Genomic DNA, 263,005 nt, shown 5'->3' with positions numbered 1-263,005 from the left:
TCTTACCTATTCTCTCTTACTCCTTTTCTTTGCACTGTGTTCTTTATGCCAAAAGGAAATAATGTGATGGAATGATATGGAACCGTATGTGTGAATATCCAAAATGTCCAAATGTCCAAAAGGAACCACATGTGTGAATATACTTATGGTTCTTCACCCCAGGTTTTTTCCCTTCCTAAAGATACAGTAATCCTGTATTTCTGCCTCTTGGGTTTCCCTTTCTCTTCTGTATGTATTAGAGCCATTCATTAGCTTCATCAGCATCCATGGTCACAGAATGACTACAACTCCCAGATTTCTTCCCCCTATGCACTGCTGGCTTGAGCTGTTAGGTTTTAAAGTTCAGCCACACGTGGCAGTTGTCAACACTCAAAGTATAAGGTGTGTAACATCTTTTTTGGTACAGTAACAAACAATATTATTTGTTGTTGAAATAGTCAGAATGTTATTTACTGTTCCTTAAAAAAAACCCAAGTTAATCTCCTCCATTCATGGTTTTATGATGTGTAGTAAAGTACTCTCTGATCCAGATAGATTCAACATCAGTTGATACAAGAAGATGCTGTGTTTGGGTTCATTCTGCTCTGACAATGGGGCAAAGTTCTGTAGTGGGAAAGCAGTTGTACTGAAGGCGGCAGCAGGAGACCCAGAAGGAGGGTTGTAAGAAAGAGATGAAGTGGCAGCAAGCTAGCAGGAAAGGAAGATGATCGACTGGAAGGTGAGCAGATAGGTTGGCAGAAGACAATGGAAGATCTGGAATAGTGACAGGGAAAATAACTGGTGGGAGAGTCATACAAGATGCATTTGAACGTAGACCAGGCATAGCTCCAGGTTTCAAAATATTTATAAATATGAGAGATGGAAGGCTTTTTACCTGAACAGAAGAAACATAAAGGCCCAGGTGTGAGACTGAATTGCATACAGGCACTTTAAATATTAATCTGCATACACTGCTCCAATATTATTTTCCTATCACATTTGGTCACATGTTATACACACCCACCACCACCCCTCAATACACTTTTCATGTTTACTCATTCAGAACTGTTCAGTTCCCAGATGTTGAAGTTTTTAAAAACTCAGGAAGGTCTCCTAAATTCAAGGTAATTGCCTGCTTTCCAGAAGTTGGAGAAGGAACCACCCATCAAAAGTTTTGCTTGCAATTGTTCTGAATGTTCATTAAGATGTTCTCAAACCAGTCCACCAGACATTACATGGTCTCTGCTAGAAACAACCCAAATTTGTAGCACAGTTTTATAAGATTGACTTAGGCAATATTTTTCCCAGGAGAGCCAAATTATAAAACTGTACTCATAAAACTATTATAGACACCTTCGGTGGGTATATGGCATAGACTACAGGTCTCAGAAAAATCAATCCATTTTCCATCTTGCTCAGAAAAAAAGCCATATAGTTAGATGTGCCAGCTCCTGGGAAAGGGTAAGGGAATGAGACAAGACAAGTTCCTTACAAGGGGCTTCTTATGAGCTGTTGTAGCTATCTTGAAATCAGGAGGAAGCAGCCTACTAATCTCCCAGTAGATCACGCTAGAGTCCTGGCTGCACAGACTATTTGGAAAGGTGACTGTGCCAACACTCTGTTACAGTTCCAGCAAGTTCCATCCAGAAAAATCTGCATTTGTTCAGTCCCTGGAGTGTGTACCACAGAGAGGATCTGTTCAGCTTCATGGAAGCAAGTACTATTGAGCTGTTGCTGGCATTGCCTACACATTTTGACAGCCCACTGCCACACAGCACCTCGGCAGAAGCCCCACAGGAAAAGTTGGAAGGTCCAACACAAAGAGGCCATTATTGGAACTCTGTTTTGTAGGCCTGACTTATGGCAGTGGATGAAACCACTGGGAAGTCATTCAGATTCAACTGTAAGCCAACAAGCCCTCTCCTTACTGAATTCAGTTTAATCCTATGGAAGAGTCATCCTTTCATTAATTGCCAAGGCCCAACCTGTGTCTGTATGGCAGACAAGTCCAGTGTTTTATATGATCTGAACAAGTAACTCTTTGCACAAGAATTGGATTGGCAAAATTTATTCAACCATTGGCAAGCTGTGATTGGATGCACGATACATCTACAAACTCATGGGCTGTGTTCTTTCAACATACTTAATCCAGTCAACCATTCACCAATCAAATCTCCTTACCAATGATTCTGGCAACACATAACCACACTGAGTGAAAAACCCACCATTTGGGGAATACAGAGTTGCCACCCCCATTCTCCATCAAGTGCCTGTTATTCCATCCTCACATCTGACCAGTGAGTTTTGTGATGGAAAGGCTTGCTTTTTCAGCCCCTCTTTTTTTTCTAGCACCTTTTCTTGGAGCACTAAGTACGCAAAACAAGTCAGATTTAGATATGACAGTGACACAATTGACTAGGAGTTAGCTTAACCTTGTGCATGAGTGGGCCTGTACAACATTAAACTAAGTGATCCCTGAGGAATTAATTGATTACCCCCTCACTGATCCACTTTAGCATGTTGTGGGACTAGGGTCAAAGACTATAAATGGGAGCTCTCAAAACCTAAAAGAAGAGGATGTTCTTTAAAAGTACAAATTATGTTATTGGACTCCTTGCAATGCCAAGCACCCAATGGAAAATTATATATGCAATAGCATGAAATCTGCCTTAGTTTCAGCTCAAACAGCTATGGCTCTAATATCTCTGCTCTTTCTGCTGGTCAGAAGAAACACTACTTGCTTCTTGTGACCTGTCTGTCCTGCAACCCTTGGATTTGCATTTATCAAGCTACTTTTGAAAATCAGTGTTCAGAAGGTCTGTGTTAGATGGCTTGAAGATTACTCTTCCCCACACCAACCCCAAATTACCCAGATCCCACAGGCACCATATACTAATCTCTTGGATGTGATTAAGGCATCACAGCCTGAATTCAGTTCATATTTTCTGCACCCTCTTGTTGCTGGTGTTTTAGAATAAGCTGAATTGCATTTAATTTGGGCACCTTGAGGGAATTTTAGTTTCCAAACAAGGTTTCTTACACAGTCTCAGTAAACGTAAAAGTCTACCACAGAGGCCTTCATCAGCTCCCAGTCAGACACATTGCAAATGGGTCTGTAGCTTCCAGATCACCATCCAGCATTCCAGAAATTGCACTCCCAAGGAGGATTCAGAGGAGGTTATTTATTAAAATCAAATATGATCTGGTAGCATTTTGCAGCAGTTAAGGGTCTCCCCCATCAGAACAAGAATTTGGCAAAGATTTGGTCAAGTAGGACACTTACTAGCAATATAGCAAATTAGCAATGCCTTAATTAAAGCTTGTAGGAGCTGCAGCCAATGCCCAGCCAGAGTGCCCACCTCCATGGTCTCTGAAGTTGGCACCCTCAATTTAATCTGCAAAGACTTTTAACAAGATGCTTGTGGTATATACTGAACATGAGCCTCCTTACATGAAAAAAACCACCCCCCCAACCTAACCCAATGGCATTTCCTGATTCCAAATTTAATGGGTGCTGTTCAAATTTGGGTTTTTGCTGTTCATGGTAGTTAAGCTATAACCTGGAATTTTGTGGGCATTTCATGTTTTAAATAGAGTACAGAGCATAGCATCCTCCAGGCAAAATCTTTCCCAGAACACTGCAAAATACATTCAGTAAGCTTACATTTGCTCTTCAACATTTTCAGGGCTCCAGTGTTCTGCTCAGGATATTTGCCATACAGCTTTTCAGCATTTTCCAGTGAAAGAAACCAAAACATGCACATTTTACTTCTTGTTGTTGTTCCAAAATCTAAAGGAAACAGCTACTATGCTTGATCTTCGCCAAAAAAACAAGAAGCAATGGAAGGAACCAGCTGCTGAAGAGGTGGCCACTTTGGTTGATACTGAAAATACTGTGAATGGACAGAAGGGCCAGGAAGAACTTTTAAGTCTTTAAGTCTTTTAAGATTTAATTTTGAGAAATGTAAAATGAAACTATTGGATTTAAACTAGTTCATACAGAAGAGGGTATGGACTTATTCTCCATTGCCCCAATGGGCAGGTCCAGAACCAGTAGGTTAAAACTACAAGAAAGTAGCTTCAATCTAGACAGGAGGAATGTCTTGACTATATGAGCTGTCAATCAGTGGAACAGACTGCCACCAGAAGTGGTGAGTTCTCCTTTGCAGGATGTCTTCAAATAAAGGCTAGATGTGATCTGTGAGATTTTCCCTAATGGATCCTGCACTGAGCAATGGGTTGGAACAGATGATCTATAAGGTCCCTTCCAACTCAATAATTTTATGATTATATGGCCTAAAAATGTTGATCTTTGACTGGAATATTAGCCAATGATTTTGATAAGCAAATTGTTTCAATGTAGCTGTTAAAAATGTTTTATACAGTATATTATTTCATATACAATGCAGATTGTGACCACATTAAGTGATTGTAATCACTTAATAGAAAACTGGAATGTTTAGCTATAACAGGAGTCAAAGATATTTTTTAAGGAAGAAGCATAATCCATGGTATCAGTCATGATGGAGACAACTCAGTAAATACATTTGAGGCATATAAACATCTATCCCTAATCTATCACTCTAAAGTTGCAAGGTGAGGGGATATGGAATAAGAACTCAGGCTGAATCACATGACCCAATAACAATATTGAACATTCATTCATACTATAGTATTATACTTATTCCCTTCATTGCTCTCTTGTTTTATACGGTGTCTCTTAGGAACCAGTACAAATGAGATTTTATTACTGTACTGGTAGTGACTAATTGGTTATAAAGTTCATGCCTCAGAAGTAGAGGATTCCTGTTGTGCATTCCTTGTCTCTCTGTTACTGCAATCAAGTACTATGCAGTACAGCTTGTTAGAACAATTAGAGCCTTTATATAACTTGTATATCAAAGCAATTAAGTTGCCATTAAGGAATGCTTTTGTGTATCCTTTAATTACTGTGTCTTCTAATCAGCTGTACAGGCAGTCCTCGCTTAACAACAGTAATTAGGATCAGCAATTCCGTTGCTAAGCAACGTGGTCATAAAGCATGGCATATGTGGCCAGGCTGACTTACAGTGGCAGTTCTGGTTGCTGCTGTTAAGCGAATCTAACATGGTCTCTAAGAACAACATCACATGGTCGCCATTTGTGACCTCCTGCCAGCTTCCCCATTAACATTGCTTGTTGGATGCAGCAGGGAAGGTTGCAAATGGCAATCATGTGATGGCAGAACACTGCAGTGTTGTAACTGCAAGCTGGTCGCCAGGTGCCCAAATCATGGTTGTGGGGATGCTGTGATGGCCACAACTATGAGGACTGGTCATAAGTTCCCCCTCATTCAGCACTGTCGTAACTTTGAACGGTCACTGAACAAGTGGTCATTAAGCAAGGACTATCTGGTACTGTAATTGAGTGCTGTCAAGTAATCTTCTACATAAGATCAGTATAGCATTGCAATTCTTGCTTTTGGATCTTGTATAAGAGACCAGTGACTTGGTATAACTCCTGGCTTTGGACTAAGAAAATGATTGTTGGGACCCTGTCCAGCTTGGCATTCCTTGGTGAGCCATCTTCCACCCTCCTTCCACTGGGGAGGGGGGAAGGGGAGGGAGGTGGGCACAAAACTTACATCATGAATTCATGATGCAAACTCTACCATGACCAGCTTGCATCCCAATGTCTGATGCAAATATCTAAGCATGTTTTTCGCATAATACGACCAATGCACACGTACCATTGTGACACAGTCTTGGCTTGCTGCAGACTCCTATGCAGCTAAACCTAGACTGCTGTAACTGTAAGTCTGGGGAGAGTATGGTGTCCCAAGACCCTGCACTACCAGAATGTATATTCACATTCAATTACAAATGCCATGTATTTCAAGTTAGAGAAAGAAAGGGATGGAAACATTTCTGGGTATCTTGCCCCCACACTGAGATTTCCTTCCATTCTCAAAATTTGAAATGGCAACAGTAATTTAATATTAAAGATTAAATTTTAATGGCATGTGTTATGGTTACAATTTATAAACCAGAATAACAAAGAACTCTGAAAAGAGAGAGGGAAGAAATGCCCCCTGCCCTCCGTAAAATTACCCCAGAACAATATAATAAAGAGCATCAAGTTAACCCATTTTGATTGATGGCATAGCTCTCCATGACTCAAAAGCTGTATTTGATATCCAGTCAGTATTTACACACAACAGAAACCATACAAGTCTCATAAGCATTCCCTTATAGAAACTTTCCATCATTCATATCAATCTCAACATCCTGTCTCCTTCCCCCACACCCAATAATCTGTGAAATGGATATTATTTGGCTCCAAATAGTAGCTGTAGGCTGTTCTGGTTTTGTTTCCTAGCCCAGACAAAAGTAATTGCTCTTCCTCCACCCCAACCTCCGCCCCTGAAAATGGATTAATTACCATTTCCTTAGATACAGGTTACTTGAAAGGAGCTTGATATAAGGAGAATGTTTCCCAGACTGGAAAACCTTTTAATAATTCCTCCAAGGTAGTAATGAGCTCATGGTCTGTATCCTGGTGCAGGTGCATTGCATAAATTATGACCATAATTAACTTGGCTCTATCTGGAGAGATTTTCTGGAAATTAGTTCTTCTAGCAAATAAAAACATGACAATAATGAATACATCTTGTGTTTGTCCTTCAAAAGGTGTGGTTTTCACCTTTGTGGTGACTTGATTGTGGCCCTCTAGGTGTTGTTGAACTGTAGCTCTAAGCTGTATTGTCAGTAATTAGGGATACTGAAAGCTGAACTTGAGAAATATCTGGAAACCCATAGGTTTCCTATGCCTGCTGTATCTATTTATATATTGGTTTGATTCTGGACTATTATAAAAAAAGGCATCAAGTATACAGGTAGTCCTTGACTTACAACCATTTGTTTAGCTACCATACAAAGTTATGACAGCGTTGAAAAAAGTGATCTGCGACAGATCCTCCGATTTACAGCCATCGTAGCGTCCGTGCAGTCACAGGATCAAAATTCAGGCACTTGGCAACCAGCATGCATTAATGACAGTTGCAGCATCCTGGGGTTACCTGATTACCATTTGTGACCTTCCCAGCCAGCTTCCAACAAGCAAAATCAATGGGGGAAGCCAGATTCACTTAATGACCACATGATTCACTTAACAACCATGGTGATTCACTGAACAACCACAGTAAAAAAGGTTGTAAAATCAGGCACGACTCAGTTATGTGTATAAAATTGTGCCTATTCAATTAATATGCTATTTCACAATTACATGAAGAGTGGATACTGGGAGAGGTCTTCTAGAGGTGTGGAGTGAGGTATCATCAGGCCCAGCTGGATATGCTGCACCAGCTGGTGCCTGGAGGCTGTTAGGGTCTGGCTGGTAGAAAGCAAAGCCAAACCCTTGACTGAGTTGCTGTTCATCCATTTGGCTCTTGGCCAGCTCTGCTGGTGTCTCTCAAGAAGTTAAAACTGCCCCTGAGGGAGCAAGACTGTGACTTGGGGTCCTCCTGGTCTCCTGACTCCTGTGGAAAGGAGAGGAACCTTTGCCCAGCTACAGCCCTACTCAAAGCAAGAGAACCTTGCTGTAGTGGCTCATGTCCTGATCACCACACATCTGATTACTGCAGTGTGTTCTGCATGGCTGCCTGTGAAGACCACTCAGAAACCAGGTTGTCAGTTGGTTTCTGTGGGCAGTTCAAAGTGCTGATTTTCATCCATGAAGCCCCATATGGCTTGGCACCAGAGTCCTTCTCAGGACCATCTCCTCCAGTTTGACCCACTCAGCAGGGTGTCTCTCCTGGGGAAAACTTTTAGTAATGACCATTTCTGGGAAGTAAGCGGGGGCAAAGGCTTGGAGGCAAAGTTTCTCTGTGATGGTCCTGGTCCTCTGGAACGATCTCCCCTTGGAGATGACACTGTCTCCATCCTTAACAGCCTTTCAAGCTGGTTATACCAGGTTATTCCAGAGGGCTCTGGGGTGAATTATAATCTCAGCAGGATTGTGTTTTATGATTTAAGATTAACTTAATTTTAACATTAATCTACAGTGGATGTTGCTTTGTTTTGTAATGTAAAATAAAATATATAATATTTTGTAACCTCCAAGAACCACAAGAAGTGGCAGTATATAAATCAATTAATACATGCATGCATACATGCAAACATAAATTTGAGAAGCCTTTCCTTTGAGAAAAATTGTTCTCAACACTTCTTTGCATCTTCCCTCTTTGCTTTGTCTTTTATTTTACAATTATTAAATTCCAAGCAATACATCAGTCAATCAATTCAGTTTATTTCGACTGAAGATCCGAAACAAATAAACATTCCCCTCCCAATAAAATGACGTGGCCATGAATTTTATAGAGTTTTTATAGAGTTTTATTTTAGGACTTGGGGAGGGTGTTGTTTTTACTGTTTTGTGCACTGCCCAGGGTTGTCGTTATATCTTTTAAAATAAACAAACAAACGAACAAACAAATAAATAAAAACAAACACATTTATATACCAAAAATGTAAGCATTGCCTAAAGAGGCTCTTGTGAGCATTTCATTCAGCAGAACATAAGGGTATATTTTTGCAGTTATTGACAGCTGCTGTGCAAAACTTTGCAACAATGTGAGTAACAAAAGTTTTCTTGCCTGATAGAATGAAATTAATGTCATCAGACCAATTTGGCACGTCTAATAGCAGAGGAAAGGCGAAGCTTCTCCAGCCGAAGTAGCAGCGTGGGAAGGATGAACGCAAGCGTGCCAGAGCCAGCTGATTTCATTTCTCTCAAAGACATTCCTAAATGCAAGTTTTGGTAGTGTTAAAATAAATGTCCTTGCCCCCCGCTTTTTTTTAAACAAAACCCACTACCCAAAATGATATCAGGTCTGTTGTGACATTACCTACAATGCCATACTCCTGATAAAACAGTCTGTTCTCACAATATATATATATATATTTTCAAAAATTCCCACTAGGGGGAAAAAACGGTGGGAGGGAGAAGAAATTCAAAAGAGCACTGCTGAAGTCAGCAACAACATCACTGCAAGGAGTCTGGGTTCGTCCTGAGAGAGAGAATATAATGCCTTTCTTGCTGCCGGGAGTTTGCTAGAAATATTTGATGTAACAGAGAAAAGGTGCCCAAACTGGACTTCGTTTCTTGCTTGTATCTGACTCTTTAGAGTAAGCCTGCCCGAAGATTGTGGTGCAGAAAAGCTCAGGAAAAGTAACCAGGCATTCCGGGTGAGGAGCAAGAATTTGACCAATTGCACACTTCCATCAAGGTAATGCTGATTGTTTCCCTCTAATGGCATTTGAAATCCAGTTCTGGAAAAGGGTGGGGGAAGGGGGATGGAGGAATTTGTATTTTGGATAGTTTGGTGGTGGAGATGCTCAAAGGGACGAAAATGTTCCACCAACTCTTGCGCACTTGATGTATTCACAGAGTTTGCAAACGCACATCAGTGGTGCCCCCATGGTTTTGACAGATGCTACCTGATGGCCTTAGAGTAATTCTGTGTGTTTTCTCAGATATGGATTTCTCAGTCCAGCCTGCCCTTCCTCCAATAGCTAGATGTGTTAAATCACAATTGGACAAATATTGTGTCAGCTTATGCACTATCCTTGTTTGGGAATCCAGAGAGAACTTTGTGCAGGAAAAAAATAAACCCTCCTGAGAAACCAGGCTGTGTATATGAACTGCTCTAGTGTCCCTCTCACCCCCTTCCTCCCGCCCCCCCCCAACCCCCAATGCTGTTGGGCTGAAGGCTGCAATGTCTTTAACACTTTGAAGAGCACCAGCATGATCAAGCCTGTCACAGCAGCTCACCTTCTCCCTGAGGGACTGGATTCTTGATAAATCTCTACCATGTGGTTTGTGTCAGGCTAGTAGCAACATGTACAGACTGCTCCAAGCAAAATTTCAGAGAAAGAAACAATCTTCCTGAAAAAGGTTGGCTGATATTAACTGCATCCCTTGAGCTGCAACGAAGCTCTTAGAGAAGAGATTGGGAAAATACCTTTAGGATGGTCCTTCCTTCCTTCCTTCCTTCCTTCCTTCCTTCCTTCCTTCCTTCCTTCCTTCCTTCCTTCCTTCCTTCCTTCCTTCCTTCCTCAGGTCCCCAAATGGCAGATCAGAAAGCAATTAAAATTTCATCATTCATTAACATGTCAAACTGCAGCAAAAGGAATTCAAAGCCACAAGATGTTCCCTGGAAGGTTCACAGCAAAGTGTGTGTGATATATGTGTTTGTCTATGGAAGGCAAAGTGAGTTCCTGCCATCCTTGTTAAGGCAACCTATAGTGTAGCTCATCATTTACAATTACATCCCAATTAGATGAAATAAAAGATAGTGAAGTCTGATTACTCAAGTTACAAAAAATGACTACATCCCTTTTCCCTGCATCATTTTTCTCAGTCTAACCTGTTACGAAACCTTGAACAGACTTGTTTCTCATTTCATTTTAATCTGACAAATTGCTTGGGAATGCTGGAGTAAAAAGGAACTGCGCTTTCTCTTATTGTTATCAAAATGACAATGTTAGTACAGATTGCATAGTGGTGATACACTAAAATACTAATCAGTATTACTGATACTAATGAATAATCAGGATTTTGTTTGACGTGAAACAGAACCACAGCGCCTGGACTTAGATTCAGCACATAGTTTCGCTGAACGATTAGTCCAGTGTTTATTACGGTGCCATTTTAGAGTTCTTGGGTTTTGTTTTCACTCTCTTTTGCTTCCTCAGTTATGTGTACAATTCGTTTTCATGCTGCTAGTAGTGTTTGGAAAGTTCATCACCTATTGTGTGATGAAAAGGAATCCATTTCCTTTGTGGAAGATTCAAAGCAATCTTACTAGGCTTAAGTAACTTTCTGAAAGAGAGCCGGCTTCGTGTAGTGGTGAAGGCACAAGGCTAGAAACTGGATGACCAGGAGTTCTAGTCCTGCTTGAGGCACAAAGCCAGCTGGGTGACCTTGGGCCAGTCACTCTCTCTCAGACCTAGGAAGGAGGCAATGGCAAGCCACTTCTGAAAACCCTTGCCAAGAAAACCGCAGGGACTTGTCCAGGCAGTCGCCAGGAATCAAGACTGACTTGAAGGCTCAAAAGAAAAAAAAACCCTTTCTAAAGGCACATTCAAGCTACCCAGATTTCAATATACACCAAAGATGACTTCATGTCAAGCATGTTCCTATTCCACCCTAATTTTTAGGTGTGTATGAATTAATAGTTGTTACACAGAAGAGTATTTTATACATGTTCAAAACTCACATCTGTTTATTAAAATATCACATAAAATCAATTTATGAGAATAAATTATGTTATTAAATAAACTCCACCTTAGCATAAAGCCATTCAGTTAAGCTTAGCTTTCTTTTTTGAGGGTGGAGTATATTCTATAATAAAATGTAATATATTCTATAATAAAATGTTTATTTCACATTCTCTATTTCACCTTCTCTGTGTAGACATTCCAACAGAAAATATGAAGCCTAGGGTATCGTTGTACCTATGAACACTTTACCTTCTAACTTAGCAGTAACTGTGATTCACAAACCTTCATGTAACTAAACTAATGCCCAAGTAGCTGGAAGAGCTTCAGAGCTGAAATACTGTTTGCTGGCTCCCTGCCACTGATTGGCTTTGGATGCCCCAGACATAGCGAGTCCTAGGAAATAAAGGTAATGAGAGGGTGGTGGCTAGCACTGCACTCAGTGGCGTTCCAAGCTTCTGAGAAGGAAGGAAGGAAGGAAGGAAGGAAGGAAGGAAGGAAGGAAGGAAGGAAGGAAGGAAGGAAGGAAGGAAGGAAGGAAGGAAGGAATCCCACAGTTTGGCCTGAGCAAAAGGAGGCTTAGGAAGAAGCAGGAGCACAGACTAATGGAGATCCAGGTAAGCAAGAGTAGGAAGTAGAGAGACCTGGGCTGCCTTGGGGATGACCAGGGAAACTGGGCACATGCAGGAAGCAATGGGAAGAGTTAGGAGACTTGGAGGAGTGAGAGAGTGCAAGAGAGAGAGAAAGAATAGGAAGTCTATATAGGCTTTGGGATGTATACTTTGTGTATGAGAGAGGGGGAGAGAAAAGGTGTATAAAGGTGAACGTGAAGAAATAAATGATTAAGCCTAATGTGGGTAGAACTTGTGAACAGGGATGTGCTTGAGATATAGACTGTGCCTTTGGAACAATAATGCTGAACAGGAAACAGGTCATCTTCATTTCGCAACCACAAATGGGACCGGCAACTTGACCGTTAAGCACAGTGTTTGCTAAGTGAAACTGCGACTGTGCTTATGAACTTACTTCAGCTTTCCTTTGCTTTACAGACCTGCAAAGGTCATAAATGCGAGGATTGGTTGCGAAATTACTTTTTCATTACTGTCATAACTGTGAATGGTCACTAAACAAGGCAGTCACTAAACGATGTCTACTTGTATGGAACTTTGGATATAAAGAAGTGGATTTGTGCTTCAGAGCATAGCACTGCAGCCTGCTTTCTGTGAAATGGATTTCTGTTTGAGTTAAAAATGGTGATCCACCACATCTGGAAATTGCCAGATTGCTGTAGGGCAATATGTCATCTTGCTGAGATATTGGTGCCAAGCCAGGAAGGGCTTCATAGTTCAGAATAAGTTTCTGGAAACAGGCCTGGTAGATAATAGTAGATGCACACAAAAAATTCCTGTCCATAATATTTTGCCACCCCAAAACTGAGAAAAGCTTTACAGAATATCACAAGGAGCGATCAATCATTGTGTGGTAGTACTGGCACCCCTAAAATACTGCTACCAAATATTGTTTGGTATTGCATGTAGGCTATTTTAGTCTTGCTTGTCTGGCATCAGAAGAATCAGCGAGGTCTCCTACAGTCATCAAATTAACCCATAAAACCTGTCTTACCCCTGTCTATTCATTGGCTGACTGAACTATATTTTCATTTTTAAGTGAAGGTTTTCCAAAGGTTTGAGGCAAGTAACTACAAGCTGAAACCATTATCATAAAACAAAACAACAAAAAAAGGTACTAACAGATAAAAATGCTAAAACTTTAATTCTATACAAGTTGGAAAACATCTCCTCCCCCCCACGCACCTTTAAAAAAACCTTTCCATTGTTTCTAAAGCAGTCTGAATTTTGACTTTGGTGAATTCCCAATACAGTTAAATCCATAGCCACGTGGCAACCAGAGGGTAATCCGTTTCAGGTATTTTATGTGTATTAATAAAAGCCACAGGGAATTTTAAAACATTGATTATGTGCCATCAAGTCAGTATAGACTGTTAGCAATTGCATACATAGACCTTCTTCTCCAGGGTGATATTTCCCCCACCTGGTCCTTCAGGTCTCAACAGTATCCATCACTGCAGTAATTGAGTCCATCCATCTTGCTGTTGCTTTTCCGCTTCTCTATCCTTCCAGCTTTCCCAGCATCATAGACTTCTCAAGGGAACTGGGGGTTTGCATAGTGTGTCCAAAATATAAACACTTCAGCCTGGTCATTTGTGCCTCAGGTGAGAACTCTGGATTGATTTCTTCTATGATTTGTTCATTTTCTTGGCTACCCATGGTATTCTCAGGAGTCTCCTTCATCACTAAACTTGAAAAGCATCAGTAATCTTTCTCTCTTGTTTCTTCAAAGTCCAACTCTTGCTTTCATAGGGAAAACCATTGCCTGCAAGATTTTGATTTTTGAAAGTATAGACATCACAGCATCTGAATTATCTTTTCCAAGGCCTTCATTGCTGTTTTAACAAGTGCTAGTCTATGGCATATTTCTTGAAAGCCATAGATGCTATTCATAAAAAGAAGGTACTGGTGGTTAACCATAGGTCCTTTCCCCACTTGCAGTTTTAATCAGCACCAGTAACCCTGATGTCTTGCCAAGTAACACAATGCTAGCCTCATCCAATTCCCCATCCAGAATTTAACCAGCCTGCTGTCACCACTCCGTGTCCCAGATAAAAAGTATTTTTTTTCTATTTTTTTCTATTCTATTTAAACAAATAGGGTTTCATCACAGCAATAAGTTGGCTAAACCCATACAGCTTTGAAACCTCTTTCATGGGCAACTAGGTAAGGAGATCTGCCTCTGGCTGTTGTTACAGGTGTGGGTATCTCCAGAGATGTGGTCATCCCCCATTTCTTCTGGTCACTAATGGGCATCTGCCATGGAAAAGTCTTTTGTCCTCTCAATACTCAACTCCAGGATCCTTCCTCTGAACCCATTTTTAATCAACTGTTAACATAATTAGCTGTATATAAGTTGTACTTCTTCTTCTAGCTCACTTTTCTTTTTTTGTCTCCCACCAACTGCATACCAGCATAACACTTCACTGCAACACTCCTCAGAAAATGGATATTGCTGAGGAACCAAGAAGAAAGGAGATAAACATTTCCAAATGCTCCACAAGCTGTTATTAATTTCAGTAGCTTTCCTAAGACCAGTTGATTTCACCTTCCAGGGGGAAGTTCAACTCTGACCCCCATAAAAGTACCACTAGCCCCTAAAAAAATAAAATGAGGAGAGGAACAGAGGATGATGAGATTCTACCCAGAATCTCAAAGGCTTTTTAAGGGTAGAAGAATAAATGCTGACTTGGGGCAAATGTGAAATGGTGTAAATCGGAAGTGGCATTAGGATAGAGGTAGCAGCTCTGTTCCTCTGTTTGACAGCATCTTGATTCGTGCATGATTCCTGCTGTGAGGTGACATTGACAAAGAGTGACAGCACCATAAGGTTGGAGACTTGGTACATTGTCATACCACAACATAATTTGGCACCAAGCCACTTACAGACCCTTCAGAACTAGGATATGGTTGATGATCTGGAGAACCCAAATTTATGGCAGTAATTGATTTCACAAAAGGGAGGGGTGGTTGGTGCTTTAATGCAATAATGGGCTAATGCCCGGAGTGTTTGAAATGTGGAAAGGGGCAAAGCCGGTTTTAAATTGATGTTTGTATTGGAGCTGTAATCATGATCTGGACTTCCAAGCACAGCGAATAATTAAGGAGATAAAAGTTTTTGGGAATAATCTATTTTATCTACCAAATCCTAAGATTTAAATCATTCTCTCAATTTTGTCTGAGTTCTGCTTCAGCTGACTTACTGCATGAAGGCAGGTGTGTGATGTGTAAACATCTCCAGCAAGGTCACTGGAGCCAGATTAAGGGAAGAAGCAGAGCGAGGTATTATCAACAGGACAACAATATCTAAAGTTTACCTCCATATGATCTTACAGAGATACCTTACCAATATGATCTTGAAGAAATAGGAAAGAAGACCAAAGCATGTGATTGTCACCAGACCTAGAACAATACAGAGAATTTAGAATGGTTTTGTTTTGTTGCAGGTAGAAATCATTATCTAACCTTAAGGGTTTTTAAATAAAATACTTCATGTCTCTTAATTATTATTTATAGTCCTATGAATTAAACTCTACTGTGTTTTTAGGCTGTGTTCACATCTTGATATAGACACTTTGCATTATTTTCACTGGTAGTTCTTGCTTTCCTCTTTCGTAAAACATCAGATGTACAATTGAGAAACATGTTTTACAAGGTGTTGTGTACATTGGACACACAACCGGCAATGTGGCTCCCACATAAATTCCACTGGAAAAGAATGCAAGATTTGTGGGAACGATTGTTGGAATATTGTGCTTATTTATTGTTAACATCCTGTACTGGCAAAGGCAAGTCCATGCATTCCACTGCTCTGGCTGATTTGCATCAGTTAATTTAATGAGTTATTATGCTTATGTACTATATATATACAACCAAGTTATATTTTTGACAGGGTATAGACAGGGTCTAACTGTCTGCAGTCCTTCTTACTGCATTACATCCTGTTTGTCTTCTGGGACCAGGGTCTCCATGTCAAAAGAGTCAAAGGGATTTAGGAGGTGAACTTCTGTGGAAAACTTCTGAGTTGGGTTTTTTGGCTTGGCTAGCTAGCAAGTCATATTTTAGCTAGTATGCCACAGGCATCTGGGCAAGCGCCACTCACCAAATGGTGTATTTAAAGAGGAGGGGTGCTGTCAGCAAACAAAGGTTAAATCCAACACACTGCTTTGTTTTGGAACATTCCCTAACTTTGATTCCTCCCAGTTCCTAAAGAATCCTTTTTCAAACCAGAAGGCTACCAAAGATGAACTGGTTGCCACTTTTGCAAAAAGATCTTTTTGTGACATCTTGTAAAATAGAAACATGTAGAAGTGCTATTATGAATGGAGTTTTTGACTCAATGAGTTCACTCATCACCCAAGTTGTGTATTATGTATGTATTTAATACCAATACCATGTTCCAGCACCCTGTGCTCAACCCTGAGGCCTTGTCTTCAGAGTTTAGGTGGCCCTGGTCTCCATCTGTTGCTACTAATGCAAGGTCAGCTTGTAATAAGTCCCACCTCATCCATGATTTAATCTTGGAACCGCCAGAGATTCCTGGGTGACAACAGCTACACTCCTGCCCCTGCCCCACAATCATGGCTGGTGCCACACCCAAAACCTAGGAAGGCACATTTCTGAGAGGGGGACCCCTTCTTCCATGCCCAACCAGGTTTGGGAATACATACCAGGTTAGCCCTGTCATTTTAGCAGTTCTGCTCTGGATGTGAAAGCCTTTTGTTCCCTGCTGCATAGTGGCTTCCCTGCCCAAGCACCTTGACTTGATGGTCAGGTTGTGAAGTTCCCCAGATGGATGGTTCTGAGGGACTTCAACCTGCTTACTCTGGGCCCAGAGTCAGAGGTGGCTTGAGAATTCATGGCTACCATGGCAACTATGGACCTGATCCAGATTATTGATGGCCCAACTTCAGTGAGGGCATACTCTGAACTTTGTTTTTGCCTTGGGGCAGTGGCAACGTGAGCTGGTGTTAGGGGATCTTGTCATCAGTCCTTTGTCAAGGACAGATCACTCCCTTCTAGCTCTGCAGTTCTCTGTGGCTGCCCACAGTTAGGAATGCTGAATAACTGCCTATAGACTGGTTAGCTAGAGTTATTTGTCATATAAACCACCCAGAGTCCCTCTTTTGGGGGAAATGGGTGGTAACAAAATTTGAATAATAAAATAAAAAATAAAATTAGGGTCCATCAAATTATAGTTTTTCTAAAGTTCATATTGTAGAGGATAGGAATAGTTGTGATGATAGGTCCCATGACAATTCCATCACAGAATTTTAAAGGGTCTTGTAACCCTCTGGATACTGCCTTATGTCCCCTCATCATCAGCCTGTTTTTTCAACCTTTCTTCATAGGTCATTCTTTGTTCAGAAAAGAGAAGCAAAAAAAAAACCCTCAGGAAAATGGTACTGGAGATTTCTTTGCTTTGATTTTTCTATTATGTCTGAACACATACAAACTGGGGCCAGCCCAAGCCCCTTCTCATTTGGAAACCTTTCTGACAAGCAAGATGTTATTCTGACCATTGGCACAACCTGTTCCTCAACTATTTGCTGTTCTGAAGGATCATAAAACCTAAGGCAGGTCCTAAATGTGAGTTAGTCTTGAACTGGGTTCTTATCTAACTTTGCACATGAAACAAGAATCAGCAAGGTCCACTTTGTCCTTGTTAATGAATCATCTGGGGAACATGATATACAACCAGTCTGAATGTAGCACCAAACATTTGAACAGATAATCTTCTTTCACTTAGATCTGCAGATAAACAGAATGTCAGTTTGTGATTCTGAGGAAAGCTCTTCTCTCTAAAAAAAAAAAGATGTCAAACTTTATGCGGACATGTTAGAACAATTCATAAAATCAGCTTCAGGGTGTTGTTTTTTTTAGAGAACCAGAAATTTACACATGCATTCCTTGTTCCCAGACTAAATATATGCCTTCAGGGGAAAGCTGATATTCTGCTTGAGAGAAGTACAAGGAAATACTAGCCTCCTTATATTGTGACCAGTGAGGTATCTAATATTTCTATTTGAAGGATTAAATTTTAGTTCTTAGCCAGTTGGAAATATTTGCCCTTAAACTTGGGAGATTTGGTTTGGTCTTATCTATGTGAAGAAATTACAGAGAATATTATCTACAGTATATATTTAAATAATATATAGTTACTTCCAAATAAGTAGCTCATACTATTATCCAGGTCTTGCTGATGCAAGGCAAAATTCAATCACGCTTATTTTGATATATCTATACTTTTATGTAAAGGAGTTAAAATATGTTTATTTTTGCTTTATCATTTATACAAAGGCTTTGGATTCTATAGGCCACAACTAATTGTGGGTAGCCCTTAAGAACATGGTGTGCCAGGCCAACTCATCTGCCTATTGAAGAATTTCTAGAATGACCAAAAAGCAACTGTTACTTCCTGGCAGATGAATAACTAAATAGTTCACAAGTGGGAAAAAGTTATATATTGTCACCTTATTTATTTAACATATATGCAGAATATATCAGGAGAAATTCTGAACTAGAAGAAATAGATATTGCAATAAAACCTGCTGACAGAAACATCAAGAAGCTCAGATAAACTGATGATACCACTTGGATGGATGGGAGGGGAAGATTTAAGGAATCTTGTTGAAGGGGAAAGAAGAAATGGCTACTGCTTGATTTTTTTTTTTTAAAAACTTAAGATTATGTAAGATTAGGCAATGCCAGCCTAAGGTGGAGAAGAAGTTGAAACAATAACAGACTTTATCCTCCTTGGCTCAAAATTTCAGAGATGGCCATGAAATTAAGAAACTTTGGCTACTTAGGAGAAAGACTTTGACAAAGCTCAGCAAAATAATGAAGTGCAGAAACTTCACACAGGCAACAAAGGTATGTATTATCAAGGCTACATTTTTCCAGTTGGAATCTATTGTTTTGAAAGCTGGACTATCAAAAAAGCTAAACAAAGAAAAAAAGATGCCTCTGATTTTCAGCCTGGAGAACAGCAGTAGATGAAAGTCTGTAGCCCAGCCTGGTGCCCCTACTCAGGTGACATCTGAGAAGAAACTCCTTTGAGAGCTAGTGATGCAGTAAAAGTTTAACAAATGGACCTTTTCATAGGCAGCCCAGGCTCTGATTCGGCAGCATCACTCTAGAACAATAGTGACAGTAGCTATCTTTACTATTAAAAACAACAATAACAACAAACTATCTTTCACTGTCACAATATTCATATTGCAAAATCAATTTTAGGATTGCTATTAAACACTAAGCCACCTTCTCTGGCCAAGCTGTAACTGAATAAAAAATCCTTGTCAGTTATTGGCACTTAGGACAAATCAATGATCACATCTCTAAGCCACCAGATAATGTGTTGTTCAATCAGCTAATCATGTACAGTAGACAGCACTAAGAAAGCCACCCCAAAGGTCATGAGGTTAACCAGAATGAAACTGGGTCTTGTCCTGGCAAGGAAAAGGATCCTGACCCCACAGGACAAGACCCATAAATGGTGTCTGCATTCATTCTTTTTGGTACAGATAGGAATTCTGGGGACTGCAATCCTTATAGGATGGCAATTTGGGAAAGACTGTATTAGTGGATGTAAAGTCACATGTTGACTTGCAAGAATATATTGCATTTGTTTACAAGAAAATCTCTTATGGACTAAAATATTTCAGTCTTTAGGCCCTCTGAGCTAATGGGAAATGAAATGCAGATTTTAAAAATGCATGCATTTAAAAACTTTTTACACTATGTATCTTTTGTAACATGACACTTAAAAAGATTGTTAATGCAATGCAGAAAATGGACCATTTTCATTCTGAATTAACCAATGTGCTCATTTATGCTCTTACACTCATTTATCTGTTCAGACAATAAAAATAAGTGAAATTTTTTGTAAACAGTTTTACACTGAAATAAAAATTAGTGGTAAATGTAAGAAGCAATTGGCCCAGAGGAGCATGAGCTGACTTTGTTTACAAGTGATGAATTGGGTGCAGTTGTATCTTAATCACCCACTTTATTATCATGGCCAGTCCATGGCTTGGCTATTAAAGCCACTCACAGAACCTGCCTCTTGCTGCTCATTCCTGGTGTATTCTACATTCATCCCTCATTTCATGGTTCATGATAAATATAGCTTGCCACTCAATCTGAATCACAAACAACAGTTTCTATAAGGCATTGTTTGCTGTGCACCCAGAACTGGAAACCACAGGTTAAAATAGGTTTCCAGCTGTGGCTCAGAGACAAACTGATGACTTATGTAACCATAGCTTACCTGATTTGGACATAATGATGGGCTATATTTATCATGATCTAGGAAGTGGAGGAGTGAATCAGGTCATGCAAAGGATAACCAGATGGCTCTACAGGTAAACCATGTTTCATCTTGGTATCTGAACGAGATCTGTATCTGTTGTCATACCCTGAGATTATAACTGTGTGGAAAACATAAGGACAAGGAAAAGAATAATATCTTATGACACTGAAAATAAAGATGATCAATCAAATATTTTAACCAGAGCTCACACTTGATTCAGTTCTATGATTCACTTGATGCAGTTTAGTGAAGTAATTGAACAGACTCAATTTTTAGCAGCCAAATTAAGAGTTAATAATATTTTGGCCCTTTATAGAAATTATGGTAATGTCCATCTGAAACCAAGCATTCAGTGTTTGGCCTGGGAAAAAATCTGAAGTAGTAACCAGCAGTGGAAGATAGAGTAGAAAGCTACACATTGACTGGTATTAGGAAAAGAGAGCAGAGCAATGATGAAGGAAGGAAGTCAAGGTGACAACAATTCTGCCACCTCCAACCTGGAAGTTCTTCTCTTTAGTGACAGATCAACTGCTGGTGAAACACACATTATCCAGGATTTAGTCAGGAATAAAAATGCTGATCTGCCCTGTATCATAAAGACCTGGCTGACAGAAGGTAGCGAAATTCATCTCCCCTAGCTTTGTCCACTAGGCTACTTTATGATACAACAGGCTAACCCTGGAGGGCAGGAATATAGATTGGCCATGAGCTATAGAAATTCCATTTCATTCTCCTCAATTCTTCATCTGATACCCTGCCCATGTTGAAGAGGGTCACTAGATCTTGGTTGCAAATGGCCAAATGGAAACAAAGAGAGTTTGGGGAAAATCTTTGCTGTCATCTAGTGATCACCTGGATTTTGCAGCCCAGATTTGATTGCCTAAATTGAAGCCATGCTGTTTGGCACCAAAGCCAATAACCTATCATGCCCTATCAACAGGATTGCAAAACGTTCTCTATACTGTATCTACATAGGACTGCTGGGGAAGATCATCTGGTGTTTTGGAATGGAGGGTGACATCAAGTAATATCCAGATCTAGTGTTCCTTACCAACCAGCTTCAAGGAATCAGTCAGTACCCTTGAGCATTGCCAATATTTTATAATGAACTAGATGAGGGAGAACAAGCTAAACTTAAATCCAGGCAAGACAGAAGTGCTGCTAGTAGATAGAAAACTAGATTCAAGGATGTAGGAGGTTGTGCTCTTTCTGAAATAACAGGCTTGCAGTCTGGGAATACTTCCTGAACCTGAGCTGTCACTGGACCCACAGATGGCATCAGGGATCAGGATTCCCTTTGCACAATTACATCTAGCTCATCACATTTGCACCCCTTCCTTGGCCAGCCAGATATTACATTTATCCAAGCCTACCCTTGGAAAAGTGTTTGGATGTTGCAACTGATACAAAAACATGGTGGCTAAGCTGCTAGCCCGCGCAGTGTACAAGAATAATATATTGCCTATATTATTATGCATTGCTATTTAGGCCTAATATTCTTAATGCCTGACTATCACATGGATTGCCTTTCTTATTACAAAACCATCTGACTGTCTAAATCTGCAGAGAGGGCCTTTTGAAGATGCTCCCTCAATCGCAGGTCTGTTTTCTGGCTTGTGGGAGGGAATCTTCTGCTACATTGCTCCCAAGCTCTGGAACACACTCTCTTGAAATTTATTCATTCCATGTTTATATTGCCCTCTCATAAGATTCAGGGTGGTGTACAATACACCATCAATACACCATCAATCACTCACCATAAAACAAAATAACATGCATACCTCATAAATTATTGCTAGAAGACATCCAATAAAAATTGCTTGGAAATCAATGCCTTTTTAAAAAGTATGCTTTTTACTGCCTTCAGAAATGTGAGAAGAGTAGGACCAAGTGTATCACTGGGGGCACGGCCTTCCATAAGGTGGGGGCCACCAGGGAAAAGGTCTATCTTTGGATCCTGGTCCTACTTCCCATGGGGGTGGGATACTGAGCAGACCCACCCTAGAAGCCCACACAGAATGGGCAGAAAAGAATATTTCTGAATAAAGCAGTCCCTGAAGCTGGGCAGAATTGGGTTGCCCCCCTCATCCTTTCTGTGTTTAGAAAATATTTAAACACCTCTTTCTCCAGCATTTGCTACCTATTTTATCGTTAATTTTAAGCTGTTTTTAACTTTTTATATTCTGCTTTGTTTCTAAACTTTGTTAGCCATCCTTGAAGTCTTGCCAAAGTAAAATGGCAAAATATAAATCAAAGCAATGTATTTCTTTGTTCTGTTTTATCAAATTAAGACAGAAAGACAGGAAGACAGGAAGACAGGAAGGAAGGAAGGAAGGAAGGAAGGAAGGAAGGAAGGAAGGAAGGAAGGAAGGAAGGAAGGAAGGAAGGAAGGAAGGAAGGAAGGAAAGAAGTCCATTCGGTCTTCATTGCCTGGGGAAAAATGCTTTTAGTGAGGCCTCTAACAGCAGTGTAATTATTTAAATCAAGATTAAATTAACTGAGAAAAAAAAAGACTTGTGCTTTTTCAAATAGCAGGCACCCCTGAGTTACAGATTTCAGATCGACAGTAGGAATAAAGTGGAACAATTAAAATACTACATTTCCCACATAGTGTTGTCTGCACCATTGTGGTCTGGCTGAATGCAGCATATGAGCCCTCAGTGATGGTCCACAAGGGTTTGAGGAACCTCTTCCTTCATTCTATGTATGAAAGTGTATCTGTTTGCAAAAATGAGTTCATGACAGGATTGAAGATAGGTCTGACATCTTGGAATTCCCAGGACCACTAGTGTATACCATCTATGTATGGTACATAACTTTAAATAATATTTCAAGCCCTGGCAGATTACAATGTAAGAGCAGATCACTGCCAAAAGGTAGACACAGTTTATTTCTAGTTCATCAGTGAAATTCTCTATATAATAGTGTTTCCCATTAACCATTCCTCAATTTATTTTTAAAACATCATAATCCCCTTAACGTTTGCTGTTTTCTTGCTGCAGTTAAATATGCCAACAACCTGTTGAGAAGGAGCAATAGAAAGAAACTGTGTGCTAGCTGATTTCTATAGAAGATTAGATTGGCTGGGTCAATCCCATAATGGCACATGAAGAATTTCTATTTGACATATAATCCACAAGCGGAAATCAAACACTGAAAACCAGCACTTCTAAAATGTTCATGAAGACTATGATTAAGCAATTTATTGATAGAAGCTCTTTCATTCTACAGCTTCATCAAAGAGCATAACAAAAGACAGTCTGCCAATAATACTGTAATTTAAATGGATGGTGCTTTGGTGTGGCTTGAAAGAGTTATTTTCTTCAAAAGTTCTTCAAAAGACATTTCCCAATCTTATTTTAGGAAGGAAGGAAGGAGTGTGTATATGTGTGTCATGATGGAAGGTAAATGGCTACTATTTAAAATGACAATTGTTCTAGGTTTTAAGAGAGTTTCACATGAGAGGACTTATGGGTCACCTGTTCTTTTAATATCTATGGTCTCACACAATCTACACCTGCCTTCACTGATGCCCTCCAGATACTTTAGGACTAGGATTACTACTCCTAGAACTCTCCTCGATCAAGCTGCTTGGGAATTTGGGAATTTTAAGTCCAATATATCTGCAGGGCCCTGTATGGGGACAGCCATTCTAGAATTCAGGGATTGCTGAAACAATTAAAATAATCTGCACAGAGATGCTATTGTCACTGAAATTCTAGAAGTGCCTATTTTACTTGGGATGGTGAGACGTGAAGAGCAAGTGAGAACATAGCATTTTGTTGGATTCCAACATTTATCATACAAGAGAACACAAAATAGAAAATACAGTCCTAACTGGTATTTTTTCTTCCACAGCTCTTCAATTCCCTGTGCACAGCTCTTTTGAAAAAGCATTAATGACTGGTTCCAAACATATATTGTATTTATGACATACTGACACCTCAGAGAACTGGCAGACATAATCATGGATAATACAAAAAGATGAACGCTAAATAACATTATTTATGTTCTTATAGGTTATGAATTTGTTTAAACACAATATTAAGAAATAAAATATACTTTGTTATAATCTGAGGATAAAATCTAGACCAACATATGTAAGGTGTTCAAGTAGAATTAAAATCAATTTGTTTGTTTGTTTGTTTGTTTAACAAACTTATGTAGCCACCCATCTATCAGAATGAACTCTGGGCGGCAAACAAAATAAAAACACAATACAATAAAAAGACCATTTAAAATAATAAACAAACAACGAGGCCCCAGTAAAACTCACGTTCATCCACCAAAATCTAGACCAACATATATAAGTTATTCAAGTAGAACTAATTAATAAGGCACCAACATTGTGAAAATATCAGCATCTCTTCTCAACCCATCATGGCATCCCTACTGGCTATGCTTGCATGACACAAAGAGTCATAATCTAGACTGCAAAAGTCAGGACAATCACTAGATGGCATCAGAGATACTAAAAACGTGTTTGGCCACCATCTTGTGATTACCCAGATTTCAGTAGTTCATATCAGTAGCCTGAATATAATCTGATTTGTTTGATTTGGGCTTACTGTGTTGTACACATCCTGTCAGTTATAACTTACTCCACTAACTCAGATGCTGTCTTTTCCAAATCCTATTGTCTGGCATAGGCAAACTGCCACAGAATGTCAAGCTACAACAGGCATGCTTAAGCTGGTCCCTTTTCTATTAAAGGAATGTCATGTTTTCAAAAATGAAGTGGAAGATATGCTAAGGAAAGAGCAAAGAAGAAGGGATGAAGTGAAATTCTGTTCAGAACAGGCATGGGTTCTAGGTAGAGACTAGTCAGCTGATTAATTAACATTCCAGGCCTATGAGATAGTCAGCTGACTTTATTCTACACTCAGATCTGATTTTTCTTCCTTGCCTCTGTTTTTAATAAATTTCCCTTCCCCTTTTCTCTTCTACCTCTGTATTTTTTTTCCTTGCCTCTATTTTTATCAGCTTTTCCCCTAGCTGTCTTCTTGTCCTTTCTTTCTTTTGGGTCTCTTAACCTCCTTTTTGGAAAACACAAACTTTCTTTATCCTGTTTTGGTTCAGAGAAAAGTTTCCATACCATTGTCTGACCTTGGTCAGTAAATATATGCTTGTTCCTTTGTCTTTCTCTTGCTTCTTGCATCTGTATCCTGCAGAGCACTGGGTGAGTAGGTTCCACTGAAAAGTACTCTGATCCAAAGGACTTGCTTGTAAGACTAGCAAAATTTGAATTTAAATACCTGCTTAACCTTGAAACTAGCCTACTTCATAGGATTATTGGGACTAATGGGGTGACATGGTCATAAGCTTTAGGAAGGAAAGGTAGGATGTATACTTGCTCTAGATAAAAGCATGTGTTTTCAGAAACTCATTGCATTGTGGAAGCAAGTCCATATGAACAAGCCTGGCTGAAAATGATGGGAACTGAGGTCCAATTTATTTGAATGGCATTAGTTGGGTCAGGCAGTTATAGGAATTAGGCAACAAATGGTTTTTTAAGTATAATTATGAAAGCCACAGACAAGGACCTGGGAGAGCCCACCCTCAGCCCTGGAAGCCCACTGAGTGACTTTTGGCCCATCACTCTCTCTCCGATCAATCTGCTTCATATGGCTGCTGGTGTGGAAAATTGGAGGACAGAACATTGTGTACACTGGCTTGAGAACATAATATACATTGGCTTTGGATGTAGAGGAAAGGCGGGATAAAAATTGGGCTACAACTCCAGAGGACCCTGGAGGAAGTGGATTATCTAGATCTGTTTCAGTCAGGGTTCAGGCTGGGGTTCAGTATGGGGACAGCATTAGTGTCATCTTACAGGACCTAGGAAGCATGTCTTTTTGGTGCAGGTTCCGGCCTGTGGGAATGATATCCTGCTGCTTCCACCCCTCTGACTGCTTAGGACTTACAGGGGTTGTTCTCCCAGGCTCTGAGCTAGGATGGGCATCAAGCCCCTTGATTGGTTATTGGCTGCTTGGCTTTGGGGGTTTTGGCTTCCAGTCAGTCTTCTTTTTCATCTTGATATATTTTGTTGTGTTTTGTTTTTAATCTGTAAGTACCCCAGGGTCTCTCTGGAGTTGGGCAGCCTCAAAATGGAAATAAATAAATAAATACAATTGTAAAAGTATTGGATTTCTACTTTACAGTGAACCCTATTAAAATTTCAAGACCCAATTTCTCTCAGCATGAAGAAAATAACAGCAATTGCAGTGGCCTTTGGTAAGTACCTAAGTGCATCCTACTTTATCATCTCTGCTTTATTTGTTACCCCATAGTTTCAGGTAAGACTTAATCAATGTCCTCCATAAAGGCAGATAAATCAAAGAGTCTCTGAAAGTTTATAATTAAAGTAATAAAACAGAAAAATGTGGAAATCAAACATAAGAAAACTGAGAGAATAACACCATTAATAGAAAATATTATTGCTTCATTTAGAGCATTGAAAGGAAACTATAAATAATCCCAGAAAACCATTCAACCCAACTATTTTTGATTTCATGGGAGATAGTATTGTTGTACATTTTCTTCACGCTTCTCTGTTGTGTCTTAGTTTTGCAGCTGACTTGTATACATGCTACTAAAGAAGCTACAAAGAAGAACAGGAAGTCTAAACAATGTAAGTTTACAAAGCTGTGATGTAAATGGCTGAAACCTGCAATCTCAATTTAGACTCTCCCTTGTGTGTTTTGAGAAAGATGTTGGAAAACTGGCCTCAAGAATACACATTTTATTCTGCACAAAAAAATAATCACAATTCTCAGCTGAGGTTTTCCCACTTAAAATGTTTCCCACCCCTATCCAGGCTGCTGCATGCTGCAATGGTTTCTAACACATCATGAAGCTTCTTTTGTGTGCCAGATGCTGCTCATATACATAACATATCCTACTTGCTCTTCCCTTTCAGGGTAAACAATATTACGTCAAGTACAGGAGAGATGTAAAAAATTGTGAGCAAAATAAAGGCAGAAGACAAGGCAGGGCAAGGGATGGGGAAGATACCTAAGCAGATTTCATTTAAAACAACACCATTCACTATATTTTTCCATACCTTCTATCCTTGCAAACTATCCTTGCTTCCACTCTATCCAATCATACATTGCCTTTTGTTTTTTAAAGCTCTCACCTCTTTTTGAAGATATGATCAACTCTATCCAACCACCATGTTTTGGTTCTGACCCTTTTTTTCATCACCTTTACTCTTCCTTCATATGTTTCCAGTTTGATCCTCATTTATTGTCTCTACGTGATTAAGACACTTCAACATTACTTTTGTATTTAGTCCACATTTATTCTTAACTTATGCATTCTTGACCCTATCTATTCTTGATTTACTACACACAGTACTTACTTAGCCCTTATCTACAGCATTCAATTGACTTTTATGTTTCTATTTACATACCAAACTCTCACTTTCATATAAAAAGTGGGGAGAAGCACGTTCTGATACACAGCCATTTTCTCTTCCTTCAACAAACACTATGTCATGCGCTGCCTCCCCCTGAATAACAATCAGACACTGGTTTGCGAATCAGGCTCTGGTTTATTGCAGGGCAGGTACAGCGTTGGTAGAAAAAAGCTGAGAGTGACAGGAGCGCGCCGGTGCGGGGTTTAAATACCCCGCGTCGGTCAGCGCCCCCTCGCTCACGGTCACGTCACCCCCCTTTGTCCCATGCGTTGCCCTGCCGGTGGGTGAGGGTTTCCGGGATCGCCCATCGGCAGGTTTCCATTCTTCTGCTGATTGCTTTCAGCTGGGCGATCCCCGTTGTATTGCCGCTGATGGTTTGGGTGGCTCCGTGATTCCTTTGGCTATTGTTTGTTGGCCGTTAGTCGTTGTAGGTTGATGGCTACTTAACTTGTACCCCTTCACCTATTTCCTTGTCATTGTCATGAGTGCCATTGCGCTGATGACTTTAGCTCAACGGCACTCATGACATACTGCCCCCTTTCCGAATAGTGTTCTCCCTCGGGTTTCTGGGTTTTCCCCGTGGAGCTGTCAAAACGCCACATTTTTTTTTTTTTTTTTTCAAAGTTCCCACCGGAGTAGTTGTCGCCCCTCCCTTTGCTCCTCCCTCTACCACGTGCCTTCCCAGGGTGTGTCCATGGTGCGCATGCTCGGGTTCTAACCTGGCGTGCGCATGCTCCAACCACACCCTGTTTGTTTGGCTCAGTTCGGCGAGGCGAGAGGCGTGGCTGGTCGGGTGCTGCTCAGCTCCAGGTAGGGCCCTTCTTTTCTTTATTTAGAGTGCGTCGCCTTTGTTGTGTCTCCTGGGCGTTGCCCCCAGGTTGCCCTGTTGACTTGCTTGCCACTCCCCCGCGGCCAGGGGGCGGGGGGAGGGTGCTGGCGATCGTTTGTCACCACCCCGTGGGCCCGGGGCGGGGGGAGTGAGTCCCGGGGGGGGGAAGGTCCACCCAAGTCGCGGGCTTGGGGGGGGCCCTTTCCCTTGGGGCACGGGAGGCGGGGGGAGGCCTGCGGGGGGGGGGTTTGGTTTTGCTGACCTTGGTTGCGGTTTGTCGGGGTATGCCCGGTGAAATGCTCTGGTCAGGTCAGGCGCGTTAACGTTGTGCGCCGCCACCCATTCCGGGTGGGGGAAGTGTTTCCACCTGACCAGATAGTGTAGAGTTCCTCGTTGCTTGCGGGAGTCGAGGATGTCCCTTATCTCGAAGTGGTGTTGCCCGTCGATCATAAGTGGTGCGGGCTGTGGCGTGCTTGGGTGCCATCGGGAGGTGGTTGCCGGTTTTAGGAGGCTGGTGTGGAACACCGGGTGGAGCCTCCGGAGGTTGTGTGGCAGGTCCAGGCGTATTGCTACCGGGTTCACTATTTGCGTGACTCGGAACGGCCCGATGTACTTAGGCCCCAGTTTTTTCGAGGGTTGGGTTGACTTTAGGAACTTGGTGGAGAGATAGGCCATATCCCCCGCCTGGAACGTCGGTTGTTGGCGCCGGTGCTTGTCGGCCTGCTCTTTGTAAGCAGCCTGTGCCTCCTTCAGCGCCGCCGTGATTACTGGCCATGCTTCCGCGATCTTCCGTCCCCAGTCGCTGGCGTCCACCTGTGGTTCCGGGGGTTGAGGTAGCTCCGGTATGGGGACGAAGTCGCGCCCCGAGACTACTTCGAACGGAGTTTTCCCCGTGCTCGTGTGGACGGCGTTGTTGTATGCGACTTCGGCGAACGGGAGCAGTTCGGCCCAGTCGTCTTGGTGGTAGTTCGTATATGATCGTATAAATTGCTCTAAGGTGGCATTAAGAACCTCAGTGGCTCCCTCCGTCTGCGGATGCCAAGCCGTAGATAGGGCCTGTTGGGTCCCCGTCAGCTTCAGGAAGGCCCGCCAGAATTTGGAGGTGAACTGTGTGCCCCTGTCGGTCACCACACGTGCGGGACATCCGTGTAGCCTGTACACGTGGATGAGGAAGAGTTTGGCTAGTTGTTGTGAGGATGGGACCGACGTGCAGGGGATGAAGTGGGCCTGCTTTGAGAAGTAGTCCTTCACCACCCAAATGGCCGTTTTCTTCTGGCTGGGTGGGAGGTCCACTATAAAATCCATAGAGATTTCCTCCCATGGGCGGGAGGGTTCTGCCACCCGTTGCAATAGCCCCGCGGGTTTGCCTGGTGCCCGTTTGGCCCTAGCGCACGTTGGGCAGGACGCCACGTAGGTTTTTACGTCTCGCCTGAGCGCGGGCCACCAGAATTGGCGCCGTGTTAGGTGTAGGGTCTTGAGGAACCCAAAGTGTCCCGCTTGCTTGGCGTCGTGTGACCTATGCAAGATCGCCTGGCGCTGCGAGTCCGGGACGTAGATTCTGCCTTCCCCCCATGCCAGGTCTTGCGCCATCGTTACCTTGTCGGGGTTCGCCAGGAACCAGGGGTCGGTTTTGAGGGCGGCGGCGAGGTCCGTGCGCATTCCCCCTGGTAGTTGCGGTTGGCTTCTTTCCGTCGCCGGTTGTCCCGCCGTCGGCTGCGCCGTAGCGTCGAGCTGCCTCCGTGCGCCGCTTCGGGTGGTCACGGCCATCCCCAGTTGCGAGGCGGATAGGACCGTCCCAATGGTGTCTGGGGTGGGCTCTTCGTCTTGGGGCAGTCGGGAGAGGGCGTCGGCCAGGAAGTTCTTCTTGCCCGGCATGAACTTCAGCTGGAAATCAAAGCGGCTGAAGAATTGGGCCCATCGGACCTGTTTTGGGCTAAGGCGTCTAGGCGTTCGTAGGGCCTCGAGGTTCCGGTGGTCCGTCCAGACCTCGAATGGTTGGGTGGCTCCCTCGAGTAGGTGTCGCCATGTCTCTAGTGCCGATTTCACCGCGAAGGCTTCTTTCTCCCAGACGTGCCATCGCCTCTCTGTCTCGGAGAACTTCCTTGACAGGTAGGCGCATGGTTTCAGGAGCCCCGTGGAGTCTTTCTGTAGTAGGATGGCTCCCAGGGAGAAGTCTGAGGCGTCGGCTTGGACCACGAACGGCCGTTCTGGGTCCGGGTGCGCGAGGATTGGCTCCGTAGTGAACAGCGCTTTCAGCTTGTCGAATGCGGTCTGGCACGCGGGAGTCCAATTCAGCACTGTGCCTGGGTTCTTGGCGCGTCGGGTGTCCCCCACCCCTTTGGTTTTGAGGAGGTCCGTTAAGGGGAGGGCTATCTCAGCGAACCCCCGGGCGAATGACCTGTAGAAATTCGCGAATCCCAGGAAGCTCTGTAGTTGCCGTCTGTTGCGGGGCCGCTCCCAGTTTAGCACCGCTTCGACTTTTGCGGGGTCCATTTCGATGCCGTCCCCGGAGATTCGATACCCCAAATAGTCTAGGCGCTCTTTGTGAAACTCGCACTTTGTAGGCTTCGCATAGAGCTGCGCCCTTCTGAGCTTGTCGAGGACTTGCCTGACTAAGGTTACGTGTTCCTCGTGTGTTTTTGTGTAAATAAGGACGTCGTCGATGTAGACCAGGACCCCTTTAAACAGATGTTCATGCGGTACCTCATTGATGAGCTGCATGAACACCCCAGGGGCCCCCGCGAGTCCGAAGGGCAGTACCTTGTACTGGAAAGCGCCTAGGGGGCAGTTAAACGCCATCTTCCATTCGTCCCCCTCCCTGATTCGGATGCGATAGTACGCCTCGCGAAGGTCCAATTTGGAAAAGACTTTGCCCGTGGACAGGTGGGCGAGCATGTCCTTCACCAGGGGTAAGGGATATTTGTTGGACAGGGAAGCCGCGTTTAGGCCCCGGTAGTCGGTACAGAGCCGTAGGGTCCCGTCTTTCTTCTCCCGGAATAAGACGGGGGCTCCGACCGGTGAGCATGCTGGCTCTATGAATCCCCTGTCTAGGTTTTTATCGATGAACTCCCGGAGGGTTGCCATCTCCTTCGGGGTCATCGAATAGATCTTTGGTCTAGGTAAGGGGACGTCGGGCAGTAGGTTGATCCGGCAATCCGTCTTGCGGTGGGGGGGTAGTTGGTCCGCCTCTGCCTCTCCGAAGACCTCGGAGAAGTCGGCGTATTGTTCTGGTAGGTCTGCTGTGGTAGCGGCGTTGTCTTGTGTGGTCGCCTCCGCTCGTCCTACCGTGGGGTTGCTTTTGCCAGCTGGTACTGGTGCTCGATACTCGCCGTCGCCGAATGTGAAGGTGCGGGTCGCCCAGTTGATCCGCGGGTTGTTTTTCGCGAGCCATGGCATCCCCAGGACTGCAATGGGCCGTCCGATGGGCGTGACTACGAACGATGTGCGCTCGGTGTGAGTGCCCATTTGCAGGGTGACCGGCTCGGTTTGTAGCGTGGCTGGTTTTCCTCCCGCTGTAGAGCCGTCCAGCTGGTGGAATGCCAGCGGCGTGGGGAGGGGGAAGCAGCGGAGGTCGAGTTTGGCGACTAGGTCGGGGTGGATGAGGTTTTTTGAGCACCCCGAGTCCACTAGTGCCGCGGCCGTGGTGGCTCCGTTTCCGGTGGAGAGTTGAATTGCTGCCAATATTACGGAGCTTTTGTCGTTTCGTTGAGGTGGTCCGCGTTGCTGTCCCACCGCCTGCCTCGCCACACGTCTCAGAGCAGGCGGGGAGCATTTCCCGCCGGCTGGTCGGGGTCGGGATTGTCCTCTTCCCCCCAGTAAGCGTCCCAGCTCTCTTTCGGTGTCGCTGTGGCCACGGTCATTCGGCGGTGAGGCGGCGGCCCCGGGTTGGGTGGTTTGGGGCTAATTTTCGGGGTGGGCTTGGGCGCGCTGGTCGGCGGTCGGTTGGCGAAGCAATCCGCCGTCTTGTGCCCTAATTTGCCACACCTCCCGCAGGGCTCCCGGTTGAACTTCTTTTTAGGGTATATGGGGCCGGCCATCCCCCCGTGTGGTGCGGGTACCTTTTTCCCGGCATCGTTTGTGTCTTCCGTGGTTGTCATGAGGAAGGTGCGGTGCGCGTGTTCGGCTTTCCCCGCGAGGTGGATCCACCCGTGTAACGTTTCTGGGTCGTCGCGGTAGAGGGCCCATTGGAGAACGTCGCGGTTGAGCCCCCTTTTGAAGATTTCCAGCAGGGTGGTCTCGGACCAGTCGCTGACCTTCCCCGCGAGGGCTTTGAACTCCAGGGCGTAGTCAGGGACCGTGCGGGTGCCCTGTTTAAGTCTTTGGAGTGCGCTTTTCGCCCGCACTTTGGCTAGGGGGTCTTCGAAGTAGTCTTTCATCTCTTTGATGAAAGCAGGGAAGGTGGCGAGGGCGGGGGAGCTGGACTCGTACAGTTGGACGTACCAGTCCGCCGCCCTGTCTTGGAGTTTGATCGCCACGGCGGCGATCTTGTCGGCCTCGGAGTCATAGGAGTGTCCGTGCCTCCCCATGAACTCCCTAGCGTTGGTCACAAAAAACGAGAGTTTTGTGGGGGTCCCATCGAAGAAGATGGGAAAGTCCTTTGGGGCCCGGGCGTTTTGTGCGGCCCCGCCTCTCGCTTCTCGGGGTGTGGTGTCGGCCGCCTGTGCCGTCTGCTGGCCCTCCGCTGGCCCGTGTGGGTTCGATGCTTCGCTCGGGGTGTGGGCTTGTGCGGGGACGTCGTTGGGTGGCGCGGGGGGCATAAGCGCCTGGAGCATGGTCCGGAGTTCCGTCAGCTGAGCCCGCATGGCCGCGAGTTCAGCTCGTGCCTCCTCGTCCACAGCCCGCGCCGCCGCTGGGGCCGGTTCCGTTGGCGCGTCCTCGGGGGTGGGTTGCCGGCGGGGTTCATCGTCCCTCTGCCGCGGGTCCGCTTCCTCCGCCGTCTGATGGGTGTCTCCGTCGTCCTCCTCCATGTCGAGCGCCGTGGGGCTGTCGCTCCACGCCCGTTGCTGGGGTGCGATGTGGGGCGCGGGGTCCTCCGCTGGTTTCGGAAGTCGTGCTGCTCCCTCCCGCGGTCGGGTTGCCTCCGTCGCCATCTCCCCTTGGGGTTGGAGCTGAGGCTCGGGTCGGGTTGGGTGGGCGTCCATGGCTCCGGGAGTCCGCGGTGCCTCTGGCCTTGGTCGGTCCTCCTCTGTCTCTTGCCGCGCGGCTCGCCCTCCTTGCCCGCGCCGTTCCGGCCTCATCTTGCTGGTCTTCTCGCCGTCTACTCCTCCCGCGGCTCGTTGTCGTCCGGTGGGGCTCGGCGAGGCTGAGTTTATGACTCTCAGCTTTATGTCATGCGCTGCCTCCCCCTGAATAACAATCAGACACTGGTTTGCGAATCAGGCTCTGGTTTATTGCAGGGCAGGTACAGCGTTGGTAGAAAAAAGCTGAGAGTGACAGGAGCGCGCCGGTGCGGGGTTTAAATACCCCGCGCCGGTCAGCGCCCCCTCGCTCACGGTCACGTCACCCCCCTTTGTCCCATGCGTTGCCCTGCCGGTGGGTGAGGGTTTCCGGGATCGCCCATCGGCAGGTTTCCATTCTTCTGCTGATTGCTTTCAGCTGGGCGATCCCCGTTGTATTGCCGCTGATGGTTTGGGTGGCTCCGTGATTCCTTTGGCTATTGTTTGTTGGCCGTTAGTCGTTGTAGGTTGATGGCTACTTAACTTGTACCCCTTCACCTATTTCCTTGTCATTGTCATGAGTGCCATTGCGCTGATGACTTTAGCTCAACGGCACTCATGACACACTAGCCCTCACAATACTGTAGACTACAATGTACCCACTACCTACTATTAGCATTTATATGTCTTCAGATAGCACTATCTCTTTTCCATCTTTAGTAAACATACTGCCAAGGCACACAAATTCACCTACTAGATCAACTGGGGATTTTCTGGCCATTCATACATAACTTGAAATTGTTTGTTCCATTTTTCTTGTCAAGCACAACTACCTTGGTCTTTGATACATTGATTTGCAGACCATTGTCCTTGTTGCTTTAGTCTAACATTTCCTGCAATACATTTGGATTCTCAGCAAACAACACAGAATGTCTGTCAGCAACTCCTTAAAGAAGTTGTGTATTTTCCTGGGCTCAAAAAGTTACGCCAGGTATATGTGTTTGATTTAATGAAGTGTCAACTGGCCCTACATGCCCCTTAAAATATCTGACATTCTCTGAGTGCGTCATTACAACACATACTGCCCAGAGTCACAGGGAGTTAGGCAGCATATAAATTTAATTTATTGTTGTTGTTGTTGTTGTTCCAATCGAAGTGAATATTTGTAGCTCAGGGTTGAACAGTAGAGTCCTTGGTGCTCTCTGAGCCTTGTTGTTTTCTTGCAGACATTTCATTGCCAGACTAGACAACATCTTCACTGCAAAAAGGGAGTGGGCCTTGCTCTCAGTTTATATACCATGGTATGTCCAGCTTGTGTTGGTGGAGGTGTTGTTCTCTCTTTGTGTGTTCCTTGATTGGGCTGTTGTTTGCTGCTTGGCTGATTGACTGAGTAAACAGTTCCTTGATTAGAGTATATTGTGCTGTTTGATTGTTCATCTGGTGTTAATCCTGGTGTTAATCTTTGCATATCTGGGTGTTGATTGCTGGCGAGGAGGTGTTATGGTCTTTTGGCTTTTCTATTGTCACTTTTGAATGGTACGTAAATGTTGTTTATCTCTATGTATCTGTTGTTGGCTGCTTTGTCTGAGTGCCAAGCTTCCAGGAACTCTCTAGCTTGATCTAGGATGCTCACAGTTTCCCAGCTGAAAGTATGGTTGAGTCTGTCCATGTGTTGTGAGATTAAGGAGTTTTCATCGTGTCTTCTGACTGCTAGTTGGTGTTCATGGATACAATCTGCTAATCTTCTGTCTGTCCTACATAGTGGCTCTTACACTCCTTACACTGTAGGTTGTAGATGACTGCTGTTTTTTCTTCTTGGGCTACTGGGTCTTTTGGTTTTCTTAAGACATTTTGGAGGGCTTTGGTTGGTTTGTGTGCTATGGTGATGCTGTGTGGTTGTAACAGTCTGTTGGTAGTTTCTGAGATGTTTCTGATGTATAGCAGTGTTATTCTTTTCATAGCTTCTGTTGGTTGTGCTGTAATGGGTTGAGTGGTCAGGCAATTTTTGATAAAGTTGTGGGGGTATCCATTTTGCTAGAAAATGCTATATAGGTGATCTGTTTCCTTTTTCTGGTGTTCTGGGTTGCTACAGTCCATTTGTGCTCATCTGAATAATGTTCTTACACAGCTCCTCTTGTGGGAAATTGGGCTGTTGCTTTGGTACTGGAGAACTTGGTTAGTGTTGGTATTTGTTCTGCTTGGGAGCAAGTCAGAGACACCAGGTATCCAGGTATCCATGGTAACAAATCATTTTCTTAAATGTTTGGCAGGGTGAAAAGGTCAGGCCTCATTTGGTTAACAAGGTTTAAGTGTTCAATGACCTTATATGGAGAACTGAAGCCATCCTCTGCTTCCTTGCTTGATTTGCATTTAAATAATCCAGCTTTGCTCTCCTTGCTTGCTTGTTTCTCCTGTTTTTGCAGCCTCTCTTTCTTCTCAGCACAGTTGCATGTGTGTGTGTACTGGTAAATATGCTTTTTTTTTATTTTGCCCACACAGGGCTCTGGATGAGGAAACTGTTTCTATGCTATGCTTTGTTTGAATGCAATTATTTTTGTTGAAATGCCTGGTGTCTTCTTTCTGATCTCTCAGGCCAAATGCTTTCCAGCACTCTGCACAAACTCCAATAGTTAGTGTGGGTTATTTTCTGGTAGACTTGTGTTTCTAACTTGCCATCATTTCCTCTGCTGATGAGGATGTCCAAGAAGGTTAGTGTGTTGTTGTTTTCTTCTTCCTTTGTGAATTTTACTCCATTGAAGATGTTGCTGATGATTTCATGTGTTTCCTCCAGTTGTTCCTTTTTTATTATGACGAATGTGTTATCTACATATTGGATCCATACTTTGAGTTGTATATGTGGGAGTGCTATCCTTTCTAGATGCTGAATTACGATCTCTGCTATGAGTCCTGAAATAGGTGATCCCATGGGTGTTCCTTTGATTTGTTGGTATATTTGTCCATCAAACTGAAAGTAGGTCAAAGACCTAAAAATAGAAGATGAAATTACCATGTCATTCGATGTTACAGCTCTCTTCACATCCATAGATCCGGCACTAGCAAAATAATCCATGGCAGCAGTTCTACGCAACACACCCGACCTAGCCAAATACAGCAAAATAGAAATACCCAGGATAATGGACCTCACTGACCTCTGCCTTATGACCTACTTTCAGTTCCACAGATCACCTATACAGCATCTTCCAGCAAAATGGATACACACTCAACTTTATCAAAAGGTGCCTCATCACTCAACCCACTACAACCAAACCAACAGAAGCTACAAAAAGGGTAACTCTGCCATACATCAGAAACTATCAACAGACAGTTTATGATGCTGTGTGGTTGTAACAAACTAAAACTCTTCAAAACCCAAAAGACCCAGTAGCCCAAGAGAAAAAAACAGGAGTTATCTACAACATACAGTGTAAGGACTGTAGCAGCCACTACAGACAGACAGGCAGAAGACTAACAGAGCGCATCCACAAACACCAACTAGCAGTCAGAAGGCACAATGAAAACTCCTTAATCTCACAACACATGGACAGACTCAACCATACTTTCAACTGGGAAACTGTGAGCATCCTAAACCAAGCCAAATCCAAAAACACTAGAGAGTTCCTGGAAGCTTGGCACTCAGACAAAGCAGCCATCCACAGACACATAGAGGTAAACAACATCTACATACCATTCAAAAGAGACAATAGAAAAGCCAAAAGACTATAACACCTCCTTGCCAGCAATCAACACTCAGATATGCAAAGATTAGCACTAGGATTAACACCAGATGAACAATCAAACAGCATAATATACCCTAATCAAGGAACTGTTTACTCAGTCAATCAACCAAGCAGCAAACAACAGCCCAATCAAGGAACTCCCAAGAAGAGAACAACACTTCCACCAACACAAGCTGGACAAGCCATGGTATATAAACAGAGAGTAAGGCCCACTTGCTGTTCACAATGAAGATGTTGTCTAGTCTGGCAATGAAATGTCTGCAAGAAAACAACAAGGCTCAGAGAGCACCTAGGACTCCACTGTTGTTGTTATTAATCCCCTAGGTGATGGGGTATGGGAACAGTATACTGCTTTGCAAGTTAGTCTCTAGATTAGAAATCCTAGCTTCCATATTAGAGCATGCTTGGGGTAAACCTGGGCTTAGGCTGAACTTGAGGCATACTGCCAAAACAGTGTCCCTTACTGGTTGCCAGGAATGCTGCATGTTGCATGGGTACCCATAAGGCTCATAACCCAGTTTACTGTTTATCTTACTAAAAGGTAAGCTTTGATAGAATAATGCCATTACTGATGTGGTCAATATTAAAGGGTCCATCAATTAACAATTATGGCATACAGAAGATTGCAGTTTGAATGTGAAAGGAGTACATGGCAAAGAGCATGAATTAATGGAATGGAATGGAATGGAAGGAAGGAAGACTGATACAAAGGGAGAAGGATGTAATATATCTGAACAAAAGAGGCCTGATCTTGTGCAGTGGAGTTGATAAATATATGCATTGAACTGATGGTTTAATTATGAAGCAATGCTAGGCTGGAAGTAATGACAAATGCAGAACAGGGAATGTTATTCCTGGCAACCCCTAAGCTGTCATAACATCTAAAAGAGGAAAGGGTAAAATCATCTAAATTTTTCCCATCCATTTAAAGATCAACATTAGAAAAACTATAAATTAAATAGGCCTTAATTTGTATGTTAAATGTCTCTAACTAGTCTACAGGCAGTTCCTCAACATTCTGATTTGGAATGATGGAGACAGAACATGTTATTTTCTGCATGTAGTGAAGCAGCCATAACACAGTGGCAGAACACATGCTTTGCATGTAAAAGATCTCATGTTCAATCTCAGCATCCCTAGCTAGACTGGAAAAAGCATTGCCAGAAATCCTGGACAGCTAGCAATCTGAATTAACCAGGGCTCAGCATTTTCAGGTGCTGTCTTGTACAATGGTATAGGCTTAAAATCAACAGCAACAACAACAACAACTGCAACAACAAATTAAAATTCCTGAACTCTCACAAGGTTGCTAAATCTTGCAAAATTTCATCAATATGGTCTTGGATATCTTTTGTCCATTGGTGTTCTTACTTGAAAACTTGCCATTCCCTCTCTCAAATGACAGTGAAATGTTCTGCAGGGGACTAAGACAAAAAACCAACACCTCCATTTGGAGGGAAAACAGAGTTAGGAGGATGAAGAGGGCTATGTTTGTGTATTTTGTGAAAGAGGGAGTTGATACACTGATATAAAGCCCACATAGATCCAACCCAAATTTTTCTTCAGCTAACTGAATAGCCAAGAAGGCCCTTAACCTAATTAATATGCTTATGAAATATTTTTTTCTTCGATACTACCATTTATAGCACTGATTTTATTTCCACTCTTCAATGTAGTAACTGCAGAATAAGAAACTGCATGGTGATCTCTAATGCAAATTCAAATCAGAGTATATCTCTCTTTATGCTATTGTTTATGTGAAGACTTTGCTCTTATTTCTGTAATAAACTAGAATCCTCCAGACATGCTAAGATGCCAACAATTTGAATTCCCAAGAAGATGGCATGAAATTTTGGAAATTGAAACTCCAATGTATCTGAAAGACACCAACTGGGAAAAGCTAGCACAGAAGATCTTAAGAATTTACACCAAATTGCTGGATTACAGCAGTAACATATGGAATTAAATGCACTATTCAAATATTATTGTTTTGATATGAAATCAATAATATGAATGTGAATATTAGCTGCTTGTCTCCTCTATACAAAATTATGTTTTAATATTCCATTCTTATAATTAAGAAATATCAGAATACCACCCAATGTTAGGCAATTTAGCACTGGGATGCAGCATAGACAAATGATAGGAGATCCCCTGCAGTTGGGAGTTTTATTAATTTTCATTTTTAATGCTTAAAGGTTCAGTGCTGAATATTTTAGTACTGAAAAAAATTGGGATAAAAGTACATGAATAACAGCCACCTCCTAGCATTTCTTAGTTTTCTGCGTTTTTTGTGTCAGGGTATACTAAACATAACATTTAACTTTTATCTTCACAGCTGTTCCACAAATTGAGTGTGCCATCAAAGCTGCAAAGATCATCAATCCAGAATTTATTGCTAAATGTCCCTTGGGATGTCAGGATATTAAATATCGGGTCTATGGCACTGATATCTATGCCTCTTTTTCCAGTGTTTGTGCTGCTGCTATTCACAGGTCAGCAGAATTGATCTTTAATTCAAAATAATGTCCAGAACCAAAAGGAAAGATACCAACATTTTCAATACTAGCAATAAATGTAAGAGTCAGAGCAGGGTGTTTTTTTTTCTTCACCAAAAATTATGTGTAACCTTTAAAAGATATGAGAAATAAGATTAAGAAATAAAATATAGCCTATACATCAAATCTGTAAATACAATGATTATGGGTAGAGTTGAGGTTGGTGTATCTTAATGTATATTTAGAGGATGGATCAGAAAACTAGGTCTTCTTTAATATCACTTAGTGGGCAAAGGGCAACTTTTGAAAATATTTTGAGGGGCATGGATTTATGAGGAAAATAAGCTACTGTAGACAGAATGGTGATAGACTGCACCTCTGGGATATGATCAACCATAACTTTTTGGAAATGCCAGGGTAGTGGTTGATATCTTTTAGGGAACTGCAGAATCTTCTTCTTACACATTAGGCTTAGCTTATCTAAACATCTACTAATACTTAGAACAGAGAGTTTTGGTATATTCTGACAATACAATTATTCTTAGCTTTGGAATTATCAAGTACTTGGTCAAAGAGCTTCAGGATTACACAGAGGAGTTAACATACAATTCAGTGCACTTGAAAGAGGGATAAACCCAGTTCAGAAATTAAGTCAAAGCCCAGGATGGAAGGAAAATAAATTTTGATGGCATTCTGTGCCCAGTCATCTTCCAATAGAATGGTGCCCAATCTGTGGTCCACAGGTCACTGGTGGTCTCAAAGCATATTGCAGATTATCCATTGACTAAGCATCACATGGCTAAAATCTCACAAGGTCATCAAGTCTTGCGAGAATTTAGAGTCCTTAAAATCTTCTGAGGTTTTGGCATTTGTGCTCAAAATCTTCTGAGATTTCAAGATGTTGGCCAGTTTAACATTTATTTTTTAAAAGACTGATTAATGTTAGAATCCTCTGGAAAATCATATATGCCATGGCATCTAGAGGACCATGATGTTACTCCCTGGTTTACAGTAGATGAAGACCTACAGAAGCATCTGAAGATGACATAATGTTCCACATAAAGGAAAGGAATGGAAACAGCTATTTCAAATGGACTGAACTTTTATTTATTGGGCTTGCAATTCAGTGACCACTTAGGGCTCTGAGTAGGTTAACAATGCATTTCTGACATGAATATGTTACTTTTACAGTGGTATTATTGACAACTCTGGAGGGAAAGTCTTGGTTCAAAAAGTTGCCGGTCAGTCTGGGTACAAGGGTAGTTTTTCTAATGGAATCCGCTCACTGTCATTACCACGGTGGAAGGAATCCTTCATACTTTCAGGTAATCCTCCTCTTCCTCCTCCCCTTCCCCTTCCTATATGTCATTTCTCATTCTTTAAAAACCCCTAATATGATCTGACAATAGCTCTGAGAAACTGATTTGAAAGGTAGCAATCAAACGTTATCCATCAATCCCTCAAGAATGAATAAAATTGTTTTAGCTGGAAATCTGAAACAGTTTTGCTCTTCTTGAAATTATAAAATTATTCAAAGCCAGAGGTTGATACAGCAAAGCATGAAGAACATTAACTCACATTATAAAGACATGTGGAATAGCAGCACATTACTTTGACAGCTCCAATATTTTCTTTGAGGGCTGTTTTCACACACACAGATCTATTTTTAGTGCTCAACAAAGCAATGAGAAATGTGATGGTATATGTATCCACTATTAGCATTTATTCATATAAGTGGCAAAAGTTCAGTATTTTGCCTTGAATCTTTCCAGCAAAACTTCACGATAAATAAATCACACATGGTTTTGTATGGCATTACCAGCGGTTTCTGCTACATAACATTTATATTAAGTGGAATTTAGGGAAACAATGATAATACTTAAGGACCAAAGAAAAGTTGTCTTTTTCCAAATATAAGATATATTTATATCTAATGCAAGAAAAGCAAGGTAAATATTTTGCTGGTATGTAGAAAATTTGATGTGAAAAGAGTAAATGGAGTTTAAATCAACAAATCCTGGACACCTCCAGAGGTCAATACGGTTGGGTTGCTAATAAGTCTACTTCATTATTAAAAAGCAGAAAAGATCCTCCAGTTTTAACACAAAGCTGTAAAACTGCCACTGCAAAATTATATCACTGCATTTCCAGATAGAAAAACAATAAGGTAGAAGGAAATTTAAAGGAAGAAAAATGGCAGTAGAAAAATCGGCAATAAAAGAAAAACTTGAATAATTGAATCCCTTCTGCAAGAGCTGAGTTATTTAGTCAGTAAACATGACTAAAAAGAGTGCAGAATTTAAATCTGAAGCCATATTGGCAATATGTTCCCCTTAAATGAACAGTTATGAACAGTTATGGCAATACTGCAGCCTGCTGGATATATATACAAAAGCTAATAAGAGGGGGAAAAATTGGTTCCTAAGTGCAGAAGTAGAACTCAATTAAGGAGCACACTAGGAAATATGCAAATTAGCTGATACCATTTTTCACACTATTGAAATGTTCTGAATAAAATGTAATGAAACCATTCAGATCAATAAGGACTCCCTGCTTAGGGTTTACCAAACTAGCATTCTTTAGTCTCCCTTTTATGATGTTTTAGAAAAGTTGTGGCCATTAGATCCATCAAGCTGAAACAAATCCCAAAAGCACTATACTGCGTGGTGTTTACAGCAAACATTTGGACCAATGAGGTTCAGGGGTGGAGAAGATGGACACTATTCATTTCTCTCTGTGGAGAAAGAGAATAGTTGTGAAGGTCCCCACGGATCGGGGACCTGCTTGGTTCTCATGGTTTTTCCTTTTTTTTAAATAGTAATTTTATTAAAAATTATAATTATAACAGTAAAAACTAACACAAACTGAAAAAAGAGTAAAAAGAGAGAATAGAAGGTGCAGCAAAGAAAGGAAAAAAGAGAAAGAGAAAAGAAAGAAAAATAAGAATATAGTTTGGTCTAGTGTTAAGGCAACAGGCTAGAAACCAGGAGACTGTGAGTTCTAGTCCCACCTTAGGCATGAAAGCCAGCTGGGTGATCTTGGGCCAGTCACACACTCTCAGCCCAGCTAATAACTTTTTGTTATTAGTTTCAGTTTCCTTTCTATCTGCCTTCCTCCCAGTCCTCTCTGAGCGCGTGTGAATACAAAAGCTTGTAAATATGTTTTTGTGCTTTCTGCAAATACATTTATTTTTATAGAAATGCCTGGTGCGTGCTTTTTCTGATCTCTTGGGCCAAATGCTTTCCAGCATTCTGCCACAGGTTATGGGCCCAGTAAGCAGCCCAGTAAACCCCCAGAAAGAGCAGAGAGATCAGCTCCACACCTCAAGCATATTTCAAAGGCAGGTAGCAAAGACCTGTGAAGATTTTCCTTGGAGCAACCTGGAGATTTTCCAGCTGCTGCTGGTCTGCAGGACAAAGAAGCCAGCTGAGGTGACTTGCAAAAGAAGGAAGAAACCATGGCTGCCTCCCAACCCTCAGTGATGCCTCTTGAGCACCCATCAGAGACCAACTATTGAATTGGGCCCTGAAGATGGAAATGTATCTTCACAGAGAGAATCTTTGGCTGCCAATTGGTGAGCAAACCCCCCCAAATCCCAGTGCTGAATGGCTTAGACAGGATGAGCGGGCTAGAGCCACCATTATCCTGGGAGTTGAGGACAATCAGCTAGTCCACATGTGAGGCATGCAGTCTGCAAAGCAAATTTGGGACGCTTCGAGAGACTTGTATGTAAAGGCAACAGCAGGAAATAAAGTTACCCTGACAAAAAACCTGTACAAAGCCTACCTTGCAGAAGGAGATAGCCTTCCTGAGCACCTGCATTATATTCAGCAGCTGTTTGTTGAGTTGCAGGAGAGAGGAATGGAATTTACACCTCTCACAAAATCCTATATCCTCCTGTCCTCACTGAATGAAACGTGGGACACACTGATTTGTACACTGGAGGCTATGCCTGAAGCAGACCTCACCCCATCGTATGTTACACAGTGCTTACTCACTGAATGGGAGAAGAGAGAAGAAAGATTCCCCCCCCCCATCTCTTCTGGAAAGCTGCAGCACCAGAAAGCAAAGGAAAGGAAGGAAAATGAAGCTGAGGCAACAGCGCTAGCTAGCCAGGGATGCTTCACTTGTGGTTCAGCTGGACATTTGCAGAAAGACTGTGCCTTGAGACCCAAGAGTAGAAGGACAGAGAAGAAGAACACAAGGGCCACACAGAAGAAGGCTCTTCAGACAACCCAAATTGCATAGGTTGCTGAGAAGGGTAATTCTGATGTATGGGTGTTAGATTCTGGGGCCAATTGTCATTTATGTAATTGTAAAAGCTTTTTTGTGTCACTGTCTAAAACTGACAGACAAAGTATATCTTTGGCTGATGGGTCTGTGACCAAAATTATGGGACAAGGTGACTTGTATTTATCCTGCTTGGGAGAAACTGTAAAAGGTGTGTTGTATGTGCCAAATTTACAATCAAACCTTTTATCTGTGGCACAATTGGCTGCAACAGGGTATGTCATAACAATTAAGAAAAATGGTTGTGAGATACAAAAAAATGGGAAATTGTGTGTTACTGGTATGTTAAAAGACTCCTTGTACATTGTGCAAAATGCAAGGAAGCCAAGCTGCAAGGCTGCAGTTGGCAACACTCCATATCATGACCAATGTGTACACCTGATGCACAGGAGATTTGGTCATGCTAATTTTAAGTATATAGCACAAATGCCACAGCTGTGTCCTGACCTAAAGATAAAACCCTGTGACAAATACTTAGACTGTGTAGTTTGCAAAGAATGCAAAACACTAAAAGCTCCTGTGAGTAAGCACAGTGACAGAGTTACAACTAGACCTTTGGAAATTGTACACTCTGACATTATTGGTCCTTTTGCTCCAAGTCTTGGACAAGCAAGGTATGCAATGACCATCATTGATGATTTCTCAAGATACACATTTATCTACATCTTAAAACATAAAGATGAGGCATTTGAGAAATTTAAAGGTTTTGTGACATGGGCAAATAGAAAATTCCCTAGGCCTGTATCTGCACTCCAATGTGATAGAGGAGGAGAGTACCTTTCTCACAAATTCAAAAGGTTCCTAGCAGACAAGGGGATAGAACAAATTCTTTCTAACCCTTACACCCCTCAGCAAAATGGTGTTGCTGAAAGAAAGAGCAGAACCTTGCAAGAATCAATGGAATGCTTGCTTAAAGCTTCCAGGTTATCGTTTAAATATTGGGCAGAATCGATATCTACTGCCTGTTATGTACAAAACAGATTGTATAACTCTGTGATTCAGGACACTCCATTCCATTTGTTTTATGGTGTGAAACCAAAAGTAAACCATCTTAGAGTGTTTGGTAGTACTGCTTGGGTTCATGTTCCAAAACAACAGAGAAGGAAAGGAGGCCGCACAGCAAAGAAAGCCATTTTTGTTGGCTATGAACAAAGCCAGAGGAGCTACAGGTTCATAGTGGGAGAGAAATTAATAGATTAGTAATTAGATTACTGTTAAAAATTGCTGCACTCAAAGGAATGTCAGTTCACCACTATGACATTCAAACTGCATTTCTGTATGGTGATTTAGACCACAAATTATACATGCAGCAACCCCCTGGCTATGAAAAAGGGGACAATCTGGTCTGTGAACTTCAGAAATCAATCTATGGATTCAAACAGGCTGCTAGATCCTGGAACCAAAAATTAGATGAAAAACTGCAGACTTTTGGTTTTGTAAAAGGAAAATGCAGATCTTAGTGACAGGAAATCCACTTCTGGGATTTTAATTCAATTTGCTGGGTCAAGCTTGGGCTGGCATTCTAGAAAGCAAACACTTGTTGCTCTTTCCACTGCAGAAGCAGAGTTTTATTCCCTAGTACAAACCTGTAATGAGGTTGTATGGTTTAAACCGTTGTTAAAAGACATAGACATGGAAGTGAACCAACCTATAACTGTTTATGAGGATAATCAAGCTTGCATTGCAATGGCAAAATCCGAAGATTGTAAGGATAGGACAAAACATATCGATATCAGATATCACTATATCAAAGACATGATAGCCAAAGGGGAAATAATGTTACAATATTGTGAATCAAAATATATGATGGTTGACATGTTAACCAAGCCTCTTGCTGCACCAAGACATACAGATTTGACAAAGAAAATTGGTTTGTGTCTTACTCCTTAGCAAAACAAAGGAGTGTTGGCATTTCCTTGTTTTTGCAAGGACCAAGCCATTAAGGTTACTAAGGTAACAAATCACTCTGGCAGGCTTAACAGGTCAAACTTAAGTATCCTTAGTTTTGGGTGTGAAAAGGCATGACCATATAAGGTAAAGCTCTTGATTTGCCTGGAGGGCAGCTTGCCTGGGCTTGTTATTCAGTTTCCTTTCTGTCTGCCTTCCTCCCAGTCCTCTCTGAGCGTGTGTGAATGCACAAGCTTGTAAATACGTTTTTGTGCTTTTTGTAAATATGTTTATTTTTATAGAAATGCCTGGTGTGAGTTTTTTCTGATCTCTCAGGCCAAATGCTTTCCAGCACTCTGCCACATATTATCCACATCAAATACTGTATATGGCTGAGCTTTCTTAAACACATGAACTGGCTGCTAAATTAAGATTGTGCATGAGCTCAGTATTCAAGACAAAACACTTCCAAATACTATGCCTAACTTTAGAGATGACGAGTGCCTTCCAGATGAGCTTAGAAAATTGAAACAAGTATGTGGCTGTTTTTAGTTTTCCATATTTAAAAACAAAAAACCTAGTACAGCAGGCATATTTACTTTTCTTAGCAGCTCCCTCAGTAAGCTGTCTCCAGCAAGTTAATTTTTATTTTTGGCTCTCTCGTGATAATAACAGATGGCTAAAAAAATATAAAAGCATTACGTAGCCACCACTTTGGAAAATAAGACAGGGTCAGTAAAACAGCCTCCACTCAAATGCACAGATAGGATCCAGTCAAGAGGTAGGAACAGCAAATAAGTGTAGCTGATAAACACTTTATTAGGTAGAAATACAACATTTACATTAAATATATATATAAATACCCAAATGATCAAAACGAAAACTATCTGGTTCCAGATATAGAGAGGATTGAAGAAAATAATGCAAAGCAACCATTTGACTTTCATGTGAACATGAAACAACCAAAAAAGTAGGATGTTAAGGCTTTTGCTTTCAGTCATTAAACTCCATAAAGCTACAAGTATTGAGGGAGGACCAGAAAACTAAGTTAAAAATGCAGAAGAAAAGACACATGAACATCCCTAAAATGGTCCCCCCTTTCAGTTATTTAAGTTATTAATAGGTGGACATATGGGAGAGTATTGCCCCAGGGCGCCATGAGTTTGTATAGAGTTTTTATTCTGATACGGGGAGGGGGATGATTTTACTGTTTTATGTGAAACCCTGGGTTGTGGTTACAATGTGGGTGGCTATATAAGTCTTTTCAAATAAATAAAATAAATATAAATAGTTCAAGAACAAATATCACAATACATGGCAGACCGAGAATTTCCATTTTACATGAATAAAAATAATGACCTTGGATAGCAAGTTCAGTGACTAAAAGCAGATCCAAATACCCTAACAACAACAACAACAACAACATTCTAGTTAGGGATGCCTTGGGTGGATTCAGACATCACACAGTTCTAAAATGCAGTTTGTACATTTTTGGTTTAGGATGGTAGGTGAACCCAACCACATAAAGGTTGTTACATAAACCATGGCTTAGCTTGATTTCTGAAGCTAGCCTCCATCTGTCTCTCTAGCAGTGCAGTTACCACTGCAAGCATGAAAGCTCTTGAACTCTTGCAAGCATAACCATAGCAGACACAGTCTGAACCCATTCCCACCAAAGCAGCTTCACACCACCTTCCAATTGGTCCTGTCCAGCTCTCCGCTGGAAGCTATTGGATCCCTTCTTGGTAGGAAAGGTAGATGAAGCTGAGTTTGCCAACCCTGAAAAAGACATACCTTGTTGCTTTGACCACTGGCTGAATGGAGGACAGTCATTGATGCATATGACACATGCTTTTGCTCCCTCCCCATCCCACCTGGGTGCTTTCTTTACCTACAGGTATCTAGGTATTGGAACACCCAGAGGGTCCCCTTCAGGTTTCTATAAATACTATAATGGTTTCTATACATGGCTGATTTACAAACCAATTATGTGGTTTTGTCTTTTTTTGGCTTAGTGTATATTGCCAACTCATCCAGTATTGAGGTTCACCCATTGCCCTAAACCATAATGTGATTTGCCTGATCTTACTTTAAATGGTTGTATGGATCTATATACTGTAATTTGTGACTTATGGCTTTAGCATATTGGGTACCAATTATTTATTCAGTAACCCATGATGAATCAAACATAACTTAGTGTGTGTAAACCAAACCACTATATCATATTTGGCAACTTTGTGATTCCAAACACTTCAGCATTTTTTATAATGAGAAGTGGTCTGGGAATGCTTTTAGTAAATAAATATTACAACAAACTATGGTTTGAAAAATCCTGGGTAAGTATTATGTGTAAACCAGGCCAGTGTTTTATTGATTCGGTAACTTAAAGTTTTGACAGGTTCACTGGAATGAATTTTGGAATATTTCCTTGGTGCTAGTCACACTGGGTCATGATCCCATGAATCATGGTATCTATGAGGAAGGCAAGGTGGAATAGCTGTCCCCTTGTGCAAATATAATTTTATTATATTTAATCACATTGTAAATTCATAACTAACATAATTTGTTTGATGATACAATGATGTGTGACATCACTGTGGTCTCTAATAGATGCCTGTGATGTTAAGGAGTTGATTTCAAGTACAATATTCAACTATAATTGTAGATAATGATAATGATAATGAAGCACCAGCCCACTCACATATTTGTGCCATAGATCAAATTTTGAAAGGAATTCTTAAAGACTTGGAAAATGACTAAGTACTAAGCTCAGTTCATTTGAAGATGGGCTTAAGAATGCTGTATTAATGAACATACCTGATGCTACGCCATGAAACAATTTGTATTTTTTCAAGTGTAGCATGATGGGAATAGTGTACTGTGATGGAAATGGGATTCCATGTGTTGGAGAAAACCACTATCTCTATGGAATGGCTAATGTTTATAGGAATGCCAGTTGTGCTTTCTGCTCCTGTGTTCCTTCCCCAGTGCAGGTTGGGTCAACAACTGGACACCTTTGGGCATTTGGGGGCCTTGGGGAGGCAAAATGAGTGCCCATTTCTGGAATGCAGTTCTTGACATGCCACACATGCCTGGTGCAACCCTTGAGTTGTCAACCCCTTACCTGTTGGCTTAAAATTGTAGGTGCTTTTATTGTATGCCCATACATTCACTTACCTGAGTCTTCGGTTTTGTTTTCTTTAGAAGGCAAAGCCAAAAGAGGAGTGCAATACCCATCAACTCTTACCTATTCATCTTCTGAAAGCACAGTCACTAAAGGCAAGTGATGGATTTTCTGCTAGAGGGTGTATTATTGTGTTTCCCCACGTAAGTATCCATGTTGTAGTGACTTGGATTAAGAACGTGGGCAGGATCAGTTTGTAACCATACTTATGCTAGCTTATATAAGTATAGTATTATAGATATTTCTTTAACGGCCCTTTGCTATATCCCTCATTTAACATGGCTTAAGAATGGATTTTTTGTTATTGTGCCAATCTGTGTCTGGTAGTGACTAATTGGCTACAGAATTCATGACTTGAGAAGACGCAGAATTCAAGGATGTATGTTGCTCTGCCTCCTCATATCTCATATCAAAGGCAATTCTTTTTTGTATTTGGAATCTTCTGCTAGCTTCTTTCACACGAACATGCACTGAATGACTGCACCTTTGTGAAACTGCAGGATTCTATTTTTAATTAGTATGTACTGCTAATCAGAAAATGATTTTATCATTGTTTGGTGAATTTCAGTTCACTTCAGGCTGGCTGATGCCCTTCCACAGCACTGCAGAACAGCGCTACCTCATTTCTAATTCCATTTTGGCCAGAGGCTGACATGTAATTATTTCAATATCATAACTTACTTTTAAATGAAGGGTTTTGGTATGAAATAAAAGATAAATTTCCAGCCCTAAGAGTTTTTCTTTAAAGAAATAACTACACTTTAATCAGAGGTACCCAGTATTTTGACTAACCCAGATGCATTTGCTTGGATCGAGATGACTTTTTCTAGTACAGGTGGATCCCCACAAGGCTGCCTCATCAGATTCCTCCAGTGTTCTCCCCTGACTGCAGCACCTTCCAATTCCAATATGTCCACTGAGCCTCAAGAGGGGTTTGGGGAGAAGGTCAGTGGTGGAAGTGGGGATCTCTATCTAATCCATAGCAGCATTTTTTCCTTTAATCAAACAGCTTGAAATCTTACTCCATATTCCATGAGGGCTATACTATTATTCCTTGTCATATAGAGTAGGCAAAATTTGGCTTCCCTTGGGTCTTCCTGAGCTTTGCTGATGTACATCATGAACATTTATTTGGAAGAGATATGACAAGACAAGTGACAAAACTTAACTCGCAGTTCCTGAAACAAAGCCAGGAGCTTGGAAGCAAAAGGACAGCAGTCTCTATTGAGAATCTCTTCTTTGTGTCTAAGGACCCTTCAAAAAACAAGGGAGGAGGAGGACTAAGGCTTTGCCACACAGAGAAAAGAGCTAGATTGGCCAAAAGCCAGTCTGGAAAAAGGAGGAATTTTTATATTTCAAGGATATTGTTAGAGAACTTTGGGGGGAGGGTTGCCTGAAAAGTCAAGATGAGGGCTTCGATTGTGCAATTGTGGCTGGCACCTTTGACTTTTGGACCACACCACTGCAGTCACCCCTACCAACACAAATACTTCAGAAATATGTAAGGCTACCTTCATTACATTATACTGTTTTATTTATAAATTACTTTAATTATATCTACCTACCTACCTACCTACCTACCTCACATCACAAATTGGCCACCCATCTATTGAAAAGAACTCTGGGCAGCAAACAAGAATAAAAACACAATATAATTATCAAAAAGCCATTAAAACAAAAAAGATAGTATTGGGGCCTCAGTAAGACGACATATACAGTATGCACACCTACACACATATACTCTTTATTTATTTATTTATTTATTTATTATTTTGTTTTTACTAAAAAGGGCACTCCTTGTGCAAAATACTCTGAGAGCACAAACAGTCTGTTGCAAGTGAAGGTGCTGGTCCTGACCCATCACTGCTGGATTGCTGAGCACAAAATCTTTTTCATGTGTTTGGCAGTGCTTATGAAAGGGCTGCTGGCCCTCTCTTAGTTCTGGCTATTTCTGGGTAGATCACATTACATCTCCCCCTACACCAGCCATCCCCAACCTACAGCTGAAATCCAACTTAAATGTGTCAGCCGGCACACCTGGAGGGCAAAGCTGTTAAGGAAAGTGCTTTTTCAGTGAGATGCTACATTTCAACATTAATATAGGACAATCGTCACGGAAAGGATATCAGACAACTGCTGCTCCATTACCAGCCACACACGGTGCCGCTAACACACTCAAACCCTTCACCACCATGGCAGAGTTTGTTAGCACAACTCCAAAGGCAACCACCACTTCAACCACCATTGCGACAACGACCATCACCAAAGTGACAACTATTACAGCAGCCAAGCCTCTTGTTGCAGTGCACAAGGTCAGGGATCTAGGTGAGTGGAATGGGAGGAGCTTCACAATCTAGCTGTTTAATAACCTGGTTCAGGGTCAATGAGGACAAAGCTGGACTTGCCTCCTTCTCACCACCATTCTCATCTTTCTCAACAAATGCAAAACAGTGGTCTGCTGATGACTCCATGGAAGACTGTTCAGAATCAGGCAAGTTTGTGCTGTATCTCTTCCTCCTCCTTATAGTTCCATGAATTAGGGGTGTGTCTGTCTGAGCCTCTTCCAAAGTTATCTCATCATGGACTTAAAAAACTTTTCAGCCCTACACAATTCTTTTCATTCAGAAATATTCTTAGGTCTCCTTGTGCGCACTGCATGTTGGAGACCTCCATTCAGATTTTCAATAACATTCAAATCTGGAGACTGTGAAGGCCATTTCAAAACCTTTATCCTTCTTTAATAAAGTACTTCATAGTTGATATAATCAACTTCTGTTCAGCTTCATTGTTTGCTTATTTTGTAAACTCTGGAACACATTGAAATATACTGTTTGATTAGGGGTACTTAAACTTTTTACATACAATTGTAACTGCAGTTCTGGATTAGGATGCCTAGTAATCCTTGTCTTCTCTGGATTCAGCCTCAGCTTCTTCATCCACTTCTACTGCATCCTTCACTACATTCAGGCAGTAATGCTTTCAAAGTGTAGGGTCTACTTGTTCCTAGCTGAAAAAGCTGTGCCAGGGCTGTAAGTAGTTTAAATCTAATCCAGGTTTATTACATAGATAGTCATAAGCCAAGTTCAGACAAAACCAGAAACAAAACTATCAAGTTAATTTTTATAGAATTGATAAGATTTTTTCTTCCTTTCTTTTAATTCCTTATTAAATTCCATTTTAATTTTTAATTTTTTAAAAATTCCATTGATTTTAGTGAGACAGTATTAATGAGAAGTATGTTATGGCCTTAGGTGTGTCCCCTGCAGACTCTCCTGGCCCAAGTACAGCATCGGAGGCTTCCAGGAATGTAGTGCTGGGTCTTCTAGAGGCAGGGTTGTCTTTTCCACAGATCTCTCTCTACTAGCCAAGTAACGCTTCCCACAGCCTCTTTTCCCACTTTAGAATGTCAGCCTCATAGAATAGTGCTTTTAATTTTTCATAAACGTGACTTAATGATTTTCACTATGTGTGGCCTTTCAGATGCTGTTAAGATCTTAGCCATCATGGCCACTGGTGAGGAATGAGGGGAGCGGCAGTCCACCAAAATCTAGAGGGCCATACATTGCCCATCCTTGTTTTAAACTATTTTAAAGAGCTTTTGGAAGAGAAGCTAACATTCTTAATCATTTGTTTATATGAATTCGGTATGTGGAGAGTTGGTGTCACAAAATAAAACCAAACACATACCTTTCCTCTCATTTTTTTGCCTGAGTGTTTCTAAAAATGTTTTCCTACAGCAGAGCCAGGAGATCCTGAGGTGGGACTCTCCCTCTCACTCACTCTGAAAGCAGGGCTGAAAAAAGTGCTGACACAGCTTCCTGTGGGAGGAGGTAGCTTTTTTCCCAGCTGTGACCTTGCCGTGTGCTGGAGAACATGCACCCCTGCTGGCTCTGCCAACCACATGCAACCAGGACTTCTTCAGTCACAACTTTCCATTTTACCTTTCCAGTTTACTTTCCTTCTTCCTTCCATTTCTCTTACTTAGTTTTAATATGCCAAGCTCATTCCCAACAAGGTGTTATCCATGGAATCATCAGAAGACCGCTCCAAGGGCAAGAGCTAAGTGGGGACCTCCCTTAGCAACACAATGTGTTATCTCACTTTACCATCTCATTCCCCATAGGAATTAACCAGCCCTCCTGTACTGTTGCCAAGAAAATTGCATGGTTGTGTTTATGAAGTCACCAACGAGTGACAAATATATTCAAAACTGAATAGGCTGGCATTTATGCTTTAACTATTCTCCCCCTCCCACCCCCATCAGCTTGTTTCACACCCTAGCATTTCTGTGCTTTTGTTCTTGGTAGTAAGAGATTTTCTCATTCATTCTTAGGCTCTACTAGCATCGTCCATCCAGCTTACTCAGCAGCAGCAGCGGCAGCATCAAGTAAGTACCAGGACAGGGCATGGTTTTACTGAACCCACCAGCTTCTCCAACATACCTGAAAGAAAATCTCAATGAAATCAACTGCATATTTTAAATTGATCTCATTCAGTAGAGAAGAAAGTACTGAAACTTCAATTATACATATAATATGAAAGTTTATAGTAAGTACAAAGCAGGATTATTGTAATACAAGGGCCACTAGACACTAAATTTGAACTCCCTTGCCTTTTTTAGTCATTAACAAAGAATAAATCTTATGATTCTCTTTGAGGCTTTACAGACCTATGACAACATTCATTTTTTCTTCCAGTGAAAACCTCCTTAACACTGATCAAAATCTTAGAAAAAAAAGGAAAGAAATATGAAATTATTACAGATGGCTGTTTAAAAAATGTCTGATAATCTAACTGTAAAAGTCTCTTTGAACTATGCTATTGTCTTATTAAATTCATACTAGCTGCTTCTAAGAGCAAAGTTTGTTTTTTTTAATTTCTGCTAATTCTTGAAGTTATACTGCAAGTTCTTGGCAGAATAATAGGCGTATAAGAACACATTAAGAATTACCTGTACTATACTTCTAGTTGATGTCCAGGTGAGTTGCTACATCTCTTTAAAGGGGGCAGGGGACTGGAGTTATCAGACAATACCTCTCTGAATTATGGCCCATTTCATTAGGCAAGTTAGGAAGTTATTGACCCAACTTATATATAAAAACATTACTAATGTTAAATGCAATTGTGTGAATTCTTATGTAGGAGCCACCCAAACGAACACAGTTGTCTTAAACTTCTGAGTACATATGCTTGGGATTACACAGGGAAGGCATCACTCAGAGTAAATCCTCATTAACTTTATTACACTTGCTAAAAATTCGGAGAACCTCAGATGGGGGAAGTGCTGGGCATTCATCAGTAGAACTTTCTTCTTCCTATTTCCATAGCACAGCCTTCTTCCACCTGGCATTTCTCAGAAGCACTGGGACTGATTAGGAATTCTGAGGATTGCAGCTCCCAGACATCTAGACAGATCATGTTGGGTGAAATATTTTATAATTCTTCTCTGAATTTAAACTGTAAATGTTAATTTAAAATATCCAACATAAAAAATGAAGGTCAGTTTTAAGATTAGGATAAGCATTGTTAACTCCCAAAATGGTAAAATCAATCCTTTTTTTAGAAATTACTTTTTTAAAAAGTTGGGAAACTTCAAATAAGATATTCTATTTTAATTCTTATTTTAGGGCAAGTTCAAGCTGTACAAGGAAGAACGCAGAACCAAGGTATGCCTTAATTTAAAATAACACAGACTCAATGGATTTTCCAATTAAGACAATGTTAAGGACGCGGTGGCGCTGCGGGTTAAACCGCTGAGCTGTCGATCGGAAGGTCGGCGGTTCAAAACCGCGCGGCGGGGTGAGCTCCCGTTGCTCGTCCCAGCTTCTGCACACCAAGCAGTTCGAAAACATGCAAATGTGAGTAGATTAATTGGTACCGCTTCGGCGGGAAGGTAACGGCGTTCCGTGAGTCATGCTGGCCACATGACCCGGAAGTGTCCTATGGGCAACGCCGGCTCCAAGGCTTTGAAACGGAGATGAGCACCGCCCCCTAGAGTCGGACACGACTGGACTTTACGTCAAGGGAAACCTTTACCTTTACCTAAGGCTTATTAACTGATCAGTAAAATATTTAAAGCATTCAGAGGCACTTCTGGCTACACAAGTAACAGAACTATCCTTCATCCTAATATAGGTAAAGCTTTTATTATTTTTAATTTTTTCTTAGGAAGAACTCAGATTCCTGAAAGTAAAACTACATCCCAATTAAATATGCTTGCTTTGGAATAAGTTCCTTGTTATTACTTCCTAGAAAATAGTTTTCATAATTATTTAGTATGATTGATTTTAAATATTTAAAATTTAAATAGCTTTAATTTAATTACTCCTATTTTAATCTTGAGGCAATTTTGTAGCTGTCCACTAAGTAACCTCTGAATTAATAATAGAAAACCTTACACTAATTAAACCAAAGTTTGGCTTGAACTGAAACCCATTATCCATTTATGTCAGCCCCACTAGGTAGATCAGCCAGGAAATCAACTCCATAGGAAAGCAAAAACTACACCAAGATTGGCTATAATAACAGAATCTTGCAAGTCTAATTGTACTGTACATCTCATGCTTTTATACTTCCGTGAATCAGGGAGGCGTTTGTCTGAGATGCTTCCAAATATTATCTTGTTCCTCAGAGCTTTAAAAATGTTTCAGCCCCTTTTGCCTAGCTAACAGTTCTTGCATATTTCCATCAAGGTCATCTTCCTTACTCTCTATAATTTACTTCTCCATAGGACATATTAGATAATGTAAATGGGACTAACATCATGTAATCTAAGGAACCCCAGTTCAATCTTTAAAAACAAAAGTGATCCTGCAGGGTTCCAATAAGAGTCATACCAGAGGAATGACATGGAAGGAAGGAGGGCTCACATGATGTCCATCTATATACAATGCTGCATTTTTTTTTATAATGGGATATATGTCTGCATATTTTCCCCTGGCAAGAGAGCTAATGCTAAATTTGAGAAGCATTGCCTTCCAACTCCCTGCCAGTGCGGACCTGGGACTACCACATCTATTATCATTGCCCAAGTCTGATAGTTCTTCAGAAAAGAGAGAGTATGGTAGCTGCTGCTGCTGCTGCTGCTATCACAGCCGTCTGAATTTCTCCAAATGGCTCTGATTCCTAAGGCATTCTGAGGAAACTGAGGGAGCAGCAAAGCCATACTTTACCTAGGCCTTCTGCACCCCCCACCAGTTTCTAATAAAATAAACAATAAATGAATAAATGGCATCTGGCATTTGTCCCACCATAGTGACCTGAAGCCTGTCAAGAAAGACCTTTATAGTACACATAAAGGCTACTAAGTTAAATGGAGTTACATTCTGATTTGCATAGAGAAAGCAAAATCCTTAGTTGCATGTTATTTAAAATGTAAAGTTTTTCATCTGATTATCTCTGTCCAAGTAATTCAGTATGTGTGTGTGTGTGTGTGTGTATATTCTGAATTATATATATAATATATATAATAATATATATATTATAATATATATATATATATATATATATATATATATATATATATATATATATATATATAAAATTCAGTAAACATCCTGCTACTTTCAGGAATATTATTTTCCCCTTGTTCATTTATGTACCTTCCATTCAGTGTTTGCTTCACAGCTGATTAACCACATTACTACATTTAGTCAACTCATAATTTTCCCCAGGTCTTCTCCCAAGCATGTAAGCAAATAAATGCATCAGCCTTCTATTAAACTATTAGCTTATGCCTAAACTCAGCTCTTGAATTTCTTTTTCTTTTAGCACTTCAGTCCTAAATAAACTTACCTTCAGTGAGACTATGTTATAGTCTTAAATCCAAATATTTTCATAAAAGCACACTTGATTTATGGGTTTACCATGTGATAAAAGCCCCCACATAGCACTGGTGCATCTTTCCAAAATGATTTCATTTCTGTGATTATCATATCACCAGAAAAAAGCAGTTTTGATATTTCATCCCACAAATTCTTTTTGCAGTTGTATCATAGTACTGGGATCTGATACTGGCAAAGAACAGAAGAAGTTCCTCTACTGCAGGAATGCCATGGACAGATATCAGCTTAATTTTGTGTAGTCCTGGGCCTAATTTCCCAAGCCCTATACATCCAATCAAGTCCAGCAAGAGCATCCCCTGGCAAACTGTTGCTGGATGAGGAAAGTAGAAGAAACAAGATAGCAGAAGGAGATGGAACAGCTGAGCCTTCTTCCTCATTGCTCTGCCTCCTCACAGTTGTCCTGCTGAGTGGCCTCCAATAGATCATTAGCAAGGTGGCCCTCAGAAACAAAAAAGTCCCTTCCTGCTACCCAAATATATTATTTTGGTCCGAACGACTGAGAGAAGGTGGGATAAGCAAAGAATTTAATCACAAGCTAGCTGATTTCCCCCCCACAAAAGGAAGATGGTTGAAGGAAGTCCCCTCAGCTGCCTCCCCAACTTCATGTCACAACTCAAAAGATTTTTGTGACAGCCACAAATGCCTCTCAAGATAAACTTAAGGCAGGGTTTGTTTTACAAGCTCTGCTGTTTACATTATTCCAACAAAGTCGATCTCATGTATTTCTTGTGATATTTGTTCCATTAGCTTAAGATTAAATTCTGACTTTGATCAATAATTATGTTTGTTCTTTGTCTATAAAAGCTACCGAAACAGAGGTGTGGAAGTCTGGATCAAGCCTTTTGGGCCCAGGTAAAATCTTTACACAAAGTCTACTAAGCAGTAATAATGTACAGAAGGTGTGAGTATATCATATGTGCAGAAAACATATGTATTTATATTTTTTTATGGTGAAGTTGCTTACATATTAAGATGACATGTTTCCTTTGGGTTTTGTGAGCCACTAAATTCTCAAAAATATAAGCAAAGGCACATAAGCAAATATGTCATATAATGTGAAATAGTAAATAGAAGTGCTTTTGGTTAGATTTATACATAAGCACTCTTATCAGCTGATCAACTTTCATTTAGGGGTCTCCACTGAAAAATATTGTTGGGGTTCATATGGCACCCCAAACCTTAAGCAAATTTTCACACAGGCTGAATTCACTGAATACATGAGATGAAATGAGATGATTCTAGCTTTTCTTCTTTCAGTGATGGTTTCATAAATACAAATTATTGCCTGATGTTGGAATTACACAAAGTGAGTGTGCAAACAAACTAAAATCTTCAGTGTGTGTGTGTGTAGTCGTTTTTGTTTTTGTTTTGGCCAAAAGGGGAGGAAGTGTTGTGCAAAGCTGTCCATGGATGTTCAGATAATTTTAAAAGATTGTCAGAATTAGTGAAAAAAACTGTACGTGCCAACAGATAATTGGGGGGTGGACAAAAGTGATTAATTGCAAAAGAATTTCCAGCTTAGAAAGATGGAGCTACCACAAGGGAGGATTTCCAGGAGACCAGAACCCAATACAAAGTTGGCCCAGTGATTGTTTGATGCATACCAATTATCATTTCAAAGAGAATTATTTTTAGTCTGTATGAGACAACTGTTGCCTGAACAGAGATTTAATGAGTCCAGACAGCTGTGACGATCTGGTGGTGAAAAAGCTTAATTAGCTTGCAGCAAAGTCGCACATCAACAAGCTGAGATTCTCAGGACTGACAATGCCGTTTTAAAGCAAGCCTGGGAACTTGCAGGACTCCCTGGAAACAGCGACCTTTTCAATTAGCTCTGAGAAACGCATGTTGGGTGGCCTTCCTGTTCTAGGGTTTCTGTGTATGCACTTAGGTAACATTCCCTGCCTTCAAGGCAACATTGAAAGCTGCGTCTACGATTTGGTGAAGATGATGGAACTTGCTGAGATGGCCAGATTGACCTCTTTGATTAGAGAAAAGATAATATCTATGTTTATTGCTGACTGGAAACCCCTTATGGACTTTTTGCATGAAACAGAAAAAAATGAATTTATGATTTATAGTTTTGATGATTAGACAGGATAGATTATAGAAAGAATAGAGTCACAATGTAACTTTAGAGAAAGAAGTAAATTTATAATTGTATGTATAACTTCTGTAAAGCAGATCGGAAGCCGCTTCTTTATATATTTTTTCTTTCCTTTCTATTTTTCTTCTACCTTTTTTTCTTTTCTTTTTGCACTTCAGCTTTCTCTTTTATGTCTTCCTTTGTCTTCTTTCCTTCTTACTCTATTTTAGTTTGCATTAATTTTTACCCTTGTTTTTACAACTTTCAATAAAGTTATATTAAAAACATCTATGATAATGTAAGTAGAGTTTTAACATGGTGAAAATCATTTTTAAAAAGCCTAGTTCTTGACCCTCCATAAGTACTGCATAAGTGACCTGTGAACACAAGATGGTCTGTGTTATCTGGGTTTCAAAAAAGAATTATGCTTCCCAACTTGCAGTAGCACAGTGTGCACCGCTCCCCCTCCCTGCCCCCCATGATGGTCTTTTAGGCCCTGGGTCCCTTCAGGCTTTCAGGAGTAAAGTCAGCACTTTAAAAGGGACATAAGAGCTTGCAGACAGGCAGGCAAGCAGCACAGCGTTTAAGGATCGGCTTTACAAGGTACCATTTAGCTGCCCCACTTAATTGGTGGTGGTGTTGTGTGTCCACTGGTGTTGCCAATGTGTCTGCAGGGATGGCCTCATTCAGCATGTGAAGACTCATTATGGTCCTCTGTAGAATTCCCCACTTGGCCCTGCACTTCCAGCAATACATGTACTACAGGGCTGGTTCTCAACTAGGTGATACTCATGCCACAGGTGGGATTCAGAAGCGGTGTGGGTAGGACACATCTGAGGTCACTGAAATTTTAGCTGAACTCTCTAACATCTTACTTATATGGAAAAATGTAATACAGATAACCTTTTGTTTCTATCACATTGGGACCCAGATTCTTTGAAAGTGAGTGGTGGGACTGAATATAAGATAGGTTGAGAAGCACTGAACTGTATTGCTCTCTGAGCTCTCCAAGGCAGTTGTACCAGCGCACACTTTACTACCCCAATCCTTCCATCTTATCTGGATACTGGCAGAAGTTCACTGTTGTCTAAAGTATTTTTCTCTTTCTGTGCTGAATCAAGTATCTGAATGCATCTCCATGATTTCTTTGGTCAACATTTAATTAGCAGATTGCTATTTGATGTGATGGCCTCCTCTTTCCTGGCCTTCAAATTTAATGATAATATATAACATTGATTATTCTAGGTTTCAGCTCCAAGGAAGACATAGTCCCAAAGCCTTTGAAGCCAGTTTCCCAGGGAAATCCAAGTATGTGAATCAGAAATTTTTTAGGCCCTTTCATAATCATCCATTCTAATGGACAAAGAGAAGAACAATTTACTGACTTGGCATTTCATGAATGAAATACTGTATGCTTTTCGTGGGGAGGAGGCAATAGGATCAAAGAGAAATCTAGCAAGAACCACTAATGGGGACAAATTAATTCCAATTCAAGCCTATTCAAATGTTGATCATTTATTAATAAATGCAGATTTTTTTCACTAGCTTGCAGCAATAACAAATTATTAATATGTAAAGGTACTAACTGTTAAGAATCAATTGGGTTACTTCAAAAAGAGAGAGAAAAGGAATGACCTTTTTTAACCAGTTGCTGCAGAGCATTTGTACTCATCTGAATAATGTTCTTACACAGCTCCTCTAGTGGGAAGTTGGGTTGTTACTTTGGTAATGGAGCACTTGGTTAGGGTTAGGGTTAGGGTTATGGGATCACCACTCTCAGGACTCATAGCAGAGACCATAATGCAGCACCTAGAAACTATAGCATTCTCACACATACAACCAAAAGTATGGATCCAGTATGTAGAGGACACCTTTGTCATAATAAAGAAGGAACAACTGGAGAAGACACATGAAACAATCAACATCTTCAACAGAATAAAATTCACAAGGGAAAAAGAAAACAACAACACACTACCCTTCCTGGATATCCTCATCAGCAGAGGAAACAACGCAAATTAGAAACGCAAGTCTATCAAAAAGCAGCCCACACTAACCAAGTGCTCCATTATCAAAGTAACCTGACCTCCTAAGGACTCCACAGAAGAGAATCACTTCCATGACTGTCAGAATAGCAATTCCCACTTAAATAAAGTAGGGCATTTGTATTCTGAAGAAGCTGAATAACTTTTAAAAGTGGCAACTTAAATGAAAATGCAGAAACTGGTTTATTCAGCTACAATGTACAATAGAGGGAAGGAAAGATAGAGAGTAAAACTATTTCACATAGCTAAGCTGTTCCTGGACTAAACTTCATTCTGTTGTTGGGTGAACTGAATGGCATGGGCAGATAACCCCCACCTACAGAAAGTCAGAAGAAAGTCAGAGAAAGTCATAGCATTCTTCCTGTTATGGTTAGTCAGTAGGTATAAAGCATAGGTTGTTTATAATCTCACACCTACAGCTTTATAGGGTTGGATGGAGATTTATTGTTTGATGAACAGGAAAACTTACTTTGCAGAAGGGGCTCAAGCCAACCAAGGCCATATTTATCTGTTTCTCCGTTCCCCTGCAGCCTCTGTTCTGCTGCCCAAGTTGTTGCATGGGAATCCAGAGGAATTTTCAGGGTGGGACCACAGGGATGAAGAAATTAGTTTCCCCTTCTTTCCCTGAAGAAGAATCCAGCCAATAGTTCTCGAAGAGACTCTGGATCCAACTTCAAACATCTGTTTCTGAATAAGCACTAATTACTTAAATGTCTGTGACTACTCTTGGTGTGTTCCAAAACCCTAGAACTCACCTAAGCTTTTGTGTGCCCCTGCAATTTGGCTGTTGGCCACCAAAGGTCACCAGGATACTCCTGATTAGAACAGGAGAACTAGTCTGGTCTAGTGGTTAAGGCTCCAGGCTAGAAACCAGGAGCCTGTGGGTTCTAGTCCCACCTTAGGTGTGAAAGCCAGCTGGGTGACCTTGGGCCAGTCACTCTCTCTCAGTCCACAACATCAGGCTTGGGTGATAAGCCAGTTGGTCAATTCGTTTCGCAACCAACAGACCAACATTTGGTTGATCCAAAAAGCGGACTCTTCACCTCAGGTAAAACACTAGGAAGAGGAAAAAAACCCCTCCTGATTAGAATGGAGGCTGTGAAAAAGTGGTTGGATGGCTGTTCATTGCTGTGACATGTGCTGTGGCATCAGGGGCTACATCTTCTGTTGGGGTGCTTACAAGTGCACCTTCTCTCCTCTGCAAACACTTGCAAACATGCCTATAACCACAAATAATGATCGGTAGACCATTTGAGAACTCCTCTGGTCTATGACAAATGAGGTGTTATGATCTCCTGAAGGTAGAGCATAAAATACAAATGGTCCCAAACTCTTCTAATTTATTTTATTCTGCATTATTTTCCTAGATTGCAAAGTTGACTTAGCTTTCCTGATAGATGGGAGCTGGAGCATTGGCAGACGCCGCTTTCAGATCCAGAAACAGTTCCTCAAAGATGTAGCTCAAGCCTTGGATGTTGGCCTAGCTGGGCCTCTCATGGGCATTGTTCAATATGGGTAACAATATTATTTTTATAAAATCCATGTATTTAAGAAGACAACAGGAAACTTTAGGAGAGATTTTAGAAAGACTTGTTTTTTTAAACCTAGAATTGAGATGTGTGTGACCCCTACACACATATACACATACACACAAGCACCCACAAAAATAAATAACAATAAAATTCAAAGACATGTTAATTCCCTTTCTAAGACCTTTTTCATGGGTTTTTATGGACTTAGGAGAGTATGTAGCTTTGGGTTTGCTAACACGTCATAATAGAACATTGGTCAATAATGGGATGGGGTGGACATTCATTTCTTCTATGGTACACTAAAGATTATACTCTAAAAGTAGGTGTAGTCCTCGGGGAAGAGCCAAAGCAAAAAAAAGTGTGCCATAAATTAATATTCTGCTTCTGGAAGTAGCCAAATATGTCCAGGAGTTCCAGAAGAATAATATAAAAGATGTAGCAGAAAGGGCAACTCATACATGCTCTATATTTTTTCTTTGAATATTGCTGATTTGGGCTAGTTTATTTTCATTTTATTTATAGTATGAATATATTGGCATAATAAATATACATCATGGGGTGTGTGTGTATGTGTGTATACTGTTGGCAGAGTGCTAGAAAGCATTTGGCCCAGGAGAGATCAGAAAAGTCACACACCAGGCATTTCTATAAAAATAATTTTATTTACAGAAAACAAACATATTTGAAGGCTGTTTGCTGAGAGGAGAGATTTATCTCAGCTGCATATTCTCTGCAAGCCTACACAGAAGGGAAACTGAAACTAAAACAAGTCCAGACAAGTTCTTCCCCTTAGGCAATGCAACCATTAACACGTGAAAAGGGGACAATTAAATACAACCTCTTCACCCGGCCAAAACGATTAGTTACCATAGTAACCTTAATCTGTAGTAGAAAACATATTAACATATACAGCCTATTTGCAAAACAGCTGGGGCATCTGAATAGATGAAAGAAGTTAAATATAAAATTAAACAGATCAATGCACGGATCTAAAATTTAGCTTAAAGTTCATCTTTAAGTGTTGTATCTTCCTGGATTTGTTTCAGAGATAAAAAGGGTCTAAGTGGAGGGGGAGGGGGAGGAGAGAAGGAAGGGACGCAAGTCTGTGCACTCACGGCTAAGAGGGTGCTCCATGCCATACCTACCTCTTAGGGATGAAGTATAGATCATGCCATGTTTTTAGCAGGAGGTCTCAGATCAGGAGGTCTCAGAGTTCAGAAACTACCTGAAGTTTAATTAGGTGCCTCAAGGGAGGACTGTCTCAAGTTCCAACATGAAAGAAATAAGCAATAGGATATTAATATACTTGTGTAAAATTAAGTAAGTATGCTTTTATTAAACGGAAAAGTTGATATCCAGTTATTTGAAAGGATGCATAAAATGGAATTGGCAGATGGAAGCAAATAGTAAATTCATTATTAGTCTTCCATTTTCTGCTTTAAAAAATCATCTCTGCAAATGACTCATACCCATGAAAATATAACAGTCAATTGTTTAATCGTGAAAAGTAAAAGCATAAGCTTAGTTGTATTTAGTAAACATTCAGATATTTCAGGATGCATTCAGGAACTATTTGTGCATATAATTCTTTGTTTGGGAAAAAAAACCCTGAAAATTGGCCTCATTTACTTTCATTAATGGGCTGCTGTTAATACTAGGTTTTATATGATTTCTTCTCTTTGTTTTATAAATAGTGATGATCCTTCTACTGAATTTAACTTGAAGGTCTATGCAAATACCAAGGACTTAAAAAATGCCATTGAGAAAATACCCCAAAAAGGAGGCTTATCAAATGTTGGTAGGTAGCTAACATGTCACACCAAATCTGCTTAAGAATCAGATGCCAAGATTTGTTGCTATGCTACATGTTCTGGACAGATTCAACTCAAGATCACCACCTACCTCACTCGTTCTGGGCTGTCTTCTCCAATTTGGGGGGGAGGAAAGATTTCCAAAAATCAACAGTTTTGAATTCTGAAAGAAGTAGCCAATGTAAATATACATTTTATTCCACAGTATAAGGACAATCATAGTCTTTTGGGATCACCATTTATCAGCCTAGGATTTCAAGCAAAAAGATGTTAGAACTGTATTACTTTCCAGCTTCTAAAACTTATCACGCAGATATTATAGAACCCTTCATCTTGGCTACAAATCCAAGTAGTTTCTGTAGGAGAGTCTCTTGTTGGATCAGAGCTGCCTGAGAGTATGTGAAGTTGATACACCTGTGCAACCTCAGGCACATTTGGTTGAGACAGTGATTTGCATGGTATCTTTTTAATGGACATGAGTATATCCATCATAATGTAGACGGAAACTTTATTTCAGCCACGGTTTCAGGCTGAGTGCATATGTTTATTCACATTTCAACAGAAACATGTTTTCCTATCAAAACCACAGTGCAGATAATTGCTTTGCGTCAAATTGATCCTGACAATAAGAAGTTTCCTATTGATACCTGCTGCATCCTCATATTGGGCTTGGGTTGTTCTTTGGTTTGGTTTTGCTTCTGTCCTCCACTTTATCATTACTAGTCTTAATGATGTGCAATACAGTACCAAATAAATAAATAAATAATAACTAGCACTTCCTAATGAAAGGAACAACTCTTTCCCCTCTGCCATCCTCTCTCATACAGGAAAAGCACTGTCCTTTGTTAACAAAAACTTCTTTGATGACTCCAATGGCAACCGACGTGGGGCCCCCAATGTGGCTGTTGTGATGGTGGATGGATGGCCCACCGATAAGGTAGAAGAAGCCTCCAGGCTGGCAAGGGAGTCTGGCATTAATATTTTCTTTGTCACCATTGAGGGACCTGATGAGAACGAAAAGAAGAATGTCATTGAGACAGACTTTGTGGACAAGGTAAGAGGGAAGGGAATACACAGGAAAGTGGTAGATTTTGGAGTGGGCATGTATTATTCTAAGAAAATATGGGGTCTGATCACTTTTCCACATATGGCATGATCAGTATAGGAACAGCCTATGGCTGTTTGGCCAAATATACAAGTTTGAACAAAATAGCTATTTCACAGTCCTGGGGTTCCGTTCTGCCAAGCATTGTGATACCATCAACAACATAACGTACATTCAGGTACCCTACACTTCGTTTTGAATTTTAAAAAAATTGATGAAAACTGGACAACCGCATATTATAGCAGTGTTTCTCAACCTTAGCAACTTTAAGACAGATGGACTTCAACTCCCAGAATTCTCCAGCCAGCCAGGCTGGCTGGCTGTGTTGGTATTTCAGGTTGTTATTAAGGAGTAAGGTTACTATGGTAACAAATCACTCTGGCAGAGTGAACAGGTCAAACTTAAGTATCCTCAGTTTTGGGTGTGAAAAGAATGACCATATAAAGAAATTGCCTGGAGAGGAATTTGCCTGGGCTTGTTACAGTTTCAGTTTCCTTTCTGTAGCCCCTCCTTCCAGTCCTCTCAGCTCTGCACACATGAATGCATGAGCTTATAAATATGTTTTTGTGCTTTCTGTAAATATATTTATTTTTATAGAAATGCCTGGTGTGTGTTTTTTCTCATCTTGGGCCAAACACTTTCCAGCGAACTCTGACAGGCTGGGGAATTCTGGGAGTTGAAGTCCACCCATCTTAATGTTGCCAAGGTTGAGAAACACTGTATTATAGGGTGAAGGGGCTTTTATCCCTTGCCTCTGCAACAGTTCTGACTGGATTCACTATCCTCCCCCTACATATGCCTACTATTCACAACAAAGGAAAGTTTCCAAATGGAATCATTCCAGTTTTTCCTCCTTTTGCAAAAATAAAACAAAACAAAACCAGGCATGATGAAGTTCTAGTGGAACACGGATGGTGTTTCTTTAACAGTACAAGAGCAAACATCATGGCCATTTTGATCATCAACTTTTTTATAACAAAGTGAAGAATACAAAGGTTCAGAGAGCAAAAGAGAGAAATTGCACAATTCCAGCAGCAAATCAATTCACAGCCTAAAGCTCTGGGGTTTCAGATCATGCTTTGTGCACACTGTGTGCTGTTGCCTCCAGGTAGATCTTTTAATTTTTTAATTTATTTTTTGCAATACTGTATGCATGAAAGTTCTGGATGTACCTTGGTAAGAACTTGTCCTCATAAGCTCTAGAGGTTAGGCTGGGTACATTTTACAGAATGCCTATTCAACTAAGTGGTATTCATATGACCTGGAATTCTTCCTAAAGGCTTGGCAAAAGGAGGCCTCCTTCAAAAGGCAACGTTGACTTTGGGAAATGCAAATATAACTTTTTCTTCCCTGGACACCCCTGATCGTTTTGTGCATTTTCCCTCATGTATCTGCCATGAAACACATTTCTTCTGAACTTTGAAGTGCTTTGTATCTTAAGGCTGGGCTAGCTCCAGCCTACTAATTATTTTGGTTTTATTTAAGTTTGAACGGGGCAGAACTACAATGAGCCTCTGTGAGGCAGGAAAGAAGCACAAATTTGTATGCACTGGTTTATGGTAGCTGCATCCTAGAAAATAAAGAGCTGCATGAATCTGTACTTCATGTGTTCATCACAAATCCACTCATATGATAGAACAAAGTTGTTAGTTTGTTTAATCGATTTGTAAAGCCGCCCACTTCAACAAGTGACAAAGTTCTGATTTTGCAGCACTAAAACTGCTCTAGCAATGTGCACAAAAACAGCCCAAGACCTTCAGATGTATTGGACTTCAAGTCTCATAATTTCCCACCCAATGTGTACAATGGCCGTGCTGGCTGGAAATTATGTGAAAGAAGGCCAATAGAGCTCAAAACAGCAGCTTGCAGAAAGCTGTCTTAAAACTGTAATGCTAAGCTTTCAGATGTTAGGACATTCACGGGAACCAGCTGCAGACAGGAAGAATGCCAGATCAATGATACTACAAGATTTATTTATTTATTTTTAATAATGACTCTGGGCAGCTTACAGATGTTTAACCTATATATCTAGAAATCTATAAATTTATTTTCTGCCAATTATACTCACGAGCAAAACCATATAAACAGAGGGAAATCGGGGTCTGATACAGTAATTTATGAAGACCTCATGTGATCGGATTATGGTATAAATGCTTGTTTTTTTTAAATTTCCATCTCTCACTTAGGCTGTCTGCAGGACCAATGGATATTATTCTATTCATGTTGCCAGCTGGTTTACCTTATACAAAGTAGCGCAGCCTTTAGTGAAACGAGTCTGTGATACTGATCGCCTGGCTTGCAGCAAAACCTGTCTAAATTCAGCTGACATTGGGTTTGTCATTGATGGATCCAGCAGTGTTGGCACAGGTAACTTCCGCACCATTCTCCAGTTTGTAGCCAACATTAGCAAAGAGTTTGAGATTTCTGATACAGACACCCGGATTGGAGCTGTGCAGTACACTTATGAACAAAGGCTGGAATTTGGCTTTAACAAGCACAACACTAAGCAGGAGGTGCTGAACGCTATAAAAAGAATCAACTATTGGAGTGGAGGAACCAGCACTGGAGCAGCCATCAACTATGCCTTTGAACAGCTCTTCAGTAAATCCAAACCCAACAAGCGGAAGATCATGATTCTGATTACAGATGGCAGATCATATGATGATGTCAGGGGACCAGCTTTAGCAGCACATCAAAATGGTAATCCCCTGTTGTTATAGTTCTGTATAAAAAGGGGTTAGCCAGGTCTGGGTATGGGCAGGACTGTTGATCTGAAGAGGGCATTTAAATTAGGCCACCCAGAAGTCCAAGTTCCCAGTTCCTTCCCCCATAACTGACAGACCCGTCCTTGGACTGTTTTAGGGCCAAGGTTAATTAAGTTGGGTGGAGCTGCTGAAAACAGATCATTTAGGCATGGCTGGCCTGGAATATTTTATGCTGTGTGCGGTATATGTGTTGTCACCTCCTTAAAGGAACTGCTCACACAGTAACTGTGCAATCCCAGGAAAAAAAAAAATTGAATGAAGGAGGTGCCCAAGAAAAGGCCCAGCTTCTTTTAGAAAGTGTTGAACTGTGAACTGAAAGCAGTTCAATTTTGGATCCAAAGTGTAGCACATCTTTACTTAGCATAAGTTTCAGTGGGGTGGGAAATTGCTGCTCCTCTGTTACACCATGTTCATGTTTCTCTATTTCCCGCGTCTGCTTGCATTGCTTTCTCAATTGACAGGAAAATGCAGCATGGGGTCCTGTGTATTTCAGTCACCATTTTTTTTTACAAAAATCCCACAGTTGCAAAGTAATGGGGAAGGAAGATCAACCTACATTACTCCTTTTGAACAGGCACAGATCTTCTTTTATTTTTTCATATTCAGTCTGGACTATTACAAAGAGGTATATGAATGCAGCATCAAGTTGAAAAAAGGCATTGAACCATTATGGTCTTTTTTGTTTTCCCCTTGCAGGTGTTATAGCCTATTCAATAGGAATTGCATGGGCTGCCCAAGATGAACTGGAAGCTGTGGCAACTGACCCCGATAAGGAACATTCATTCTTTGTGGATGAATTTGACAGACTCTATAGATTTGTTCCTAAGATAATTCAGAATATTTGTACGGAGTTTAATTCACAGCCACGGAATTGATTGCATCCACATACCAGGGTTGCATCACTGAAATTGCAACCAATAAATCAGGCAATGCCAGCTGGGAAGTTTTACCTAAGAGATAATTTCAGATCTGTTCTCCAGGCATAACCATAATGGAAGTTGTAGAATGATGCTCCCCCCACCCTCCTTGCTGGTTTCCAAACTGATCTGATAACAAATTGGCCAACAGTCTTTGATTTGTTTAAAATTATCAGCTGGAGTCAATGAATTTAACTTCTCTGTATAACAGGCAAGGAATACTTCTGAGGACTTCAAAGCCATACCTTTATGGTAATGATAGCATTTCTTTCCAAGGGGGGTGGAGAAGGCAAAAGACAGGCTGACTGACTACTTTCAAATACTGTAAAACAGTTTGGATCCTGGCCTTCAGTTACAACTGTTGGCAGCAATGTAAGGGATAGGAAGCAAGCAAGCAACTGATTAAGAAATAGAAAGTGTGATGGAAACCATGTGGCTGTGGCCTGCATGCCAAGTGTCGGAGGGATTGTTCTGGGCACATTGTGTTTCACCATTACTTACATTCCATGTGCTTCAACACAGACCAGTCTGTAACATGACACCAAACTGAGGGGCAGATAGATACAGATACCATAATTCATCAGAATTCTCCTTGTTAGGTTCATGAAGAAGACAGCACAGCCAGAAATGTTCTACTCATTGTCATATACGTAAGCTGGCTAATCCTGAAAACTGTTACAAACATTATCATGTTGACCCAATCAATCATAAGTTTCATTGGGATAGTGTTTTCCTTTAAAAAACAGAACCTCTAGTATATGACTATTAGCATTTGAATTCTAAAACACAATAATATTTATAATAGATTTTTTTGTCCTTAGTAGACTAAATAGTCGGGGTTCAGTCCTAGTGGCAGCTTCCTGTTGCTTAACAGGAGTTCCATAAGGAGAAAGAAGTCTCCAAAAGCAGTTTGAAAGTGATAATACTCTACATATATAGCCTGAACCATTCTAATCTTTCTTGACCTTTTCGAACAACAGTGAGAGATCCAAAACCAGACTGATTCTATTTCAGGAAATCTTCTACGTACCTGTTTTCATATATATATTTTTTCCAATTTACAAAAACAGGCATTGATTGTAATTTTATAGGTATTTCCTAGGTTTTTTTTTAAAACTGGCCTCTTTCCAGACCCCAGCAATTACCGTGCTATGTTAGATAATTTTGGTGGGAAATCAGCAATTTCATATTAAGCCTACAATGGGGGGTCACTTGAACGCTTCTTAGTTTCTAATGGTCACTAATACTTATTATTACTATTATTATTATTATTATTATTATTATTGTCAGCATTATTTACCTCATTTGTTCAAACTGTCTTCTGAAAAGTTGTTTTCAGTTAAAACAACTGAAAAGTTGTTTTAGCCCATTATCTGCTTTGCTTCTCCTAGTGAAGGCAGATGCAAAGAATACATTTGGCTGAGGACTGAAGAAACTTTGTGCATATTTGTGGAAGAAACATGAATTTGTGCATCTCAATTCCATGCTTTCTCTCTACACACATGTATATTCAAAAGGGAACAAAGCTTCTTTTCTATGACTTATGATAGCTTTTTGTAATAAGTTGCAGTATCTTTTGCAATAAAAGGTACAAAAATGATGTTGGATTTTGTTTTTCATGAAAAAGCAGAACCTTGTGCTACTTCAACATTTAATTAATATGTAAGAAACTTCAAGAGTGTCCAGAAGAGGCTCCTATAGTATGAATACTCGGGCTCGTTCACAATTTTTTAAGAGGAGGCAGACAAAGAATCATGTGTCTTTGCATGCATGAGGAGACCATTACACTTCTTATAAGTTCCCTTATATTGCATCAGACTATTGGTCCATGGAGTTTTCAGCATGCAAACCATCTGAACTCTGCATCCCCCACAAATCAACATTTTATTGGCTAGTTTTTAAATGGACAGCAGTATTGTTCTGATGAATTCTGAATAATCAGAATTCTGTTTCAGGTTAACAATTCAAGCATGGGATTAGACTAGTGATTGAACAAGTCTACTCTGCACTGCATAAAAACTACATATTCTCAAGAATACTAGAATTCAATTGCAGAGTATTTCCAAGGGCAGCTTTCTAATTATAGCATGTGAAGATTAGAATATAATCTGGAGTGGCTCTAACCAATAATTATCAAGTTACAGCATTTATAGGTCCCACACGCAACAGATTAGAAGAAATGCTTCCAGATCAAAGGGTTCATTTTAAAAGGCTTCACCAATCAGAAGTCAGGACACTGGCCTATAAAGACAGGAGCCGAGTCAGTCCCTGCTCAGTTGCCTGTGGTCTGTGTAGCAATCCATTTTGTCTCTGAAGACGCCAGCCACTGCTGCCAGCAAAATGTCAGGAAATGTTGTCTAGACCATGGTCACTAAATCCTGAAGCCCAACACTACCCAACACATACCATCCGTAAAAACCTATACCAATATATTCTTGATGATCACCTTAGCATTTCCTTATAGGAACTCAGGGTTTTCATTAGAATGGGCCATCCAGCTACACGTTACACATAGCAATACTATGCAGGAGCCCTCACATAGAACGTGTCTGCAACTCCTTAATGCTGCTGCCCTCTGCAACAGCAGCACAATCCTATCAGTTGCATTTATTTTTAGGCACTGCAGGTAGATGCTTTGAAGCACCTTTTGGCCTTTGCCTCCAAAGCTCCGCACAGCTCAAATACACAGCAAGGGTGAATCAAGTATTCAAAAGCAAAGGTTGTCCTAATTATTCACTTTCTCCAAATGCAACACATGGCAACACAGCTTAAACTTGATGGCAATGGCTTCTGCATCCATGCATAGACGAAAACCACTGTGGCAGGGCTGACAGGTTATGCACATATGACGAGGAAGAGGAATCAGAGAAGACTTGATGACTTCTCCTTGCTATGTGTGTGGGAGACGAGAGAGTGGAAGGTGCACCATGTAAATCTTTATATACCTCAAATGCAGTATTATAATCAACTTTTTAAAAAGCAACTTAAGTTTTGTTACTCAAAACCATCACTGCCAGACAGCCCTATGAGAAATTACACTTTTCTGGTGGTTTGAACCCCTTACCAACACCAATTATCCTATTTATAATCTAATCCCCAAATAGTATCTATTGCTTATATTACTTAATATAGGCCTCAAGAATATATAAGCATACTAAAAGGCCCCTTTTTTTTTTAAGAAAAAGAGGAATAAAGTTTGGCTCAGCAACCAATTGTAGATTCCGAAATTGTTCTTCATCTACTCTGATTAGGCTACATCTTGCAGTCTGTTTACAAATGGTGTTAATATATCTGCCTGAGGGCCAGTATGGTACAGAGCAGGGTTTCTCAACCCAGGTTCTATGTAACCCTAGGGTTTCGTGAGAGGTCATTACGGGTTCCCTGGGAGATCACAATTTATTTTTTATCCCACCTTTATTACTTTTATAAATAACTCAAGGTGGCAAACATACCTAATACTCCTCCCTCCTCCTATTTCCCCCACAACAGCAACCCTGTGATGTGAGTTGGGCTGAGAGAGACGGACTGGCCCAAGGTCACCCAGCTGGCTTTCATGCCTAAGGCGGGACTAGAACTCACAGACTCCCAGTTTCTAGCCCAGCACCAAACCAGCTGTCATATTTCAATTTTGAAGTTTCAAATTTCAAAAAAATTAAATTTTGAAATTTGAAAAAGTATTTCAAATTTGGGCAACTTCACATTAAAGAGGTAAATGTCATTCTCCATTTTTAGTTTAAGAACACTGTTAGTGCATATATACAGGCCTACCCATGAAACAAATATAATTTTGTAACTTCTGGCCTATATTTGAGCCTGAATGTACAGGGGTTCCCCCAGGCCTGAAAAATATTTCAAGGGTCCTCCAGGGTCAAAAGGCTGGTGTGGTGGTGAAGGGGCTGGGCCAAGAGCAGGGAGACCCAGACTCCAATCTTTCCTTAGGCATGGAAGCTGGCTAGGTGATTATGGGTCAGTCATTCTGTCTCAGCCCTTGATTGGGAAACACAAAAATATCCATGTAACAATCTACAGTGGACCAGGGGTGGCAGAGTACTGTTTCTCAACCTCAGCAGGTTTAAGATGTATGGACTTCAACGCCCAGAATTGGCTGGGGAATTCTGGGAATTGAAGTCCACATATCTTAAACTTGCTGAAATTGAGAAACACTGTAGTAAAGCATGAACCATAACCTTCAACTAACAGATTGATGATTAATAATAATAATAATAAATCTATCTCCCTAGTCCTTGTTTTGCCAAACAAGCAACCTAAAATAATAAATTTGGAAGAACTCAACAGCTTAATTCTAAGATTGTCCCTTACTGAGGTTTGAATTTTATCCAGTGGCTCAAGATAGTAATCTAAGAACAGCTAAGAATTTTGGATATAATATATTGGATCAATAGGAGAATATGTGGACAAAAGGTTTGAAATTTACGCTAATTATAATTTGAAAGAAAACTTCTATAAGATGATGTATCATTGGTATTTAACTCCTGGTAAGTTGTCAAAAATGTATAATGGTGTAACTAACGTCTTTTGGAAATGTTTACAGGGTGAAGGAACATTTTATCATCTTTGGTGGACCTGTGAGAAAGCTAAAAAGTTCTGGGATCAAATATGCATTACTATTCAAAAGATTCTTAAAGTAAATATACAAAGAAAATCAGAACTTTTTCTTTTGGGATTGATGGAAAAGGAACTAGAGAAACAACATGGAGTGTTGCTGTTATACATGATCATGACTGCAAGATCGTTATATGCACAACGATGGAAAGATCCACAAATACCTACCGTTGAAGATTGGATTGTTAAACTAATGGACTTGGCTCAAATAGCTAAATTAACAGCTTTAATAAGAGATCATTCTGTTTCTGCATTTATATCAACTTGGCAACCACTTTTGGACTACTTGCTTGTAATAGAAAAAAATGATGTTTTGATTTTGGGTTTTAGAGATCAAATGGTTTGCTCTAATAGAAACAATGTTAAGACAGGTTAATTAATTGTAAGAGATTAGACTTGTAAACTTATCTACATCTGTATCGGAGAAAGTCGGAAGTCACTTTCCTTTTCTATTTTCTTTCTACTGACACTTTTGTAGTTTGTTCTTTTTTCTTTAGTTCTGTTTTCTGTTCTATATTCTCTTTTGTTTGTATCTTAACTATAGCTTGAAAATAATAAAGTTTTATTTAAAAAAGACAGCAATCTAAGAACATTATAAGTAGAACATAGCTGTACTCCTATGGAACAAAAAACAGTCTATAAAGAAGGTGGGGGTTTTTTAATCTTCCTATTCTAAGCCTTGCATTTTCAGTAGTTTCTCCAAACCTGTAACACCCATACACTCATGTACGTGTATAAAATGCAAAGACACAAAGATGTTGAAAAATAGTATTTATTAGCACCCAATTTACATAAATATATATTACAAAGGACATTTATTTGTTGCTGCAATATTTAGTAAAGCTGCTCTGTATAGTGCTACTATAGAAGGGTCCATTAGATTTTATTCAACAGAATGCAAGTACTGTACAAAACAATCACACTTCATTTAGCAACTACCCAGAGTTACTGCCTTCATTACCACATCACTTTTACCTCATATTTAACTGCAATAACAGAAGGTTATAAGAAAATTTTCTTGGTATACAGATTTACTCAAGATGCTTCACAAAGTTTTGTGCCATTTGCTTTTTAAAAGTTTATTTTTAAGAATTTTTTAAAATTGCTATACTATTTCTCAACTGGCATTTTCCTCCTTTTGCGACTTTATCCAGTTTTAACCAAATGACAAACTATTGAAAACTATTCTTAAAGTGCACATTCATAATAATTATGAATAACTCCTGGACTACAACTGACAGATATTGAGTAATATTCAGTGAAGAATCTTTTGTTATAAATATCCCTAAAATCTAGCATCACCACCACTGTTTCTTTATTAATGCAAAATCTCCCTAATGTGATGAAAACTGAAACCTAAATGATTTATTTTTATCAAAATTTAGGCAAACTGATGACTCACAAAGCATTATTAAAATTATTTGCAGTACAATACAAATATTGCAAATTCTATGTATACTTACCTGGGAGTAGGTCCTACTGATCATAGAGGACCTACTTCTAAGTAAACATATACAGGAAAAAATGGTGGGCTATAAAAGCTACTTTTCTATAAAGAAAAAAACCCCACTTTATATCAAATCAAAGAGTAGTTTCAGAGGTTCATGATCAACATCACCTATACTTCATTACACTAACTTCTTTCTGTTTGATCTAAGCCAATATTAAGATTTGTATCCACGATAAATACAGTGGTCACATGAACTATGTAGATCCATATACGTATTTACTGAAGCATGACGATTACAGTTATCATGCTAAATGCAGAAGGATTACTACTTTTTTTTTGAGACATAATTTCATTTATATTTTGGAAAGGATTTCAATTTCAGTATTATAAAACACAAGAAGCAAACCACAGTTTTCTGGTGAAGAATGAAAATCACTTCTAGTACTTCCAAGACTATCAGCTGTCTGTAAGTAAGAACAGGGGCTTCAAATCCAGATACCCAAAGAATGCTTATTAACCGCAAGATTAAAAGAAATTTCTCTACATTCTCTGAAATAAATTATGGCAAAAAGAACAAAAGATATTGGCATTCTATTAATGCCCTAACGAAGAGTCATGTACAAAAACATAACCGTTTATGAACTCACAAAAATTGTTCTGGACATGCAAAATCCAAATTTGCCTATTGTCCCGGAGGGGAGTTAGTGAAATACCAAATAATATACTAGAAGAAATGAAATATACCCACCCAACTACAACCAAGTTGCACTTTTTGTACTTTTCAGGCATCTTAAACAATTGGTTTAATATGGAGAACTGGGCAACAAGGTCACCTGTAAATCATATATATTACTATGAAACATGGTTATCGTTGTATGTTTTCAGTTTGCTAACAAACGGTTTGTAGCATACAGTTATCTTTTTTTGTTTGAAACAACAAAGGGAGGCTTAAATATTCTTTCCTCTTCTTTGAAAAGGGAAGATAACAGGGAGGGAAAGAATATGTTCTTAAAATAAATTACGGAGGATGTAAGGGCAGCACTAGTCCACTAGCATCCTCCTGTGCAGTTGTACGTGCCCTTCATGAATCAGTAGCTACGGCTTCAGATGACAAGCATATGCTCAGCATTTTCTCCCTGGTCAAATGCAGAGGCAAAACTTTTAGATAACCAGACATGATTTAACTACAATATGTTAAATGAAGGCAGTTCACTTGGTGAGTTTCATTTGGGTAGTATAAAGAAAAGCAGTAAAAGAAAAGATGCACATTGAACATTAATCAGTCCGACTGAAAAATGACTATGAATGCATAACAGAAATGCAGTCCAAGATTGGAAAATAAATGAAACAGTTTATCAGTTAAAAAGGATCCTTTTCAACTCCAACAGAATGTATTGGTATTTAGTACAATGCAGATTGTAGTCTGCAATTTGACAGACACAAACACAGAATCGGCAACACAGCCCACATAATAAGGCTACATTTTGTTTGTTCAATGGCACCTCAACTTCTGGCTATTATCTATTTTAAAAGTCATTTTACTTGGATCAAACATTCACTAAGCTGGATGGCACGTCCTTCTATCCATATCTGGACAGCAACTTTTTGTTATATTCATAATTTAATCAAACATGCTGACCTATTAGTGATATGTACAGCAATTTAAACATCAGCAATTTGGTATTATGTTGCTTAAGCAGAAAGCACAATACTATATATCTTTTATCCTTTGTATTAAATCTTGAGAACTTTCAATACTAAAACATTAAAATTATCCATAGAATCTTCCCTTACTTATAATATATACTGTTTACAATCTCTGTCATATATATATATATATATATACACACATACACAAAATATACACAGCTTAATGTCTCTTCCTTTTTAAAAATAAGGATATCGAGATAGTAAAGGGAAATACACAGAAGTCACACATAGATTAATGTGTTTTGTGCAGTTGGATTTTCTGCTTTGACACAAAATCACAAAAATAATGAATGTGTAACAGCTATTCCTATTTAACCAGTTTCTGCAGGAGAGGAAACAGCTATAAACAGGTTTGGTTTGTTGTAACAAACCTACAGAAAATAACCATTAAAAGTACCACAACAGTGGTGGCCAAAGATGGCCAATCTTTTAAGTTTCAAGTACTTTCAAAAACCAATTCCAGTCACATATTCCCAATACAAGGCCTGTTAGATAAAACCAGGATGATTGGGGGCAGCAAGCAAGGGGGGACAATATTACGTATAAAAGAATACCATCTGCCTTTGGACACTTCCAGCTTGCACTGGCATAAGCCTTCCCACAGTTATGACAAACATTATGGAGTCATTAGAAGGAAGCAGGAAACCATTGTTATTTCGTACAGGTTTTGTCCATGGTAAATAGTACTGAATCACCTCACATACCCCAAACAGTATGGAAATACGTCCTGTTCCTGTGCAGCTTATGAGGCCCTTATGCAGTGCAGTTTATAAAGCAGGAGAACGGCATATGCTTTCCCAACCAATAAGCACCCCAGTGAGAAAATTTGGAAATCTCATTTCTTGTATAGTTGGAAAAATACGTAATATTCCTTGGCTCTACTATGAATAGTCATCAGCATCTGAAATTAGTCAGATCCTTACTGTAAACATATGCCCCTTCATCTTAGATGAAGTTACATTAAAGGCTATACTGTGGTTCCAGCCACCTGTTAACATTAATTTCCAACAGTTTAAATATAATTTACATTTATATGCTTTTTACATATCTTCTTTTAATTTCATATTTCAGAAAATAGGTTATTGCCTTCATATTTTTAAATAGTTGATGCTTTAAATCCAATCTGATAAGGCCCTACAGGCTGAGATTAAACATAGGCTGATTCTGTACCTCATTTAACCAATCAATGCTTGAAAAGGAGACAATGAATTAATTGTCTCAAGGTTCTGAATTACATGAACTTCCAATTTGGGGAACCGTCTAACTTAATTTGACACCTTCTCCAACTTAGTGTCCTTTAAAAGTGCTGACTGGAAGCTCTAGGAGTTGCAGCCCAACACTTTTGCAGCGCACCAGGTTAGGGAAAGCTGATCCACTGATACCTAGGCATGCTATTAGCCTTTTCGTTGATTTCTGCATTGCATATATTGAGACAGCATCTCATTTTGCCCAAGGCCAGCCTGGACAAAAAAGGATACTTTCAGAATTAAAATGGTTCTTCTATAGACCGCTTGAAATGGGGAGTTCCCCAGCTCTCAGCACCAAGCTAATATAATCCAAAGCAATTGCTAACATTCATTGAATTAAAGGGTACCAGAATATTCTTGCTCTGATCTTTTGTACAGCTGATTTTATAGATATAGATATATAGATATATAGATATACAAGGCAGCTGGAAGGAAAGGGAAGTGTCGTATCATACAAAGACTTTGGCAAGTGCGTCTGCTCCGGCACTGGCAATGTAACATTTGGAGGGATGGAATGCCACATCATGAATGGATTCATCATGCTTTTTGCGATGAGCTGTAAATTCCTGAATGCAGGTTTTGCTTTCAAGGTTCCATAACCGTATAGAACAGTCATGACCTAAAGGAGAAAAAAAAAATTCTTAGATTTGTAGCCAATCTTACTGTTAGCAAGACACTTAAAAAAAAAAATGAAATGTACTTACTGCCAGACATCAAGTATAAGCCATTTGGATCGACAGCTAAACTTGTGACTGCATCCAAGTGGGCTACCATAGAGTGGATCAATTTTCCTTTGCAATTAAATATACATATATATTAGAACTAGTAATAAGTTAATATATTACAAAGTTAGAAATGTAAAATGACATGTATACAAGGATCAGACCAAACACCTACACTATCTATTATCACAAGGCAGAAAATCTGATTTTTAACATAAACTAGTATCTTTGCTGAGTGATCACCCAACTGTGCACTGTTCTAGTCAGTGTCACCTTCACTGTATATTCCTAAATCTCTGCTTCTCAAAGCTGATGCCTTGACCACAGAACACTGCATCTTTATTAGCTCCCAAAAGAATAGATAAGCATCCCCTTTACAACATCCCTTTACAGTTCTTCCCTCCACTTCCTAAAGGTATGAAATGTAACTTTACTAAGTCTGAACTCTTACATAGCTTGGAGGGGAGATCTTGCAAGCACGTTCTGTAAGCCACAACATGTTGCTATGTTGCTTGAACAAACTCTTACTTTGCTTCTTTGCCAAGCTAAACAACTGATTCTTAAACTGAAATGTATTCAGCTGAATAACAGCATTTAGTAACACTGAGTCCTGTTAGAGAAATGATTGCACTACATGTTTCTTCCTCTAGGCACATATATAAGATTTAAAAATAATGACTACAAGTATTCTAAGGGATATTATTTACAAATTTACTTTCATTAAGTTATGAGCAAAAAAAAGCCTAAAAATCTTTTCTGGTAGATTTTCAGAAGGTTATACTAAGAAACAAAAACCTCCACACATTTTAACAACAATCTCATTTTGCGCTATGTAGAAAATAAATTTACATAAATTACTTCTCCAAGCCTCTTGAATAACGTTTTTGATAGATCATAACTTTACACCAAAGAAAGGTATCAGGGATTTTCCAAGTGTAATGTTAAAGCCATAAATACAATGCATGGCCAACCCAATTCTATGCTGCACTGCTCAGTCAACAAGCCTTTATTCCTGCTATTGATTTTGTCTCTCAGAGGTTATAATTGGATACTGATTTTGAAATATTCACCACTAAATAATGTTATCTTCAAATTGTAGGTGATCCCAGAGTATTTTTGGTTTTTATGATATAGTACACAGAGAAACAGGCTACTTACCTGTGTTATTGTCATAGAATTTGATGTGCCTGTCCTCATGGGCTGTGATACTTATTGGAAGAGTTGGATGGCTGATTATTTTGTTTATTTGGCAAGAAGTGTTAACTGCTGATGATAGAAGGCACACATACACACAAAATCAGCTCCAAAAAATGCTCAAGTCACATAAAATTCTGAAAGACTAATAGCTTAATCTAGTAGGCCATTCTGATGAATGAACATTTGCAAGATCCAAACGATTATATTCAGTCTATTTAAACCAGCTTTTTGTTATTAGGCGCATTAAACATAGTGGATGCTTACATAAAGGGCATAAAAGAAAAACAAGAGAAAGACTGTATGATAAAATGGGCTAAGAATTTTGGAAACAATATACTGATAGAACAGTGGGAAAATATGGTTGAAAGCAGTGGTTCCCAACCTTTTTGGTACCAGGGACCGGTTTCGTAGAAGACAATTTTTCCATGGACCAGGGGGGTGGGGGATGGTTTTGGGATGATTCAAGCGCTTCCTCTTTTTCCTGACCTTTTATTCTTTTTTCTTCGCGCTGTTTGGAGATAGCAGCCAATGGGCTTGCTTTCTCTAACAGGAGGCGGAGCTCAGGTGGTAATGAGAGCAATGGGGAATGGCTGTAAATACTCAGGCTGTAAATTCGCTCGTTTACCCCCCATTCACCTCCTGTTGTACAGCCCAGTTCCTAACAGGCCACGGACTGGTACCGGTCCACGGCCCGGGGGTTGGGGACCCCTGGTTTAAAGGACTGAAATTTACATTATATAAGAGAAGAGAGAATTTTTATAAAATGATGTACCAGTGGTATATGACTCCAGAAAAACTGTCTAGAAGATATAAAAGTACTTTAAATTTATGTTGGAAATGTGGACAACATGAAGGGTCATTTTATCAAGTCTAGTGGACTTGTAAAAAAGCCAGAAATTTCTGGGTTCAAATACAAAGAATTTTAAAGATCAATATTCAACTGAAACCAGAACTTTTCTTGCTGGGATTAATGGACAATCAATTAGAAAAAAGCCATGGAAGATTATTTTTATGTATGATTACTGCTGCGAGACTATTATATGCACAAAAATGGAAAGATTCTAAAATACCCACAACGGAGGAATGGTTGGTGAAGATAACAGAACTAGTAGAGATGGCAAAATTAACTTGTTTGATTAGAGAAAGGTCACCAACTACATTTATCAGTGACTGGAAACCCTTTATGGACTTTTTTGCTGAAAAAAGAGAAAAATGACTTGTGATTTATGGGTTTGAAGAGTAGAAAGGGTAGCTTTTGGAAAGAAGGAAATTATGATGTAACCTTAGACAGAAAGGGTAAAATATAAATGCATTTATAACTGCTGTCAAAAAAATCGGAAGCCCCTCCCTCCCTCTCTATCTCTATCTCCTTATTCACTATTCTTTGTTTTTTCTAATATTTGTATTGTTTTTATCTTGTTAAAAATTCTTCAATAAAATATTAAAGCACATAAAAGCAGTCAATAACACATAACTGAAAGGAGGATGATAAAATCCTCATCTATAATGTAACTCTATAATACAAGTTAGTCCTATTTTCAATATATAACATCTATTAGTTAGTAGTTGTAACCACACCAATACTGTAAAGTGTGGAGAAAGTTAGAGGGCAGAAGCTCAAGATGTCTACAAAATATTCTAGGAACAGGTAAGGGAGAAGAGGAAAAGAAGAAACAGCAATGGTAAGAGAGTGCCAATTGACAACTTTAGTTTTCCAAAAGTGTTATCCTATCCATATTGGGGTAAAAATACTACAGGCACTGATGAATTTACTGGAAGAATTTATTTTAATTTCTTAAATTAAACTAATCTTAAAATTAATTAAATTCAGTTAGTATGATAGCTCATAACATATAATGGAAAATAATTTTTCCATCTTTGTCATTTTAAAAATTACAGTTTGGTGGCAACTTTCGTTAAGGGCTCCTCAAGAAGTTCCCTTTGAAAGTTTTTTTTTCCTGTCAATCTACCTGGGCTCCCGAATTCCATGACCCTCCCTTCTGTGGCTCCAAATCAAAACTAATTCTCTTCTTCATTCTATTTTGTTTTTACCACTTCCTTACCATTTCCTCCATTATGCTTATTAGACAGATAATAAGATAATTAGACAGACACACAGACATACTGCATCAACATTTTTTTGAAGATTTTCAGCAAATTAAAGTATTCTAAGAATAATGAAAATGATCCTACAAATATCCTCCCCACAACCCCTGGCCCAATGTTTAATACATACTAGTATCTATACTGGACTCCAAGGTAAGAATGCGTTGTCTTGTTTCCATATTAAAAATGCTTGTATACCCATTGTTAAATGATGCTACCATGAGGCTTGGGTCACTGCTCACTAGATCCACAGACGAAGGAATTCCCATTTCTACAAAAAAGAACATCCAGAGTACAAAACAAGTTTAAACAATTACCCTGAAGTTACAACCTGAAATAGCTGCATTTACTTTAGCATAAGTATTCAACTAATAATAACTTAAATACTACCTGAGAAGTTATCATACATAAGAAATATGGTTTCTTAAATGCATAATCAACAAATGTATGAGATGTTGGAATAGCAGAAATCTATTTCAACAGTGAATCATTCAAATCTTAATTAAGCTTTTATAGATATCTGTCTTTATCTTTAATTCAAGATTTACCAAACCAGAGCAACATCAGAACAAAAAAGCATAAAAGATATTCAATGACAAGTTGATGGAAATACAAAGGTGCTTTAGATGGAATCGGCACAAAAATGAGTTTAGCTATGTCACTCTTTCTACAAGGAGAATCCGACCAACAGCTAAAGTGATAACATGGTTATAGGGAAGAAAACAGACATCCTAAAAAATCAGATAAAAATATATTATGGGAAAATATGGAATGAGCCAAAATAATATTTTTTAAAAAATGAACATGCACTATAATGTTGTTTTTTGATATAAATACTCCAGTGATGAAGCCATCTGTATAGGCCTCAAATTATAGTATTTAGTCCACAGAATGACAGAACTACCTTAAGGTAAGTATTTGAATACTGCACATTTAGAGATAATAATTTCTTTCTCCAGCAGCGACTATATTACTCTGGCATACAAGTGCACACACTTTCTCCAGTTTGGAGTCTTATACTATATTTGATAGGAACAGATTGTCTTATCATCAAATACAAGGCTACATCTGCCTTCCTGTGAGCAAACCTATGCAAAAGGAGTTTCCTTTTCTTTCTTCCCTCCCACAATGCCCACCACCTTACATCATGCATCCAGATCCTGTGGCAGATACATGGAATAATGATTGGGTGAATGGCAGAGGGAGAATTCTATCCACTAGTGTTATTCATTCCAAAGACTGGCAGAATACATAACTGAATATAATCTACAAATTGCTATTATATTTCAATCTCCAGCTGTATGTAGAATATTAAAAAACATCTCTAAGATGTATGCTTTAAAAAAAATGAGTGAACATCCTCTACTAGTAGTTCCTATTAAAAATAACTGATCATATGCAAACACACATTCAAAACAAACCAATACTTTATATTCTGATCATTAAGAAGTATAAACTTAGCAAATAATGAAATATAACACTATATAAAGCAATAATACAGTATCTAATAGCATGCTTCCCAACGCAGCTTCAGTGCAGTGATGCTGGGAATCCATTACTACTATATAATGGAATGCTAAACTCAACCCATTCTATTAAATTGTATAATCTTATCAGATATGTATATAAATTAGAAAGAAATACAATGCATTCTGAAAAACAGAAGACGGTCCAATACCTTGATTATCATTAAATATATTTAAAGCGGGAGAGATCTCCAAAGCCTTCCATAAACGTATGGTGCCATCTGCTGAACAGGAGAGCAAGCGCTGGTGTGTTCCACTATAAACCAAACCCCATACTGCATCTGAGTGGCCCACAAATGCACCTCTTAAGATAGAAGGATCTGTAAACAAACCATACATTTCAAGATGATAGTTTTTAAAAAATATTTTCACAGAGTTTGTAGGTTTTATTAAATTAAAACATTAGTATTTTTTTAAAAGATCTATCTTAATTTTTTTCATAATACCAATTGGTGAATCATCTTTTTTTCCAATCAAGAGATTTTGTGTTTATTCTAAGTCTTCATCTTTATATAGGATTATTTTATAATCAACCTAAGATTGCTCCTGAGAGGTCATATCTCACAGAACCTGTTTCCTAGGCTTTCATATCACCAGGTTCTTATAAATATAGAAGAATATATATATTATATATAAAATACACCTCACTGTATTATTTTTTCTTGATTTCATGTTGAACTCTAGTGCACTGAATGTTACACATTTCCTTTAAACATGCAAAAATGAAAGCCAACAAATAAGAATCACTAACCATATGAATCATAAGGGTCAATATTTGGATTTGTAGTATTCCAACTCTGGATGAGGCCATCAGTGCCTCCACTGTAACACTGCTCACCACTGTTACTCATTACTACACAAAGCACTGGACTGCTGTAAGAGGAAGTATGTCATAACAGTATTGTATTATTGATTTTTTTCCCTAATGACAGATTGTCATCCAACACTAACAACTCTATGTAATAATTTACATACATGCAGTAGAAATCATAGATGACCAGATGATTTTTCCCTTGGAAATGAAAAGGTAGTGTGCAGCATCCCTCAGTAAACACAGTAGGGATAAATCTCCTAAGCATGCTCCCAAAATCTATTTCTTTGTCACTGTTGGGAGAAAACTTTAAGACCTCCTAACAAGAAATAATTACCTCTGTATTCTGAAGAGCCCAGAGATAGAAGCAATAGCAGCAAGAGAAACCAATGCAATTGTTCAGCTGATTGTACCGCCAATACACTGTGAGAGTTTTTAGTTACCACAAGCAAATAAGATATGTTCAGAAGCATTCAATGTGTGGTGAGCTAAGCTTCAATCATAAAATGAAGCAATAGCTCACCACTGTTTCATGGTTTCCATCATCCCTCAGTTCTCTTATAAGAGAAGCTGCAGTGCTACATTTGTGACAACAAAATTAGATTCTTTCTTTTCCTCCACCTTTACTTACTTATGTGCTCTGAAAGTATATATAGGTTCAACATCAAGTGAGGTGCTCCTAAACAAAAATAAAAGTAAGTGCGTAAGAACAACCCTGCAAAATCATGTCAATAATCATTTTAGTCCAGCATTTTGTTTCTCATAATAATCCACCTGATGCAGCTGGAGAATCTGCAAGCAGAAGACAGAGACATGCCCCTCCCCCACTACTGTTTTTATGCTACTGGTATTCAGATGTATAAGTGAATCTTCAAGAACAGTAACACTGAAGATACTGTTCTCCATGAACTTATCCAACCCTTTTTTAAAGTCACCCAATTTAGTAGTCATCACCATTTTCTGAAGTAATGAATTCCTCAAGTTAAAAATTGTGCTGCATGGAGTGGCTTTATTTTGGCTATTTTCTTTTTTATTGGATGGCCCCTACTATGACAAAGGGAGAAAACTATCTATGTGACCCCTTCTTCCACGCCATGCAAGGATTTTATATGCCCTGGTCATGTCCCCAATGGGTTGCCTTTTTTCCAAGCTAAACAGTCCCAAATATTCTAGCCTTTTCTCATACAGAGGTTGTTTGAGCCTCTTGATCATTTTGGTTTCTTTCTTCTGCATTTTTTTCAGTTCTATTATATCCTTTTCCAAATGCAACAACTAGAACTGTATACAGTATTCCAGATACAAACATATCATAAATTTATGATGCTGGCATTTTTGTTTTCAATCTTCTCCTAATAATCCATTGCATGCAATCTGTGTTCTTCACAGTTGCTGTATACCAAGTTAACATTGTCACTAGACTATCCACTAGGACCAGATATTTTTTTGGGTTAGTTATAGGATGCTCAGATCCCATCAGTATATAAGTGAACTCAGGATTTTTTGCTCACATGAGCATGACTGTACACTTATTTAAATGTGTATCAAACAACCACTGCAATGGTGTCTGCAAGAGAAACTGTATAATATTACTATTCTACCCTCTTTCTCCAATAATAAACTTTCTTTATTTCCCAGTTCTCTTTGTGAATGCTAGGAGCTTTCTATTTGCACACAAACAACTTTGCACCTAACATTACATTAACAGATAATTACTGTAATGATGTAATTACTAATAATTACATTATTTTCATGGAAGATAAATCAGGTCTAAAACATTTTTGCTATTATATTTCTTCAACATACAACCTAGTTATGTATCTATTTCAGCCATCATCTTACTTTTTTGCTGGAGAAGTTTTTTGCAAATTCCACATTTTTAATGTATGGTCTTCTGAAGCTGTAATTAACACTGGTTCAACTGGATGGAAAGCCAGGCTCCTTATTCCATCAAAATGGCTCCTTAAAGTAAACTTGGGATTCCAAGTCTTCCTCAGAGCATCTTTATTGTTTGCTATCTATTGTAACAAGAACAAAAACTAGAACTCTGACAGGCGGATGGGAATATACTAATACAATTATATTCATCACTTGACAGAGGATATACTTCACTGTCCTGTTATCAAATGCTTAGTAAGGACTTTCTGCAGCAAAATGTGAGAAGTTAAACTGCTACTGTTTTTTCAGATCAGATACAAATTTCTGTATTAAAGTAACACATTAAAAACATTTCAACAGCCAATCAGTAATGTATACTTATACTGTAATCTACGAAACAGCACTGGATATAACCTGAAAAGAAATGTGCTCTCTCTCTATACCTGTACTCAGCATGGCTTTTAATAGTTTGAAGGGTTTAGATATAATGTCAAACTCTGTAATTCTCCTCATTTCATTGGCTCTTCCTTCACAGCCATTTCTCTTTGTTTTAAATGCTTATATTTGCTGCATTCTTTTAAGATCTCTCACTCTATGGCAGACCTCAAAATAACAGACCTTGGAAAAACAGAACTTAGCACCATCATTGAGCAATACATCAAATGGTTTCAGGCAATCTCAGAAGGTCTCAACAAACACAATGGGTTTTTAACACATTACTATTGTTAACTACTGGTAATCTGTCCCACGTACAACCTATATCTGCATAAGGAACCTATTTTCCCCTCCCTGCCTCACCCTAATGTAAATCCTATGTTGGTCTAGTCACTCTATACAGTACTGTACATCTGTTGAATTGAGTTGCAGCTCAAGAAAGATTATACCTTTGAATAACATTTGTTAGTTGGAAAAGGTGCTACTGTACCAGACACTTTCTGATTAAAAGCTTCTCTGTGTCATTAAAGAGTATTACCAGTATTCAAAACTAAAATAATTGCAACATTAATAGATCAGTGCTTACATCATATGTCAGTGAATCTGCTTCATTGGCTACTGTAAGGCCTGCCAATTCCCCAAGGCCAAGCTCACTTTCAAGGGCCTCATCTGCTCCCATAATGAAAGATTTCCCAGAGGAAGGAGGGAATGTTAAAGCTTCTACTAAAAGACAGAACACACATAAATGCAAAATATGTAATACGTTCCATGAAGACAACTTCATTTAGTAGTATCATTTCAAAAAACCAAAACAAAACAAAAACCGGGACTTCCAGGGAAGAAATGGTGAACTGAAGACGGCTCTGCGAAAACTGGAACTAATAAACATGGCAGAATGACAAGCGGGTGAGTAGACCAACTCTTCGTAATTCCTTTCCGGATAAGGAGAGGACTTGAGATTGCCCACAAGTGCTCCATACAGTTGCTCCTTGTGAGGAAATCGCAAGACAGTGGTTTCTGGAGGGTTTAGAGCTCTGGGAGATGAGGGAATAGCCATCTTGCTCAAACCACGGTCGGCACCTTTAAGGACACTGGGTTCACATACTTCCTTTTTCTAATGACTTTCTGAAATTGCTTGTTAACTGCTTTTTAGCTATTAGGAACCTTTGGATCAACAAGTTTGAAAACATTTGTTGTATTTTAAGAGAAGGTGATAAGTTACTAAAACTGTTTATACTTGTGATGAAGGGGGAAGTCATTTCTTTATATATTTCTTTTTTCTTTATTATAGTCTTATTTTTCATTTTTTATTTTTTTCTCTATTTTTTCTTTTCTACACTTTGTATTTTTTCTCTTTATTCTTTTAATTTGTATTAGTTTTCATCTTTGCAATTGTAATTTTTAATAACATTACTATAAAAAAACAAAAAGCAAAATGAAATTTATCCTTATAAAACACTGGAAGAATTTTACAATTACTGAACACAAGTTCTTAGATACAAACCCTTGAAAGTTATATCTCATGGAGAAGTTTCAAAACTTTGGCTACAAAAGGAGGAATACTGTATGACTGGTTGCAAAAATATTAATGCAAGGTATATTTATTTATGTTATTTAAAGAACTGGTATGGCCACCTATCTCACATAGTGACCCTAGGCAGCTCAAATCTCAGGTAGGAAACTATTCCAAAGGGCTGGGGCATCTACAGAAAAGCCACATCTCTGAGGTCCTATCAGATGACAGCATTTAAGGGAAGGGAGCTGGAGCATGCCTAACCTATCTGACCTACTGGGAAAGGCAGACTCCCCCAGGGAGAGGCAGTCCTGCAAATAACCTGGCCCTGTGCCATGCAGAGCTTTAAAGGTGATAACCAGCACCTGAACTGCACCCTTTATGCCCTATAGTTTTTATTTGATTCTTATAGTATGTACCATTCCCATTACCACAAGATGAAATGGCAAGATACAATCTTGGATCAGTTCACTTCACATTTCTTATTCTTAGTTTCTCATTTGCTTAATTTTATCACTGTAATATTCTCCCAGAATGATTTTTTTAATGACTTACTGATGGCCAATAAACCTAGTATTAGAGATACTTGTTCTAATAATTCTTAGCAAGCCATGTATGTTCAGTATGTTTCTAGTACCTCAGGATATTTTTCATAAATCATAAATAGCTTTCATTAACAAAAAAAATCTCAAGACCCCCTATACAAGTACATGTAAACCTTCCTATTCAAATTATGCTATAGTACAACTTTCCCTAATCCAGTATCTTAGCAGCTGAATTTCTAGTAACAATGGGGTAGTAGATTCATGGAGCTAGAGGACACCAACATGACAAAGGTTGATTAGCTAGCATTATTTTCACATATTATCTTTTATTTCTTAGCTTGCTGAGTTTTAGCACCAGGTTAGAACAATTCTTTTTATCCTTGCTTTTAATGTACAAGTATGACCAATATGCTTTTATTGCTGCTTCAGAATTACAAAATTCCTGTTTGATTCAATGTAAACTTTGGTTTGTGGGTTTCCATTTTATCTTTCCATTTTAAATTTGAAAATCATAATGTTTGTTAAATTGAAAGATGGGATATAAAGTGCTGCCAAATTAATGTGTTGTCTTTGAAAATCTATCTTTATGCAGGTGGATTGTAGAATTTTGTGCGCTCAGAATGTATTATATAAGTTATTTATATTTATTTACATATATCTCTCTATATGAAGCCAGCAGCAGATGATGTAGTCACAGTAAGACAAACACATGACTAAGTATGTTATTTGAAGGAAGTATCCACACAATAACTTTAGTGGAAATTCTAGTTTCAGTGAAATCAGGGCTAATTCAATAACCGACATTACCAATTACCAAGAACTGCTAGAAAACAATGGGTGCAATGGGTATCTTACTAGATACAGAACTATCACAGGAACACTTTACTACAGACCATCTGTGCTGTGAGTTCCCCATCTCAAAATTAGTTATGTGAACAGAAAATACTGAAGAAAGTACTACCAAGGATAGAAAAGTTGTTATAAACTAAGGCTGTAATTTTGTGCAATTATTTAGTTAGATAAGATTCTTTAAAATCGCATCTAATTAACTAAAATTGGTCCTTTGAATATTGGGTAATACACTGGGATACATTTAAAATGAAAAAAAAAAAACCTTCAAGCATATATTTATTTGTCGTATTTACATTCATAAATAAAAATTATGGGCTTATACTAAAGCTACTTAAAACAACTTTTATTAATTAATACAGTTTATTAAATTTTAAAACAATAGTTTTACTTTAATAAAATGTTAGTAGTTACAAATGCTAAGATTTTTTTTAAAAGTCAGCCCTAATCTAAACTTGTACATATATTCTACATATACCTCCATACTTCTTACCTTCGTCTGTTCGATTGATCTCTTGCTCAATAAGCCGTGAAGTACTGGGTCGGGTGGGAGGTATAACCGAAGGCTGCAATGCAGGGAGATCATCAACATCTCTCAAATTAGCAAGCATATCTTGCAGTTTTGACCTGTTGGGTCCTGGCCAAAACAAAAAACAAAAAGAAGTGCAAAGGTTGTGTCAGCATTAGAAGTAGCACTGCCCAGTTGTTCCAGCACTAATGACAATGGGTGCTATCTTGAGCAAAGAAAAACATGAATGTGATTCAAGTAGAGAGGACTAGCTTCAGCAACAACTAAGCTAAATGCATGAAATGAAGTGCTGAGGAGAGATAATAATGAAAACTAAGATGTGCATACACACACACACGCATTTTTGTTCACTTTGTGAACTTGCATGAAAATGTAAAATAAAACCAAGTGAAAGCAAATGATAAAACAAAAAGTTTTCTGAATATTAAAATACTTGTGATTTTTTTTTTTGCACAAGTTTTGAAAATTTCCCCAAATGGGGTAGGACTGCAGCTTTATCAGTTGTGCCACAATCTTTCAAAAGTGATTTGCTTAAAACAAAAAGAAACAAAAAACAAAATCAAGCAAGAATAACTGTTTTTGCTCTTCCTGAAACTACATGTGGTGAAGACCCCATGCCTTTCTCAACACTTACCTGTATTTTGCTCCATCATTTTCCCACATCCCTGTTTTGACTGTTTTATAAAGGACTGAGGCTGAAACATATCTTCGGTAGTTTTTCCTGTTGTAAGTTTAATTAAGAATGGGAAAATATCTTACCCATAGTCCATAACTGTTTTTCCTAATCTAGTAAATACAGCTATTGTTAGTAGCTAAAAGCATTCCAACACAAATCTGAATGTAATGTTGCTCACAAAGCCTTGCAACAATAGCCTTGCCAAATCTTAGAAGTATCCTTATACCAATTATTTGACCCATTATTATTGATGAAACTCTTAAACGGTAATAGTACTATGAATATTCGCTTCGCTCATACATAATTTAATTCAAGTTTAAAGTCTGCAAATATATAATATATAAAATTTGACAATCATCATTGATCAGATCAAAATTAGATCTAGTTTTACACCTGAACATTCAGGTCCCCCCAGCTCAGAATTTGATTTTTAACTTCTCATCAGTTTGATAGAAGTTCATTAGAGTTTTAAGTTAATGTAACTTACACAAAATTAATTTCCTTTTCAGGATCATTTTGTCCTGAGCAGATGCTTAATTTCTGTAATGGCAAAAAGCTACTTGACTTCACACAACTTATTTTTTTATCAGCCAAATTTTGTTTGGAGGAGATGGAAGAAGCCATAATTCTTGCCCATCATTATCTCTAAGGCTCCAAAAGACAGATGCTGTGAGTTTCATAAATGATTGGGTTCAACATAGTTTACCAAAGAATTTCTAGTCACATGCGCCAAACTCTCTACCTTACACAAGGACTGAATGTAATACATTACATCATTAATTTGCATATTAAGTTACATGCCCAATCTTTTTGTTAAGTGTGCCAAAACAATAAATCCTGCAAAATAGCTTCCTATTTATCAAGCTTAACATAGTTCATCTACTAGGTGACAGAGGCTGCAATACTGGTGAGTTGACAGATAAGGAGCAAAAATAGTTATCTGTGTCTATGACTGAATAGCAGAAGCCAGCACAAAGAGCATGTTTATGTAACTGGGGAGTTATTCTCTCAACTAAGATGCCTATCTGGCATTTCTACAGGATACAACTCATGCTGCTCAGGAAGTGTTCTCCAAAACTCTGAAGAGAGCATTCAAGAGAAGAAGGACTGGAAAAGAAATACAAGTTGCACGTGCTGCCTTCTACTTGTGCAACTAGTATTGGCAACTCATCTTGAAAAGTAAACTTTTAGAAAGCTACAATATACGCTAACAATCAGCAAGATGAGTTATCTACAGTAAGCCATGCCCTATTCTACGACTGATGTAACTCCAGCTGTCTGTGTTACTCGAGACATGAATACTTAAAAGCTTGACATTCACACTGTATGTATTTACAAGTCACAACACTTACTCATCTTATTCTGATTCCCAAATCATGGACTATAAGAAAGAAGAGGGATAGTGCAAGAGTGCACCAAAATCTAACATTAAGGGAGCTAGCAAACAATTTTCATTGCTCAATCCATTAACTGAGGCTAATAATGGGATAAGAATTGAATACCCATTTTAAAGTAGGCATTGCTTAGTTTCTGAGTTGGCGTGGATCATATAAGCCTCCATACTTAAAGCAAAAAAGGGATATAAAAGCCTGGAGAAGTTGGGCAAACGTCCAAGTTCTGCTGCTGATGTTATGTGCACAGTGTTTTGACACAATGGCATGCTAGAGGATAGGACTGCTACAGGTCCTACAAGTTATTTATGTGCAGTCCCAAACTAGTGAACAGGCCTTATTCCCCTTTCCCGTTAAATAATTCAAATGGCAGAATACAAGGAACTGACTAGGTGATTACCATTCCACAAAGCATGCTCTCTCAAAAGACTCCGGAAGATACATGTTTCTCTGCTTAAGAAATGCCTCCAAATGACTTCAGGGGCAAATATAGGCAACTTGCTAGTTATCACATCTGAGAGACTTTACTCGTTCCTCACGGTCACCTTATTCATTGGTTTGTAGATATGAACAAGTATGAACAAGTATGCAGTTTCTGACCAATACCACAGCAAGTATTTTTCATCAAATTCCAGTGTCTAGTGTGCCTTTTGCCATTATATTACTTATCTTTTAATACCAAATGTTTTTGCACTGCTTCATATTAATACAGTGATCCAATTACATTATTAGCTATTCTTTTTAATTCCATGATAGTAAGAGAGCTAACACTACAAGCCACAGCAGAGACTTTAGAAAAATGCTAAAAATTAGCAATTAGTACATAATAATGTACCTAACAATTGGAAATATGCTAATTCTTTAAATCAGTGTTGCAAACATATCAATAATTTAAATTAAGCATCTTGTAAACCTCAATGATACCCTTCAATTATTATGTAAGCTTTTCTATTATTCCTATATGCATTTACAAATACAATTTCTGTATATGGAATTTAAATCTGTAACTTCCATATTAAACATGGAAAGGGTAGTACTGTATATTCGGAGAACTTCTGCATGATGGATTTATATTTTGAGAAATGGAAAACAGCATGATGCACAGGGCTAGAAATTAAATTTCAAAAACTGATCCAATTGTTTGCCTGGTTTATAAATACCACCCAACTGAATTCAGTTATTAAATCAAGACTAATTTTGCTAAAAGTCTAATAAGTTATTTTTTTCCCATTTCGAGCCCTGCATTCAAGTAATGAGAACAGCATGACCTACATGAAGCAAACATTAAAATACAAACAAGGGTAGAAATTAATTCATTGACTTTCACTCTTGTTAAGGATATTTCCAGTCCAAAAATTCTCTAATTCTTTACATACTGATTTCGCTTACCATTTGTGTTGTTCCTTTTTGACTGCAATACTCCCAGTACTTTAGGGTGTTTTGCTTTGAAACAAAGTATCAGACACTCCACACTCCCCTCTATATACATACTTAAAGCACTAGTATGCAGAAATGGCAAGAAAAACAGGGAAGGTAAGGAATGTACTTTTATAATATCCAGTAAACCAGTTGACTTTAGGTATGGGTAATTACAACTAGGCTGTCGCAAGACAATTAGCAGGTGAAAGAAATCAGCTCTGAAATTCAAAGGGCTATCTTCAGGTTAATCAAAGATGATTTTTTATATATGATCACATATGACTTTTGATTTCAAAGGTATTTTGCCACATATTACTGGGACTGCTCTTCAAAAAAATGGGAAATCCAAGCCATCAGTGACATACAGAAATTGCCAAATGGCTCATTGGGACTTGGTCATGTTATAGGCAAATATACAGTAAATCAGTTCATATACACAGAGAAAAGATTAATTCCCACTTATTGCCATATTATCTTTGAAATCAAAATCCCAGAAATGCAGATAAGGAGAGATGACATGATGCTATTTATACTGCAATAATTCTCCCACATAAACATTGCCTGGTTTGGACAAAACCTAGCAAGATGTGTTTTAGAGTTCTCAAAAAATCATTTAAACATCATTTGCACATTACTTTATCAAAGTACATAAAATTAGTATTATCAACATGTTTAGATTTTAAGTAGAATTAATTTCCACCCCTGGTAGCTGTAAACTGGAAAGCAGTCAGGAGCAGCAAAGTAAAAGAATAAGTAGTTTGAGGAAAACATTGAAATAAAGATAGCACTGGTGAAGTGAAAGAGGCAGGATTTGTGAATCTACGGTGCAATGTTTTCCACTTACTCTTCACCCCCTTTTTCCCCTTGCGCTCCTTTTTGTATTGTTCCTTCAGTTTGGTTATTACTCCCTGGTCCACATTCCAGGCTTCAGGCATGAGACACTTGTCTTCCTTTTCTAGACAAAGTAAAACAAATGAAACATCCTTTTTTGTGTTATTTAATTTTTTAAAAAATGTTTTATTTTTGGACTGATGGCAGCAGCTCGTGATCAGTGCAATTTTTACATCAATGATGTTTTATTTATTTATTCAATTCATATGGCCACCCATCTCAAATACATGACTCTGGGTGGTTAACGGTGCTTAAAGCAAGATAAAAAAGTATAATAAAATTATAAACGACATGAATAGCAGCTGAAAAAATCCATCAACAGTTAAAGTAACTATGATACAGGCTCAGCCACATATTCAGGGCCCCAGGCTCGATGACAAAATCAGGTCTTCAAGGCCTTATGAAAGGTTAGCAGGGTCGGGGTGAATCTGAGCTCCAGGGGAATACTGTTCAAGAGGGCAGGCCCTGCAACAGAAAAGGCCCTCTTCTTGGATCCTGTCAGATGACATTCCGTAACAGACAGGACCAGGAGCACATCTATCCTGCCAGATCTAACAGGGTGGGTAGATACAACCGGGAAGAGATGGTCTTGCAAGTGACCTGGCCCCAAGCCATGAAGGTCTTTAAAGGTAACTACCAGCACCTTCAAGTTAAATCCAGAAGCATATTGTCAACTAGTGTGGCTCGTGGAGCAGTGGCATCACATGTGCCAAACAACAGGCACCCATAATTGCCCACGCAACTGCATTTTTCACCAGCTGAAGCTTCCAAACACTCTTAACGGGCAGCCCCGTGTAGAGCACATTCTCGTAGTTCAATCAGGAAGTGACCAAGGCACAAGTGACCATGAGGCCCTTCCTGGTCCAAGAGTAGGGCAACTGGCAGACAAAATGCTGCCACTGAAGGTCAAATTAAACTTGATGGTCTTGTGTTTCTTCTCATATTCAATCTTGTTCACAAAGAAAGTGTTCTAACCGAACAAGGAGCTATAAACTTAATCTCTGACCACCTCTTCTCTGCTTCTTAGAATTACAGATATAGTATAATCATCTTTGGTCTGATCCAGGCTGATGTTTTACTTGTTCAGAAGTTTTTAGAAAAACAAACCTGGAGCTGGTGTTAATTTTTATTCTGGTCAGAATGATTTTTTTTAAAATTTTGATTGTAATAATTTCAAGCACATGATATTTTAAGTTCTGTTTGTGTATCTGAACACCTTGTCAGATCTCTCTTCTATTATACAAGTCTTCACAAAACGAAGCTAAAATTTAAAGTGAGAAAAGGGTGCACCATTGCATTAACAATATAAAGAACAAATCTAAGCATTTTTTCCGGTTTGTGATTAGGAAATATATTTCATTTTTAGTTTACATATTGTAAGATACAACACAAGAAACATGCCACACAACTGCTTTCTGAAATTGTTCTGAATTACATATTAATCAGACCTATAGAACATTTTTCCTTCCAATTTCTCTATTCATTTATAGTACAAGGTAAAATTATTGCAATATATCTTTCCACAAACCACACTATACACTATATCTAAGCTTCAGGCTGCATGTAATGGCAATTTCTTTGAACAGTTATATTACTAAAACAAAATGCCTGAATGAGCTTTAGCTAAGAACTGTATTACCTTATGGTAAGCAAAGACATTTTAATACTTGAACTGGAACATGCCAGTTGACTTGGGGATTTGCTAAAACCATTTAGAATATTGGACAAATATCTATGTAGATTGCAATTCTGCAAACATACTTAATAATCTCAAGATTCCACAACAGTGTTCAAGCAGTTGTTTACAAGCAAGAAGGGAATTGACCATTCACTATCAAAAGTCTCAATTATACCTTCCTGGAGCATGCATTAGATTTCCTCTTCTGCCTGCTGGTGGATATTGTTAGGATCTGAAATTACGGTATAGGGTTCTTAACTTATGATCCAGTGGGAAACCAAATTTGAACAATTCACCATCCCAGAAATGTTCTAAGCTCAAATCAGCACTGAGTTTTGTGCAGTAAGCCTCCACCCCGAAAAACAGGATTAAGAACCTATTCCAGGAATGATATAGTTTCATACAGCCTGGTACAGTTGTAACATAGATCAGTTTAAAACATTACTAAGTGAAACAGAAGAAGTCATAGTTTTCTACCAAACAAACTGGAGGATCTCACAAAACTGGCTTTAGGCAGGGGGTCTGACATGTTCAGCCTTAAAGTCATAATCATAATCTCATCTGACTACTTTGCTGTTAAGCAGACTAATATTTAAAACTGTTTTGCTCTATGCCCTCACCCAAAAGTATGTATAACATTACATTACATTAAAGAAATGCAATGAATTCAAACTATTAAAAAGTAGGTAACAGTAAGTTCAATATTTTTAGATATAAAATTAAGAAAAAGCTCAAGGCTTATGGATCTCCAGAATTAAAATAACATCTCCCTCAGGATGCTTCTCCAGTCCCAGGGTAAGTTACTGTATTTATGCTATTTTCTTTATTTTCTTACCCCAGTCTGTACCATCTCCTGAACTTCTGGATTCCCCATCTCCTTCATCAGATGTAGCTAGGAAATCAAACTCCTTCAGAGCTTCTTCAGTATCTCTGTCTTCATTGTTGTCAGGCAGCACTCTTTTTCTCACAATCTATGAGAGACAGAAATTTTAATTTCCTATATGCTATTTTTCTCATTTTTGCACCTTTTTTAAACACATAATTTTACATGTAAAAAACAGAGATACATAATTCATTTTTAGTAGCAGGTAGTGAAATATGAATTAGTTAGCAAGTCAAATATTAGCTAATACTTGACCTAAGATTTACACCATGCTTTGAATAGGTTCTTAAGTATTATAATCTATATTTATATCATATAAATTTAGGGATACCAATGAGCCCATAAGTAATTCCCATAGTGCCCATCAGACTCCCCGAGTTATCTGGCATGGCAAAATGAAGTGCCAACCTCTAACACAATTTCTCTTAATTAGAAAGCTTATGGTGCCAGAGGTATTCTTAGAAAATATAAAGAACGGCTAACCAAAATCCATACCTTTATTTGAAAATATGTCTACTTGCCTACAAAAAAGACAAAGACAGTCTGAGAGTTGCAGGGATCACCCTAGGATCTGGAGGGGATGATGAGGAATCACCTCACCAGTTTGCCTTCTGACTGCCATGTTCCTAAGCAGCCATTTGGGGAACAGTTAAGCCTCTCATAACCACCACCATTTGGGTGAGTACCCACAACAGAATCTTAAAAAGTATGCTTTGGTTGGGACCCCTTTTTGTGACCTCAAAACTCACAAGGAAGCCAGTTAGGCTTCTAACTCCCATATAAAATTCAGTATAACTGAATAGCCGGTTTTCTTCTTCCTAAGATGTCTCACTGCATATCTATCCCAAAAACACCCATAAAACAACCTATTTAGACTGGAAAACCCATTATTGAAGGGATTATTTGGACTGCTATACACAAGCATTTTCACTGATCAGCTTGCAAGTGTTTTACAATTAAAGTTTGTGTATTTTGAATATGCACATATGTATGTATGTATATATATGTGTATGTATGTGTATGTATATGTATATATATATTATTTACATTTTATGTTGCTATTTTAAAGTTCAAAATTGCTAATTTTAATCTGTTTCTGCTGCTGCTGTTGTATATGTGTAGCTTGAGCTAGCCCCTTAGCATATTTTGATCTAATATTGTCTTTTAGCCAAAATTATGTACTTTTCCTGATTGCCCTGATGTTGTCAATTTGGTTTTGGATGTTTTGGATATTTGAATACTAATTTCCCTGTGCTGGTTAATGGCCACAATAAAGATTGTTACTGAATAAGTGTGTTTTGAATGATCAAGTGCCCTGGTACAAGCTTCGTTTTACTATTTTGTTTTCAGCCCACCGTTGATGTGTCCGTGATTGTTCGCTCTCTTCCATCAATATCTTCATCTTCATCTTCATCACTAAATTCTGCAGCAGCATTTTCAAGGAATTTAAATGTTTCTAGCAGAGAGGCAGAATCTGTCAAATCTGGTTTCCTAGATAAAAATTAAAACAGCAACACAAATCCTTTTATCTGAGTGCTTCTTTTCACTGAGCTTTATAAAGTCCAACATACATAAAAAATTTCACCATTCTTTGCTGGTCTACATATTTAAAAGTAGAAAACATAGATATAGTAATATTAGAAGAGTTTAGAACTTACCTTTGGTAGGATCTAAAGATTCTTGATTTCAAGCTTACCATTACCAAGTGGACGGGAAGGCTATTTTTGCTCATTTTCTCCTTCACCTTGAAATCAATCTCAGAGGTTTGAAGGACCTCCAGAACCATGTGGGAAGTGGCACAAGCAGCCACAAGGACAAGGGAAAACCAGAAATTATCCAGTTCAACAGCTCTACCCCAGGCCCTTCCATCCATCTCTAGATCCTTATTTTTACCATGCTTTACTCATTACAATCTGATAACAATTGTGAAAATGAAGATGGCATAAAAGAGAAAATATACAGAGACATGGCTGCTAATGATAGCACTTCTGAAAATGAACATACATGAAATTGTAACAGTGCTTCTATCACTAAACAGGAAAGCTCAAAATGTTCACTTTTGTATCTGATAACTTTTTATCTTAAGATTAATCAAGAAAATATTTGATGTTTAAAGCTACAGATTTTTCTAGATTATTTGAGCTTGTTTAAAGACAGAAATAACTAAACTGGGTTTCATTCTTCTGTGTACACAATGAAGGGCACTTGGGGGGAAAAAGAAAATAATTGAAGCTATGACAACCACAATTCTCCCAATACTTAAATTTACTGAAAGAAATCCCTCCCACCATGCTTTATTTTCACACCTAGGACCTATAACATGCATGACCCAGTTAGTTCTTTTTTTGAAAAGCACATACTACACAATTAATTGAAATAACTCAGAGTCAGCTTTACACATATTACAGATCATTTTGCTGGATCCAGAGTTTCAGTAATTTTATTCTTGGAGCATATACAGAATCTATAAGCCTATTACCATTAATTTTTTGATTCACCTTATTAGATAGTATTAACTTATACTCAACCTAGATAGATAGATAGATAGATAGATAGATAGATAGATAGATAGATAGATAGATAGATAGATAGATATTAGAGGTCATGAAGCTAAGCAAATGTTTTAATATGAAGCATTAACTCTAGAAAAGCATTAACACCATATCAAAAAAGGTTACTTTGAAATACTTAAGTTCGAAACATAAGCAAAGCTACCATTTCTAAAATCTTTCCATTTGTAAATCACATTATCAAGATAGGAACAGGATTTCAATGCAATACATGTTTATTCATAAGTGAGCCTTGCCAAATTCAGGGTAACTTATTCCCAAGTAAAAGCTTTTATGATTGCAATCCAACTGTTACAAGACACAGTTATAAAAATTGATTAACTGGTGCCATATTGTACAAACATCAGAAAATGTAGGCCAACCCCACTTTTCCCAACCTGATTCCTTCTCAGTGCTTGGGACTACAGTTCCCAAAATGCCCAGCCACGATGAACAGATTCTAAATTATTTTATAAAACTTGCCCAAGAAATTATGCAAACTGAACTGAAAATATATGCATAATTATTTTTTAAATGCAGTTGTCAGCCTAGGTCATCATAAGTATCATAACATACTGTATATTGAATGATACAATCAAAAATCAATACAGTAAAACAGAGGTTCTCAAACTATTTGGTTCATGGCACTCTCAGCATCTGTTATTTTTTTATGACACCCTAGGCCAAAACTGTGATCTACCATGAGGTAGCAGTTTGCATGGTGTCTGACAGATGGCAAGAATTGCTGTGTTTCGCTCAAAAATTTAAAATATCCTGTGGCATCCCTGAGTTCACTGTGGTGCCCCAGGGTGCTGTGGCACACAGTTTGGGAACCGCAGCAGTAAAATCAAAGAAGATGTCATCAAATTTAAAAGAAAGAACCATATAATACACGCACAAACTGACACGTATTCTGTGAAGAATAACTACATATATCTTTCACAGAACCTATTTTCAGTTCAGCTTTTGTGAACTAGTATCAGCTAAAAGTTGGATTTCAGTTCTACAGTTTATTTTCTCTGCAAATCAGTGGTTGGATGAAGTTTTGAAGATGGCAGGAAGAGCAAAAGCAATAGAACCTAACCCTAAACTAATCTTCCTCAACCTAGAGCTCTGCCCTAAGCCTTCAGGAAAGGCACAAATGGGGGGGGGGTTGTTTAAAAATAAATATTAAAATTAAACATTATGTTTGTTTTCCATAATGAAAACCAGCTTAAGTTGTTATAGATAGTACTTCAGTATACACGCTTAAACTGTGGTGGATTTCAGTAATGCTGCTGGTTCTCAGGAAAGGGGGAGCACATTCCAATGAGGGCAAGATAAAAGGAGACACAGTCCAGAATTGGAATGTGGGAAAGCTAAGAGGCTCGGAATAGCCCCGCCCTAGAGCCTTCCCAGGTTATTTCCCCTTAGGTTGGGTAGAGTAGCTTTAGTCTGGCAAGATTCTGTCTATATGGTGTAAGCAAATAAAGAACTGAAGTTTGGCTGGACTGATTCTCTGAAGTTCTTGGGCTGGGCCTGACATAAATATAGCCCTACAGATTTCCAGTTAGGGGTTTTAAAAAAGTTTCTTATACATTTAAACTGTGTTGAGCCAATTTTATGGCATTTGTTTCAATGGGTGTGCCTAAAACATGTTTCAGCATATTTCTGGAACTGGCTTCATGATGCTGTCAAATGTGCTATCATAAAAGGCCAACCCGTCTGAAGCAAAGAATGGTGGGGATTATAATCCCAGGAACAAGACATATTGGAAAGATGGAAGAAGGATTTGAATTTTATGAATGCTAACTAGTGTTCTCATTGCAGAAAGGGCATTTCTACTTTCTCTTTCCTGTAAAGCCTCTGTTTCTGTTCCTGAGCATGAAGATATCTTTCATAACATCTGATGCACTGCAGGAGGCTGAAGGTGTAGGAAGATGATCAGTGGAAATCCAAGTCTCTTCTTTGGGTTAGTGCAAGTTTATTCTGTTCAGGCAAGCCACAGGCTGCGAACAGTAAGAACTAACAAGAAAGAATACATGTTGGAACTGGCTTGTTATTCAGAAGCAAAGTTCCATCTAGCACAGCAAGTGCAAGTTTTAAAAAAAACACTTCTACATTCTTCACAAGTCTTTATATCAGCTCATCTGTACATGAATCCTTCTGTAGGGATGATATTTGAAATTGAAGTTAAGGCAGTGAATTATGAACCTATGCCATAAAAAATACGTCAATATGGGACATATTTTATTTTTTGCATTTTTAACAAAATAAAAAGATATTAAATGAAAGTAAGTTTTCAGTCAATATTGCCTAACAAAAAACAGATTTACAATGATATCCCTTGTAAGTCAATCTTAAAAATCAGAATGTTTGACAAGTTTTGGGGTTTATTATATATTATATATCCAGTATTAAATAATGCAGACCTAAATATTAGTTACTCAATTTGCAAAAGGAAAACTAACATTAAAATAAAGAAGCAGAGATTAAATGAGAACACTGGTATACCATGCAAGGCTATACCAAAAATAAGGCATTTTTATTTGTTTGTTTTTCTTCTATCAAAAAATGTTAATGACAAGATGCATCCTTCATATTCACAGCAAACACTGGAAATGCTAGATATTAATATTAAAGTTAATTATTTAGTATCCCCTGTGGACTTCATTCATGCTTAGATGTGGTACTTATCTTTTATAAAAGAAGTCTGCTGATCTGAAGAAGTGCAACATTTCTTTCATTAAACATTATGAAACATGAGTGAGTAGGATTATATCTGTCAAACTATCAAAATAATGTTTCCATGGATGGACTTGAAATCTTCCAGGATGCATCCCAACTCATACGATGTTCTTGAGTATAAAAGTTTCACTGGGATCTGTACATTAGCAAACATATTAGCTTGCGTAAAAAATACCATGGACAGAATGATTGACTCTTCCTTAAGGTAGCATTATGCCAATTTTACATCACTCTGGGGAACAGTAGATACAAAATTTGCTCTTAAAAGGTGTTTCCTTGTCCTAAGTCTGCTTCATTTGCTGATTTATAACTATTTTGGTAACAATAAATAAAAGTACACTCCCACCGATTAAGTTGTCCTAGATTAGTAAAGAACTCAAAAAATGCAGAGTCCATGAATTAAGTCTTCCTACAAGTAATTCGTAATTTATCTCCTTCCAATTTCCATCCATAACAGGTTCTAAATTATTCAATAGAAGCTAATTACTACCTTACACTGTACCAATATGCTAAATTGCTGTAATGACATCTGGGAAGGTCAAAAGTGATCATTGCTGGGTCTCCTGACTTTTCTCTCACAGAGACTATGCTAGGCATATCACAGGATGTAAGTCTTTCAAGACTAGCGTAATATTGGTTAGAGGAAGAAGTCAAAGATCAAACTGTTTTTTTTCTTTCAATGTAGTAATTACATAGCTCACGAGAAATAGAAACAGGGAGAGAGAAAGCCTATTTCTTCCTTTAAAAACCAGCATCCACGCTCTGTCATACTGGTATAATATAGATCACTACATTTTTAATACATAGTACAATTAAAGTACAATTTCTACTATTTCCCATTGTTAAGAACACTTACCCAATCATCACTTTTTGTTTAATCTCAACATCAGTGCCATTCACAATTGATTCTTGGATTTTGTCAGTTTCCCTCTCTGGACCATCACCTGAGAGACCCAGCAACGTTCGTACCCGTTTTGACTTCACATCCAGGATTGTGTCAGTATATCCCACCTCTTGCAGGTATCTGTATGAACAATAACATGGCAGTTATTCAGGAGCTATCAAACGTGTTGATCATTTGAATCAATCTACCCAGAACTGATCAACAATTTAAGTGGTAAGAGGAATAATGTGGCTTTTGCAGACACAACAGGCTTACAAATCATCTTGTACCAGCTGCAGAGGGGATGTCTCCTGCAGTACCAGCCTCTACAATTCCCATGAAAAGTAGAGAGCTTTTCTATCCATGCATACACAATTATTCATTATGTCAGCCAAGAAGAAAAATTCCTCACACAACTTCAGCTATATTCTTTTATAAAGGGGGAACTGAGGAAACCAGCAATAATTGCCTCCTCTCTTCGTCTTTCCCCCAGTGAAAACTTGTGAGGAAGATACTGAATCCAGAGCAGTGACTTTTATAAACCAAACATTACAAGAGACAAAATCAAAACAAGGTCTTAAAAACAAACTGTATAAGCAATTTTATTATAAAAACTGTCCATTTTACCACAGTGAAATAGCTTTTGCAAGTTAAAGAAAAGAAGAACAAATAGCACTCCATTACTTTTAATCATTATGGCTACCAGAACAGAAAGAAAGCAGATACTAGTATTTTGCTTGTTCCCACCTCATTATGAAACCATTATTAAGTTTATTATTCTTTGACAACTTACTGTCTGAGTAACTGTCGCCCTTGTTTCCATATTAACTGACTGTTAGGTTGTGACTGAACCTCAGTTTCATTTCCTTCATCTGAAAGACAGAGACAAGAATAAAATTAGTATAACAACATTAGAAGAGTCAGTTTTACCCACATTTATCTTCTAGCAGTGATTAAATGTTTTCAACCTATTTAAATAACAGTGAAACAAAATGAAGGATATTGTATTGAAATTTTAAATAATATAAAATACATTGGATATTATTCTATGGTTACTCCCAAACACATATTTCTGCAGAAAATTTAGTACACTATAGAGCATATTTAAGTTAGGAAATGAAAATAATTATAGCAACCTAATTATGTACACAGAATATCACTGAATTCCTACAACTTCAAATAGAAAGAAGCATTTAGATTAATAGCACTGGAGGGAAGATGTATTATGATCACTGCAGACAGTGTTTTTCTAATTTAAAATGAGTTTCCTAGGAAGTGAAGTCAGTTTCAAATTGAATTTGAACCCCAGAAATCCATCCATTGCAATTATCCCAGCTCTTCAATGCAATAAATTCTCAATCCCATATTGCTTCCATTGCTTTTAATATCTGCTTTTCCCAGATATTTATTAAATATTAAGTAGCAGAAATTTGACCTAAAAATTCCACATAAAAGGTTCATGCATAGGTTTTGTCCAGATGTTATTCCTGATACACTAAGTTAATTATTTTTCTGACTATCTACAACAAAAAATGAGAAGCAGCCTACCAAGTAATTTAACCATACGATCACTCATTATTATTGTTATGCTGCAAATATAGGCACAGTTGAGACAAAATTAGTATCAAGGTTTGAAAACTATGTTATAGGACTGGCTGTGGTGGCAGATTAAGTTTCATTTTAAGTAAGCATAGGAGGAAGAATCTGCATGTGAAAAGGAACAGCATGTGCTCTCTTATGAGCCCTAAACATTGGTTCATGCTAAGCTATTCCAGGCCAGCATACTTTACAAAATGATACCTTTGTCTTCTCTCCAGTCTTAACTGTTTTCCTTTATACAAATTAATTCTTACCAGAATCATAATTTGGTGGCTTCATATCTCCCTGATTCAGCTCTGTACCATATTTTAACTTGTGGTATTTAGCTCTATAAAGAAAAAAGGAATCAATTAGAGTGTAAAAGTGTCACTGTCCTCTTTCTGAAGCAGACCACAAACCTACTTATTCCCACAAAAGTAGATTTCTTCAAAATGTTCTTTTATTAAAAAAAATATGGACTTTACACATAAAGTATATAAATTACTAATGTGGACAAATTAATTTCATGCAGCCAGTTTTACTAAAAATGCCAGCTTGATTGACAAAGTTGTAACCAAAAGACCTGAAAAATCCAATTCAGTTACGCTTAAGTCTGCAAATACTGTATGCACAGAAAAATTAAGAATCGCTGCCAAACTGAGACATAAACATAAACGAGGTTGCTATGAAAAGCACTCTTTCTACAAGAAAGCTCTAGCCTTAAAATAACCACATTAGAATCTCTTTCAGGTTTGAGTTTGACTTTTGCTGATTTCATGGATAATAATACAGACTATAACTCAAAAGAATTACATACAAATAAAAACAATGGAGTCTTGAGGTAACTTAAACATTACAAACTCATTATGACGTACTTTTTGTAGATATCAAGTGTTTAATTAAAAATCCTTAGGTGAATCAGATTGCTGGGGATCATGTCTGAATGACAGAAAGTGTGTCAATTAAGTTTATTGGGATACTTTATTTCTTAGAAAAAAACTTCTCAACATTAGCATACAAACAAACAGATAGTACAATTTGGTGGAAGTTAAAATTAATTTAGAACCAACTACTTTATGCAAGGTTTTTACTCAAATATTTCCTGCCCTCAGCTTCTTTCTATATGTGATCAGATTAGTTCATAACACTAAGTTGGAAGTGAAACAATTATTTTTAAAAATATTTTTTTAAAGTTGGTGTTCTTAACATACACAATTAACAAAAAAATCTTTCAATTTTAAAAAATTAGAAATTAGAAAAGACACAATCCCAAACAAACCAAAAATACAAACTAATAAAAGAAAAAGAGAAAAAATCTATCTTATATTTTATACTTATCAATAGCCACTGGTTTACTAATAAATGGGCTGTGTGGGCACTGGGTGCCAGTTGGCTTCCAGGTCCAATTCAAGGGATTGGTTATGACCTTTAAAGCCCTACATGGCATGGGGCCAGGCTACCTGAGGGACCGTCTCATTCCCATGACATCCACCAGTCCCACCAAGTCATGCAGAGAGGGCATGCTACAGACCCCGTCGCTAAGGGAATTCCACTTGGCGGGGTCCAGGAGGCAGGCCTTCTCTGCAGTGGTGCCCACCCTCTGGAATATTCCACCCCCAGAGGTGAGACAGGCCCCTTTGCTCCTGGTTCCCAGCCTTCCGGAAGAATTTGAAGACCTGGATCTGCCACCTTGCCTGGGATGGGAAGGGCAATAGCTCTTCTTGGAAGTGGCTGGTGCCGTAGAGCCCTCTCCACCTATCACTACTTGGATTTCATATCTATTTTTATTTTTATTTATATTTGGCTGTTTTTATTGTATTTTATATATTTATTGTTTTAATTGTTAATTTTATTGTAAACCACTCAGAGTCCCCCTTTTGGGGGAGATGGGTGGTGATAAAAAATTAATAAATTAATAAATAAAATACATAACTGTAATATAATCAGTACAAAATATTATTGTAAATCATTGCAAGATCTCTGCCATAGTAACACATATTGCTGCATCCTTTGATTAGTAGAAAATATTGCCTTTTCCAAAACAGATAGATCGCACAAATCCGACAACTGTTGCTTAACATCTGGAATAATACATTCCAATTTCTCAGTATGAACTGAAACAATAATGTCCATTCTATGAATGGAATGGAATGGAATGGAATGAAAGAGTTTCAGAAAGACGTTTGAGAAACAGACAGATCTTTGCAAGGTTCCTACTGCTGAAAGGGAAGGAAACCATTTCTGTTGTTTCCACTTCAAGATATTCAGTAAAAGCTTAACATGGACAATTTATATTAATATTTATGTAAATATACATATAAAATCAAAATTACACTAAGTAATCTTCAACATTTAAAATAGGTATGGACAATATGATGCCTTCCAGATATTTTAAACTCACAGTTCCTTGCCACTGGGCATGCTGACTAGGATCAGTGGGAGCTGGAATCCAAAAATCTGGAGAGCACAGTACAGAGTTTAAGAAAACACATTCAGTCCAACTGATGTGGCAGAAATTAATTAGAACTAAAATGGTGCTTTATTTTCATCTGTACTCAGTATTTTCAAACTGATTGTTCATCTCTCTTTTTTCTCAGTTGATCAAAAGTTTTCATGATGTGAGAAATCATCACCAAGTCTATCTCAAATTAAAAAAAACTATTAAATGAGACTCCAGGAATAGGAAATGTTACAAACTGCTTATCTTTCCGTTCATTAACAATTATGAATTAAGGTCCTGCCTAGAATGATTTTTTTGTTTCAGACAATGCCTGTTATGACAACTAATGCGCCATTTATTTATTTATTCATTTATTTATCAAGTTTCATCACTGCCCATCTCCCTCAAAAGATTTAAACAATGGCAAAAGGATATATCTAAATTTTTGTGGGAGGGGAAAAACCACGAGTTAAATAGAAGGTGTTACAGGATGCAAAGGAAAGAGGAGGACTGGGTTCACCTGATTTCAAATTGTATTTTGCAGCTTGCTGTTTGGTTTGGATGAAAGAGTGAGTGCTGCTGAGAAACAGAAGTTATAGAAGAGTTAGAAAGACATGACCTGAGATTTGGATGGCATGGGTTTCTATGGTACGAAAAAGTCAAGGTCAATGTGGGTTTTAAAAATCATTATGTTAGATGTCCCATATTGAGAATATGGAATAGATACAAATCCAGGTTGTGCCAGAAAACACCTTTGGGGCTCTAGCACAAGAAGCATTTTATAGACCAGAAATAATAGGCAAACACAAATGGCTAACTTACTGTGAGATACTAGAATTTTGTCAAAGGGAATACAAAATAAAATCAAGAGAAGAACTAGTGGCAGAAGGACATAGTTGTCAATGGTTTTCTTATTTACAGTTATTATTTATTTATTTATTTTTATTTATCATGTTTTTTATCACCGCCCAGCTCCCTCATACGGGGAAATATTTATTAGAAAGATTTAAAGTAGACAAAAGAGTTCATGGTTTTGAACATTGTAAGACTGAGTTTGAAATGGGATTATGTAGAAATGATGAATATGTAATTGCTAAAATGTATAAACTTCTACTGAAATTTGAAACAGAAGAGGAACAAGTGAAAGAATATATGATAAAGTGGGCTAAAATTTTTGGTTACAATATACAGATGAAACAATGGGAAAATATGTGGTTGAAAGGATTGAAATTTACACTATGTTATAATCTTAAAGAGAATTTTTATAAAATGATGTACCATTGATATATGTCACCAGAGAAATTGTCTAGAATGTACAAAGGCACTTCAAATTCATGTTGGAAATGTAAACAAGAAGGGACATTTTATCATGCTTGGTGAATGTGTAAAAAGGCTAGAAAATTTTGGATTCAAATACATACACTGATTCTGAGGATTTTAGAGATTAATATATAATTAAGACCAGAGGTCTTTCTTTTGGGACTGATGGACAAACAGTTGGAAAAAAGTCATGCAACTTTGTTTTTGTATAAGATAATGCAGCAAGAATATTGTGTGCACAAAGATGGAAAGATTAGGCAATACCTACAACAGAGGAATGGTTGGTGAAGATGATTGAATTCGCTGAGATGGCCAAATTGACTTTTTTGATTAGAGAAAAGATAATATCTACGTTTATTGCTGACTGAAAGCCCCTTATGGACTTCACGATTTCATTTTTTTCTATTTTCCACAAAATCATAAAATGATTTATGATTATGATCTTTGATGATTAGACAGGATAGATTATAGAAAGAAGAGACATGCTGTAACTTTAGAGAAAGAAGTAAATTTATAATTGTATTTATAACTGCTGTAAACATGATCAGAAGCCACTTTTTTGTATCTTTTTTCTCTCTTTTCTATTTTCTTTTACTTTTTTTCCTTTCTTGCACTTATAGCTTTCTCTTTGATTTTTTTTTCTTTTTTCTTTCTTACTTTATATTAGTTTGTATTAGTTTTTATCTTCCTTTTTAAAACTTTTAATAAAATTATAAAAAAAAACAATATGAATTGAGGTTGGCTGTTTTTTTTACAAATAGTTTCTATAATACTTAGAAGACTTGCACCTAGTTATAGATTATTTTGTCCTGGAGAGAAGAATAGGGAAAAAACAGTCAATATTGCTTTTGAGATAAGACAGTAAGTAGTTCTTGCATTTAACATAAGATATCTACGACTTAAGCACCATACCTTTCTTGTTTAAGAGCATATTCTAACATTTTTATTCTTCGCACTAAATCCTTCTTCAAATTCTCTTGACCTTTTCTTTCCCCTTGAAGGAAGGCAATTTGGGCCTAAAAGAAACAGAATTTCAAACAGAAAGATTAAAAGAAAATCAACCTGCCTTCTTACATCAGTTCCATGACAAAGCAGTTTTCTAAATAAAGAGCTAAATCCCTGAGGCAAAGGCTAAATCTCTGAGGCAAAGTATTGCTGAAATATATATGATTATTCAACATTCTGGTTTGTTCATTTGTAACCCGTCAAGTAACAGTACTCTGACAAAAGTCCCAATAATTCATTTGTCCATCCAACTGTAGTATACATCTACTCACTGGTAACCTCATATTCTCTAAACACAGTCACTTATCATTACATCAAGGTATATCAGGGATGGGAAATGTATGGGCCATCAAAAGTTGTTAAATTGCAATTCCAAACATCCCAATGGCATGCCGGCTGGAGCAGCTTGGAGTAGCATTTCAGCAACAAATGTGAAGGAGGCAGTGGGGTGGGCACATATTATCCATCTGTTTCTGGGAAGAGGAAAAGATTGTGAAGAGAAGATTAATACCACCGGCAATATAAACAGCAGGACTTATTATTTTAATAAAGAGGAAATGAAATCAATTTTCCTGAAGTAGCCTTTCCTTGAAGTTGCCTACTCGATGCCCCCTGCCATATCTTCCTCATACAGGAATACAGCCTCTACCTCCATCCTCTTGCTAGGGGTAACTTGCCTTCCCCTATAACTGTAAGACTCTTGCAGTAGCAGAAGAATTGCCCAGTTGGTGGTTGGGTGGGACTGTTATGTTAGGCCTTAGGGATATGATAGGGCTGCTGCTATGTCCTGATCACCCTGTCACCCAGCAGTGGCCCTCTTTGAGCTCCTGGCCCTTATGCTGGATTAGTGGTCGAGTCCTCTAGACTTTTGGAGTGGGGGGGGGTTCAATCTCCATTTTGTGGGGACAGATTCCAGATGGACTCTGGAGTTCATTGTCTCCATGGTGTCTATGACTTGTCCCAGGAGATCTGTGGTATTGGCCTTTATTTCGGAGAAGCTGTGATACGATGGTTAGATCAGTTTCTGGTTCACTCATGCTTTGTCGGCACATGACCTCTGCAGGAATGCCAGATCGCTTAGTCCAGGCACCTAATGGATCCTCAGTGTTGTAGTCTCATCTGAATCTGAGACCAAAAAGGCAAATCAGATGGCCCATCAGCCTGTACAACCAGCAGACAATCAGGTACCTGCAGCAGCTTCAAGAGACAATGAGTCAGCAGCTATCTATCAGTTATCTAAAGCAGCTTCAGGAGAGAAAAAGCCTGAACAGATAAGACCTGATTCAGATAATGAGAGGTCAGATTCTGGCAGGGCACTTAGCTCAAGAACACAGCAGAAGCTACAAAGGTCTGAACAAAGGTAATAAACATGCCTCTTCAACAGGAGAGGGCAATAATGCCCCTAATCAAGCTATGCCAGCACCTGGGGCTATATGAAAGCCGCCTTCTATTGGGAGCAATTCTCAAAATCTGGACCTGTATTCCTGTTGCTCTTGGTCTTTCCCCTGTATTTAGATTGTAAGCTTGAACTTCAGACAGTAGAATTCTCTAGCCCTTGACTCTACACTGTAAAAGACAACTCTTGTGTCTCTGGCTCTGCCTTTCTCCTGCAAGCCGATCACTACAGCTGGTGATGCCCAGCTGTCCTTTTCTACCCCAAGCTAAACCAGGGATGCTGTGGAAATCTTGGCGTGGTGCCTGGAGGCTCTAAGGGTCTGGATGAGTCACAACAAGCCCAAACTAAATCCCTACAAGATGGTACTGCTCTTTGTCAGTGATTGTGCTTGCTTGATCCTAGTTCCTACTTTATTTATTTACTATTTATTTATTTGGTAAATTTATATAGCCATCCATTTCACATACATGACTTTGAGCGGCATACAAAGTTAAAAACACATAACAACAAAATAACAAAAACATTAAAAACAATAAAAACCATTAACCCCCCTCCCCAATAATCTGCAGGAAACTGCACTCAAATTTCCATAGCAATACAGCCCCTTTGCAGGCTCCATACCCATGTTACCAGATTCCCAGGCCAGATGGCAAAACTATGTTTTCAAGCCCTTCCTGTCATGAGTAAGGATGGCGAGCAGGGGGCTCCTTTCCAGACTGTTAAGCGCATGCGTAGCACTGAGGAATTGGTGAGCCATTCCAAGAGGCACAGATTGGGACCGCCTTAACCTGCGGGGTTTATATGGCTGGGTTTTTCCCACGTTTGTTCAGTTTGTTAGGATTACTGTTATGTATTAGCAATAAAACATTAGAGAACAGTTCCCGGTCTCAGAGTGTTTCCTGGGAGTCAGGACACTTCCAGAAGGCCAGCAAGGTTGGGGCTAATCTGACCTCAGGGCGAATAATGTTCCAAAGGGTGGGTGCCACGGCAGAAAAGGCTCTCCTCCTGGGTCCTGTCAGATGACATTCCTTCGTGGATTGGACCCGCAACATGCTCTTCCTGCTCCACCTGACTGGACAGATAGATGTGATTGGGAAGAGGCAGTCCCTCAAAAAACCCCATGCCATGTGGGGTTTTATAGGTCATTACCAGCACCTTGAATTGAACCTGGAAGCAAACCTGAACCTGGAAGCAAATTGAACCTGGAAGCACGGAGCAGAGATGTAGCATGCACTGATTTAGGTGCATACATAACTGTCTGTGGCATCGCATTTTGCATGAGCTGAAGCTTCCAGATGCTCTTCAAGGACAGCCCCATGTATAGCACGTTACAGTAGTCCATGCAGGTGGTGACCAGGGTGTGAGTGACTGAGCGCAGGGCCTCCAGGTCCAGGAATGGGTGCAACTGGCACACAACCCAAAGTTGCGTAAAGGCCCTCCTAGCCACAACTGCCACCTGCTTATTGAGCAGGAGTTGTGAGTCCAGAAGGACTCCCAGATTGCACACTAGGTCTGTCTGGGGCACAGCCACTAAAGATAGTAAATTCCCAGATCCAGGTGGCCCATAGACCCAAAGCCACTCAGTGTTTCCAGGGTTGAGCTGAACCTGCTGTTCCCCATCCAAACCCCCTGTTATGAACAACCCCCACCTGGGTGTCATTGTGACATGGCACCCGCTAGAGAATGCTCAGGAAACAAACACATGAAAGCAATAGCCGGCAGACGGGCAGGAAGGGGAAGTTGTTAATTCAGCACCTTGGACCTTCAAATGAATGAAAAGAGGCACAAGACTAGAGGGGAGGGGGAAAGGACTGTATTTATACCAATACTTGTAAATCTGAAATCACTTGGATCTTTAATGTGTCATGAGTTACAGAGAGCAATAAAGAATTCCCACCGATTCCAACGTGTTTCGTGTGTGGAGTACTGATTGCAAGCCAGGACCATCACACACCCCCAGACTCCAGGCACCAAGACAAGATGTCAACAGCATCACTTACTTCACATGGGGCCAAGATATACAGATGGGTATCATCAGTACTCATCCCATGGCTACAGATGACCTCACCCAGTAGTTTCATGTAGTTGTTAAACAGCAACAAAGAAAGTACTGAACCCAATGGCCCCACAATGCAAGGGCTGAGGGCAGGACCTCTTGCTCCCGAACAACACCAAATGGAACTAGCCGCAAAGGAAGGAAAACCAACACAATACAGTGCTGCCCACCCCCAACCCTCGCAGCTGGTCCAGAAGGCTGCCGTGAGATCAAGTAGAAAAAGGTTGGAGGCACTACCCCCATTACACTCTTGCCAGGGATCATCTAAAAGAGCAACCAATGCTATTTCAGTCCCATACACAGACCTGAAACCCAACTGAAATTGGTCCAGATGATCCATTTCATTCAGGATCCTCTGTAGCTGCTGCACAGCCACCTTCTCAACACCTTCTTTTTAGGGAAAGTTGGACGGGTGGGTCGTACTCCCCTGAAGGAGCAGATCTGTGATTTAAGAGTCCTCCTGTATTCATAGTTCCTGTTAGAGCAGCAAGTGGAGGCCAAATCTGGCTGCTGTGCTAACTGTGGGCCTTTTTGGACAAAGATCTTATGGCAATTACTCATGCCCTTGTCACCTTGCATACAGACAACAGTAAACCCTAACCCCACCTCATGTGATCCCCAAGGGGAAGTATACTGAAGGTTTCCACCCTATGGGATGTGAGGGGGCCCAACAATATTCTTCAACAGTACTAGCCCCTGTTTTTGGAAACACTCTGTCTCATTAGATAAGGAACATTTCCAACTTCTTCACCTTCAAGAAGGCTTTACAAATTCTAATGTTCTACAGGGCATATAGATGCTGATGATTCAAGGGCTGCCTGGGTTAATTAGATTAGGGTTTCTGATGACTGCTTTAATGGTTTATGTACAACTGTTACCCATCTTGGCTTTCTTGAAATTGTCAGCCTACAAATAAATAAATGAATGTGTAAATGAATAAAGAGAGCCAGTCTGGTGTAGCGGTTAAGGCTCCAGGCTAGAAACCGGGAGACTATGAGTTCTAGTCCCGCCTTAGGCACAAAGCCAGCTGGGTGACCTTGGGCCAGTCACTTTCTCTCAGTCCTAGGAAGGAGGCAATGGCAAACTACTTCTGAAAAACCTTGCCAAGAAAACTGTAGGGACTTGTCCAGGCAATCTCCAAGAACTGGACATGACTGAATGAAAAATAAATAAATAAAGGAAAGTAAAGAGTGTATATACTCATTGAGTTCTGTCTTAAAATAACATCCAGATCATAGAATCATACCTTTGGGAAGGCCCATCCATTCCAAACTTCCTACTAATCCCACAAGAGATGATTGTCTAGCTCCTGTTGAAGAATCCAATGAAGTGGGGAAGGGGTGTTTTCGTTTGTTTCACTGTTGAAGTGCTCTTACTATTAGAAAATTCCTTCTAACATTCAAGTCGAATCTGCTTTTCTGTAACTTAAGCACATTATTTTTTTTATGTCCTGCATGCTGAAATGAGATAGGACAGATTTATGTGACATCCTTTCATGAACCTGAAGGGTGCTATCATAACTCTCAGTCATCTTGTCCCAAAGCTAAACATACCCAGCTCCTTCAAGCTTTATTCAGAGAGCTTAGTTTCTAGCTCTCTGATCATTCTTGTTGCCTTTCACTGAGACTGTTCCAATTTCTCTGAATCCTTCTTAGAGCTTGGTGCCCAGAACTGGATACAGTACTTGAGGTGAGGTGTAAACAAAAGAAGAAAGATTATTTGCAAGGACTCAGAAATTATATGACCGATGATGCAGCCTAGAATTGCATTTGCCTTCTTTGCAGCCACATCACATTGCTGGCTCACATTCATAGTCTGCAGTCAGCTACTACACCAATATCTTTTTTCACAAGTACTGTTACCATGGAAGTTAATCTCCCATTTTATATGTGCTTTTTGATTTTTGTTTCCAAAGGACAATTTTACACTTGTCTCTGTTAAATTTCATTCTGTTACTTTCATCCCATTTCTCCAAAATAACAAGATAGTTTCACATTCTTTTTCTGTCTAAGGTATTAGCTAACCCACCCAACTTTATACCATCTGGAAATCTGATAAACATTTGCCCTACTACATCCAATTCATACATGAAAATAATAAAAAACTGATAATGTGTAACTTGTGGCATCCCACTTGAAAGCTCTTAATTTATGAAAAACCATTTCTGATAACACTTTGAGTATAGTGTGGACCAGCTATTTATGCATCTATGGTCATGCCATCCAGCCCACACATAGGGTGCTTGCTAATCAGCATATTATAAAGTTGATGCATATTCTCAAATGCTTTGCTTGAAGCCTGGATATCAATTAAATAAGTTGCCTAATCAAAAAGTGAGATAAGAGTAGCTTGGGAGGGTTTGCTCTTGATAAATCCACACCTAATAAATTATCCTAGTAATTACCACATTGTTTTCAAAATGCTTACAAATCAATTACTATCTGCTCTAGAATCTTTCCAGGTATTAATGTCAGACTGACTGGTTTGTAGTTCATAAAAACTTCATTCTTACCCTTTCTGAAGATAGAGGCAACATTTGCTCTCCCCCAGTCATCTGACAGTTCACCAGCTCTCTAAAGTTCCGCAAAGGTAATACATAAAAATATGGCTAGACCATCTGTTAGGTCTTTTGCTATCCATAGATATCATACATCAGCTACTAGAGATATAAAATTCAGAGTAAGGAAGCACTTACTGAGTATATTCTTATTAAACTCAAGTTTCAATCCTGCCTCTTCATACAGCCTTTCACAATTTCCCAGCACAACACACAAGGGTTGCTTTTTAAGAAAACTGCACAAAGCTAGTATTTGAGAGTTCTGCCTTTCTGTATCTGCAGGGCTGCAACTAGGGTCTGTGTCACCTGGGGCAAACATGGATTCCACACTCATTTTGGCGCCCCCCCAGCACAGCGCCCGGGGCACATGCCCTGCTTGCCCCCCCCAGTTGCAACCCTGTGTATCTGTTAGCAGTTTGCCACCTTCTTTGAGCAGCTGTATGCTGATATTTTCTTTGTACTGTGAACATATCTACAGAAGCCATTTTTGTTCTCAGTCTAATGCTCTGAGCTTTTACTTTCCTGACACCAGCTCTACAGTTCCAAGTTACATGCCTGTACTTTTCCTTTGTGACCTGGCCCACTTTCCATTTCCTGTATGTGTCCTTTTATGTTTTCAAATGTTGACTAAGCTTTATGTCTAGCCATGCACATTTATTTTGCTGTCCTGCATTTTTTCCTCACTGAAATTGTTTGCAACTGTGCTTTTAGTTTCTCCTTCTTTAGGGACTCTCATCCATCTGAAGCTCCTTCTCCAATTAGCTTCTCCTGACATGGAAGAGTAATTTACCATTATTTTGATAATGACATTTAAATCTCTCACTGATTGAGAATAGAAATATAGAGCAGTATCAGCCTCCCTGGGCAATAAAATAATCTTTAAATATGCAAAAACAATTAGTGACATGGGAAAGGCCCTTCTCAATGTTGGTGCTTCACTGGAAGAATGTTCTCCTGACACTTAAGTCGCTGTTTTTCTGATGCCAGGCTAAAACTTTTTTTTCCCTTAATCTATGATTAATTTTTTAGAATTTTACTTAAGGCCATATCTTAACAACATTTAAAGCATTATTTGGTATTATATATACTGTAAGTGCTTATTTATTATTATAGGTTATCCTGTGAAATGTTTATTTGAGGAGTAGAGTATAATTCCTTGCACAGGTTATTCTCTGCTCTCCTGTATAAATAGAAAGTAATCATTGCTTGATTCAGCACAGGAACACCCTAAAGAGGAATACAGTTTTGCTCTGCTAATGAGCTTCTAGGAGTACAAGCTGGTACTAGCATTCATTCTCCAAGAAGTGAAAAAGATCAGCTGTTAAGAATCTGGAGAAGAGGGGTTAGACAAAAATTGCTATTTATTTGTGGCCAGAGTTTTAAACCAGCTAGCATTTTCAGAAGTACTTTTATCACATTTCCCACTCCTGCAGACAATGGGACAAGCAGTTTCTTTGCATCAGTACACCATCTGCCTGCTTGCACTCTTATAATACAAATATCCATAGTGGAAATGGAAAAAGGTTGGTATCATTTTTCTAACACGATGCATTTTTACAAGGATTAAAAAAACCTGGAAAAATGCTTTCTGACGCTAACTATTGTCTTTCTACATATCACATATGAATAGTGACAATGAATGATTATTCAGAAATACTACTTAAATTTCCTATAGTAATTCCGCAAAACTTGCAACTCATATCCCAACTTTTGGAAACAAACCTCCACATCTGTCAGGTACAAACTGAACAATACCATTGTTTTTATAGGAATCCACAATACTCAGGTCAGCTCCGTAACTACTTTTCATTACATTTATTTTATCATTTCAATCTACATCTTGCTTTTTTGCTCATAAGGCTTTCAAGACAGTTAACAGCAATAAACTTTTTTTTTATTGTATGGCATAGCAGTTTGGTGTTCATGCTGCTTTTTTTTTCTTGCTGGGAAATCCTTGTGAGGTCCAGCAGCCAGATGTGTAAACTATTTAACCGTGACAAGTCACGTTGCCTGGGATGCACTACGAGGAGGCTAGTCTCACAAATACTTCAAATCTCTTAAAAACAATTAATATCACACCAACTTCACTATCCTAAAAAGGTCCCACTAAAGAGGAAGGGTTAAGATTCCTTACTTGAAAATGGGAAAAGAGGGGGAGATGAATGCAACTCCTGAGAAATATAACCCACAGCATGCAATCAACATTGAAGAAGTCTCTCTTCTGTGTGCTGAACATATAGGCCTGGGAAAGTGAAAACATCTTTAAGAGGAGCCTTTCTGCTAATCTTTGGGTATGGATAAGTTTATATTAAGAAAAATCATGATTCTCTGGAGGAAAGCCTAAGGCCCTTTAATGAAATGCTTCCCATTCTTTTGGTAGAAAAAGAAATATTAACAATGGCAGAGAGAGAGAATCTAGGCAAGAAGATAACCAGCTGTTAAAAGAGTGAAGGGTATCTAAACCTTTGGTCAGAATTCCTGAATGCATGAATCGATGTTTTAATAAAAGTAAATGTAGATTCTAGTGAATAAAACCACTTTAAAATCCTTTAAAGAGTTTCTTTAAAACTCTTTAAAGAAAGAGTTGTTCCCTGCTCTAACATCCTCACAAAATATTTGCACATTAGAAAAAGAAAAGAATCTTAACTTTATATATGTACTTGTAAAGGCAAGCAATGTCTGAGTTCTCTACTAAACCAGACCTCTGTGTATCCATGTCAGGCCAAGCCCAAGAACTTCAGAGAATCAGTTCAGCCAAACTTCTGTTCTTTATTTGCTTATGCCACATAGACAGAATCTTGCCAGTCTAAAGCTACTCTACCTAACCTAAGGGGAAATAACCTGGGAAAATTCTAGGGTGGAGCTATTCTGAACCTCTTAGTTTTCCCACAATCGCTTCCTGGACTGTGTCTCCTCTTATCTTGTTCTCTTCCTTGGAATGTGCTCCCTCCTTCCTGAGAACCATTACCGAAATCCACCACATCCCAGCATGTTAGCAGCTAGTCACCTAGTGCATATTCATTTAATAGCTCTTTGCATCTAAAAAACCTAACTGAACTTTCTTCAAAATTCCCAATTCTATCAGAACAATTAACATTTCTACTTTTCTGCTTCTACTCTGTAAATTATAGAGTGATAACTTTAAAATATGGAATATCAGACATGTCAGCATTTTTAATTCCAATGCAATTATATTAATTAGCATACTTCTTGTACGCTGCAACCTGTGAAGTTGGAATAAAATGCCGAAGAATACACTTTCCACCATTATTACTTATCTATACAATCTTATGAAGGTCTTCTTAGAAGACCTGCCTTACTCCCAAGTAAATTACACAATGACATTCAAATGTATATTCAAGAATCAAATGGCACAGGCAACATATGACAAACTATCAGAACAGACAATATTCAATTATTTAACATTCAAGTATTCAAACTTCCCTAATCCATGTAACTCCAGGCAGCATATATGAGTAAACCAACACAGTGCCAATCTTCAGTCATAAAACAATTAACAATACAAAGTCAGAATAAGAACAAAAAACCGCAGAAAAGATTAGTTTACACCTGGAAAATACCCTAGATTTAAAGGCCTGCTGAAATAAAATTGTTTTGAGAACCTTCCTAAGATGGGAGCTAACTGCCCCTCTAGAGGGAGCATGTTCCATATGGCAGGAGCCACTATCAAGAAGGCCTGTCTCCTAATCTAATCTCCCTTGACTTCCCATCAGGGAAAAATATGGAACAGGCCTCTCCTGATGTTATAATGCACAGGCATAGTTCTCTCATTGAAGAAAAGGAAAGACCATCCCACAAGATTAGAGAATAACATATTGATCCAGTAACCTAAACCCTAAAAAATGGAAAAGCAATGATGCTTCCCTAAGTTTCACTAATGATCTTTGTCAGTTCCCCCTCCTCAAACACTGTGCCACTCAATTTGTGCAGGCTTACTCAAAAGCCTTTACCATGGTGTTCAATTAGGTGCATTTTAAGAAGCACAAAACCTCATGTGAGCCAATCTACTAGACAGCTCCATTTAGTTCAGCGGCCTTTTGTTCAACCTGAAAGGCAAGAGACTTCCCAGTCCCACTGCATTTTTTGCTTCTACTACCAGGGTTTTAAGAGTCTTCTAAAACTTGAAACTTCTGGTGAAGGCTACAGTGTTTACTGAAGAAAATACAAACGTAGCTACACTGAAGTATTGCAGAATAGAGGCTAAAAATCTGATCAATGCATCAGAAACCCCACATTCAAGTCCTGTTTTGGATATAAATTCCAAAGGTGGCTAAAACCAAAGGTAAGCCACTATGGACTTTACGTTTCCCCTGTAACTGTTACATAACCAATTATTGAAACTGCATCCCATTCAGCTAAAACAGGGGCCTGCTTTGGTATAGTCAAAAGGGAGATTCTGGGACCTAGCAATGCCAACTTGGTTCTCAACTATTCATTTAGTTTTATGGAACATTATTCACTACTACTAATACTTATTCACTAATTATAAGGGAAGGGCAGGCACAAATAACAATTATATAGGGAATAAAATCACCATCCATTTGACAAACATTCTAAAGCATAGTACATTTATTCTGTAGCAAGAAAAAGCAGCAATCTTTCCCATTTAACCTCTGGCAACAGAAATAATTAACCACACACTTCTACTAAAACCGAGCAACCACGGCAGATGTGGATTTAAGGCGAGCTAGAATACAGAGGCATCAACATCCGGATGTCAATACAGTACTCAACTTTCGCAGCTAATGTCCCTCCACCGCACAGGAGGGGGTGGCTTTATTTCCTTGCAGGACAGAGGCTGCCAACAACCACCCTTCTCCGAAGTTCCGCACGCGAGGAAAGGCTGGCGAGGCGAAGGAAGGGCGCCCTACGAGCACCCGGGGTTCCCCAAAAGCCCCGAAATGGCACGGAGTCAATCGCTCCCCCGCCGTTCCGAAGCTCAGCGTCCAGCTGTCGAGAAGGCACCGCGGGGGCGGAGAACGAAGCCTTCTTGACAGATCTGGGTAGGGAAGGAGAAGAGCTCGACAGGTTGGAAGAAGGCGGCCGCCCCTGGGCGAGCAAACCTGCCCGGGAGAGGAAAGGAAAGGCAACGGGGGAACCTCACCTGCAGCTCCGCCCGCTCTGCCTCCCACTCGGCTCTCTCGGCCTCGAAGCGGCCCCACTCGTGCTGCAGGAAATGCAGGATGCCGGGGACGCTGTACTGAGCCCGCCCTGCAGAGGCCGGGGCCGGCCCTGCCGAAGCCCCGCCAGCGGCAGCCGCCGCGGCAGCCGCGGCAGCCGCCGCTTCTCCCGATTCCAGCCCCGGCCCGGCCCCGCCCGGAGGTGGCGGCAGCAACAGCGCGTTGTTGTTGTTGTTGTTGAAGAAGACGCCGGGCCCCGCTTGCTCGTCCATGGCCGGAGCCGTCGTCGCGGCGGGAGAGACCTTCTGCTCCTCCTCCGCACCTCGCCCGAACGGCCGCTACAGTCGCTGCCGACGTCCGCGGTCCACCAGACCCGCTCCCCCGTCCACCTCGCTCAGTGGAAGCAGTAACAAACTGGGCGCGTCCCCTCCGCCGTCAGCGGCTGACAACCGCCCCCGCCGCCGGCTACCGGGCCTCACTAGGGTCAATTCCAAAACGCATTCAGTGCGGCCGAACCCGAGGCATCTTGGGGTATGTAGTTCCTGAATCAGTTTCCTCAGTCTGACGTCGGGAAAGGGGTGGAGTGGCAGTGAACGTCTAAAAAAGATAATGTGCTCGTAGGTTACATAAATCTCAATTTCGATTTGCAAATAGAAAGAACTGGTTTTTTTGTTTTGTTTTTAAGTGGAGAAAAGAAATTATGCTGTGAAAGCGGCTAAAACTTATGAATTTGTGGGTGAGTCGATGGGTGTAAAGTGATTTATATTGGTGCCGACAATCGCAACTGGTCACACAAGCTAATGGGATCGAAGCTAGCAGTGACCAATGAAGAAAGAAATCTTGGGGTAATAATAAACAGTTCAGTGAAGGTGTCGACAGTGTGTGTCCACTATAAAAAAGGTCAACTGCATGTTAGAGTTAGTAGAAATGGTATCGAAGATAAAGAAGCCAATATTATAATGGCCTTATATAAATCAAGGATGTCACTGCACCTCTAGAGGATATAGTAGAGCTAGAGAAGGTTCAGAGGAGGGAAACTAAGATGACCAAGGGGCTGGAGGAGTTTGCGGCATTTGGATAAAATGGACAAGGAGAAGTGGTTTTCCTCTTCCCAAAAAACTGAAACCAGAGGTCAACCCAGTAAAATTGAATCCTGGAAAAATCAGGGCAGACAACAGGAAATACTTTTTTATACGATGCATAATCAGACATTGGAATTCACTACCACAAGATGTCTCTGGTCTCACTTGATTTGGAATTACTGCAGGTAGGTCAGTGATCTTGGGTGCTGTCTGGCATAGTCCGCTGTTGTAGGTTAGGGGTTTTATTTGGGTCGCAGATTGCCGGCACAAGTTCTGTACCGGTTCTCTACTGAGCAGCCTGAGTTACTTTTGAAGCTGAGGAGCTGATCACCCCATTAGTCAAGTGGCCAGTTAAGACACCAGTAATGGAATCTTTCCAAGACAACTCCTCAACATCTCTTGTGATGCTTGTACAAGGTTTGTCTGGATGACTTTCCTCCTATTCTCCTTCTGCTCTGTTAGAGTAGCATGTGAAAAGCCTCTAGCCAAGTGAGCAGATAATCAACCAAACCAACTTTGCACATGAACAGGTACACGCATTGCTCTGTCCCCATGAAGCACAGTAATAGCCTCATTACTGTGCCACAGTACCTTTTTTAGCAGGTAAGAAGCAGGAACCATGCGCAGACATGGGTGAGAAGTGGAAAGCGAGGGACAGAGGTGGGCAAAGTGAACGTGCTCTGCCTCAGTGCCCTGTGTGTCAGGCCTTCGAGGTAGGCAAGATCAGAAACGGGTTGTTAGGACTCTTGGAATGTATTTTAAATGCGGTTAAGGGATTGTAACAAAATATTGAAAGCCTGTCACAGCCTCTTCCTACTTCAAGGAACCTAACACAAGGCAGACTTGTTTTGAGTTTCTTTTTCATACTTTCTACTTCTCCAGGATTGAAATAAGTTCTCTAAAAGCTTGGCATTCCCCTCCCACTTCTCTGAGTCAACCCAACATTCCATCACACTGTGGTTGTATCAAAATGAGGCCCGTCCATCTCAACCGTCAACCTTAAAAGAAGTGGCTGCTCTGCAAGTTGCCATTCCCTCTTCCAGCACCTGCTACCTCACTTTGTCTGATGAGAGCCAGTATTTTAATATTTGCTATTTTGTACAAATAAATCATGGTTACATCAGTCTGACAATAATCATCCTTCTCAATACAGTATAAATCTCTGTGACAACTTTGCTGAAAATCATGGCTAGTCTGTTCTTTGCTGATTCCTTTAAGAGGTATCTTGGAGACTTTAGTTTATGCCTTTAGTATAAGCAAAGTTTTAGGTTTTTCCCTGACTGGATCAGCAGTTAGGCCCCCGTCAAATTGTGTTTTAGCCCACCATTGTAGAACAACTCTATGCAATTATAATGATGCTTTTATTTCTCTTATTGTTCTGTTTCCTGTTATTTTTTTCTTCTCCATCAGTCATAAATCACAAATCAATGAAGTGATAGCAAAGACCTAATAGTAGCCCATGTTATTTAAGCATGATGTTAAATAAACAATTTAGTCGTGCTTTATTCATGCCAAACAGTATCTACATGCAGATTATCACAAGATGGGTTTAGTAGCTGCATTTCAAAGTTGTTTTTTATATGACCGCTTATTCTTAATGTATTACCTGAGGCAAGCATGATGTTTTGTGGATTGAAGGCTTCACTTGGGCTTTGAATGGTAGGTCACCTTAGCTGGGGCCCAGATATTTTAATTAAATTAAATGGAGTTAAGGTGACTATTCCTATGTATTTAATCACTTTCAAACTGTCACATTAAAATGACAATTTTGGTGGCAAATCTTTGAGCAGTGCCAAATGATGAGAACCACAAGGGCAGAAGGCAGTCCTCTAATTACTGATGAAGAGATGATATAGACAGATCAAAACCACAAGGAACTCTGATCACTGTTGGTTCCAGTATTGAAAGAGAAGTTTCTTTTTTTATAAGGACACATAAGTCAGAATCATATATAAAAGAAAATCGGAAATTGATCAAGCAAAAATGAAGCATATTGAACTGTATATTTTTGGAATAAGTAAACTTAGTGGCATGGGTTACTTTTAAACAGATGATTACATCATGTATTTGAGTTCATATGACCATACAAAAGAATGAAGTAGCAATGATATTCAAAAAAAGACATAGCTAACTATGTAGTGACAGGCTGATAACTATTAGAATTAGGGGATATCCAATTAAAAACAATGTTATACAATTGTAAATACACTCTACAGATGCAATGGTGGAAAATATTCAGGAATTTTATGGTAAATTGCATGATATGTTATATACAATATTTAGAAAGAATATACTATTAATTAAACAATCCTATATAGATGCCCATCTACCAGAAGGTATTGGTAACAACTATTAAAAATTCTAATTTGAAAAAAAAATTGAGGACCCAATAAAACTTGAATCCATCAACCATTCTGGCTCCATCAACACCCCAGTCACAATGCCTGGAAGAAAAGTCAGGTCTTCACAACTTTCCTGAAGGCCAACAAGGTCAGGGCTATCTGTATCTCAGGGGAGGAGGCTGCTCCATAAGGCAGGCATGACAGAGAAGTTATGCTTCTGAAGCCCCATCAGTCATCTTTGTTTCACTGAGGGGACTTGGAGCATGACTACCCTGGCAGATCTAGTGGGATGGGCAGAAACCTCCAGGGTCCCACAGGTAACCTGGCCTCATGCCATGTAGGGCTTTAAAGGTGATGACCAGCACCTTGGATTGCACCTGGAAGCCTACTGGGAGCCAGTGAAGCTCATGCAGCAGTGGTGTTATGTAGGTGTACTGCAATGTGCCTACTACTGCTGTGCCACCGCATTCTAGACTAGCTGCAACTTCCAAATGCTCTTCAAGGGCAGCTCCATGTAAAGTCCATTACAATAGCCCAATTGGGAGGTCACTAAGGCATGAGTGACCATGAGGAGTGCCTCCCACTCTAGAAAAAGACACAACTGGAGCACAAGATGTATTTGTGCAACAGCTCTCCTAGCCACAATTGCTACCTGCTCTTGAACAGGACCTGTCAGTCTATGAGAATGCATGGATTGGACACCAACTTTTACTGGAGGAGTATAAATCCAACCAGAGTTACAGATGGCAAACCACTAGATATGGAGGTGCCTATAACCCACAGCCACTTAGTCTTGTCAGGGTTGAGCCAAAGCTGATTCTTCCCGATCCAGGCCTGTAGACCCTCCAAGCACTGGGAAAGCATTCCACAGCATCATTTGGACAGCCTTGGGCAGAAATGTACAACTGAGTATCATCAGCACACTGATAATACTTGAGCCCATGCTGATGGATAACATCACCTAGCCATTTCATGTAGATGTTAAATAGGAGTGGGCAGAGAATCGAGCTTTAAAGCACTCACAAAGCAGAGGCCTAGGGCCTAGACTTAAACCTCTCACCCCCTACCAACACTGATGGGAATCAGCCTTGGAGGAAGGAGAATTACTGAAGAACCATGCCTCCAACTCCCAGTTTCCTTAGCTGACCTGGAAGGATACATTAAATAGGTCAGGAATGCAAACATTGGAGAAGTGGAAAGACCTGGAATGACAGGAATATTTAGACTGGGTAAAAGCAATAATCCAGGAAATAAATTAATAGAATTTTGCAAAGAGATTTTTATTTTATTGCCAAAACACACTTCATGAACATAAGCAGATTCTACCCTTAGAAATCATGAGACAAACACTATTGGACCTACTGACTATACAGCTGTTTCTAGATCACATTTTCTGGTACAGGGGCTTAGTTAATCATTGATCTCAGATTGTGGCTCTCAATTTAAATCTGGGTTCTAGAAACCCTTTTAGCTACTGGACATCACCCAGAACTAAATGGGCAGAAAAGAAAACTGTGATATTAGAACAATATTTGTATTGCTATCTATCCTATTAACAGAACAATTGCCCTGGCTCGTTGCTATTTGAAGAATTTGAATATAGCATTCTGTATGTTTTTATTGGCATGTCTCACTTCCAAGCAAATTATGGCTATCACCTGTGCTGTTTGTACTGCAAGACTCCTGCCTCTGTGGTTTCTCAAGCCTTTGATTTTCTGCAAGAGAAACAAGTGGCACAGCTGATCCTAACAGAGCAGTTGGATTTGGCTAAGGTTGTATAAATGGGCAGCTGATGTTCACAGGCAGAACAGTGCCAGAATTGCTATGGGGCATTTGGTGTGGCTTTCTATTAAGTTTCTACCTTCCTCCTGTCCAAGAAACTGGCCTCAGTATTTATTGGCTCCTTCCCTGTGACAGCTCAAATTAGCCCTGTAGCCTTTTATTGCTGTTTTACAGTAATCTTTATGAGGGAGGGGCCTCCCTGTCTCTTGTATTCTGCAACTTCCCCCATTCCCCCCTATCATGCCTGCCTTACAAGCTGCTTTTTTAGACTCATGATGAATGGTGGAGAGTACATTCCCGCCTTTTGAGGTTCTTCCATTTCTGTCAGCCTTCAGGTAGATCAGACTAAGAATCCAATGTCATGCAGACTTTTATTATAAAGCTATAGTAACAAAATTGTGCAAGTCTGAATGCTCTTCCCCATCCCTCCTTTTATCTTTGTGAGAACTAGGGAGGGGCTTGTCTGAGGTGTTTACTCAGGTTACATTCCTGCCCAGGATTCAAGCCTCTTTTATCTGACCATTGACTTGGTAGCAGCTCTTCCTCCTGTCCCTTAAGACCATTCTCTCTTCCCTCTGAAATGTCATACTTGTCAGTCAACCTTAAGGACAGGCCAAGTCCATCTTCATGGACTGGGGAGGGGGTGTCATTGCTGTCAGTCCATTCCATGGTGAGGAGGAGAACAAATCTGAAGAGGGAGGTAATGTGATAGTGTGCCTACCAGGCCTCAGGAACACAGGGGGCAGCAAGAAGTTAAGGGAGGAAACAGGGCTGTTACAGAAGAGATTCTTTAGTCTGGGGGGTGGGGGAATGTCAAAAAGAAACTCAGAGTAATTCCGCCTTAATTATACTAGGTATAAGTTGTGCAGGAGGATTACTCTGATAGGCTTTCAAGATCCTGTTACATTTCCCTACTAGCAATAAAGATTTTTCCAGAAATCCAAATGATCTGTGTTTCCTGACCTTGCCAGCCTTGCAGGGCTTGACAGGAAATTCTTCAAAACTGAGTGCCATTATGGGCTTAGCTAGTTAGAAGCTGATGTGGCTACTCCCTGCCATGTCCTCTAACAGCTGGGCATATTTGTCGGGCTGCGTACATCCAGTTTTCTAGGAATGCTTATGTGGCCTCGCTACATTCTGGAAAATGATGCTGCAGCATCTGCCATGGCTTTGCAGCATAAAATATCCTATTTATTTTAATTAGAAGAATCTAAAAAAATAAAAAGTGGAACACAGAGCTTGGCAGGCAGCAAAGGAGTTAACCACAACAATCAGTTTGCCTATCTTCAGCAAGTAATAACCCTCGTATTGCAATTTTGATTAGTGAGAAAAGATAAATGAAGAGAAAAATGTGTCCATTTTGAAAATTTGAAAAAACAGGACTAATGGTTTTAACAGTTTTTTCCTTTGGGTTGCCTACTATACATTTTTTCTATGATGCAAATCAAATGAAACCCCGTACATTGATCTCTTCTGTGGTACAATTGGGTCATTCCAGCTTCATATACTGTTGTAACAAACTTGCTACTGTTATGAGTTTGGGTGATGGAAATTGGGATCAGAAGCTTCTAAATCTAATTGAACAATATCCTGATATGCATTGTGCATATTGAAGCTCAATCAGTGTAACCTCAACTGACCTTTTTCACCAATACAGACACACTTTAAAATTCTACAGTTGTAGGAACTGACCTGCAGTGCTCACAGGAAAGGAAAATAAAGGTTTTGGAATGGCCTTCTCAACTGCTAGACTTAAATATAATTGAAAATCTGGGAAGATTTGAAATGTGTAGGACATGCAAGGGGACCTATGAAGGAAGAAGAGTTAGGAAAAAAATCCTACTCCTGCAACAGTAGGGGAAAAAATACCAAAGCAAGACTAGAGACACTGTTGGTTGACTACACAAAAAAATTGGAAACTATTATTTCTGCCAAAGGAAGCATTACAAAATACCAACAGAAAGGACAGTCAAACTTCTGCACCTGCCATATTATTATTATTAATTTTCTCTCCTACCTTTATTATTTTTATAAATAACTCAAGGCGGTGAACATACCTAATACTCCTTCCTCCTCCTATTTTCCCCACAACAACCACCCTGTGAGGTGAGTAGGGCTGAGAGAGAGTGACTGGCCCAAGGTCACCCAGCCGGCTTTCATGTCTATGGCACGACTAGAATGCACAGTCTCCTGGTTTCTGGCCCGTTGCCTTAACCACTAGACAAATGCACTTGAATGGTAAGTATGCATTCAAATTTACAGAAAGATATAGTATATTTAGTTTTGTCAATGTAGAGATTGTTTCAGCTTCTGTTGAAACTTATAGTTTGATCAAGAGTGTCTAAACTTTGCATACAGCTGCATTAGGTAGTTCATTGTAATAAATAAAAACTCAAATTAATAATTACAGTATTTCATTTATTACAACTCAGCTTCCTTAGTAACAGCATTCCTTAAAATCTAATAGATAATAGTTATCAATATGAATTTCTAGATGTTGCAAACATCACAAAATGACCATACACATATACCTATCACACTATTCCCTCTTGGAGTAAGCAATGTTATGTAAGCACCAAAAGAATTAAGAAATATTAAGCCAAAAAAAGTAAGGTATGAGATAAGAAAATGGCAATTTTTTTCATTAAACAGCCACTATTCTCTTTTACAATCAAAACAAATTTCGTTGTTTTGCAATATTGTACTTTTTCTGTTGCAATTTGAACATTACAACAGGCAGAAAGGAATTAGAGTGCGATATTCATATATGTCATGAAAATGGCTTTAAGGAGCTTAAGGATAATAAACAAAAGAATATGCTCAAAAATTATTAGAGCAGCAGACACAGGCCTACTCCAATCCCTGTAATCTTTCTTATTCTAGTGGGAGAAGTTAATATTTATTTATTTGCTGGTGTTTATATGCCATTCCAATCCAGCAGGACATGAGGCAAGTTGTGAACTGAACTGTATCTGTTTCTTTTTTGGGGGGGTGGGGGAGTGGCTATTGTTAGATGTAATTCTAGGCCTACAGCTTTCCCCTATTTTGTGGTCTTTAGATATGTTAGACTATACTTCCTATAAATTCTAGCTAGCATGACCAATACCCTCTTTGTACATCAGCCCTGTTAGTCTCTCCATTGTAGGTCACAAATTGTTTTTAGGGAGTTCAGTTTTGAGTTGACTTTTGCCATAAAAAAAAAAAATCCTGGTCAGCCAGATTTTCTCACGAAAATCATTCTGAAAACTCAAACACCATTTCTGCAAACAGATAGCAATCTGTGACAAGAGAACAATCCTGCCCTTCAGAAAAACTCCTAACTTAGAGGCCTGACCTTACATAACAGCCTTGCAAACCAGACAGTTATTAACCCCTGGCATGAAATGTCTCTGTCGAGGAGCAAGTTAAATTGCAAAATGCTCAGAAAACAGGCACCGTGTTGGTACATACTGAGTATGTACAGTCCTTTACTTAAAGGCTATGCTGTAATGTCAGAGTAAAGTAAACTAACAGATCTTGCTCCCTAATGAAGCTATTGCTATTTGCTGAATTGTTTTTGACATAGAAATATGTTTCACAGTTCAAGTGTATCTATACAATAAGCAGGGTAGATATTGTCTTCTTTATCATTCAGTGCCGTCTATTTTGTTTGTGCCTCTATGTGGCAAAAACATTCACAAGTACCTATTGAGTTGTTACAAAGTAGTATGTTTTTCATACTTTATAAAGAAGATAATACAAAAAGAAATTGAATGGCACTCTGTTATAAAGATGTTTTAACAGAAGAGGATGTATGAGAAGGATTTAGCCACAATTTGATGGAGCTGCCCTACAAATTATTTCTGATAACTTTGACAGAAAATGTCTGTATGGGGACTGGATTGTCACCTCTTCTCCAAATGTAGGCAATGTTTTAGTAAATAGTATTGGACTTTAACAGCTAGATGCACTAACGGAATACATTCTGGTGCTCCATTTATAGCTGGATAAAAGCTAGAAGATGATACTGGACAACAATGTACAAGACTGTATGTTTACCACTTTTGAATTCCAACTCAAGTTGTTTACACTATTACAATTGATAATACTGCAATATGATCACAGCCATTGTTTTTTTTTAAGTGCTATGTAAGAAATAGGTGTAATTCACAAGTTCCCACAGACAGTACCTAGTGGAAAAAATATTTCCAAGTTTTAGAATTAACCAGAACTCTTAACATTCTAAAAAGAAAGACAAACACCACATAAAACACATTGTTATAGGAGATAGTTTAACACAGCCTCAGATGCATGATCAACTTATTTCATTTCATTAAAATCTATGTACATATAGATATTACCTTCCTTGTAATGCACAGATTTCAAACCGTAACATACCAACCCCCTAGAAACACGAATTGCTAATGTAGAGCCTGTTGACAAACAATGAGAAATACAGAGAATGAGATAAAGGAGCACAGAAGGAATGATGTATTTCTTGATGACTGTGTTTGTGATTGTTCCAACGAGAATCAGAAAAAGCTAGTTTTAAGTTTAATGGTTGGAGTGGAATGTACTGTGGGTGGTGGTTGCCTGGCAGCTGCCTTTGCTTTGCTTGCTTGACTTGCTCGTACTGCGATTTCCAGCCGTGCTTTCAGTTCAGGAGCTGCTCCCATTACTGTCTTAAATGCATGAGGATAGAGGGGTCCAATGCGGGTTAGGTCTTGGAGGGCAAACTCGTGAAGTTCTTTTGATACCAGGGATGCAGAAGAGAATGCATTTTCATTCAGTAGGTAAGATATGAGAGTAGGAACAAGAAGAGCGAGCAATTGCACTCCTAAGGGAAAAAATAAATCAATTAAAATAATTAAAATTCAAGACTGACAATGTGGGATGTACTCAGAATGTATAACTGTTCATATATTACCATTAGAAAATAAACATTCCAAAGATAATGACAATACATGTCTTCTTGATAGAATTCTGAAATGCCCGGTGGCAGAGAATAGAACAACTATTTTTAGGGCCCTCAGATCATTCAGCAATGTGCTCAGTTCTAGCCTAGAAAATATTTCCCTAAAGTGCTGGTTACTATGGGGACAGTTACAGAATAAAACTACATTTAGCAATATATTGAAGAGGAGGTGACTTTTATAGATATGCTATTTGAATTTGTGACATGAATAAGAAAATTAGAATACCATAAGCTCATATCTCAAATTGATTTCCAACAGATAGATGCTCTCTCAAGTATATGGGGAGGCTCTGCCTTTGTAGATTGCCTTGTTCCTTTTAAGGGAAATATTTATGCTTAGTTGTTTCATGCATTTGTGGACAAAAATATGCCTGTTAAAGTGAAAAAGGTATATCTACCCATCCAAGGAGAGCCAGTTTGGTCTAGTGGTTAAGGCAACAGGCTGGAGACCAGGAGACCGTGAGTTCTAGTCCCGCCTTAGGCATGAAAGCCGGCTGGGTGACCTGGGGCCAGTCCCTCACTCTCAGCCCAACCCACCTCACAGGGTTGTTGTTGTGGGGAAAATAGGAGGAGGAAGGAGTATTAGGCATCTTCGCTGCCTTGAGTTATTTGTAAAAATAATAAAGGGATAAAAATTAAACAAATAAAATAAATAAATAAGTACATATCCATAACAGGATGATAATCTATAAACATGGTAATTTTTATATAGAAATTATTTATTAGAAATTCTATATTTTAGGGCAGTATACTGCAAACTTCATGGGACGCGGTGGCGCTGCGGGTTAAACCGCTGAGCTGCCGATCGGAAGGTCGGCGGTTCGAAACCGCGTGGCGGGGTGAGCTCCCACTGTTAATCCCAGCTCCTGCTCACCTAGCAGTTTGAAAACATGCAAATGTGAGTAGATCAATAGGTACCGCTTTGGCGGGAAGGTAACGGCGTTCTGAGTCGTCATGCTGGCCACATGACCCGGAAGTGTCTATGACAACGCCGGCTCCAAGGCTTAGAAACGGAGATGAGCACCGCCCCCTAGAGTCGGACACGACTGGACTTTACGTCAAGGGAAACCTTTACCTTTACCTTTATACTGCAAACTAGGGACTATTTTTCTCTGATTAAACCAACAGGTATTCTTCACCCTTAAAATCCAAAGGATGTTGTTTTTCCTCAAATAGCTCACAGAACAGATGCTAGACATCTTCCTCAGAATGATATTATCACCAGTTAACTTTGTCTCCCAGAATTTTAACTGCTCTAGATGGCTCTGTGTCAGAATATCCTTGGAATATCACTGCCTCAAAGTTAGGAAAGTGCTGGACAGAGCCAAAATGTGCAGCACAATGTGAGATATGTTCAATTTAGTGTTTCTAAGAATGCTTCAGCTTTTGCATATGTCAAGAATGGTAACTCTCAATCAAGGTACTTACTATTATGTTCCTCACCAAGAGCAACCAGTGTTTCAAGAACTTTAATTCCTTCCTGGATTGCTAAGAGTTCTGTTTTGCTGTTTGGACGGTTCTTCTCCACACTTTTCAGTTTCTCAACCATTATTGGTGCCAGGGAATGTATATATGGGGTAGAGAGGGCACGATTTGTGTGTTGAAATATAGAAAGTAGAAGATGGTAACATTTGGCTTGAACCTAACCGCAATATATAAGTAGAGTTGTGTTAGTAACAATTTGCCATAAATACTTCTTTTAAAAGCCTAACTAGCAGCCACAGTAAGGGGGATTTTTGGAGGGGGTCACATAGCATTAAGCCTATTTTTCCACAGCTGCAACCCAAACCAAATTGTACCCTTCTGCAAATAGGCATAATAATGATAATAATAGTATTTATTTTTATTATTATTTCAGAGTGGCTTATATAGTAAGAAAAATGTTCCTTTTAGATAACTGAACTCAATGCTAATCCCTTTATTCTATAAATCTTACTATTTCCCCCAGTATGAATATACTTAAGCTACATTCCATTAGAATTTCTGGAAAGATTTAAAAGAAAACATTGTAGAACTTGGTTGTTGTTGTTTTAAGGAAGTAGGAAGGAAAAAAACAGGGCATATAAATTGGCCTATTTTTAAATTGGACATTTAGCCACTGCTAATGAGTAACTGTTTATTCCAAAACTGTCCACAATTATGGCTCCTGATTATAAAAGGGAAGTTAAAGCAAAACAATTGTTAATCAGTCTCAATTTAAAAAGCAAAATTTGCAGTACTATGCACATACTAACCAGATGCTGCATAACTGATAATCTGATTTATATACTGATATTCCTTTAAATGTTTCAAGTATTAAAATTATACAGTGTTCCTGCTCAAGTGCAAAACTGTTGCTTCAAGTATGAGATGGGTTGTTGTGAGCATTTTGGATGCATTTTGAACTTAAATACTCATTATAGCCAAGTGCATTTGAAATAATAGGTCCATATACAAAGTGGAATATTGCATGAATTTTCATACATGAAATGTTTCAAACCAAAAATATTTTGCATACCCATTATACAGATGCATACTGTATTCTCATCTAAGGCATTCTAGCCAATATGATCCTTTTTCAACAACATGAATATCAGTGCTTCAATTGAGACAACAATGTTTATCAGATAAATTGGCTTGTCAAATGTTTTATTACTGATCTGAGCTCCTGTATTATTTATCTACTTTTATTAAATTATAAAAAAAAAATTCAATTTCTAATTTTTAGGGTAAGGTATGTCAAGTTAACCAAGCATTCACCAGAAATCTTATTTGTTAGTTTGTTTGATTTTATTCTAAATGATGTGTATGGCTGTCCAACTTGCAAAATACAACTCTGAGCAGCTAACATAGGATTAAAAACAAAACAAGATAAACAATGAATATAAAAGAACCACAGCAATGCATTATAAAAGAACACAGAGGCCAAAACTGCAACATATTCAAAACCTTAAAGCAATTTTCCAGACGGCCTTATCCAACATTCTAACCCAGTGTGCTTGGGAGGAAAATTAATTTTTAAAGCCATATGGAAGGCTAGCAGGGTTGTGGCCATCTGAATCTCAGGGGGCATGCCTCTGGGTCCCATTAGATGTTATAGTTTCATGGAGGTGACCCTTTTGTCAGATATTGTGGGATAGGCAGACTTAATCAGAGATTGACAGTCCTACAAATAACCAGGCCCTGTGTCATGAAGGGCTTTATAGGTGATAACCAGCATCTTGAATTGCACCCAGAAGCCTACATGAAGCCAGTACAGCTCACAAAGTAGTGCTATTACATGAGTCTACTGTGATATGCCCATAACTACCCATGCCACTGCATTCTGGACCAACTGAAGCTTCTGGTATTACATGGTATTCAAGATGAATTCCATGTAAAGTACATTGTATAGCCCAAGCATGATTAAGACATGAATGACTGTTAAGCAGGGCTTCCCAACTCAGGATTAGGCACAACTGGCACATGAGAAGGAGTTGCACAAAGGCTACAGTTGTTCTTCCCTATTCAGATCCCCCTTAGCCTCCAGAACTGGGAAAGAATCTTTATGGCATCACTTGGTTTGCCTGGAGTAGTAGTATAAGTAGTAATATCAGCAGCTTACTGATGATACTTAACTCCCTGCCAACAGTTGACCTCACCCAGCAGCTTTATGCAGATGTTAAAATAGGGGAAGAGAGAGATTACAGGCCTAGGAACACTGAAAAGCAGAGGTCTAAAGCTAGACCTCTCTCTCCTACCAGCATCAACTGGAACTGACCTTGAAGGAGGAAAACCACTGCAACAACATGGTCCCTACTCCCAATCCCCAAAGCCAATGCAGAAGCATACCATGATTGATAGTATCAAAAACCTCTGAGAGAATTCCAAGGCTAACAGAGAATGATCTGATCATGATGTGGTACTGACAGTAACATATATGTAAAATAATATACAAATGGATAAATGCTACATGGTCTACTCACCCAAGGATCAGATGAATTCAGTGCTATTCTAAATCTGTTAATGCAGCCATTCTGTAATGCTTGCACTCCAATGATTTCAGTGCTTGCAGACCAAAGGAAGAGTGTAATAGCCGTAAGCATACTTACTTCATCTAAAGTAGGCTTGGAGGCTTCTGGGGGAAAAAACAAAAAGATGCTGAAAACTTATACCAAATAAAGTTTGGGACAGAGAAATATAACAGCTATTTTCAAGGGTGAGGATGCTGAAAAATATGCAATGTTCCTGATTTCAAAAATAATATAATGTTATACAGGACAATCTATCCAAACATTTTTTTGTGATTAAACAATCATGCTATAATGTAGGTGAAAGTGGTACTAAGGCAGTACATTTTTTGAAAAATAAATTTTGAATGAATTGAACTATAAGAAATTTTAAAAGTGACATTCTACAATGCTTATTGAATTTGGTTTATTTGTCAAATTAATTCCCACTCTTGCTAATAAAGAACAGAATTGCACATGCATGTGAATTCCTTCAGCATATATAGAAAAAAGAAACACTGTAGTCATTATTGAAAATTCTGAACTTTATAGCATTGTTCCATCAAAAAATGTGAATACAATAGTACGTGCCTTGAATTCCATACCCCTTTCAATAAGTCTGAAACATGCAATAAGGTAACATAACTGCATCAGATTCATTTCCTATGACAAACCAGCTAGTTTTGCTTCATTTTAAAAAGGAGCTCCAGTGATTGGATGCAAATTACCTGGCTGAGAGTATTCCAAGATTGAGGCTAGGGTGCTACGGATAAGATTTGTCCACTGTTTATGAATATTCTCATTCATGGTCATTGGAAGGGTTACTATGTTTTTCAATCCCTGAAGTGCTGCACTGACTGGTGGTAGGACCTGATTTCCCACCGTTTTTACAGCAGTATCTTTCAACACTTGTATTATTAGAAATAGGATAGTGGGCAATATAGTCATGGATCCTAAAACATAAAATAACTTTATATCAGATACTTTCAGAATAATGCACAAGAAGCATGATCAATGCCAGACACAAAGTATTCATGAGCAACTACCACCCTGGGCTCTTTTGGTGAAACTTTCCCATTATTTGTGCAGTATATCATCCATCCATCCATCCATCCATCCGATTTGTATGGCTGCCTATCTCATCTAAGCAACTCTGGGCAGCTCACAACAGGTAAAAAACAATCCAATAAAAACAAAAAACCAATATACAAATATATAAAAAACCATCCATAATCAATTTAAAACAAATCATGATCAGCGGCAGAATTCATTCTTACATCAGCTCAACACAGCCATTGTAAAACCTCCCCACCATTGCCAGATCCCCAGGCAAGGCAGCAGAGCCATATCTTCAGGGCTTTCCTAAAGCCTGGGAGGGTTAGGGCCAATCTAAGGTCTGGGGGCAATGATGTTCCACAGGTTGGGCACCATGGCAGAAAAGGCTGTCTTCCTGAGTCCTGCCAGATGACACTCTTTTGTGAAGGGAACCCGTAACATGCCTCTCCTGCCGGTCCTGATGGTGGGTAGATGTAACCAGGGAGAGGCAGTCTCTCAAATTACCTGGTCCCATGCCATATAGGACTTTATAGGTCATAACCAGCACCCTGAATTGAACCTGGGAGCATACAGGCAGCCAATGCAGCTTGGGGAGCAGAGGGGTAACAGGCACAAAACTATCGAGAAGCACACATAACTGCCTGTGCTGCTGCATTCTGTACCAGCTGCAGCTTCCGGATGCTCTTCAAGGGCAGCCCCATGTAAATCACATTACAGTAATCCATTCAGGAGGTGATGTGATGAATGTGTCCCTGAAAGGGGAGGTCTGATGTGGTGGATTTCAGCGCTGCCGCTGATTCTCAGAAAGGAGGGAGCACATTCCAAGGAGTTAAGAGGACTCAGTCTGGACAGCGTTGATGGGAAAGTGAAGAAGTTGAGGGTGGCCCCGCCCTAGAGTCTCCCCAGTTATTTCCCCTCAGGTTAGTTAGGATAGTTTTAGTCTGGCAAGCTTCTGTCTGTCTGGTGAGAGCAATAAAGAACTGGAGTTTTGGATGCACTGACTCATCATTCTTGGGTTGGGCCTGACAGGTGACCAGGGCATGAGTGACTGTAAGCAGAGCCTCCCAGTCCCGGAACAGGTGCAACTGGCACGCAACATGGAATTGCACAAAGGCCCCCCTAGCCACGGATGCCACCTGCACTTTGAGGAGAACCCCCAGACTGTGCACCGGGTCTGTTTGCAGCAGTGCCACCCCATCCAGTATGATTTGAAGTGTGCATGGGTGCACTTGTCAGCAACTCCTTAAAGAAACTACACCATTTTTCTGAAATTATGTATGAACACTGGAAAAGATGTGTTTGATTTAGGGAGGTGCTGACTGATATGATAATGCATGCCCATGCACAGACCAAGTTACTTTTTCTCTTTCAAATCCAGGTCATTGATTAGTCCTGTTAAATATTAACCAATGAAGAAATACAGGAAAGTAGACACACGGCAAAAAAAATGCACATAGGAGACATGCCATAGATAAGTAGTTGTAGAAGGTGAATGTGGTTAATGCCTATTTTTGTAAAGGAGTAATAAAGATTGTTGTAAAGAAAAGGAAATGTCAGAAACTGAAATCAAGGAATCTAGGAACTCTTTAAAAAGAAAAGACTATCTTAAGCCTGCCCAGATGTCTCTAAGACCTCTTTGAATTTCTATCGACATTTTTGTCCGTTCTATCACTAAGCAATGTTCTGTCCATTATTAATTGTCACACCACTTCCTAAACCCTTGTTGCCTCCTTAAACACTCTACATGTGCTTTGTTTTGTTTAAATTTGGGCTTTTCATTTCACTGTAAAGGATTAACATTTTGTGGAACCCACTGATTAAATGAAAGATCTATTGTACTACCAGCTGGGGAACAAAGAGTGGGTAGATCGGACAGGATGGCAACAGTGGCAGCCACGAGACGAGCACTTTCTTCTGGGAGCTGGGTTCTGCTGAAAGTATGACTTGGAGAATCTGACATTTTTGTGCTCAGATGTGGCATGTGTCGCACGAGGATAAACATTAGCAGTTCCATAGCAGCAAATACAAGAGATTTTCCTGGCACAAGACCACCGCTGTCTCCTCCTTCACCCAGCCCACAGCTGTCTTTTTCTTTTGCGTCGTCTTCATCTAGAAAGACAAAAAATGGAGTAAAAAATACAATAATACGAAATTCAAGGCAGACATTTTAGAAAAGGCTATCAAATGTACATGTTAAAAACTAAGTTTAAATGAAGCTGCACAGTGTTCTTGCTGTAATGCAATCAACTGAAATGGAGACTCATTAGTAGTCAATAGCTTATAGATTCTATTTGTTTTTCGTAGAAACTGGTGAAAACAGGATCAGAGATGACAGAAAGTATATGCTATTATCCAAATAAAAATGAGATGGTATTAATACATTCCCTTTTAAATCAGTAAGAGATAAATACTGAGCAAACCACTTTTTTCCTTTGCTTCTATCATAAATTGCATCAATGCATATCTAATTATTCCATTTAGATTAGATTTAGTTTTGTTCTTATTCCCTCTGCACAAGTAAAAAAAAAAAGCAAATAAAGAAAAAATATACCCAAACCTACACATATAAAGCTAAATGTGACAGATTTATTTATTTTTTTCTAGCAAAAAGGGAGAATAGAAAGTTATTCAACATTTTAAGTTGCTTTTCTTATATTCATGTGGTAATTCACCTCATAGCCATGAAGTTCTTTTTGAATGACAATTAAAAAAACATACAGGATACACAAAGCATGAGAGGACATCAAGTCTTTTCATCAACAACCTCCCTTAGAATTCTAAATAGTCTCTCAGCCTTATAACTTGGCATTAAATTGTTTTCTTTTTCAGCTTTCTTATTTTATGCTCTCTTAATTGTTTTGTTAATTTTTTTTAATTTAAAATGATGTGTAGCTGCTATAAATGCTATATTTTAATTAGCTGAGATACACATATCAAAATAAATTTAAAACGCCATACATAAAGGAATACTGCAGCATTTCAGAGCCAAAAGTCTTTTATTAAAGATATTTGTTTTTAATCCTGCAAATGTACCTGGACATATTCTAAATATTTTGTAAATCCCAAAATGAACATCCAGATCCAAGGCAAACATTAGCCAATTGAGCCAATATATGATACACGGGGACATTTTTACATAGCCTATTTCATTATTTCTCCAACCTGGAAATTTGTAGCATGAAAAACAACATGTATCTCTTACTCAAAGTATTCCTTTTTTCTTGTAAATGATCCTGAGCAGCTCTTACAATCTGTTGCACAACTTCTGTAACTAAGAGTTGGACTGAAGGAGGATTGCAGGTCAACAAGAGTCGATGCAGCACACTCAGAAGTTCAACGCCAAGCAGCTTAAAAAAATTAATTGTAAGCAATTATGATAACAGATTTTCAGACAATAAAGACATTTGCAATATGTCCTATTATCCTATTTTTGATAATCTCTTCTAGCCTCTCATTTAATCTGCATTTGAAAGATCGTTCAAAGCAGTAATCATTTTAAGCATATAATTATCAAGGGCATAATTTTCTCAACTTCCAAATATTTAACTTCTTCAACTAATTTTACTTTGATTAGCTTTGTGCACCTATTAAAATGAAACCATTGCTTTTCATTGTTTTTCAATGCCTTGGTTAGCATTTTACTGTTAGAGGTCCAAAACAATGATTTGATATTTGATTCCGTTTTTTTCTTAATAACATCCACTAATATTTCACAAGCATTTCCAGTCCATGAAAATTATGTTTTCCTTTAATTCCATTTTCAAACAGTCCATTCACTTTTCTGCATGCTTAGATGGTACTACAATAATTTGTCTGCAACGTACCTGATCTTCTGCAATATGGGTTCTAGCACAAGAGGAATCTAGTAAAGTGTGCAGTGCTTGCAAACAGGACATAACATGTTCAACAGGCTCTTCTGGTCGAGGAGAACAGAGAAACTGTATGCTAATACCTGGGGAGCAAATTAAATTTATATATTGGTAAAGTGGTATTTTTGCAGATTTTAATGCATACATGAATAGTCCTAATAGCTTTTACATGCAGAAACTGTATAATAAAACTTCAATTTTTAGTTTCAGCAAGACAGTATTTTCACACACTACAAAGAGTTGGATACTCTTGGAAACTAGAATGGTTCTGTTCTAGTACTGCCATAAACCATTAAACTCGTAACACGAGATGGGCCGTGAAGAAATACAATAAATAAACAAACAAATAAACAAATACATAAATAAATAAATTACAGATAGTAATACTGTTATTTGGTAACGTGTGACAAAACAATGGACACACCACAGATTTCTGTAATACAGTGAAAAGCATTACCCAAAATCAAGTGCATTCTATCTTTATTTATTTCTTGCAAAGTTTTGGTGGAAGGTGGCGTTTCTGATGCTGGGTTTAACATTATGGATGTGGCATGCTTTTGTGGAGGTGTTGCTGATGATGCATCTTCTGTTGCTTCACAGGCATTAAACCCTGTACTGTTCAGCCATAGTGCAATCGCATGTAAAATTGGAGTCCATGAATTCCGATAATGCAGTCTAGCTGTATCAATTGTCTCAGGAGTGTAAAATGCTCCACCTGTTAAATAACCATAATGCATTTTTAATATAGAATGGAGATAGTAACAAATATACTATCATTTTTAATATGTTTCTAATATATGCCTCAAGGCACAGATACACCTGATCTATCTTGTCTAGGCTCAGAAGATAAACAGAGTTGGACCTCGTTGGTACTTGGATGGGAGACACTAATGAGTATCAGGCCTGTAAGCTAACCTGATACTACTACTTCCAGGATATTTTTCAACCTGTAAGCTGTTGAAAAATATCCTGGAAGGTAGCAGTGGGAAATCACTATCACACTGTTCTCAAGAAATCTACACAGTTTTGTCAATGTAGTAAACCAGGAGTCAAGCCAAACTCAAGGGAATCTTTACAATACAGGTGGTCCTCCCTGTGTGGTTTCACATATCCATGATAGATAATTAGAGACTTCAGCATATGTGTAAAGATTTTCACTTTCATTGGGTCAGCCCAGTTGCAAGGTTCCAAGTAGCTTTTGTGCGGCAGTTGGCTTTCTCCTTCAGAGCATCTTGCTTGGCTGGTGATGGAGTGAGTTACCCTTTTCATACCACATGGCTCATGATGGTTTTTCTACTCTGTGTAGCTCTGTCATAATCTCGATCCACCGTTGGAAGCTGGTTCTCCAGTTGCCTCAAGATAACCTAGGACAGCACTAGAGTCCGATAGTGTTCACTGTGAGTCACCTACAAGCAGTACTAGCATCTAGTGGAGCCTGGATTGTGCCAATGGATGAAACTGCTGTCTGCAGACTGATTGTACCAAACTCTCAATTGCACTATGGACCACTACTGCTGTTCACAGACTACTCACAGCTTGCTCTGACTGCTGAGTAGTCTGCAAGCAGCACTAGCAGCCAGCAGCAAAATCAAGTGGTCCCTCTTGAGACTGTGAAGGAGCAATGTGGGATGGAGAAGCCAGGATAAGCCATGTTGCACAAATGAGGCTGAATGAGCTGTTCAAAAGAAGAACGCCAAGCACCACAAGAAAGCCACGTGGAGCCCCACAACCCAGCAAGTTCCACTGTGAGTAAGCAAGGAGGAAGAGGAACAAATACAAGTACCTTATGAAAACAAGTGCTGTGGGAGGAAGTCTTGTAGGAAGAAGAGGATGACCAAAGGCGCCAATTCCCATATAAGTAATGGCTTGATATACAGGGTCATAATCTACCCTTTCACATTGGAACAGAACCCTTATAAATATATGCATTTTTGGATTGCTGCTAATACATCTGTGCATATTAGGGGTATAAGACAAACTTCTGTAGCTTATATACAGTCAGAATTCATGACATGACCGTTTGATATGATTCTAGTATATTATACTGATTGTCAATTTATCAGAAAAATTGAACTACTGGTGTCACTTCTGTTTACCAATCTGTTTCATGCATGAGGCCTTGAAGATTAGTGCATGATCAATTCATTTAAAAGTGCTGCATTTGAAAGGGAGATGATATAAAAAATCTTGCTGATATGCCATGGCTCACTCACAAATTGCAAGCACTGAGTAACTAACTTATAAATGGTGTTGTTTTTTTTAAATTCAGGAGTTAGAATGTTTTTTTTCTGCACCTTTCATTTCAGTCCACGTGCTTTTGAGCAAAAGTGATTGCACCCTTGTGTTTTTGCCATGTTCTGTCATATCAGAAATGATAGCAAAGCAAATGTATTGATAAAGTCAAGCCTTCTGCTTTTTACATTTGTAACTGGATTCTGAATAAAATTTGTGCCTTACCATCTGGAGGAAGCTGACTTGCAAATTCAGCTGGTAATGTCAAAAGGGCATAGTCTTTAAGGGCGGCTAACCAGAGACGGCTCAGAGTGGGCAACTCTGGTTGAACAAGTGTTATTAAACTGTCTGGTGGCAGCTCATCTACTGTGCCATAATCGTCATCGTCATCATCTCCTCCATTTTTTACTGCTTTCTTTGGTTTGGTCTCTGCTTCTTTTTTAATCTTCATAGCCACAACATATACCTTTAGATAAGGTGCATGCAACATATTACTAATTGTGTAGAGAATACAAAATGTGTCTTATATATCATTAATGGGGCCTTTTGTATCATAAAACGTATAGTTCATTAAATTATGCAAACAACTAGGTACACTTTCCATTAAATGAAACTCTGTAACAAGATCATTCAATTCATTAAGTTGAAATGGTGAATTGTACAATATGCTTTCAAGATTATTCTGAAAGCTATTTGGGTTCAATACCTTTTTTTCCCTTTAAGTTAACCTTTGCAGGATGCTTTGTGTGCAGTATCAAGAAAAAATTTTTCCTACTGCTCAGTACAATTTGAAATAATGGAGTAGATGCTTAACTCTGATTACTATAAAAAAACTTACAGAGAATTTAGGTGGTGATCTGAATTATTTTAACTAGTACCATTATATATACTATAAATAAAATGTCTAAATACAATTGTAAAACAGTAAAATGTTAGTAATCACATTTTTAATCAGACAAATTAGTTTTACAAGCCCTCTCATATTCATTCTCATCACAATCTAGAAAAATAGACCATTATTTTGCTGATTGTTTTGCATTCAGGTACAAGGCTGAGATAAGAATGTTGTCTTAAGATCAGCCAGCAAGTCTGTACCTGCAATATATTTCACTCAAAAACTTTGCATACCATATCATGCTAGCTCCCAATTACTACGTTTTAGGTGTGCACTGAATTCTGTGGAAGAAATGGACAGCTTTAATATTTCTTAGGAAATTAGCCTAATTTACATGGGCTTAAAGCAAAATGCCATATTTTTCAAAATTGCTGAAGTAGAAATTTTAAATGACAATATATAGGAGAAATTTGAGAGCATAGGATTTATACCATAACATACATTATATAAAGGCAGGGCTCTCCCCCATACCTGTCTTGTTCCTTTATTCTCAAGATCCCCAATGGGTATCAAACACAAAATGCTATATAGCCCATCCAAGATCAAGAATTTGGGAGGGACTGCTCAGTGGGGTCAATAAAAACATGGCTGTAGAGCAGATGAAGTTCAGACACATCTTTGGGCAAAAAAAAATCTCTGCATAATGACTATCTTGTCCTTATGAAAAATCAAATAGGATTCATCTGAATGAAAAACAGAGACAAGCTGGAGTGTTATGCCATGCCATGCCATGCCATGCCATGCCATGCCATGCCAAGTCAGAAAATGAAGAAGACATGTTCTAGAGGCTAATGAGTGACACCAGCATGGATAATACTGGAGATAACTTTTAAGTAGAGGACATACATTAGGGAGGAAACAAGTTTGAAAAACTTTTTTAGAACTGTTTCACGGTTGGGTGAAGAAAAAATAGACCCATCTATTAGGACTACTGAAATTGCCACAGGATTGACCCTTAGCTGAAAGATCATAATCTCCATTCATAAACTTGAAAGTAATCATGTCTAGATGGTCAGTCAAATTGTGGTATAGAGATCTGGTCTGGTTGGGAAGCAAATATTTTCCTGGGAATAATGAAAAAGGTTGATGGCCTAATGATTAGGGAGGCTATCACAGCATCAATAGAATAGCATCAGGTCTGCCCTGAAGGATGTTGGTGACACCCATAGAATCCATAACAACAGAGGAAAGAGATACAAGAAATTTTGGGGCTACTGGAATTAGAATACGCCTCCTAGAGATTAATGACCAAAACCACTTCTGCTGAAACAGGGGAGAATAATTGTTGACACAGATGGTGCAGATCCTATTATTATGTGCCATTACGTGTCCTATTATTAGGGTCCTCCAATAAGAGGACCCTAAAGCAGGAGTCCAGGACTGAAGCATGAAGTTCCTATTTGTGCACTGTCATTGCCAGTGCTTCAAGAAGCCTGACCTATTCTACCCTAAAAGCATGCACAGCTGCTATGAAAGAGAAGGCATAAAATGATATATAGTCACAAGAATCTGGGGAACTGCACCAACATGCAAGTCATCAGTTAGAATGATCTCACTGTTGTCTGGATGAGACTTATCTGTACTGTCTATCACAATCCCAGTAATGGGAGCAAACTTTGCATAAATGATGGTATCCTGAGAAAAGACTGAGCTATCTCAGAATAACAACTGCTCCTGAAAGTACATGCCAGATAGATAGAAGGGCCAATCATATTCTGGTTGAGATAGACAAGCTGGAAACTAGGACCCATGCCAATTCTGACAGTAAGAAACACGGTGACATTATAACCACTTGTTTTGCTCTGTCAATATGAAAGTTTATGCAGCTTAAATATGAAAGTTATTTTTCCCACATTTCCTATGTTTTAGTGGTGTTTTTGCCTTGCACTTTTGAGCCTTGGAGCTAAGGCTGGTTGTTCATTGTTGACATATCAGATATTTCTGCCTTGAGAAATTCTGGCTCCTAATGTAATGTCACATTGGAGATTAATCATTGACTAGCTGGACATCTGGAGAAATAGAGGATGAAGCTGGTGTGTCTTGTTGGAACAAATCAGGAGAGAGGTGGAGGCTTTCAGATTGAGGGAGCCAACACAGAACCCATGTGTGAATCACAATAACCACAACAATAAGCAATATTGTTCTTTCTCTGCAACCTCAAATATCCACCATCACTATTTCAGAGTGTTACCCAATGCTGTAGAACAGACTCAGAGCTGGAACTGAGTACTGCTGGCAAGAAGAGAACTGATGGGGATTTCTTCCTCCCCCATTCTGCCAGTGGAAATACTAAGCTAGGCTGAAAATCTTTCAAGTATCATTCAAGTAATTGTTTTGTGCTTAAAATCTTAAAAAAAAAGATGTTGTTTGTAACAGGAGCAAGCAAGTGTAATTTTGTTAATTAGCTAATTTTGGCTGCATTTTGTGTTATCAAATCAAGAGAGGTACAGCAGGGAACTACACAGTATTTGCACTGAATGCATTCTTCAGTCCACAGGAAAGCTAGAATAACTAATTGCTAGATTATAATTGCTAAACATTTACCTCTGCCCAGGCTTTGAGTACTGCCAGTTTTTCCATAGTAGTAGCACTCTCCCTATAAAGCTGGCTGGAAGACCCTTTTCCTGTTTGTACTTTGTCCAAAGAAGAGACAAGGAGGTTGTGAACACGCCGAAGGTCATTAAGGTCACTTACTACTCCACTTCCAATCCAAGTGCTGCATACCTAAAAATCAATATAAGTATGGATCCAGTAACATGTCAGTTCAAATCTCATTCCAACCATGAAGTTCACAGGGTGAGTTATTAACTTAGACCATCTAACAAAGATATGCAAAAATAAAATACAGCACTGAATATTTATGGAAAGTCTTTTTTCTAGGTTGGTCTGCAGAGGTATCCAAGATGGGTTACTTGCTTCTACTTGCTCAAAATTAGGGAATTGTATGACATACTTTCCTACAAAATCCTCTCCTATAAAGCTCCTCCGCAGTTTCATACTTTGGTTCATCATGCAGTTATAGCATGGAAAACAACCCAACTGAAAAATACTTACAGCAAAAGATGGTACCCTTACTGGCAGGGGATTGGGAGAAAGGACTACAATGGGCCAGGCTGATATGATCATCTTCAATACTTCTGGTCCTGATGAGGACTAGACACTGTTCAAGAAGATGGAAGAAGTAGCATAGGAAATGGAGAGCTAACCTGGTGGTTCCAGCCAGTTAATTCTGTGCAGTTAATTGGTTTATTCAGTTTTTCAAAAAACAACAACTATTTTGCTCTGCAATATAAGAAGTTGGTATCTACTCTCCAGAAAGAATCCCTTAACAAAAATACCTTAGTATGATTGGAAGGGCTGGATAACTCTATGAAGGTGGGGTCCAAAGCAAATGATAGCTTAACCTTGGATCTTAGCGAGGACTTGCTGTCACCATTTAAAGTGACCTTCACCCTTTATGTATATAATGTTTAGTCTGCTCAAGTTTCCTCACTTTTTTCCTTTTCTTCACATCCATTTGCATGGTAAGAAGTATGCTTAGTATAAAGTATCCTTTTGCTTGTTTCATGAGAATATAAATACTTTCTCCAAACCTAGGACTGTTAGTAGTCATTAATACATAATTTTTAACAACTACGCAAAGCTCTTTTTTCCCTTAATTTTTATGCAATTTGACAAACAAACGAGTTCCTCAACTCTGCTGCTAGAAGCCTTTTTAAACATGTCTTATCTTAGTTCCTTTCCAAACTTTAATTGAAATGTTTTAATTTTTTCCCTTCCCTGCCTTCACTTCAAACTTTGCATAATAAGGCTTTTCTTTAGCCCCTTCTATCGCTTATCTTCCCTTCTGCTCTGATTTCATGACAGAAAAATTAAGAGAAATCTGGTAAGAACTATCAGTTTGAAAGACAGTTCAAGCAAGAGTGCTCTGTCATGGATTTCTGTTGGTAAGAAATTTGATGAATCTGCTTCTGTTGTTGGCTATGCAAGGAACCTAATAAACTCTAAGAACTCATATTTTTAAAAAAGTACACCTTTAAGGACTCTTGGTGCTGCCGGATTAAGACCCATATTGAGTGCTTATTGGAGAATTTACATATAACAATATCCAGAAAGCCAGTTGCATTATACTTGGTTTCCTACATGGGAATGGTTGACGTTTACTGTAAAGAATCTAATGAATCACACAGTGGTATTTTTCTAATGGATGTAACATTCCTTTGGCAATTGTCAAAAAGAAAATGCCAAAGTCTTCCTCCACTCTGATAGTTACCTTTTGCCTCAACTGAATTTTTATGGGCATTTACCACCCTTGGGCTTATTTAGCTTCAGCATGGTTGCTGACCATACAACTTCTGACCATGCTTTCTTTTTCTTATTATTGAGTGGCACAGACATTCTGATCTTACTATCTTTTGAAAAGAAGTTGTTATTAAAACATTCTGAAAAATCAGTGAATATTCTGGGAAAAACCTATCCAATCATTCTTAAGGAACAAAGTGTACATCTTTTAAACTGAGGCACTCCTACTCCTACTTACTGAGTTTTCAAAATATGAGCCTTATCTGGCCATTTCTTCAGTGGAATGGATAAGGTAAAGGTAAAGGTTTCCCTCGACGTAAAGTCCAGTCGTGTCCGACTCTAGGGGGCGGTGCTCATCTCCGTTTCTAAGCCTTAGAGCCGGCGTTGTCATAGACACTTCCGGGTCATGTGGCCAGCATGACGACTCGGTACACCGTTACCTTCCCGCCGAAGCGGTACCTATTGATCTACTCACATTTGCATGTTTTCGAACTGCTAGGTGAGCAGGAGCTGGGACGAGCAACGGGAGCTCACCCCGCTGCGCGGTTTCGAACCGCCGACCTTCCGATCGGCAGCTCAGCGGTTTAACCCGCAGCGCCACTGCGTCCCATAGTGGAATGGATAATGACAATCAAAAGGTTTGATTATCGGAATGTGCAGAAGTATGTACAAGATCAAGATTATGTTGTTTAATTTAAGCCCTAGTTCTGAAACTCACCATTCCTTTAATCCAGGAGGAGGAACCAGATTTTCAAAAATATAATTGGGCTTAGATTCTTTCAACTACATCAATGCAGAATGAACCCCTAGTAGAATATCAGCCTCTGTGGGTTCTGTTGGTAAGGTTGTATGTTTTTCCATTAAGGGCCTGGCAATTTTTAGGGCCAATATATAGTAAAGAGAGTATTTCATTCCCAGGTTTACAAACAGCCAGACATGTTTGGGCCTTGTTGGGTTGTAGATTAGGTTTTAATGTTGAGGCTCTTGAATATTTAACTTTATGGAAAAACACTATCCTAAAGATAGGGGGCAAAATTTTCTGTTGAAAGCTGTGGGAAGAATCTGGAATATATAATTTAAATCAATTACTTTGTAATGAACTACTTTAAATATATTTCTTGACTTCAAGTGAAATTTTGTCCCCCTAATTCACAGTAATTGCTACATAGTCAAATCGAACATGTTTTAATATTTCAGTATGGACTGGATCCTTTGGTTGCATATGAGAATCTCAACATGTTAATACAGGTAGTCCTCACTTAATGACCACAATTGAGACTGGCATTTCGGTTGCTAAGCAAAGCGATCATTAAGTGAATCCGACTTGATTTTACCTTTTTGCAGCTGTCGTTAAGCAAATCACCATGATCATTAAGCAAACCACATGGTCATTAAGCAAATCATGCAGTTCCCCATTGATTTTGCTTGCCAGAAGCCAGCTGGGAAGGTCGATAATGGTGATCATGTGACCACAGGTTGCTGCAGTGGTCATAAATGCGAACCGGTTGCCAAGTGCCCAAATTGTGATTACGTGACCATGGGGATGCTGCAACAGTCATAAGTGTGAGCACCAGTTGTTAGTTGGTTTTTTCAGCATCTTCAGTCTGAACCATCACTAAACAAATGGTCATAAAGTGAGGACTACCTGTATATTTGAAGGAGTCGTTTGAAATGAAATTAAATCCACGTCATTTTTGTATCAAAAACTAAAGAACATTTTTAAAATCAACGTTAAGGACATTTATGGTTTATGGATAAAAGAATTGGAACAACCAATAACAGAGTATCAATTGTTGCAGGTCTTCAAAAATGTTAAATTTGCTTCAGTGGATTTAAAATTAAAACTGATTCATCAAAAGATTGTATTGTGAGTTTACAGGACAAACCAAAGAATGTATTCAAATGAATGGATATCATATTTTCTCTGTTGGCAATGTACATATTTTGTGGGTTCACTAATTCATATAATTTGGACCCGAGAATCACTGGCATCCTTTTGGAATAATATTTTAATGTACCTAAAAAGATTTATGGGATTTTCTTTTACTGTTAAAGATATTAACGTTATGTTAAATTATGTCCCAAAACTTTGGAATTTGACTAGTTTTGAGAGGTTATGGTTAATTCTGGCCTGGGGTGTGGAAAAGGAGTACTATTCCTGATATTAAGGATTGGATTCAAGATATGTGAGAATTATCTGTTTTTGAAAAGGCATTTTTAATCTATTAATAAAAAAACAACTAATACGTTTTTCCATGGCATGATTTGATGATATTTTGTAGTGTTAAACAATCATTTATTATTATTCCTAACATTTGATTAATATATGACATTTATAGTTTTCCCCTTTCTATTATTTTTGTTTTTGTAGTTGTTCATGTATTTTGTAATTTTTCCTTTTTTGTATTTTGTAATTTTTCTATTTGTTTCTGTAAAACTTGCTAAGAAATAAATAATAAGTTTAATTTTAAAAAATCTAAAAAGAGGAGTGAAATATTACAGGAAACCTTGTTATCGCAATCCAATCTCTAGTAATATTGCTGATAAGTCCCTTCATTTTTTAAAACAACAAATGAAATTGTAGCCTTTATCAGAGAAGGAAACTCTGAAAAAACTTAACTGGAAAATAAATCTTGCTTTGCTCATAAGCCATTTTAAGTTATTTAGCAGTATAAGGGCTGCACCTATTGCTCTTTGTCACCATCTGATGGTCTGTAAGAGGGATACATTTGGTTTTCAAAAGACAAAAAACGCCACACTGGAGCATTTGACAGAAAGCTTGCAATCCTAGAAGAGGAGTCAGCCTGCGGTTTAGCCTGAAACTCAACACCTGCACAAGCAGGGGCATGGGCCTCCCAATCCCAGAACAGGCTGTCATCTAGGAATCTTCTACAATTCTGAGGGATGTCCAAGGCAGCTGACTTTTGCTATCCTGGGAATATTCACAGTTCCCTTACTAATGTAGTCCAAGGCTTAACTTGCCTCTTTTGTCTGTAATTCTAACCTTCCACACTTCCCACTTCATAAGTTTGCCCAGCAGCTTCCAATGAGAAAAAAAAATGGAAGACAGAAAAGAAGCCAGTATGATCATACCAAAAAAAAAAAAAATCCCATGAAGAATTGAAAACAAAAAAGGACACAAAATAACAGATTTTGGTTACAGAAAGGCAGATTCCAATGGAATGTTAGAAGGAATTCCTAAGAGTAAGAGCAATTTGACAGGGGGACCAAAGACCACGCAGGTGATGTGCTCCCCTCTAATAGATATGCTCAAGCAGAATCTAAACATCTATCTGGGATGCTTTAATTTATTTATTTATATACTTTTATAAAATAAGCAAATGCATGTGAAGAGATAAAATAGAAAAAGGGGAAAAAACAAGGTTTCAAAGAGCTATTTAAAAAGGGAAAAGGAGAAAGAAAATTTAAGGAGAGAGGAAGGCTGAAACAAAACAACCAAGAAGGAACTTTCTAGGAGACATTAATACAAATAACTATATCCAATTATCCCCAGCCTTTTGAAAAAGCAGAAAGAATCAACACACTGTGAATACCTCTCACACCACAATGGGAAAATCCCTATGCACATCATCTGAAGCACCTTCAAAGATGGGTTAAATAGAAATATGATACAGGCTGATCAGAAAGTATAAGGAGATGAGTTGCTTTCTCAGTATGATGTTCAAATAAAAATAAGTTGAACAATATTTATACTATATATTTTTAGAGTTACATGTCAAATTTGGCTGCTCTTCATTTCTCTCTCATTTCCACATCTTGTCTTTTGAATTGTTGAAGTTGCAATAATGCTTTTCTTTGTACCTGGCAAGCTTTTGCAGTTATATCTGAAGGGGTATCCTGTGAGAAAGCTGGCCTTAAAGCAGCCCCAACCTACAGGAGAAACAAAGCAAAATATCTCATACCTCAGCAACTGAAATTAGAATTCCTACACTTTGCATTAATTGTTTCATCTATTAGTGTTGCTTTGACTGAGAAATACCATCCAATTTTAGAAGCACACAGATCCACAAAGTACTGTTTTATTAAGTATGCTTTATATCAGCATTCCTATCGTAAGCAATGGCATTAACAATGTCAGTCAAAAAGGAAGTTAGCACTCCATGTGATTTGAATGGATCTCGCCATGATTATTAGCCATCCCAAGCACCAATACATCCTAGGTGATTAAAGAAAGAGCTGCTGTTTTGACAGGATGAAGAGAGCAAGATTGCTATTTGATACAGCTCTAGAATAACACTGATACTCTTCTGTTGGGCTCTTTTAAGTTCAAATAATTATGCACAGGAAAGAAAAGATATGACTGAGCAATCCACACTAGATGTTTTAGAATGTAATTGTCTTAAATTTGTAGGAGTCAGTTCTCAACCTTTATATGAAGCACTACATTGTACCTGAAAGCTTCTATGTACAATGGAAAACAGGAACCACTATATGGCCCCTGAAGATATTAATGGACCCCAGAAATACAATTAATTACATAAATTTTTTAACATAAAGTAATGCGTCATATAAATTATAATGTAATATAACAAATAAACTATCAATATGGTCAAGATCTCATAAAATTGCCAAATCTCATGGGATTTTAGTGTTCTAGCTTGAGACTTCATGAGATTTTCACATATTTCTTCAAATGAATGAATGGTGTTTTTCTGGGGCACAAAACATGGGCATATGCAGTACCCTCACAGAGCAAAACAAAACAAGCAAAACATGTGCATTTTAACTGATAAAATTAGGGAACACTTTTTCTTGGAATAATCCAAAATTTCGTGAAGGAATACCTGACCTTGATTTTATAGTCAGTCCTCATAAAATGAGATCAAGAGTAAAGCTCTGACAGAATTCCATGTATGTATACAGACCACTGCTGTCAAAAAGCATCACTATATACAGTTCAAAACTCCAACACAAACAATATAATACTGGAATAAGAGGCACAGCTTTTCCCAATTGATTTTAAACTGGCATAAACATGAAGATTATCTTACATTAGCCTGATACTGTTCTAGAATCACATGGCCTGGAAACTCTGGTTCAGGAACAGCTGCAAATTTCTTGATAATATCTTCAAGTGTTTGGAGACCAGCCATTCGCAACTGGTTGCTGTGGTCAGTTGCAGCCATAAATGCCATGCGAATAAGATCTGAGAGATGAAGCACTAGAAGATCATCTGAAAATAAAACAAGAAAAAACACTTATTTCAAAAGTCACCCACAATTGGACACTTTGATTCAGAAAAATGTATTATAAATTGTGCATTTGCTCATTTCAGCAAAGCAAAACACACACACACACACACACACACCTAAAAACTGAGCAAAAGTATTGTTTTAAATGCCACAATCTCTCTTGTATGCACTGTTCTTTTTAAGACAGGAATTTAAAAAAATAATGATATAGAGTTCATCTCATATTCTGCAAAAATCTAAGCTATAGTTAGCAAGCTCATAGTACCTATTATTCACAAAAGAGCATGTGATCACTTTTAAGATTCAAGCCATTGGTTAATTTGGTTAAGGGAACAATGCACAGTATTTTTGAAACAAAAGCTCAATTCAGACTATAAAACAGACCTACTCAAAGAGAATAAAGATGAGAAACAGCCTACAGTCATGGCTTTCATTGCATTTATCAGCTTTTAAAATTTTATTTCAATATTTAATTTAACGTGCAAGAATTCTTAAGAATTCTTAAGAGGTTAAATACATTTTTACTGAGTTTCAAAAGACCAAATTCACGTAAAGAATCCATGTGTTATAATAGGTGATAGTTTATTTAATTGGAAACTGTTCCCTGGGGCAGTTTTTTGAAGAGATTCAAAAAAAAACATAGCATCAACAAAAACTAGATGCCATGAGCTATAAAAGCAGAAGGTGTCTTCTGTTAAGGAAAAATCACAATTGGATATAAGTAAACTGCCCCATTTAACATGCAATCTCTAAAAACTCTAACTCTCAGTCTTGTTTTATAAGATATATCACAGAAATATCTGCAAATTTTAAAAAGCATATATGTTGTCCCAAATTTTAAGTATATTGGTCATTCAGATGATTCTGAAAAGCTCACAACGACAGCCTGCAGAAAATGACTTGTTCCATCTTTGTACCATTACTTTCATTTTCCTATATTTTAGATTTCCCAGTTGAACTAACTATGCTTTTCTGTTATATTTGACTTAGGAAACTATGATGAATAGCTTCACAATAAACCACCATCTGAGATGTATTTCAATTGTGAAGGGAGGTGGGAAGGAGTGGTACAAGGACAGAATGCAAAAGAGAACATGAGAATAGTAAGGAGTGAAACATAATTTAAAATTTCTTCTTTTATGTTTATTTGGATTGTAGAAAAACAAATCTGTCTAAATAGGCAGCATACATTTTGATGGGCAATTTAAAATGTAATACCTGTACAGACAAAAAACTGCAGACAAACACACTTGTAATGAATCTCTGATGCAATTCACTACATTACATTAAACCCTATAATCTGTAAGATATTTTGAAGTATAATATGGCTACAACCTATCTTTCATCAAGGCAAAAAGAATTTCTGAATACTCCTTCAAGACACTTTTCCTTACTTTTAGGGTCTCTAAGTTTGGCAGAGCGGGCTAGAGCTAGATCAAAGTGGGCTTTGTTTGCATGTTCACAGAGCATGATAATTCGACACAAGCAATCTGCAGCAAAGACTCGAGTTGCCCAGCGAGGAGCCACAGAAGGCTTTGATTTGTCTTCTTCACCCAATGTAGTAAACATTGTATCATCATCCATTTCATCTTTCTTCTCCAAATCTTCATCCTTTTCACCTCCTAATGGAACTGTAGTTGTCATATCTGCATGTAATAAGGCGTTTATTGTTTATAAAGAACATTTGGGACCCAGGCTTGAATAAAACATGCAAGATCAGTATTCAAATAATATCCTGCAAAAGGGTAGAAGAATGATTGGAATGGATTGTTTTCATCCAGCACCTAGGTATCAATGAATAAGATAGCAGATGACAAGAGAGCATTCTACAGTTGGAATACCATCACAAAGAAGGCTTTATTTCTGATCATTATCCACCTAATGGTCCCTACTGAAACTAATAGTTCATATGAACCTTCTTGTGAAATGCAAGTATTTCAGGTATTGCAATCTCACAATAGCTTTAAGAAATTTAGCCTTTAATTAGCCAGTTTCTCAGAAAACCATGGTAAAGTTGCCAAGAATGTAGGCAACAGGTTAACATTTTTACCAAGAAAACAGTGACACTTAGAGGAGAAAAAAAAATGATTCAAAGTTTACTTGCCAAATATTGTTACTTAAAGACCCCTGCCTTATATTTTGATCTATAAGCCATCTGAACCATTAAAACATTAGATGTGCAGTGCTGTTCACAATATGTAAATAGAAAATGCATGCAACTATATCTCAGTTACAGATGAAAGCAACTCAGAACAAAATAACTTTTAAAAAGCAGGGAGAGAAATTAAAGAAAAGAAAACATATAACCAACTTGTTAAACTATCATCCTTTTAATAATTAAGCAAAGACAATGAAGCATGTTCATGTCTTACAATCCTTAGCTACTTGTATAATGTTGCAACGAAATGTTTTAAAATATGCCTAAATCACTGAAATTATGAGATCAGTTATCTATTTGTGGAAAACCCAATCAACATTTAAATAAATTTCATAGATTTACCTTTAAAAGTCAGGGAAAATTATGATTTATTCTGCTCACTTGCTTAGCATCTAATTTTACATATAAATTTCCAAACAATATGGATGCAAATATTTAGGCAGTTATAGCACAAAACGTAAGAATCACAGAACTTTTAGAGTGTCAGGTCTACATATACTCATTTTCTCCTGCATCTCATTCAAAATATTAATTTTAAAAATCCTTTAAAAAGCCACATTTATGAAGGTATTTATTAAGCCCCATTACACAGCTAAACAATGACTTTTTTTAAGGTTCAGCTAAAGTGCAAGAACCATTCAAAGCTTTTTCACTGCTGTCGGAGGCAAACAGGAAGAAGAATTTATTAGCTGTCCAGGGTCAATTGGAGTTGGGTGGCTAATAAATTAAAATAAATAAAAAAAAAGATTTTGGTTTACCATAGATAACCTTTTAATAATTTATAAAAAATGGTTTGCTAAAGAGCAGATTGCAAACTGAAAAGGTCTTTTAAATGAAGAACTATAGAAAGAGGAGACAAGTAATATTTTCTTCACTCATTTACTGAGTCATTTTCAGATTCTTACCACTGGATGCTGCGAGCACATCCTTACATAACATTAGCCAGTGAGAGAGCTTTTCCACTGCCAGAGATGAAAGCATATGGCCCAAGGTATCATGAATATCAGAACACAACTTCCGATCAGTCTCACGATCTAACATTCCAAAAAGAACTCCTTCAAGTCCCGTCTCTGTTATATTAATTCCTTGATGTCTGCCATGACTATCTCTTCGTGAGCCAAGTCCTAGAGCAAAAGGATTAATATCTGCAAAACATATTAGGTAGTACAACATCTGAGATTTTTCTAGTGAATTATTTAACTACATGTGTAATCACAATAGTTAACACAATGGCTACAATCCATTAAAAAAAACATGAATAATTGTTGCATTACCATAAACTTTCAACATGAAGAAAAATCTGCTAAACTACAGCAAGATTTCTTCTAGACTTGCAGTGTCAGACTGAATTAATAGGATGTCTTCGATTCATCTTTCCAGATCTTAAGAAGACACCCTTCTCTATTACACAAAAAAGGCTAATTAAAAATGCAGAGGATTAAGCCTGCTATTTGCATCTGCAGGCCTAGGAAATCTATTTGCAGAAAATATGTTTAAGAAGTTGCATGGTTTGGTCTGATACTTACTTGTGCCGTTATTTTCTTTCTCTCCAGTATTTTTTGCTAAGCTCATGGCATATTCACATACTTCTGCTGCTTCTCTTTGAGCAAGCTGCCTCAGACATGCTACTGCAGCCCTACGTAGAAGCAGGTGGGAGCTGCACAGATGTACCTATAATCAGCAAGAAGCAGCCCAAAGGGCTTAGTCACTTCAAAATGTTTGTAGCTTCTATAGATTAATGGCAATCAGCTGCTTGCTGCCTACAGATGTTATTATGGAAGAATATTTAAATCAGTATTTCTCAACCCTAGGGTTAGGTTTAGGGAATTCTGGGAGTTGAAGTCCATATATCTTAAAGTTGCCAAGGTTGAGAAACACTGATTTTAATAATAGTGCTAACATGTGAATATCAGTTTACAAGGCCAGAGACTGTGCACATGAATATGTATGTTCAAAAACCTCAGGAAACACCAAGCCACAGAATTATGACATGCAAGGTGGCTGAGCCTGGAGAAGCCTCAGGCTTAACTATCCCCTCACTCCTCACATAGCAAGAGGTCAAAAACTTCCACTTTCACATGTGAACTAATCACAATTCACTAGGATGTCTGAACTTGGCAAATTATTTCAAATATAGGCCCCATGAAAAACATAGAGGCTCCAGATGTGTTTCATATGCTTGTCGTTCTTATGACTCATAGCTGAAAAAAGAAAGCCAAAGATTCAATCTCCTCTGCTGGAATAATAATATAAAAAATTGTACAACAAAGAGGCCTAGGCCACACATAAAACACATACAAATATACATGTTCACATATATTTATGACATAAAGCAAACACTTTTGGCAATGTATAGGTTTAAAAAAAAAAAATATTATAGGAAACAATTGTTGGAAAAGGATAAAGACAGAAAGCTGAGGGGAATTCTGAGGGGAAGGGATGTTTTGGATGAATCTGTCAGCTACTAAGTGTAATACTGAGAATAGCTGAAATTCAGATAATTTGTTACAAATAGCTTCTGCACTTGAATACAAGCCACAATTTATGGCAGAGTTGAATACAATTTTTAAACAGAGATGTTAAATTTATTTATTTATTTATCAAATTTTATCACCGCCCATCTCCCCCCCAAAGAAGGGACTGTGGGCAGTTTACAATAAAAACAAAGTTAAATTTCAATACAATTATAAATACAATAAATACAAATGTAAATAAACAATATTTACATTACATTAAAATATTTACATTACATTAAGTATTTTTCCTCCAGCAAAATACATTTAAGTGAAAAGATCAGCAAGTTCCAGATCTTTCTTCACAGAAGCAAACAATATGCAGAATGTTTAATTATTCTGCAAGGAACTCTTTTTTCAAACAATTGCCAATTTACTAACAATTATACTGAAAATCTTTGTGTTTTTGCCATTTCAGCAAGGTATAACAACAGAATTAAGTTTCATGAAAGGTTCAAAGGTACTGGTAATCCTCAACTTACGACCACAGTAGGGACCAGAAAATTCATTGTTAAGTGGTATGGTTGTCAAGCAAGGCATCATGTGACTATGCCTGATTTTATGACATTTTTTGTGGCAGTCATTGAGCGAATCACTACAGTCATTAAGTGAATCACACAGTTCCCCATTGATTTTGCTTGTCAGAAGCTGGCTGGGAAGGTCACAAATGGAGACTACATGACCCCAGGATGCTGCAACTATTGTTAAATATATTCCGGTTGCCAAGCACCTGAATTTTGATCATATGACTACAGGGATGCTGCGACAGTTCTAAGTGTGAGGACCAGTCACAAGTAACTTTTTTCAGCACTGTCGTAACTTTGAACAGTCCCTAAACGAATGGTTGTTAAGTCGAGGACTACCTGTGTTTCAACTTCCTTCAGAAGTATCTGTATTGCACAAGCTTTTAAGAATCTGCAAAATCTTAATGCCAATCTCAGACTTTTTCTAATGCAATGAAAAACTTATAAATTATCAGAAAGATCTGTATACACCATAGATACTTTACTATAAAGATAGAAAGTACATTTCTTCTGCATGCTTAGGACAAGCAGCAAACTGACAGTGCTGACAATTATGAGCATTGTGGGGCACAATTTATTTTGGGATATATAAAGGAGGGACAGTGTATACTTACACAAAGACTGGGAACAAGACTGGAAAGGTTAACGTGCCGTGGCGCAAACATGTGAAGTTGCTGGAGACAAGAAATGGCAGCTGCTTGAACAAGAGAGTCAGAATGATCTTGTGTAATTGCACATCCCACCAGACATGAGGAACGGATGGTAGAAATGGTAGCTCCATTACCTAAAAAAAATTAACATTTCAAAATCAACTTTTATAAAACCTGTAAACTGTGAAATGAAAGACAGCCAAATGAATATCTTGCAATTTAATATCCATAGAAGAGGTACAATTCCCTAAGGAAATATAAAGATTCAATTTAGGGTATTTGTCACATAGTAAACTATGAATTTTGAATACTCTCTCCCACCCCCAGAAATATGTAAGATGCCAATTGTTCCATCTTTAAGCTCCTGTTGAAGTTCTATCTGTTCATCTGTGCTTTCTCTGTATATTATAGATGAATCATTTCATTTTGTTCCATTTCCTGCCAACCCTTCCACCTTTTTAATGAATATATGTTTACACTGTTTTACTTCCATTTTAATGTTTTAATCATTTCATTGTACACCACATTAATATGCAGCTTACGTGAAGCAGTATAAAAGCATCTTAAATAATAAATTAAGCTGAGCTGAAATTTTCACCAATATCCACAAAGGCATCAGAAAGGAACTGAACTCTATAACCAGGGTATAATTTCTGAAAAGTATTCTCCTTAAGACACATTTCAGATGATAGGAAACCATGAAGAAAAATCTCTGATAAGAATTATTGAAAGATCAAGATGAGTTCTCAGAATTATGCTCAGAAACTAACTAGGATCCCATGCAGTTCAAGAATCACTTGTACAGTATGTCATAAAACCAGCCCAGTCAACAACTGCATCTACATACAATACAGTCAGATAATCTGGATTGAACTTCATCGGTCATAATCCAGTTCATTACAAGGTGGTTAAAGCAAATAGCTCATGATGCCAGTTGGGCATCTGTGCCTAAGAAAAATCATCAGTTTTCTCTGTTCAATGAAATCTTGACTATGTGAGTTACATAGCCATAAGGAAATGTTCTTAGATATAATGTAAAGTATACAGTAGACATAAAGTAGAATAAGACTAGAGATGCATCTGGAAGGCGAAAAGAATAAAAATAGTAAACTTGCCTCTCACTAAAACCTAGGGATGTGCAGCACTTTGGATTTAAAGCCAAAAAAGTGTCTTGGAACAAAAATTTGTTGGCACCTCCTTAAAGAAACAATATCACTCCTGGAATTACAGCATCCATGTGAGGCCAAGAAAGTACATATTGGTGTTAAGAAGGTACCAACAATGTGCAAAAATATGTTTTGGAGTGGCTGTATGTGCGCTGTCAGCACCTTTTTAATTCAAGCACTTATTTTCTAGGGATTGTGCATCTACAATGTAATCCTAGGAAAAGTAGTAGCTTCATTAAGGATGTGCAAAGAGGAGTAGCGTGCATGCCCATGTCTGCTCTGAAGAACCTTTCTGGCTTTGGATCCAAACTGCTCTATATCTGTATTAAAATCACATGCAATATAATATACACAAAACTGTAGGGAAGATCACAATCCTCATTTTATTGTTTTCACACTAACCTTGCAGCTCAGGACCAACAGTGGTTATTATAGCTCCTAGACATCGACCCAAACATTGGTGTACCTCTGTATGGGATGGAGGCACTGTCAGAAGTAAAGTAAGGACCAAAGAAAGGGTAGGCTCTACATATCCACGGTACATCGGTCCACTAGAATCCACTATTAGAGCAAGTGAATGGAGAGACCACGTCTAGAAGGAGAATGAATAGTTTAATCATATGTTTTCATCTTAACTAGGATCATGGTTAAAAGGCTACCACTATAAACAAATGGATTCTCAAATTATATACAGTGCTGACATCACTAACATCTCTCACTAGATTGGAAACTGTACTGGAACTACTTCCCATAACTATAATTAAGGAAAGGTAAATGTTCTCTTGCTCCACCAAAAAAAAAAAAAAGAGGAAGCAGAGCCACCTAGACTAACAAACATGATTTATGATTTCAAGCCAACAGTTCCTTAAAAAACACATAACACCTGTATGTAGGAGAAGCACAGGTTATTTAATTCAACTGTTTACATAAAGAATAATGAATAAAGTTGTTAAAGCAAGAATCTTGCATTATGATAAAAATATTTTATCATAATAAGAGTCTCACTAACTTTATTAAGTGGATTCCTTCAAGCAGCAGCAGCATTTTTTTCAGATTCTTGCAGAAAACTAAAAAAGGCATACTTCTTAAATGAATAACAGAGAGATTATACACTTGTGTAAAGTCCAAAGCATATCTGAATATTTTTCAAAGCATGAATAGCTCTATTGTATATTAATTTTACCTGAACTTCAGGAGAGGTTCCATCTTGTGCCAGCGCTAACAGAATGCTGACACTGGTTTTCAGATGCTGCCCAGAACCTATTCCACCAACATAACGATGCAGGCAGCCAAGAGCCAAAGAATGGCCAGTTCTTGATACAACATCTCTAGCAGATTTCAGCCTGCAATAAAAAAAAACATTAAATCCATAATCAAGATGGCAAAACCCTAGCACAAAACTATTTTTTTGAAATGACAAAAAGCAGTGCTTGCTGCTCACGGACATTTTTGGAATTCCCAAAAGCATCATTGTGGATATTCATAAAATGAACAGTGTAACAGAAATATGATTTCAACTTTATTTTAAATATGTTTGTATAATTAAATTGTTAAGACATGTCTACACTTTCAAAATAACTCAATTTCCCCATTAAAAAACAATTTTCAATTCCAACAATAAAAGAAAATTAATGTAGGGTAGTGGTAGTTGGGTCTAAGTCACAGTCTATGTCTTTAAGAGACAGAGTTATCTTCATATTTATAATATGAAACATTTATGAATAATTCACTAAGTAAATGAACCTGGGAGAAAAACTGAATCTGAAAAATGTTCTGAATTTTTCCCTCCCTTCTTGTTTTCATTTCTTGTCTCCTCAATTTTTTCACATGTAGGGGAAATATTCATACTGTAGCATTAAACCTAAAAATGTTATAATCTTTTAAATGATTTGCATTACATCAATCCCTCGTTCTTCTACAACCATGAACACACCCTCCTGAATTCTTCCTATCCCTAAATGGTAGCAGAGGATGAGGGAAGGGGGACAAAAACTCTGTAGCATTATAGCAATCTTCCATAGGCACAAAGGCTATACATCTTTTCAATCAACAAAACTAAGGAAGTAAATCTGTATGTACATCTATGTACATTCTTACAGCCAAAATTCTTCAGTCATAGTTTATTAACCCAGAATTATTATGATATACAGGTGGCCCTTGTTATACATGATTCATTTATTCGTAATTTTGAATATTCACAACTATTAAATGCAGACCAAACTTTGGTATACAGATAAAGGTTTTCACATATCCACATTTTGGCTTTGGCTTTGGCTTTGTTTATGCTTGTACAAAATGGTAGGTGGGCTTTTACATATGTATAAAGCATGGGTTTGTTTGTTTTTCAGAGGTAGGGTTAGACTGTCTGCACAGGGCATTTGCTTCTTGGTCACAGCAGAACTTGCTGGGTCAGCCTAACTGCAAGGCTCCAAGTGGCTACCTTGTGGTAGCTCTGTGCTTTCTTCTCTGAAACAACTTAGTTGGCTGGTGATGAAGGGTGTTACCTTCTTTGTGCCAAATGTCTCATGCTAGCTTCTTCACTCTATGCGACTCTTTCACAGTTATGATAGAAGAGCCTCACTTATGCTGCAGTAGCTGTTGCTGCTGGAGAGTGCCCATGGCTCACTCCCATGGGGCTGGGCTGAGGTGGTCCTCTTCTTTTGAAGCCTTAGAAGGAAGTACTGATGACAGGGGCCGGTACTGCTCCTGCAAGCAGGAAGAGGACAACCTCTCTTGGATGAAGAAGATGAGTACAGGCTCCAGAATCCACTCACTCAATTTCCATAGGTTCAAAGTCTCATTATTCATAGTTTCGTTATCCATGGTTTTATGTTGGAACAGAACCACTACAAATAACAAGGGCCACCTGTATAATTTATATGTTATTCATATGTTTTATAGAAGAAAACAAATTTTAAAAATAAACAAACAAACAAATCCAAACAGAAGAAGTATTTAGTGCAGTTGTTGTTTTACTTGAAGTAAAATTACAGCATACTTATCAAAACTGTACTGAGCCATCCTGGCAATGAAAGTTGCTTCTCCGACCACCTGTGCCATTCTGCCCAGAGCTTCTCCTGCAGCACATCTCAAAATGGGATTAGGGTTGTCAAGCGCTCCCATTACAAGAGTCAAAGCAGACTTGCGGACTTCTTCTGGTCCTAAGGTACTTTTGTTTTCAGCTAAGCCCTATGGCAAACGATATTTCAAAACATTATCTAGAACCACATCTTTAAAGCAGTCATAGATTACTTTAAGAAAACACCTAAATGAATGTGTTCTTACCTACTTACTTTTCAGCATCTTACAAATCATTACATTTTAATTAGACCATTATTGTTATATGTTCACTTTACGATCCCATAGGGCACTCAAGGCAGCTAACGATAAAAATAAAGCCATTTAAAAACTGATAAAGACTATTAAAATCATTGTTTACTAAGTCAAACTGAAAAGGCCTAGCTGAAGCAACAGATCTTGATTCTCTCACAAGAAACTGAAAGATTGCAGGCAAAACTCCTAAGAGCACATTCCACAGCTTGAGAGCAACACTACAGTTTCATATTTTGAAGCAGATTTACCTTTAGTGCACTGAGGACAGCAGTAAAAATATTAAGCTGCACCGCTTGTTGACGAACACCTTTTGCCTGTTTGATGCATTCTGCAAAATGATCCAACATCTGTAGCCTGAAAATATAAATAGTATGAGGAAAATAGGATTCAAATAGCAAAAAACTCACATTTCAGTAATAATGACTGCTAGATACATTGACATAGTAAAGTGGCTTTTGTCAGACATGAATTAATGTAACTGGAATTATCTCTGAACTTTATTTTATCTAAGTTTAGAAATCCAGTCTTGTGCTGTCCAGATGCACTGGGACTGTGATGAAACTTGGTTTATTTGGTCAAGAATGGCATAATTGCTTTTCAGTTTGTTGGAGATATACAAATATACTTTAAATTCTTACTGAAAAACTTAAAAGTGTTCTTGCACTGAAAGTATCACCAATCTTAATTAATTCTTTTCCCAGTGGCATGATATCTTAAGTGTGTGGGGGGGTGGGGTGGGAATATTTTGTCTTTCATTTATTCAGAGGACCATTATGAATCACTAAAAGCCTATCCATTGTATAACCAGGATAGGGTAAAAGTTATTTTTGCTTAAAGTTTTATCAGCAAAATGTCTCCTGAGTGCTTCATTAGACAATCCTCCTCACAAAGGATACCAGTGTTTCTCTTGTCTTTTAACTATACTAGTTATCCCTTTTTCTTCTTTTTCTTCTATCCAAATTTATCTGCCTCCCTCCTCACCTCCACCCCCCCCCCCACCACAGCTCTCCAAGTTCTCTTAGATTTCTAGTTGCCTTCCTTACTAAAAAGCATCCAGGTAACTCTTTAACTTCATCAGTACTGCTGATACTGGCTAGCAATTCTGGATATTACAGTCCTAATACACCTGGAGGGCATCAGGTTGGAAAGGAGGGCTTCAGCCCCTCTTTTTGAGAAAATATGCACACTGACAAAATGGGGAAACCAACTGTTGCATTAGAAGTAAATGCAACACCAGAAAACCTCTAGATAAAAATTACCCTTGAACTTCAAATATGATGGAACCCCTGCTAATTATAACCGTTTGCATCACATTAATTAATTAGTATGCTAATCAGACAGTATGTTTATCTTCAAGAATGTACAAGGCATTTCACAAGCTTTTCCCAAAAGATAACTTGTAACATTTGAAAAGTTACCAAAATGGAAAAAAGAATAACTTATCTTTATATAAGATTCTCATTTTGATATTGCTGAATGAAAGAACACCTACATGAGGTATATAATATGTGTTCCCTTTCATAATAACAAACCTGTGTTTGTAGGACACATGAGGGAAAACAACTCCAAACAGAGCCACTGAGGCATCAATGACTGATACTCCCAGTGGAAGAGGGCCTGGCACCGCTTCTCCAGCTGGGATGCGCAGGTAAATGGAGGAGGGATCATGTTCTAGGGCACCACTTCCTGAGGCACTGTTGGGCTGGAGCTGTAAAGCATCAGCACATTTGAAATAACAGAGAAATGTATCTTTTATACGTTAACATTTCATAATGTTATGAACATTCGTCAACAGAAATGTTGTCTTAGCTAAAAGAGTACTCTATTTCAAAATTATTCCTGTAAAATGGGGCCTATACAATGTATCTTTGGTTTGCACAGCGCAATTACATTCCAAAGTAACCACCCCTGCTATTCATGCAAGTATTTTAATTATCAGAGAATCATAGGGTTTGTAGGAACCTTGGAGGTCTTCTAGTCCAACTCCCTGCCCAGTCCAGGAATCCTCACACCATTCTGGACAAATGGTTGTCCAATCTTTTTTGGGAAACCTCCAGTGATGTAGCAGCCACAACTTCAGGAGGCAGGCTGGTCCACTGCTTAATAGCTCTCACAGTCAGGAAATTCCTCCTTAGTTCAAGTTTGGATCTCTCACTGTAAAGCTTCCACCCATTGGTTCCTGTCTTACCCTCAGGTGGTGGGGAAAATAAATCTACTCCCTCTTTCCTGTGACATCCCTTCATGTATCAGAAGACTACTATCATGTCCCCTCTTAGCCTTCCCTTCTTTAAGCTAACATACCAAGTTCCTTTAAACACTCTTCACAGGATTTAGCTTCCAAGCCCCTTGCCTTTCTTGCTCTTCTCTACACTCTTTCTAGTTCCTCAGCATGCTTTCTGCAATGTGGTAACCAGAACTGGACACAGTATTCCAGGTGTGGTCTGACCAATGCAGCACAGAGCAGTATTATCACTTCCCATGATCTTAACACTATGCCTCTATTGATGCAGCCCAAAACTGCATTGGCTTTTTTGGCAGCTGCAGCACACTGTTGGCTCATCCTTAATCTGTGACCTATCAAGACTCCCAGATCTTTCTTGCAAGTCCTATTGCCAGGCCAGGTACTGCATATCTTGCACCTGTGCCTCTGGTTTTTCCTTCCATGTACTAGAGGAAGCTCTATGTTATCCATAGGTTTTTCAGCTCAATCAATGTGAAGAGCTTCCCATCAGGGATCTAGCCTGCATTATTCAGAGAAATGGATTCACTCACGTAGTTACCAGGATTGCATGAAATTCCTGAATTACTCTGAAATGGATAACTACACAACATAAATTTCCATACAGAGTTTCTATCTGGAGTATGAGGAGGAAGTACATACCACAATAGAGTATGTAAAAACTAGAGAAGCACAACATCTAATAACTGTAGAAGGCCCAACTTTATATCCTTACTAGAACTTTCCCCACCCTCTGTCCAATATACAATATGTATTATGTGGATCTATTTTCTTGATATCAAACTCCTCTGATGGATAACAGAAAGAAAGGATATAAATATTCTGTTCAGCAGTATTTTATTGGAAGAGTTACTTCAGTAGTAAGAGTATGGCTAACACACTTGGGCTGCAAAAGTCTGAATGACCACTAGATTTCTGCATCTCTTTGCTGCTATTTAGTGGTTCTGCAGCCCAGATATGGTAGCGCTATATAAGAAAAATAAACAATATTTCATTTATCAGTATTTATTTATCATATCTTAGTTCACTATTGCAATAATAAGGGTCAGACAAACTTTCCCATATATTGAAAGACAGCTTGCTAGAAATAATTTCCAATTTCTTATATATCCAGGTGGTTTTAACTGATTGCAAACCAAGTGTTGCAGTTGGTTTCAGCTCCTACTAACAGTACTACTGTAGGGAGCCTGGAGCAGGAGCCTTAAGTGATAATTGTGGATTATATATACCATGTCTGATTTCTGCCTCTCTGAGGATTCAGATGTGGAATTGCCTCCGCAATGGCAGTTTCTACACTCTATAAGAGATACTTTTACAGGAAGCATTAAAGGAGAGGAGGACCTCTCCTACCATTGCTTCAAAAACACAGACTTCCAGATTTGGAGGGAAGGTATAAAATAATTAATTACATTAATTGGGTTAAAATATTTCTGTCAATCATGGAGGACTATAGCTCTCCAAATATTGCTTCACTACACATCCCCATATTAGCCGGAGCTACGGAGAACTGTGTTCAATAGCATCAGGCTACTGAAAAAGCTCAAAAGTTCTTTTCATTTCTTTCATGTTCTTAACTATTTTGTTGTTTACTTGTTCAGTTGCTTCGACACTTCATGACTTTATGGACCAGCCCACACCAGAGCTTCCTGTCAGTCGTCAACACCCCCAGCTCCCCCAAGGACGAGTCTGTCACCTCTAGAGTATCATCCATCCATCTTGCCCTTGGTCGGCCCCTCTTCCTTTTGCCTGCCACTTTCCCTAGCATCAGCATCTTCTCCAGGGTGTCCTGTCTTCTCATTATGTGGCCAAAGTACTTCAGTTTTGCCTTTAATATCATTCCCTCAAGTGAGCAGTCTGGCTTTATTTCCTGGAGGATGGACTGGTTTGATCTTCTTGCAGTCCAAGGCACTCTCAGAATTTTCCTCCAACACCACAGTTCAAAAGCATCTATCTTCCTTCTCTCAGCCCTCCTTATGGTCCAGCTCTCGTAGCCATATATAGACAGGGAATACCATTGCTTTAACTATGCGGACCTTTGTTGTCAGTGTGATGTCTCTGCTCTTAACTATTTTATCGAGATTTGTCATTGCTCTCCTCTCAAGAATTAAATGTCTTCTGATTTCCTGGCTGCAGTCAGCGTCTGCAGTAATCTTTGCGCCTAGAAATACAAAGTCTGTCACTGCCTCTACGTTTTCTCCCTCTATTTGCCAGTTATCAATCAAGCTGGTTGCCATAATCTTGGCTTTTTGAGGTTTAACTGCAACCCAGCTTTTATACTTTCTTCTTTCACCTTCATCATAAGGCTCCTCAGTTCCTCCTCGCTTTCAGCCATCAAAGTGGTATCATCTGCATATCTGAGATTGTTAATGTTTCTTCCAGCGATTTTAACCCCATGATGGGGCAGCTCTGGGAGTACTGAATACAAAACCCATTATTTTATTTTTGGGAGGCTCCATTTCAGTTTCAAACTAATAGCCATCCAGCCAGCTGAGTTCACTGTTAATATATATATTTTAAAGTATGACAGTTTCCCTAATGAATTTATGCTTTAACAATCTGACTCAGATTTAATCTGCCAATATTAAAAAACCAGCAAACATGTAATTAGTTTGTTACAGATATAACAAGTGTGTAAAAAAATAAGTGAGCTTGGGAAGGATTTGAAAACAAGATTGGATACCTGATCTTCAATTGATTTATGGTCTGTTTCCTGCAGCCAGGAGCCAAGAAGAACACTGTCATCATAATGGCAAAGTGATCTAAGCAGGGATGTGGTTGTATTAGCAGAGTTGTCTGTCAGAGTAAATTCTGCCACCAGCTCCCGAAGCAGTGGATTAAAAGATCCTAGAGAAAAATTAAAAAATACAGATTTTGCACAGCACATTAAACAATAAGCATCACACAATCCATCCTAATTTTAAAACAGGAAAGCCAGAACTAATATTATTCTGGGCATGCTAAATCCCATGGCAAAATATCTCTTTGCAAATTGGATAGACAATCTCCAAGATTACAGAAGCTTCTGCAGCTTCATATCATGAACAATCTCCCACAATATCTGCATGATGATGAAGACCATTATTTGAACACAACTCCTAGATATTCACAGGAAATGTTATTGATGGTAGCGCTGTTATGTGTGAAAGTGAACATATGGGAGCAGAGTTCTCCTGATGAACTTTCTGTTGTTTTAAAAATAGAGAAATAAAATGCTTACAAAGCTTCTACCTCATATTATAGTGGTACTTTTAAGAATAGAAGAAATAGTGAAAAAAATAGTGCATCTTACCTTCATATGTTTTTGGTGGTAACAAAGCCAAAATGTCATAAAGCCTTAATCGAACCATTGCTGCACTTGCCTTCAGGTGTGCTCCATGGGCTTTAATTACAGAAGGAATGCTATCATGTTAAAGGAAAACATGAAGGTTACTATTAATTTAAAAAGCTATTTGATTTATACTGTAGACACAGAGTATTGTGAATAAAATCACCTTTTCTCCTGTAGATTTTGGAAGATGCATGCCAACAGGGCAGGGAAAGAGCAGACCCACACTATTTTGCTCTTTGAAATTTCAAAGGGAGGGGGAGTTGGTGAGATCAGCAAGGTATTAAGAGAGAATGCAGGGTATTAATGAACTTAGCCTAAGTTCATCACCCCTACATACCTGAACTCACTTTCACATGAATTTACTACAGTTTAGCCATACACCACAGTACACACACACTGGGAAGGGGAGGGAAAATATAAAAAGGAAATAACAGAGGAGAAGAGATGTCGATTAGCATATGCAATAAGAACCCAGGTCACAGACTGCCCACTTCTGTATTATATGCTAAAATATAGCGAGATGGGCGGTGTATAAATTTGATTTATAAATAATAAATAAATGAACATGAACAAAAAAACATAAAGTTCAAAAAGCAATAAAGAGTGGATGCAAAAATTAAGTTCCAAAGTGATGAATATCAACATGCTCATTCTGATGCCTGAGTGAAACTTAGAAATGAGAACCTATTTGTTCTATGAATGATCAGGCAGACAAACTATTATTTTAAAAGAAAACCAGTTTCAACTCCTAAGAAATCATACTTACTGAGACATCATTGTCATAGCACATTCTATAGGTGCCATCAGTTTCCGAATAACATCTTCTGTTAGAAGCTCAGGACAGTGGGCAACGAAACTCCTCATAGCTAGCAACAACAAAAAATATTAGAAATGCCAGCTTTAATAGATCAATGTGATTTAAATAGTTTCTCTATCAAATATATGATGCAATTGACAGTTCAGTGAATTAATTGTTATAAGTTAAATAAAAGTACTGTGGGAAAGAAAGGACATACGTCATTCTCTCTCTCTCTCAGGGCTCTCCGCTTAAACCATAGCTTCCCACAAAAAAAGAAAGCACCAAACTGGCTACACAGAAACACACACACACAATATAGTGCTCTATCAAATATAGTGCTCAATTAAATTATATTCGTAACCTGTTAAAAGTAAATAAATTAAATAAACATCCTACCCTACTCCTACGCACACTCATAAACTAGCAAATTCCAAATATGCATATGACTGAATATGATCAGGCTGCATGTTCCCCAAATACATTCTTAATATTTTTCATTTCAATGCTCAAAGCCGATGTAACAGTTCTTCCTCCAATTTGTCACAAAATCTAAAGATTACTCAGAATAGTCTCAGTCTCTTTGATTCTAGCCCATTACTTTAATCATAAATAGGGAGGTAAGGCCGGCTGAAATAGTACTGGACAAGTCTACTATATTTTTGAGATTCTTACCACAGAGAGCTCCTGCACGTCCCTCCAGTGTTACTTGCCATGTAAAGGAATCTCCACGAGCTTTTTCAGCTTCCAATTCCTTTAGAGAACGGGGAAACACATTTCGCCACAGTAATAACATTTTAGGAAGATGGTAGCGGACAACTGAAGGACCTACCGGGGAAAGAAATTATACTGGAGCAATAAATCTCTGTGAAAGATAAAGCCAAAGAATTCTAAACAGGCTTCAATGCCAGTTGTACATGACATTTTCAAAAACTGACTTTATATTCTATAAGCCACTTTGACAAACTTTAATTAAAAAACTACATCATCCATTCAAATAAATAAATTGCAGACCAATGTTAGGGAAATGATTAATCTTACTCCAATAACTGACTTTAAGATTATAGAAATATTTGTACCTTTATAAATATACTTATATATTAATAGCATTAAAAGATTCAAATCAATTAAAACTAACTTTAATATTCTCTTACCATTCAAGGTGCTAATTACAATTTAATACCTCCCAATTACTGACCAGAATATATTTCTATCCAGGCTTTTAGTTCATAACAAAAGCTGTAACAGAGAAATTGCACTTTCAAAATAATCTGGATTTTGGTACCAAGAGCAGAATTTGATAAGGTCTAGTATTAGAGCAACATCAACCATTTTCACTGTTGAAGGTATTTAATTGTTGAAGGTCATTGAAAGGTGTTTAATCCTCTATTCATACAATCTTTCTGAAAGTTCTGTAAATAGAACTGATTATATTTAAAACACAGTTTCCAACCTAATATTTACAACTTAAAGCAAACAAAAACATGAAACAAAATGTTAACTAAGCATTTCTTCAATGTTTGGCCACATTAAGAAATGTTGCTGCTAAGTGCAAGTCAGACTGTGTTGCTAAAATAAAAGGATTGTTTACATACACACCTAAAGTCATTAGAGCACCCAGCAAAAGCCACCCAGCCTGGGTTCGCTGTAAGGACAGCCTGCTGTTTTGTGCAGCAGTCCGTAAGAGATCCTCAGCAATGCTAACAACCATCTGAAAACAAAGGAAAGATTAACTTAGAAGTGAATTAGAAAGCATCTTAATAAAACTCATAATTTAACATTAAGACAGGGTACAAAATAAAAACTTTATTTGATATTAAGTTCATTATTATTCAAATTATTCTTCCTTTAAATAGTGAAATGAAGAAGTCAAGCCAAAGAAAGACTCAGCAGGAGATGGCTGAGACTCAGGACAGGAAAGCAAAAAGATTAATAAAGAATACAAACCAAGATGTGGAATGTGACGATAAGAGAAACACCCTGAAAAAAGAGCAAAAAGGAGGAAGTGCACCAACATAAAATGGAATTTGCTTCTACTGTCGTGACGCAAAACACTTTCACCCAGGCATAAATACACAATATGTAGCAGAAAATGAGCATATGAGAGTATGAAACTCCTAGAGCAATTTAAGGCCCCCACCCTAAAAGAAGCATCTTAATATCTTACAACTAGGAAGGAGCAATTATAATTTCAAAATGGATGCTTCCTAGTTTTGGAGCAGCATAGGATAAACCTGTTTTCTGAGTGCCTAGCAGAAGACATAACAGTGTTTACAAAAAGGAATTTCCCTTTTGACGTGGCTAACGTATCTCAGTTTCACAGCGAGGTACGTGTTCCTTGGTAGCTACAGCTTCAGCTTTTCATACTTTAAACCTTGAATGTAATGGGAAACTAACAGCCAGTAATGCAAATCTTTGAATGCAGCTTTTTTGGAATATACCTTTAAATAGCTGATGCTATTTTATGACAGCCTCCTTTCTCCACACCAGCATAAACAAAACAATGCCTTTAAATGCAAGTATGAATAATCTCACCTTTCCTTTGGCATGAGGGATACCCAGAGAACATTGATGAACTCCACCTAACAAAGCAGCCATTGCAAAACTGTACCCACTAACAGCTTCTGGGGAGGTCTTCAGGTTGTTAAGCCTTTCTGCACACCGGTCCAATAAAGGAGTCAACTGGAAAGGCAGAGCTACAGCCACGCAGCGCAAACACCATGCTGCAGCAAGTCGAGCAGCCATACTGGGATGGAGAAGAACTGAAGTAACAGTCTCAAGCAATCCTGAAAACAAACCAGAGAAGAGAATATTTTGAGGAAACTGCCAAAGCATTTCTTATTTGTGGTAGATTTGGTCAAAAGAAGAGGTTGAAATGATGTAAATCTTGCTCAGTAGCAAAAGATGCAGGGTTATCTATTTTCAATGTTTTGATTTTTTTTAAATCTTAATAAAAACACCAAGAAGCATTCAACAGCACTCTTTAGATGCCAAATTCAGATTCAATGGCAATAGTCTACTCTGTTAAATAGGCTTTGTCTGCCTTGACAGTTCACTAGTATGTGAAGATTTTTCTTTTTATGTAGGGCTTTGGTTGGAAACAATTTTAACAAACCACACAGATTTCTAATCAATGTACTATATATTATGTATTATTTAGGTTTCTATGGCCACCCTTCTCACCACAGCAACTCTAGACATTGAACAAAGGTGAAAATAGAAAATTACAATATTTAAAAAAAACATTAAAACATACAATGGCTGAGGGTAAAAACCACAAAACCATACCAAATCACTGGGGCTTTACTGTGCTTTATATTTTTATCTTTACGCTTTATTGTTTATGCCTCATCTTTTTGATTATGCTGATGTTTCATCCCTGAATAACTGATATTTTAGTATTTTAGTATTTTTATTGCATCGTATTACATTCTTAAAGCCGTATCTATTATATCACGTTCACATTATTTACTGCCCTGATGCTTTAGAAAGGTGGGAAACTGAACTTTAAGTAAACAAAACAGACAAAAATATATTGGAAATTACCTATTCTGTCCATTTAATCAACTAAATTTCCAATCACTGGGATGCAAACTAGAGAAGCCAAAAATGTCTTATATTCCCTGGCACTTGGATTTATATTTCACATCAGAATTGCACTGCATACATAATTATATGGTAGAAATCACTAAGATGCATTCTTAGTTTGTACAGCATGACAGCCTTAATGACTTACCTATAGAAGGTTCCTGTATAAGTGGTGATGCAGTGGCATTCAGGCTCTGAACTAAACTTCCAAGCTCTTGAAGAGCACAAACCATTACATGTTGACTTGCTGCAACTTCTGCTGCTCCTGATTTGTTTTCAACATTAGCATCATTCACAACTGTTTCTGTCAAAGTAAATTGGAAAACAGTAAATAATCCAGCATTCTGCTACACTTAAAATATACTACTTTGGATTGGGTTCCAAAAAGATATTTAAGAGCGCATGGGGAAGCAGACATGGTACCAGTCAGTAACTCTTACACACACACACAGCTTTTCCCAGGATCCCCTGGCAGCTGCAGAGATCATGCTGCTTTAAAGAGTTGCAGACAGATGTTATATTTCACTCCTGAACACTCTGAAACCACTTTTCTGCATTATTTCTAAAGAGCTACACAGTTTTCATTGCATAGTAACTAAGAAACTAAATTACAAATGTTTATCTTTACAAAATGATCAAGTTTGTTGCATCAAACTACTATCATGGAACTGATAGTAGGCTGCAAGGGTACTGTTATTCAGAGAGAGAGAGAGAGAGAGCGACTGCGCACTATAAGCATATTGTAAGATTGTTTATAAGACATTCCTAAGTTCATAAGACATTCTCACCTGAAAACAAATCAGATATATTTAATTATGGTCAATAATCAGCAAGGTAAAAAACACACAGAAGCAACAACCAATACAACAAAAACAGGGTAACAGTCATATAAAGCCTAAAAAATTAAGACTTAAAAATCGAAAAATGGGAAAGAAGAAATGATACAGTAAAACAATATAAAACACAAAACATAAATAGAATTAAATAAAAATACAATGAAAGAAAAAAGACTTCATGATGTCATCATTCCAAGATAAGGCTATCTTATGCTTTCTTACAGAAATCATTGCAGATAAAAACTTAGCAACTTTATTGGTGATGGCAGGATTCTGATTGGCGAGTAGGAAATGAACCCCCTCTCTCTCATAAAAGGCCTGGGTTTTTCAGGAAGTGGTAGAGGTATGTCTGCAAATTGGCATAAAAAGGGCAGCATAAAAATGCATGCAATAGGGTCTCAGGTTCATTTTGACCAGAAGCACAACATCTCCCAGTGAATGGGGTCCAATTGTACCTCCCATGTAGTATTACTGAGGGTAAGGCATTGACATGAACTGGAAAATAGAATATGTAGTTTGCAAAAACAAAACGTTTCCAATTTGGAATCAACCACTGAAAGTTGGATGTGTAAAAACCTTCTTGATGGATTTTGGCTTTAGTTCTCTCTAAACCTCGGGGCAACAGAGAGTAGATTGAAAGGCTGTAATAACAAAGGCCACCTGAGATTTTTACTTTTCACTTTGATCAAAAGCCACCAAGGAGAATTGACAGGGCCAATGGAAAACAGGAATTTAAGCCACTAAGAATGTTGTCTCCAGTGGAATCACGCCTGTTTCCATGTGGATTAAAGCATTTGAAACGCAGCAAAAACCTAAACTGAACAATATCTAAGGGTTTTGAATCACTATAGACAAATATCTATGTACCACACAGTATTGGGTAAATAGTTTTAGCTTTAATAAGCTTGATGGTGGCAAGTATGCACTGTCCCCTTTAGAATGAAAAAACCAAAAAACAAGATCACCTTGGTGTTATTGTTAGCTTTGGCAGAAATGGTTCTAATTTGTTCCTGCCAAGCTCCAAAAACCAGAAAAATTACACCAAGTTATTTAAAAGCTGGAATTTACTCAACTGGTATGGAGCAAAAGCTACTTATATTTATAGTGACTAGGTCTTCCTGAGAAAAACATAATTTTGGTCTTAGAGAGATTGACTGTAAACCCTTTCTCCTTACAGAATTCCAGTAGGGCCTGCAGATTTCTCCTGGGGCCCACCTCAATAAGCAAAATAATTGCTGCATCATCAGTATAAAGCAGTAACCCCAAATGCTTGTCACAAAGTTTAGGAGAGTGGAATTCTCTGAAGAGCATTCCTAAGAGCATTCAGAAGCTTCGGCTGATGCAAAAATGCAGCTGCCCGCGTTGTAAATAGTGTCGGCTACTCGGCACATGAAACACCTCTGCTTCAGGAGCTGCATTGGTTGCCGGTGTGTTTCCAGGTGCAATTCAAGGTGCTGGTTGTCACCTTTAAAGCCCTTCATGGCTTGGGACCAGGTTACCTGAGGGACCGTCTTTTCCTAGTTAGTTCTGCCCATCCAGTCTGGTCCAGCAGGTTGGGCATGTTCTTGTTCAAAATGCCACAAGACTTCAGGAAGGATCACCAAATTCTTACGAGACTTAATGATCTCACAAGATTTTGACCATATTAAAAATAAGGTATTTTATATTAATTTTTATTGAATATTGGAGTCTCTTAATAGCCATGTGGGAGGAGTCATATGTGTACTGGTGCCCATATCTCTGGCTGATATGGATATGTTTAAAAGCTTCTGAAAATAATGTAATGGTCTGCCTAAAGGAAAAGGCTGGAAACTATAGTTTCTTATTAATATATGCTGTTAGCAGTAAATATTAAAACACAATTTTTCATAGCAAATATTTAAATTGCAAGAGTGTACTTAGAAATACGCCATTCTTGGGTTGTTGTTTTTTACTGTGGAAAGTTATTTTATATTTTTTTAAAAATACACCAAAAATTAAAGTTTTATAAACTGAAGAATCAAATTCTTATTCCTTAACACTTTACTACAAAGAATCAAAATGTCATAGGAAAAACACTGCAAACATTATTACTATATAACATCACTAAAACGACTAACCAGAAAATATATGAGTTTTACAGAAAATAATTTCAGTCTTTGGTGGAGTTCAACATCATACAAGAAACAGCCAATTTATACAATAGAATTACAGAGTTCTTTTCCCCTCCCCTTCAGTTTCTTGCACACCATCAAAAATCTGTTCTAGATGGTTCCTCAAGTTTCCAGGAGGGATTTTGAAGGTATACAATGAGCTGTAGCAAAAAGGAGACTTGGCCAACTGCTCCAATCTCTACCTGTACGTATCATGCATTCTATTTGAAAATGGTATGTGTCAAAAGGATGGACACAATAGCTTTAGATCCAAGGAATTATCTGAAGCCTAGATGCTAGTAAAATCCTTCCAAAACCTACCAATGCCCTTTATTCTCCCAGTCAAAGAAGTAGTGAAAATAAGTCTCATTTCTTTATACTCATGGCACCATGATATCTTTACAAGATAGCACTCTAACAGGAAATGTGGCTGTTTAGAGGTTTTATTTTGCGACTCAGTGGTCATCTGAGGTCCATTTGGAAGGCAAAATGCAATCAGGTATTACATTTGCACACTGTCTTTATTTTGCAGGTACACAATTATTGCAAAAGATCTCATTTATATCATGATCACATACAGACCAGTGGTGTACAGATGTAGCTCAATATATTTGAAAACTAGCACCTCCTCATCCCAATATTAAAAAATAGGACAGCAATAATAAAAACAAAACACACATATATTGAAGTTTTTTTCTCTTACCTACTGCCTTCATCTGTTTATCGATAGCTTGACAAATATCTTTAGCAGCAGCAATCTGTGCTTTCTCTCCCAATAAACTTCCTACTGTTGCTCTGAGGATAAAAGAAACACATCTTCGAGAGTAGACAGCTTCTACGTGGGTTTGAGTTGCACGAGGATGAGAAACCAAATCCAGTACATGAGACAAGAAGGTTGCAAAATTGCGTTCCAGCCACTGACCTCCTAGGGTTGTGACAAAGACAACATAGGCCTGAAAATTCAAAATTATTAAATTACTTAAGGTTCATGGGATTTGTACTCTGAATTTAAAAGCCTACTTACACTTTTTCCCTTCAATTCTCTAGCATCCTACCCCTTACAACTATGTACTGTTTTGTTTCTGAAGTGAAAATTCCAAATCAAGCCCTCCAATATTACAATGACATAGGCTTATCAAGCTCAATAACACCTAACCTATATTGAGAACTCCCCATAGTTTCAGATGGAGCTCTTTAATATCATAATAATGATATTGATATTACTATATTATATGATAATCTCATAGTATATGGCCTCAAAGTCACTGGAAGCCTCAAATGGTGCTACAAGTTTCTTGAACACGTCTGCCAAGAACTTTGAGCACAAGCCTTTCCCTTAGAAACTCAACAAGCATCTCCACTTATTTACATAGTTTAACCTACTCAGCTGCATAGCATATTATAGCTAGGACTTGAAGGATGAGGTCATTCTTGCCTATGCCTTTAGCATTCCATGTACGATTTCATTCTTTAGTATAAACAAATTAGTAAATAAATAATATTCACTATCACATCTTACTGCTACTAAAAAGGCTCCATGTTTCAAAAGAAGCCTATCACTTGCTTTTTCAAGAAACAGCCAAATGCCCACTGGGCATATTTGCACACTTGTTTGAATCTCATTACAGATTTACAGCTGGAGCTGTAAGAATAATATTGAAAAATAATGAAAAGCAATCATTATATGCTAATTAATTGTCCTGACTACCAGGAAACACACTGAGACAATGACTTGGTCTCTAATATTTATTACTAGTACTTAACAAGAATCCTAACAAACTGAGGAAGCGTGGGAAAAACCCAGCCATATAAACCCCAAAGGTTAAGGCGGTCCCGATCTGTGTCTCTTTGAATGGCTGAACAGTTCCTCAGTGCTACGCATGCGCTTGACAGTCTGGGTGGGAGCCCCCTGCTCGCCATCCTTACTCATGACATTAATACACATAAACATCAGAAGTGGTTGATTTCTACAACTCTGTGAAAGAGGGTTTTTTATCCTTTCTCTGGTTGTTGTAAAATGCTTTAAAGCATTTTAAAATAAACATACCTGAGTAACCCCAACTCGCACTTCTCGATTAACAGATCCTCCTACTTTTAACATCTCTCCACCACTTTTTAAGAATCCAGATCCTCCCCGCAGAAAACCAGTGGCCATGAGTTCTAAAACCTCTTCCAATGTAGCTTTTTTCACATTCTGGCGCATCACTTAAACAAATAAACAGAAAATTTTATTCAACAGAATATTTTCAATCAGTTGTTATAGCTGTAACTGAGATTTTGGTAAGTACTGTGTCATGTTGAAGTTACCAATGACATTAGGTAAAGGTAAAGGTTTCCCTTGACGTAAAGTCCAGTTGTGTCCGACTCTAGGGGGCGGTGCTCATCTCCGTTTCTAAGCCATTAGAGCCGGCGTTGTCCGTAGACCCATCCGTGGTCATGTGGCCGGCATGACGACACGGAACGCCGTTACCTTCCCGCCGAAGCGGTACCTATTGATCTACTCACATTTGCATGTTTTCGAACTGCTAGGTGAGCAGGAGCTGGGACTAGCAATGGGAGCTCACCCCGTCACGCAGATTCGAACCGCCGACCTTCCGATCGACAAGCTCAGCAGCGCAGCAGTTTAACCCGCAGCGCCACCGCGTCCCTTACCAATGACATTACAGCCATGAAATACAAAATGTTAATACAATTAAAAATTGTGAAAGTATAGTTTTTGTTATCATTGTTTACAGTTAATAGTATACATATTCAGCTTATCCATATGTCTATTGCTGAACAACAAAATAATAATGATATGAATAACTCAATGGTTAGTACCTGCTGCTTGCTTTGGTATCAGTGCTGTAGCCATAACTGTCCCCAAAAGTTTGGATACTGCAACTCGTACACCATAATTTGAGTTTTCCAGAGCTTTAAAACAAAGAGTTGCTACGTTTTCTAATTCTGCTGTCCACATAAACACAGCTTCATTTTGCAGTTCTAGTAGACACTATAAAAAAAATCCAAAAATTGTTTATACTTTTAGAATGCTTATCTATTCAGTCTTGGAATTTAGCCATCACAATTATCATCCTTTTTCCTTTTTAAAACAAATTATAACTGGCAAAAGGTAAAGTGGAATCTGTCTTCACTTTGTGAAGGTTGCTGATGTATACCGTATACACAAAGATTGTAACTGAATCTGGAATTGGTGAAAAGAATGGAGCATTAAGTTATTTTTAAGTGCTTTCCCAATAGTTTTCAGTTTTAAAGTCTAGTACAGTATGAGTTCCATCTCCAGACTCTTTCCATCTTCAAAATCTACCGAAGAATAAAATAGCTTTTGCTCCACACCAATAACCCAAAGGGGAAAAGCCAGATACTGAAGAAAGACAGGAAAAAAACCCTACATGTTACCCTAGAAACATTTTATCCCCAGCAACAGGAAGAATGCCATCCTGCCTTTATTCAGAATTGCAGAATGTATTTATTTGATTTGCATCTCAAGTCTAATGCCAAATTATCAGAAATAAGGCCATGAACGTGAATATTGCTCTGTAGCAAGCTACACACTTTCAGAAAGCGATATAATTAAGCTACTAGCATTTCACACTGTATCTTTCCAAAAGAATCTGTAACAATGGTTGTAGCAACAAACACAATAGTGTGATTTCAGGGGCAGTGCCTATATCTACACTAAACTGTACAACACAGAAAGCATACTCAGAATACTAGATAACCTAGAAAATGCTATGAATGATGCAGTAATGTTTCTATCATTTAAACAATTAAACAAACTTACCTTTGCTACTGCACAGCGCACAGCCATAGCTCTGTCTGTCAGGAGAGACCGGGCATTCTTATAAATATCACGGTGGCAAGAAGCTGCTGCACCACCCAGGCCACTTAAGACTTTTTGTAAACTCATTAATATTTCACTCCGTCCCTGTGACTGCAAATCACCAGAAGATAGCTTGTATGTTCATCAAAATCATGCCTTAATATCCCATTTATTTAAAAACAGTATACTGTATATATCATAATGGAAAAATATTCCTGTATCTCTATATAAAGCTTTAAGGTTAAGAAAAAGCCATAATTATCAAAGGTTTCTTGGCACACCACAGCTCTAGGGCTGCAAAAAGCCCCTGAGCTGCAACAGAGTACGAAGCTGCCGCTGCCCCTGGAAGCCTCAGTCACTCCAGCAGCACGGCGCAAAGCTGCAGTGCCTCAGGAAGCCCCAGCCACCCCAACCCAGTCCCAGTCATCCTTGCTGCCCTGTGCTCTGCCACCGCAGCTGACTTTTGCTGTCTTCTTGCTCCTGCTGATCTTTTCATGAGGAAACTGCCATGTGCGACCTTAAGAAGAAAGCATTGTGCGGCCAGCAGCTGCCTCGTGAAGGGCCAGGCTGGGCATGCTTGGTCAGCAGTGGGAGCAAGAAGACAGCGAAGGTCAGCTAGGGCAGCAGGGGTCATGGAGTGCAGGGGGGCAAAAGGGCATAGATGGGGAGGAGATATGTGGGTTGGGGAAGTTGAAACACCCCTGCAGTTTAAGTGCAGGTGGGCTGCCAAGCACCCAAATTTTGATCACATGACCGTGGGGGTGCTGCAACGGCCATAACTTCAGGGACTGGTCATAAATTCCTTCATTCAGTGCCACTGTAACTTTGGTCATTGAATGAATGGTCCTAAGTCAAGGACTACCTGTAGATACTCCTATGGTTTTACACATTACTTGACCACCAGGAGGCAGTACATAACTGGTTTCTCCGAAGTGGGACTCATGGGGTAATTTTCAAACTTCCTTTATTATGAGAAATGGGACAATCGTCGATCTACATACACACAACATAAATTAAGACTGGCTTCACTAATATAGTTGTTTGTTTTTGGCTTAGTGTAATATGTAAAGTCAAACACTATTTTTTAAAAACAGTGATTCATGACTTAGCATTATATGTGAACCAGATAATTCAATAAACCATAACATAGGATAATGGCTGAATCTAGCCAAACAGTGTTTCCGTTCAGCTGTAAGTTTAGCTGGTAGCCTTTTAATAGTGTGGATTAGCTTTACATGAAAATACATTAATTGTAAGGAAATACAAAGAAAGCACTAAGATTCAATGCAACATTTACTTCAAGTAGTAAATTAATTACATTAATTACAAGCCACATTTGTCTAATCATTGAATATGCCTCTAATTTTTAGCTCACTACAACACCGATAATCTGTTAACTACAAAGATTTTTGTGACATCTTAACATCAGACAAATTTATTATGCCGTATGTGTTCATGAACTACAATCCACTGAAGTCCATGAAAAACTATAACATAAGAATTTTGTTTCTATTTAGATGCTACAAAATTATTTACTGTTATGCAACAGGTTAACAGGGTTATCCAGACTCTTAAATAAACTAGAGAATACAGTACAAAAATTCAAATATTTCTGTGAACGTTGCTTTTACTTACCTCAGCACTTTTCAAAGATTTTAAGAGATTGTTAACTGTTTCAGGAAAAGAACTGCCCAGCATTCTCCCCATTTTCTCATAAAATGCTCCAACACATGCCACTGCAGTACTACAAAAATCAAGATAATTTCTAATTATTTTATAGTAATAGATCCTCTTGAAAAACCCAAGGATGGGATGCCAATAGGAAATCCAAAGTCTTCAGACTAAACTTTGAAATCAGAAAAGCAACTTGGAAGATGATAGCAAACCATTTCTTCACTGTTGCTTAAAAAAAATGTCCATTAATCACCAGGAGTCAAACTCAGCTCAAAGGAATCTGTCTTTTAAAAGGGAGCATCAAGCCAATATACTTTCCAGCAAGGATGAACATTTTCATATACTGCACAGACTTTAAATTCAAATGATCCAGATCTGGATACTGAAATAATTTTACAGATGAACAGATTAGTAGTAAGGTAACAAGGAAACAGATGTAAAGTTTCCTAACTTTGACCTCATGGTTTCAAATAATTTTTTCTTCAAATAAAATGTATCCACCAACGATTTGGCATATTTCAAATATTTTACATGGCTGTATGGAATAATCAAATTAAATAGAGTCTTCTCTTATGTTACACACTGGATATATTCCCTAACACATTCTGAAGGCTGTGGAATTTTCCTAGTAGGTAACATTTACTTACAGTTTGGTTGGTAAATAGGCAGAAGTATCATCTTTACTCCTGATGATATCATTACACTTATCAAGTGTTTGAAAGACAGTAAAAGTATCTCCAATACTGTATAGAGCAGCAAGATTTTTAGCAAGTAATTTCCTTGTTGGTGGTCCAGGAGAACTGCTGATAAGACCTGTTAGCTGTTCAACAAGTTTTTTTTGTTTTTCTTTTACATCTGTCTGTTAATGAAACAAATGCAAATCTTATTTGTTATGTTCAGTACAGGCAATACCTAAACATTTAATTATTTCAGATGTTCACTCGAGGTTTATTTTTATGTCTAAATATGAACATAAAATTAACGATCATGAGTTTAGACAAGAGGATTCATTAAATAAAATTAAAAATACTTGCTTTGTTCTCAAGTCCATTTCCATAAATGCCTTTGGCATTTTTCAAAACACTGATGCCATTCAGTTAGAAAGAATTATAACTCATGATATAACAAGCCTTTCACTGCAAATTAATGGTTCAGCAAAAGGAAAAGAAAATTAAAACCTGAATTAGTTGGTTATGTTAAGTTTCACATCAGTCACAGCCTTCTTTCAAAGGAGATGTTATAGACTAGTAATCCTATACCTCAGCACAGAAAATAGAGTTCCCGTGTAGATATGCATTATCAGGAACATAAACAAGAAAACAGCCCAATAATTTTAAAGGATAGAATCAAATATTTAGGCAGTTCAAAATATTTCAGGTGTGTCATTTTGGTTATATTAGAAGAGACATTGATACAAAAATAAAGGCTGAAAAAAATCCATTATACCTTGTTAGCAGCTACAAGCACCTTCTCAAGAAACCGTAGCCATTCAAAGATAAAAACTGGTCGCTTTGCTTCAGTGATCTGAACCAAAGCCTCTTCATTTAATAGCAAACTATGGGCAAGTTCCATAGCTGGCTAAATTCTTTTTGCACTATAACTGCCCTTGTTTCCTGTTATACAAATAAATAGAAAAACAAAGAACAGTAGATTTAAAACAACCCACTTGACATAGCCTTAAAATGCATTTGAACTGGTTTATCTATTATTGGTTTATCTATTATTTTTATAGACCATCTTTCATTAATTCAATCATCATCAATCATTAATTCAATCACATATCTGCTGCAAGGAATAGATTTGATACATCTCTATCAGAGAGAGTGAATGAGCATTGATAACTAACAAGGTAATCGATACGTACAGTATGTGCGCGCACAGATGTATATTTTTACACACACAGTGTGTGTAGGTGTGCGTGTGTGGTAATTGAATTATGGTGACTTTGTCAAATGTCAAAGAACACATTTAATTAGGTCCGTTAAAGCCCTAGAAATATTTGATTCAGTTTTGGCATTGCCCGACTCCAAAATGACTTTTGGGCTGTTTATATTATTTAGTGACAATTTGGTTTTGTGGCTTAGATGTTGTTTGAATCTATCCCATTTTGTTCATTCACGCATCCTTGTTTTGTGCAACCCCCTGTCCCCAATGGGTTAATTCAGTAACCACATCAAATATGTTGTATGAGTGCAACTAATTGTTTGGGGCATAAGGGTGTTGATAGAAGTGTAAAATCAGTTCCTAAGCATAATCAGGAAATCTGTTTTCACTTAGTTCTATCTATGAATTTTAGAAATCTGTAATATTTTATTTATTAATTCAAAAAATACATATTTGTTGGAATATTCAGATCCTACAAATGAGTATATTTTTTAAAAAATGTACTTTCAAATATTGCAATTTTCAGTGTAAACTGACAAGAAAAAACCAATGTGACATAAAAAAACAGGAAAAACAATATTCTTATAAGCAAATATATCTTAAGGAAAAAAACTCCTTTATTACATGCACATTTGATATAGTACACTTTTTAAAAGTTTTAATAGGCAAGTAAGAATACATGTACTCAGGGTTGAATCACAAAATATGCTTTGACTACCAGGGCTCAGCTCCTGAATGTATTAGCTATGCATCCTTCTTCTGAATCTGTGTAGAGTCTGTTCAACTGTTCAACTGTTAAATTGAAACAACTTTTCAATTTAAAACTTTAAATTGAATTAATTTATTTATATACTATCACCAGCTAGCTCAATTTTTTTAACAATTAAAAGACAATACATTGACATCTGCAAATTCAGGTACTATTTATTTATTTCATCATATTTATATAGCCACCCATCTCACAAAATGTGACGCTGGCCTTGTACAATAAAAAAAAGGGGTCCATATAATCCACTTCATCCACAGTCCTCTGAAGCTGCTGTTGGACTACCTTCTCAACCACCAAAGATAGGGAACTGGGATTTTCTCTGGCTTTTTATTGCTGGTAGAGGCACCCTCACAAACCCAGGTTTGAAGTTGCATAATGTGTGAAACAGTTCCATACTGGAATCCCTAAATCTGCTCAGTGGATGGGTTCCTATGACATACTGTAACACCAGGCAGCCAGACACATTGTACCTAAACACACTGTAGGTTAGGGTTCAGTGTGTCATGTACCCCCCAAAATACTATGGATTGAGCAAATTGATTATGGACAGTTTTTATAAGTTTGTATATCGGTTTTTAACTTGTTTTTATTGGATTGTTTTTACCTGTTGTGAGCCACCCAGATGAGATGGGTGGCCATACAGATCAATAATAATAATAGTAGTAGTAGTAAACCAGTCATAATTGATCCACAGGCAAGCATGTTGTGCAAACATGGCTTATCACAAAGGGGGTCCCCATCCAGGGCTCAACTATGGAGCATATGCTTTGCATCCTAGGGTCACCACCTCTCGTCTGCCAAAACCTGAACCGCAGCAAGGAGACACAAGAAACTGCACCTCTTTTCTGCCATCTAGCGGTCGCCGGAGCTTTGCAACCCGGATCGTAGACCTATTCCGTGACGGCGGTCCGAGGTGCAACACCGGAAAGGGACCTTTAAGAGTCCGCTGTCAGTTGGACAGTGGGCTAAAGAAACGGCAGGGCCGAGCTTCCCAGGCCGTTCTCACGCCTGCCATCCACCCAGGGAAAAGCAGCCACAGGGACGCCGGACGCCACCTCTGCTGGCGGTGCCTGAAGGCCGAAATATCCCCTGCAAGCCCGAGGGGGACCGGCTCCCACCCGGAGAGGCTGCCGTGGTTCTGTGCCCCCGCTTCCTTCCCCGGGTCCCCTCAGCCTTCCCACCCCTTCCCCCTCCGGCTCTTCCCCGTCCAGTGCAAGCCCCGCGTCTCCCTGGCCGACCTTTCCTGACTGTTCGTCCCAGCTCAGGCAGCGGCGGCATCCGACCCAGCACAGCCCGAAGGTCGCCACAGCTCACGGCTCCTGCCCTGCCCCTCCCCACAACCAGCTGAAGAAAGGCCGGCTCAGGCGCATGCGCACTCGAAACCCAGGAAGTGAGGCCACGGGGACGCATGCGCAGCGGTGGAGCTGCTTAGAAAGTGGGGAAGTGGGAGTCTGGTTGGCTGTGTTTTTCTTACAGGTAAGGAATGGTAACCAAGAGGAGTAAATGGTTGAGCGTTGCTGCCAGGGGTTGGGTGATGGGTTAGATCAGTCAGTTATACAATAGCATCCCAGAGAAGTACGTTGAATTAAGTGGACTAAGCTCACCCAATGAGTTTCCACGAGTGAGTAGGACCAGAATCTGGAGTTCACAGGGCAAGACCAATATCCTATCAATGCACCACTGTGGCTCTCTCGCGTGCTGATGCTCTGGCTAGCTAAGAAATTAGGGTCATGGGGGAGAATCATACACAAAGATCAGATTCAGGGTTTGTTTGCCTTGGGTCTAATAAATACGGAATTTTCCTCTAGAGATCAAAGAAAAGTACTTTTTGATGCATTTTAAAATAATTGAACTGTACTTATAGGTAGCAAGGTTGCAGGTGGAAGATTGATGTGAATCATGGATGATGCAGAAGAGGATTACATGTCTGATTCCTTTATTAATATTAAGTAAGTGGATTTTTTTTTCTAGGTATATCATGCTTGCCTTTTCCTAATAAGGATGCTGAAGCTGAAATGGTTTTATGAAATTTGAAATATCCAATACATGATTGAAAACATGGGCACAATTTTTTAAATACGCAGTTTGCTTCAAAATTCTGGTTACATAGAAAAACTCTGGGGAAGATAATTTACAGAATTAAACTGGTCACTCAGATACATGTGGACAAGCATGTATCTGTTTTCGATTGTTTTCAGAAAGAAAATAGAAGAAAAAGGTAAATCAGTAAGAATATTGATCACATGCAATTTATTATTCAGTATGTGTACTGAATAACTCTTAAACATACGTTGATATACTGTACAGTTAATTTCTTTACATTGAGGTCAGTTTATCTAATTTAAAGGCAAAAACAAATAGAATATTAAAATTATAAGAATATAAAGATGACAAATTTAGAGTACTCCAGTTGAGATTCCTAACAATATCTGTAGAACTCTTGTCCAAATATAAAAAGAATTAAATTCTTCAGATCACTATAAAATCGAGAAGGAAGATATATCCTTCCATCTTTGTAGAAGTATCCTTTTTGCAACTATAAGAGCATGCAATGTCCCTTTCTTTTGTATTTGTGTTAGTTTCTAAACCATTGGTATGTAGTTCAAAAGAACATGAGCATCTATAAAAATTAAGGGGGTTCCCAAAACAAAATAAGCTAGATAATTTGTAACTCAAAGGGAGCTGCTGTAGCATTGAATGAACCTGTACTCCATTTTGAATGCCATGTCTCCAACCATTAGCTGAATATCTGTTTTTTCTTGAAAAGGGGTATAGATGTCCAACATTCATGAAGAAAATGTTGATACAATCATTTTAAATCTATAGAACTATGACTTATGTCTCAAACTCAGAGGGCATCTTTTAGCCTTTGGGACCAATATTCTACACTGTTTAAGAATCCAGATTAAAGCACCCACAATAGATAGCTGTCTTGGTTCCACTATCAAACTGCTGTTACTCTTCTGAAGTTTTTTTCCCCTGATATTTAATCAGAACTTTTCTTTCATAACTTAAGTCTATTATTATGTATCTATGAGACTCAACATTAAATCACAGATCTCATGAGAGTTCATGGCTGAACCTGACTTCTTAGTTTGGTTTGTCTGAAAATGCTTAGACATGGTTTGACTATGTTACTGTCTATAGACTTTATTGCAGACAAGTGTAAACAAGAATGAAGCCATACACCACAGTTGATTGTAGACAAGAATGAAGCCATATGCCGCTGTTAGTATTAAGTAGTAAAATATTTATATTCTCTCAGATGTTTAAACTTGATGCTTCTTTCTCCTGCCCTTCTGAATTAATGAATACTTTGAATGATACTTGGTAATTTTGAAGTCAAGTAATTGTTGCATATTTACATGACTGCAGTTTCTGGCCTAGAAATTGTAAGTTCCCATTTCCCTTGCTTTAGCCTTTTAGAACCTGCTGTAACAACCTGATTCTGTAGCTGATAAATCAGTATCCCTTATACAAGTCATGTAGGAATATGAAGGAATATTTATTACAGCAAGAAACCTGGTACACATTAAAAATTTGAGTGAGGAAAGCCCGCGCAATCAAGGGTTTAAATCAATGGGACTTTCAGCCCCCACCTCTCTTCCCACGCCTCACTTTCCAGGGTGAATCCTTTACATTGATTACAGTGCCCTTTGATCTGTCCCAGGTTCTGAAGTGTTCAGCGCAGTTTCCTGGTTATATTGCCTGCAGGCTTCGCAATTCACATACCTGGCTGTTTCACTTCAAAGTGTCAGCGTGTCACCCCACACTTCAAAAGGCTCCCCATGACCGTGCCAATCTTAGGGGCGCCATGGCTGCCTAACAACCTGACACCTGCATTCTGGATCAATGGAGAAGAGATTTTGACCTTCTGTCTGATCTTTTGTCTACCATTTCCTAAACTCTTAACACTCCCAATACTTTCAATCTTTCTCAGTAGTACTTCATTTCTAGTCCCTTAATCATCACTGTTGTTCTTTCCTGGATCTGATTCTTAATATGTTTTGCTAAAAAGTGGACACAGCTCTGTCAAGCTATGAATAGAATGTTTTTATTTCCCATAATTTAAAACTCACTGAACCAGAACTGAACCTTGTGACATTTCACTTAGTTCCTCCCTCCACCATCCCAGTTTGATGAGGAACCATTTATAACGATACATTGAGTATGATTGTCAAGCCTGTATGTACCTTTTATTATACTAATAATAAACAAAAGAAAATAATGAAAAAAAAAGTATAGATAAACGCAACAGCATTAAAGGGTCACTTTAAGATAATAGGAAACTACTTTCACATAGTATAATGCAACTCCCTGTTGATTTACCAAGACAGGACATTCCAGCTTGTTACTCCAGAAGTCACATAAATAACTAATAACAATTTCATCAACTTCCTTCAACATCTATCATATAAAGAAGTATTACTGGCTTAGAAGCCCTAGATAATTCTAACCACTATAGAACTTCAGAAGCAATGTTGCATCTGGAATACATAAACCAAATAACAAATACTACAGTTGAATATACTGCCAAGAAGCACTCTGAAGTAGTCCTGCAAACGTTTTAAAAGTAGATTCTCAGGAAAGAGTACATTCAAGGTCATAATAATGTGAGAAGCCCAGTTTAACATCCCCCCAAACCAGTCTTAGATACTGTTTTTAAACGGGGATTATTCCACACTATAACATCTTCATGTCTAAAGAAAACAAAATTTTAAGTGCAACCTAATATTTTACATAGATTTCTTGGAGCATTTTTTGTGTTGTTGTTTATTCGTTCAGTTGCTTCCAACTCTTCGTGACTTCATGAACCAGCCCACGCCAGAGCTTCCTGTCGGTCGTCGCCACCCCCAGCTCCCCCAAGGATGAGTCCGTCACCTCTAGAATATCATCCATCCATCTTGCCCTTGGTCGGCCCCTCCTCCTTTTGCCTGCCACTTTCCCTAGCATCAGCATCTTCTCCAGGGTGTCCTGTCTTCTCATTATGTGGCCAAAGTATGTGGCCTTCAGTTTTGCCTTTAATATCATTCCCTCAAGTGAGCAGTCTGGATTTATTTCCAGGAGTATGAACTGGTTTGATCTTCTTGCAGTCCAAGGCACTCTCAGAATTTTCCTCCAACACCACAGTTCAAAAGCATCAATCTTCCTTCTCTCAGCCTTCCTTATGGTCCAGCTCTTGCAGCCATATGTTACTACAGGGAACACCATTGCTTTAACTATGCGGACCTTTGTTGTCAGTGTGATGTCTCTGCTCTTAACTATTTTATTGAGATTTGTCATTGCTCTCCTCCCAAGAATTAAACGTCTTCTGATTTCCTGGCTGCAGTCAGCGTCTGCAGTAATCTTTGCGCCTAGAAATACAAAGTCTGTCACTTTTCTTGGAGCATTACGTACAGATATTGAAATTGATCCCCACACAAAAGGGATCCCCATACTTGCCAAAATTACAGTGGGGACAGAGAATAACACTCAAATTGAGCCCAGAGAGCAGCTGAATTATCAATTTCCTTATTCCAGATGGTCAGTGAAGCTAGAATAAATGCCCAGTGATAAAACTGAAAGCACAAAAAGTGAAATCCATCTCAACAAGTAATTGTAATTTGTGCAATGAAAATCTCAAGATGTTCTTGCCAAAGAAATATATTAAGTATTCTGTAAACCCTAACCCTTAACATATACAGTAAATCAACCTTGAAGCTATACAATATTCACATTTATCACATTTATCCTAGATATTCAAAGGAACTCTGTCACCTCTGTCTGTATATTCTTTATTCTGTATATTAACTCAAGCAATCAACCAAGCAGCAAACAACAGCCCAGTCAAAGAACTCCCAAGGAGAGAACAACACCCCTACCAACACAAGCAGGACAAGCCATGGTATATAAACTGAGAGCAAGGCCCACTCCCTCTTTCCACTGAAGATGTTGTCTAGTCTGGCAATGAAACATCTGCAAGAAAACAACAAGGCTCAGAGAGCACCAAGGACTCCACTATTCTTTCATCTGCATCCAAAAGGGGAGGCATTCAAGCATAGAGGTTGAGAAGGGCTCCTGGAATATAACTTAGACCTTCAATCTGTACACTTTTATAGATTGTTATTGAGACCTGGTGACATTTATTGTGGTTTGTATAAGATCTCAAACTTGTATATTGATGCAATTCATGAGTTTAGGAATAGAGTTCTCTCATCTACTGTATCTATAAAACATAAAGCCCATCAGACTCTAATATAACCTTATACTCTGTTCCCCTATTGTAATTCCACTGATGTTTTCAGAATTCCTAATTGTTCAGACAAGAGGTTCTAAAGTCAAAGAAAATAGAAAAAGTGAAAAAGGGCAGCTTAGTACATACTTTGACATAAATTTAAGGAGAAGGCATGTCAATAATTAGTCATGATTTAGGAGATGGATCAATTACATCAATCCAAAATATAAAACTGTGAAGAAATATACTTTAAAAAAAAGCCTGCCAAGAAACTATTTCAAATGCTTTCTCAGAATCTATTAAACTTATAGCCACTGGCTTTTTTCTGTTTGGAGTAAAAGCAAAAATACTAGTTAAAAATCTGATATTGTCCAAAGTTTGGGGGGGGTATTAATAAATCCAGCCAAGCCGAGTGTTCTAGACTTGAAAGAACACCCTATATTTGGGGAAATGTCTAAAGGTAGCTGTTAGGCTGAAATGTGGAGTAATTTTGGAAGAATACAAAAATGGGCAAAAAAAAAAGTCCTGGATTGGGGAGATTTTAGAGAATGAAATGGGTGCCTTAATTTTCTGCTTGGCTTGAAGCCCTCATTTGTCTCTTCAATCCCCTCCCCACCCCACCATCTCAAGAATAAAAAATGGGTCAAACATTTCAGCCCACCCACTCCTCCAACATGCCTCTTATTGTCCTAACAGTCAGAAAGCACGCTGAGACGAGGAGTAGGTCTCTAGTGTTTATTACTACTACGTTAAACAGAATCCTAACAAACTGAAGAAGCGTGGGAGAAACCCAGACAGATAAACCCCGAAAGTTAAGGCGGGTCTGATCTGTGTCTCTTTGGCTGCTTAATTGCTCAGTACTACGCATGCGTTTTCCCCCCTGGATAGGGGCCCCCTCCTGCTCACCATCAGTACTCATGACTTCTATAGCATCTATTTGTTAACTTTAACAACCACAGTGGTCGTATTCAGGCAACGTACTAAGCCTAAAATGAAGCACTATCTCTTTATTGTTTCTCTTCATACATTGTATGATCCATATTTTCAGTCCAGATTAGTGAACAGGGGTGGAAACATGTAGCCATGTTGTATCTTTTCTTTCAGCCTCATCCTATAAGTTTAATGATATTTTGAATGAGCATTGTTTTTCTTATAGTAATAGCTTATCTCCTGTTCTTTCCTCATCAGGCAGACTCAAAGCAGCTCATGAAATGACCAGAGGATCATCAGTTATATACCCTCTCCCCCAAGATGTTTTAAAGCAGTATAAAATATACTTAAAGCAGGATAATGGCTTTTTGACAGAATCTTGTACTTAGGTAACTTTTTAACTTTTTGTTTTGTTCAGCCAGGACATCAGGCCTGGAATGCCGATGCTGAGACGTGTGAAGGAAACTTTTAAAAAAGAGGAAAAACAAAAAGAAGCTAACCAGAAAAGTAGGCAAAAGAGCATAAAAGAACAAGAGAAAGAGCAACGTGAAACGGTTTTAAATGTTGCTTTGGGAAATGAAAATAAAGGCTTTGCTATGCTCCAGAAGATGGGGTACCGAAGTGGCCAGCCTCTTGGCAAAAGTGGTGAGCTTCTCCACATCCAGCATTCAGATTGTTACTGCTAAGGAATCAGTTTTTACTGTCCCATAAAGAGTTGTCAAAATCTCAGCTGGCAGAATAATGGAAAAGGAAGTCAAAGACTTCTAGTAATTGACTTATTACAGTTATATTCTGCTTTTCCTCAACATAATACATTTTGTTCTCTCTCCCTGCTTCCAATTTTGCTTTCTCAACAACCCTATGAAATTAATTAGATTATCCCGGAAGTTAGCTGATGAGCTTTTTGTCTGAGCTGGGATTTGAAGATCTGGTTCTTCCCAACCCTAATCCAACCTTCTAATCTGTTTGCCATTGTCTCTTGATACATTGGAGAAAAAAATAGAATTCACAGAGTGAATCCTGACTTGGGAAGATTACAAAAGAGAACCCAGTGGAGTGTCTTTCTGAGCTCCTTAAGGCCAGAGATCCAGGGTGTGCTTGAAATCCAATCTGCTTCACAGGTTTATTGACGTGGGGAAAAATTGGAGAGAACGTTAAGCTCATGGAAGACAAACAGGGTATAAATCTAAGAAATACAAAATACATAGAAGGGAATAATGTAGTAAATACTACAGCTACTAATAATTTTTTAATTTGTATGCCACCTGTCTCTCAGTGACTCTGGGCGGCTCACAACAATCAAAGAAATTACAATAAAATCAATAAAAGATAAAGATAAAAGATAGCAAGCGAAATGAAGCAAGGGGATCATATGTTACTTTACTGACAGTGAATACATTTCTCTCTTCTGCAGGGACAGGAATAGTTGAGCCCATTCCTCTGAATATTACTACAGGTTTGTGAAATACCTGGCCTTTTTTTTTTTTTTTTGCTTTTCATTCAAATGTGGTGTTGCTCAATTGGTCATACAACTGCTTTATATTTGGGACAGGAAGAAGTGGGCTTGGCCATGAAGAAGCAAAAAAACGAAAAGCTGAGGAAAAGCTGGAGAACTACAGAAAAAAAATGAATATGAAAAAACAAGTGGAGAAGCAGGCAACTGACCTCTTCAAGTAGCGTGCCCCATTCATGTTATTCCTTGGGCGTTTTCTCCTAACTGCTAATACCATTTGTATACTTAGGTGAGGGCACAACCTTCTAAAAGGAAGTGCCTTCATATAAATCCTCTATATGCAGAGACCTCTACCCATATATATAAGAAAGCCCCAGCAGCACTCATATTAGGAGTGGAGAAACTGTCTCTCTCCAACTATTCCTAGACTAGCACACTCAGCAGCCCTAGACTACAACACTCAGCAGCTCTGGCCAACATGATCACTGTTGAAGGATGTTGGGACTTCCAGCTATTCCTGGAGGATCTCAGATTTCCCTTCTGTCTTAACACACAACATTAGGGATGAAGCTACCCTGTTTTAGCTCATACATTGAGTTTAATAATATCCAGAACAGGAAAAATGATTGAGTAATTCTTACCAAAATACAGTTGTCTATTAAATTTACTGATGGTGGTTTTGTCATTATCTAAGAATGAGACTGAAGACTAAGCAGGAGCAACTGCAAGCAAAATGGGACCTTGAGAAAAGTCAAAAAGCCTGCCAACAATTAGATATACAGAAAGTAAGTTTAAATAAAAAACTTTATGATTTTGTCATGTAAAGACTTAAGAAATCAGGGTTTATGCCATGCCTTGACCTCCCTACTTCAGCCTTCCAAATAGGTAGTGCAGAATTCAACAAACTATGGAAAATATTTTACAACAACCCTGTTATAAATACGTATCATTGTAGATACAATTGGTATATTAATGAGTTGATTTTTTTTTAAAAAAAATAGTCTTTTAGATTTATATAAATGACTGGCTTGGATTCATAGGTCAGCAAGCAGGAGGCTCAAGGAGACTGCTACCTACAAGGCCAGCTGTTTTGCAAGAATTTTTTACTACTGCAATGTAATATATTTAAAATATCAAATCTGCAATCTATGCTGTGGTGCCTTGGGCCACATTTTGATTTCTATTGTTTATTAAACTGTTAACTGAATTTATATACAACCCTTTCTGTAAAAATAATGGAGCAGTTTATAGAATTAGAATCCAATACAAAGTATTAGAAATGATACTATAGTCAGCAGTCCATCTTTCCAAACACCTAGATGAAGAGCAAATGTTAGGGAGTTCCATAGCAAAGACATCATAACCCAAATGCTCAGGCTCAAATTATCTGCCCAGCTGGAGGTATCAGTGGCTCTGCAAGCAAGATTTAAAGGCCTGGCTAGTGCATATGTGAAATGATTTTCCAGCAAATATTTGGGTGTCAAGCAATTTTGAGCTTTATCCAAAACACCTTGAAGTGTAATGGGTAGCTAGTATAGATTGTAGAGACTAAATACAACATAAATCCAGCCTTGCACATGACTTGCTGAGGAGTGGCAACTTGTAGCAACTGAAGCTTTTAGACAGCCTTCACTGGCATTATAGTAATCTAGACTTGAAATTGAGATATGAAGATGTAAAGTAGGACTCACATGGCCATGTTTGCCCCAGATCTCTGAATGACTTCACCCAGCAGTTTCATATATATGTGAAAAAGCATGGGAGACGAGAGGGAACTTTACATCCCCTACAGCTTAAACACTGTAGGGTTAAGTAGGCCTGCCCCAGTGATACTATGAAAGCAGAACCCACTTCATCATCAAAAAAGCCATTTCAAAATGCAGTGTTTCTTAAAATTGGTTTCTTTGTCTTTAATATTATGATTTCCCATTTGGGCAAAGGTTACGGCAGTCCTAAAAAAAACTAATGGTGTAGAGTGGGAGTTATTGCCATGTTTTTATTTAAGGGCCTTGAATTCCCCAAAGAGGTTTGGTACTGGCTAACACCAAAGACTGAAGAAGAAGACGAAGAAGAAGAAGACGAAGTGGAGGAGGATAAGGAAGATGAACTTAAAGTAAGTACATGTTCAGATATTGTTTTAGTAGTTGCCTTTGGCAGACTGGCTGGTAACACTTCATGTTGTGGTGCTCTGTTGTGATCACCAAACTAGGTGAGAAGTAGGTACATTGCAATAAATGTAAATATTGAACAAAATGATTAAAGTAATTACTGGCATTCTCATTACTCTTGATCCAGTACAGTTTTGTTTGAGTGTGTGCATGTACTCAGCACCCATATGCACTGATTGATTGATTGATGATCTGCACCCATATACACTGATTGATTGATTGATGATGTGCCATAAAAACAGTGTCAGCTGTTAGTGAACACATAGATAGATTTTCTTCCTGACAATCTGGCCCTAACCTGGTCCTTCAGATCTTCCAACAGTGTACCCATCACCACTGTAACTGAGTCCATCCACTTTCTTGCTGGTCATCCTCTTCTTCCTGAGTTAGAGTAGTGCAAGCCATGGTATTCCCTGTGACATAGAAGCAAAAGCAAAAGACTTTGAAGAAGCAGGATAGGAAGAGTATTGACACCTTTGAACTTTGGTGTTGGAGAAGACTCCTGAGAATAGCATGGACAGCCAAAAAAACAAACAAATGGATCATTGAACAAATCCACCCAGAGTTCTCACTCAAGGCACAAATGACCAGGCTCAAATTATTCTATTTTGGAGGCATTATGTGAAGGCCTAGCTCTCTGGAAAAGGCTCTAATGCTAGGAAAGGTGGAAGGAAAGAGAAGAAGAGGAAGACCAACAGCAAGGTGGATGGATTTAGTTACAGTGGCAATGGGGGCAGCGTTGGGAGACCTGAAAGAACAGGTTAGGGATAGTTCATCATGGAAAAAAATCTATGTGGTCACTAGGAGTCAAAAATGACTTGATGGCATATAATGTTACATATGATGTATGTTTTTGATTAAGTGCCATCAAATCAGTATTGACTTTTAGTAACCCTATTGATAGATTCTTTCATGCTAATAAATAAGACACAGAAAAGCCACCTCAGGTTTTCTTCAAGTAATAAGAAATAATAAGTAGGAAGTTGTAAGAGACATTAAGAGTCCTATTACAGTCATTGTAATAGGGGCAGCAAAAAGGTAGAAGCTAAAAATTCTCATTTAGCAAATACAACCTTTTATTGCCAAATCTGTGATTACACATGCCTTTCTCAAATTGTTTGATCTATTCAATGGCATTTAAAGATATACTTGTTGGTGCTTTTTCAGGAATCAGAAAAGTTAATCATTTTAACAACTTATTTAAGAGAAGAGTATCACTATTGCATCTGGTGCGGAACAGCCTACCAAGGTAAACCTAAATCTGTTTTTTTTTATGCCAAACAACAACTTAATTCAACTTTTATTTTTTATTTTAAAATGTTGTTTCTTTGGTCCACTGCTGAATACACAGGTGACATTGTAATTGCAGTAATTGCTTGAAATTCAAGATGTGGAACAGCTGTTGATCATAGAGGATATATCATTTGCTATGAGACCAATCATATATGGAATTAAAATCCAAGATAAGCCAGAAAGTCCAATGATTTCACACACACACACACACACACAATTATGTTAATGTGTGCAAAACATTTAGACCCCATTGTTTCTACCTTGAAAAGCATTTTGAGGTCCAAACAAAAACATCTCTGTAGTACATGGTTTTTAATGGCCTAGTATGGCTGCTTTTGTGATGGTGGGAGTCGGCAAAAGGAGAGAGAAAACAGGAGAAGATGATCTATCCTAGCATTGGAGTGCAGGTGCACTGTCACAAGGGCTGATGAGCTGATCTTGTTGCTAGCCAGAACCATTGTGGGACACAGCATTCCCCCTGGCCCAGCCTTGTATATATGTAGGTGTTGCTGGGGGACATGCTGCTGGCCTAACCCAAAATTGGAAAGAAAGGAGGAGGAAAGAAAACAAGGGAAGAAACAAGGAGACAGAACTACGAATACTCTGTAGAAGAGGGTGGTTGGAAAGAAAAGTCAGAGAGTAAAGTTGCATGAGTGTGTGGAGCAGTGGTTGGTTCCCAGTTTGGGGAGGGAGAAGAGAAGTCAACTGGGGGCTTCCCTGGAAGAACAGCAGCAAAGATGAGATGGTAACTTCACCCAAGGTGCAAGACGGGAAGGGGAAAGAGGCGGTCTTTGGTGAAGCCCTAGTCTCTGGGGAAGGACTGGGCAGCAGCCTCCTGGGAGAGGTTCTTTCCCCAGTGGAGGAGACACAGATGATGATCAGATGAGTGGCTCCAAGGAAAGGAGATGAAAAGGAGATGCGCGGTGCTGAGCACACTCATTTGTAAACCCAGCACATTCCTTCTTTTTATTCTCTTGATAATCCCAGAAATGGGTGCGGAGGGGAGATGGAGTGAAAGGGGAGGAAGTTAAGCATTTAGGAGGAGAATTAGAGGGGAATAGTCTCTGGTACAGAGAAACCCAAAACTGGGTAAAATTTGGGATCTTGTTGTAAATACATATTGTAAATACTTTTGCTGTAAATCATAAAGGAGAAGCATAAAAGCCTCCACTCACTATCTCAGTTTTCCTGTGTCAATTGCCACCCTTGGAAACCTAAATACCCCTCTGATTCTAAAAGAGCCCACTCACACTGTGAGAATCTCCTAAGGGTTTTGTTTTGAGGTTGGAATAAACCTAGCTGTTCTCTTCTGACCGTGAAATAACACTTGGCCATTTTAAGCAATATCATCCTGCGTGTTCCAGGCATAGGAAACAAGCTCAGAACTGCCCATTTAGAGTATTCAGGGCTTGAAATAGAATTCAGAATACAGTCAACTCTGAACATTTCAGATGGGCTGTTTTACTCTGAGCTTGAAACAAAATACAATTTTCATTTCAGACTTCTAATCTAGTATGTATGTTGCTTTTTGTAAAATTTGCAAATTTCTTTTTTTCTATTTTGCAGATCAAGAAGATCTATCTTCAAATTGCCCTGGGAACACATATACAGATCATGAATAATTCTATAAAAATTCAAAACAATAGCAAAATTCTGTAATCTCAATGAAGAGCTGTGGACGATGTTATTGTGTATTTTTCATTGAGCAAATTGGTCATTTGTCACTGCTTCCTGAGCTCTTCCATGTTTGGATATAAAATGGGCTTTCTACAACTCTATTTAAAAATTCTTTGGAATAGGAACTGTAATTTGTTATTTTTCTGAGTTATTTATTCTTTTTAAAATCCTGCTATGTTTACTTATGAAAAACATTAAAATCTAACATGATTGACTCTAGATTCTTCAGATTTGATAAATGCACATTCTGGTCTCAGCAAAGTAAAATCTCAAGAAACTCAAAAACAATAAAATTTAGCAGTTGGGAGATAATCCTGTTTAGGTTCACAATAAAACTGTGAACAAGGGATTTCATGATGAGTTCATAGGAAATGATCCATCATTCAGCACACAGAAAACCTCCTTGTGCATTTTTCCCTCTTTGTTAAATTTCTTAGCTTTTTTAGCCAAAGTTGTTATGCAACTTTGAGTTCATGCATAGAAATGCAGCTGTGATTTATTTGCCCCTCCCTCAATTCTTGGGGGAAAAAATAGGTAGTTTATGAAGGGGAAAGAAACATTTACCTTTCTTGAAATTAATGTTACTTTCCCCTTCATAAACTTTAAGAACTCATAAGGCAAACATATCTATTAAAAAACAAGCTTGAAACAAAATGTTCAAAATTTTATTTTTTTAAAAAAAATTACAATCACAATCTTTCCTCTAGTAACTTCTTGTGGAACCCTGGGATTGAGACCAGTTGAGAAATGTTGGTCCAGCTTTTCCAAACAATGTTTTTTGCATGGGCTAGATAAATTACACCATTTAAATTATTTTCGTATGTTGTCACCACCAGGTTTCATCACCTCCAGTGAAACCTAGAGAGGTATATTTGTGGAGTGGGCAAGGCCCACTCCCTCTTCGCACTGAAGAGGTTGCCTAGTCTGGCAATGAAACGTCTGCAAGAAAACAACAAGGCTCAGAGAGCACCAAGGACTCCACAGTTCAACTCTGAGCTACAAATATTTGCTTCGAGAGGTGTATTTCCTTCTGGCTACCTGCACATATGCAAAATCTGCTTGAAAATATACAGTGACCATGAGATTTTGGGGAAGAGATAGTTAAAAGGAAGAAAGTGTTGTAGCATATGAATATTTCACTTCTGTGGCACTAGTTTCCATCCCTCCAACTGTAAGCACACTTTTCTACAGGTCTTTTATTCTAATGAAGACCTGAGCTTAACGTAAGTGGTGTTTTCCAGAGAGGTTGTGTTTCCAGTTCATTTCCAAGTCCAATGAGTGTCAACTCTTAATACTGGTCTGGGCATTCATATACAGTGGTGCTTAATTTGTGAACCCTTTTGAATGTCCAATATTTCTGCATAAATAATACCTAATATGTGATCTGTTCTCTACACAAGTCCTACAACTAGATAAAGAGAACCCAATTAAATAAGTGAGTCAAAAATATTACATGTCTTCATTGATTTATTGAGGAGAATGATCCAAAGCTTTATATGGGTGTGTGGCAAGAGTATTCGAACCTCTAGGACAATCAGTTCATTTGAAGGGGAAATTAGAGTCAGGTGTTTCAATCAATGAGATGATAATCAGGTGTGAGGGTAGGAGGTCCTGTCTTATTTAAAGAACAGAATCCTGGGTATTCACCATCAGTCTGATCTTCACAACACAGGTATATGGAAGTGTGTCATGGGTCAAACAAAGGACATTTGGAGAAATATTGAAAATTCAAAAGGGTTCACAAACTTAAACACCACTGTACATGCAGGTTGTGTTCACACAGTATGGTAGAATGTAGCTCAATCACAGTGGCAACATTCAGTAAGTATGCAAGCTGCTGCATTCTGGACCAGACAAGTAGTCTTTTAAGGGCAGCCTCATGTAAAGCACACTGCAGTAGTCTAGCTAGGTGCTAACCGAGGTTTGAGTGACTGTAGCTGGGCCTTCCTGTCTCAAATACAGTCCTAATTAGTGCATCAATTGAAGCTGGGCATGGACTCCTCTAACCATGACTTCCACCTGCTGTTCAAGCAGGAGCCATGAATCCGGAAGGACTTTATGGGTTCATTTTCTTTTCAGGTCATAACATATGTTAATACAATTTTGAGGGAAAACACAGTTGTTAAAGATGTGTAGGAAATGTGATGCTGAATATGTAATGCTCCAAAAACACGCAACTGGATATTTTGTGAGGAACTCTGGCTCTGTCAATTGGGGTCAGTTAGGAGAATCATCTTACAAAACTCTGGAAAGAAAACAACACTTAAGTGAATTCAGGAGATACATTGTTTTTTTTAATAGTAAATTTTATTAAGTTTCAAGAAGAGAATAAAAACTACAAAAACAACAACCAAAGAACTACAAAGAAAGAAAAAAACACTTAAAAATGCAGAAACATTTTTTTTAATTTACAGAAAGATGTGGCTTCCGACTTTTAACAGCAAGGATATACAAATCTCCGTAATCAATCTCTTATTCTATATTAAACCAAAACACCACATTATTTCTATAAGTCATTCCACTTTAAGACATAATAAAAATCACTAAGTACAGTTACTCCTCCCCCTTATATTAAAATAAAAAAGGTTCATATAAACCTCCTAAACATCTTTCTCCCCTCCAAAAAATAAAACATATTTAATTATTCCCTTCCTACCACTATTCTATACATTTCTTTCTAGTATAATAAGAATCAAATTAAAAAGCACATAGGTTGTCTGCTATTATACTTAATGATACAACAATTTTAATAATCCCAATCTTAATAAACCCAAAATCTTAACCCAAAAATCAAAGCAAATTTAAAACAGTAAACACAAATCTTTAAAGGCAAATAACATCAGTCAAATCCTTAAAGCGAACCAGATGAACTGTCATGTCCCCCATTGTGATGTATACATACATCACAATGGGGAACATGCCTTTCCGGTGAAGGGGAGGGGGGAGGAAAGAATCAGTGCTAATCCCATAAACACTGAAAGACAATACAGATAAAGGACAAAGGAGCCATTCCTTTGCCCTGACCCGGGAAGCCATCATCCTATCTCCCTGACATCTCTGCATTACCATGGGGGACACACCTGCTCTGGACACAGGAAGAGGACAGAGGTAATCAGCGCTAATCCCCCTGATCGCCCATCGAGACTCCGGAATCGCCCCCTGATCGCCCATTGAGACTCCGGGTTCACCGTCGGTCAGGACTTTGGGACGATGGGGGGTGGGGAAGGATCAGGTCCGCACCGCAGGTATTTACTGGCTACCTCACACTCCATGTGCTCATTCCCGTCTTTCTCCGTGTCTCCATTCTATTCTTAATAAACCAGATATCCTTAGCCCTGGCTGGTGAGTCTGTGTTTTTTCTGAGTAAGGCAACCATCACATAAAGACGGGAATCAAAAAAATTTTTTCCACTAGCACCATTCCAGATTTTGTCTGTGAGGGATCAAAGCTGGCGATGGAAAGACTCAACCCACGAAGAGGTGGCTACCAGAGGACCGGCAACAGGGCACCCGACTCCACGGCACGGGCGATCAGTGAGAACACTATTCCCAGACGGTACGAAATCCAGGAGGGTTCGAGGTCAAGCTCGGAGGAGGAGGAGGCCGGAAGGAGCAGGACACCTGAAGCCACCAGAGTCACAGGGTGAGTGGGTCACCCTGGATGAAATGCCAGGATCCCTAGACGCTCAGGGTGTCTAGGAAGCCACAGGACCTGCTGTCCTCGACGATCGCAGGAGCCGAGGGAAGGCGCCAGATCGGACGAACCGAGGAAGGCTCCCAGACAGCTGAGAGGCTGAGGATAATGGAGGCGAGGCTGGAGTCAATTGAACAGCTGTTCCTGAGATGGTCGGTGGCGTGGGAATCCCAAGGAAGGGGTGAGGTGGAACCAGGTACCAGAAGTTCATCACCCCCCCCCCTCCCACCCCTGAGACGCGACAGCCAGGGAGAGGAAGGAGATGGCAGGAGGCTGAGGCAGCACCGGGCAGAGTTCACCTTGCGGAATCCGCCAGGAGGTCATCTTCCCCCCCTCCCCCCCTGGAGACGCGACCGCTGGGAAGAGGCTGGAGCCGGCACGAAACTGAGGCAACGCCGCCCGGAGTCCGGCTTGGGGAATCCCCACACTGAGACTGGAGAACCCCAGCAGCCCGAGGTACGTCCAGACGACCAGATGTGGTTTGGAGCCCGCCAGGAGCGGGGGTGAAAGACTTCAGGGTCAAATTCGACAGGGACCCAGCAACATTATCCTTCTTCCTAACAAATGCCAAGAACTACATGGAAGAATTTGGGCCATATTTCTGCTCAGAAAAGGGCAAAATTAATGCCATTGCTAACAAACTTAAAGGAAGGGCGGCTGACTGGTATGTGCAGCTATGCCAGGCAGAAGCCCCAGAGCTCGATGAATTCGATGAGTTCCTCTGGGCACTAAATCTGCCCTTCAGAGACCCCTTAGAAAAGGAGAGAGCGAAGAGATCCCTAAGGGGAATCAGCCAAGGGCAATGATCTGTAGCAGATTATGCCATGGAGTTTAAAGCACTGGCTGGAAAGGTGGTGGACTGGTCGCAGTCTACCCTAATTGAACGTTTCAAAGAGGGCCTGAACTTGGATGTTCTGAGGTGGGCATTATGCAGAGACGACCCAAACATTCTACATGAGTGGATACTGCTGGCCGGTAAGGCGGAAAATGCCCAGGAAACCTTCCTACAAGCCAAGAGGGTGGCGCAACAAGCAGCAATGGTAAAGGGACCACGAACCGCTGCAGGACCGATGAGGCCAACATCCCAACCCTGGAGAGAGGAGAGGGAGCGATGGCTCGCCAAGGGGCAGTGCCTTCGATGCGGGAAAGAGGACCACAAAGCGGCGGCATGCCCGAAAACAAAGGTAGTTGACAGGCCAGGAAAAATGCCGGGCAAACCACCCGTAGGGCCCAAAAAGATGCCAGCGGCCAGGGGAGAGATCAGAGCAAAAGAACTACCTTACTCCAGTGAAGAGGAGGAGAATGACCAGGAAGAACCGGCAGGAAACACCAGCCACCTGCCCTGAGAAGCGCCAGAGGGCAGGTGGAGGAGGAGAATGGGCGCAGCGACATCTGGGTGAGTGCCAACTGTCCCACCCTGTATGTAAAAGTTAAGTTAGGTTCCACTGAGAAGTCAGTTGAAGTCTGGGCCCTAATAGACTCGGGCTGTTCTAGGTGCCTAATGCATCCAGACGTGGTTGCTGATTTAAATCTCCCCTGTTTTCCACTTCAGCACCACATAGTGTTCACGCAATTGGACGGTTCGGCAGCGGGAGGGGGCCCGGTCACCCAATTCACCGGAGAAGTGGCACTGCAGTTAGGCAGCCACCGGGAGAGACTGAAATTTGTCGTGGCACCGGTGGGCCACCCTTTAATCATCTTAGGCATTCCGTGGCTGGTACAAAGGAACCCATACATAAATTGGGAAACCAGGATGATCATGTTTGCAGACGGCTTCTACCAAGCACCTACAGGGGACCAAATTCCCCATGCTACGGTGGGGAGGGCAGCATCTACAACCACACATCTGGCTGCAGCGGCCCTGGAAGGCTTGCTGGACAAGTACGCTGAGTTTGCAGATGTGTTTGGGGAGAACGAAGCAGACAAACTCCCACCCCACAGAAAGACTGACTGTGCGATAGAACTGGTCCCCAACACACCCTTGCCAAAGCCAAAAATTTACGCAATGACCCAGAAAGAACTGGCAGCATTGCAGGAGTTTGTGGACAAGAACTTAGCACGAGGCTTTATCGAGCCCGCAAACTCGCCAGTTGGAGCCCCAGTGTTGTTCAGAGAAAAAAAGGATGGGACATTAAGACTCTGTACGGACTACCGCAGATTGAATTCGGTTTCCATATCAAACAAATATCCCTTGCCCCTAATCAAAGACATATTAGCACATCTGGCAAAGGGGAAAATATTCTCTAAACTGGACTTGCGAGAAGCCTATTTCCGCATACGCATACGGGAGGGGGATGAGTGGAAGACGGCTTTCAATTGCCCACCAGGATCATTCCAATATAAAGTATTACCGTTTGGTTTGGCAGGGGCACCAGGGGTATTTATGCAATTGATCAACAAGGTCTTGCACGAACACTTGTTCAAGGGGGTCCTTGTGTATTTAGACGATGTTTTGATATATTCTGAGACTGAAGAGGAGCACGAACGCAGGTTAAGCAGGTGCTCAGGAAACTCCGCAAAGCCGAGCTATTTGCCAAGCTTTCTAAGTGCGAGTTTCATAAATCTCAGCTAGATTATCTGGGTTACAGAATCTCTGAGAGGGGCATCGAAATGGACCCTGGGAAAGTCCAGGCCATCCTGGCATGGGAGCGCCCGCCCACTAGGAGGCAACTACAAAGTTTTCTGGGATTTTCTAATTTTTACAGGGGGTTCATCAAGGGACTAGTGGAAATTGTTTTGCCCCTAATTTACTCCGCACCAAGGGTTTGGGAGACACGCGCAAGGCACGAAACCTGGGAGCGCTACTTAACTGGACACCTGAATGCCAAAGGGCTTTTGATCATCTCAAAAGCCTGTTCAAAGCTGAACCGGTTCTACAACACCCCGACCCCACCAAGCCCTTTGTAGTCCAAGTAGATGCCTCCGATTTCTCAATTGGGGCGCTCTTGCTTCAGCGGGATCCAAATGATCAGCTGAAGCCCTGTGCGTACCTCTCCCGCAAGTTCTCCGAAACAGAACGGAGATGGCATGTATGGGAGAAAGAGGCTTTTGCCGTCAAAGCTGCCTTAGAGGCATGGCGACACCTCTTGGAAGGGGCCACTTGCCCCTTTGAGGTCTGGACGGACCGCAAAAACCTGGAAGCGCTCAGTACCCCGAAACGCCTCAGCCCCAAGCAGGTTCGCTGGGCTCAATTTTTCAGCCGCTTTAATTTTCAGCTGAAGTTCATACCGGGAAGAAAGAACTTCTTAGCTGACGCTCTCTCTAGGCGGCCCCAGGATGCCAGTCAGGCATCAGACATTATAGGTACTGTGTGGACCGACACACAGCTGGGTTGCCAAGCTGTCACACGCAGCCAAACTGGAACGCAGCGTACTCCGGCACAACCGCCCGCAAGGGGAGGGAGACACATGTCAATTTCATCGCAATTGCAACAGCAGTTCGTACAAGCCTTAAAAATGGATACATGGTTGCAAACCAATAAAAACAATGTTTCTTTTGAAAATGATTTGGCCTGGAAACAAAATAGCCTGTACGTGCTGGAGCAATTGTGAGCAGAGGTTCTGAGACATTCTCACAATGACAAAACGGCAGGGCACTTTGGCTTTGTAAAAACGTTACATCTGGTAAGGTGACAATTCTGGTGGCCTACACTTAGGAGGGATGTAAAAGATTATGTCGCTGCTTGCCCTACATGTGCTATGGCCAAGCGAAAGGTGGGTAAGCCCCAGGGCCTATTGCAGCCGGTGGCAAGCCCCTCCCGCCCTTGGGAGGAAATCTCGATGGATTTCATCGTAGACTTGCCACCCAGCCAGCGGAAAACAGTCATCTGGGTGGTTAAGGACTACTTTTCGAAACAGGCCCATTTTATTCCATGCGCCTCCATTCCCTCTGCTCAACAGCTGGCATGCCTCTTTTTAAATCACATTTACAAATTACACGGTACCCCCTCCCGCTTGGTCACAGATAGGGGTACACAATTTACTTCACAATTCTGGAAAGCATTTTTGAAGTTGATTGGCACCAAGCAGGCATTGTCCACTGCTTGGCACCCCCACACGGACGGCTCTACGGAAATCCTTAACTCCACCCTGGAGCAATTTTTGCGCTCCTTCATAAGCTACCAGCAAGATAATTGGGTAGACTTACTCCCCTTTGCTGAGGTGGCATACAACAATGCAGTGCACCAGAGCATGGGCCACACCCGCTTCTGGGTAGTCTATGGACGAGACTTTGTCCCGATCCCGGAGTGGCCACAGCCAGGTACCCCGCCTTGTTCCCCAGATGACTGGGCTGCTCAGCTAGCCAACGTTTGGCCAATCATTCAGCTGGCTCTCTCCAAAGCCCAAGCAACCTACAAGCGTTATGTGGACAACCACAGGGCTGCGCAGCCAGACTTCAAAGTGGGAGATAAGGTCTACCTCTCCATTAAATTCATTAAGTCTCCGCAGCCCTCAAAGAAGTTAGCCCCCAAGTTCATTGGCCCTTTTCCAATAGTGGAAATAATCAACCCGGTAACTTTTAAGTTAGAATTGCCACACAACTTGAAACGCATACACCTGGTGTTCCATTGTGCCTTACTGAAACCGGCTACCTCCTCAAAGTGGCATAACGAAACCCCCCCGCCTCCTCCCATCATGATCAATGTGCAGCAGCACTTTGAAATAAAGGAGGTCCTAGATTCCCGAAGACTACGGGGCACCCTTCAGTACCTGGTCTGCTGGAGACATTTCCCCCACCCTGAGTGGGTGCATGCCCGGGATGTCTCAGCGCAACTGCTAGTCACACGCTTCCATGCAGCGTATCCTTCCAAACCGGTGCCTTGAAGTTTTTTTTGGGGGGGAGGCAGTATGTCATGTCCCCCGTTGCGATGTATACATACATCACAATGGGGAACATGCTTTTCCAGTGAAGGGGAGGGGGGAGGAAAGTATCAGTGCTAATCCCATAAACACTGAAAGACAATACAGATAAAGGACAAAGGAGCCATTCCTTTGCCCTGACCCGGGAAGCCATCATCCTATCTCCCTGACATCTCTGCATTACCATGAGGGACACACCTGCTCCAGACACAGGAAGAGGACAGAGGTAATCAGCGCTAATCCCCCTGATCGCCCATTGAGACTCTGGAATCGCCCCGATCGCCCATCGAGACTCCGGGTTCACCATCGGTCAGGACTTTGGGACAATGGGGGGTGGGGAAGGATCAGGTCCGCACCGCGGGCATTTACCGGCTACCTCGCACGCCATGTGCTCATTCCCGTCTTTCTCCATGTCTGCATTCTATTCTTAATAAACCAGATATCCTTAGCCCTGGCTGGTGAGTCTGTGTTTTTTCTGAATAAGGCAACCATCACATGAACATTCTTCAACCTTTATCCCATTTCAAAATAAACCAGAGCAGTTACATATCCCCAAAGTATGCACAGAGCTTTCCTCTTAAAAAAAATCAGCCCAACTGCCCCCCTCAAAAATTCCAGGTTCTTTTCATGACCAGGAGATCAATTTTGTCTTGCAGATCAGTCTCTCCCTTTCTCCATTATCCAATCTTCATCCAGCATCTCAATAAAAATCCCAATCTGTCTTAAAAGAAACCTTTCAGTTGCTCTTAAATTCCTCAATTTCATCCACCACGTCCCCAACCTGATGGCACATTTTGGACTTCATATTTTCCACAATGTCCTGGATATCTTGCATAAAAGCTTGATAAAAGTCAAAAGAAATGTTTGAAGTCTGGGTGAATGTTAGAAAGAATCCGTCTAAAATCCTCCATGTCTCACACAGTAGATTATGGCGCCCCCTAGGAGCTTAATCAGGGAAAGCCGAAGGTATGGGAAAGTTCGAAAGCTGTTTACATAAAGTGAGAGTGAAATAGCAGACTGTTCTCAAGGGAAAGTGAACAGAAAGCTGAAGGTTCAAATCAGCCAATTCAATGTGTAGGAAAATGCTAATATCTGAAAATTTAATACAAAAATAACAGGAAGACTATTATTTATTCTCAATCTTTGGAATTTCGTTTGGAAGGAAAACAAAATCCAAAACTTAATTTTTTTAAAAAAGTAATCCCAAAAATAACATTAAGCACCAAGAGAACCAGCTTCTCCTTGCTGTAGAAAGCCTCTCTTGGGGTACATATACTTAAAAAAAACCCATAAATTGGTGATTTAGAAATGGGGTGGCTGGTCTTAGTATTCCCTTAAGGATACAATGTGGCCTGGAAATGATGACACCCTTGCCTCCTGTCTGCTCTTACCACTCAAGTGCGAAATGCTGTTTGCAATCTTCTGGCTGCAAGCAGGCATTTGGAGGACAGATGAGATAATTCCAAGTATTCTTGATCTGGAGAACGTTTCTGAGCCCCAGGAAAAGCCTGCCCGAACCCAAAAAAAGCTGCTGCGTTGTCCGCTCCACCCGCCAAAACAGCGGGCACAGCGGTTCAGTCCACCATTCCCACCGGAAGTCAAAATATGTTGATTTTTTGAATTTCTTTATATTGCAAAAATGAGAAGATAGAGCAGCATATACTCCAAATGATACGTTAAATGACTGAGCTACTTGTATGTTTGGATTTCATTAATCGTGTCCCCCCCCCTTTGAAGTTCTTCATTTTATCACTATTACAGATAATATAATTCTTCAACCTTTGATTGTATTTTCATTGTTGTATCATTTTATTTTGGTTTGTTAAATTTGAGTAGTAAGATTGAAAAAAAAAATACATTAAATGGTTTAGAGTATTATTCAAACACAAATGCAAGACAGTGTACTGGAATGTATTCTATAAATCTATTTTAAAAACAACATAATTATAAGCACTGTTACATGTAACAGAAAGAACAGTTCTGTGACTAACAAATATACTGCTGCATATTTCAAGCATCAGCATCTGCTTTATCAAGTGCATGGTATATGGAATTGCTGTGCAAAGCACTTGAAAAGGACAGTTGAAACACTCTAAGCATTAAAGCAGCTGTGTCTTCTGTAAGACTCACATGGTTTCTTCAAACTAGCACATCTTGAGGGAGACTGTAATTCCCCCAACATCCATTGAAAGACAACTATTGCCAAGCATAGTCCTTTCAGGAAATTTCTACTTTATGCAGCTGACATTTTTCTGCTTCAGAAGGCAGAGGAAGACACAAGAGGATTAGCTATCCCTGACTTCATGCTAATAGAGAACATTAGTCAAGGAAATGGTACTAGGAACACTGGAAGAAAGTTATCTTGTAATGCCGGACTTCTTGATTTTAGGGCAAACAAAACCTAAGTGTAGTTAAATGTGTTATCTTGTACTTCCAAAACAGTTGCCCATATGTGCATTAAAATATAAAATGTTGATTTATGGATTTACATCTACAGTTATGTAAAAAACCCAAACCATATCATTTATAATATTTTTATAAAACAGTAGGATCCACATGAAGCTCTGGTAACATTCATTTGCAAAGATTCGGAAAATCTGAAAGGATGTGAATATTCTTTCATAGAGCTGTAGATCAATCACACACAGGTAGCCCTCAACTTATGACGACAGTTGGGACTGAAATTGCCACTGTTAAGTGACATGGTCATAAGCACAACCACATCACTTAACAATGGCAATCCCTGAAGTCCTGGTTGCCCTCATTAACTGAATCCCAGAGTTGTTAGGCAAGGCAACTTCCTGCCAGCTTCCCATAACCAAAGTCAGTGGGGAAGCCAGCAGGAAGTTACAAGTCCCAGCCTGGCAGGCAGGCAAATGGCTGCTGCTGGGTGGGGGAGGGAGTGAGGGAAGGGTGTGCAAGGGGTTGTGCAAGAGGCCAGAAAGGGTGTGTGGGAGTGTGAGGGGGTGTGCAAGAGGTACAGCATGGTTTGGGCGTGTGGGGGAGCGGCATGGGTCAGGAAGGATGCACAGGAGTGCAGCTTGGGTCAGAAAGGGTGTGTGGGGGTTGGGAAAGGTGTGCAGAAGTGCAGCACAAGTTGGGAAGGGTGTGCGGGGTTATGTGAGAGATGCTGTGCATCGGGGAGGGCATGTGGGGCTGGTGCGGTTGGGAAGGGTGCGTGGGAGTGCATGAGTGGCTGGCGCAGTGTGAGTGCAAAGGGGCTGGGGATGGTGTGCAGGAGGGGGAGACTTACCCCAGCGACTTGCAACCTTCCCTGCTGGCTTCCCCACTGATTTTCTGGGGAAGCTGGGAGGGAAGGTTGCAAATGGCGATCGTGATCACGGGATGCTGGGCCACTGGTCGTTAAGTGCAAATCACGATCACATGACCACAGGGGTGCTGCACTGGCTGTAACTTTGGGCACTGGTTGTAAGTCCCTTCAGCACCCTCATAACTTTGAATGGTCGCTGAACGAATAGTCATAAATCGAGGACTACCTGTAGTACCATCTTTCACAAAGCAAAGGATAGCAACTAACACTTGATACAAGTAGTTCCATGAGTTACAAGAATGGTATTAATTTCCCTAGACAATATTAAGTATAATATTGTAACAACAATATTGGAATACCACATTAAAACTCTCTATAAAAAAATCCAGATACATCAGATTTCCATTATGTGCTTACTCCCAGGATGAGACAAAAAGGTCCTGCAAAGTTCAGAAAAAGTACTCTTTCCATTTCCATTAGACCTCTTCCCATTCCACTGAAGTTCTTTGTATTCTCTGACTTCTCAGGACATCCCAAATATTATAGCAAGGCATAAGGGGCAAACCCAATCCTTCACACTTCAAAGACTGTGGCAATCTGTATATTCACACAATTTCAGGCATCAGGAACAGCAAAAGAAACAGCCATGAACCAAAACTTGACAGAAGTTCACTAGTAAGTGTGTTGGCTGTATGACTGGCTGCTTAGGAATTTCAAAAGATTAGCTGCTGATGGTCTTTGAGTTTTCTCTTTGGAAAGTATTTTTTTAATTAAAGCAGCCTGTAAACGTAAATGAAGAAGAGAATATTAATATAAAATATAAAAATGGTGGTGGACAGGATTAAGAAAAAAACATGAAAATGCTTTACAGCAGTATACCTCATGTTGAAACTTCTTGGTGAACGCTTCTGGAAACTTGCCTTGTCTGATGTTGGGCCATTCCTGAAAAATCAGTGTATTTAATTGTCTCTAGATAACAATTACAGTGGTTAAATTCAAGTATATAACTCTAAAGGATTTGTGTGCCAAATTTCAGAAAACCAGCAGTTCTCTCAAAAGTAGCTTACCAACCCAAATGTTGTAAGTGGTATGTCAGCAGAAAAATCCCACATTAAAAGAATAGCTAAGAATATTTGCTTTGGTAAGCTGCTTTCTAACAGAAGTTATAGTATGTCAAGAACAATATTCACTGATAAGACTTACACATAATGGATTATTCCCACCCATTCCTTTTTTGCTGTCTGTACAAAGAGGTATTTTATCATGTTTGTATATAATATAATTTGTTGAGTAATGTAAATCTCAACAAATTCCCATACCTAAGCTTTACCCATATTGACCAGTGGAAATTGGACTAAAAATGTGTGTATGTGGGAAGACTGACTGCTACTATTTGGTGTGATAGCACATTTATGCTTGTTTTCATGTGAAGCAGTAATATGTATATTACAAATATAATGTAAATATATATGAAACAGGCCAAATTCCAACCCACAGATTAATAGACAGCTGGTCGCCATCTTGGCTCCTCCTCAACATATAAACACTATCTCTAGGCCTATCAAAAGTTATAACCAAAGCCTTCATTCATATGCAAATTAACAGTCACCCATGGAATTCCTCAACCCAAATGTGTGATGAAAGATATGTACAATTCTTACCAACCACTGAGCCTCATTTCCTTACATTTTCTGCACTGATGTTGCCTAGTTTCATAACAACATGTTTACAACCCCAAAACCTAGCTCAGAGAACTCTAACAATATAACATGCAAAATGGTAGCCAATAACTGGTGCCTACAGACCCCTATGGACTTTTAATCAGCAGATGAAAGAAAAGTTGAGAACGTGATCACTTTTCCTTACAAAAGTAACCCTCCTCCCCGTATCTCTGCTGTGGCACTTACACCAAGGCTTCCTCTTTGTGCATAGGATGAATGGTTTTCCTCCTTTTGCCCAGGTGTCAGTGCATACATTTCTTATGTTAACTATTTTAATTTACTTTATTTTTCTTATATTACGTTAAATATGTCAGTCTGAAAGCAACTAAAAAGCAGCATGAGCAGGTTTCTTCGGTCTTTATTGAGAAATACATGCAGGCAGATATAAGGCAAAAAACCCCAGATTATTTACCTCTTGCTTCTCATGGACACATGGAAATGGGGAAAGCATTTCATACAAAATTAATCCTAACGGAAAGATATCTACTTTCTCGCAATAATGGCTTGTTACCTATGGACAGCACAACACAAGCATGTTAGGTAGTTACTCTTATACTTTAAGACAGAATGCATTTTGGCATTTTTCAAATTTAAGAACAGAGTGCAGAATGGATCGGTGAATTTTGTTTCAGATATGTGTGCAACCCCCATTCAGCTTCTTAGAGACCTTGTGCTCATCACTAACTGGCCTCTTCAGAGAGCAAAACAGTCAGGCTTGGGGCAAAAGAACTGTATTGTCATGATCACCGTTGCGATGCTTGTGACATCGCAACGGCTCGCATGACAATGCAGGGAAATGGGTACCGGGCAGATTAAGGGAAAAGGCAACTAGCTAACAAAAAAGAGCAACAGGTGCTGGCAACAAAGTATCAACTCTAGCCGAGGCACGGAAGAGATACAATGTTGCAAAGAAGGTAATTGACAAGACCAGACCACGAGGTGCGCCCGAGCTGTCAAAGATTATGAACCTGATCGCCCGGCAATGAACCATCACCGGCCAGGGAAACAATCAAGGAAACGCCCGGAGCACAGGAGGGACTCCACGACCCCTCACCTACCAGCAACGGAACTGGCGGGGCTCGGGGCGCACCCGAAGCAAGAACGGGTGGAGCGCTGACCGGCGCGGGCTATTTAAATCCCGTTCCGGCACGCTCCGCTCACTCTCAGCTTTTCTAAAAGGCATGCACTCTGTTCTATCAATAAAGCCAGAACCTAAGCCCACGCTAGCGTCTGTGTCTTTACTGGTTAGCAGGCAGAGCCTGACATGTATATAGCCTTAAGCTTTTGAGGAAAAATGCATGGGAATAAATAACAACATCAATCACAGTTAATTTTCAGCACAAGAACATTTATCTGGAGAACTTCCAGAAGATTTTCTCTTAGATAAAATGGAACAACTCAATGCTTTTGGGGGGATGCAGGGGCTCCACTTGTCAGCTATTTTAAGGGTCTGACCTCGAATTGTAACACAATAGAGAGAACTCACAAGTGGAAAACTATATATGCAAAGGAAATAAACAAATGCCTTTAAAAAGGAATTTCAGTGCACACACACACAAGAATTATTACAAAAATTACCTGTTCAGGTGCCATGTATGACACTGTTCCCTTGTTCATTGTCCGTTGTTTTGAAAAGTCTTTTACACCTGATGTTACCAACCCAAAATCACCTATTTTTATGTGATTGTCACGATAAAAAAATATATTTAGAGGCTGTAAAAGAAAAACAAATATAAATACAATGAGGAAACACTTTATATTTAGGCATACGAGTAACAAATGTTTTTTCTAGGACAGCATAGGTCAATTCAAGTACTGATTTTGGGATTTCAGATGCATTTTCGCAAATAAGTGAATTTGCAAATACGGAACCCGTGAATAATGAAGATTTCCTGTGCCTGATGGGGAGGGTAAAAGCTGACAAAGGGCATGTGACCAGATTCATTATGCTAAGAACATGCATGTAAAGAAGATTCATTATGCTAAGAACATGCATGTAAAAACCTATTCTGAGCAATGAAAGGCTCTTACTCCCTAACATGCAAGGGTCAGAGAAAGAGACACAAGATTTGAACCTTGGGAGTGCTATAAGGACGAAACTCTAGAGCTTTCAGTAGCCGGTTGTCTTCCTCATTAAGGGCTCTTCTAGTACCTGCACAAAAACTGCTTTTAAGAAATCTGTCTCTGAATCTCTGGCTCGAGACTTCTAGTTCAAGTATTGATCTGGGTAAAGCTTGACGTTGATATGATGCGGAAGAACGAAATGAGTGAGGGAAAGGATTGTGGCTAATTCACTTTTTTCTACATGTTCATTTGTAAAAGTAAAATGCATGTAAGAGGACAATAGTCAGGTTGTAAGGACTGAAGCTATCAAGGCAGAAAACAACATTGCCCAGATCAGACAGAATCTTTGTATGCCCATGGAGCAGGTGAATTTCAACATCAAGGGTGAGAGAAGAACAGCCAGAAGTCCATTGATCCAAAAGGGTGAAAAGTAAAGATTTAAATCCTGAGTTGACAGATAAATAAATGAATTTCATTTGTATCCCATCTTTCATTCAGAAGCTCAAGGAAGCATCTATAGCACTCCCTCCTCCTATTTTTTCCCCACAACAACCACCCTTGAGGTATATTAGGCTGAGAAAGAGTGGCTGGCCCAAGGTGAGCTTCCATGGTTTTGGGGTAGGCTAGAACTTCCCCACCCCCCATCACCCCAGGTCCCACTCGAACGTTATAACAATTGCCTCATACTAGCTCTCACCAAAATTTAAACCTAAATCTAGGGCTGGATTTCTAAATTTCGCATCATGCAGATCTACACATAATATGGCTTCTTTCCTGTCTGCAATAAAGCAACTGATCTAGAATACTGAGTCCTGAAGTTTCAGCTGTTATCTAGGCCTAAATGCAGGGCTGAATTTCGGGAAGAATACTGTACAGATTTATGGCCAGGTCTGTCCTCATGTTTTACACAAATGGAGCAAGCCACTCTTCAGATTCTGGGTGATAAGTGATTCACACAAAGCAAGGAGCCTATATAATTTAACCAAAATTCTGAAAATTGTATAGGTGGTTTTATTTTTGTAATACACACTGTGGACATTTAGGATGGAACTTTCAAAAACTTTCCAGGAAGAATATTATTAAGACGGCAATTTTGGTGATACACACACACACACACACACACACACACACTCAGACCTGGTATATTGAATTACTGACTCTACGCACCTTGAGATCTCTATGAATAAAGTTCTTAGAATGAATATAATTCACTCCTTCCACTATTTGCTGAAATAGAATTATGGAATTATCTTTACAGGGGGGAATTTTCGTTTTGTTTTGCATCCAATTCCATAGATTTCCCTTTTCACATAATTCCATATGAATGAAGAGGCAGTCAACTTGCTCTGAGCTGGTAAGAATTTAAGATAAAAAAGATTATAAGATTAAAACTATCCTCCTCCCAATTGCTTTATGGAAATCAGTGGTAGATCCAATTGTTTGTATGCATCTAACAATTTCATTTATTTACGGAGTTCAGATACAACTGAGAACTCCATGATATAACTAACTGCGCTTCGAGTAAAGCTCTGAACTATCAGGAAAAGCCAGTTTCTATACTAATGCCAAATGGTGACAGGAAGCACAATTTAATTTAGATAAAAACATTAGTGAATCAAATAGAGAAAATATCCAGTGAAATTATTTGATAATAAAGGCTAAATACACGCAGGCACCATTGGTGGGGATTCCCTTTCTCTTGCGCAGCCTGCACCTCCAAGGCCAAAATGGCTCCTATTCTTGCAGCCTTCCAGAACCTTGCCAAGACTTTGACAGAAGGTCCTAGGAGATGTAATAGTTTGAGTGGGCCTGGTGCCAGAATATGAGGATATAGTTAATAAATGGTTATTGTTTGATCGTATTAACATTCTATTGTATTATTACTCTATTGTTATAACAAGAATAACCACCACTTACAGCCTTGTTGGGTTGAAGTGCTTTAAAATAAATAAACCCTGATACGGAAATGTTAATGATTTGACTGTGTGAATCCTGCATGCCAAGGTCGTTTTTATTTCAGCTAACTTTGTAATAAAATGAAAGACACTTTCTGTCTGGTTATGTTAAAGATAAATTGTGTGCATTTAAGACCACAAGATGCAAGTCTGAATGGAATGAACTGAGTGAAATGGGCCCAGTAACTGCTAAGCTAATAGCATAAGCAAAACAGATACACAAAAAAATTCCTCTTAAAAAAAATACAGATTAGGCAATGATGCAATTACCTGCTCTCACTGGTATCTTCCCACTGGAAAACGTCTTTCCCAGTCCAACAGCCATAATACTGAACAATGTGCTGATGATTGAATTCTGCCAAGGCTTGCACTTCTCTTTTTTCATCTTCTCCTCTGCTGTTATGGTTAAGCCAAAACAACAATAACAACAACAAACATCCCTAGTTGCTAACAATGGGCCCAAAAGACTACGCTGTAGAATTATTTCCAGAAGCAGCTGTTTACAAGATTAATTAACATACAGGTTTTGCTAATTGATTTAGAATTTTCCAAGCACACGCCAGAAAGTGTACCACAGATAATGAAATTTTAAGATAATAAAGGAAATCTGAAAAATTAATGATGCCCTTGCGTTTTCCTATTAATATAGGAAAGGTTCTAATGAAAAAATCAGACTTCATAACAAACAATGGCATACAGAAGTTCATAGATTAGATGAAGAAAACATATCTAATCTATTCTTGCCTGCTTTTCTTAGTCCAGGTAAACAAAATCAAGTCACACACAAGTCTCCTAACTCTACTTTTTACTATGTAAGCGATGTCTTTCATAGCCTAAGCACCAGAAAGAAAGAAAAGCAAAATATGTCTGTTACCATATTGAAACTTTCCTGGTGGGAAATGCAGTTTCCACTATCTGTGGACAGGCAGGTCAAGTTTTACATACTAGAAGCATTTTCAAGGCACAGCAAAATGATATAGGACCAATAGCTGTCCCAACTCAACAACTAATTGTAGATTCGTTAGTAACTTTGTCTTCTTGCACATAACATCTGAAAGGCTCTCAATAATTTGTGACTTATTCAAAATGCATGCCCCGTAAGTCATTAGGACCCCACCAAAACTGTTTCAAAACCTGTTAGAACTTCTGTGTTCAGGCACAGTCCTGCATGAACTATGAACAGGGACCACTGTGTACAGAGACCAGGATATAACACATAATGTAGAAAATTCCACGTGTTTAAATGCTTTACAACAGTTTAATTAAAATAAAAGCAAGCACAGCATAACTTACCCTGAAATTCGGATGCGTTTGATAGCACATAGTCTTTTATCAGTGCTATTCCTTGCCTTGAAAACATTCCCAAAGCCACCAGAACCAATTTCCTCTATCTCTTTAAACTCCTCAAGAAACCTGTTTAAAAAAAAATTAAAACTTTAGAATTGTATATGGCAAAACCTTTGAAAATACTTCTAATGGCACTATACATTTTATTATAAAATCCTGCTATATAGATCTACAGTATAACCAAGCTGACATATTTGCTCTATTAAAGGACACATTGTACCTTCAATGTCTTGCTTTCAAACTTCATGTATCCCCATCTTTCCATCTAACAAGCTGTTAAAGTGCCTAACAATATGGCTATAGAAATGCCGCCTTCCCCCCATGTTTGCAGATCTTTTTCTAAAATTCTGTTTTGAGGAATGCACAAAGAAAAGTACAGTACAAATAATTAGGGCTGTGCAAAGCAACTGAAAGGAATCTTTTGCAAAGCTTGTCAGAATGAGCAAAACACCCCTCCTTGAAGCACTAAAGCAGCAACATCCTCTGGAAGGCTCATCATGACTGCTTCAAAGGGTTTCTCCATGCATGTGCCTACCCAGAAACAACTTCTGCTGGGACTGTAGGCAAAGAGGCTATGCGTACACAGGCATGTGGTGACCATGACAACAAAAACAACAACAAAGTCTTTCAAGCTGCCATGGCTTTGGCCATATCCTTTTAAAACAGTGTCAGCATTTAAAAAATATGCCAAACAAAACCACTTGTATCTTCCGGATGCTTTTCAAAGGGAATCTAATCTAACGGTATTTTGGTGGCTCCATCTGGATGTAAGTAATAGAGCAAGCCTACTTCTGTCCATTCAGAATTCAGTGGGGTCTACTCCTGGACACGTAAGTATAGGATCACCACCCAATGCACAGCGATGGATGGTTTCCTGAACTGCTACAGCTACGGAAGTATCCCAAGCAGATTAAAACTTATCTTGTCCGCTAATGTTATCTCACTGTCAAGAAGCAGTTCAAACTCAGAGAGCACCTCTGAATTTATCTTAAGAATTAATAGAGGCTGCAGGTCTATTTGAGGCAGAATGTATTCATAGATATTCTCTTTACCTTAGCAGGAAGCAAAAGTGCTTACTCAAAATTACTGCCTCATTCATAAAGCTCAGCTGAACTCAAAATTGGTATTCAGAAGTCCAATGGAGATGTTAGCATGGCAGCTGCATTAAAAATATCACTGGAGCAAAAGCAGAATTTGGGGGGCTGCCATCACATCTGTTTTCCAGCACACCTCTGAAATAATACCATTGGCACCGAAGGGTTCTAGTGTTCCTACCATCTGCAAATGGTGTTAATGGAAGAAATAAAAAGAGGCAGCATGATAAACTTCCTCTTCAAAATATTTGGTTCTCATTCCTTGAAATTTCACCTGCAGAGTAGAAGGGTCAGCAGAAATCTTTGTCTCCTTTGGACAAGTCAGCATTTTGAGATGGAAAGAATTAAATGTAATTCTTACATATTAAACTATTCCATTGCTGATCCCAAACAAAATCGCATTATTTTATTTATTTATTTATAAATTTATTCACCACCCATCTCTCCCCTACGGGGGGATTCTGGGCAGCTTACAATAAAACAAGATTAAAATTCAAAACCCTTATAATACAAAATTATAAGGTAAAAGTACAAATATAATAAAATCTACATGGCAAAAAGATCTTAATCAGTCCTTGAGTGTCATAGGCCCCTCAAAATCACTTTATGGCACTAGCCATCCCCAGGTGTAATTATTCCCCCTCCCATTCCAAGCCTGCAGACAAAACCAGGTCTTTAATCTTTTGCAAAAGTCCAGGAGCGAGGGGGTTTGTCTCACCTCTGGGGGAAGGATGTTCCAAAGGGCGGGAGCTACAGCAGAGAAGACATGCTTCCGAGACCCCACTAGATGGAATTCTTTTATAGGTGGGGTCCATAACATGCCCTCCCTGCATGACTGGGTGGGGCAGGTCAATGTGCTAGGGATGAGGCGGTCCCTCAGATATCCTGGTCCCATGCCATGTAGGGCTTTAAAGGTGATGACCAACACCTTGAATTGGACCCGGAAGCAAACTGGGATCCAGTGCAGCTCACGCAACAAAGGTGTTACGTGTGCAAACCTTGAACACCCAAGATTGTCTGCGCGGCTGCATTCTGGACCAGCTGTAGCTTCCGGATACTCTTCAAGGGTAGCCCCATGTAGAGCCCATTACAGTAATCTACATGGGAGATGACCAGGGCATGAGTGACCGTTCAAAGGGCCTCTCGGTCCAGGAAAGGGCGTAACTGGCGCACAACACGAAGTTGCGCAAAGGCCCTTCTGGCCATGACTGCCACCTGCTCTTCGAGCAGGAGTTGTGAGTCCAAGAGGACCCCCATGTTACGCACCGGATCTGTCTGGGGCAGTGCAACCCCATCCAGTACTAAAGATGACAAATTCCTGGCGCGCGAGGTGCCGTTAATCCACAGCCACTCCACCTTACTAGGGTTCAGTTGAAGCCTGTTTTTCCCCATCCAGGCCCCCACAGCCCCCAAGACACTCAGAGAGGGCGGTCACAGCATCACTTACTTCACCTGGAATGGAGATATACAATTGAGTATCATCAGCATACTGACGGTACCTCATCCCATGGTGATGGATGATCTTGCCCAGCGGTTTCATGTAGATGTTAAAAAGGAGAGGGGAGAATTCTGATCCCTGCGGCACCTACAAAGAAGGGGCTGTGGGGCCGATCTCTCCTCCCCTATCAACACCGACTGGGACTGGCCCTGGAGGAAGGAGGTGAACCAGCGCAAGACTACGCCACCCACCCCCATCTCCCTGAGCTGACCCAAAAGGATACCATGGTCGATGGTATCGAAAGCCGCTGAGAGGTCAAGAAGAGCCAGGATGGATGCACTCCATCCATCCCGCTCCCTCCAGAGATCATCCCTAAGTGCGACCAATGCCGTTTCCATCCCATAACCAGGCCTGAAACCTGACTGGAAGGGGTCTAGATAATCCGTTTCATCCAGGATCCTCTGGAGCTACAATGCCACCACTTTCTCAACCACTTTCCCCCAAAAGGGGAGGTGGGAGACTGGGCAAAAGTTGTCCAATACGCTGGGATCCAGTGATGGTTTCTTGAGGAGGTGGCGCACTTTGAAGGCTGCTGGAAATACCCCCTCTCTCAAGGATGCATTTATCATCGCCTGGACCCAGCCACACATCCCCTCCCAAGCTGCCTTCACCAGCCAGGAAGGGCATGGATCTAATTGGCAAGTGGTGGTGTTTACAGTCTGGAGGATCCTGTCCACTTCCTCGGGCTCAACAGGATCAAATGGTTCCCAGATAACAGAGTAAGAACGCTCCCCTGGGCATCTCCACAGATACTGCCTCATGCTCAGAGTCCAACTTGGAGCGAATCTGAGCAATTTTATCCTGCAGATGCCCAGAAAACTCCTCAGCTTGGCCCTGTAGATGGATCTCTGGATCCCCTTTCCCCAAAAGGGATCGGGTAATCTTAAACCGGGCTGCCGGGCGGCATTCTGCAGATGCAATAAGAGCGGAGAAATACTGACGTTTCGCCGCTCTTACCGCCACAAGGTAGGCCTTAATAGCGGCTCTAGCTTGCGTTCGGTCTGACTCGGTCTTTGTCTTCCTCCAGCAGCGCTCTAGGTGTCTCTTAATCCTCTTAAGAACCCTCAGCTCCTCCGTAAACCACGGGGAGTGTCAGGTTTGATGGGATAAGAGAGGCCGCACAGGCGCAATCCTGTCCAAGGCCCCAGCCGCTTCCCTATTCCAGGCAGCAGCCAGGGCCTCCGCTGGACTGTGCAGCAGATCACCGGGTATAACCCCCAGCTCCCTCTGAAACCCTGCCGGGTCCATTAGTCGCCGGGGGCGCACCAATTGAATAGGTCCTGCCTCTCTGTGGAGGGGAGTGGCATAGGAGAATCTCAGGCTCACCAGGGCATGATCTGACCATGACAATAGGGAGAGATGTACTTTTCCCCTCAGATCACATTGCCATTGCTCCGACAAGAAACTAAGTCCAGTGTGAGGAGATGGAAAGAATTAAATGTAACTCTTATATATAAAACTATTCCATTGCTGACCCCAAGCAAAATTGCATTAACTCCTAAAGCCACCCAGAGTCACTTTTATAGTGAGATGGGCAGTGTATAAATTTAATAAAATAAAGAAAAATAAAGTATGTTCAAAAGGAGAGAAAGAGCAGGTAACATGGGTATTTATCTAAAGTTATGCCATGATTAAAGAGTAAATTTGCCAAAGAAGTTAAATTTCAGCTACCAATTAGTCATGGATACACAAAATGGGAGATGCCACACAGCTGATTATCAAACAGTTTTTCATCTGGATGAGATTCTGACCAGCAGATATCTTATCACTTCCCTCCCAGCATTTGAAGGTTGAAAATAGCCAGACGTCTTCCATCCTCCAGACATTTGGAAGATCAGAAGGAACAAAGAGCTTTTATTGTATAAAAGAGGAAGTGGAATAAAGAGGATTTGGAAGATCTACTTTTGTCGATCGACCAGGCACCTCACATCTTCTCATCACTTTATATTTTGCCTGGTGTGAGACTAGGCTGAAGCTGCCATTACCTAAAGATGGAGCAGATACATACATGCAGAGAGGACAAAAGCCAGGAAACTTGTCTAAAAGATACCGTCAAGGAGGTAGACAAGTTGGAAGCAAGTTGTTTAGAAAACAAAGGAAAAATGTCGCCTGAACTAAACAAAGGAAGTTGGGCCTGAGCACATGGAAACCCCCACCCCAATCCCATCAACAGCTACCAGACTTGTAAATTAACAAGGCCAGAGTAGCTGCCAGTCTTGTGAATCAACAAAGCAAGAACTTTTGGGGATAAAAGGAGTCCCAAAGCCCACCCACTCGAGTCATCTTTGGATCCAGGATTGGTGGCTTCCGTCCCTGTAGCTAGTGCCTGGCAGCCTAGTTGGGAGGACGTGGGTAAGTGTGGATGAGCGTATGTGTGTGCGCGTGTGAGGAAGAGCAAATGTACCTTGTAACCAGTACAGTTTTGCTGTTACTTTAAATTTACTGGGTCTCCGTGTATTTCAAAGAACCTGTTGTGCCTCAGTGTATGGTTGGAAGTGATTTGTGTGTGTCCCTAATTATAAGCCGAACCTGGGAGTCTGTGTATGTACCACTGGCCATCTTAATAATGGAAGTTGGGAGTGTGTGTTTGCACGCATGTGATGAACTCAAGCAGTTATATTTTAATAAAGAAAAAGTTAATTTGACATAAGTCCCTATCTCAAGTTTCTGACTCGACAGTGGGTGATTTCAGCCTTGAGAGGTGTATAGCACCTAAATTGTGATAACGTAAGTCTCTACTGTACATGACACCCTCTATCAAAAGGGTATAACCAAAGAATAATATGAGGATTTATGGGAGGAACAGCAGCCCTCTCACACCACTATCTAAGACCAATCAGTAGGGATGTAAAACAGTTCTTCCCAATCCCACCCACAGGCAAACAATCTAGGATGCCACAGTCAGTTGTACTAAATCCTCTGGCAATTCTAAAAGAAGAAATAAACTGCACTGTCCCTCATTATTTCCCAACCACTATGAAAACTAAGATAGTTTCCTCATCCAAAACCAAGCTGAGAAGCCAGGTTAAAAAGGTTCCATGTGATCAGCATCCCCAACGATATTCAAATAAAATGTGCAGGAAAAGGATAAGCAAATGTTTCAAGTAAGGATTCAAGGAAGAAAATTGCAAACATATTTTAAAAAATCACATAAAAACTATCTTGTGCCACACAAAGGAAGAGATGGTTTGTCATCCATTTCCCTACCATATGAATGCAGTTCCTCTTTAAGCACACTAAATGTTGCTTATTTGATTGTTGTGGATATGTGACAAATTAAGCTTTCCAAATAAATCTGAATCATAAATCAGTCCATACCCACTTATTAGGTTTCATATCAACTCAAACATCAAGTTAAGAAAGATTCTTATTCCAAGAATTTTACAGTTGTTGTGAAGTACTTCGTTACCTGTCATTCATGGTTAAGACACTTCTGCTATCCTGATTTGGAAATCTCACAGCCAGAGGTGTTCCTTTTCTTTGAAAAAAAAAAAACTTGAAATGAAATACACTGACACATAAATGGTATACACAACTGTATGTAAAAACTACTGATTTTGTATGTTTATTGCACAGCTGATAAATCCATTTCAAAAGACGGTGCATACCTTTTAGATTTCATAGCCTGACTCGAATGACTGACCTAAAGCAATGTGGAGATAAAGGAACAAGTATTATACAGTTCTTCTATCTTGGAGCTAAATGTTGAAGTTTAAAGGTTTGACTCAAAATTTCAATGGAAAGAAAGGCCACTATAGAGCTTAAAACAAGGAGTTCTGCAAGCTGGTCACCAGTTTCCTACTTCTGAATCAATAATCTGATTGGCCACCTTTCAATACATTGGCTAATTTAAAGTAGCCCCTCCTAGTTTGAGCTCCTCCAGCCCCAGTGCAGAAAGAGGAGATGAGAGTGGTAAGAAAGACACCTCCAAGATTTTCTGAATTTCCTCCCACAGAACTCATCAATATGGGCAAGCACCAAACCTCCCAACTGCACTTCCAGACACTTTCAGCTGCCTCCCTTTTGTCGGTTCTGTGTGGCCAGCTCAGCCTGATAATGAACTGCCTTAGAAACTGGGTGCTACAGTATACAAAGACATTATATCAATGAATACAGTCATTAAAAAATCAATTAAAGGTAGTTGCTTCTGTTTATTTAGGTCCTAGCCTATGTAATTTTATAGCCAAATCAAGATGTCAAACTGCATACACAAATATATATTGCTTATAAAATACAAAGTAATGACATTTTAAAATGCTGTCTACAGATACCTGAGAAGGTGAAGATTCATTTGGCTGAATGACATCGATATGGTTAGCAGATATGTCAGATGTCCCTGCAACTTCTGAATCTAAATCTGTACTGCTACAGAATAAATAAACAAACAAACAGCATAATTACAATCTGGTTTAGTAACCATCAGCACAAAAATAAAATAATCCTCACAGGTTATCATGATTTATTTCCATTAAGTTTGCCACATATCTGCTTTTCCACATCTACACTTCGCTGAATCTCAAGCAAACAACTCACAGTGACATCTGTTCTTACTCTAAACTTTTACATTACTATTACAAGTGTGCACAAAATGAAAAACAAGTTTTGTTCCATGCATGTATCTTGGAAATTAAGCTGAACCATTCTGCACAGGTCACGATCCATCCAAAATAAAGTGCAGATTATGTAGGCTGATCCAGATTGTTTGTTTGTTTGTTCATTCATTCATTCATTCATTTTTGTGCCTTCAAGTCCGTGCTGACTCCTGGCAACTGCCTGGACTAGTCCCTGCAGTTTTCTTAACAAGATTTTTCAGAAGTGGTTTGCCATTGCCTCCTTCCTAGGGCTGAGAGAGTGACTGAACAAAGGTCACCCAGCTGGCTTGTGCCTAAGGCAGGACTAGAATTCATACTTTCCTGGTTTCTAGCCAAGTGCCTTAACCACTACACCAAACTGGCTCAGTTATCTCAGATCCAGATTTAGGCCATAGCAAATCCAGAAGAGTCTTAAGGGTTAAGAGGGTAATGCTGGTGTGCCTTGCCACATCTCCTTTGAATGGGCTGAGTTACCAGCCTGCCCACCAATTTTTACAGTATTTCCTCCTCCTCATTACCCCTTAGCTATCAACATATTTAAATTCAAGCATGGCAACCTGATCTGGCCCAACCCCATTTGCCATGTCCTACTTCTCTGCAACCACACACTTTCCTTCCCTGCCATGACCCCCCACCCATCCAATAGACCTACCAGAAGAACAAACAAATCAGTTTTAGAAGAAATACAACCAGAATGTTCCCTAGAGGTGAAGATAACTAGGCTTAGACTCTCATACTTTGGGCACATCGTCAGGAAAGACTGATCGCTTAAAAAGGACATCATGTTTGGTAAAGTCGAGGGCCAGCAGATAAGATGAAGACCTTCAATGTGATGGATTGATGCAATTGCCGTGACAATGGATGCAAACATTGGAACAGCCAGGCATATGGTGCAAGACCGAACAGCATTTCCTTCTGTTATACATAGGGTCACCATGAGTCGTAAACAACTTGACAGCAACTAACTGCCACCACCACCAATCCACTGCCACAACCTTCTTTCCCAATCACTGCCCTACAACCATTCAACAACTCACACTACCTCTTCACTACTTCATACCACCAGCCTTCTTTTTCCCCAATGTTGCTCACTCTTCCGGAAACACGTATATCCTGGCTTTATGCATGGATCAAACACTTGTGCTCTGACTCAATGCACTATCAAAATACACGTGCTTCTCTTTGATCTGTAGCATATACGGTATGGTTTGCATTGGCAGGTAACCCAATCCTACTATACATATTTTCTGAAAATATTCATACTTTCTCTAGGAGCAGAGAATCTTAACTCCCAGTTAAGTCCTATAGTCCTATAAGCCCAAATTTGCTATTTCTTTCTTTAACAATGACTAGGTCATACATTTCTTAACCAACTAATTTCCTTATTTCTTTCAAATCAGTAATTAGCCTGGAAATTTAAATATTTAAAAAGTAATAACAGAACAAGTGCAATATAAACAAATGTCCTTTGCCATCTTGTTTTTGCTCTCTTCATTTTTGAAAAATCAAAAGGAGTTTTAAAATTAATTTTATCATTAGGATGCTAACCTATTACAAACAGATTGTTCAATGACAACTTAGGTTGTTTAAGATCCGCCCATAAATACTGTAACTGAAGACTATTCTGAGACAATTAAAAAAGGAAGTATGCTTTTGTTTCAGTTTCTATATTTTAAAATAGGATCAGCTTGATCCTTAAAAATCTATTTTAAGGTTTCTAACCACCAAAAAAGCTAACCATCCTAAACCTATTAAGTACGAATTTGGTCACTATCAGGAAAAGGAGCATTCTTTCCTAATGTTCTTTCTATTCCTCTGACAAAGAGAGGGCAACGTATAAAATAAATGGAGACTTTTCTAGAACCACCTGAATTTATCTATTTTTAAATTGCCATTGAAACATTGCTTACTTTGGATATTGACCAGAATGCTGAAAAACCACAGTCTGACTTGTTGATACCAATATCCATTGATTTCTAAAGGGAACTGAAAGATAAATTCCCACACTGAAGCTTCATATTATTACTACATTTTTAGCCAGAACTTACTATCAAAGGAACTGACTTTCTGGGGAGTAGGCAGGGATAGATTCCATTTGTACAACTTTAATTTCTTCAAGAAAATTAATAGAGAACAAACTGGCCTTCTGGATAAAGCAAAGGCAGAAACAAATGCTTGAAGAAATATTGGAGCAAAACTCAGCACATTGAAAAAATGACTTCATTTTGCTAGAGTTTTGTACTATTTTTGTCTTGCCTGCTATTATAGAGCTACTTTAATGGCTGAGAAACACCTTGAGAATACTTCAGTCAGTACAAAACTAGTATGTAGGTATGTTCTGTACTTATACTTATGTACATACCTTTAATATGATATATTTTTATTACAAATAAACAAGACACCTGCCAATGAGTGTTGTGTAAACCTTGGTTACGGATGACCTACGTATTTTACATAGCTATATTTAAGACTCATTTAAGTCAAGCTCGACTCCTGGTGACTACATGGACACAATGAAGTTTGGTTAGTAATTCATGGAAGTGGTTTGTCCTGCGCTGTAGGAATCTCAAGAAATTTGTCTTTCTTCTCCTGCTTGGGACTATATAGACTAAATAGAATGTAATACCAGTAGAATTCTACTATATTTTCTTGGGAGAATAACACGATATTACTTTATGGCCTTTGACTTTGTATTCTTTGATAGTGCACTGAATATTGCTTTGAACAAAAACAGAGTTAGCACCACAACTAGAAATTCATTCTATCACTACCTTAAATGACCCTTTCCTTTATATGAATGTTACTAAAAATGTAAGTAGTACTGTGTTCTTTTGCAACACATGCCTCATATACTTTAACCCCAGTTTCTCCATTTGTCTTAGAAGCCTAGTTAAGGAAGACGTTCTGATCAGCCAGGGCAAGCAACCACTAACTTAAGTTTCCTGCTCTCTAACCTACATGGGGTGATTCCAAAATGTTAGCTCCTAGAGGTATTAATCAAAGTTGGTGTTTTTCCTCCTTAATTCTTTCCACTTCCTCACAGATAAGAAAAAGAAAATAATGAAAAGACATAGAAGGGTTAGCAGTAGAAGACAATATTGTCCAGATTCCCTTAAATTCAATGAATATGGGAGAGTTATTTCAGAGCAAAAGCCTCATATGGAAGTATCTAAATCACTTTTGAACTGGAAATTCTGGCATCTGCAAGTGTCTCTCTGATAACTAAGTCATTGCTCTAAACCAAGCCAGTGTCCAAAAGGGGAATCATCGGGGGGGGGGGGAATGATGAAAGCAGCATCATGTCATAAGCTCCACCCCCTTTGTACATGCATCATGACATCACAGGTGTATACAAAAGGGGTGAAGCTTGCATCAGGATGGCACAATGTTGCTTTCATCATTTTGACAAAAGCTTTGCAAGCTACTCAAGATATAAACCAGACACAGACTGTGTGAGTAAGTGATACAGCTAAAGATATCCAGCCTATTCACCTGAAAGACATAAAAGGAGCCAACACAATCTGCATTGGTAAGGGAGTTCCACAGTCAAAATAAAATTGTGGAAAGGCCTTTCATATCAACTACCACACCTCTCTTAATCTGTATTCATTATGTGATGTTATATTGTTTGGATCATTGTTAGGTGTATGGAACTTTACTTAAGCGGTATTTTAAAAAAATGATTCGGTATAAACTTACTTCCTAGATGCCACGCTTGATAGTTCTTGAAAACTACCAGACAGTGTATCAGAAGAATCACTGACAGAGTTAGCACTTCCTTCTGCCTAGGAAAAAAAATAGTAACTGGAAAATAAAAGATCTATTCAGCGAAATATAACAATAACAATGTAAGAAAAGGCATGAAAAACCATTTGTTTTAGAGGTAGGAGTTTTAAACCTATAATCACGGTCAATGCAATGTACCAAGAAAAGAAGAAATTACAAGACCTCAGCTGCTACTATGTGAATAACTGTTAATAAGCATCTAAATTCATCCAGGTTTGCGCTTTGGAGCATCCAATAGGAAAAAAATCAGGACTTAATAGGAAACAATCAAAAACTGTACGCCACCTGCCCTCATAACGAAGCTGTATCAGACTCTACAGCTATTCACATTTATTTGAGAGGAAGCACCATCAAAAACAATGAAACTGAGTTCCAAATAGACACAGAATTGCAGTATTCAAAATGGTACCTTGATCTCATTCTTGTGAATCGGAACAGGTGAAACATCTGGTAAATCATTATGAATAACTTTATGGATTCTCCAACGAACCCATTTTAATGATCAACCCAGATGTTATTCAGGCTTGAATAAGTGTGTTCTGGCAAACTCTAATAAGTTGCTTAGATACAAGTTTGCTCTTCACAATTTACCTCTCTGTCACCTTTTACAATGAAAGAATTATGTATAATATTTACATCGCCGAACCTCTGAAAAGGTTGTTTGATATAATAAGGATAGCATCTGCTTTCTGTACATCAAAAGACTGTAATATAATGCAACCTGTTAACAATTCCATTCCACAGAACCGGAAAACAAAACTTAGAGGACAACCCTGACTTCTTTTACCCTAGAACGTGACATGAACTATATGGAATATTCAGGAATAAAGGAAACAATGCATTTACATACTCCGAAGGTTGGTTGGCTAGTCAACTTTTCATATGCCAGTTTAGCTGCTTCAAGTCTGGCTAGTTGAGCTTTACTTCCTGTTCCAGCATCAAATATTTTATCACCAATTTGACACGCATAAGAAAAGCTAGAAGGTATAAAAGGAGGAAAAAAATGGCACAGTGTTGTAAAAGAAGGCTGCAGACCAGTTCCTACTTATCTACAAGTAACTTTCAGTAAATCAAAGGGACCTACTTCTAGGATTGAACAGAAGAGCAGCAATTATATACATATATCTGAAAATAAACCCTGTTCAAAGCAGTCAGATTTACAGTACTTTTGAGTACATGTATCTAAGACTGTCAGAGTGCTTCCAAGCTGAGTAATCATCCCTTAAAAAATACGTATTTTATTTATACATAGCTATGTAGCAGTATATATTTTCCTAAAAAAATAAATGAACAAGTGTAATGTTTTTTACTTATTTAATTGGGTTCTCTTTATCTAGTTTTAGGACTTGTGTGGAGAACAGATTACGTTCTAGGTCATATTTATGCAGAAAATTCAAAAGGGTTCATAAACTTTTAAGCACCACTGTATATCACCCTAAGTATAGTATCAGAATTAAGAGAAGTCACTTGGCCAGACTGAATCTAGAATACTGTATCCATTTCTGGGCACTGACAACCAGGAACATGTCCAGAAAAGAGCAACCACAATGCTAAGGGGCCTTGTAGAGATTAGTTGAGGCACTGAGCATGTGTATTCTCAAGAAGGCAAAACTGTGAAGAGACCAGGTAGCTGTGTTCAAATATCTGAAAGGCTGTAAGACAGAGCAGGATTGTTCAAAATTGTCCCAGAAGAAACAATCCTTTTGACTTACAAGGAAATAGATTTCAGTTGGACATTAAGAAAAAGTTTCCTTCCACAGAGCAGACTGTTTCAGGAGACAGTGAACTCTCTTTCACTGGCAGTGTTTAAACAGAGTCTGGAGGGCCATCCATTAGGGATGGTATACCAGTGGATTCCTGTACTGGGCAGGGATTGGACCAGATCACCTCCAACCTTTACATTCTATGATGGCATGATCCTGCTTATCTTTTAGCTTAAACAAGGCTAGCAAAGGTGTGCAGAGTTAGAATACAAATAACAATAGCCTATTATTTATGGCAGATCTGATTACTGGGCAGCCAGAAGACCAAGGTGTCAAATTACTAATCTGGATAGACATGCACCCTGAAAAATCAGCATACTGGGCCTTTGTTTTTCTTCACTGGATACATCCAGAGCCCATTTTCTAAAAACAATGGGTGGGGCAATCATCACTATGATTTCACTTAATGGCTATGCTGTAGATGCCAAAAAGCAAGCATAGGTTAATTTTCCACAAAAGAGTCCTTGCCCATGTTGACAGGGCCACAGACTTGGAAGAGGCCGTTTATCCATCCAGTCCAATCCCCTGTTCAATGGAAGAATCCACATTCGAGCTTCCCGGCCAGATACTCCAATGCAAGGGAGCCCACCACTTCTCTGGATAACTGGTTCTGCTTTCAAATGGCTATGCTTGCAGATTCTGCCTTCCATAAAGCTTTTATTCTGTGTCCCGCACTCTCGAGTGATAGAGTCCTTCTGTGTGACATTATTTCATGTATTTCAAGAGTGCTATCATACCCTTCCGCAGTTTTACCTCCTTAAAGTTAAACATTCTCACTTCCTTCATTGTCTCTTTGTGGGATGTAGTTTCTAGCCCTTCTCCAAGCCTGTTTTAGTTTTTCTGAATTCTTAAGGCATGGTGCTCAGAATTGGACAAAATACTTGAGGTGGGGAATAGCCAACAAAGCAAAACCATTACTTCCCATGATTTTGAAACTATATGCCTGTTGTTGCAGACTAAACTTGCATTTGTTTGTTTGCAGTAACATCAACATCATCTGCTGGTTCACACATTCTGTAAGCCATAATATTTAGTTTGGGCTTAGTGTGATATGTAAATATAGCCACTGTGATTTAGAAACCATGGTTTATGATTAAGCATACTGCGTAAACCCAACCATTATTCAAGAAACCATTCTCAAATAAAGCTATGGCTTACTGCAATGTATGAACCAGTCTTCTATGAATAAATTTCACTAACACCTACACATCTCAAGAGTGTGATTTTTTAATACAAAAAAATAAATTCAAGATCAAATATTAGTAACTTACACTGGTTTATGTTCCAATCCAGTTTTAGATATACAGTTATAGTCAACACATACTTTGTTCTTTAGTGCATATTCATTAAGCAAGGAAATATAGCTAATTGACTTTGAAGATGAAGATTCAGGAATATTTGTAGCAGGCAGACCCAGCTTTGACTCCTGGTGCTGCTCCCGTGAATCCAGCTCTGCCTACAAACAAGGAGCATACTTTAGACTGCTTGAGAGGAGTGAGATTGTTCTCCAAATTCCTGCTCAATGGACAGATAACCTGCTCTTCATTTACTATTTCATGTTTTAAGCTGGCAACACATACTGCAGTATTTTTGGCAAAAGTATTGTTCTGATTTAGCAAAAAGTGCAGTGAACAACACAAATATATACTCAAGGCAAAAAATGAGAAGGGCAGACCTTATTCATGACCCCAAGTGAATACAGGTAGTCCTTACTTAACAACCATTTGTTTAGTGGACGGTTCAGACTTATGATGGTGCTGAAAAAACTGACTTACAACCAGTTCTCTCAGAGTTATGACTGTCACAGCGTTCCCAGTCACGTGATCCCAATTTGGGCACCTGGCAACTGGTTTGCATTTATGACTGTCGCAGCATCACATGATTGCCATTTTCTACCTTCCCAGCCAGCTTCTCAGTGGGGATTCGCTTAACAACCACGTGGTTCACTCAACACTCACGATGATTTGCTTAATGACCACCACAAAAAGGTCATAAAATCAGGTCTGATTCACTTAATGACTGCTTCACATAGCAACCAAAATGCCAGGCCCAATTGTGGTCATTAAGCGAGGACTACCGGTATGTAAAATGTATGTGGGTTGAAGAATTGTGCAAGTTTTAGCAAGCTCTGGACTGGGGGAAGATAATTTGAACACTGGGCTTTATAATGAGGATGAAACAAGGAGGAAATATTTTACAAGACTAGCAGATAACCTTAATTAGTTTACTCACTAGACAATAATTTGCATATTTAATAATGACTATTAATTATCCACTCTGATCTGTGCTAGATATTGTGAGATAATGCATTTAAAAACAAAACCCTTTTATTTAAGCAGACGTTTTTATATATTTATACGGTGAGCCTTCTTATGAGCTCTTGTCTGTCAGACAAAAAGAGTGGCAAGAATTATTTTTCCTTTAGAAGAGAGACAGACAGCCTTTTACTGTGGGGGCTGAGGTCACATTTAGAGAGAGGCAACTGCCAAAGTGTCTAGGTTTTGGGGTGGGGGGTAGGATTAGAAATTTTCCTTTAAAAAACTCTTTTAAAATGATTTCAGGAATTAATCTGGTTTTCATGTTTCTTACCTCAGATTGGGAGGGAACCACCAATCCTCAGATTGAGGGGACTACAGGAGCTTCAGAACAGGGCTCCATGAGGCTTCAAGGCCATGAGTTGACTACCTCTGCCATAAAGTCAAATTAGGCATTCTCCAGGCAGTCTGTGGTTAGAAAGGGAGCTTTCTTGTTGGCTCCAGGGAGCTGATTCTGAGGACTAGAGAAGTGATGCCTGCAGGAGAAGGGGGTGTTGATGCCACATGTCCCCTGTAAATCCTGCCCCTCTTTGCACAGTTGGAGGGTTTTTCAGCTGTTCCTAGGTACTACTACTGCCAGGGGCACATGATCTTGCTAGCCGAGGCACACACTCTGCAAAATGGTAGAATGCAACTCCCTCAGCAAGTTGTTTTTTCTCTGTAAAGCAAGATTTCTTGAAGTTCCACAAAAACGTCTTCCGATTGCTTAAAACTAGCAATTTATTGTGGCATAAGCTAAAACTCACTTTATCAAAACCCTGTTTCCACTTTAAGCCCATGAGAAATGCCTGGAATTGCCATACCCAACCTATGTGGTAATTTGAGAATTTGGGTTAGATTTGAAAATGTAATGGAGCATAGAGAGTAAGGAAGAGGACCTTGTCAGATGTGCGCAAGAACTGTTACCAAGGCAAAAGGGGCTGAAACATTAAGTCTACAAAAATGAAGTAACATTTGGAAGTGTCTTGGGCAGAGGCCTCCCTAATCCACTGGAGTATGGGAGAAGAGGAGGCACAGCACAATCAGACTTGCAGGAGGCTGTTATTATAACCATCTCAATAAAAGTAGTTTTAGCCTTCCTGTGGAGTTATTTTCTGGTCTGGTCTACTTAGTGGGGCTGACATGAAGGGAGGATCTCTGCTTGATTTTCCCACTTTGTCACACAGAGCAGAAATGATGAATTAAATTTGTATGCTCCCTGACTCCCAGCAACTCTGGGCGGTTATGTAAAGGAGGTAGCCGATGAGGTTTCTGCTGCTGCTGCTTGTTTTTACATTGGAGCATCATGTGACATTTAATTCTGATTACCTTAATGATACTGGAATACTTTTTTTAAGAAAAGTAATTACTATTTAACAAGATTGTTTTACTGAATGGTTTATGCACAGTCAAGTTTTCCCTGACCAACAGAAATGCGTGCAGCAGGCAGACTAGAGCATAGGGTGATCCCGCTCTCCGCTGATAGGAACCCCAACTCTCCAATGTCAAGGTGCTGCCTCTCTCAGCAGGAATATGAACCTGGTTGCCCAAACCCGCTGCCTCGATCTTCATCTGCAGGTACTTCTCCACTTACCTTCTTTTCCCTCTCTATGGCATTCCAAGCTAATTCAGCTGCGTGAGCTTTTGCTTCTTTCTTGGATTTACCAGAGGCCTGGCTATATCGGTTCTTGTCAATTACAACTGCTACAGTGAATCTACAGTGAAGAAAGTAATTTATAAAATATTGAGGGGAGGGAGGGGAGATGCATCATCCGCAAAACACACTCCATTGTACAACCTATGCCTCCTGTTTTCTCCATCACCAGAAGAAGTTAACAGCAGGATAATCTGGGAAGACACAACCATTATTTGTTTCCTTTTTTGCCTGAAATGACCCAGGTGTGTGTGGAATCTCAGGTTCCTCAAATCCCAGTAGGGATTCTGATAGGAGAACAAAACTATTTTCTCTGAACTACATTTCCATTCCTGTCTCTATCTTGACTCCATCCTTCTAGCTAAATGCTGGGCACAAAGACCAGCAACAGAGCCACTCGTTTAGTGACTACCAGGGCCGCAACTGGGTGGGAGGGGCAAGTGGGGCATGTGCCCTGGGCACGGCGCTGGGGGGGGCGCCAAATTGAGCACTGGGGGGCGCCAAAATGGGCACGGAATCCATGTTTGCCCCGGGTGACACACACCCTAGTTGTGGGCCTGGTGACTACCTCAGTTAGCAACTGTTTGCAAATACGACAGCAATAATAATAACAACAATAAATCATTTTCTGACCAGTGTGTGCATTTTTGACCAAATTTCACATGCCCAACAACAAAAGCCTTCAGTTTAAGAATCTGAAGATTAAGATCTGGTCAGTTTCAGTCAGCAGGGCCCAGCCTGCCAGAGGGTTCTCCTCAGCTAATTAAGGTTGCAGAACTGAGCTTGTTAGCTTGCCCTTAGCACTTTTTAGAGACTGCTGCACTGCCTGCAGAGAAAAGCAGCTCAGGAAGAGATAACTTGTTTAAACAATCTCTCTACCCTGCAAGGAGGCAAAAACAAAAAGGGGGGGAGGGGGAAACAGGTCAGGCACAGGACACTGTAATGAGAACTTTAATCCGAATGAGATGGCAGCAACCAGTGATCTTCACAGTGTCTCTCTCTCTCTCTCTGTCACATGGTTTGCTTAGTGATCATTTCTCTTAATGACAAAGTCACTGGAACGGATTGCAGGTGGTAAACAAGAAGAGGGTGTATAACATCCATAACAGGGGTTCTTAAACTGTTTGACCCAATTCTCCCTTTTCCCAGTCTCAATAATGTCATTACCCCCACCAAACAAAACAAAAAACAAAAAACAACCCAGACTGCTCCATTACCCCCAGATACACCCAGATTACCCCCTTGGGTAATTATCCCCAGTTTAAGTATCACTGACCTATAAGCTGATGAATAATTTTCTTGAATTAGAAACTGAAGAATGTATAAAGCTGTGTAACACGGAACACGTATCAACTCTTCCCCAAAGTAAGAACAAGAATTGGGATGTAGAGCAAAAATACAGAGAAGAAAATTTGGACCAGTCCAGTGAGAAATTGTCAGAATTCAGAACATTTCATACTAGCAGGGCTACTGAATAATGGAGGGGAAGAAGGGACAGGGAGATAGACAGTTGTTGACTATTAAAAAAAATATCCTGTTCCACAGCACACATATGGGAGGGGACTGTTGCCTCTTTTACCACCTCTGGATATTCTTCATCAACTTACACACGATCATGAGGTGGTCCTTCGATACCAATGTCTCTATACTCCAATTTTAAATGGTTCCTCTGACAATGTTCATTAAGTTTCGCCATGCATGTACGTGAGTCACGATGGTTGTCAGCCATGTTATAACCTAGGAGAAAAAAAATCACAGTAGGAATGGTTACCAGCAATTCCCTAAGCATAGCAACAGGCTAATGTTTTTAATGCTTCAGCACCTTTTCATAATCACTTGCACAGCCATATTCTGGACTAGTTGTAGGTTCTGAATACTCTTCAGGAGTAGTCCCATGTAAATTACATTGCAATAGATAACTTAAGACTTGAGTGACTGTGAATAGGGCTTCCCAATACAGTAAATAGAGGACCCATGAATCCACAGCCACTCAGTTTTGTTACAGCTGAGCCTGAGACTGTTCTTCCCAATCCAGACACCTAACCGCCTTCCAACCTAGAGAAAGATCCTCAACAGCATCTCTTGCCCAGCCAGGTGTTGAGATAATACAACTGGATATCAAATATCAACTACTGAAACCTGAATCCATACTGGTAGATGACCCTGCACAGTAGCTTCATGTAGGTGTTAAATAGGACCAGGGAGAGCTGGCTACCAACTTGGCTGGCTTCAAAAATGGGTTCAAACAATTCATGGAACTCATGGCAATTAATGGCTACCTTGACTGCAGTGTGACTGTTTCTGAAGGCCATCTGCTGAGAGACTATGGGCTTCCTTGTGCAGTTGGCTGGCCACTGTGAGAACAGTTTGCTGGACTACATGAGCAAGGGGTTCTAATCCAGCATAGCATGGCTTTTGTTATGTTCATTGAAATCTCAAGAAACTCACAAAGAAGGTGTCTTGGGCTTCATCTCTTCCCTTATCACCAAGACCAACTAGAACCTTCCTCAGAGAAAGGAGAACCACTGAAATACAGTGCCTCCCAATCTCCAAATACAGGCCAGGAGGATACCATGACCAGCGGTATCAAAGGTTGCCAAGAGATCAAGCAGAACCAGGTCATCCACACCACCCCCACTGCTAGAGGCTGTCCACAAGCACAATCAATGCCATTGTGAGAGACTGAGAAATGGGCAGGATTGTTCAGTTGGTATGAGAAGCAGCAGCACAGCCCTGATATGGGGGCCAGGAGAAGAAAATATTTTAAAGAGATTCCACCTTAATTGATTTGTTATAAGGCTGCCTTGGGATTTATTTTCAGTTTTCAAGATCATCTTTCTACTCTGTCCTTAAAGATGCTTCCTAAATTCTGAGTGGGTCTTTCTTCTTGAGTTTGTTAGCTACGTGCAGCTTGACAGCTGTGACCATACTATACTGGGGCCTAAAACCTGACTGAAGAGATAATCTACTTTGTCCAAGGGCCCTCTGAAACTGAAGTCCTCTCTACAACCTCCCGCAAGTTGGAGACTAGTCAGAAATTATCCAACGCTTCTGGATTTAGCTATGGCTTCCTGAGGAGAGGGGGCACTACTGTCTCCTCCTCTCTATGTGGAGCCATCCCTTCACTCAAAGATGAATTGATCCAGCCACACCTCACTCTCTGGGCAGCTTTAACCAACCAGGATGGACATGGATCTGATGTACAGGTGGCCATGTTGGAAGTCCTGAAAATCCTGTCCATTTCCTCAAGACTCACAGGCTCAAACTTCCCCAGGAAACAGGACAAGATCCAAACCCAGTCAACTTGGTAGGATGTACCCAGCCAGCTTCAGCAAAGGATCGTTACCTTGTCGTGGTGCTGGAGCTTGAGCACCTCAATGATGCCATGAGCTAAACCGTGAAGGGCCACCCAAGACAGGAAGGTCATGACAGAGAGGTCAGACTAAATGCGATCCCTGGGGAAGGTAATGGCAACCCACCCTTGCCGTGAAAACTAAATGGATCAGTACAACCAGAGATATGCCGGTATACCATTGGAAGATGAGACCCCCAGGTTGGAAGATGGTCCAAATGCTACTGGGGAGGAACAGAGGATGAGTTCAACTAGCCCCAGACATGATGACACAGCTAGCTCAAAGCCGAAAGGATGGCTAGCGGCCGACGGTGCTGGTGGTGAACGGTGAATCCGATGTTCTAAGGATCAACACACTATTGGAACCTGGAATGTAAGATCTATGAGCCAGGGCAAATTGGATGTGGTTATTGGTGAGATGTCAAGATTAAAGATAGACATTTTGGGCGTCAGTGAACTGAAATGGACTGGAATGGGCCCCTTCACATCACATGACCACCAGATCTACTACTGTGGACAAGAGGACCACAGAAGAAATGGAGTAGCCTTCATAATTAATAGTAAAGTGGCTAAAGCAGTGCTTGGATACAATCTAAAAAATGATAGAATGATCTCAATTCGAATTCAGGGCAAGCCATCTAGCATCACAGTGATCCAAATATACGCCCCAACCACAGATGCTAAAGAAGCTGAAGTAGAGCAGTTCTATGAGGATCTGCAGCACCTACTGGACAACACACCTAAAAGAGATGTTATTTTCATCACAGGAGACTGGAATGCTAAGGTGGGCAGTCAAATGACACCTCGAATTACAGGTAAGCATGGCCTGGGAGAACAAAATGAAGCAGGACATAGGCTGATAGAATTTTGCCAAGACAACTCACTCTGCATAACAAACACTCTCTTCCAACAACCTAAGAGATGGCTTTATGCATGGACTTCACCAGATGGACAACACCAAAATCAGATTGACTACATCCTTTGCAGCCAAAGGTGGTGGACATCTATACAGTCGGTAAAAACAAGACCTGGAGCTGACTGTAGTTCAGATCACAAACTTCTTCTTGCACAATTTAGGATCAGACTAAAGAGATTAGGGAAGACCCACAGATCAGCTAGATATGAGCTCACTAATATTCCTAAGGAATATGCAGTGGAGGTGAAGAATAGATTTAAGGGACTGGACTTAGTAGGTAGGGTTCCGGAAGAACTATGGACAGAAGTTCGCGAGATTGTTCAGGAGGAGGCAACAAAATACATCCCAAAGAAAGAGAAAACCAAGAAGGCAAAATGGCTGTCTGCTGAGACACTAGAAGTAGCCCAAGAAAGAAGGAAAGCAAACGGCAACAGTGATAGGGGGAGATATGCCCAATTAAATGCAAAATTCCAGAGGTTAGCCAGAAGAGATAAGGAATTATTTTTAAACAAGCAATGCGCGGAAGTGGAAGAAGACAATAGAATAGGAAGGACAAGAAACCTCTTCCAGAAAATTAGAAACATTGGAGGTAAATTCCAGGCAAAAATGGGTATGATCAAAAACAAAGATGGCAAGGACCTAACAGAAGAAGAAGAGATCAGGAAAAGGTGGCAAGAATATACAGAAGACCTGTATAGGAAGGATAACAATATCAGGGATAGCTTTGACTGTGTGGAACAGTGAGCTAGAGCCAGACATCCTGAAGAGTGAGGTTGAATGGGCCTTAAGAAGCATTGCTAATAACAAGGCAGCAGGAGACGACGGCATCCCAGCTGAACTGTTCAAAATCTTGCAAGATGATACTGTCAAGGTAATGCATGCCATATGCCAGCAAATTTGGAAAACACAAGAACGGCCATCAGATTGGAAAAAATCAACTTATATCTCCATACCAAAAAAGGGAAACACTAAAGAATGTTCAAACTATCGAACAGTGGCACTCATTTCACATGCCAGTAAGGTAATGCTCAAGATCCTGCAAGGTGGACTTCAGCAATTCATGGAGCGAGAATTCCCAGATGCACAAGCTGGGTTTAGAAAAGGCAGAGGAACTAGGGACCAAATTGCCAATATCCGCTGGTTAATGGAAAAAGCCAGGGAGTTTCAGAAAAACATCTCTTTCTGTTTTATTGACTATTCTAAAGCCTTTGACTGTGTGGACCATAACAAATTGTGGCAAGTTCTTAGTGGTATGGGGATACCAAGTCATCTTGTATGCCTCCTGAAGAATCTGTATAACGACCAAGTAGCAACAGTAAGAACAGACCATGGAACAACGGACTGGTTTAAGATTGGGAAAGGAGCAGATTACTGCAGATGCTGACTGCAGTCAGGAAATCAGAAGACGTTTAATCCTCGGGAGAAGAGCAATGACAAATCTCGATAAAATAGTTAAGAGCAGAGACATCACACTGACAACAAATGTCCGCATAGTTAAAGCAATGGTGTTCCCTGTAGTAACATATGGCTGTGAGAGCTGGACCATAAGGAAAGCTGAGGGAAGGAAGATTGATGCTTTGGAACTGTGGTGTTGGAGGAAAATTCTGAGAGTGCCTTGGACTGCAAGATCAAACCAGTCCATCCTCCAGGAAGTAAAGCCAGACTGCTCACTTGAGGGAATGATATTAAAGGCCAAACTGAAATACTTTGGCCACATAATGAGAAGACAGGACACCCTGGAGAAGATGCTGATGCTAGGGAGAGTGGAGGGCAAAAGGAAGAGGGGCCGACCAAGGGCAAGGTGGATGGATGATATTCTAGAGGTGACGGACTCGTCCCTGGGGGAGCTGTGGGTGTTGACGACTGACAGGAAGCTCTGGCGTGGGCTGGTCCATGAAGTCACGAAGAGTTGGAAGTGACTAAACGAATAAACAACAACACCCAGCCAGAGTCCAACTCAGATCAGATCTGAGTGACTTTAACCAACCTGTATTTATTTATTTTTAAATTCAAATTCAGGTTTCAATAAATTCAGTAAAAATTATTCCAAAGTATGCACAGAATTGCAGCATGATGTACTTTGATTTGCTATTTACTAAACTAGAGGATTACACAGTAGTGTTGGGATGTGGAGGGATAAGAGAGACATCTCTACTGACAGGACCCTCTGTGCACAATACAGTGAGCAGTAAAAAAAAAAAACTGTTAGCGTGCCACCTTTATTCAACATTATGCCTGTTCTTTATCTGCAATTTACCATATTATCATATTGTCCAGACCCAAAATCCAGATACCAGACTTTGTATTCAAGATTTTCTATAGCTTAAGATGTATGGTTTCTGACCTCAACAACTGTATTTTGGGTGTGGACAAAAAACAAACCCTAAAATTAAGTTACACAACTGTGTGCCATTTGGAAAGAGGAATACCAAGGCAATGTAGGCTCCTAAGATACTAAATAACACTTGACTTGTCTCACACCGGTAGAATCCAAATCAGCATCGACCAATCCTCTACAGCAGTGTTTCTCAACTCTGGCGACTTTAATAGGTGTGGACTTCAATTCCCAGAATTCACCAGCCAGCTGGGAGTTGAAGTCCAAGCATCTTAAAGCCGCCAACGTTGAGAAACACTGCTCTACAGGGTGTAGGAATCCATATTAAACTACCTCCACCAGATGATTTTCCCGCCTTTCCTTGAACGCAATCAATCGGAGCACCGGGAAGAGATCGAGGATTTCCCAGGGGAATCTGTTGCAGGGCCGCAACTAGGGCCTGTGTCACCCGGGGCAAACATGGATTCCGCGCCCATTTTGGCGCCCCCCCCCAGCGCTCATTTTGGCGCCCCTCTCCAGCGCGGCCTCCGGGGCACATGCCCTGCTTGCCCCCGCCCCCCCCCAGTTGCAGCCCTGATCTGTTGGGTGGGTGGGGGAGTCCCTCCTCAAGAATCCTTCAGCCGAACGTCGAGTGGGCGTCTATACAAAATGGCCTATATTGGACAAATAAATGATGTCAGCGCGCGCGCTGGCACCCCCCCCCCAAAACCAGTCAGCATCTTCAGGAGAAGGGGGCCCTTTCCAGAGCTGCAAGACCATTTTAGCGGCCGGCTAAATCCGCAACTCGCGTGGGGTGCAATTGCGGGCAGCCTACCCCCACCCCCACCTCCCCGCCGCTTAAATACTCACTGAAGCAGCAGAAGCGTCGGAACTCAGCCGCTTTTCGTCCTTCTCCGGCAGAGCGCAGCTAAGCAGTGCCACCCCTTCCCACTTTCGTTTCTCCAAGGACCTCACGGCCACCTCCACCCACTCGACCGAAATCTCCGCCTTCCGCGCGAAGACAGCCAAAACTGCCGGGAAATCGAAAGTGAAAGTCCTCCGACGGGAAACCGCGCCGTCAAGTGAAGGGGAGAAAAAGGCTGGTCTGAATGCCAGTATTTCGCGCTCTTCATGGGGATGAGGCGGGAGATGACTTGACCATACGAAAGTTTTTACTTGGGAGACACGCTGATGGGTCCAACCCCAAATCACTGAAGAATGTGCCAGTTTTGATCACGGTACCGTAAGCGGTTTCACGCACAGATGTTATGGAGGGCGTAGGAGCTAGGGGCAGCTGTGGTCCCAGGATAGGATAAAGGGTGTGTTACTCCTGGACTTCAGCGGAGGAAAGAAAATAAAAAATCTCTGCTACCTAAGTCTGGATAAACGAAACCTAGCGAGATGGGAAACGCGAAAGCAACGGCAGCAGTTACAATTACAAAAAATGAGGATGGGAGAAATATACCTTCTCTTCAGGCTGAAGAGGAATTCCTCAAACAGCAGCTCCAAGGAAGTTGGCTTCTTGCTGGGAGAGATGGTTAGAATTTTATTTCCTTATCAGGTTCGCTTCTGAGCGGGGATGGAAGAAATAGCAGGCAACTGTTCTTTATTCTTCACCCAAGAACAAAAGCAATGTGGGCGATCATGCAGGATCCTCCCCTTACAGCTCAATATATACATTCCATTCAGCCCAGTGTTTCTCAACCTTGGCAACTTTAAGATGTGTGGACTTAAATTCCCAGAATTCCCCAGCCAGCCGTGGTTGGGTCCCTCCTATAGAATATCTCCCCTTACCCAGTTACTCATACTCCACCACAGCACCATTCCATATAAGGGCCTGCCTTCCTTCCTTCCGCCTCTTGACTGTTAGCTAAACAATACCTTCTTCTAGGAAGAAGCTCTCCTTGGAAGTACCCCTTATCTTAATTCTATGGGGACAGCTTCTTATCTATCAAGGTTAGTGAAAAGGGCCTCTAAGCTTACTAACTTGAAAAAAAGAATGAGGCAGGATTCAAAGATCCTTAATGAAAGTCTAAATGTTTGAATGTAAGCATCTATGTATGTATGAATATTGAATATTAAATATATTTCTATCTATGTAAAATCTTCTGTCAAGATCTTGGAGGTCAGGGTCCAGTGTCCCTGTTAAGCAAAGGCTAAAAGAATCCATTCACGTATCTTGATCCTAAAGTAACACTGTTAATTATTTCTGTCTTGAAAAATAAATTGATGGAAAATGCCCACTTCCAGACTATCTCCCTTTCCCTCTTGAATCCAGTTGAAAACAGCCCTGAAATGGATCTATGTTCAGTTCTATTCTGACAGCAGGACACTATGAACATGAGCATGGATATACATTTGCAGGTCTAGAGGTCACAGAAAACAGCCCATCCATGCCCATTGGTGAAAGACTTACTTGAGCGTCTCATTTGTCCCCATCCCCACCCCTGAGATCCCTTTGATCAAATAAGAGAAAATGGTCCTTTCCTTTTAAGATAAATGCTAAGAGGAAGCCTTGACTCAGCAGGGTGCCTGATTACAAAGGCTGTCCCTCGGAACCCTGGCAAATTACATCTTCTCGGAAGTCTTAGAGAGAGGGTGCCCTTGCAAAAACCAAAAGCAAGGCTTCCCTATATAAAGGGCTTCTGGGGAACTCCAGCCCTAGAATAGATCTAGACTAGCAGAGACCCTTTTTCTTTCTTCTACAGTATTTTCTGCCAAATGAAGGTATCAGCAAGAGAAGACAATCTGTTGAACCTCTAACTGCAAAGAGTTAGATATGACAAAAGTGTTTGTGGATTACAATTCTGCTTGAAATGCAGGTAAATGCTGCTTCAAAAGGATAAAATTGTTGTCTTTGAAGTATGACTGTTATTAAAAATATAAAAGACAATTTCATAATAACTCTTTCACAGCATTTACATGCTAATTTCCAAACCCTGTTTTCTGTTTGAAAGTTAAAAATTAGATTGAGTAAACTTAAAGCAAAACCAAACAGAAAAAAACTTTGAAATATATATTATTTTTATTTGTTTACATCATTTAATTTCTCTTTTAGAAAAGGTATGTCTAAGAGACTAAAACCCATTATTTCAAAATTACAAATCTTAAAATTTGCAGTATTTATCATATTTTAGTTTTGCACCCAGTTTAGTCCCAGCTAAACATGCTTCAAATTTTGCATCCATTTCTTTGCTCTGAGCTTCAGTGAACAAAGTTTTCCAATCGCCCACTTCACCTGTACAGGACCAATGAAAAAAGAATTATTTATGTCTTCATCTATAAAAATTCAACAGTCTGAAACATCTTTGGAGTGTGGAAATTTGCATAATTTATATGCTTTATAAAGTATTGATATGCAAGTCTACAGTATTCAGAAATAAGACCTGTTGAATTTAATGGGTTTTCCAGATAGTAAAGCTTTATAGCCTAAGACACCTGGGAATAAACCAAATAAGGTGATAAGTGGATTATCTCCTAGTAAAAAGCACGTCAAATATTTACTATGCTATTGTGCTATTGTTTGTTTATACAGTTCTGTATGTTTACATGACATCTACTATATCGCCATTCAGTTGTTGTTTTTTACTTTTTTATATGGAAACACCTTTTTCAGACAAGGTAGAAGAATGACTGATGTTGTTCTGGCCCTTGGTGGATTACATATTTGGGGAGGAGCTACAACATCCATGGGATTTACATCATTATATTCGTACAACATTATCCTAATTACTGAAATAACCTGTATTAGGTCTGCAGAATATACTGAACTATAAATTAACCAAATTCATAGGGTTCACCCAATATCGTAAGCACGCATGCATACACACAGATACAAAACCAATTTTAAAACTTAGAATGCTTCAGAAATTTTGCCAATGTTTGCTGGGTTTGTAGTTGACTTAATTAAGTGTAGTATTTGTTACCAAATGCCCAATATAAAAGAAAGAAGATAAAATTGCTCTAGCCTGGGTTTTCCTTGGGACACTGACTATAAAGCCAGAGACAAGATCTATTTTCTGCTCTTGAACTTTTTTTTTAAAATGTTACACCCTGATCTCCTCCAAGTATGTGGGGAGTATAGTTATGCTGTCTGCAAATTGTATTCACACTATATTTGTTGGACATGAACTTGGAAAAGCTACTCCCCATCTTAGCTAATGGGTTGCTTTTGCACAAAGCTTGCCCATGGACCAACTCCAGATCATTCACTCTGCCTCCAGATTCCCGGCCTATCTGGATGTGACCTCTGCTTCCCTTGAAGATCTCCATGGAGCATTGTACCCAGGCCCCACCCATTTTTTTAAAATGCCAGGAATTAACCATTCTTGTGGATTGAGCCCAGGAAATCATCAACAGCCAGGCGTTCATTTGTCTAATAACCATAGTTTCTCCTGGAGAACTGTGACTTGCCTGCTGTTGTCATTCCAGCTTCTAAAGTTGGTTACATGGGGCTGCCTATAGGATTCTTTGGAAACCAAATAGTTATGAGGCTAAATCAGGAATCTGGGGGAAAAATTGGTAGGTATTTTTTACATAGGTGCCATAGTTAGATGCAAGTAACAAAAGGTTTTGTGTCTGCCAGTGTCTGTGATTTGTAGAACAAACAATTTTGTTTTGCAAGAATGCTGAAAAGAACCACTTACAGAGCTCTGCATTTTAGCTACAGTACCATAGTCCCTCACCACTGGCTACCCCAGCTAGGACCAAGGGTAATTAAAGTCCAAAATATTTGGAGGATGTTAGGTTGCTTCTGTGGTAGCGGGATTCATGAGTATAATATATCTGTTTATTTACAGAATGAAATACGCAAATTCTCCAGAAATTACTGTAGGTCAGGTTTATATTCTATATATGGTGATAAAAGTAAAAAGACATTGCAGTGTCTTTTAAAGGGTTTCTGTCCCTCTATTCTGCAATGTAACAGAAGGACAGAACTTTAAAACTGGGCCCTTAAAATACTGAGATAGCATGTTATAAATCTTAGTTTTGCTTCTAATAATAATTGCCTCCACTAGAGGGCATTTGTGTTCTTTGAAGAAACAGCTTCTTAACAGCAGTCTTGAGCCCTGAAGAAAATAGTACCTTTTCTGAAAATAACAGGAGCAAAGGAACCCAAAGTTTCCTGAGATTTGCTGCTCATTGCTTGAAAGGTAGCCTTGTCTGCAATAGACTTAATCATCTCATCAGACAGAGGGAGTTCAAAAAAGTCAGCTATTTGCTTGACTCCTTCCAGAAGGTTCTGTAAAATAATAGCGATCAATCATTTAAAATAATACAGGTAGACTTCACTTAACTGCAGTTGGGGCTGGCAACTCTGTCTCTAAGCAACATGGTCATTAAGGGAGACATCACGTGACTGTGACTTGCAATTTTACTGCCAGTTTCTCCATTGACTCTGCTTGTCAGAAGCCATCTGTGAAGCAGGCAAATGGTGACCACGTGACTGTGGGATGCTGTGACCATTGTAAATGCCCACCAGTTGCAAAGCACCCAAATCTCAGTCATGTGACCGCAGGGATGCTGAAATGATTGTAAGTGCTAGGAGCGGTCATAAAGTTACATCTTCAGTGCCGTAACTTCAAATGGTCACTAAACAGAGCAGTTGTTAAATGAGGACTACCTGTATAATACTTTGACACCCAAAGGTTTTACTTCTGAGGTTCACATGCACAACATTGTGTTGTTAATATTTATTTATTAAAATATTTACATATCATTTTTCATTTTTGTAAATCCAATTATTAGCATGTATGTCAATCTCATTAGCATGTTTATGGAGCCTGAATTAGGATTGCCCTTAACTGTAGAATTACCATTTATATTTTCATTTCAAAATATTTAAACTAGATAATCAGGTAGGTTACAAAATAATAAAAGGGAGACACTATATTAATTATGAAGCTACACAACGGAGAAAAGTCAAACACTGAGACCAAACACTAAGGAACAAGGCTAGATTCTTACATTGCACTTAAAGTGCAGTTTGTTTGTGGTTTAGGGGATTGAGTGGTTCTAGCTCTTGTGATTTGTAAAGCATAGTTTATGGATTAACATATTAGCCAAGAAACCATGGTTAAGCAAACAGTGACCAAGTATGATATGTGAACCCAGTCCACATCATCTCCCAGTCACCCTATGATACATAGAGTGGAAGAATGAGAGCCTTTCCCACGTGCGCCTAAGCATGGCATAGACATACCCTGCGATCCCTTAGGCCCATGACATTGCCCTCATTTTGCGTCTACCCCAGCTTAAAGTTGTCCTTCACTGTTCCCTTAAGCAGTCAAGAAGTTGTGGCAGTTCTCACATGCTTCACCAACCATTCTTAGTGTCCCAGGTGAACCGCCCAGGGGATGGGATCAGCCCAGCACCTATTGGACATTTCTGGCTGGTGCTATCCTCCAGGGCCACTCTATTTGGGACAGCAGGAAAGTCTGGATCTTTTAATCTGGGCTCCCCTGTTTACCTACCAGGTCTCCAAGCCAATTCCATCTCAGAGACCTGGATCAGCCTGAACAGCAACTGGTTCAGCTCATACTGGCATAACTCACCTGTTCAGGCTCCTGTTGTCAGGAGTCGGGTGGACCGGTTCTCTCTCCTCCTTCATCACCTGCTCACCCAACCCCTCCTTCATTGCCTAACATCTGTTGGTTGGGCTTACAGCTGACAGACACTTGAGAAGTATCATGCAAAATCTCTCTTTTGGGGGAGATGGGCAGTAACAAAATTTGAATAATAAAGCAGGCAGGCCGTTCTTTCAAAAGTCTCTGAACTGTATGGATGATGGAAACATGCTACGTGAGAAATAATAGTAGAATAGTAGATAATAGTAGAAAACTGAAGGTTCTTATTTAAACATCAGAACACAAATAGCTTCATGATGACCTTGATTGCTCCAGTGAATGCAGACAAAAAGGAGGATTTTAAAAAACACAGGAATGATATCTCAGTTACTAAATAAACCATGTAAAGGGACAAATAGTCTGCCTAGAAAAGGTCATGAAAGCAGTATCCCTCCAAAGTGTCAGACATGACTTGGTGCCTGTACAGGGGACCTTTCACCTTTTTTTCATGTTAATTAGAGTTTGGAAATACAGTATCATTATGCAAGGCAAGATAAAATCTGGTTAGAGTAGGTCAGTCTCCAGATACATGGATTTCAATCCCAGTATTTCTTTTGGGTCTATGTCTGTAAATTATTAAATCAGTCAACCAGTTCATTGCTGGATTCTCCTTTGTTGAGAATCCTGGGAGCTAAAGCATTCACAACTAGGCATGATTATGATGATGAAAAAAATGGTCATGCATGACGGTAATGTCACAGTGCAAACTCCATCCTTTTGTACTTGTATCCGGATGCTGGACACAAGTCACAGGACTTGCATCATGATATCATGATGCACATTTTTGTCACTTGCTCCCTTCTTGCCTCCTCCCCATGGATGCCTATTTGCTGAAGTCCACACATCTGGAAGTTGCTCATATTGGGGAATGCTGGAGAAGGCTTCCTCCATAGCAGGCTACGGAAAAAATGTGTGGTATACTGTAAATATTATTTTAATTTCTAAGAAGACTTACTTCTTTCAGTTCTTCATAGGTGATTATCATTATATTTTCTTCATCCATATGTTTGTCCCAAGCAACAGCATGGTCAAAGTAGGAATTCCACCCAACTGAAATGATAAGTACAGTCTCTACCTCACAATCTGATTAAGTTCTCTATATGAGACAAGGAAAATATAGCAATCTCATTCATATCAATTGGATTGGAACCAGGGTTATCATGACTATTTTAATCCTACTGATTTAACTGAGTCTATTTTAAGTAAGAGACATCTGGATATAACCCAACGTGATACTGACTCCAGGTTGACCAGCACGGGGCACATTTTTATAATATGCAAACGTAATAGGCAAATCAAGAGGATTAAGTGATAAAATTTAGCTCAATTCATTCTAATCCAATTAGTAATAAATTACTGTACTCTGAATCATACCTTGTTAGGATAGGTCTGATGCTACATGCAGTGATATCATTCTAAAAGGTCTTTTTTTACTTGGTCAGTTTTGTGCTACGTGAGAATTCTTTTGTCACATTAAGGAGAGGAAGAAAAAGAGAGTTTCTGTTTCTTCAAAGACTTCTGGAACAGTATAAGTTTATATTGCTCAATGCATATCACCTTTAGGCTAGAAAATTAATCTGAAGATTACTTTTAGTAATTTCCTTTGTAAGTAGAAACATATGGGGAGATATCTTTTATTTCATTTTATTTTATTTTACTTGAAATTTCACATATTACTTCAACTTATATGCCATTCCATTTCCAGATTCTGAGCTGCATATAAGTTGAAGTAATAAATAAATTACATTAATTTTTAAGATGAGGGCTTCTTTAATTGTGCTTATTCAGATCACTGAGCATAAGATCTCTTGCCTTCTGATCATAGGAAGAATTAGAAAGGCAGCCAAAAATGTGGAGTCCCCTCTTTTGCTATCATCCATCTTGTTGAAGAGACAAGTGGATTTACTGTATGTCATAAGCTATTACATAGTGTGGTCTCTACAGTATTGTTTATACACAAATTATCTTTGGAATGTTTTCTGTTTCAGGTAAGTCTATTGCAAATAGACTCATCCATAATTTTATTTATGTAACTTGGACAGCTGCAGCAACTCATTTCTGATATGCTTTAAGAATTAAATAAATTACCATTTTAAATGTGCTTAACATGTTAGTTGGGGGGACTCGGTGGCGCTGCGGGTTAAACCGCTGAGCTGCCGATCGGAAGGTCGGTGGTTCGAAACCGCGCGGCGGGGTGAGCTCCCGTTGCTCGTCCCAGCTCCTGCTCACCTAGCAGTTCGAAAACATGCAAATGTGAGTAGATCAATAGGTACCGCTTCGGCGGGAAGGTAACGGCGTTCCGAGTCGTCATGCTGGCCACATGACCTGGAAGTGTCTATGACAACGCCGGCTCCAAGGCTTAGAAACAGAGATGAGTACCGCCCCCTAGAGCCGGACACGACTGGACTTTACGTCAAGGGAAACCTTTACCTTTACCTAACATGTTAGTTTCGCTATTGGTATTAAAATGTACAGGAATAGCTAACTTGAAATGAGAAATATGCTAAAGACATAAATAATGGACAGATTCTTGAAGTTGAAGTCAATGAAAGACTTGCTTTTGATGCCAGTGCATGAAATTCCCTGCATTTAATTTGCTTCAGTATATCTTGATACAGTGAGTTAAAGAAAAAAAAAGTTATGCTTCTGTGCAATCACCTAGATTGGATCAGATTCAAATTTAACTGGAACATTTTCAGGCTAAGCAGAATCTGGAAACCATGCCAGGCCTTGAAAGAACAAAAGGAATATATAAGATAATATACCTTCACCATTCATAAACTTTTGAAAGAAATCATCCCAGGAACTGACTTTAGGAAGCAAAGGATTTTTGTTGTAAAAATGGTAGTAGGATACAGCTGCATCTTTGGGATTTCGAAATACCACCAGCATCTGTTTAAATAGACAGATGATAGATAGAAGATCACTAGGTGTGGTTTAAACGAATTATAAATATCCAGTAAAGTGACATGCAGTATTTATATACTGAAACTACGACATAAATCAGGGTTGCATTTTCTATGCCAAAATTTGCACTTGGCCTTTGAATGGTGGCATGCCAAGAATTGCACCCTACAAAGAAAACAGACTTCTGTCTCAATAACATTTTTGGTTGGAGAGACTTGGATAAATCTCCAGAATCTCAATTACTTTGGATAAATATTGAAGAAAAAGATATGATCCTAAGTATTATATACTGTGGTTTGATTCATGGATAAAAGTTATAACAGAAAGGACCCCAGATTCAGGACCACCTTCCAGCACAGTAATTACAGGGAACATTGCTTTCAACTACGTTGAGGATATAAGGGACCTAAACTTTTTTGACTATATCATCTTATGATTTTATGAGACCTTCAGAAATGTATAATACTCAGTATCTACATACTGATATGCAACCAGGTAATGCTGTTGGATGATAGTACTCACAATTAAGTACTGTTTCCTTACCTTCACCTTATTCTCCAGAAAAGATTTTGGAATGTTGTCATAATGGAGATGAGTTGTATAATAACGGGGAGATGGCTGTTCTTTCATTCTCTGAAATAAAACAAAAAATTGCTAAAATTCTGTTGACGAATGACCCCATTCGCATATGTACATGCGCCTGACAAGCTCACTTCCTGGTTGGTTGCATATACTTGCAAATGTCCTGCAAGGATGGGATTTGTTGTTGTTGTTAGTTGCTGTTGAGTCATTTATGACTTATTGCAACCCTATGTATAACAAAAGAAAATGCTGTTCGGTCTTGCGCCATATGCCTGACTGTTCCAATGTTTGCCTCCATTGTTGTGGTAATTGAATCAATCCATCACATTGAAGGTCTTCCTCTTTTCCTCTGGCCCTCGACTTTACCAAACATGATGTCCTTTTCAAGCGATCGGTCTTTCCTGATGATGTGCCCAAAGTATGAGAGTCTAAGCTTAGTATCTTTGCCTCTACAGAATGTTCTGGTTGTATTTCTTCTAAAACTGATTTGTTTGTTCTTCTGGCAGTCCATGGTATTTTCAATAATCTTCACCAACACCACAATTCGAATGCATCAATTCTTCTATCTTCCTTTTTTAATGTCCAACTTTCAGAGGCATATGTGGCAATTGAGAAGACCTTTGTTTTTAAACTGACATCTTTACTTCTGAAAATTTCAGATAGGTCTTTGATGGCAGATTTTCCCAGCACGATACATCATTTGATTTCTTGATTACTACCCCTTACAAAATGTAGGTACAGGTATTTGTTCAAAAATTTATCAAGGAGAGAGAAAGGGGATAGAAGAGGTTGTTTCACTATTAGGAACTCCAGGCTCAACTCAGATTGGAGGATAAAACATAAGACATCAAAATAAAATTTGAGCCAGAAAGACTAAGAGTATGATCTCTCCTCAGACCCTAAGGAAAATCGTAACCTCAGAGAGACACGCTGTGTGTCTGAGGAGATGAAGGCAAATAAGGGAAACTTGCTGTGTATTCAGATATATAATGGTCCCCAAAAAAACTGCCCCTAGCTGGGATCCCCAGTACAGTTTGCTGCAAACATAACAGCATCAGCAAGTTTGCATTAACAAAAAAACATGGTTAAAAAACCATGGCCTCTTCATTATGTAGATGGTAATAATGGCCACCCAGATCTCTGTCTGTAACCAACTCTCCTGTCCTGTCCCCTGCTCTGAAGAGGCAGATCTGCTTACATAATTCTTTTGCATGTAACAAGCGATTCTACAAACATACCAGAACATAAAACCATACTGGAGATTAGATTGGTTAGTCAGAAGTACATTCTCTCAAAATCCATGCAGTATCTAAGTAAAATAACCTTGAAGGGCTTTTTTCTTTCTTGTATCTCAATATCGCTATCAAGTTTTCTGTTTCTTTGACCCTGCTGTAGAACAGGCTCACAAATCCAAAGATTCTAACTCTATCAAAATAATGCAATAACGTATAAGATCTGTAATGTAGATAGTAAAATAAAAAAAAACCACCTTCAAGCCTGAGTGTGCTTCCTGGTAACTTACATGGATGCATCCATGCAGCTTTTTCTGGCACACAACAGAAATAATTTGCCATTGCCTTATTCCAGAATATTTTTTCAAATCTTCAGTGTAGCTTATAAACCTGGACTCTAGTATTCCACCAGGGTCCAGTCAATTAAGCTCAGCTCTAGTTTTGCCATATGCTGAAGCAGACTGAATTACCCAGGCCATTTAACCGCTTAAATTATTCTAGAAAAGGCTGAATTCATACTGACCAGAGTTTTTTCTGGGCTTCCAAATTCAAGCATTAAGAGGAATTTTGGTAGTGGTAAGTCCTTGCCACTTGAAGTTGCAGCTACCATTTCACACACAATGTGAAATACCCAGTTGGTACCTACAAGAGAAAACAAGTAAGCTGTGTTTAGATTATGGAGGTATTACCCCCATAGCCAAGAGGACAAACATGTTTTCTTGAAGCCAGTTGTCATGGTCCGTGTTCCAATGTTCCTGGAAAACATCGTAACGTGTTCCCATGCCATGCTGGTGCTGGCACAGATTGCTGTACAGGAGGGGGCTGCTCCTGTTCACTTGTACCAGGCTGTGATGCGAGGAGTGAAGAATGCATGTCTGGGTTATCTTGACTGGTCAAGGACATTTCCTGAGGACTGGCAGAAACCATTATGGGCACCTGCAGGGGATGGAATTGTACTGACTCTGGGGGGAGGGACTGGACACTGCTTTTACTGGGAGAAATCCTGTGCTTTTACTATTCTCAGCTTTGCTTGTGATCCTGCATACTATTCATTATTAAATCAGATATCCGTGAAAGCCTTGTGTGAGTCTGATAGTGATTTTGAATAGGCAATCATTACACCAGTGAAGTTTAAGCATGCCAAGCAGAAGTGGACAGTGATTGGAAACTACTAAAATGTTTAGACCTTAGCTTGTAGATTTTGTTATGTGTTGACACTTGGTTGGATATAATACCAATCTATAATGTATATAAATGAGTAGAGAAAAAGTGCGTCTTGGGTTTGTGGGATCCTTTTCTTGCTCCTCTTTTTTCCGTTACCCTTGAGGTAAGCTATAGTTTGCGGTTTCACCCAATCTACAAAGACTTGCACTTTCTCTGCAGGTTCCAAGTGGCAACCAGGCAGCAATCCTGATTTGTGGAGCCCATGCTAGCCAGAGTTCAACCAGTGGCACTACTAGAGATGAGGGAGGCTGAGTTAGGTAACCTTTTGGAGTTCGTAGGCATCCATGCTCTTGTAATTGCTCCATCCCCATTTTACTGCTATTCTGTCTTCTCATTGAGTCATAGAGAGTTGGGCAGCATGCAAGTTTAATAAAATTATATCATCATCATCATCATCATCATCACCATCATCTCCTGGGTGCACTCAATATCTGCCCTGCCCTCTTTATGAAACATGACATCTTTTCTCTTTTTTTTCTTCCTCCCCTCCCCTCTTTCCCATAGGATCTCTAAGAGTCAGAGGCAGGACAGCACCTCTTTTTTAAATACATGGTGATGAATTTGGGAATAAATTGTCACCAATTCAGATAAAATGTTCAATCAGCCTCAGGGCAAGATTGGAGGAGCAGGTTTGCAGAGCATATTAGAAGATGTGTCAAAGTGATAGTTTGGTACAATGGTAATAGTTTCACCCCACCATTTCTTCCATTCCCAATCCATCAATAGCAACAGCAGACTGAAGACAATCCACAGCCATCCTTAAATCTGCCAAATTTGAAATGCTGAGAACAAAAGCAAAGAACCATTACTTTGACCTGAGCTGCCACAAGTCTGCCGTAATAAAAACCCTCTCGCTTCCCCCTTCATGAAAAGGAAAAATTGATTTGTTTGCATACATGCATCTTGTCTCCCAGTACTAATCCTTACTTTAGCGTTGTGGATTTGTCTGGTTGTATGTAAGAAAGTGAGGGTGATGCATAGCCTTGTATGGCGCAGAGTGGTAGGTGGCAGTATGGCAACTGAAACTCTCCCCAAGACCTGAGTTTGATCCCAGTGGAAGCTGGATTCTCGGGCAGCTGGCTCAGGTTGACTCAGCCTTCCATCCTTCCCAGGTTGGTAAAACGAGTACCCGGCTTGCTGGGGAAGGTGACGACTGGGGAAGGCAACAGCAAACCACCCCGCTATAGTCTGCCTAGAAAGCGCTGCAAAAGCAGCGTCCCCCCCAAAGGGTCAGACATGACTCGGTGCTTGCACAGGGGACTTTTCACCTTTCACACACGTAAGAAAGTAAATAAATAAATCTATTGAGGGACACTGAAAAAAATATCAAAATGCCACTTTTTCTCTTGAAAGAAGCCCAGGAGCCAGAGGCATGGAGAGGCAAGAATTCCTATAAATGCCACAAAATTTCCTTAAGTTCTGGATGTTACCTGGTTATTGTGTTTTGCCATCTTCAGAAGTTCTGTGTCGTTCCCAGGGGCAGTTCCACTTTGTTGGACTATGGCCAATGTTCAGTCTGAACTACTGTGGCCAGGCTGTCCCTGTCTTGTGACAGGAGCAACTGAGAGCATTTTGGCCTCCTAAGGTGCTTGAACCTCCAGCGGTTCCTGCTTTTTCAGTGCACATACATCCCCATTCGGAGAAAGCCATTCATCCAGTTCCAGGACCTAGGGCTCAAAATGTGCAAACCTGTGTTGCTTTTCCTTTATTTTTCCCATTTCTACAGCTGCCTTCTTGCATATGACTTTTGTATCTAGCCAACCGTCTCCATATTACAATGTCCAGCCAACAGAGGTGTCCTTTCCTGATGTAACTGGGGTAGGAGTATTTGCTGGATTATAGGGCATGATTTCCTGGTAAATGCTCTATTCTAAAAGTTAAACTTCACATTCAGTTAGGTGTAGTTAAAATGGCTAGCTTAAAACCAAGAAGAGGTTTTAAAAAGGATTAGGGTCAGCCTGTCTATGCCCAGCTGCTTTTTTTTCCCTTTCATCTTTGTACAGTGGTCCTTCTTAGCCAAAAACTATATGATCAGCCAACAGGGCAACACATATCATGGGATCTAAATTTTTAAAATGCCATCCCCAAGCATATTTACCTTATTTTGAGGGAAGGCCACAAGATTAAAAGTATTTTGTTTGCTTAAAGTTTTAACAGAATATAGCATGCAGCTTATAAATTATTCGTGACTTCTAGGATCATAAAACCTGAGCAGGTTCACCTGGTGCCCAGTCGTTGTCCAGCCTTCCCCAAACTCATCCCTTCTCGATTCTTTCTGCTACCTTCCCACCGTATAGCTGAGGGTGATGACAGTTGCAACTCTAGATAATTGCAGGATGTCAGTTTGGGGAAGTCTGTTCTAATAGATTGCAAATAAACTTGGGATCATCTGAGAGGCAGCAGTGGGGGACAAAACTTGAAAAAAAGTGGTGACAACGCTATAGTTTTCCTCTTTGCTTTGCTTTCCAAAAGAAAGAAGGAAGAATAGATACTCACCACATTTTGGATAAGCAACTACCAGCATATCATCCTTTCTCGCTTCGATGGTTTCCAGTGCTTCAAAGGTCTCTGCACTACAAAGGCGGTTAGGATACAGGACTCCTTTGAAAGTAAGTAAAAGCTCTTCATTCTGGTTGTCTTTATTCTCATCAAAAAGCTTATTCACTATTTGCAGAATGCTGCTACTTTCTTCAGCCATTCTTTTCTCTTGCAGGCAGTCTCTGCCTTGTCACCGATCGTCTCCAAAGGCGGCTCTAGTTTTGTGCACAGATTTTTCGATGCCGTGTTTCTCTTGCTCAATAAAGGAGAAACTGCTGAGGAGGAAACAGTTATGAATCACCAGTCTTCCCACGCTATATCCTGGGGTGTGATGATGACGTAACAGTTTTTGGAGTACAGATTACTTAATCTGCTGGGGAAGAGCAGAACTTTCTTTGAAGAAATCATTTGGGAAAGGGATTGTAATGCCGGAAGCCCAAATGAATGGAGAGGAAACAGCCTGAAACCGTATTGATTGGTTAAAGGATTCTTTCCCGTTTTAATGAAAGGACTATATGGAAGTCTTTTTCTGCTTACCTTGTTTCTGTCAACTCAGTAACACGAATGTTAAAAAGATTGTGTACTTGCTTTTGAAAGTGAATATGTAGCACAATATGAAAAACAAACAGTTTAGATGGGGAGGTGGGACAGTTGTAGTACTATCTTGTACCTCTTTACTTGACTGTAAATCACAGTATTCAATGAGCCTTGTACCCCAGTAATTTAGTATATTTTTCCTAAAAATATATGAGTTTGTGGGTGGGAGCAAGCTTAATTTTGTTGAGTTGAAGGCACAGTGTAATATCTCTGAAATACACTGAAATAAATACATAAAACTGTTTAGAATTGCAGCTATGTATGCCAATAACATCACCCATCCATATAATTTTTTTAAAAGAAATGACAATAGATATCGCCTCAGAATTTGCATCTATAGATGAGAATTACAGCTATACTTGCACATACGACACAATATATACCTCAGCTCAGTGGAGCTTCTTTCCAGATAAATTTGTTTTTAAAAAGTGGCAGCAATATAAAACTGGAATAAAACATGTCTCCAGCAACAGTTGCCAACTAATGCAAGGACTTTATTTCATGGCCACTGATTTGGATAGTCCTTCTCATTTTCTTTATGTTGCATCATTCAGATTAACAGTAAATGGGGTGGAGACTCAATCCTTCTCTTGCAAGTTGCTGTGATTTAGCACTCAGCCCAGGACAGGTCAAAGAAACACTTTAGTCATTGCGTAATATCCTCTCAAAGCCAGCTATTTAGAAATATGTACAGAGTGAAAAATCATGGTATGATTACATCACCCAGTGATAAGTAACTATTACTTCCCTGTACAAAGTGAAGTACAGGAAGCATTTGGAGTAACTGTGTTATCAGTATTTTACCATTTTCTGTAATCTTGTTTTTATAGCTATAAAAGTAAATGAATCCTTTATAGCACCAGCCACACAGTAAACCCAAGGTAGTGTTGCTGTTATTTTGACAGTGCCACTCATATAGGCTGATGTGATTAAAGCCTCCATCTCATAGTCTTCTCAATTGTATTGAAAGGGATCAAGTAAAATGATAGCATGCACATTATTTTTAAGAAGATTAAAATCCTGGGATCTATCTCCATCCCAACTCTAAGTGTGTTTCTTCTGAGTTACAGTAAATTTCACTGACCTCAAGGAACTTACTCCCAGGCAGGAACTATAATAAATGTTGCAAAACAGATCATCTTAAACTGTTGCTTCTCAAAGAGATTACAATCTATTGTATGTCACTCTTAGCAAGAGGGGAAATCCCGTATACCCCCTCCCCCCAATCTATTCTCCAGGAGCTTGAGGTGGCTTCTTTCATATTATCCCCACAACAACTCTGTGGACCCCCAAGTGGTCTGCTAAGCTTGTCATAGCCAGTAGCCTTTTACCACTAGATATAAATGCTCACATTTACATTTTCAGTTCTGTTTAGAATTACAGAGAAGTACAGAAAAAAACTTCAATGAATGCAAGACTCATTCAGGGAAAATAAACAACCGTCCTGGGAATGGAGAGGGTGTGAGAAAGAGACTCAAGATAACTTTGCCTTGATTCAGTTTGGTATAAGAAGAGGCAGAGGAAAAAGAGAAAATTGGGGCATTAAAGACAACTTGGTAGTAACATTTTCAACAGCAGTCAAAGTCCAACATTCAATGTTTTCCTAAAAGACTTTAGTATGAGCTGGATTAATATGTTTCATATTAAGGATATGTTTGTAGGGGTGTGTGTCCATTTCTTTCTAACTTCTGTATTCTATCATGTTATGATTCATTGGGAGGAAAATTCAAACAAGCATCAGGTTGACAGGTTGTGACAGAATTGAAACACATGTAAAAACAAGCAGCCATTTGTATATCTTGCCTTTAGGAATTGTGTTGATTTTGAATATTGCATCAAAATATATCACTCTGATTCTGAACTTGAGGTGAGGAGTGGAGCTACATGCTTGCTCTGTGTCTGTGAGAGATTGTGGGAAAGCAGGTAATGAGGTTTTGAAGGTTTATCAGCAGAGGCATCTCAATCCAGCTGCTAAGAGATGGGAGAAAAACCATTTCTAAGAGACTGCCTCAATTAACTTGTTCTGAGGCTGAAAATTTCCTCTTAATTTTTTCAAGATTTACCCCAGACTGACATTAAAGCTCCCTTCCTAAAATCCACATTGTTCTTGCTTCCTTGGTCTTCCCAGCCACATGGGATTGACAGTGAAGTACCAGCAGAGTCACTATCTTCTCCCATTTCCCCTTTGAAGCCAATGGAATCCCTCTGCTGCTAAGCCTTCCTTCGAAACGTTCAAAAGGAATTCAGACACAATAGCTTTTGTCTCATGTATATTGTGTGCTTCTTGTTTTTCTTAGAATTTACTCCCAAAATAAAGGCACAACGTTTTTGCTCTGTCCCAGAACAAAAAAGACACTGGACTAGGACTGGGGATCTCATGTCCCAGTCCATCTACAGCCATGGAAACTCACAGTGTGACATTGGGCCAGTGGTTTTCTTACAACCCAACCTACTCCACAGAGTTGTTATCCCACTGGGATAAAAGCAAAAGACAATATACAGTCATACAACCTAATCAATAAAATTCTCTACATAAAACCCAGGCATTAAATAGCACCAGCAAAACACTTCTGATTGCTTGAGGGAAAAACAATCATTCAGACCTCAGGGTCTGTTTAAATAGCCAGGTTTTAATCGACTTCCTAAATGCCAATAGAGAAGGGACCATTTGAACATCTGGGGAATTGTATTCCACAGAAGAGGGGCATTGATAGAGAAGGCATTTTCCACTGCCCCCTCTTTGAGCAAGGGGACATGAAGAAAGCTCACTTTCCTTGACCTCTCAGTGTTTCTCAACATTGGCAACTTTAAGATGTCTCGACTACAACCCTCAGAATTCTCCAGTCAGCATGCTGGCTTGCAAATTCTGGCAGTTGAAGTCCAGACATTTTAAAGTTACTAAGGTTGAGAAAGACTGATCTATCAGATGGGCAGATATTATTCAGGGAAGGTGGTCCCACATATATCCAGACCCTGAACCATGGGCTTTAAAAGTGACAGCCAGCACCGTGAATTGCACCTAGAAGCCAATATAACGCCTATTTCAACATTTTCCCCCTTTTGTGCTCTTACAGAGAAAGCACGATTGGTTGAAGATAAGGTAATTTTATACCTATGTGTACTTTTCCATTTCCATTGTGCACTTATACTACTTCTTAACAGTGAATAAGCAATTTGGTTTTATTCCTGCATACCTGTAGAAGAGCTCATGCAGTTTTTGACTTTAACAAGAATTCTGTCCTAACAGCCAGGAACCACGCTGAGACAAGGAATAGGTCTCTAGTGTTTTATTACTGCTACATAACAGGAAATCCTAACAAACTGAAGAAGCGTGGGAAAAACCCAGACATACAAACCCCAAAGACTAAGGTGGGCCCGATCTGTGTCTCTTTGAATGGCCACCTAATCCCTCAGTACTACGCATGCGCTTTACAGCCTGGATGGGAGCCCCCTGCTCGCCATCCTCACTCATGACAAATTCGTTCCTTGGAAGGTGAATTACATCCTATCACATCAACAGAGCAGGTGGGAGGTTCTCCCATATTTCATTTAATATACAGAGACAGTCGTTTGTAATGTCGAGCCACTTCGGTGTAGTGGTTAAGGCACCAGGCTAGAAACCAGGAGACCGTGAGTTCTAGTCCTGTGTTAGGCACGAAGCCAGCTAGGTGATCTTCGGCCACTCATTCTCTCTCAGCTCTAGGAAGGAGGCAAGAGCAAACTACTTCTGAAAATCCAACCAGGAAAAGTGGAGGGACTAGTCCAGTTGGTCACCAGAAGTCAACACTGATTCAAAGGCGCGCACACACAAAGTTTGTGATGCATGTATTAACTGCATGACTGATCTGCCTGGTGCAGTGGTTTCCAATATTATTCATTTTATAAGCAAGATTTAGGTGGAAGTTGAAATTCAAGAGCATAAAATATTGTCATAAACTCTACCTATTCAATGGACAGGACAAGATAGATTGGAACCCTATGGCTTCTCCCTTCTGTAAGCTTTTCCAGCACCCAACTGACCACCACCTCTTCACTCATCCCCAGGAAGTTTCCTGAAGAATATGGTCGGGGTGGATCTATTGCAATACTCCTGTCATCTTAGGTTAACTGAAAAATAGTGCCTGACATCTTTCTTGAATAGAGAAAAACACAAAAAACAGAGTATGAAACTCATGAAGTTGACAATGCTTACGTTACGTAGTTTGGTTGTAGATTTTTTTATTCTAATCATTTATAATCAACTGATAATTTTGCCCCTTAAATAGTAAATGTCAAGGAATATAATCCAGTCAGTAAACAAGGAACAAGTTAATTTCAGTCTAAATATAATTCCATTAAAATCCAGCACTTAAAGTTCTAACCTTACCTTTGTTTGCAGCCAAAGCTGCAAGCCTCTTTGGGCAAGTATAAAAATGTCCAACTCAGTATGAAAGTGTCAAGGACTCTGGCCTTTTTGATTATACTCTTTCTTTGGGACTAAGGTTGCATTCCTGTGTTAATGAATTGCATTCCTGTTAAACGAGAAACAAATTGCATTCCTCTGTTCTAATAGAGGTGGGTGGGGCTGCCTTACTGCAATAGTGCAGAGGTGAAGTTTTCAAAGGTTCATGGAACATATGTGTGAAGGAGTAGAATTCAAGAGCATATGTGTTTAAGAGAAGAATTCAAGACAGAATGGCTCTTTCACCTTCTCAACGTTGGTAAACTGACCCATTTTGCAGAGGGCAATGGGCTAGAAACCAGGAGACTGAGAGTTCTAGTCCCGCCTTCGGCATGAAAGCCTGCTTGGTGACCTTGAGCCAGTCACTCTCTCTCAGCCCAACTCACCTCACAGGGTTGTTGTTGTGGGGTTAATAGGAGGAGGAAGGAGTATTAGGTATGTTCGTCGACCTTGAGTTATTTATAAAAATAATAAAGGCAGGATAAAAAAAATAATCATCCCAAAAGGGCAAAGATCAAAATGTTTGATCTCTGAAGTTGGATAGAACAATGAATACAGTAGTAGCAAATTGTAGGCCTGTGTGAAGCAGCTTGGATTTGCCTCAGCAAGATGCTTTACACTGTGGAGAAGATGCAATTTGCTTCAAAGGTGTTTCATGTTGCCTCAAAGCCTTCAATGAAAGTTGACCTAGGCCTGATCAGGAGCCTTTCCAGGTCCACTGGAACAGGTGTAGGGGGCAGTCTGAACAGGCAAAGTGAAACATAATCACTTTCAGTGATTCTTATAAGTGAGGGTAATATATTGCTTCACAAAGCAGCTCTGTATCAGTTAAGTCTATCAAAGTAAAGTATCCCTGCATAGCCCTAGCAAAGAGTTCATCGTAATGGGGAGGGAAGATCGCTCAAAAAAATAAAAGCATAATAAACAGAAACACCAAAGAAGATTTATCTCAAACAGTGTTTAATCAAACTAGATCAATTATTACAATGGTATGCATTGTATATTTCTATAAAAAAATTAAAATATAGAATAGATGAGTTCTTCCTGTCAAACAGAGGTTGCAGGTAATTTTATTTTTGTAATGAATGTCCAGGAAGATTAGTAGATCCTATAAAAGAGAAATTTCAAACTAGAACATTTACCATTCAAATGAAATATTGAATTGTTAATTGTAATCAAATTGCCTTAATAATGACAAAAAACAAATAAAAACATCAGGCATTTAACCACAACTGCTTAAAGAACTACATTTATCATAACACCATTTAATTTGTACAGTATACGTAAAGTATTATAGCAAGAAAATAATTTAGCTATCACAAAATACCTGTTAACACTTCTTCCCACCCATCAAAAGTCTATCAGTCAAGTACAAAATAATGTGTATATTTCTGTGAATCACCACTCTGTCACAACCACATTGTTCAAGGTCTTACATGATGTAATTATTTCCATTTATATGAATAATCAATTTAGAAAGCAACCATAACTGCAAATATTTACCATGTGCTAGCTTTGATTCTTTTTTTTTTTAACTTGAGTACATAACAATAAATATTTACATTGCATCTTGGTTGATAGGCCAGGCCAGGTCTGCCTAAATACGGGATAGGTTAGCTGCAGAAGCAGCAGATGAATGCATTCAAGATTGCATCTGCTGTGAGCAGAACAAACACCGTTGCCAGAATGGGTCTCCCATTCTCTTCCAATTTTTCTGATTTTTATCCTCTCCTCCCAATCTGTTCCAAAAGATTAAAGAACCTTTCAGTGCAGATTTAGAGGAGGTGCAGTGGTTACAGAAGGGGGAGGAGAAGAGGAAAACAAAATCTCATTGAACAAACAAGAGCCCATACATATAATGCAACGCTAGTGAAGCCCAGAGAAATATCCAGTATTTTTAAACAGAGAAGCAATCAGAGGGTATTACTGTTGTCCCAAAGATTACATTTTACACAAAACAGCAATTTAATGTTGGATGGGATTTTTTCTACTTCTTCATGGAATTCACTTACCTAAATGCTGCCTTTGTAAAAGGTTAACAAGAGTGATTGGATGTTTTATCCCAGATGAGAGTGAAGATGGTGATGTGCACTGATAATGCTGAGTAGATCTCAGTCCAAAAGTATTTGGAATATGATTTCTGCTGTTTTGTGAGGATACAAATGGTGACATGTACGAATTCCCGCTGCCGAGCATTTTTAATGGAGATGACCTAGTAATAAAATGACCAAGAACACTGTATCACCAGTGAAAGCAGAATACATATTTTTGTCTACAGCAGCAGTAGACCTGTTCCCCTTATTTCATACTGAGTAACTGAGAAATGTCATTATTCAGGAAATGACAAAATAGATAAAATGGGAGCGTTCCTGTTAGAGAATATAATGATTCTAAAACATTGTTTCTTCTACTACAGGTAGTCCTTGACTTATGACCATTTGTGTAGCGACTGTTTGAAGTTATGATGGTGCTGAAAGTGACTTGCAACTGGTCCTTGCACTTACGACCATCGCAGCGTCCAATTGTGGTCATAAGTCAAGGACTACCTGTAGTTTGTATTTTTTAAAAAGAAAAGAAAAACAATTCTACAAGAAAGAATAGTCAGAAGGTTCCAGAACTAACAAAATATTAAAAGTAGATAAATATCAAGTATGGAGGGAAGAAAGAAACAATATAAACAAAAACAAACAAAAACAGAAGAGAGAATTGACCTGCTCAGAAGTTAGTTGAGGTTTGCCCATATATCCAACACCTAATTGCTAAATTACTTGAGATTCCCCATTTTTGCCCTCCTGAGCAAGCAGTAAAAACAGAAAGCTTATTGAATGTCATAT

The 263,005-nt window shown here is 39.4% G+C and overlaps 7 protein-coding genes across 13 annotated transcripts in view; 2 read left to right on the top strand and 5 right to left on the bottom strand.

Annotated features, from left to right (window-relative positions):
- The first annotated feature begins 39,123 nt into the window (after positions 1 to 39,123).
- Positions 39,124 to 70,412, top strand: VIT (vitrin). The gene is made up of 15 exons (XM_063291075.1): positions 39,124 to 39,268; positions 39,658 to 39,814; positions 41,009 to 41,142; positions 49,199 to 49,273; positions 51,282 to 51,503; positions 53,512 to 53,565; positions 54,806 to 54,844; positions 55,257 to 55,313; positions 57,827 to 57,874; positions 60,354 to 60,416; positions 62,518 to 62,665; positions 64,377 to 64,480; positions 65,321 to 65,547; positions 67,785 to 68,298; positions 69,060 to 70,412. The coding sequence occupies exons 1-15, from the start codon at positions 39,124 to 39,126 to the stop codon at positions 69,236 to 69,238; spliced, it is 2,166 nt and encodes a 721-aa protein (XP_063147145.1). The 3' UTR covers positions 69,239 to 70,412.
- A 4,249-nt stretch (positions 70,413 to 74,661) lies between these two features.
- On the bottom strand, positions 74,662 to 121,440 carry STRN (striatin). Of its 3 annotated transcripts, none has more exons than XM_063305738.1 (19): positions 120,993 to 121,440; positions 109,766 to 109,869; positions 105,369 to 105,442; positions 104,309 to 104,387; positions 103,489 to 103,656; positions 98,712 to 98,847; positions 97,309 to 97,444; positions 94,749 to 94,859; positions 91,053 to 91,139; positions 90,383 to 90,526; positions 87,569 to 87,705; positions 86,512 to 86,687; positions 85,304 to 85,351; positions 84,613 to 84,734; positions 84,014 to 84,181; positions 82,466 to 82,606; positions 80,191 to 80,298; positions 79,015 to 79,101; positions 74,662 to 78,929 (listed from the first exon to the last, which is right to left on the bottom strand). In XM_063305738.1, exons 1-19 carry the CDS (start codon positions 121,278 to 121,280, stop codon positions 78,760 to 78,762), a joined length of 2,484 nt encoding a protein of 827 aa, XP_063161808.1. In that variant the 5' UTR covers positions 121,281 to 121,440; the 3' UTR covers positions 74,662 to 78,759. The 3 variants fall into 3 exon arrangements, with proteins under 3 accessions (XP_063161808.1, XP_063161817.1, XP_063161825.1); XM_063305747.1 differs by having other exon boundaries at positions 87,569 to 87,702; XM_063305755.1 differs by lacking the exon at positions 91,053 to 91,139 and having other exon boundaries at positions 120,993 to 121,439.
- Positions 121,441 to 130,466: 9,026 nt separating this feature from the next.
- HEATR5B (HEAT repeat containing 5B) lies at positions 130,467 to 183,072 on the bottom strand. Of its 3 annotated transcripts, none has more exons than XM_063305707.1 (35): positions 182,910 to 183,072; positions 182,111 to 182,322; positions 181,425 to 181,533; positions 179,751 to 179,900; positions 178,787 to 178,958; positions 178,014 to 178,171; positions 176,670 to 176,919; positions 173,147 to 173,302; positions 171,946 to 172,196; positions 171,010 to 171,121; positions 170,086 to 170,238; positions 169,381 to 169,480; positions 168,576 to 168,685; positions 167,967 to 168,130; positions 164,580 to 164,755; positions 163,296 to 163,401; positions 162,713 to 162,903; positions 160,898 to 161,057; positions 160,117 to 160,306; positions 158,513 to 158,682; positions 156,388 to 156,532; positions 155,767 to 156,006; positions 154,098 to 154,349; positions 152,503 to 152,684; positions 151,313 to 151,381; positions 145,733 to 145,912; positions 142,519 to 142,759; positions 140,519 to 140,776; positions 140,017 to 140,144; positions 139,395 to 139,539; positions 138,035 to 138,301; positions 135,865 to 136,089; positions 135,113 to 135,264; positions 132,597 to 132,810; positions 130,467 to 131,030 (listed from the first exon to the last, which is right to left on the bottom strand). In XM_063305707.1, the coding sequence occupies exons 1-35, from the start codon at positions 183,033 to 183,035 to the stop codon at positions 130,726 to 130,728; spliced, it is 6,219 nt and encodes a 2,072-aa protein (XP_063161777.1). In that variant the 5' UTR covers positions 183,036 to 183,072; the 3' UTR covers positions 130,467 to 130,725. The 3 variants fall into 3 exon arrangements, with proteins under 3 accessions (XP_063161777.1, XP_063161786.1, XP_063161795.1); XM_063305716.1 differs by having other exon boundaries at positions 135,113 to 135,261; XM_063305725.1 differs by having other exon boundaries at positions 155,767 to 155,985.
- Positions 183,073 to 185,568: 2,496 nt separating this feature from the next.
- Positions 185,569 to 198,070, top strand: GPATCH11 (G-patch domain containing 11). Its single transcript, XM_063305695.1, has 9 exons — positions 185,569 to 185,592; positions 185,981 to 186,065; positions 191,679 to 191,905; positions 192,675 to 192,716; positions 192,813 to 192,933; positions 193,408 to 193,498; positions 194,719 to 194,826; positions 196,049 to 196,130; positions 197,741 to 198,070. The coding sequence occupies exons 2-9, from the start codon at positions 186,016 to 186,018 to the stop codon at positions 197,794 to 197,796; spliced, it is 777 nt and encodes a 258-aa protein (XP_063161765.1). The 5' UTR covers positions 185,569 to 185,592; positions 185,981 to 186,015; the 3' UTR covers positions 197,797 to 198,070.
- Positions 198,071 to 208,614: 10,544 nt separating this feature from the next.
- EIF2AK2 (eukaryotic translation initiation factor 2 alpha kinase 2) lies at positions 208,615 to 240,999 on the bottom strand. Its single transcript, XM_063305670.1, has 16 exons — positions 240,895 to 240,999; positions 235,050 to 235,179; positions 233,383 to 233,503; positions 230,766 to 230,950; positions 228,582 to 228,708; positions 227,645 to 227,730; positions 223,625 to 223,718; positions 222,962 to 222,996; positions 222,763 to 222,831; positions 216,708 to 216,827; positions 215,685 to 215,810; positions 214,627 to 214,810; positions 212,974 to 213,108; positions 211,808 to 211,906; positions 210,554 to 210,616; positions 208,615 to 210,454 (listed from the first exon to the last, which is right to left on the bottom strand). Exons 2-16 carry the CDS (start codon positions 235,169 to 235,171, stop codon positions 210,347 to 210,349), a joined length of 1,674 nt encoding a protein of 557 aa, XP_063161740.1. The 5' UTR covers positions 235,172 to 235,179; positions 240,895 to 240,999; the 3' UTR covers positions 208,615 to 210,346.
- A 2,044-nt stretch (positions 241,000 to 243,043) lies between these two features.
- LOC134499117 (sulfotransferase 6B1-like) lies at positions 243,044 to 255,376 on the bottom strand. The gene is made up of 7 exons (XM_063305682.1): positions 255,092 to 255,376; positions 251,895 to 252,013; positions 250,101 to 250,190; positions 249,416 to 249,542; positions 247,606 to 247,700; positions 245,110 to 245,266; positions 243,044 to 243,262 (listed from the first exon to the last, which is right to left on the bottom strand). The coding sequence occupies exons 1-7, from the start codon at positions 255,291 to 255,293 to the stop codon at positions 243,132 to 243,134; spliced, it is 921 nt and encodes a 306-aa protein (XP_063161752.1). The 5' UTR covers positions 255,294 to 255,376; the 3' UTR covers positions 243,044 to 243,131.
- Positions 255,377 to 261,110: 5,734 nt separating this feature from the next.
- RNF212 (ring finger protein 212) overlaps positions 261,111 to 263,005 on the bottom strand; it is a 15,803-nt gene continuing 13,908 nt past the window's right edge. For all 3 annotated transcript variants that reach the window (XM_063305641.1, XM_063305658.1, XM_063305649.1), the window contains 2 exons: positions 262,184 to 262,383; positions 261,111 to 261,279 (listed from right to left, as the gene is read on the bottom strand). In XM_063305641.1, coding sequence (XP_063161711.1) covers positions 261,242 to 261,279; positions 262,184 to 262,383 — 238 coding nt within the window. In that variant the 3' untranslated portion in view covers positions 261,111 to 261,241. The remainder of the gene's footprint in view (positions 261,280 to 262,183; positions 262,384 to 263,005) is intronic.

The sequence above is a fragment of the Candoia aspera genome, chromosome 1 (assembly GCF_035149785.1).
Source record: "Candoia aspera isolate rCanAsp1 chromosome 1, rCanAsp1.hap2, whole genome shotgun sequence".
Classification (NCBI taxonomy): domain Eukaryota; kingdom Metazoa; phylum Chordata; class Lepidosauria; order Squamata; family Boidae; genus Candoia; species Candoia aspera.
This window is presented reverse-complemented; position numbering and strand designations above follow the sequence as displayed.

What these genes read in the sequence shown, in the direction of transcription:
- GPATCH11 (XM_063305695.1), top strand. Translation starts at nt 186,016, where the DNA reads ATGGATGATGCAGAAGAGGATTACATGTCTGATTCCTTTATTAATATT. An exon ending in CAGGCAACTGACCTCTTCAA is followed by an intron (nt 192,934 to 193,407) that starts GTAGCGTGCCCC and finishes TCATTATCTAAG; the next exon opens with AATGAGACTGAAGACTAAGC. An exon ending in GTGCGGAACAGCCTACCAAG is followed by an intron (nt 196,131 to 197,740) that starts GTAAACCTAAAT and finishes TCTATTTTGCAG; the next exon opens with ATCAAGAAGATCTATCTTCA.
- STRN (XM_063305738.1), bottom strand. Translation starts at nt 121,280, where the DNA reads ATGGACGAGCAAGCGGGGCCCGGCGTCTTCTTCAACAACAACAACAAC. An exon ending in CAGAGCGGGCGGAGCTGCAG is followed by an intron (nt 109,870 to 120,992) that starts GTGAGGTTCCCC and finishes TGTTTCTTTTAG; the next exon opens with GCCCAAATTGCCTTCCTTCA. An exon ending in TATATTTAATGATAATCAAG is followed by an intron (nt 82,607 to 84,013) that starts GTATTGGACCGT and finishes TCTTTTTTGTAG; the next exon opens with AAATGGGAATTCCTTCGTCT.
- EIF2AK2 (XM_063305670.1), bottom strand. Translation starts at nt 235,171, where the DNA reads ATGGCTGACAACCATCGTGACTCACGTACATGCATGGCGAAACTTAAT. An exon ending in CCATAGAGAGGGAAAAGAAG is followed by an intron (nt 230,951 to 233,382) that starts GTAAGTGGAGAA and finishes CCTTGTTTGTAG; the next exon opens with GCAGAGCTGGATTCACGGGA. An exon ending in CCAAGAAGTTTCAACATGAG is followed by an intron (nt 210,455 to 210,553) that starts GTATACTGCTGT and finishes TTACGTTTACAG; the next exon opens with GCTGCTTTAATTAAAAAAAT.
- VIT (XM_063291075.1), top strand. Translation starts at nt 39,124, where the DNA reads ATGCTAAGATGCCAACAATTTGAATTCCCAAGAAGATGGCATGAAATT. An exon ending in AGGAAGAACGCAGAACCAAG is followed by an intron (nt 54,845 to 55,256) that starts GTATGCCTTAAT and finishes AAATATTTAAAG; the next exon opens with CATTCAGAGGCACTTCTGGC. An exon ending in AGTTTCCCAGGGAAATCCAA is followed by an intron (nt 60,417 to 62,517) that starts GTATGTGAATCA and finishes TTATTTTCCTAG; the next exon opens with ATTGCAAAGTTGACTTAGCT.
- HEATR5B (XM_063305707.1), bottom strand. Translation starts at nt 183,035, where the DNA reads ATGGAACTTGCCCATAGTTTGCTATTAAATGAAGAGGCTTTGGTTCAG. An exon ending in AAGTCAGCTTCCTCCAGATG is followed by an intron (nt 140,777 to 142,518) that starts GTAAGGCACAAA and finishes GTTATTTAACAG; the next exon opens with GTGGAGCATTTTACACTCCT. An exon ending in TAGAATGCACTTGATTTTGG is followed by an intron (nt 140,145 to 140,518) that starts GTAATGCTTTTC and finishes TTTGCTCCCCAG; the next exon opens with GTATTAGCATACAGTTTCTC.
- LOC134499117 (XM_063305682.1), bottom strand. Translation starts at nt 255,293, where the DNA reads ATGGCTGAAGAAAGTAGCAGCATTCTGCAAATAGTGAATAAGCTTTTT. An exon ending in GAAGCCCAGAAAAAACTCTG is followed by an intron (nt 250,191 to 251,894) that starts GTCAGTATGAAT and finishes GTTTTATTTCAG; the next exon opens with AGAATGAAAGAACAGCCATC. An exon ending in AAAGTTTATGAATGGTGAAG is followed by an intron (nt 247,701 to 249,415) that starts GTATATTATCTT and finishes TTATCATTTCAG; the next exon opens with TTGGGTGGAATTCCTACTTT.